The 273,683-nt window shown below is 43.7% G+C and overlaps 1 protein-coding gene and 55 non-coding genes across 58 annotated transcripts; all 56 read right to left on the reverse strand.

The window, feature by feature from the left end:
• Positions 1–57,521: 57,521 nt before the first annotated feature.
• Positions 57,522–57,593, reverse strand: TRNAA-UGC (transfer RNA alanine (anticodon UGC)). The gene has a single exon. It is a non-coding gene; the product is annotated as a tRNA-Ala (tRNA).
• A 666-nt stretch (positions 57,594–58,259) lies between these two features.
• TRNAA-CGC (transfer RNA alanine (anticodon CGC)) lies at positions 58,260–58,331 on the reverse strand. Its single transcript has one exon. It is a non-coding gene; the product is annotated as a tRNA-Ala (tRNA).
• Positions 58,332–59,109: 778 nt separating this feature from the next.
• Positions 59,110–59,181, reverse strand: TRNAA-UGC (transfer RNA alanine (anticodon UGC)). Its single transcript has one exon. It is a non-coding gene; the product is annotated as a tRNA-Ala (tRNA).
• A 674-nt stretch (positions 59,182–59,855) lies between these two features.
• On the reverse strand, positions 59,856–59,927 carry TRNAA-CGC (transfer RNA alanine (anticodon CGC)). The gene has a single exon. It is a non-coding gene; the product is annotated as a tRNA-Ala (tRNA).
• Positions 59,928–60,697: 770 nt separating this feature from the next.
• Positions 60,698–60,769, reverse strand: TRNAA-UGC (transfer RNA alanine (anticodon UGC)). Its single transcript has one exon. It is a non-coding gene; the product is annotated as a tRNA-Ala (tRNA).
• A 1,337-nt stretch (positions 60,770–62,106) lies between these two features.
• On the reverse strand, positions 62,107–62,178 carry TRNAA-UGC (transfer RNA alanine (anticodon UGC)). Its single transcript has one exon. It is a non-coding gene; the product is annotated as a tRNA-Ala (tRNA).
• A 673-nt stretch (positions 62,179–62,851) lies between these two features.
• On the reverse strand, positions 62,852–62,923 carry TRNAA-CGC (transfer RNA alanine (anticodon CGC)). Its single transcript has one exon. It is a non-coding gene; the product is annotated as a tRNA-Ala (tRNA).
• A 770-nt stretch (positions 62,924–63,693) lies between these two features.
• TRNAA-UGC (transfer RNA alanine (anticodon UGC)) lies at positions 63,694–63,765 on the reverse strand. Its single transcript has one exon. It is a non-coding gene; the product is annotated as a tRNA-Ala (tRNA).
• Positions 63,766–65,103: 1,338 nt separating this feature from the next.
• Positions 65,104–65,175, reverse strand: TRNAA-UGC (transfer RNA alanine (anticodon UGC)). Its single transcript has one exon. It is a non-coding gene; the product is annotated as a tRNA-Ala (tRNA).
• A 674-nt stretch (positions 65,176–65,849) lies between these two features.
• Positions 65,850–65,921, reverse strand: TRNAA-CGC (transfer RNA alanine (anticodon CGC)). The gene has a single exon. It is a non-coding gene; the product is annotated as a tRNA-Ala (tRNA).
• A 770-nt stretch (positions 65,922–66,691) lies between these two features.
• TRNAA-UGC (transfer RNA alanine (anticodon UGC)) lies at positions 66,692–66,763 on the reverse strand. Its single transcript has one exon. It is a non-coding gene; the product is annotated as a tRNA-Ala (tRNA).
• Positions 66,764–68,094: 1,331 nt separating this feature from the next.
• On the reverse strand, positions 68,095–68,166 carry TRNAA-UGC (transfer RNA alanine (anticodon UGC)). Its single transcript has one exon. It is a non-coding gene; the product is annotated as a tRNA-Ala (tRNA).
• Positions 68,167–68,839: 673 nt separating this feature from the next.
• TRNAA-UGC (transfer RNA alanine (anticodon UGC)) lies at positions 68,840–68,911 on the reverse strand. Its single transcript has one exon. It is a non-coding gene; the product is annotated as a tRNA-Ala (tRNA).
• Positions 68,912–69,681: 770 nt separating this feature from the next.
• On the reverse strand, positions 69,682–69,753 carry TRNAA-UGC (transfer RNA alanine (anticodon UGC)). Its single transcript has one exon. It is a non-coding gene; the product is annotated as a tRNA-Ala (tRNA).
• A 1,337-nt stretch (positions 69,754–71,090) lies between these two features.
• Positions 71,091–71,162, reverse strand: TRNAA-UGC (transfer RNA alanine (anticodon UGC)). The gene has a single exon. It is a non-coding gene; the product is annotated as a tRNA-Ala (tRNA).
• A 675-nt stretch (positions 71,163–71,837) lies between these two features.
• On the reverse strand, positions 71,838–71,909 carry TRNAA-CGC (transfer RNA alanine (anticodon CGC)). Its single transcript has one exon. It is a non-coding gene; the product is annotated as a tRNA-Ala (tRNA).
• A 770-nt stretch (positions 71,910–72,679) lies between these two features.
• Positions 72,680–72,751, reverse strand: TRNAA-UGC (transfer RNA alanine (anticodon UGC)). Its single transcript has one exon. It is a non-coding gene; the product is annotated as a tRNA-Ala (tRNA).
• A 1,338-nt stretch (positions 72,752–74,089) lies between these two features.
• TRNAA-UGC (transfer RNA alanine (anticodon UGC)) lies at positions 74,090–74,161 on the reverse strand. Its single transcript has one exon. It is a non-coding gene; the product is annotated as a tRNA-Ala (tRNA).
• A 674-nt stretch (positions 74,162–74,835) lies between these two features.
• TRNAA-CGC (transfer RNA alanine (anticodon CGC)) lies at positions 74,836–74,907 on the reverse strand. Its single transcript has one exon. It is a non-coding gene; the product is annotated as a tRNA-Ala (tRNA).
• Positions 74,908–75,677: 770 nt separating this feature from the next.
• On the reverse strand, positions 75,678–75,749 carry TRNAA-UGC (transfer RNA alanine (anticodon UGC)). Its single transcript has one exon. It is a non-coding gene; the product is annotated as a tRNA-Ala (tRNA).
• A 1,336-nt stretch (positions 75,750–77,085) lies between these two features.
• TRNAA-UGC (transfer RNA alanine (anticodon UGC)) lies at positions 77,086–77,157 on the reverse strand. Its single transcript has one exon. It is a non-coding gene; the product is annotated as a tRNA-Ala (tRNA).
• A 674-nt stretch (positions 77,158–77,831) lies between these two features.
• Positions 77,832–77,903, reverse strand: TRNAA-CGC (transfer RNA alanine (anticodon CGC)). Its single transcript has one exon. It is a non-coding gene; the product is annotated as a tRNA-Ala (tRNA).
• Positions 77,904–78,673: 770 nt separating this feature from the next.
• TRNAA-UGC (transfer RNA alanine (anticodon UGC)) lies at positions 78,674–78,745 on the reverse strand. Its single transcript has one exon. It is a non-coding gene; the product is annotated as a tRNA-Ala (tRNA).
• A 1,337-nt stretch (positions 78,746–80,082) lies between these two features.
• Positions 80,083–80,154, reverse strand: TRNAA-UGC (transfer RNA alanine (anticodon UGC)). The gene has a single exon. It is a non-coding gene; the product is annotated as a tRNA-Ala (tRNA).
• Positions 80,155–80,829: 675 nt separating this feature from the next.
• Positions 80,830–80,901, reverse strand: TRNAA-CGC (transfer RNA alanine (anticodon CGC)). Its single transcript has one exon. It is a non-coding gene; the product is annotated as a tRNA-Ala (tRNA).
• A 769-nt stretch (positions 80,902–81,670) lies between these two features.
• On the reverse strand, positions 81,671–81,742 carry TRNAA-UGC (transfer RNA alanine (anticodon UGC)). The gene has a single exon. It is a non-coding gene; the product is annotated as a tRNA-Ala (tRNA).
• A 1,335-nt stretch (positions 81,743–83,077) lies between these two features.
• On the reverse strand, positions 83,078–83,149 carry TRNAA-UGC (transfer RNA alanine (anticodon UGC)). Its single transcript has one exon. It is a non-coding gene; the product is annotated as a tRNA-Ala (tRNA).
• Positions 83,150–83,824: 675 nt separating this feature from the next.
• TRNAA-CGC (transfer RNA alanine (anticodon CGC)) lies at positions 83,825–83,896 on the reverse strand. The gene has a single exon. It is a non-coding gene; the product is annotated as a tRNA-Ala (tRNA).
• A 769-nt stretch (positions 83,897–84,665) lies between these two features.
• TRNAA-UGC (transfer RNA alanine (anticodon UGC)) lies at positions 84,666–84,737 on the reverse strand. Its single transcript has one exon. It is a non-coding gene; the product is annotated as a tRNA-Ala (tRNA).
• A 1,320-nt stretch (positions 84,738–86,057) lies between these two features.
• TRNAA-UGC (transfer RNA alanine (anticodon UGC)) lies at positions 86,058–86,129 on the reverse strand. The gene has a single exon. It is a non-coding gene; the product is annotated as a tRNA-Ala (tRNA).
• A 674-nt stretch (positions 86,130–86,803) lies between these two features.
• On the reverse strand, positions 86,804–86,875 carry TRNAA-UGC (transfer RNA alanine (anticodon UGC)). The gene has a single exon. It is a non-coding gene; the product is annotated as a tRNA-Ala (tRNA).
• Positions 86,876–89,054: 2,179 nt separating this feature from the next.
• On the reverse strand, positions 89,055–89,126 carry TRNAA-UGC (transfer RNA alanine (anticodon UGC)). The gene has a single exon. It is a non-coding gene; the product is annotated as a tRNA-Ala (tRNA).
• Positions 89,127–89,800: 674 nt separating this feature from the next.
• On the reverse strand, positions 89,801–89,872 carry TRNAA-CGC (transfer RNA alanine (anticodon CGC)). The gene has a single exon. It is a non-coding gene; the product is annotated as a tRNA-Ala (tRNA).
• Positions 89,873–90,642: 770 nt separating this feature from the next.
• On the reverse strand, positions 90,643–90,714 carry TRNAA-UGC (transfer RNA alanine (anticodon UGC)). Its single transcript has one exon. It is a non-coding gene; the product is annotated as a tRNA-Ala (tRNA).
• A 1,336-nt stretch (positions 90,715–92,050) lies between these two features.
• TRNAA-UGC (transfer RNA alanine (anticodon UGC)) lies at positions 92,051–92,122 on the reverse strand. The gene has a single exon. It is a non-coding gene; the product is annotated as a tRNA-Ala (tRNA).
• A 675-nt stretch (positions 92,123–92,797) lies between these two features.
• On the reverse strand, positions 92,798–92,869 carry TRNAA-CGC (transfer RNA alanine (anticodon CGC)). Its single transcript has one exon. It is a non-coding gene; the product is annotated as a tRNA-Ala (tRNA).
• Positions 92,870–93,639: 770 nt separating this feature from the next.
• TRNAA-UGC (transfer RNA alanine (anticodon UGC)) lies at positions 93,640–93,711 on the reverse strand. The gene has a single exon. It is a non-coding gene; the product is annotated as a tRNA-Ala (tRNA).
• Positions 93,712–95,049: 1,338 nt separating this feature from the next.
• TRNAA-UGC (transfer RNA alanine (anticodon UGC)) lies at positions 95,050–95,121 on the reverse strand. Its single transcript has one exon. It is a non-coding gene; the product is annotated as a tRNA-Ala (tRNA).
• Positions 95,122–95,795: 674 nt separating this feature from the next.
• Positions 95,796–95,867, reverse strand: TRNAA-CGC (transfer RNA alanine (anticodon CGC)). The gene has a single exon. It is a non-coding gene; the product is annotated as a tRNA-Ala (tRNA).
• A 5,699-nt stretch (positions 95,868–101,566) lies between these two features.
• On the reverse strand, positions 101,567–101,638 carry TRNAA-UGC (transfer RNA alanine (anticodon UGC)). Its single transcript has one exon. It is a non-coding gene; the product is annotated as a tRNA-Ala (tRNA).
• A 1,334-nt stretch (positions 101,639–102,972) lies between these two features.
• TRNAA-UGC (transfer RNA alanine (anticodon UGC)) lies at positions 102,973–103,044 on the reverse strand. Its single transcript has one exon. It is a non-coding gene; the product is annotated as a tRNA-Ala (tRNA).
• Positions 103,045–103,718: 674 nt separating this feature from the next.
• TRNAA-CGC (transfer RNA alanine (anticodon CGC)) lies at positions 103,719–103,790 on the reverse strand. Its single transcript has one exon. It is a non-coding gene; the product is annotated as a tRNA-Ala (tRNA).
• A 674-nt stretch (positions 103,791–104,464) lies between these two features.
• Positions 104,465–104,536, reverse strand: TRNAA-CGC (transfer RNA alanine (anticodon CGC)). The gene has a single exon. It is a non-coding gene; the product is annotated as a tRNA-Ala (tRNA).
• Positions 104,537–105,314: 778 nt separating this feature from the next.
• TRNAA-UGC (transfer RNA alanine (anticodon UGC)) lies at positions 105,315–105,386 on the reverse strand. Its single transcript has one exon. It is a non-coding gene; the product is annotated as a tRNA-Ala (tRNA).
• Positions 105,387–106,722: 1,336 nt separating this feature from the next.
• TRNAA-UGC (transfer RNA alanine (anticodon UGC)) lies at positions 106,723–106,794 on the reverse strand. The gene has a single exon. It is a non-coding gene; the product is annotated as a tRNA-Ala (tRNA).
• Positions 106,795–108,318: 1,524 nt separating this feature from the next.
• TRNAA-UGC (transfer RNA alanine (anticodon UGC)) lies at positions 108,319–108,390 on the reverse strand. The gene has a single exon. It is a non-coding gene; the product is annotated as a tRNA-Ala (tRNA).
• A 1,336-nt stretch (positions 108,391–109,726) lies between these two features.
• Positions 109,727–109,798, reverse strand: TRNAA-UGC (transfer RNA alanine (anticodon UGC)). The gene has a single exon. It is a non-coding gene; the product is annotated as a tRNA-Ala (tRNA).
• A 674-nt stretch (positions 109,799–110,472) lies between these two features.
• On the reverse strand, positions 110,473–110,544 carry TRNAA-UGC (transfer RNA alanine (anticodon UGC)). The gene has a single exon. It is a non-coding gene; the product is annotated as a tRNA-Ala (tRNA).
• A 770-nt stretch (positions 110,545–111,314) lies between these two features.
• On the reverse strand, positions 111,315–111,386 carry TRNAA-UGC (transfer RNA alanine (anticodon UGC)). Its single transcript has one exon. It is a non-coding gene; the product is annotated as a tRNA-Ala (tRNA).
• A 1,336-nt stretch (positions 111,387–112,722) lies between these two features.
• Positions 112,723–112,794, reverse strand: TRNAA-UGC (transfer RNA alanine (anticodon UGC)). Its single transcript has one exon. It is a non-coding gene; the product is annotated as a tRNA-Ala (tRNA).
• A 668-nt stretch (positions 112,795–113,462) lies between these two features.
• Positions 113,463–113,534, reverse strand: TRNAA-CGC (transfer RNA alanine (anticodon CGC)). Its single transcript has one exon. It is a non-coding gene; the product is annotated as a tRNA-Ala (tRNA).
• A 770-nt stretch (positions 113,535–114,304) lies between these two features.
• On the reverse strand, positions 114,305–114,376 carry TRNAA-UGC (transfer RNA alanine (anticodon UGC)). The gene has a single exon. It is a non-coding gene; the product is annotated as a tRNA-Ala (tRNA).
• A 1,336-nt stretch (positions 114,377–115,712) lies between these two features.
• TRNAA-UGC (transfer RNA alanine (anticodon UGC)) lies at positions 115,713–115,784 on the reverse strand. Its single transcript has one exon. It is a non-coding gene; the product is annotated as a tRNA-Ala (tRNA).
• A 675-nt stretch (positions 115,785–116,459) lies between these two features.
• TRNAA-CGC (transfer RNA alanine (anticodon CGC)) lies at positions 116,460–116,531 on the reverse strand. Its single transcript has one exon. It is a non-coding gene; the product is annotated as a tRNA-Ala (tRNA).
• A 770-nt stretch (positions 116,532–117,301) lies between these two features.
• On the reverse strand, positions 117,302–117,373 carry TRNAA-UGC (transfer RNA alanine (anticodon UGC)). The gene has a single exon. It is a non-coding gene; the product is annotated as a tRNA-Ala (tRNA).
• Positions 117,374–119,492: 2,119 nt separating this feature from the next.
• Positions 119,493–179,917, reverse strand: ZBTB41 (zinc finger and BTB domain containing 41). Of its 3 annotated transcripts, XM_089688660.1 has the most exons (12): positions 179,789–179,917; positions 176,371–176,587; positions 175,107–176,254; positions 165,693–165,900; positions 161,106–161,175; positions 156,460–156,607; positions 154,209–154,338; positions 153,862–153,957; positions 149,281–149,387; positions 146,783–146,888; positions 136,319–136,407; positions 119,493–121,405 (listed from the first exon to the last, which is right to left on the reverse strand). In XM_089688660.1, the coding sequence occupies exons 3-12, from the start codon at positions 176,164–176,166 to the stop codon at positions 120,876–120,878; spliced, it is 2,544 nt and encodes an 847-aa protein (XP_089544786.1). In that variant the 5' UTR covers positions 176,167–176,254; positions 176,371–176,587; positions 179,789–179,917; the 3' UTR covers positions 119,493–120,875. The 3 variants fall into 3 exon arrangements, with proteins under 3 accessions (XP_089544786.1, XP_089544787.1, XP_089544788.1); XM_089688661.1 differs by lacking the exon at positions 176,371–176,587 and having other exon boundaries at positions 179,789–179,909; XM_089688662.1 differs by lacking the exon at positions 176,371–176,587 and having other exon boundaries at positions 179,812–179,854.
• Between the last annotated feature and the right edge of the window lie 93,766 nt (positions 179,918–273,683).

Genomic DNA, 273,683 nt, shown 5'->3' on the forward strand with positions numbered 1-273,683 from the left:
GGTCCTGAAGCCTGCACCCTCAGGCCCCGAGAGGGTCCTGAAGCCTGCACCCTCAGGCCCCGAGAGGGTCCTCTGCGATGCCTGCACCCACAGGCCCCGTGCGGGGTCTGTGCGATGCCTGCACCCACAGGCCCCGTGCGGGGTCTGTGCGATGCCTGCACCCACAGGCCCCGTGCGGGGTCTGTGCGATGCCTGCACCCACAGGCCCCGTGCGGGGTCTGTGCGATGCCTGCACCCACAGGCCCCGTGCGGGGTCTGTGCGATGCCTGCACCCACAGGCCCCGGGAAGGGTCCCGCCGATGCCTGCACCCACAGGCCCCGGGAAGGGTCCCGCCGATGCCTGCACCCACAGGCCCCGGGAAGGGTCCCGCCGATGCCTGCACCCACAGGCCCCGGGAAGGGTCCCGCCGATGCCTGCACCCACAGGCCCCGGGAAGGGTCCCGCCGATGCCTGCACCCACAGGCCCCGGGAAGGGTCCCGCCGATGCCTGCACCCACAGGCCCCGGGAAGGGTCCCGCCGATGCCTGCACCCACAGGCCCCGGGAAGGGTCCTGAAGCCTGCACCCTCAGGCCCCGACAGGGTGCTGAAGCCTGCACCCTCAGGCCCCGAGAGGGTCCTGAAGCCTGCACCCTCAGGTCCCGAGAGGGTCCTGAAGCCTGCACCCTCAGGCCCCGAGAGGGTCCTGAAGCCTGCACCCTCAGGCCCCGAGAGGGTCCTGATGCCTGCACCCTCAGGCCCCGAGAGGGTCCTCTGCGATGCCTGCACCCACAGGCCCCGAGAGGGTCCTCTGCGATGCCTGCACCCACAGGCCCCGAGAGGGTCCTCTGCGATGCCTGCACCCACAGGCCCCGAGAGGGTCCTCTGCGATGCCTGCACCCACAGGCCCCGAGAGGGTCCTCTGCGATGCCTGCACCCACAGGCCCCGAGAGGGTCCTCTGCGATGCCTGCACCCACAGGCCCCGAGAGGGTCCTCTGCGATGCCTGCTGCCTTAGAGATCATGTGGGTCCCAATGCCGTTGTAACGGCAAGATGAGTTCCCCCACGAAGATGTGTGTCTCTGATACATCTGCGCATGTCACGGTTTTCGGCAGCAGTAGATGATCGCAGATCACCATCCAATGCACAGAACTGCCACATTTAACCACTTGCCGCCCAGCCACTGTAGATATACGGCGGCACTCGCAGGCAAAACCACGTTTTAAAATGTGTGTTTTGTAAACAAATAGGGGGGGGCGCATGCGAGGCGCACCGCCGCCCTATCTGTCCCGCCGATCACCGCCGCAGATGTGAGTCGCTGGGTCACAGCCGGTCCTTAGCGGCTGTTTCCCGGCGATCGGCGGCAAACAGTGACAGACAGCACAGCTGCAGTAGCTGTGCTGTCTGTCTTTGACCCTGTCAGCTCGAGGATGAGCTGATCGAGAAAGAACAGTTTCTCTTTCCCCATCAGCCTTGTCCAGTCCAGCACACACCCCCGCCCCCTAGTAAAACACTCCCCTCACTCCTATAACCCTTCCCTGCAAAATAAAGTTAACCCCTTCCTCCCCATTGCCATTAGTACAGTGTCAGTGGGGTTTTTTTTGCACTGATCACTGTATTAGTGTTTTTGGGGATGTCAGTGACCTCAAGTCAGTACCCCCCCAATGTCAGAATGTCCGCCGCAGTCCCGCCATAAGTCACTGATCGCCGCCATAAATCGCTGATCGCCGCCATTATTAGTATAAAAAAACCTAAAAATCCCAGTATCTTTCCCGCCATTTGTAAACGCTATAACTTTCACGTAAACCAATTAATTTACAGGTATTGGGGTTTTTTTTTTAGCAAAGACATGTCGCAGAATGCATTTTGGCAGAAATTTATGACTAAATTTGATTTTTGCATTTTTTTTTTACTGGACATGTTTTATAGCAAAAAGTCCAAAATATTGTTTTTTTTTTCTCAAAATTGTCAGCCTTTTTTTTTATAGCGCAAATAAAAACCGCACAGGCGATCAAATACCACCGAAAGAAAGCTCAATTTGTGGGGAAAAAAAAGATGTAAATTTAATTTATGTACCATATTGCATGACCGCGCAATTGTCCGTTAAACTACCGCAGCATAGCAGAAAAATGGCGTAAATTGCAGTATATACCATAGTTTGTAGACGTTATAACTTCCACACAAAGCAATCAATATACACTCATTGGGATTTTTCTTACCAAAAACATGGAGCAGAATACATTTTGGCCTAAATTTATAACGAACTTTGAGTTTACTATATATTTTTTATAGCTGAAAGTAAAAAAATATTGTTTTTCTTCAAAAGTTTTGGTCTTTTTTTGTTTATAGCATGAAAAATAAAAGCGCACAGGTGATCAAATACCACCGAAAGAAAGCTCTATTTGTGTGAAAAAAGGACGTAAATTTCGTTTGGGTGCAGCATTGCATGACCGCGCAATTATCAGTTGAATTAGTGCAGCGCCGAGTAGCAAAAAGAGGCCTGGTCATTAAGGGGGGTAAATCCTCTGGAGCTCAAGTGGTTAAGAAATTATTAGACCCCAGTGGTGGAGGTGGGGCTTAGTGTTGTGGTAGGTGTGGCAAAGCAGCAAGTCAGAATGAAGTCAAAGCCATATGCCCAGCCTGGTGCTGGGATATCTACTACCGATTACATTGTACTAGGCCCCACAGTCGGCTTGTCTATGGACATCGGCGATTTGACAGCTTTGGTCAATAGGTGATTTATTAACCAATCACTGCACTATGGCAGATATATTGCTACAGGGCGGCTGCTCTGCGCAAAATCACATGAATAGACGCAATTTTGCAGTTCTGGGTACAGAACAGCCCCGTCCGAATCGCCAGCTCTCATCTTCTGCAGGGAGAACCATACAGGGCGCTCCCAGTAATTCTACTGTCTTTTCCACCTCCGTTCCGCAATCCGCTCCCATCCACCCAGAGACCAGATCAACCCCGCTCATATGTTCGTGGCTCCTCCTACCTGTGCAGGCTTCGTAGTCCATTGGTCTGTCTGTATGACACTCCACTGCGCCACATACGTGTTGATCCCAGCAGTGTCAGCACTCCACTGAGAGAAAGCGACGCAGAGCGCTGAAAGACACTGATTGGTTGTTAGGGACGCGGCGTCCTTGGCAACCCATGCCACGCCCCTTTCCAAACGTAAAGCCACGCCCCTGCCGAGTGTATTAGGTCACGCCCCTTACCCTTGCTTGCCCGTTTGTGCTGACTATCCGTAAAATCATTGTAATTGTAGATGATCAGTGTGTCACCAATAGTGCCGCTGATCTGAGTAGGAGGGAGGGACTGCTAATGAGTTGTTCCTCCTCCTTTTCAGTCTGCACAGCACTGTAACCCGCCCCTTTCCCAGCCCGCCATATTTGACTCTAAAGACGCTGGCCTCCAAAGTGGGGCTGGAGGGAGAGTAGACAGGAAATGCAGGCCCCCTAGAAGGAGTAAACGAATCACATCACTGTACACAAGGAACTCTGCACAGGCAGCTGACAATCATCATCAACACACTGACATGTTACCTGCAGCATCTTCAAGAAGGCCACTGATCAGTGTGTTCCCCCTTCCAGCCTGCACTGTGCAGCTCAGGTAATGATCACTGATTAGGGAACAACTCCCCTGGCTCTTGTCCCGCTGGGCTCCTTGTTTCTGTGTGTACTCTAGCACTGCACTCCGGAGGGGGACTACCGATCAGGAGACTTGTGGAAGACGCTGCAGCTGGCATTCCATGTGAGGGGGTCACACATCTCTACTGATGACTTTCAGCTGTTTATGTCCTGTGTGAGCCCTCCATGATTTATTTCATGCTTTCCTTTATGTTGCCTTTGCACCATTTAGACTGGTCAGGCTGGCAGCTTCACAGACGTGTTAACCATTTACTGCCCTCCAAAATGTGTTTGAGCAATTGACTGGAAGATAGAAATTTCAACTGCTGCGGATTTCTGCCACTTTCTTATATTTTGTAAAACTCTGTCCACATATGTGCTGACTGGTGCAGTCTGTAGCATGTCCGCGGCCCCTGGCGGTCTCCCGCGCCGTGTCCGCGGCCCCTGGCGGTCTCCCGCGCCGTGTCCGTGGCCCCTGGCGGTCTCCCGCGCCGTGTCCGCGGCATCTGAATGTCTCCCGCACCGTGTCCGCAGCATCTGAATGTCTCCTATACTGTAACATGTCCATAGTCCCTGACCATCTCTTGTACCGTGTCCGCAGCCTCTGAATGTCTCCTATATCACAGTATGTTGCAGTTCTGACCTGTGAAACGCCTAGGTCAGATCGCTAGCGCAGTAGCCAGCTATATACTGTGCAGAAAGTGGCTGTGTAAGGGAATCCAATTTCAGCTATCTGCTTTGTAGGGAGGAGGAGATCTGTTGCATATACTCTGGCTCTGCCCTGTCACCAGTGACCCCTGTTCGCGACTCTGATGAACCCTGTACACTGCTCTTCTGAACACTGTCCTCTGCCCTATGGGCCCCTGTACATTGCCCTACTGATTCCTATACACTCTTCTGCTGACTTTCCATCCTTTGCCCTTCTGCCCCATCCTCTGCCCTGCTGACCCCTGTACAGTAACCTGCAAACTGCTGACCCTATCTTCTGCCCTGCTAACATTTTTTACTGCAACCCCACATCAGACCAGCTACATCCGGCCCTGCTGCAGACTGGAGCTCCACTTCACAGGAAACGTGGCTTCTTGTTTTTTACGTTATTTAAAAAATGTTGGAATGGAGGTCATGTTGAGTGGAGCTCCAGTCTGCAGACCATTGGTTGTTTGTTACATTAAAGTTCTTTAAAAAAAAAAAGTGGACTGGAGGTCACGTGTTTCCTGTTGAAAGTGGAGCGCCAGTCTGCAGTCAGACCCTCTTGGGTGAACGAAAACGTACACTAGTCGCTACACATGTGTGAGCTTCAGGGACACCACTTCCGGGGTAGCTGTGCTTTTCTGGTTTTGACTTGTGCTGTTAACATGGAGACGGAAAGGATGCTGTACAGGGGCTCAGAGAAGAAGAGCCCAACATCCCATATATCCAGTCTAGAATACCATTGCAGACATCTGCCTGAGCCTCTCATTCACGTTAGGATCCATTCACACTTCATCATGTTAATGACTGCAGGTCTCCGGGTTATGATTCTGAGGCATAGAAATAACATTGACTTACTGAGGATGCAGTTGCTTTGTTCCTTCGCTGTCATCCAGTTTAACCACTTGCCTGCCGGGCACTTCTGGGTCAATCAAAGGGTTAACTATGTGCTGTTTTACTATGCGTGCTGTGTGTTTTACTAGGGAAGCATGCTGCTTTGTATTGCTCTGCTATGCAGAGCAATACAAAGCAGCATGTTTGTGCTGACGGGTGAGACCTGTGTTGTTTACATACAGACCTCTCACCTGTCAGTGTTTCTTGGTGATCGCCAGGTGCTGGTGGGGAATCTCCGTCCAGGACCCGTTGATCGACAACTGTAGCTGCCAATGACGGCGCTGGTAGGGTGTGGCGCACGTGCATGCCCCCTACCCGAAAATTCAAAATCACATATATATACGTGATTTTGCGCAGCCCTGCAGCAGCAGTTTTGCTTTAGGGTGGCGGGGAAGCAGTTAACAGACCCTCATCAAATGTATGAGGTTTCTTTTGATATTTCCAATTTAATGAATAGATATGCTCCACTATAACCATCAAAAACCATTCCTTTGGTAAAGCAAAAGGAGAATGATATTTATGAAGCACCCTAAGACAGGTATAAGTATATAGGTTAGGGGTCAATGTAGTAAAATAAAGGTGATGTGTTGTCCCAAGTGAATGGCAGTAGTGTTTTCAAATTTCCATGTGTGTAACTTGAAATTTATCATCCAGAATGTTTCTGTGGCCAACTGATGTTACAATCATTTCTACAGACTGCATTATACTGAACACGTTTATGGTTTTCAATGTCATGGAAGGACAATCCCACAAGGTTTGGAAAAGAGTGTGTGAAGAACATCTCAGGTAAGACTTTAAGAATGAAGACAGGTAAGTATGTAGCCTACGTAAGATCACCGAGCCAATCATTTTTATTTGCAGCAGATTGTGGTAAATGTCATCTCCAGCAATTGCCACCCAGAACAGCATTTTAATCTTCCGTTAACATATACCTCTATGATTCTCCACCAACTCTAAACCACTTTGAGGACCAATACCAAAATGTCAGCAGTTTCCATCAGTCACCAGAAAAAATGTCAGTATCCTTAACATCTGCCAGCAGTCAGCAACAACATTTTAGCATCTTTAACATCTTCCAGCAGTCTCCATCAGTCACCAGCAAAATCTTTGCATCCTTAACATCTTCCAGCAGTGTCCATAAGTTACCAGCAAAATCTCTGCATTGTTAACATCTGCCAGCAGTCTCCAACCATCGCCAGCAAAAATTTTCAGCATCCTTAACATCTTCCAGCAGTCATCAGTCACCAGCAAAATCTCAGTATCCATAACATCTTGGCAACCTCTGGGAACATGCCAGCACCCACAAAAACTCTAAGCAACATCTGAATAGTCCCTAAAAATCCTATGTCAACACAGCACTGCTTCTAGGGACAAGCCAGCAACAATTTTATACATGTTAGTGATTACATCAACAATTTACTGGCTGCCTGGCTGTGTAGAGTAACGTAGTATAGTATAGTATAGTATAGTGTAGCAATGCAATGTAATGTGTAGAACAGAGCATAGTAATGAAACGTAGAGTAGTGTAGTATACTGTAGAGAAGTAGAGTAGTGTGGTACAGTTGTGTAGAGTAGTGTAGAGTATTTGCAGTATAGTGTAGAGTTATATGGAATAGAGAAGTGTAAAGTAGAGTAGTAAAGAGTAGAGCAGAGTATTGTAGTGTAGTGTAGAGTAATGTAAAGTAGTGTAGGACCTGGCCAGAAAGGGATTACTTTGACGCAGTAGGCCAGCTTAAATATGTATTGCAATGCATGCAAACTAAAAATCCCCGTTTGTATTCAGAAGTTACTAGAAAGGGCATATATTGGTGTCTATTGTATGGTGCAGCTCTGTGACCAGATCTGAACCTGTAGCTCTCCTACACTATATCCAGTGAAGTACACTATAACTGTCTTGGAAATTCACTTTAACGAATTTCTCCTTACCGTGAGTACTCGCAGTTGGATGCACAGAAATCCCCCATAAAGCTGTGCGAATCTCGCTTACCACGACTGCAGCTAAACTACACGATTCCTGCCCATCCAACTGGGTTAGCGTCTGTTGAGATGTGGGGAATTGGAGCTCCGTTACCCAAGAATGATCAGGCGACACTCTCAGGATGATGTTTGAATTCACATAGAGGAAGTTTTCATTCTCAGCCTCTGGTTTTTATTACAAACACACACATGCCCCCCACATGAATAAGGTCAATCCCCTCCCACAGAACAATGCAATGGGGAGTGCCTATACACAGGATGTACATTCCGATTGGAGCATAGCCTTTCCTTTTATCTATCACTGGTCCTCCCCCATGAGCCCTCTGAGGTCAGCAGACTTCCTCCCCTTCCACCCATGAGCCCTCTGAGGTCAGCAGACTTCCTTCCCTTCCCCCCATGAGCCCTCTATGGAGAGCATATTTCCTGTCCTAGCTCCTAGCAGTATGTTCATTCTCTGTACAAGCATCCCCCAGGCTAAACACCAGTCTGTACCTGGATGGGTCCGATACGATCTTTATTAAAACACATCCATCCAGATACAGTTTCAGGTCAGTAATGGGTTGTAAGATATGCATAAGCCTACACGCGGAGTTCACACCGCTTGGCGCCTTGCGTTATGAAGTCCATGTGGTACTATGCTGCTGATACGAATGCCGTGGTGGTATACACGCCGGTCTATAAGCGCAGATCTGCCATCTCATCCATTACCGAGCTGAGTACTGTAATACATACATTGTACATGCGCATGGCCCAATTTCAGCCTTCAGAGCTTTAATTAAGCCACACGAGAGACATATGAATAACACTCATATATGACACATTTAAAGTTCAACCAACAATACAAAATTTCCATGACATAAGTAAGTATTTTGAATTGTGCAGAACAGATTAAGGACTGGGCAGAAAGGGATTACTGTGATGCATTTGGTCATCTTAAACATGTTTGGCAATGTATGTGAACTAAAAATCCCTGTTTTTATGCATAGTTTGATAGGGCGTATAGCAGTGTTCAGTGGGTGCTTTAAAAATGTTTAGTGCTAACATGTAGTCACATCCTTTTAGCGTCTGATTTGAGAAAATTTCTATCTTATTTCTATTGTATGGATTTCCTAGGGGGCAGCACACTTAGTTTGTCTGCATGAGGTACCCAAGTAAACTTCATACTGGACTCAAAGCATCCGGTATGGATTTTGGGTGGACTTTTATGCAAATGCTTTATCATGCTTGCCATAGAACATGCTACAGCTAAAGTGACATTTACAAGAAAATAAATGGTACAGTTCAAATTGCTGGCATTTTCCTTTTAAAGAAAATAACACAGCGCACAAACCACTCCAAAGTTCCCCATAATACTTAACAGACCCTAAAGGGTCTATGTACAGTGAAGGAAATAAGTATTTGATCCCCTGTTGATTTTGGATGTTTGCCCACTCACAAAGAAATTATCAGTTTAAAAATCGAATGGTAGGTGTATTGTAACACTGAGAGACAGAATAGCAACAAAAAAATTCAAAAGAAATGCATGTCTAACAAATTATGCACCGATTTGCATGTTCATGAGGGAAAGAAGTATTTGACCCCCTACCATTCAACAGGATTTCTGGCTACCAGGTGTCTTTCATAGAGGTAACAAGCTGAGATTAGAAGCAGTCTCTTAAAAGGAGTGTTGCTAATCTCATTTTGTTGTCTGTATAAAAGACACCTGTCCACAGGAGCAATCAAACAATCAGATTCCAAACTCTCCACCATGGCAAAGACCAAAGAGCTGTCTAAGGATGTCAGGGACAAGATTGTAGACCTACACAAGGCTGGACAGGGCTACCAAATTATCGCCAAGCAGCTTAGTGAGAAGGTGACAACAGTTGGTGCAATCATTCACAAATGGAAGGAACACAAAACAACTGTCAGTCTCCCTAGGTCTGGTGCACCATACAAGATCTCACCTCGTGGAGTGTCAATGATCATGGGAACAGTGAGGAATCATCCCAGAACTGCACGTGAGGATCTTGATCTCCAGGCAGCTGGGACCACAGTCACCAAGAAAACAATTAGTAACACAATACGCCGACAAGGATTGAAATCCTGCAGTGCCCGCAAGGTCCATCTGCTCAAGAAAGCACATGTCCAGGCCCATCTGAAGTTTGCCACTGAACATCTGAATGATGCAGAACAGGACTGGTTGAAAGTGTTGTGGTCAGATGAGACCAAAATCGAGCATCAACTCGACTCGCCGTGTTTGGAGGAGGAGGAATACTGCCTATGACTCCAAGAAAACCATCCCAACTGTCAAACATGGTGGTAGAAACATTCTGCTTTGGAGGTGTTTTTCTGCTAAGAGGACAGGACAACTATACCACATCAAAGGGACAAGGCAATGTACCGTCAAATCTTGGGTGAGAACCTTCTTCCCTCAGCCAGGGCATTGAAAATGGGTCGTGGATGGGTGTTCCAGCATGACAATGACTCAAAACACACATCCAAGGCAACAAAAGAGTGGCTCAAGAAGAACCACATTAAGGTCCTGGAGTGGCCTAGCCAGTCTCCAGCCTTTAATCTGATTGAAAATCTGTGGAGGGAGCTGAAAGTTTGAGTTGCCAAACATCACCCACCAAACCTTAAGGACTTGGAGAGGATCTGCTAAGAGGAGTGGGCCAAAATCCTTCCTGAGATGTGTGCAAACCTGGTGGCCAACTACAGGAAACGTCTGGCCTCTGTGATTGCCAACAAGGGATTTGCCACCAAGTACTAAGTCATGTTTTGTGAAGGGGATCAAATACTTATTTCCCTCATGAACATGCAAATCAGTGCATAATTTGTTAGATATGCATTTCTTTTGAATTTTTTGCTTTTCTGTTACAATACACTTCCCATTCAATTTTTCGATTTTTAGACTGATCATTTCTTTGTGAGTGGGCAAACTTCAAAATCAGCAGGTCATCCAATACTTATTTCCTTCACTGTAGATCAGGGGATTAGACCTACAGATATCAGTTGTTTGTTTACATGCAGGGCTTTTTTTTCTCAGAGAATAGGTGCAGGAATTCCCCACCTTTTGAGTCACCCCTTGTCTCCACTACCAAGCACCGTCCCTTGGTTCCACCTCCTACCCACCTCCCAGTACTGCCCCTTTTAGAGAATACAGAACCAAGTATAATTTTTTTGGTGCTACATAATTTGAATGTAATGTGTCAATGATAACATGAAAAGCCGTAAAATACAGTAGACCCCTTGCAGCCAGCAACAATTAATCCCCCACTCAATAGACCCCCCCCCCGCAACAATGGGCCCCCCACAACAAAATACCACCCCAGTAATTATAGACCCCCCCACAACAACAACAGATCTCCCAGCGGCTAGCAACAATAGACTCCTCCCTCAACAGGAGATTTCACCCAGCAACAACAGACACTTCAGCACACCTCAGCACTCCTTGCCATTACATACATTCAGTGCTGGAACTGTGTTCCCGCTTAAAAAAGCCCTGTTTACCTGTTAAGGCCAGTTGTGGCAGAAGTGTGTGACAATACAAGTCCCAGCTGACACTCATGACTTAGATCAGGGGATTAGACCTCCAGGCGTCAGATGTTTGTTTACATGTTTAGGCAAGTTGTGCCTGAAGAGTGTGGGACTACAAGTCCCAGGCCGTACTCAGTACTCTGATCAGGGGATTACACCTACAAGTAGCAGGTGTTTACATATATAGGCCGCCTGTGGCTGGAGAGTGTGGGACTACAAGTCCCAGCCAGGACTCACTACTTACTGGCCTCCAGGGTGTGCAGCTCCGGTGTCCCAGCAGTGGTGAGATCTTTGGCTCGTAGATTGACCAAACAGATTTTGGCTGGTAAGTTCATCAGGATCACCCAAGTGCTGTGACGTGTGAGGGGTTGGCTGATTGTGTATAACTGATCAGTTATCCAGGTCCTCACTCTGTGTGTTGGTACATTTATCAGACAAATACAAATCTGTATTACCAATTTTAAGATCTGTAACACTTTTTCATCAGCTATTACCAACTTTACATGACAGTTTTTAAAGCCTATTCACAGTAATTTTTTTAGTTTTGGACATAATAGGGAAAGTTAACCCCTTCCCGCCGATGCCTCCCGGCCCTTTAAGAGATTCAGGCGCCGGGAGGCGGGGCGGTTGGGGCGTGGCTTAGGAATCATGTGACCGCCGTGATGACGCGTCACGGCGGTCACATGATCGGGAAAGGTCCCGTTCGAAAGAGCGGACCGGGACCTTTCCGTGAGTACCACACATGTGTGCTGGGAGCGCGCAGGGCGCGCCCTCTCAGCACATATGTATTTAGTTACATGGACGCAAATGTGCGGTCACTCAGCGTCTAGGCCCAGACGCCGGGAGGCCGCACATTTGTGTGCGGCCGGCGCAAAGGGGTTAAAGTGTATCTACTACCAATCTTTATTTTTTCTAGTTGGAATAGAGTGGAGAAGGTTAGATTCCCTGTCAGGTTTTTACTGCTGTCTGGGGCTCCACTAGAGAGATTTCCCTTCACTTCCTGTCCTGGGGACACCTTCTTCCTCTTCTTTTTCCTCTTCCTCTTCTTTTTCCTCTTCCTCTTCTTTTTCCTCTTCCTCTTCTTTTTCCTTTTTTTTTTTTTTTTTTTTTTTTTTTTACTAGACAGGAGGTCAGGGAAAATCTACAACATGGAAACACAGCAATACAAATCTGACAGGGGTTCTAGCATTCTCCTACGTAATGAAAAAAAAAATCATTTTTGCTACTGTCTATTTGGCTAGCTCTCACTTCCTCACACAGTAAACTGTGTCACCTGAATAGTAGGTGAGGGGAAGTCTCTCTAACAGTGGCCCATATAGCAGTAAGTCATCGGTCATACCGTTGCGATTTGTGTGCAATTTCAGCGCCATTTCTGAAGACTTTATTGCTACTTTTGCAACAATTTCTTGCAATTAGCAGTGCAATTTCCATTATATTCTATGTATGTGAAATCTCAACAAAACTGTAGAAAAGTAATGCAAGAACTACTTTAGAAATTGCACTGCAGCAAATCGCAAACATTAAGACACTGACATTCTCTAGATTTCAATTCCCAAATCACACCGGTATGTCTGGGCACTAAGGTGAGCGTGCACACCTGATGGTGAAGGAGCACAGTGGTGTAGTATACTGAAGATATATTGAGAAGTGGGATTATCTTATGCACTTGGATCCAACACATAGGAATGGACTCACTGTCTTTGGACTTTTTTATTATTTATTTCAGGTACTTATATAGCGCCGTCAATTTACGCAGCACTTTACATATATATTGTACATTCACATCAGTCCCTAACCCTCAAGGGGTGTACAATCTAAGGTCCCTAACTTACATTCATACATATACTAGGGCCAATTTAGATAAGAGCCAAGTAACCTACCAGCATGTCTTTGGAGTGTAGGAGGAAACCGGTGTACCCAGAGGAGACCCACGCAAGCACAGGGAGAACATGTAAGCTCCAGGCAGGTGGTGCCGTGGTTGGGATTTGAACCAGCGACCCTAGCACTGCCAGGCAGAAATGCTAACCATTTAGCCACTGTGTTGCCCCTTTTTTTAACTATATGTGCTATATACATTTATTTTCTACTTATTCTAGCACACCTTTTGTTTTTATTTGCATGTGTGTTAGTAGGACAGCACGTGTGTATTTGTGTCTTTGATTTACGTATACACACGTATGCTTTATATAGTAGGGTGGCACTATGTTGATATACATACTTTTGCATAACTGATATTAGTGATTATATTGTGTCACATTGTTATACTGTGCTAGTAGGGCAGCAAGTTGTTTGTGTTTTATTTATGCCTTAGAGATCCTGTTGGTACTGTGTTAATATATTTATTTTGCATAATTTTATATCTTCGATCACATTTTTATTGGGGAATGTATTAGCAGTGCAGCATTGTTTTGATTCATTTTTGCCATTTTTCGATGTGGGAATACATTTGGGTGCGTGCACAGCTTAAATTGGCAATTATTATCATTTAGATATTTTTTGGCATTGGGATTAAATTCTTTTTTTCTTAGGCTCACATCATTGCTTGTCCCAGCTTGATACTCTACACTAGTGTTCTCCAAACTGCAGCCCTTTTCTTGCTTTTATCAGTCCCTTGGGCACTATTCCTCCCACTGATTCCAACAATGGAGCGTTATTCTTCCCACTGACATCAGTGATGGGGCACTATGTCAATGTATGTGAAATCTCAACAAAACTGTAGAAAAAGTAATGCACAAACTACTTTAGATATCACGGTGCAGCAAATTGCAAATGTCTGACATTCACATTCATTAGATGCAATTTCAGGTGCAATTTCAATTCACAAATCGCACCGGTTTGACTGGGCATTAAAACAAGAGTTCTATTTCTTCCCCACTCCATCCAAAGCTAGAAAAAAGGCTATAGATACACTTCACATTTTTATCAGGTCTTTATTTTTGATCGTCATGCCAGTACAAGGAATGGGGTTGTCACCAGAACAGGAAGGCACAAATAGCAATGAAAACATTGTCAGAAGTTCTGTCCCCTTCTCACTTTATAGAAAGTGTCCCTGTTGGAAAAGTTTCCCATCACTTCCTGTCCTGACTAAAAAAAGAGGAAAAAACCCCCAGCAGAGACGCAGGCAGCGGTAAACCATTTCCAGAGGCTGTATCCCTCTCTTGCACTGTGATAAAACTAAAAGGCTTTGTCCTGTAGTTGGGATATGTGATACAGACACATGAGAGCTGCTATTGCTGGCCTCCTCCTAACAGATTAGTTACATGGGTTATAGTGCCGCTGTACTGCAGGAACAAGGTACACTTCATTATAACCTAAAGCTGGCCATACACTATACAATCAGATTGTCAATTTCCTTTAGACTGAACAAAACTGTGTAACATGGGGCAAACCTTAAACAACTCATTGAACTTGTATCAAATCAGGCCGGCTTTTGCACTGCACGGTTGATGGTAGATCTAATAGGTATTATACAATCAGATTGTATTGTGTATGGTCACCGTAACAGTTTTACTACAAAGTCCAGTCTTAGACTTGTCTAGTAGAAGACGCTTCAGTGGGAGGATTGTACATTGTAGTGCAACATGGACCCTTAGCAACATCCTGCATATATGTTTAGTTGCTGCCATGGATCCTAAACCAGAAGAGAAAGATGAAGTCATGGACCATTTTATAGATAAATTCCACAACCACAAATACAAGGGAGCCTTTAATGAAGAACAATGGGAGGAGGTAAGATTCGGGGTTTTGTTTGATAACGAGGAGGTGTACTAAAGGAAAGAAGCCAATGACAAATCTTCTTCCTATGTTCCTGCTGCCCAAGTAATGATGAAATCTGATTGGCTATTATTTGCAGAGAAACTCTTCGTTTGGAGGATTTCTAATAAGTAAGCAGTGTAGAGGCACAAATATGATTTACACCTTGTATGCTGTGTTATAGACAAGTCTGTATGGCATGGCTAAAGCTGAATTTCAGGTATGGCTTATTTTGCATAGTTACATTGGCCCAGCTTGGACCAATGTACGTATGGGTTGTGCCAATACGTAGCTAACCACTGGAGTAGGCACCGCTACCTCAATGATGTTCCACTAGCTTTCAGGTCCCATGCCAAGTGGCTGCCCTGCTGCATTGTGAACATGGGTTGCTAGCTCGGCATCGACCCAGGTTCCACAGGGATTGGCCAGGTATGGCACCTACCTACTTACATTGTTCCTGGCTGGATCAATGTAACTGTGGAAATAATAGCCATACATGGAGCTCAGCTTTAAAGAGGAACTCTCCAAAAAAATAATCCAGATATGAATTCCGTACATAAATCTTAAATGATGCTTTCAAAGGGTAAGTTCACCCTTTTCAGTAAAAATTAAAGGGTGAACGAACACCCCCACACCCTTCAGATCAGAGCAATTCTCTGTGCTGCCGCTGAGCAGTCAGAATCACTCTGATCCATTGCAGAAGCCCTGCAGAGAGAAGGGGAAGAAGAGCAGCTGCATGGGCACTGGCAGCTCATCACCTCTAAAGGGGGAACCCTTTACCAAATGGGTGTCAAAATCACCTGTATGTGTCTTAAGATGGCCATACTCTACAAGAATTTTGTTCATCAACTTGTTTCAGGAACTCTCATTTGATTTTCAAATTCTTAGTGGGTTCAAATTGATTTTCATTTTCAACCCCAGTTGATTTGAAGGAGCAGTGAATGTCATTTTCAATCAGGAAATTGCATTCATTCCAAAATCGAATGTTACAAGCAAAAATGAGAAGTACGTTTGAATGGCATCTGTCAGGTCATTGAATGTACTGATGAGAATTTTTTTGTAAAGTTGTTCATACAAACATTTGTTCGGAAATGTACTGGTGCATGGCCAACTTTGCTATTGTCCTAATTTCTTGGGTAGCAGGACTACTTCTGGGAAGGAAAAAGGCAGCTGTGTCATTCAGTCTGTACATCAGCCTTTCCTAAATGTTTAATATGTGGAGAGATTTAAGCCAGGCATACATGGGTCGAATTCCAAAAGAATTTTCTTTAGAAAGTCATTTCTAAGAATTTTTGTTCGAATATCGCACTATTAGTAGGGCCACAGCAATGGGCGATTTTCAAGTGACCATCGAATTTGAGTGACTGGGTGTGTTGAAAATTTTTTGAAAAACGAACAAATTTCTAATCAATGATGGGAGAATCATGCAAGAAATGTAATTGAAAAAGAAATGAGCGCGAGCTGTGACCTGGATAGAAAAGAAGATTCCCGGCCATGAAAATTCTTATCTGTAGCAACATGAGGTGAAATTAAAGGCTTGGTTGGCTGAATTTCGAAATCAATGGTGGCACCATCCGATTACAAAACGCAAAAATTTCCGATTTTCTAAAGAAAATTCTTTCGGAATTCGACCCATGTATGGCCTGCATTACTGAAACTGGTGCACACAGAATCTGGTGCAGCTGTGCATAGTAACCAATCAGCTGCTAACTTCAGCTTGTTCAATTAAGCTTTGGCAATGAAACCTAGAAGCTGATTGATTACTATGCATAGTTGCACCTCATTCTGTGTGCACTAGTTTTAGTAAATCTCCCCCATGGTGTTTCCAGTGCCAGGGAACCCCTTTTATGGATTACTCTATCTACAACCTGCAGACCGAACAAAAGAAATCTAACCGAATCCTCCATCCCTGCTAAATGACATGGATAGACAAATCCCCTGCTATGGACTATTTTATTCTTACAGCCAGTGTCAGAATACCTAAACAGTGACTGCATCTGATTGGATGCAGCTGCTGTTCATCCACCAATTTTCCACTCTGCTCCTTCAAACAAAAATTGTGGACATTTCAGCAGAAATTGGTGGAGCTGTGTATGGCAGCCAGAGAGGTCATTGAATACATAAATATAAATAAAGTAATAAATATTCTATATAATATAAATCTATTCTATAATGGCATAAAGTGCTTTACTGTGGGATTTATGAGTGGTTTCTGCATTCCTGGAAGGAATTTGATAAGATCCCCATATTCATGAAGAAGGCTCCTGATGAAGTCAATGGAGAGAAAACGCCGGAGCTGGCTTGTCTGCAGTCAGTTTTGACTGACAATCCTGAAGGTAGTATAATAAGTTTAAGAGGCATTTACCTTAACCAATTCAATACCGGGCACTTTTACCCCCTTCCTGCCCAGGCCATTTTTCATGTTTCAGCGCTCACACTTTGAATGACAATTGCGCGGTCATACAACATTGTACCCAAACTAAAATTTTATCATTTTCTTCACACTAGAGCTTTCTTTTGGTGGTATTTAATCACCGCTGGGATTTTAATTTTTTGCTAAATTAACAAAAAGTGACCGAATATTTTTTTTTAAAAAACACGTTTTTCTTTGTTTCTGTTATAAAAGTTTGAAAATAAATAATTGTTCTTCATAAATTTAGACCAAGATGTATTCTGCTACATGTCTTTGGTGAAAATAACCCAAATTAGGATGTATTTTATAGTTTGTAGGAAAATTATAGAGTTCACAAACTATGGGATATATCTGAATATTGATCAATCCTGAAGTACTGACAGCCAATCTAATTTCTTGAGGACCAAGAATGTCAGAACAGTACAGATATCCCCCAAATGACCACTTTTTGCAAAGTAGACAGTCCGACGTACTTCATAAGAGACATGGCAAGTTTTTTGAAGTTGTATTTTTTTGTCATAATTTTTCAGAAAATTACTAAAATTATTTTCACTATTTTTTTTTTTTTACATACTGTCACCAGTGCAGTACAGCGTCATCATATAACTGGCATGGCGGTGATCAGGGACACTGACAGTATGAAAAAAAAATATATAATTTTTTTTTTTTTTTAATTAATTTTAAATTTTTCTTTTTTTTTTTTTTTTAAGATTTTTTTTCATATTTCACTATGTCCAAAGTAGTACAATGTTACCATAGTAATATTGTACTACTTTGGGGAAGTGATTTTTTTTTTTTTTTCGTGCTTAGCTGTGATTTGGCCACAGCTAATCACATGGCATGTGCATGTGATCGCTGTGACCATTCACAGCTAGACACTAGTATACAATGGATGGCATGAATGAAGCCATCCATTGTATATAACTGTCATGTGACCTGCTGTAATTGGTCACAGCAGGTCGCATGGTACCGGCAACGGGGGCCGGTACTCAGATCTGTCATCGGCCGTGTCCGAGGTACACAGCCGGTGACAGATTGCGCGGCTCTGCAAGCGGGAAAACTGCGCATGCCCGGGAGGACGCCATTTGGCATCCACCTCGGAAATCTAGAGCATTTTGACGGCCGCCAAATGGCTATTGGCCGGGCGTCTTTTGGTTAAAGACAGCCTGCCATCAACCCATTAATACATTACAGAAAATTCAAGTATTTTAAATGCTTACTTGCAGCAGTTTCCTTTCCTTAAAGCGGAGCTCCACCCAAAAGGGGAAGTTACACTTTAAGGCTTTGTCTCCCGCTCCCTGTTAAGGATTGGCACTTTTGGGGAGTGAGGGGGGGGAAGAGGGTACCCAAATTTGACAGGTGTTGGCTCCCACTTCCACTGCAATCGCCTAGGCAATCAGAAGTGGAAGTTATCCTCCCCCCTCCCTCCCTGTTATCTTCTGGGACATGTGACAGGTCCCAGAAGATTACTGGACCATTCACAAAGCTCAGCGCTACTCGTGCATATGCAGTGGAAACCAGGTTATGAAGCCGCAACTGCCCACACTGAAGATGCGGGGGATACAGGATAGCTGGTGAACCCGGCCGGTGTGAACACACACACACCGCTGGATTGAAGGATAGGTGAGTGTCTGGTTTTTTTTTTTATTTTGACTGTAGCTCTGCTATAAATTATTTTTTATTAAAGAGGAATTCCAGGTATGGATATTTTATACATAGTTACATTGGTCCAGCTTTGACAAATATACAGTGGATATAAAAAGTCTGCACACCCCTGTTAAAATGTCAGATTTCTGTGATGCAAAAAAATGAGACCAAGATAAATAATTTCAGAACTTTTTCCTGACCTATAAACTGTACAGCTCAATTGAAAAACAAACTGAAATCTTTTGGGGGGGGGAAGCAAACAAAAAAAATAAAATGATGTGGTTGCATAAGTGTGCACACCCTCTTATAACTGGAGATGTAGCTGTGTTCAGAATTAAGCAATCGCATTCAAAATCATGTTAAATAGGAGTCAGTACACATCTGCAATCATTTAAAGTGCCTCTGATTAACCCCAAATAAAGTTCAGCTGTTCTAGTAGGTCTTTCCAGACATTTTGTTAGTCGCATCCTACATCAGAGGGATCTCATTGTTAAAAGGTATCAGTCAGGAGTAGAATTTCCAAGGCATTAGATATACCGTGGAACACAGTGAAGACAGTCCTCATCAAGTGTACAAAATATGGTGCAACAGTGACATTACCAAGAACTGGACGTCCCTCCAAAATTTATGAAAAGACAAGAAGAAAACTGGCCTGGAAGGCTGCCAAGAGACCTACAGCAAAATTTAAGGAGCTGCAGGAATATCTGGCAAGTACTGGCTGTGTGGTACATGTGACAGCAATCTCCCGTATTCTTTATATGCCTGGGCTATGTGGTAGAGTGGCAAGACAGAAGTCTTTTCCTACAAAGAAAAACATTCATTTCTGGCTAAATTTTGCAAAAACACATCTGAAGTCTCCCAAAAGCATGTGAGAAAATGTGTTATGGTCTGATGAAACCAAGGTTTTAACTTTTTGGCCATAATTCCAAAAGATATGTTTGGCGCAAAAACAACACTGCACATCACCAATAGAACACCGTACCCACAGAGAAGCATGGTGGTGGCAGCATCATGCTTTGGGGCTGTTTTTCTTCAGCTGGAATTGGGGCCTTATGCAGGCCATAGATGGGTCGAAAATCGGCCGATTTTTCGGCCGAAAATAAAATCGGCCGATTTTCGGATCGTTAGTGGGCGATTTGGTCGGCCGTTTTTCGGTATTTTGGCCGTTTTTTTTTTTCGGTAAAGTTGGAAAAAAATCGGCCGATTTTGCCGATCGGCCGATTTTCGCGGCAATTAGTGGGCAAATCGGCCGATTTTTTACCGATAAAAAATCTGCGCATGAGCAGTGACCTGCAAGAGGAAGACAAAAAGAAGAGGAAGACGATGAAGAAGAGGATGAGGATGAAGAAGAGGATGAGGATGAAGAAGAAGAGGATGAAGAAGAAGAGGATGAGGATGATGATGAAGAAGAGGATGAGGATGAAGAAGAGGATGAGGATGAAGAAGAGGATGAGGATGATGAAGAAGAAGAGGATGAGGAAGAAGAGGATGAGGATGATGAAGAAGAAGAGGATGAGGATGATGATGAAGAAGATGAGGATGATGAAGAAGAAGAATAGGATGAGGATGCAGAAGAAGAAGAGGACGAGGATGAGGATGAAGAAGAGGATGAGGATGAAGAAGAGGATGAGGATGAAGAAGAGGATGAGGATGAAGAAGAGGATGAGGATGAAGAAGAGGATGAAGAAGAGGATGAGGATGAAGAAGAGGATGAAGAAGAGGATGAGGATGAAGAAGAGGATGAAGAAGAGGATGAGGATGAAGAAGAGGATGAGGATGAAGAAGAAGAAGAGGATGAGGAAGAGGAAGAAGAATTCCAGTCCAGCAAAAAGTGTCTCTGCAGAGAGCTCGCTATTTCTGACAGTTCTCTGACAGTTCCTTGACATTTACAGCGGTTAAAACATTGTATCTATTTGTTTCCGAATAAAAACATCTGTATCCTAAATGGAAACAAATAGATACATTGTTGCAACTTCTATAAATGTCAAGGAACTGTCAGAGAACTGTCAAAGAAATAGCAGAGCTCTCTGTAGGGACACTTTTTGCCAGCTCTAGACGGGTAGAAATCGGCCGATTTTTTTTTTTTTTTTTTTTTTTTTTTTTTTTTTACCATTGATGGTAACGTCGGCCACTTGAACAACCGATTTTTCGTTTTTTAAAAGAAAAATCTGCAGTTTTTCTCCCCATCTATGGCCTGCATTAGTCAAGGTAAAGGGAATTATGAACAGTTTTTTAAATACCAGTCAATATTGACACAAAACCTTCAGGCTTCTGCTAGAAAGGTGAACATGAAGAGGAACTTCATCTTTCAGCATGACAACGACCCAAAGCATACATCCAAATCAAAGGAATGGCTTCACCAGAAGAAGATTAAAGTTTTGGAATGGCCCAGCCAGAGCACAGACCTTAATCCGATCAGAAACCTGTGGGGTCAGGGATGTGCAATTCCTATCGTCTGGCACCCAGGACATGTAGTTCTGGGCGTCAGGCAGGTAGTTTTTTTTTTTTTTGGCCTTTAGCCCTGCTGCAGGCAAGCAGCAGGAGTCACCTGTCAGGTGAAGCAATCGGCGGCAGCACTGCTGCCGATTGCTTTCACACAGTGCCAGCCTCTCCGTGCCCCCGGCGTGAGGTTTCCCGGGCTCCGCTTGCTCATCTGCAAGCCCGGGAAACTTCACGCCGGGGGCACGGAGAGGCTGGCACTGTGTATTGCTTTTTGTGCCCTAAAATTAACTTAAGTGTATTTTTTTACTGAAACCTTTGTGATAATATCGTGACATAAAAAATTGGAACTACCACTATTTTATTCTCTAGGATCTCTGATTTCAGAAAATATATCCTGTTTTGGGGGTTTGTGTAATCTTCAGGCCTAAAATGATTTTTTTAAACGTGTGCAAATAACGCAAAAACAGCTCTGGCAGTGAAATGGATAAAGGATAAGTCGGACACTCCCCTTTTCTGATGAGCAGCCAATCGGTGCTCATTACACTGCAACTTCTCTCCTCTCCCTGCTAGTCCCCGGGGGGCGGGGCTGGAGACAGGCAGGGAGGTGAGGAGGAGATAAACAGCGCAATGTTAAAAATATTAAATGTTTAAGTCCCCATAAAGCCCTTTTTTTGTTTTTAAGAGCCCCAGACATGACTTAAAGCAGATTTAAATACAGTTTTGGTTAAATTTGTGGGTTTTTTTTATCAGGACAAGTAGATTGTCATGAGGGACAAGTAGATTGGGACACCAATTTAGTCCCTGAACAAGTAGTTTTTTCAAAAATTTCCACACCCCTGGGGGTGATCTGACGAGGGCTGTGCACAGGAGATGCCCTCACAATCTGATAGATTTGGAGTGGGCAAATATTGCCAAGTCAAGATGTGCCATGCTGATACTCATACCCAAAAATATTGAGTGCTGTAATAAAATCAAAAGGTGCTTCAACAAAGTTATAGTTTAAGGGTGTGCACACTTATGCAACCATATTATTTTAGTTTTCTATTTTTACTTCCCTCCACCTAAAAGATTTCAGTGTGTTGTTCAACTGAGTTGCACAGTTTATAGATCACATTAAAGGTGGAAAAAGTTCTGAAATGATTTATCTTTGTCTCATTTTTTTCACATCACAGAAACCTGACATTTTAACAGGGGTGTGTAGACTTTTTATATCCATTGTAACTGTGTAAATATCATTATAAGTAGATATCTGTATGACTTGCGAGCCAAGTTGTATCCACCAAATAACAGCCCCCCAAGAACGCCAAAAATGGACACAATATGTCCCAAGTATAATTGGATCGCAAACACTCAACACACAACTACCACTGTGTCCATAAAGTTAATTTTTCATATTGTGTTGCGCTCCTAATAATAGGTATCTCTTCTATATTCCTTAATACACCCAAAAATTGACAATGTGTAATCGAATAATCTGATACACAAAAATATATAAAAATGTAAAAAAACATTAGTATACAGTGATGCAAAAAAACTAAATATAATAAACACTTGTGTAGAGAATACCTAAATGTGAATATGATTCTCCTAAAAAATACATGATATGATGGTTTGTACGTGATAATAAAAATAAATAAACCAATATTGCACCATAATTTGTGAAAAAACAAAAAATGTGAAATATATATAAATAAAATATATACTATATATATATACTGCAAATAAATAAATAAAAAATAAAAAATATATATTAATAATGTCCTTTAAATTCAGTGACTCTGTGCTTGATTTAATCTTGAATTGGTGACTTTTTGTGAATCCGTGACTCTCTGTGAATCCTCTAATTAGTGCAGATGTATGCTCACCTCCTTATCTGCCTGCAATTAAGCTATATGCGCTTGTGGTTCACCTCCTATGGAACCTGCTTGGATGAAATTCCTCCTTAATAGACTGTGAAATATGGATATCCTTTATCATTAATTAGCCCATTCGGGATTGATCACTCCTTACGAAATTCAAATCCCCTTATGATCTCCTCTCCATGCGTTTCTCCATATGTGGGGACAAATTACCAAACATAGTGTTTTATCCTTTTAAAAAATTCCTGCTTTATTACTTCCAGAAGATACACTCACATTTGTTGTACAAAGTATGAGGCAATTTGTATATAACGAGTAGTCCGCCGACCCTTGAGTCATGCACCCGCCGTCTGTCAAAAACTTTTTTGTTTTTGACAGACGGCGGGTGCATGACTCAACGGTCGGCGGACTACTCGTTATATACAAATTGCCTCATACTTTGTACAACAAATGTGAGTGTATCTTCTGGAAGTAATAAAGCAGGAATTTTTTAAAAGGATAAAACACTATGTTTGGTAATTTGTCCCCACATATGGAGAAACGCATGGAGAGGAGATCATAAGGGGATTTGAATTTCGTAAGGAGTGATCAATCCCGAATGGGCTAATTAATGATAAAGGATATCCATATTTCACAGTCTATTAAGGAGGAATTTCATCCAAGCAGGTTCCATAGGAGGTGAACCACAAGCGCATATAGCCTAATTGCAGGCAGATAAGGAGGTGAGCATACATCTGCACTAATTAGAGGATTCACAGAGAGTCACGGATTCACAAAAAGTCACCAATTCAAGATTAAATCAAGCACAGAGTCACTGAATTTAAAGGACATTATTAATATATATTTTTTATTTATTTATTTCCAGTATATATATATATATATATATATATAGTATATATTTTATTTATATATATTTCACATTTTTTGTTTTTTCACAAATTATGGTGCAATATTGGTTTATTTATTTTTATTATCACGTACAAACCATCATATCATGTATTTTTTTAGGAGAATCATATTCACATTTAGGTATTCTCTACACAAGTGTTTATTATATTTAGTTTTTTTGCATCACTGTATACTAATGTTTTTTTACATTTTTATATATTTTTGTGTATCAGATTATTCGATTACACATTGTCAATTTTTGGGTGTATTAAGGAATATAGAAGAGATACCTATTATTAGGAGCGCAACACAATATGAAAAATTGTGTAAATATCATACCTGGCCGAGGCTCCTGTAAACTGGAAATCAGTGAAGTAGACATTGCTACTCCAGTGATCTCCTCTAACTTCTAGGACCTGGGCCGAGCAGCTGGCCTGCTGCGGTCTAAACACAGGAGGTCAAATGCTTGGCACAGTTGATGAATGACACGGCTGCGTGGGTTGAGCCCCCTACAGATTCACGGTTTTTAAATTCTGACAACAGGTGTAGGGAGAAGATTCCCTGCCCACTGTCACAAGGAGGGGGAATCGGGGAGAACGGTGGCAGGAGGTGGAACATGTTATAAGTTCCAAAGGAGAACTTATCCTTTAACCACTTGCCCTCCTGAGGATTTACCCCCCTAATGACCAGGCCTCTTTTTGCTACTCGGCGCTGCACTAATTCAACTGATAATTGCACGGTCATGCAATGCTGCACCCAAACAAAATTTACGTCCTTTTTTTCACACAAATAGAGCTTTCTTTCGGTGGTATTTGATTACCTGTGCGCTTTTTATTTTTCACGCTATAAACAAAAAAAGACCCAAAATTTTGAACGATATTTTTTACTTTCAGCTATAAAAAATATATAGTAAACTCAAAGTTAGTTAAAAATTTAGGCCAAAATGAATTCTGCTCCATGTTTTTGGTAAAAAAAATCCCAATACGTGTATATTGATTGCTTTGTGTGAAAGTTATAGCGTCTACAAACTATGATATAGATACTGCAATTTACGCCATTTTTCCATTTTTTTGCAATACAGCGCTGCGCTAGTTTAACGGACAATTGCGCGGTCATGCAATACGGTACATAAATGAAATTTACATCCTTTTTTTTTCCCCACAAATTGCGCTTTCTTTCGGTGGTATTTGATCGCCTGTGCGGTTTTTTTTATTTTTTGCGCTATAAAAAAAAGCTGACAATTTTGAGGAAAAAAAACAATATTTTGAACTTTTTGCTATAAAACATGTCCAGTAAACAAAATGTAAAAATCAAATTTAGTCATATTTCTGCCAAAATTCATTCTGCGACATGTCTTTGCTAAAAAAAAAAAACCAATACGTGTAAATTAATTTGGTTTATGTGAAAGTTATAGCGTTTACAAATGGCGGGAAAGATACTGGGATTTTTAATTTTTTTTAATACTAATAATGGCGGCGATCAGCGACTTATGGCGGCGTCAGTGACTTATGGCGGCGATCGGCGAGTTATGGCGGGACTGCGGCGGACATTCTGACACTGGGGGGGAACTGACGTGGGGTCACTGACATCCCCAGTGACACCAATACAGTGATCAGTGCAAAAAAAAAACACTGACACTACTAATGGCACTGGGGAGGAAGCGGTTAACTTTATTATTCAGTGAAAGGGTTAACTGTGTGAGGGGAGTGTTTTACTAGGGGGCGGGGGTGTGTACTGCACAGAGACACACTGATCTGGACAGATAAACTCTTCTGTCCCGATCAGCATGTCACGGAACTGACAGAGCAGAGCTACTGCAGCCCTGCTCTCTGTCAGTGATTGCCGCTAATCGCCGGGACACAGCCGGTAACGATCGGCTGTGACACAGCAACTGACATCCACGGCCTTGATCGACGGGAAAGGTAGGGCGGCGGCGCGCCTCGTGCACGCCCCCTACCTGTTTTGAAAACACACGTTTTAAAACGTGGTTTTGCCCAGCCGTGCCGCCCTGCCGCCGTATTTCTACAGTGGCTGGGCGGCATGTGGTTAAGCCTTGTCCCCCTTGCTTCTAACCTATAATAAAGCAATAAATGGTCTTATATACTTTTTCGACCCGCTTGGTTCACTAATATACTGATATAACTGTTTGAATTAGAGGCACAGGCTAGCTGCTTAGGCAAAGAATGCCTGCCACAGTCCCACTATATGTAGCTGATCGCCGCCATTACTAGTATAAAAAAAATAAAGATAAAAATTCCAGTATATATACCGCCATTTGTAGACGCTATAACTTTCATGTAAACAAATTAATTTACACGTATTGGGATTTTATTTTAGCAAAGACATGTAGCAGAATACATTTTGGCCTAAATTCATGAAGAAATTAGATTTTTTTTTTTTTTTTTTTGGGTATGTTTTATAGCAAAAAGTAAAAAGGTATAGGGATTCTTTTTTCAAAATTGTCAGTCTTTTTTTGTCTATAACGCAAAAAATAAAAAATGCAGAGGTGATCAAATACCATAGAAAGAAAGCTCTATTTGTGGGAAAAAAAGGACATACATTTCATTTATGTACAGCATTGCATGACCGCGCAATTGTCAGCTAAAGTAGCTCAGCGCCGTATCACAAAAAATGGCCTGGTCAGCAAAGGGGGGAAACCTTCTGAGGGGCGAAGTGGTTTAATAACGAACTGCTGCAGGACAAAGAGCAGCTTTAATCACCTTCACCCCAGTGATGAGGCATCCCGCAGCTCCCTACCATCCAGTGACCTCTTTGGGCAACCAGCTTCTGGGTATAGATCGCCGGTCGCTTTCATTGGCTGGGCTGAGATGATGACGCTCACGCACATGCACAGGAGTTCAGTCTTCTCGGCACTGCGGAACTTGTACAGCGAGGTCACTGTGCAGGGGCGAACAGGAAGGTAAATAACTTTAACCTCCCTGGCGGTATTCCCGAGTGTAGCTCGGGGTAAAGTTTCCGCACCACAAGCGGTAACCCCGAGCTACACTCGGGAATACCCCGCAGCGCTGCTCCAGGATCTCTTCTTCACTTACCTTGTCCTTCGCTCCAGCGATGTCCCCCCTGCAGTGTCCCTGGCAATGTCCTCCGGCCGATGCCAGCATCTGTCTTCCGGCCGATGCCAGCATCTGTCTTCCGGGTTCCGTTCCCTGCGACGTCAGGACGTACGGGGACGGAACTGGCGGGAAATTTTGAAAAGTGACATTCACTAAATACACTAAAATCACATAGTAAAACATTACTGTATCAAAGCATTTCACCTACATTTTGTCCCGAGTGCTTTGGCCTGTGCCCTGCCTGCATTTTTACTGTTCTTTCTGCCTTGAAACTGAGAAAAGTCCATGGTGTCCAAAAAGCGTCCCTTTTAGGTCAAAAGTGGTTTTAGACCAGCTAGAGAACAGCGAGGGAAATTGTGTGAATTGTTCTTGCCTCCAACACTAACCAATTGATTGATCAAATTTAAAAAGTGCACATGGCAAGCTTGATAGAGTGAGAAATGCATTTCAACTTTTATTTTTCAGCTCACACTCTAGCTTTGGTCACTCTGCTGGCTGCTGACCCCCCTTGGGTTGCTATGGCAACTCACTCCACAGCAAGCTCAGAGGAACTTTTTATAAACAAACTGCTCCAACTTGCTAACTTCACTGGCGTTTGCCATCTTCAAGCGGTTGTAGTTTTTAAAGTATAATTCCTACAGCAAAGAGCTTTATATTGTGAGAATCACAAGACCCAGACCTACATTTTGATGCATAGTATGTCTCTGAAATATTAAAAATGAAGGCACGGTCGCAGTTTAGAAATTGCCCTTCAAATTTCAGGTGGCTGGGAGTGGAGTTTCAATGAAAGTCAATGGGCGGCATGAGTTGCAAACAAAAGGTCATATTGTGAAAACTGTCAGGGTTATGACTTAGCCGTGAACATTTTTAGTGGCAGCAGGGATAGCTGAACGTTTTGATATAAGATTTGTGTAGGTGGGCTTGAAAATGACAGAGTGATGGCAGTTTAGAAATCATGTTCTGATTTTTCATCTCACACTCTAGCTTTTGTCAGCTGCCACTCTAGTTGCGCCATTCATTCCTATGGGATAAATTTCACCACAAAAACGGCGATATTTCTTGAATCATTCGGCGAAACGTTCCACAAAGTAATAGCACACCAATCGGGAACAATCCGCACGTTTTGGTATATTACTGTCTATGTAGTGTAAAAACTGTGGGAGGCGTTAGGGTGGTAAATTTGGCTATAATAAGAATAAGAATATACAATTGCAAGAAAAAGTATGTGAACCCCTTTGGATTACGTGGAGTTTTGCATGAATTGGACATAAAATGTGCTCTGAACGTCATCTAAGTCACAACAATAGAAGAACACAGTCTGCTGAACATAATACTACACAAACATTAGATGTTGCCATGGTTTAATTGCACATAACATGTAAACATTCACAGTGCAGGGAGGAAAAAGTATGTGAGGCCCTAGCTTAATCACTTCTCCCAGAGCTAATTGGAGCCAGGAGTGAGCCAACCTTGACTCCAATCAGTGTGATGATATTGGATGTGTTGCTGACAGCTGTCCTACCCTTAAAAACACACACCTGTTTTGGGTTTACTGGTTTCAAGAAGCACTGTCTGATGTGAACCATGCCTCGCAGAAAAGAGCTCTCAGAAGACCTACGATCAATAATTGTTGACTTGCATGAAGCTGGAAAGGGTTACAAAAGTATCTCCAAAAGCCTTGATGTTCATGTGTCCACGGTAGGACAGACTGTCTACAAATGGAGAAAGTGTAGCACTGTTGCTACTCTCCCTAGGCGTTGTCGTCCTGTAAAAATGACTGCAAGAGCACAGCGCAGAATGCTGCATGAGGTAAAGAAGAATCTCAGAGTGTCCGCTAAAGACCTACAGAAATCTCTGGCACATGCTAACATTTTTGTTGACACATCTACAATAAGGAAAACATTAAACAAGAATGGAGTACATGGGAGGACACCACGGAGGAAGCCATTGCTGTCCAAAAAGAATATTGCAGCACGTTTGAAGTTTGCAAAAGAGCACCTGGATGTTCCACAGCACTACTGGCAAAATATACTGTGGACAGATGAAACCAAGATTGAGTTGTTTGGGAAGAACACACAACAATATGTGTGGAGAAAAAAAGGCACAGCACACCAACATCAAAACCTCATCCCCACTGTAAAACATGGCGGAGGGAGCATCATGGTTTGGGGCTGCTTTGCTGCCTCAGGGCCTGGACGGATTGTTGTCATTGATGGGAAAATGAATTCCAGAGTTTATCAAGACATTTTGCAGGAAAACGTACGACCATCTGTCTGCCAACTGAAGCTCCACAGAGGATGGGTGATGCAACAGGACAATGACCCAAAGCATACAAGTAATTCAACAAAACAATGGCTGCAACAGCACAGAATACGCCTTCTGGAGTGGCCCAGTCAGAGTCCTGACCTCAACCTGATTGAAATGCTGTGGCATGACCTTAAGAGAGCGATTCACACCAGACATCCCAAGAATATTGCTACACTGAAACAGTTTTGTGAAGAGGAGTGGTCCAAAATGACTCCAGATCGTTGTGCAGGTCTGATCTGCAACTACAGGAAACGTTTGGTTGAGGTTATTGCTGCCAAAGGAGAGTCAACCAGTTATTAAGTCCAAAGGTTCACATACTTTTTCCTCCCTGCACTGTGAATGTTTACATGTTATGTGCAATTAAACCATGGCAACATCTAATGTTTGTGTAGTATTATGTTCAGCAGACTGTGTTCTTCTATTGTTGTGACTTAGATGACGTTCAGAGCACATTTTATGCCCAATTCATGCAAAACTCCACGTAATCCCAAGGGGTTCACATACTTTTTCTTGCAACTGTATATGTGAGTTAACAATAAGTGCTCTTGCCATGCAAGATCACTTAATAAGAATATATATGTGAGATAACAATAAGTGTTCTTGCAAGAACACTTAATTAAATGTATTATTATTATATTATTTTTTATGATTATTTATTAAATTAGAATTTATGATTTCATGTTTCAAATTTTAACATACCCGGAATGTTTACTAGACTCTTGTTCGGACAGATTTCAGTGAGTTATTCCTAAAAATTACAGGCCTACAATAAAAACACTACATATTTCAATGCAAAAAAAAATGTACCGCTTTGAGCACAGAAATATGGACATAATCAGACCGCTAGGGAGCCATTAAAAAGTCTGTTCACCCATTTCTATTTTTTAAATGTTTCACTTTAAGACAACATATCTAAGCTTAAGGTTTTCTCTGCCATGTACAGGGGATTAAAAAGCTGGAATGGATATCCCATCTGTACTATAAAATCAAAACAAAATATCAGCAGAAAAACAGAGAATGAATCTGTCTTTGTAGTACTATTTCAATTAGGGGTAATGTGTGTGAAGCTTCACACATTTTTACCCCTTTGAAATAGGCTTTCTTTGCTGCCTGTGGCACTGTGAGAGATTTTCTCTTCACTAACTGTCCCAGTGATATCTATCGTACCCAATAAGGTGCTGGCAACCTATAGATTTGCACATGTAGTCAGATGAAGGAAATGAGCTCAATAGTTCTGGTGAAGCGGCTTCCCTCAGTGGGCACCCAACAATAGCTCAAACAAAACAAATACAGAAAGAACCAGACCAAAACCGGATGAAAGCGTCCAGAATCCGTTTAATTGTTGGAGAAAAAAATAGTCATGATAAATCATTTAACACATTTCAGGGACAATATACTCCCTCTTCCTCAGGGCTCAACACAGGATAAAACTTCGGTGGAGTAACAACAGTTGCTAAGCAGCAATGGAGGCTTTTAAAGTCCACTGTTTTCTCTTAATCCATCCATGTTTTATCCTGTGTTCAGCCCTGAAGAAGAGGGAGTGGTGTTGCGCTCAGAATGCATTGACCGGATTTTATATGACTATCAATAAAATGATCTTGTACTTTTTTCATTAGTTTTGGTCTGGCGCTCCTTTCTGTATTTCTATAGTTTGAGCCAGTGATACATATATCATTCTTGGAAGCTGAACTTCCTGTTTCCATTGTCTGTATTGTATTCTTCATGTTTAGAGATATCCATGCAGGCTCCGCTAGGGATCGGTAAGATTGTCAATAACTTTTGGCTGTGGATTCTGTAGACCAATGTCACACACCCTTGGGTGGTACTTGGCTAGATATATAGGGTCAGCTCCCACCTGAATCTGGTGACACCTCCGATTACACCCAGAACACTTCGACACTCTGAGAATATTTTTTATGGGTTTTATTGAAGACAAACCCTGAAAAAGAACTAGCTGATTTAACACAGGTAATGTACATAAAACACAGATACCACTTTGCATAACACAGTTAGTCAGAAGTCACAATTCACTTGCCAAAGACTCCAAAAACTGACTAGTATCACACTGACTAGGATGACATATGAGAGTGACATTGACACATGAAACAATAACTGTTAATGAGGTTTAGCAGCTTATTGACATTTGCTATAGCAGTACTATCTAGAGCAGAAATGTCCTACCTAACCACTGGCCAGTGGGATGAAACTTAAAGTCTCTCAACGTTGGGGCCCTTTAATCAATGGAAGAGTGCTCACTCTCTGAATGGGAGAGTATTTGTAATCCAGGATAGCACAGTCTCCTTTAAGCAGAATCTTCCAGTGAACATTGCAATAGAAGAAAAACAACACTTCAAAATCTTTACCATACAGGTGAAATCCTAATATACTGACACTTGCTCAGTATATTCAGAGCAGCAAGCTTCTGTGGGGACTTGGAACTAAACACACTCTTCAGCCACAGCACAAGTCTTGAGGAGACAAACCAGTAATATACAGAGACAGAGTTCTCTCATCAATCAGCAGCAGGAATAGCTAATTCTGAGCAGCTTGAGCTTTCCAAGATCTGTGTCACTCTGGGAATTAGAGAGCAGGCTTTCTCATGACCATTCTCCAGAGATGAACAGCAAATGCAGCAATATCAAAATCCCCTTTCATCACAGAGTACTCACTGTTTCTGGATTGTCCTCTAGATAGCATTAGACAGTAGTAGAAATCCTCTCTCTTCCAGCAGCTCCAGACTTTGTTAGACACATGCACTTGAGTGGCTGTAATCCTGAATGTCAGGAAGGACATTCCTTAATTTGCACACTGTCCTCCTGCAACAATTCCTCTGCTACACACTCCCAGCCCAGTTTATGGGTTCCAACAGCACAGAGAGTGAGGCTTTGTGACTTTACACCAGGAGCCCTTGCTCCATGCGGTCCCCTGAAAATGTCTGCCTCCCCACATGTGCTTCTTCTTCCTTTTTCCTCTCTCCTTTCCTCCACAGCCAATCATAAATCCAGCTGCAACAGTGCTGCTATGGGTCGATCCTTCTCAGCTTCTCAGCTCAACAACCAATCAGAGTACAGTCCTGCTTTTCCTGTCTGTCACTCACAATGAGGGGAAAGAAAAAAAATGCTTTGCAACTGCTGTTTAAGATTTAAAGCAACTGGCACATCTCTACACCAATATATGAAGAATGCAGGAAATTCATATTCCAGCAATACCCTGGTGGTCAGGATGTCACAGTCACATGGAAATAGACGACAATAAAAGGTTCACCATTGTAGTGACCATTTTCTCTGCTGTATCTCAGGTGTTTTATGCTACATGGAAATCAAGAATTATTTAGAAGCTTTGAAGTGGTGTGATGTAGGTTTACGGATCAACCCAACTGAGAAAAAGCTGCTGGAAACTAGAACAAAGGCAGATAAAATGCAGGTGAGAGGCGTGTGTAATCTGCAGGCTATAGTACCTCCTCTATGATGAGACAGAGGATATTGGCAGCTTTGAAGCTTTGTATTTTGGTGGCATTGTAAAGAAGACTGTAAGGGCTCTTGTTTATCTAGGTCATGGTCTAGCTAGTAGTAGTTGTTCTGTAATCACTAGCTAGTAGAGTTCTGTAATGTTGAAAATGTTTCACAGCTTATCCAAGCCACTTATTCAGTTTTAATGAGTATCGGAAAGATATCCCAACATTTATGCACACCTAAATCTAATCACAATGGAATGTGTCTTAGGAGATGCTGATTGTCCAGGAATGGGATGGGATGTTTGAAAGTTGTGGAACCACCTGGTTCTATGGCATTATATAAGTAAAACAGGGTGGTTTCCCCAACATTCCATCCTTGGGGCAGCTATCCATTGCAGAAGTCCTCAGCCTGGCTTTTGGAACATACTGCATGCAGACCCTGCTGGACTGGATGGTTTGTGGATAACCTGGTTGTAAGCTTCAGGCAATGGATTCCCGTGGGACACTTTCCAGAACTGCATAGTACTTTCTAGGTCCTATGCTGCAGACATGGCTTCTGCAATTTCTCTACCTCCAAAGATTTATTAAGTGAGTAGGCAGGTGGGCCCATTATTCCTCATTTGCTGTAAGCTTTGCTGTGGAAGGTGTTAATGCTGTGGTACTGTACAGTACACTGATGTGTGCTGGGCTGAGTGATGCGCACGCTCGCTCTGTGCTTTCTTTCCCACCATGCAACAATGAGAAGATATCTCCTTGCTGCTGCTCTTGCTCCTGCTTGCAAGCAACCAGTTGGAAATTCAGCCTTCAATCCTTTTCTGCTGCTCACCTACATTGACTTTGCCACTTCCAGCCATCCAACACACTGGTCGCTGATTCTTGTCTGTAACCAGCAGTCCAGATTTCATGAATACTTGAGGCCTTGCCTCTTACACTGAGCCTATATGTTGCCTATTCATGCTCTGGCCTCAGCATGTCTAGTTCTAGACATAGGAAAAATGGTCCAACTCTACCAGGTGCCCCAAATTTACTTTCTACTAATGGGTCAGGGGATGCTTGCAGCATGCTTATTACTCTGCAGCTATCTGATATCTCCCATCTTCAAGTCCTCTTGAGTTCTGTGGGGCATGGCTGAGTCCTCTGCCCTTTTGGCTGATGTTTTTCTACCACATTCATGCATGTTTTATGATTCAGATTACTGATTTGTTTGCTAATTCTGATCGCAGAGGCCAAAAACACACTACTCTGTCTGATTTACTGGCAGCTTTATCAGCTTCTGAGACATCGGCTGCAGGGAATCTGATTCTGAGTTGCTCAGATCCTTGACTGATGAGCTTACCCCTGTGGAGTTGCAGTCTGCTGCTATTACATTCAAATAAGAAGAGTCTGTTTTAGACGCACTTTCCTGAAACTAGAGGGGCAGACTGCTGCTTCTACTAGTGCTTTTTCAAGTCTTGTGTCCTTTAAGATCCCTTTGACTGCCAAGGCTTGCCCTTTGAACTTGCTTTATAAACTCTTTATCTGTTGAGATTAGAAGCACCCTGCTAAGTAGTTTGATTCCCACTGACTGCTTATTGCCTTTGTTTCCGTTTTATGGGTATTTTGTTCAGAAATAGTCTGTTCTCAGAATGGATCCAGCCATGTTTTACCTTTTCAAGGGGACTACCATACAGGTGGAGGATGCACCAGCCTTCAAGGATCTAGCCAGTGTAAGCTGTTGAAAGCCCTTTCCAGAGCTTTGTCTCACTGGCAGCTCCTGCTTTGCACCTGATTCTGACTGTGACTTTACTTTGTCATATCATGTCTGACTGGTCGAAGGATGCTAGCCTGTTGAGCACCCTGTCAGTAGAAGGAATCTCATCTCCCGATAAACTTCCTGGAGCTTTAGCTGATTTGGCTGTCCCTTTGAATTCATGTGGACAACGTCATGACGGTGGCATACATCAGCCATCAGGGAGGAACCAGAAGTTTTTCTGTGGCAAGAAAGGTAGAGCAGATTCTGTCCTTGGCAGATCTTCACATTTCAGTCTTTTCAGCCATGTAGAATCAAGGTATAGACAATTGGCAGGCAGATCCCCTCAGCTGGCAGTGAGCACCTGGACCCAGGAGAGTGGTACCCACACCCAGAAGTGGTCCTGGAGTCACAGGTGCTGGATGTGGACCTACTGGCTTCTAGGTACAATAGCTGGACAGGTTTGTATCCAGGTGCAGGGATCCCCTGGCAGAAGCAGTGGATGCTTTGATGACTCTTTGGGATCAGTACAGCCTAATCTATGCATTTGCCTGAAACTTCCTTGTCTGCTCAGTTGGATCGAGATGGAGAACATTCTGGTGATCCTCCTTGCTCCAGACTGGCCTAAGTGGATGTGGTATGCTGACCTGGTATGTTTTCTGGCAGATACATCATGGATCATGCCAGACCGTCCAGATCTGATGTCCCAAGGGCAAACTTGCCATCTTTCTTCATGGTCTTCGGCTTAAACGGCATGGCCGTTGAAGCCCAGATTGTAAGGGACAGGGGCTTTTCTGAGTTTGTGAGTCCCACTATGCTGAAGACTAAGAAGTCTACTTCCCACAAGGTTTGTCATCATACATTGAAGGTTTATTTTACTTGGGATTCCGTGGGATTCTATAGGCTTTCACCCCAGAAACTTCTCCTTGGGACAAAACCTCTCCTTCCTGGGTCTGGAGCAGTACATGGCATTTGGCACTATCAAGAGTCTTCCATTCTCTTTTAGTGTTCATTGGTGTCACTCTTTAAATAAGACCTTTGTACAGGGGTTCTGCCATGTGACTCTCCCTGATCATTGCCCATAGCTTTGTTGGATCTGAATCTGGTTTTCTCTGTACTTCAAAAACTACTGTTTTGAACCATTAGAGACAGCTTTCTCTACTCTCACCCACAGGGTGGTGTTTCTTTTAGCCACCTCTGAAAGGTAAGTGCTGTCATGGAAATTTTGTATTGTTGGTCGAACTTTAAATGTGTCATATATGAGTGTTATTCATATGTCTCTCGTGTGGCTTAATTAAAGCTCTGAAGGCTGCAATTGGGCCATGCGCATGTACAATGTATGTATTACAGTACTCAGCTTGGTAATGGATGAGATGGCAGATCTGCGCTTATAGACCGGCGTGTATACCACCACGGCATTCGATGCGAATGTCGCTGGCAGTAGACCGTGGGCCTGTATCCACATATCAGCAGCATAGTACCACATGGGCTTCATAACGCAAGGCGCCAAGCGGTGTGAACTCCACGTGTAGGCTTATGCATATCTTACAACCCATTACCAACTTGAAACTGTATCTTGGATGGATGTGTTTTAATAAAGATCGTATCGGGCCCATCCAGGTACAGACTGGTGTTTAGCTTAGGGAATACTTGTACAAAGGATTTGCATGCCAATGGGAGCTAGTAGGACAGGAAATATGACCTCAGATGGCTCATGGGGGGGAAGGGGAGGAAGTCTGCTGACCTCAGAAGGCTCATGGGGGAGGACCAGTGATAGATAATAGGAAAGGCTATGCTCCAATCGGAATGTACATCCTGTGTATAGGCACTCCCCATTACATTGTTCGGTGGGAGGGGATTGACTTTATTCATGTGGGGGGCATGTGTGTATTTTTAATAAAACCAGGGGCTGAGTCTGAAACCAGCCCTTATGTGAATTCAACCATCATCCTGAGAGTGTCGTTTGATCATTCTAGGGTAACGGAGCTCCATCATCCCCACATTTCAACAGAAGCTAAAAGTAGTTGGATGGGCAGGAATCGTGTAGTTTAGCTACAGTCGTGGTAAGCGAGATTCACACAGCTTTATGGGGGATTTCTGCGCATCCAACTGCGAGTACTCACGGTAAGGAGAAATTCGTTAAAGCGAATTTCCAAGACAGTGCCTGAACTGGTGACCTTATCCTGCAAAGAAACCCATTTTAGTCTTGCTTGGAGACAAAGTGGTATTCAGGCCAAGTACTTCCTTTCTGCCTTTCACTTCAACCACGACATTGCTCATCCATTATCCTGTCCAGCTCAGGTTCATCAAAAATAAATTTACCTCCAATGTCTGCATGTGGTTTGACTTTGCTAGTCTATCTCTTATCCACTGCTCCTATCAGAAAGACTGATTCACTTTTTGTCATTTCATATGGACTCCAGAAGGACATCCCTGCTTCTCACTTGACCATTTCCTGGTGGCTCAGAGAGGCCATTATGGGCTTTTTGGTGTTTCCCAGATTTATAAGGCTGCCAACTAGTCTTCTGTTTCCTTATTCTCTAAGTTCTACCTGGTGAACATTTCAGCCTTATCTGATGCTACCTTTTGTGCGTAAGGTCTTTCAGGCAGCTCTTCGGGGCAGTTCCCAGTTTTTATTTTGTTTGTTTTCCTTGGGCTTGTTAACGTTTTGTTTACTGTGTTGCATACCTGCCATTTGGACTGCTATCGGACATCCTGAAGGTTTATAATTTCCTGTATCCCAGTGAGGGACATTGGTCTCACCCCCTCTGTGTTTATGATCATGCTCTCAGTGCTGTTTTGCTATAAAAATGAGGCATACTGGTAGTATACGCGTTATGCCATAGGTCACGTGGCTTTATCAGGGGGTTGTGATAGCCACATGACCTATGGCATAACGCGTAGGGGTGGGGCTACGACGTCACTCGGAAGGAGAGAGAGCAAAACGGCAGACGGCAAGTACATGCCTCGGCGGCTGGCACAGGCTTTCGTGATATTGAGCGCTTTTTATACATTTTAAATGTGAGTGTGATTTACCTGGATTGAGGGAATAAAATATATGTTTTAAGGATAAAGCACTATGTCTCCACTTTCTTTTTGTATGCTGAGGAACGAATAAAGAGGAGTAGCAGGTGATGTATAACAGCTGAAGGAGGGATCAATCCCTGCAGGGATAAGCATCTTACACAGGATAACTGCATTAATCCATAAGGAAGGACCTTACAACTATTCTATATAGAAATAATTTTGCAGGTTCCAAGGATGGTGAACCACAAGTGTGTATAGCCTAACTGTAGGCATTAAAGGAGGTGAGCATACATCTTTATCAGTTGGAGGATTCACGGAAAGTCACAAATTGATGATTAATGATCACCTTATCACTAATATTAGACTATATTGATTGATGGGACTATTATTTAAAATTTGAAATTGTTTTGTGTCACAATATTTTGATTATGTAACACTGTCACTTGTTATAATTGATTTTTTTAGTTTAAATTTATGGTGTGTTATATCACAGAAGGGATATATTAATTTGTTATTGTGGTAATAAGGAGCGCTACATTTATAGGTATATCATTTAATTTGCACAGTTGAAGTTATGTGTTTAATGTTGGCGATCCATTGAAGGTTTGGCTCGCAAGTCACACATATATAATTTTTTCACAGGTATGTCATATTTACTATCTAGACGTTCAGCAGGTGCTTCTGCATATTAATCCACTAGTGGCTAGGCTGGGAATTTTGTTCTAGCTTGGGTCTCTGCCTGCAACACCCTCCCCAAGTGAGGCGATTGGTTCAGGGAGACACCCTGCTGAGTTCCTAGAAAAGCTTTTATGCTTTAAGCAGAGGGCTAAGTTGAGTAGGTCATGTTGAAGTTGAAGAATCTTCCCTTTTAACATCGGAACTAACTTTGGGGGATAAGGGACCCTTTTGCTCTGAAACTTGAAAGCTGCTTAACCCAGGACTTTTGGCAACTACTCTATCTCTCTAAATTTCTTTCTGTTATCTCTTTGCTGTGTTATTGCTCTCTGTATATTTATATATTGGCTACATCTTTTTCTGTAAATATTGTTATTGCAACCTTTTGACCTTTTTTAGTAATTAATCCTATTATTTGAAAAGTGTTGAACTGTTTCTAAAGCTCTTTAATGCAAACTAAGAACCCCTGTCTCTGAAGAGCGCTACTGTGTGTTTTAAACGTCTGCATGCATTTGTCTGCGGTGACATTGTGTATACAAACGATTATTCAAACATTATAGTGTTATTGCTAATATTGCCGAGTTTCCTCTTTCTCTGTACAAAAAGGAGGTGGTGGCAGTGTGAAGGGTTAATTGCGTAATTAACCTGACCCTGTAACAATCGCACCCAGGCCGCAGATACACAGATTGCGGTCCATTAGCTGGAAAATCTTTGTGCAGAGTGCAGCTGGATGTGGCATTGTTACGCACGTGACAGCGCGGTTTTAGATTGGCTAGTCCTTTGGTCACGAGTTTGGTGAGAAGGGCTGGGGTCTGACGCCGTGATTGTCACAAACCCCTGTTGGGTTTTTAATGCTAACTGGGTCTCTGTTAGGCTTACCATACACATTACAATCAAGTCAAAAATATTGTTTTGATTTTTTTCAAAATTGTCCGTCTTTTTTTTTTTTTTTTTTATTATGGCACACACAAAAAAAATGCAAAAGTGATCAAATACCACTGAAAGAAAGCTCTATTTGTGGGGGGAAAAAGTGACATAAATTAATTTATGTACAGCACTGCATGACCGCACAATTGTCAGTTAAATTAATGCAGCACCTTATCACAAAAAATAGCCTTGTCAGGAAGGGGGGTAAATCCTCTGGAGGACAAGTAGTAATGCAAATACTGTATATACAGTAACCCAACAGTCTAACAGGAAAAAAACAGTGGTAATTGCTCAGTAAATATGTAAAACAATAGAAAGTACGATATACGATTGGAGGCAAGTGGGACAGAGCGTAGTTCTTAAACCTTATGCTAGGGGTAATCCTGCCTAAAGGGAGTAGTGCCAAAATAGTAGTTCAGCACTTTATATTAAACCCCTTTCCCCACTGGCCAACACGTTGGGACACAAATCTAACGTTGGAGCACTCACAATAAAGTTTCTCCAATACAGTGCTGTTCCTTTTACCAGGGTATTGTCAGGGAGTGAGGAGCCAGACACACGAGGAGGTGCAATTAAAGGTAGGTTTATTATACAAAACAAGACAGAGTCTATGCAAGTCCAACAGCAACAGCAGATGACTTGGTAGAACAGTAGCCAGGAAGGAGGGTCCCAGAGCCGGGGTCAGAAGCCAGGAAGGATGATCGCCAGAGCTGGGGTCAGAAGCCAGGAAGGATGGTCGCCAGAGCCAGGGTCAGAAGCCAGGAAGATGGTCGCCAGAGCCGGGGTCAGAAGCCAAGAAGGATGGTCGCCAGAGCCGGGGTAAGAAGCCAGGAAGGATGGTCGCCAGAGCCGGGGTCAGAAGCCAGGAAGGATGATCGCCAGAGCCGGGGTCAGAAGCCAGGAAGGATGGTCGCCAGAGCCGGGGTCAGAAGCCAGGAAGATGGTCGCCAGAGCCGGGGTCAGAAGCCAGGAAGGATGGTCGCCAGAGCCGGGGTCAGAAGCCAGGAAGGATGGTCGCCAGAGCCGGGGTAAGAAGCCAGGAAGGATGGTTGCCAGAGCTGGGGTCAGAAGCCAGGAAGGAGCCTTGCCAAAGCCGAGTCGGTATCCAGGAGAGCAATGAGAAACTAAACAGGAGCTTGCTGCTGTGCAACAGACAGGACACGAATGCAATGGACAGCTACAAACAGCAGACTTGTATGTGATAAGCCGCCACCTCCTGGGGGAGGAGCTGCAGGGGGCTGAAAGCATAAAGGATCCCACAATGCTTTGCAGACACCTAAGATGGATGCCAGCACATGGAGCAGCACAAGCCCTGAGGAAAGATAGGACCTTGACAGGTATTAACAACAGGGACCAACAACTAGTCAGCGACCCAGTCAGTGTTACTGATGATCCCAGGTACCAGGGAGTGTTCTCTGTGATGAATCTGTCCATCTCAGGTGTAGTGGTATCTCACCTGCAACCAGTTGCACACTTTGAAATGATAAAACGTACTGAGCATTCCAAACGGGTGACCATGTTTTTCAGAGGTCCTAGACAGCCATGACAGTCTGTAACAGCAAGGAGACATAATAACAGCATTGATTCCCTGTACATCCTCCGAGGAAGACATTTGATACACGCCGATAACTTTAGGCTGCATACCAGAATATTATCATTCCTTGAGAGGACACATGCAGACCCTCTCGCCTATTATCAGAATCCACACTTCAGTCGAAGTGTCCTAGCAAAACTGTTAAACTTGCAAGCTTGAGCAATCAGGAAAGCAAACATATCCTGCCAGATCACTCCCTCTATCATAAATACTTCAGCTGGAGTCTTTAGCAATACACATTACCCTCTTCCCTGGTATAATCAATAAGTCCAGTGTAGTTCATATTTTCTGATATAACAGATATAACAACAGTACAGTAAAGGATAAGGACATATTTACCTCCATTAGGTAATTGGTAATGTTTTCAACCCAAACACCGCTATCCTAGAAGTACTGGGAGCAGAACCAGCCCCATTCTTCTCCTAGGTAAACTGGGCATCCGAAACCTGTCATATTGATATCCATTCAAACGGTGGGTGCATGCTGGACAATAATAAGCTAGTTAGCAGACTGTAACGTGTAGGTATTCAAATATATTGATAACAATAGAAAACTCGAGCTGTGGTATGATCGTAAACAGTGATATCCCATGGCCACTCCACGGTTAGATCATTTCTGTCATCACCCTCCTCACAGACATGAAAAATGGGGCTGCCCTGCAGTTGACAGCTCTCCTGTGCCATCAAAAGAAGGAAGATCTGTAAAGTTTGAGGAGAGCCTCTGTACCATCTTGCCTGTTGACTGGACTCTGCAAACCAGGGTTTGATAAGTACTTTCATGTTTCAACCCTTTTGTTTTACTGTTGCACTGTTTTCTCTTTGTTACCTTTTTGTAATATCTTTTTTTCTGTAAATATTTTATTTGCATCATTTTTTACCTTTTCATTATTACACCATATTTTGAAAAGTATTAAAATTGTCTCTAATGCAAAACTTAAAGAATCCCTGTCTCTTGAAGTGTACAGCTACATGGTAAATCTCTGGACATACTTGTCTGTGGTGAGTGTGTGTACAGATGTTTATTTAAGCACCTGCTGACCGCGCTATAGCTGAAAGACGGCTTCAGCAGTTGTCCAGTTCAGGGAGAGCGTCATATGACGTCTTCCTAGAACCTATGCCTTCTGCAGCACAAACATGGCGTTCACTGTGATTGCTGTGTCCTGATTATGATGTGAACACACTTGCCGGTTATTGGCAGTGCTTTTCTCATGCTGTCACAGTGTGAGGAAAGTAGTGCTGATAACCGACAAGTGTGAAAGGAGAAATCTGCATTGATAATCAGGGCACCGATTTCAGTGCCCTGATTATCAGTGCAGCCCAAATAGTGTCCATCAGTGCTGCCTATCATTGCCAATCAGTGCTCAGCAGTGCTGCCAGTCTGTGCCCTGCAATGCTGCCTATTATAGGAAACGTGTTCCATGCGCATTTTCTGCACCTCATTCAAAATGCACTATAGTGGGCATCAATGTTAATGACACCCCAAATACAGGTTGCAAACGCAAAGCATTTTCCTGCACCAGATCCCAAGATACAGTGCAATCTGAATGCAGTGCATTTTTTAAACCCTTCCTGCTGCTGCCTCCCAGCCCTTTAACTGGATCAAAATTCTGGGAGGTAGAAGCAAGCATTCCAGTCATGTGATTAATGTAATTAATGGCATTTAGGGTGCCATTGTCTAGCCTGTAGAGGTCTGTGCATCCCTCCATGGATATGCCTCCCCAGACCATCACTGACCCACCAGCAAAATGGTCATGCTGAACGATGTTACAGGCAGTATAACATTCCCCACAGCTTCTCCACCCACTTTCACATCTGTCACATGTGCTCAGGGTGAACCTGCTCTCATCTATGAAAAGTCCAGGGCGCCAGTGGCGGACCTGCCAATTCTGGTGTTCAATGGCAAATGCCAATCGAGCTGTATGGTGCCTGGCAGTGAGCACAGGGCCCAATAGAGGATGTCGGGCCCTCTGGTCACCCTCATGAAGTCTGTTTCTGATAGTCTAGTCAGAGACATTTACACCAGTAGCCTGCTGGGGGTCATTTTGTAGGGCTCTGGCAGTGCTCACCCTGTTCAACCTTGCACAAAGGAGCAGATACTGGTCCTGCTGATGGGCTAAGAACCTTCTACAGCCCTGTCCATCTCTCCTAGAGTAATTGCCGGTCTCCTGGAATCTCCTCTGTGCTCTTGAGACTGTGCTGAGAGACACAGCAAACCTTCTGGTAATGGCACGTATTGATGTGCAATCCTGGAGGAGTTGGACTGCCTGTGCAACCTCTGTGGGGTCCAGGTATGGCCTCATGCTACCAGCAGTGATACTGACTTTAGTCAAATGCAAAACTAGTGAAAAACAGAAAAGATGAGTATGGAAAACCGTTTTTGACAAGTCCTTAAAGAAAAAAAAGATGGCTCCATCGATGTAATCCATTGTCAATCATGGCGTCCAGCGGTGTCACAATGATGCCAACTTGTCGAAATTAAAAAAAAAAAAAAGACACCCACCGAGCACTCGCCGCAATCTGGGGACCCCACACTTTGTTTTTTTTTTGGTTTTTTTAATGTTTTTTTTTTGTTTTTTTTTAATGTTTTTTTTTTTTCAGGGAGAGTATTCTCCCCTCTGTCTTCCGCAGTATAAGCAGCCTTATATAGTGTGGGTGTGGACTTGATTGGCCAAAGTCACCGTGACAATCATGGCTCTCACAGTGCATTGTGCTATGATTGGCCAAAGTGGTGGTCAGGTGCATTGCTTTGGCCAATCATGGTTAGCATAGTGCACTGTGAGAGCACAGTGCATTGTGGGGCGCTAGGCAGGCGCCAAATGCCCTTACCATTCGTGTCTTCGGCGAAGTTACATTTGACTCGAACGTCCAGCCCAACACTCTGGAAGTAGGTCAGAGTCCAGGATTACACCTAGCACCCTGGCATAAGGACATTGACTGACAGTTGTGCTATTGATCTTGATAGAAAAACTGGAGAAGGGGGCATGGAGGGAATATAATGTCTTTGGACCACCTGCAGGAAGTCGCTCCACCCGAGCTTAGATAATTATTTACTACACCTCAGTCCTTAGAAGAAACAAAAAGCCAATCACTGTTAAACGTTTAGCTTTATTGAAGCAAATCAATGCACAGACAAGTTCACCAAGTGCAACCAACCATAGCCCAGTTCACTCCTAACTGAAGCTTAACCGCTTCCCAACCACCCTATAGCAGTAGTACTATAGTAGTAGTATAGCAGATATACTGCTGCAGGGCAACAGGGGTGTGTGTATATATATAGTGTGTGTGTGTGTGTGTGTGTGTGTGATTTTTGGGCAGTGTCATGGAAATTTTGTATTGTTGGTTGAACTTTAAATGTGTCATATATGAGTGTTATTTATATGTCTCTCGTGTGGCTTAATTAAAGCTCTGAAGGCTGCAATTGGGCCATGCGCATGTACAATGTATGTATTACAGTACTCAGCTCGGTAATGGATGAGATGGCAGATCTGCGCTTATAGACCGGTGTGTATACCACCACGGCATTCGATGCGAATGCCGCCGGCGGTAGGCCGCGGGCCTGTATCCACATATCAGCAGCATAGTACCACATGGACTTCATAACGCAAGGCGCCAAGCGGTGTGAACTCCGCGTGTAGGCTTATGCATATCATACAAGCCATTACCGACCTGAAACTGTATCTGGATGGATGTGTTTTAATAAAGATCGTATCGGGCCCATCCAGGTACAGACTGGTGTTTAGCCTGGGGGATGCTTGTACAGAGAATGAACATACTGCTAGGAGCTAGGACAGGAAATATGCTCTCCATAGAGGGCTCATGGGGGGAAGGGGAGGAAGTCTGCTGACCTCAGAGGGCTCATGGGTGGAAGGGGAGGAAGTCTGCTGACCTCAGAGGGCTCATGGGGGAGGACCAGTGGTAGATAATAGGAAAGGCTATGCTCCAATCGGAATGTACATCCTGTGTATAGGCACTCCCCGTGCATTGTTCTGTGGGAGGGGATTGACCTTATTCATGTGGGGGGCGTGTGTGTATTTGTAATAAAACCAGAGGGTGAGAATGAAAACGCTCTCTATGTGGATTCCAACAGCAACCTGAGAGTGTCGTGTGATCATTCTGGGGTATAGGGAGCTCCATTCCCCACATCTCAACATAAGGTAAAGCAGTTGGAGGGGCAGGAATTGTGTAGTTTAGCTGCAGTCGTGGTAAGTGAGATTCGCACAGCTTTATGGGGGATTTCTGCGCATCCAACTGCGAGTACTCACGGTAAGGAGAAATTCGTTAAAGCGAATTTCCAAGACAGTTTGGCGAGCCAGTGCATACTAACGCGAATTATGGGATAGCTAACCGAGTACAAGGGGGGAATGAGCCATCATGAACTAGCAAAAAGTATGCCGGCACATTTCAGGTCTCTCTGCCATTAAGAGGATCGCTTTTTGCATGTTCGTGTGGCTGATTTCGCTCTCTGTTAGCTAACGTGATTTCCGCTTAGCAAGGATCTTTATCCTAAAATCTTGATTTGTGGGTGAAAGACGAGGGTTTTTCTCTGCTGAGAGCAGCAGAGGGGTGGGTTTGGTTGGCTGGATTTGGTCAAGTTTAAAAATCTTCCAACCAAAAATTAAACGGGTATATGTTTTAGTGGGTAAAAGTTGTTGCATAGTGTTAGGTAAGTATTTGCGGCTTGTAGGTACTGTGGTAATTGCTTTACCTCCCTCCACATGAGGTAATTATTACAGTGCTGAAAGGTTTAGGTTAATTTTTAACTGTTGTAAGATCTTTGTGTGTATGTAGTCTGTGCAGTGTTTTGTCTGTATTACTGCTCCCAGCAAGCATGCAGCAGGGGGTCCTTTCTATTACATGTGCATGTTAGTGTGATATGTTGGTGTTTTATGTCTGTTCTGTGACTGTGCCCAAATTGTGTTGTATGTGTACTGCATATTGTTGTGTAATTGTCCAGTGTATGTTCTGTCCAAAAGTCTGTTTTATGTAAGAGGTTAGAGGCAATTTATGAGGCTAGTGTTGCCATGTGCTTCCCTGTGGGGGGGCCACTTTAGTTTCTGCCATGTGCTTCCCTGTGGGGGGGCCACTTTAGTTTCTGCCATGTGCTTCCCTGTGGGGGGGCCACTTTAGTTTCTGCCATGTGCTTCTCTGTGGGGGGCCATTTTCTTGACTAACCACATGTGCTGCTTTGTTTGACAACCAGTTGTGACTGCCATGTGGCTTCTCCACCATTCCTTTTTCCAAGTTTCACTTTGAGTTTCAATGATCTCGATGCAATGTGTATGCAGCTTTCTATATGCATTTGACCCAAATTGTGTTTTTAATCCAAATTTTTTACAGTTTAATTTGTTTGCTTTTAGCTTTGAATTTGCGTATTGCCAGCCAATTTAAAGTGTGTTAAGCGAGTTTTTCCCTCACGTGTTCCACATTTAGTGAGCGTGGTGAAGTTTGGGTTTTTGCACATAGATTTCTTGTATAGTGATTATGTTTTTCTTGTTAAAAGTAGTTCCTTATTGTAAAGCGGGTTTGTTTTAAAGCTGCTGCGTTGCGTGTTTCGCGTCCAGCAGACTTTTTGTGTAAACAGTTTTAGGTGGTTGCAGCAAAGATCGCGTGTGTAGCGCAGATCGTTTAGCGGCGCTGATAGGAGTGATTCTCGCGTCTGCAACAGGGTTATTCTTGGAGCAGTTTTTCGGTTTACCTCTGTGTAATTGTTTTACTGCGAAACGTCCCGTGTTTTCCATAAGGTTCCACTTTTGTCCTTTTTTTAACGTTTTTTCTAGTTGAAAAGGGTTTTTTTCTGTGTGTATTAGAGAAGTTTTTTCTTTACACGATCTTTCCTAAAGGTCAGTTAGCAGGTTTCCGGCCAACCAGTGACCCCTAAGTAACATCCAAGAACCCCTCTTTTTGTTTTGACTTGTGTTAGCTACTGTGTGCAGGGAGAGAAAAGCCACTTTCATCATTGTGCGGTGTGGCCTGCCAAACACACTGGGTGATGAGAACCACATAAATTACGCTGTGCGAGTGGGCGGTCCAGGGAAGTGTAACGCTTAGCTTGGTTACCACAAACACTTTGGGTGGTCAGGATCACATAAATTGCGCTGTGGGAGTGGGAGGTGTGCTCTCAGTCTGACCGCCACTTGATGCGCTTCGGGTGATCGATAAGAATCACATAAATTACGCTGTGCTGGGAAAGTGGTGGAATCAGGCCTCTCGGTAGGATCCCACCGAGTGCTCCAGGGGGTAAACAGGTACCCGGACGCGGGATATATACCAGTGACTAGTCACGATGGGCAGTAGTCAGTCCATGAAGAGAGAGGGGGAACCAGCCCTCTTCAGGGTAAGGACAGCTGCACAACTGATGAAGGTGAGTTTGGGGGGGAAGTCTACAGAACCCCTCAAAAGGTGGAATAAATGGTCGAAGGGTACCAGATGGGAAATTCCCCGGGAAGGTACATTTGACGCATGGAGGTGGGAAAAATTCATCTCTGAATTTGGACCACGGATGCAGGCGTCAGAACTAGAGATCGCACAGCTATGGCTTCACAGGTCAATCCGATTAGGGAAGCAGGGCATTCATAAACTGGTGTCTGTCCGGAAGAACCAGTTGATGTATACCTGGCCTCCAGAGGGAATAAAATGGGAGGATCCGGTGTCAGAGGTGAAGGAAGCTCTTTCAGGGCTGACTCTACTAAGGCAGGCAGGGTCAGGGTCTGCTGGGGTTCCCGAACAACCAACAGTGGCTGAGATAAGTATAACTGCACCTGTCTCTTCTGTTAGTGATGTCACTCTTGACGTACCTTCCGTGTCTTCTATATCTATGCCTCAGCCTCTCCCTTCTCCTTGCTTCACCCCAGCTCCTTCTGTTTCCAACAATTTGAAGATCCTCCCAATGCACAGGGGGAACGGACTTTAGGGGAACGGGTAGTTTGGCATGTCCCCTTCACCCCGGCATAGATCTGCACTCTTCTGGCTGAGCTCCCGGACTATCGACTCAATCCGAGAGGATTTGCTCGAATGTTTGGACAAAACCAGTTCAGCTATGGTATGAGCGGGTCAGATTGTGCGCAGATCCTGCGGGCGAAGGTGGGCATGGAAGTGGCCAGTACAGTGATTGCAGGGTGCTCTATAACCACTCATGAGGAGATGACTTCAGGGGGCAAAGAGTTTTGTGTACAGCTAAAGGCAAAGCTTCCAGAAATGTATGGTGCTACCTCTACTACGGACATGATGAAGCTCACCCAGGGTCCTAATGAGGAAAGCGCTTGCTTCTGGCGCCGTCTCAAGCAGACGGCACTGGATGCGGATCTGGAAGTTGGACCTGATGCTCCAACTGAAGGGGTAAAGGTGACCGCGACGCACATTCTGTTGCGGGCCAAATTTTTGGAAGGCATCGATACTAAAATTCGGGAAAGGCTGGTTCTGGCCCGACCCGAATATAATAAGATGTCTATCCCTGCTATCCTTTCCACTCTTGCGGCAATAGAGAGGGAAATGGATAGAAGAAAACAGGACAAGGCCAAAGTTCTTATGTCCCAGACCCCACACGAAAAACCAAGGGATCTGGGTCACAGGAAGGATAGGCCCCCTCCCAGGTGCTTCCAGTGCCACCAAACGGGACCCATGAGGAGGAGCTGTCCCCAATTACCTAAAGGTCGGTGGCAGTTCATTCCTGATGAGTCCTCCGCCCCTGTCACCACAATGGTAAGTAACTCCTATGAATCCTCATAGGAAGTTGACAAATCGGTGTCGGCCCAGGTCCATCTTTTTCTAGAGGAATTAAAATATCCCCTCCCTTGCCTTACCGACACCAGTGCAGCAAGAACGGTCTTGCGAAAACAGGACATCCAAGGCAAGGTACCCCTCTCAGGGGAAAGCCCTCCTAACCCCTACTAACCTCACTATCAAACGATGCACTATTCTTAACCCAGCTTCTCTTCTTTCTGTGTTGGAAGATGAGAAGGGGGGGGGGACAGCAACGACAGTGCTGAATTTTGCAACACGACTAACAATACTAACACCTCTTCTGCTAACATGTCTTCTTTGTCCACTACTAACCTCTCTTCCAAAGGACACGACTGCATTTCTTTGGTGGAACTGGAGTCAGCGGCGACACACCCCGTATCACCCCGAGAGTAGCGGTAAGGTTGAACGTCTTAACGGAATCCTTAAAAACAGGATCTCCAACATCGTGGCCGATATCCAAAAACCTTGGCCTGAGTGTCTCCCCATTGCCCCCTATTCCATCCGGAATGCCCCTCGGCAACCACATGGGCTGTCACCCTACGAGGTGTTGTTTGGGGGACCTCCCAAAACAGGGTTGTACTTTCCTCAACAGTTGTCGTCTTTGCATTCACAGCTTACAGGTTATGTGCAATCTCTGCAACGGGAGCTGCAGAAGATATACCATCGGGTTCGCGAATCGCTCCCCGATCCAAATGCAATAACAGGTGTTCTTTCTATTGAGCCAGGTGATTGGGTCGTCCTATAGAAACATCAAAGAACCGGACTCGAGCCACGGTTCACCGGACCATACCAAGTCCAGCTGACGACACCTACCTCACTCAAGCTCGAGGGACGAGACAACTGGGTGCACGCAAGCCACTGCAAGAAGCTTTTCAGCTACACCAGAGAATGAGGGGTGTCATTTTCCTTTTTCTTTTTGTTTGTATGTCTTACATGTGTGTGAACGGAGGAAAAGACGGCAGATACCCTAACCTTTTATTTAAAATGCATCTGCGTTTAGCCAGAACCACCAACAAAACCAACTGTTGGGTATGCTCTAAGCCCCCACCCAGTCATCACATATCCGCAATGGCCGCTGTTCATGCCCTATATGACATCCGCGTCGGCATGAAAAAGCAAGGGACCCCTGGTCAGCCCCCACGTAGACATTTGTCTGTAGAACTTAATGACACATTTTGAGCAGGTAACATCAGTTTTAGCACCATTAATAGCTCTAGCTCCTGTAGGGCCCTCGTCAGTCCATTATGGGTAACTGGACAGCTAGGCAGCCCTCAGGTGTGCTTTAACATCAGCTTTGGCACAGGTAACAAGTTTGTTGGGACTACCACCTGTGAGGGAGGTATAACTGTCAATCTGACTAACCAGACTTCCCTTCTGAGTAACCACACTGACCGACCAGACCATGTTTGTTGGAAGGACGGATGTGATGTGCAGACTGAGGGAGCAATCCCCCAGTCTGTGCAACTGTTGCTCAGTGCCAGAGGCCGAACGAGGAACTCCTCCTGCTCTGCTCTGACAGGTCCATACTATTTTCTGTGTGGTTCGACATTTCCCCAGAACGCGAAAGGTTCGTGTGCCCTCATAAAGCTAGTCCCCGCATCCTATGTAGTGATGGATCATGAAGAGTTGATGGTCCACAAGAAGGTAAGGATGGCAGGGAGAGTTCGCAGGGAGCTGTTCTCTGAGGGCGACCAAGCATGGGCTTGGTTCCCCTCATGGACAGGTTCGGGAATAGAACTTATGAAGCGCCTGAACAATTTTTCTGTCATCGTGGATAGTATGTTTAACGAGACCGTAGAGGCTGTCAGAGAAATTGCCCAAGAACAACGGCAGATGGGAATTTTAGTGCTTCAGGAGAAGATGGCCCTTGATTATCTTTTAGCTGCCAAAGGGGGGTTCTGTGAGTTCATCGGAGAGGATTGTTGTACTTGGATAGAAGACACCGATGACAAGGTCCAGGCCCATATGGACAAAGTTAGTGAACTACAGGGAAAAGCTAGAGCTATAGCTAGTGAGGGTTGGAATCCGTTCAAGGGTTTGGGAGGATTGGGAGATTTCCTGTTCTCCATCGGATCTTGGTTGAAGGAAGTGGGATTGTATATCCTGATGCTTCTCTTTTTCCTCTGCCTCTTATATGCCGCGGTGAGATGTTCCTGTTGCCTCATCGACCTTGTAAGCCAAGCTCGGGCAGACGACCACATCTCCATGCCCGCTCCTGGGATCCCACTCCAACCACTGATCAGAGGAAGACCTCACCAACCAACCACCTTCTCTACAGATTACGTCCTGGCTTCCCTCTAATTTATCTCCCTGAAGACCACATTCTCCAAGACCTCCAAGCAAGCTTCAAGCCTCATCATGGTTTGTGTCTGCGATTTGGAAAACTGGGTCGAGACCAGCCTTGTGTGGCCCCGTCTGCAGGGGCAATTTGAGAATCTGCTGCTGGATCTCCCCAGACCACCGTGGGATTACAAGCTTTATTCATACCACAAGTCTGTTTGTGGTTTTTGCAAGAGCCTTCCTGTAGTGAAGGTTCCAACGCTCTTGAGGATCATTGCTTCAATCAAGCCTGTTTGCGTCGAGTCTTGTTGTTTCAGGTACCCCGTAGAGCTTTATTCTCAGGGACAACTACAGGAACTCTGGTCTAAGACCAACTCTTTGAGGTTTTGAGACTACACCCATCAAGCTGAAGAAGATCAAGAAGGGACACGAGGAGAATATGATAAAACAGGAGGGAATGTCATGGAAATTTTGTATTTTTGGTTGAACTTTAAATGTGTCATATATGAGTGTTATTCATATGTCTCTTGTGTGGCTTAATTAAAGCTCTGAAGGCTGCAATTGGGCCATGCGCATGTACAATGTATGTATTACAGTACTCGGCTCGGTAATGGATGAGATGGCAGATCTGCGCTTATAGACCGGTGTGTATGCCACCACAGCATTCGATGCGAATGCCGCTGGCGGTAGGCCGCGGGCCTGTATCCACATATCAGCAGCATAGTACCACATGGACTTCATAACGCAAGGCGCCAAGCGGTGTGAACTCCGCGTGTAGGCTTATGCATATCATACAAGCCATTACCGACCTGAAACTGTATCTGGATGGATGTGTTTTAATAAAGATCGTATCGGGCCCATCCAGGTACAGAGTGGTGTTTAGCCTGGGGGATGCTTGTACAGAGAATGAACATACTGCTAGGAGCTAGGACAGGAAATATGCTCTCCATAGAGGGCTCATTGGGGGGAAGGGGAGAAAGTCTTCTGACCTCAGAGGGCTCATGGGTGGAAGGGAAGGAAGGCTGCTGACCTCAGAGGGCTCATGGGGGAGGACCAGTGTTGGATAATAGGAAAGGCTATGCTCCAATCGGAATGTACATCCTGTGTATAGGCACTCCCCATGCATTGTTCTGTGGGAGGGGATTGACCTTATTCATGTGGGGGGGGCGTGTGTGTATTTGTAATAAAACCAGAGGGTGAGAATGAAAACGCTCTCTATGTGGATTTCAACAGCAACCTGAGAGTGTCGTGTGATTATTCTGGGGTATAGGGAGCTCCATTCCCCACATCTCAACAGAAGCTAAAGCATTTGGAGGGGCAGGAATCGTGTAGTTTAGCTGCAGTCGTGGTAAGCGAGATTCGCAAAGCTTTATGGGGGATTTCTGCGCATCCAACTGCGAGTACTCACGGTAAGGAGAAAGTCGTTAAAGCGAATTTCTAAGACAGTAGGGAGCATGCACACCCACCCTACCCGCACGGCCATTTGTGTCTGTCAATCACCATGTCCTGGGCTGTGATTACCGAGCATCTCCAACAGGGAGGAGAACTGGCTTTGACAGCAGCGGACGCCAGTGGCACCCAATGCCCCAGCAAAGCCAGTGAACCCGGAACTGAGGGGAGAGAAGAGCTGTAGATGTGCACATCGCTTGATCGGGTAAGTAAAAGGGGTGCGGTGGGTTTATGATACCTAAACATTTTTTTACCTTTAGTGTTACTAAACCCACAACAGTCAAATCGCCTATCAAAAGGGGGCGGAGCCTGGCTATGGCGGCGTGGATGAGCACGGAGTGAGTGCTCCCTGATGCCTCTGCCTTACCTCGGATGCCTGTAGGGATGGGGACACTGAGCCAGGGATTTGTCCACTGGTGACCGGGTCGGCGATTGGCGATCCTGGCTGCGCCGGAGAGAGAGAGTGCTGAGACGAGGAAGCTGGAGGAAGTGAGACCCAAGGAGGGGGGCTGCTGGGAGGACGAGGAGACGGGGCGGTATCATACGATCAGCCGCAGAGGAGCTCTGGGAAAGGGAGAAAGCCGGCCGGCGTCCGAGGAAGGAGAGAGACGATGATGCTTCTCCCCCCAGTATTGTGACATAAACAGCCAGTGAGCCCCTAGCGCCCCTGGGTGAAGAGATATTAAATCAAAGAGAACTGGGAAGTGAACTACAGGAGGAGAAGCCCAAAGGAATCCCCCTGAAGAAAAAGAGGATTAAAGCTCTTTGTCGGAGGCCCAAACTGTCTCAAATAAATCCACTGGAGAGAATCACAAGGAGAGGGTGAGTGTGGACAGTCTGGGATGGTAAAAATTGCATAAAAGTATACTGTTACTGGAAAGATAAAGAGGACACGTAAAAGGGGGGGATGCAAGTGATCTAAATGTGATAACAAAAGATATAGAAAAGAAATAGCTTGGAAAAGTGGACAAAATAATAAATAGGATTGAAATTTGAGCACCAGGCCTAAGGTGTCTAGATCTTAGTGTGGTTCCAGCCTTTTTAGGCGTGCGTAAGGAGAAAAGGAGGAAAAGTCGAGCCTAGAAGATGAAAAACAAAAGCGTGAAAAGTAGTGGGACAAAGGGGTCTCAGACATGTACAATAAAAAAAATATACGTCTCAAGGTAATATTACCCCAGAAAGGTCTCAAGTGATTGGGGAAAAAAGTGAACTGGAAATAAGCCTGGAAGGTAGCCCTAAACCCTCGGTGGGAATACAATATAGCAACCAACAAACAAAAGAAAATTTGGAGATAAGAGAACTAGAAAAGGAGCTACAAGTACCAAACAAGAAGGAGATGGCTGATATGTTTAAAAATTTAGAAAGAACGATAAAGCAAGAACTGGTAAATATTCGGAGTGATCTGGGGCAGATATTATTGAGGGTAGAGAAGACAGAGGAAAGAGTTAAAAACCACACCCAAGATATATCTGAACTGGAAAAGAGAACAATTTGATATCAGGAAAGAACAAAAGAAACTACTCTATAAGATGGAGGTACAAGAAAATAGAGATAGGAGAAACAATCTCAGAGTAAGAGGAGTACCAGAGTTCATAAAGGGAGAAGAGATACGTAGCATAATATGTAAAATTGTAAACTTTATATTGGATAAACCAGAAACAGAAGCGGTGAATCTTGAAAGTGCATATAGAGTAGGAAGAATGCAACAAAGAGGTGGAATAGAGAAACCAAGAGATATAATTGTCCAATTCCAGATAAGAGGAGATAAAGAAGAGATTTGGAAAAAGACAAAAGGAAAAGCAAATATCAAATATAAAGATATGGATATACAGATTTATGCGGACTTGACACCAGAGACAATATGGAGAAGGAGAACGTTGAAACCCCTGTTAGAGCAGATGAGAAACCAGAATGTGCACTATAGATGGGGTATACCAGAATGCTTAATCGGGTGGAAGAAAGGAGTAACAGCCCATTTGAGATTCCCTGAAGACTTGAGAGACTTTTTTAAGAGACTTGATTTACAAATAGTGGAGATCCCAGGGAAGGAGGAGGAAAAAGGGGATTGTGAAGCTAGAGAAAAAGAAGATTGGAAATTAGTTAGAAGAAGGATTTAATAGGGGAGATTTGTGGGGGTTTTTTTGTGTTTTTTTCTTCTTCTTCTCCCCTCTCTCTCTCTCTTTATTAATATAGAAGGGTTTTTTTATAATATTCTTCTGAGACTTTAGAACTTTGCTGGAACCTAACGAAATCTTAAAAGATAGACCAAGGGTATCCGGGGGGGGGTAGAGGGCGCCGTGTATGGGTGGAGCTCAACCCCAACGTATACATCTATGGAGGGGTGGATCCCTCAAAAGATGAATAGGCAAATGGAAAGCCTAAATAAGGGAGGGGTGGGAGAGGGAGGGAGGGAGGGGAGGTGGAGCGAGGGAGGAGGGGTGGATGGGAGGGAGAGAACTGGGGAGGGAGCAGGGAGAGGGGGTTTTAAAACTGACATCTTGTATGAGAGAAGAGGTATAAGGAAGGGGAAGAAGAAAGGAAATGGTAAAATAGGAAGAAGACAAATAAAATATGGAGGAAATACGGTTTGTAACCCATAATGTAAATGGGTTAAATTGCCCAGGTAAAAGATTTAGACTATATAGAGAGGCCTCAGTTGTATTTTTGCAGGAAACACACCTAGAGTTAAAAAAAAATATTAAGCTGAACTCTAGGCATCACCCGACATGGTATTATGCAGATTCCCCAGTTAAGAGAGCGAAGGGTGTGGTTATAGGAATTGCAAAAAACATTAGGTTTGAACTGGAGGATAGAAAGACGGACCCGGAGGGGAGGTTTTTGTTCTTGAAAGGTAAATTGCAGGACACTGAGTGTACGCTCGCAAACATATATTGCCCTAATAGGAGCCTATCGTGGAGGCTGAATGAGGCACTCCTCATGGACCAAGATACCGACCGGAAGATCAGAGAAGAGATAGAGAGGTTCTTTTGAAGAAAATGAAAAGGGAGATGTATCACTAGCTACAGTGTGGGAGGCGCATAAAGCATATATAAGAGGAATCCTTATTGCGATCGGGGCAAAGAAAAAAAGGGAAAGGCGAGAGAAGATTAGTGGGCTTTTGAAGGAAATAGCTGAGATGGAACTCCTACATAAAAACAACATAAGGAAAGAGAGCAAAAAGTGATAAAAAATAGGGAAGAAGTAGAGAAAGTAATGGAGGAAGAAAAAATGAGAACTTTTAATAAGAATACTGGGGAAAGATATAGATGGGGAGATAGATCGGGAAAGTATCTGATGAGAGCCTTGAGGAGAAAGAAGAATAGGAACTACATAGATAAAATAAAAAACTCCAAGGGAGAGTTAGTCCATTCAACCAAAGACATTGCAAAGGTATTTAAGGAGTACTACAGTAAATTATATAATATTGCCCCCAAGGATGCTATAAATAAAGATAAAATGGTAAACATTGAAAAAAGAAGGGACTATTTAAGAAATGCAGGACTACCAAAATTAAGTGAAGAACTATTAAACTCCTTAGAATCTGAAATTACACAGGAAGAACTAAAAATAGCATTAAAAAGCTTTATGAAGGGAAAAAGCCCTGGTCCAGACGGGTATACCGTGAGCTTTTATAAAAAATACAGTGACTTACTGCTACCTAAGTTAAAGTTATATATGGACGCGCTGGGGGGAGAGATGGAGATAAGACAGGAATCCCTACTGGCACAGGTGGTTCTAATACATAAGGAAGGTAAAGACATCACCCAGTGCTCAAGTTATAGACCGATATCGCTACTGAACATAGATACGAAGTTGTATGCAAAGGTGTTGGCGAATAGGCTAAAAGATCTGATGCCAGATTGGATACATGGAGATCAGGTGGGCTTTGTTAGAGGAAGAGGGGGTCGAGATAATGGGTTGAGATCCCTGTTGCTTATGCATAAAAGTAAAATGGAAAAAAATCCAGTAGTGCTGCTCTCGATAGATGCGGAGAAGGCGTTCGATAGGGTTAACTGGAGCTTTATGATGGATACACTAGAGGTCCTGGGATTGGGTATTAGGATGAGAAAGTGGATTGGAAGATTGTATGAAGGACCGTCCGCGATGGTAATGGTAAATGGAGAAAGATCAGAGACTTTTTCAATGTCAAATGGAACCAGACAGGGCTGTTCACTTTCCCCTCTGTTGTTGACTGGAAAATGAAGTATGGAACCCGGGGCCTCACACATGCAAAGCGTGCGCTCTACCACTGAGCTACATCCCCCTCTTGTGTAGAGGGTTCTGTGCCTTTATTTTTTCCACAAAACTCTACCCGATGTTGCAACCTTTAACTTTGCAGCAGTCCCTCACATCTGTGTTCCACTAGCAGTTCTCAGGGCCTCCATCACTTCCCAAAACCAAACAGAGCTTCCTTTTTTTTTCCAGGAAGGACTATCGGCCTTCAAGAGCCAAAAGAAACCCAGTTTCTTCTGATTTGTGTTTCCCGGCTGCACGAGTGAGTTCTTTCTGTACCTGTGTCACATCTAATTACTGTGTGGCTCTCACCTGCATGAGCACTAGTCTGAGAGAGCCAGAGATTATGTGAAATGTGGTTTCTTCACAGGAAGTGTCAGTTTCCACACTACAGAGAGGGGTCATGCATTAACCCGTGCAAAGCCATGTCGAATGCCTCATGTTTCAGCACAAACAGAATCTGCTGAAACAGGAATGTGAAGATTTACTCTACTATAGACTGTGCGTACAGTTCAACAAATGACACTATCAAACTACATGATCAGTGCATCATTTTTGCAGGGAGGAAGGTTTACCGTGCCTTTAAAAGAATAACTCCTCTTTTGTTGAGAAAAAAACAATTCCCTTGGGCGATCAGTGTACATTGCAAGGATTTGAAACAAATTTTGTTGCAGAGTCCTACCTGTTTCTGCTCTGAAGAAATTGCTCTTTGTTAGATCATGTCTTGTGCAGGACTGATTCCTGAACGGGAGTGATTTTTTTATTTTTTTTTCTTCAGATCAGATGAAGCACTTGCGGGGCTATAATGGGGAGAGTGTCATGGCCTGCGTTCCCTTAGATGTGATTAACCCTTGAGGAGAATCTCAGGTGAGCTGACATTTTTGTTGCAGAGGATGACTAGAATCTGACTTGTATCTTAGTGCAGACATCTGGGAAAATCAGTGAGCCAATCACACAAGCAGTAAATGACATCTCTGAGGGCGTTCCCTATACCAACTTTGTACGCAACTCCTTCAGGTTGCCTTATTGCATTGAATTGTACAGAAAATGACAGTGCTGCAGTTTGAAATGGAAAGGTCCCTTTTTAATACGGCGTGTGTTGCAATTGTATATGCTATATTTTCTTATTTGCTTCCCATGAAAGTGGAGTCATCCTATAAGCTTCACATGTACAGTAGACAGCCAATGTCAACCGCAGGTCGAAATATGTGGTTAGTATGCTTCCAAGAAAAATCTTGATTGCTGCCACTAATTTTGCCCCATCCAGAGAAGCACTCAGCAGGGTTTTGCACCTGGTCACAACCATCTCACCATGTGCCGACAAGGCCGGTTTAAAGCAAAGGCTGGAGATACCGGGGATTGAACCTGGGGCCTCACACATGCAAAGCGTGCGCTCTACCACTGAGCTACATCCCCCTTGCTAACCTAGACTGTGTGCCTTTTTTTCCTCACAAAACAGTACATAGTGCGGCACCCTTGATCTCGGCACCAGGCCCTCCCACTAGCATTCCAAAGCAGTAGTTTGGGTTCCTTCACTTCCCAATTCCAACCACAGCTTGTTTTTTTTTTTCTTTTCAGGAGGAACTTGGACTTTGGAGAGACAGAAGAAACCCGGCTTATTCCTATTTGTGTTTGTCAGCTGGCTACAAGAAACTCATGGAAACAATGAAGACTGGCTGTTTTTGCAAAAGGAAAAAGAGAAACACAAATTCCCTTTCCAACAGACCATAAAGAGACGCAGACACAATGGAGATTCAGATGGTTAAAATGTCGATTTTTGCATTTGACAGTGCAGGGAGAAGTTTTGTTGCCCATTTCCACTGTGAGGTAGCTGTTGGACAAATAGCTACAAAACACATGGTTTGCATGCACTTTTCATGGGAACAGCAAGGTGCCAACGTTAACAACATAGAGCGGTCAGAATGCTTTCTAGGGAATTCTTCCTTGCGGCTTGTTTCCTATTAATGCCACCATTTTTTACCAATCCAGACAAGTTCTCATCAGGGTCAAAGTCCATTGCGCTGATCATTAGGCAAAGCAGCATGTGCTGGAGGGTGACTTAACTCTGTTTGAGATAAAGAGTGGAGATGCCGGGGGTTGAACTCAGGACCTCACACATGCGAAGCGTGCGCTCTACCACTGAGCTACATCCCCCATGCTCTGTAGTGGCTCTATGCTTCGTGTGATGCAAAAGTGCAAAATGAGACAAAGGTCAAAGTTAACAACCCCAGTCTGTCTTCTCCACTCCTACATGCTAATGGCTTAGGAGGGTGAGCCCACAAATGTGTATGTAAGGGTTGTTGTGGCAAAATGTTTTTTAGTCATGTACCTGTGTAGCAGCATCTGAGTTGCGGCTGCTTCCCTTGGAGTATCATAAGTGCCACCCAGATATTTATACGAGCTTGGCCAAGGGATGCTTGTCCTTCCATAATAGTCAGTTTACACAGTCTACGGGGGAATTTATCATAGTAGTAGTACATGTACAAAAGCAGCCAATATGTGGAAGTGCAGACTGCTATGGCATTGATTTCAGTATGTCATGAGTCATGACGATCAGGGAGTGACTGGAAAATGAAGTATGGAATCGACCAATTACTGCTTAGATTACTGAGTTTCAAGAGAGTGCTATTTTGAGGGCTCCTTCAGACACCTTTCACCGTCCTCTGAAAAATTAGCTGTGGAGCACCTGTAACCTTTGGGAGACAGAAGTAAGCCTGTTTATCATGATTTGTGTGTGTCGGTTAAGAGGCTCCCAGAGTCTCCAGATTGAAAAATGTTCCTCCATTGGGCTTTGCATATTTACTGTATAAAAGGGAAACGGCCTTCCAGTCTTGCGTTTACCATTAAGTCTGTATTGCTCAAAGAGCTCATTTGGGGAACCGGGTGGGGGCTTCACCCAGGGGACCATTCTGCCTCATTGTGAAGGATTGGTTGGAGATGCCGGGGATTGAACCCGGGGCCTCACACATGCAAAGCGTGCGCTCTACCACTGAGCTACATCCCCCTTGCTAACCTAGGCTGTGTGCCTTTTTTTCCTCACAAAACAGTACATAGTGCGGCACCCTTGATCTCGGCACCAGGCCCTCCCACTAGCATTCCAAAGCAGTAGTTTGGGTTCTTTCACTTCCCAATTCCAACCACAGCTTGGTTTTTCTTTTCTTTTCAGGAGGAACTTGGACTTTGGAGAGACAGAAGAAACCCGGCTTATTCCTATTTGTGTTTGTCAGCTGGCTACCAGAAACTCATGGAAACAATGAAGACTGGCTGTTTTTGCAAAAGGAAAAAGAGAAACACAAATTCCCTTTCCAACAGACCATAAAGACACGCAGACACAATGGAGATTCAGATGGTTAAAATGTAGATTTTTGCATTTGACAGTGCAGGGAGAAGTTTTGTTGCCCATTTCCACTGTGAGGTAGCTGTTGGACAAATAGCTACAAAACACATGGTTTGCATGCACTTTTCATGGGAACAGCAAGGCGCCAACGTTAACAACAAGTCGAAATAGAGCGGTCAGAATGCTTCCTAGGGATTTCTTCCTTGCGGCTTGTTTCCTATTAATGCCACCATTTTTTACCAATCCAGACAAGTTCTCATCAGGGTCAAAGTCCATTGCGCTGATCATTAGGCAAAGCAGCATGTGCTGGAGGGTGACTTAACTCTGTTTGAGATAAAGAGTGGAGATGCCGGGGGTTGAGCCCGGGACCTCACACATGCGAAGCGTGCGCTCTACCACTGAGCTACATCCCCCATGCTCTGTAGTGGTGCTATGCTTGGTGTGATGCAAAAGTGCAAAATGAGACAAAGGTCAAAGTTAACAACCCCAGTCTGTCTTCTCCACTCCTACATGCTAATGGCTTAGGAGGGTGAGCCCAGAAATGTGTATGTAAGGGTTGTTGTGGCAAAATGTTTTTTAGTCATGTACCTGTGTAGCAGAATCTGAGTTGCGGCTGCTTCCCTTGGAGTATCATAAGTGCCACCCGGATATTTATACGAGCTTGGCCAAGGGATGCTTGTCCTTCCGCAATAGTCAGTTTACACAGTCTACGGGGGAATTTATCATAGTAGTAGTACATGTACAAAAGCAGCCAATATGTGGAAGTGCAGACTGCTATGGCATTGATTTCAGTATGTCATGAGTCATGACAATCAGGGAGTGACTGGAAAATGAAGTATGGAATCGACCAATTACTGCTTAGATTACTGAGTTTCAAGAGAGTGCTATTTTGAGGGCTCCTTCACACACCTTTCACCGTCCTCTGAAAAATTAGCTGTGGAGCACCTGTAACCTTTGGGAGACAGAAGTAAGCCTGTTTATCATGATTTGTGTGTGTCGGTTAAGAGGCTCCCAGAGTCTCCAGATTGAAAAATGTTCCTCCATTGGGCTTTGCATATTTACTGTATAAAAGGGAAACGGCCTTCCATTTACCATTAAGTCTGTATTGCGCAAAGGGCTCATTTGGGGAGCCGGGTGGGGGCTTCGCCCAGGGGACCATTCTGCCTCATCGTGAAGGATTGGTTAGAGATGCCGGGGATTGAACCCGGGGCCTCACACATGCAAAGCGTGCGCTCTACCACTGAGCTACATCCCCCTCGTGTGTAGAGGGTTCTGTGCCTTTATTTTTTCCACAAAACTCTACCCGATGTTGCAACCTTTAACTTTGCAGCAGTCCCTCACATCTGTGTTCCACTAGCAGTTCTCAGGGCCTCCATCACTTCCCAAAACCAAACAGAGCTTCCTTTTTTTTCCAGGAAGGACTATCGGCCTTCAAGAGCCGAAAGAAACCCAGTTTCTTCTGATTTGTGTTTGTCAGTTAGCTGACGACACATCGTCTCCCGCCTGCACGAGTGAGTTCTCCCTGTACCTGTGTCACATCTAATTACTGTGTGGCTCTCACCTGCATGAGCACTAGTCTGAGAGAGCCAGAGATTACGTGAAATGTGGTTTCTTCACAGGAAGTGTCAGTTTCCACACTACAGAGAGGGGTCATGCATTAACCCGTGCAAAGCCATGCCGAATGCCTAATGATTCAGCACAAACAGAATCTGCTGAAACAGGAATGTGAAGATTTACTCTACTATAGACTGTGCGTACAGTTCAACAAATGACACTATCAAACTACATGATCAGTGCATCATTTTTGCAGGGAGGAAGGTTTACCGTGCCTTTAAAAGAATAACTCCTCTTTTGTTGAGAAAAAAACAATTCCCTTTGGCGATCAGTGTACATTGCAAGGATTTGAACAAACTTTGTTGCAGAGTCCTACCTGTTTCTGCTCTGAAGAAATTGCTCTTTGTTAGATCATGTCTTGTGCAGGACTGATTCCTGAACGGGAGTGATTTTTTTTTTTTTTTTTCTTCAGATCAGATGAAGCACTTGCGGGGCTATAATGGGGAGAGTCTCATGGCCTGCGTTCCCTTAGATGTGATTAACCCTTGAGGAGAATCTCAGGTGAGCTGACATTTTTGTTGCAGAGGATGACTAGAATCTGACTTGTATCTTAGTGCAGACATCTGGGAAAATCAGTGAGCCAATCACACAAGCAGTAAATGACATCTCTGAAGGCGTTCCCTATACCAACTTTGTACGCAACTCCTTTAGGTTGCCTTATTGCATTGAATTGTACAGAAAATGACAGTGCTGCAGTTTGAAATGGAAAGGTCCCTTTTTAATACGGCGTGAGTTGCAATTGTATATGCTATATTTTCTTATTTGCTTCCCATGAAAGTGGAGTCATCCTATAAGCTTCACATGTACAGTAGACAGCCAATGTCAACCGCAAGTCGAAATATGTGGTTAGTATGCTTCCAAGAAAAGTCTTGATTGCTGCCACTAATTTTGCCCCGTCCAGAGAAGCACTCAGCAGGGTTTTGCACCTGGTCACAACCATCTCACCATGTGCTGACAAGGCCGGTTTAAAGCAAAGGCTGGAGATGCTGGGGATTGAACCCGGGGCCTCACACATGCAAAGCGTGCGCTCTACCACTGAGCTACATCCCCCTTGCTAACCTAGACTGTGTGCCTTTTTTTCCTCACAAAACCGTACATAGTGCGGCACCCTTGATCTCGGCACCAGGCCCTCCCACTAGCATTCCAAAGCAGTAGTTTGGGTTCCTTCACTTCCCAATTCCAACCACAGCTTGGTTTTTTTTTCTTTTCAGGAGGAACTTGGACTTTGGAGAGACAGAAGAATCCCGGCTTATTCCTATTTGTGTTTGTCAGCTGGCTACCAGAAACTCATGGAAACAATGAAGACTGGCTGTTTTTGCAAAAGGAAAAAGAGAAACACAAATTCCCTTTCCAACAGACCATAAAGAGACGCAGACACAATGGAGATTCAGATGGTTAAAATGTAGATTTTTGCATTTGACAGTGCAGGGAGAAGTTTTGTTGCCCATTTCCACTGTGAGGTATCTGTTGGACAAATAGCTACAAAACACATGGTTTGCATGCACTTTTCATGGGAACAGCAAGGCGCCAACGTTAACAGCAAGTCGAAATAGAGCGGTCAGAATGCTTTCTAGGGAATTCTTCCTTGCGGCTTGTTTCCTATTAATGCCACCATTTTTTACCAATCCAGACAAGTTCTCATCAGGGTCAAAGTCCATTGCGCTGATCATTAGGCAAAGCAGCATGTGCTGGAGGGTGACTTAACTCTGTTTGAGATAAAGAGTGGAGATGCCGGGGGTTGAGCCCGGGACCTCACACATGCGAAGCGTGCGCTCTACCACTGAGCTACATCCCCCATGCTCTGTAGTGGTGCTATGCTTGGTGTGATGCAAAAGTGCAAAATGAGACAAAGGTCAAAGTTAACAACCCCAGTCTGTCTTCTCCACTCCTACATGTTAATGGCTTAGGAGGGTGAGCCCAGAAATGTGTATGTAAGGGTTGTTGTGGCAAAATGTTTTTTAGTCATGTACCTGTGTAGCAGCATCTGAGTTGCGGCTGCTTCCCTTGGAGTATCATAAGTGCCACCCGGATATTTATACGAGCTTGGCCAAGGGATGCTTGTCCTTCCGCAATAGTCAGTTTACACAGTCTACGGGGGAATTTATCATAGTAGTAGTACATGTACAAAAGCAGCCAATATGTGGAAGTGCAGACTGCTATGGCATTGATTTCAGTATGTCATGAGTCATGACGATCAGGGAGTGACTGGAAAATGAAGTATGGAATCGACCAATTACTGCTTAGATTACTGAGTTTCAAGAAAGTGCTATTTTGAGGGCTCCTTCACACACCTTTCACCGTCCTCTGAAAAATTAGCTGTGGAGCACCTGTAACCTTTGGGAGACAGAAGTAAGCCTGTTTATCATGATTTGTGTGTGTCGGTTAAGAGGCTCCCAGAGTCTCCAGATTGAAAAATGTTCCTCCATTGGGCTTTGCATATTTACTGTATAAAAGGGAAACGGCCTTCCATTTACCATTAAGTCTGTATTGCGCAAAGAGCTCATTTGGGGAGCCGGGTGGGGGCTTCGCCCAGGGGACCATTCTGCCTCATCGTGAGGGATTGGTTGGAGATGCCGGGGATTGAACCCGGGGCCTCACACATGCAAAGCGTGCGCTCTACCACTGAGCTACATCCCCCTCTTGTGTAGAGGGTTCTGTGCCTTTATTTTTTCCACAAAACTCTACCCGATGTTGCAACCTTTAACTTTGCAGCAGTCCCTCACATCTGTGTTCCACTAGCAGTTCTCAGGGCCTCCATCACTTCCCAAAACCAAACAGAGCTTCCTTTTTTTTTCCAGGAAGGACTATCGGCCTTCAAGAGCCAAAAGAAACCCAGTTTCTTCTGATTTGTGTTTGTCAGTTAGCTGACGACACATCGTCTCCCGCCTGCACGAGTGAGTTCTCCCTGTACCTGTGTCACATCTAATTACTGTGTGGCTCTCACCTGCATGAGCACTAGTCTGAGAGAGCCAGAGATTATGTGAAATGTGGTTTCTTCACAGGAAGTGTCAGTTTCCACACTACAGAGAGGGGTCATGCATTAACCCGTGCAAAGCCATGCCGAATGCCTAATGATTCAGCACAAACAGAATCTGCTGAAACAGGAATGTGAAGATTTACTCTACTATAGACTGTGCGTACAGTTCAACAAATGACACTATCAAACTACATGATCAGTGCATCATTTTTGCAGGGAGGAAGGTTTATCGTGCCTTTAAAAGAATAACTCCTCTTTTGTTGAGAAAAAAACAATTCCCTTTGGCGATCAGTGTACATTGCAAGGATTTGAACAAACTTTGTTGCAGAGTCCTACCTGTTTCTGCTCTGAAGAAATTGCTCTTTGTTAGATCATGTCTTGTGCAGGACTGATTCCTGAACGGGAGTGATTTTTTTATTTTATTTTCTTCAGATCAGATGAAGCACTTGCGGGGCTATAATGGGGAGAGTGTCATGGCCTGCGTTCCCTTAGATGTGATTAACCCTTGAGGAGAATCTCAGGTGAGCTGACATTTTTGTTGCAGAGGATGACTAGAATCTGACTTGTATCTTAGTGCAGACATCTGGGAAAATCAGTGAGCCAATCACACAAGCAGTAAATGACATCTCTGAAGGCGTTCCCTATACCAACTTTGTACGCAACTCCTTTAGGTTGCCTTATTGCATTGAATTGTACAGAAAATGACAGTGCTGCAGTTTGAAATGGAAAGGTCCCTTTTTAATACGGCGTGTGTTGCAATTGTATATGCTATATTTTCTTATTTGCTTCCCATGAAAGTGGAGTCATCCTATAAGCTTCACATGTACAGTAGACAGCCAATGTCAACCGCAAGTCGAAATATGTGGTTAGTATGCTTCCAAGAAAAATCTTGATTGCTGCCACTAATTTTGCCCCGTCCAGAGAAGCACTCAGCAGGGTTTTGCACCTGGTCACAACCATCTCACCATGTGCCGACAAGGCCGGTTTAAAGCAAAGGCTGGAGATGCCGGGGATTGAACCCGGGGCCTCACATATGCAAAGCGTGCGCTCTACCACTGAGCTACATCCCCCTTGCTAACCTAGACTGTGTGCCTTTTTTTCCTCACAAAACAGTACATAGTGCGGCACCCTTGATCTCGGCACCAGGCCCTCCTACTAGCATTCCAAAGCAGTAGTTTGGGTTCCTTCACTTCCCAATTCCAACCACAGCTTGGTTTTTCTTTTCTTTTCAGGAGGAACTTGGACTTTGGAGAGACAGAAGAAACCCGGCTTATTCCTATTTGTGTTTGTCAGCTGGCTACCAGAAACTCATGGAAACAATGAAGACTGGCTGTTTTTGCAAAAGGAAAAAGAGAAACACAAATTCCCTTTCCAACAGACCATAAAGAGACGCAGACACAATGGAGATTCAGATGGTTAAAATGTAGATTTTTGCATTTGACAGTGCAGGGAGAAGTTTTGTTGCCCATTTCCACTGTGAGGTAGCTGTTGGACAAATAGCTACAAAACACATGGTTTGCATGCACTTTTCATGGGAACAGCAAGGCGCCAACGTTAACAACAAGTCGAAATAGAGCGGTCAGAATGCTTTCTAGGGAATTCTTCCTTGCGGCTTGTTTCCTATTAATGCCACCATTTTTTACCAATCCAGACAAGTTCTCATCAGGGTCAAAATCCATTGCGCTGATCATTAGGCAAAGCAGCATGTGCTGGAGGGTGACTTAACTCTGTTTGAGATAAAGAGTGGAGATGCCAGGGGTTGAACCCGGGACCTCACACATGCGAAGCGTGCGCTCTACCACTGAGCTACATCCCCCATGCTCTGTAGCGGCGCTATGCTTCGTGTGATGCAAAAGTGCAAACTGAGACAAAGGTCAAAGTTAACAACCCCAGTCTGTCTTCTCCACTCCTACATGCTAATGGCTTAGGAGGGTGAGCCCAGAAATGTGTATGTAAGGGTTGTTGTGGCAAAATGTTTTTTAGTCATGTACCTGTGTAGCAGCATCTGAGTTGCGGCTGCTTCCCTTGGAGTATCATAAGTGCCACCCGGATATTTATACGAGCTTGGCCAAGGGATGCTTGTCCTTCCGCAATAGTCAGTTTACACAGTCTACGGGGGAATTTATCATAGTAGTAGTACATGTACAAAAGCAGCCAATATGTGGAAGTGCAGACTGCTATGGCATTGATTTCAGTATGTCATGAGTCATGACGATCAGGGAGTGACTGGAAAATGAAGTATGGAATCGACCAATTACTGCTTAGATTACTGAGTTTCAAGAGAGTGCTATTTTGAGGGCTCCTTCACACACCTTTCACCGTCCTCTGAAAAATTAGCTGTGGAGCACCTGTAACCTTTGGGAGACAGAAGTAAGCCTGTTTATCATGATTTGTGTGTGTCGGTTAAGAGGCTCCCAGAGTCTCCAGATTGAAAAATGTTCCTCCATTGGGCTTTGCATATTTACTGTATAAAAGGGAAACGGCCTTCCATTTACCATTAAGTCTGTATTGCGCAAAGAGCTCATTTGGGGAGCCGGGTGGGGGCTTCGCCCAGGGGACCATTCTGCCTCATCGTGAAGGATTGGTTGGAGATGCCGGGGATTGAACCCGGGGCCTCACACATGCAAAGCGTGCGCTCTACCACTGAGCTACATCCCCCTCTTGTGTAGAGGGTTCTGTGCCTTTATTTTTTCCACAAAACTCTACCCGATGTTGCAACCTTTAACTTTGCAGCAGTCCCTCACATCTGTGTTCCACTAGCAGTTCTCAGGGCCTCCATCACTTCCCAAAACCAAACAGAGCTTCCTTTTTTTTTCCAGGAAGGACTATCGGCCTTCAAGAGCCAAAAGAAACCCAGTTTCTTCTGATTTGTGTTTGTCAGTTAGCTGACGACACATCGTCTCCCGGCTGCACGAGTGAGTTCTCCCTGTACCTGTGTCACATCTAATTACTGTGTGGCTCTCACCTGCATGAGCACTAGTCTGAGAGAGCCAGAGATTATGCGAAATGTGGTTTCTTCACAGGAAGTGTCAGTTTCCACACTACAGAGAGGGGTCATGCATTAACCCGTGCAAAGCCATGCCAAATGCCAAATGATTCAGCACAAACAGAATCTGCTGAAACAGGAATGTGAAGATTTACTCTACTATAGACTGTGCGTACAGTTCAACAAATGACACTATCAAACTACATGATCAGTGCATCATTTTTGCAGGGAGGAAGGTTTACCGTGCCTTTAAAAGAATAACTCCTCTTTTGTTGAGAAAAAAACAATTCCCTTTGGTGATCAGTGTACATTGCAAGGATTTGAACAAACTTTGTTGCAGAGTCCTACCTGTTTCTGCTCTGAAGAAATTGCTCTTTGTTAGATCATGTCTTGTGCAGGACTGATTCCTGAACGGGAGTGATTTTTTTTTTTCTTCAGATCAGATGAAGCACTTGCGGGGCTATAATGGGGAGAGTGTCATGGCCTGCGTTCCCTTAGATGTGATTAACCCTTGAGGAGAATCTCAGGTGAGCTGACATTTTTGTTGCAGAGGATGACTAGAATCTGACTTGTATCTTAGTGCAGACATCTGGGAAAATCAGTGAGCCAATCACACAAGCAGTAAATGACATCTCTGAGGGCGTTCCCTATACCAACTTTGTACGCAACTCCTTCAGGTTGCCTTATTGCATTGAATTGTACAGAAAATGACAGTGCTGCAGTTTGAAATGGAAAGGTCCCTTTTTAATACGGCGTGTGTTGCAATTGTATATGCTATATTTTCTTATTTGCTTCCCATGAAAGTGGAGTCATCCTATAAGCTTCACATGTACAGTAGACAGCCAATGTCAACCGCAAGTCGAAATATGTGGTTAGTATGCTTCCAAGAAAAATCTTGATTGCTGCCACTAATTTTGCCCCGTCCAGAGAAGCACTCACCAGGGTTTTGCACCTGGTCACAACCATCTCACCATGTGCCGACAAGGCCGTTTAAAGCAAAGATTGGAGATGCCGGGGTTTGAACCCGGGGCCTCACACATGCAAGGCGTGCGCTCTACCACTGAGCTACATCCCCCTTGCTAACCTAGACTGTGTGCCTTTTTTTCCTCACAAAACAGTACATAGTGCGGCACCCTTGATCTCGCACCAGGCCCTCCCACTAGCATTCCAAAGCAGTAGTTTGGGTTCCTTCACTTCCCAATTCCAACCACAGCTTGGTTTTTTTTTTCTTTTCAGGAGGAACTTGGACTTTGGAGATACAGAAGAAACCCGGCTTATTCCTATTTGTGTTTGTCAGCTGGCTACCAGAAACTCATGGAAACAATGAAGACTGGCTGTTTTTGCAAAAGGAAAAAGAGAAACACAAAATCCCTTTCCAACAGACCATAAAGAGATGCAGACACAATGGAGATTCAGATGGTTAAAATGTAGATTTTTGCATTTGACAGTGCAGGGAGAAGTTTTGTTGCCCATTTCCCCTGTGAGGTAGCTGTTGGACAAATAGCTACAAAACACATGGTTTGCATGCACTTTTCATGGGAACAGCAAGGCGCCAACGTTAACAACAAGTCGAAATAGAGCGGTCAGAATGCTTTCTAGGGAATTCTTCCTTGCGGCTTGTTTCCTATTAATGCCACCATTTTTTACCAATCCAGACAAGTTCTCATCAGGGTCAAAGTCCATTGCGCTGATCATTAGGCAAAGCAGCATGTGCTGGAGGGTGACTTAACTCTGTTTGAGATAAAGGGTGGAGATGCCAGGGGTTGAACCCGGGACCTTACACATGCAAAGTGTGCGCTCTACCACTGAGCTACATCCCCCATGCTCTATAGTGGCGCTATGCTTGGTGTGATGCAAAAGTGCAAAATGAGACAAAGGTCAAAGTTAACAACCCCAGTCTGTCTTCTCCACTCCTATATGTTAATGGCTTAGGAGGGTGAGCCCAGAAATGTGTATGTAAGGGTTGTTGTGGCAAAATGTTTTTTAGTCATGTACCTGTGTAGCAGCATCTGAGTTGCGGCTGCTTCCCTTGGAGTATCATAAGTGCCACCCGGATATTTATACGAGCTTGGCCAAGGGATGCTTGTCCTTTCGCAATAGTCAGTTTACACAGTCTACGGGGGAATTTATCATAGTAGTAGTACATGTACAAAAACAGCCAATATGTGGAAGTGCAGACTGCTATGGCATTGATTTCAGTATGTCATGAGTCATGACGATCAGGGAGTGACTGGAAAATGAAGTATGGAATCGACCAATTACTGCTTAGATTACTGAGTTTCAAGAGAGTGCTATTTTGAGGGCTCCTTCACACACCTTTCACCGTCCTCTGAAAAATTAGCTGTGGAGCACCTGTAACCTTTGGGAGACAGAAGTAAGCCTGTTTATCATGATTTGTGTGTGTCGGTTAAGAGGCTCCCAGAGTCTCCAGATTGAAAAATGTTCCTCCATTGGGCTTTGCATATTTACTGTATAAAAGGGAAACGGCCTTCCATTTACCATTAAGTCTGTATTGCGCAAAGAGCTCATTTGGGGAGCCGGGTGGGGGCTTCGCCCAGGGGACCATTCTGCCTCATCGTGAAGGATTGGTTGGAGATGCCGGGGACTGAACCCGGGGCCTCACACATGCAAAGCGTGCGCTCTACCACTGAGCTACATCCCCCTCTTGTGTAGAGGGTTCTGTGCCTTTATTTTTTCCACAAAACTCTACCCGATGTTGCAACCTTTAACTTTGCAGCAGTCCCTCACATCTGTGTTCCACTAGCAGTTCTCAGGGCCTCCATCACTTCCCAAAACCAAACAGAGCTTCCTTTTTTTTTCCAGGAAGGACTATCGGCCTTCAAGAGCCAAAAGAAACCCAGTTTCTTCTGATTTGTGTTTGTCAGTTAGCTGACGACACATCGTCTCCCGGCTGCACGAGTGAGTTCTCCCTGTACCTGTGTCACATCTAATTACTGTGTGGCTCTCACCTGCATGAGCACTAGTCTGAGAGAGCCAGAGATTATGCGAAATGTGGTTTCTTCACAGGAAGTGTCAGTTTCCACACTACAGAGAGGGGTCATGCATTAACCCGTGCAAAGCCATGCCAAATGCCAAATGATTCAGCACAAACAGAATCTGCTGAAACAGGAATGTGAAGATTTACTCTACTATAGACTGTGCGTACAGTTCAACAAATGACACTATCAAACTACATGATCAGTGCATCATTTTTGCAGGGAGGAAGGTTTACCGTGCCTTTAAAAGAATAACTCCTCTTTTGTTGAGAAAAAAACAATTCCCTTTGGTGATCAGTGTACATTGCAAGGATTTGAACAAACTTTGTTGCAGAGTCCTACCTGTTTCTGCTCTGAAGAAATTGCTCTTTGTTAGATCATGTCTTGTGCAGGACTGATTCCTGAACGGGAGTGATTTTTTTATTTTTTTTTCTTCAGATCAGATGAAGCACTTGCGGGGCTATAATGGGGAGAGTGTCATGGCCTGCGTTCCCTTAGATGTGATTAACCCTTGAGGAGAATCTCAGGTGAGCTGACATTTTTGTTGCAGAGGATGACTAGAATCTGACTTGTATCTTAGTGCAGACATCTGGGAAAATCAGTGAGCCAATCACACAAGCAGTAAATGACATCTCTGAGGGCGTTCCCTATACCAACTTTGTACGCAACTCCTTTAGGTTGCCTTATTGCATTGAATTGTACAGAAAATGACAGTGCTGCAGTTTGAAATGGAAAGGTCCCTTTTTAATACGGCGTGTGTTGCAATTGTATATGCTATATTTTCTTATTTGCTTCCCATGAAAGTGGAGTCATCCTATAAGCTTCACATGTACAGTAGACAGCCAATGTCAACCGCAAGTCGAAATATGTGGTTAGTATGCTTCCAAGAAAAGTCTTGATTGCTGCCACTAATTTTGCCCCGTCCAGAGAAGCACTCAGCAGGGTTTTGCACCTGGTGACAACCATCTCACCATGTGCCGACAAGGCCGTTTAAAGCAAGGGCTGGAGATGCCGGGGATTGAACCCGGGGCCTCACACATGCAAAGCGTGCGCTCTACCACTGAGCTACATCCCCTTTGCTAACCTAGACTGTGTGCCTTTTTTTCCTCACAAAACAGTACATAGTGCGGCACCCTTGATCTCGGCACCAGGCCCTCCCACTAGCATTCCAAAGCAGTAGTTTGGGTTCCTTCACTTCCCAATTCCAACCACAGCTTGGTTTTTTCTTTTCTTTTCAGGAGGAACTTGGACTTTGGAGAGACAGAAGAAACCCGGCTTATTCCTATTTGTGTTTGTCAGCTGGCTACCAGAAACTCATGGAAACAATGAAGACTGGCTGTTTTTGCAAAAGGAAAAAGAGAAACACAAATTCCCTTTCCAACAGACCATAAAGAGACGCAGACACAATGGAGATTCAGATGGTTAAAATGTAGATTTTTGCATTTGACAGTGCATGGAGAAGTTTTGTTGCCCATTTCCACTGTGAGGTAGCTGTTGGACAAATAGCTACAAAACACATGGTTTGCATGCACTTTTCATGGGAACAGCAAGGCGCCAACGTTAACAACAAGTCGAAACAGAGCGGTCAGAATGCTTTCTAGGGAATTCTTCCTTGCGGCTTGTTTCCTATTAATTCCACCATTTTTTACCAATCCAGACAAGTTCTCATCAGGGTCAAAGTCCATTGCGATGATCATTAGGCAAAGCAGCATGTGCTGGAGGGTGACTTAACTCTGTTTGAGATAAAGAGTGGAGATGCCGGGGGTTGAGCCCGGGACCTCACACATGCGAAGCGTGCGCTCTACCACTGAGCTACATCCCCCATGCTCCGTAGTGGCGCTATGCTTGGTGTGATGCAAAAGTGCAAAATGAGACAAAGGTCAAAGTTAACAACCCCAGTCTGTCTTCTCCACTCCTATATGTTAATGGCTTAGGAGGGTGAGCCCAGAAATGTGTATGTAAGGGTTGTTGTGGCAAAATGTTTTTTAGTCATGTACCTGTGTAGCAGCATCTGAGTTGCGGCTGCTTCCCTTGGAGTATCATAAGTGCCACCCGGATATTTATACGAGCTTGGCCAAGGGATGCTTGTCCTTTCGCAATAGTCAGTTTACACAGTCTACGGGGGAATTTATCATAGTAGTAGTACATGTACAAAAGCAGCCAATATGTGGAAGTGCAGACTGCTATGGCATTGATTTCAGTATGTCATGAGTCATGACGATCAGGGAGTGACTGGAAAATGAAGTATGGAATCGACCAATTACTGCTTAGATTACTGAGTTTCAAGAGAGTGCTATTTTGAGGGCTCCTTCACACACCTTTCACCGTCCTCTGAAAAATTAGCTGTGGAGCACCTGTAACCTTTGGGAGACAGAAGTAAGCCTGTTTATCATGATTTGTGTGTGTCGGTTAAGAGGCTCCCAGAGTCTCCAGATTGAAAAATGTTCCTCCATTGGGCTTTGCATATTTACTGTATAAAAGGGAAACGGCCTTCCATTTACCATTAAGTCTGTATTGCGCAAAGAGCTCATTTGGGGAGCCGGGTGGGGGCTTCGCCCAGGGGACCATTCTGCCTCATCGTGAAGGATTGGTTGGAGATGCCGGGGATTGAACCCGGGGCCTCACACATGCAAAGCGTGCGCTCTACCACTGAGCTACATCCCCCTCTTGTGTAGAGGGTTCTGTGCCTTTATTATTTCCACAAAACTCTACCCGATGTTGCAACCTTTAACTTTGCAGCAGTCCCTCACATCTGTGTTCCACTAGCAGTTCTCAGGGCCTCCATCACCTCCCAAAACCAAACAGAGCTTCCTTTTTTTTTCCAGGAAGGACTATCGGCCTTCAAGAGCCAAAAGAAACCCAGTTTCTTCTGATTTGTGTTTGTCAGTTAGCTGACGACACATCGTCTCCCGGCTGCACGAGTGAGTTCTCTCTGTACCTGTGTCACATCTAATTACTGTGTGGCTCTCACCTGCATGAGCACTAGTCTGAGAGAGCCAGAGATTATGCAAAATGTGGTTTCTTCACAGGAAGTGTCAGTTTCCACACTACAGAGAGGGGTCATGCTTTAACCCGTGCAAAGCCATGCCGAATGCCTCATGTTTCAGCACAAACAGAATCTGCTGAAACAGGAATGTGAAGATTTACTCTACTATAGACTGTGCGTACAGTTCAACAAATGACACTATCAAACTACATGATCAGTGCATCATTTTTGCAGGGAGGAAGGTTTACCGTGCCTTTAAAAGAATAACTCCTCTTTTGTTGAGAAAAAAACAATTCCCTTTGGCGATCAGTGTACATTGCAAGGATTTGAACAAACTTTGTTGCAGAGTCCTACCTGTTTCTGCTCTGAAGAAATTGCTCTTTGTTAGATCATGTCTTGTGCAGGACTGATTCCTGAACGGGAGTGATTTTTTTATTTTTTTTTCTTCAGATCAGATGAAGCACTTGCGGGGCTATAATGGGGAGAGTGTCATGGCCTGCGTTCCCTTAGATGTGATTAACCCTTGAGGAGAATCTCAGGTGAGCTGACATTTTTGTTGCAGAGGATGACTAGAATCTGACTTGTATCTTAGTGCAGACATCTGGGAAAATCAGTGAGCCAATCACACAAGCAGTAAATGACATCTCTGAAGGCGTTCCCTATACCAACTTTGTACGCAACTCCTTTAGGTTGCCTTATTGCATTGAATTGTACAGAAAATGACAGTGCTGCAGTTTGAAATGGAAAGGTCCCTTTTTAATACGGCGTGTGTTGCAATTGTATATGCTATATTTTCTTATTTGCTTCCCATGAAAGTGGAGTCATCCTATAAGCTTCACATGTACAGTAGACAGCCAATGTCAACCGCAAGTCGAAATATGTGGTTAGTATGCTTCCAAGAAAAATCTTGATTGCTGCCACTAATTTTGCCCCGTCCAGAGAAGCACTCAGCAGGGTTTTGCACCTGGTCACAACCATCTCACCATGTGCCGACAAGGCCGGTTTAAATCAAAGGCTGGAGATGCCGGGGATTGAACCCGGGGCCTCACACATGCAAAGCGTGCGCTCTACCACTGAGCTACATCCCCCTTGCTAACCTAGACTGTGTGCCTTTTTTTCCTCACAAAACAGTACATAGTGCGGCACCCTTGATCTCGGCACCAGGCCCTCCCACTAGCATTCCAAAGCAGTAGTTTGGGTTCTTTCACTTCCCAATTCCAACCACAGCTTGGTTTTTCTTTTCTTTTCAGGAGGAACTTGGACTTTGGAGAGACAGAAGAAACCCGGCTTATTCCTATTTGTGTTTGTCAGCTGGCTACCAGAAACTCATGGAAACAATGAAGACTGGCTGTTTTTGCAAAAGGAAAAAGAGAAACACAAATTCCCTTTCCAACAGACCATAAAGACACGCAGACACAATGGAGATTCAGATGGTTAAAATGTAGATTTTTGCATTTGACAGTGCAGGGAGAAGTTTTGTTGCCCATTTCCACTGTGAGGTAGCTGTTGGACAAATAGCTACAAAACACATGGTTTGCATGCACTTTTCATGGGAACAGCAAGGCGCCAACGTTAACAACAAGTCGAAATAGAGCGGTCAGAATGCTTCCTAGGGATTTCTTCCTTGCGGCTTGTTTCCTATTAATGCCACCATTTTTTACCAATCCAGACAAGTTCTCATCAGGGTCAAAGTCCATTGCGCTGATCATTAGGCAAAGCAGCATGTGCTGGAGGGTGACTTAACTCTGTTTGAGATAAAGAGTGGAGATGCCGGGGGTTGAGCCCGGGACCTCACACATGCGAAGCGTGCGCTCTACCACTGAGCTACATCCCCCATGCTCTGTAGTGGTGCTATGCTTGGTGTGATGCAAAAGTGCAAAATGAGACAAAGGTCAAAGTTAACAACCCCAGTCTGTCTTCTCCACTCCTACATGCTAATGGCTTAGGAGGGTGAGCCCAGAAATGTGTATGTAAGGGTTGTTGTGGCAAAATGTTTTTTAGTCATGTACCTGTGTAGCAGAATCTGAGTTGCGGCTGCTTCCCTTGGAGTATCATAAGTGCCACCCGGATATTTATACGAGCTTGGCCAAGGGATGCTTGTCCTTCCGCAATAGTCAGTTTACACAGTCTACGGGGGAATTTATCATAGTAGTAGTACATGTACAAAAGCAGCCAATATGTGGAAGTGCAGACTGCTATGGCATTGATTTCAGTATGTCATGAGTCATGACGATCAGGGAGTGACTGGAAAATGAAGTATGGAATCGACCAATTACTGCTTAGATTACTGAGTTTCAAGAGAGTGCTATTTTGAGGGCTCCTTCACACACCTTTCACCGTCCTCTGAAAAATTAGCTGTGGAGCACCTGTAACCTTTGGGAGACAGAAGTAAGCCTGTTTATCATGATTTGTGTGTGTCGGTTAAGAGGCTCCCAGAGTCTCCAGATTGAAAAATGTTCCTCCATTGGGCTTTGCATATTTACTGTATAAAAGGGAAACGGCCTTCCATTTACCATTAAGTCTGTATTGCGCAAAGAGCTCATTTGGGGAGCCGGGTGGGGGCTTCGCCCAGGGGACCATTCTGCCTCATCGTGAAGGATTGGTTGGAGATGCCGGGGATTGAACCCGGGGCCTCACACATGCAAAGCGTGCGCTCTACCACTGAGCTACATCCCCCTCTTGTGTAGAGGGTTCTGTGCCTTTATTTTTTCCACAAAACTCTACCCGATGTTGCAACCTTTAACTTTGCAGCAGTCCCTCATATCTGTGTTCCACTAGCAGTTCTCAGGGCCTCCATCACTTCCCAAAACCAAACAGAGCTTCCTTTTTTTTCCAGGAAGGACTATCGGCCTTCAAGAGCCAAAAGAAACCCAGTTTCTTCTGATTTGTGTTTGTCAGTTAGCTGACGACACATCGTCTCCCGGCTGCACGAGTGAGTTCTCCCTGTACCTGTGTCACATCTAATTACTGTGTGGCTCTCACCTGCATGAGCACTAGTCTGAGAGAGCCAGAGATTATGCGAAATGTGGTTTCTTCACAGGAAGTGTCAGTTTCCACACTACAGAGAGGGGTCATGCATTAACCCGTGCAAAGCCATGCCGAATGCCTAATGATTCAGCACAAACAGAATCTGCTGAAACAGGAATGTGAAGATTTACTCTACTATAGACTGTGCGTACAGTTCAACAAATGACACTATCAAACTACATGATCAGTGCATCATTTTTGCAGGGAGGAAGGTTTACCGTGCCTTTAAAAGAATAACTCCTCTTTTGTTGAGAAAAAAACAATTCCCTTTGGCGATCAGTGTACATTGCAAGGATTTGAACAAACTTTGTTGCAGAGTCCTACCTGTTTCTGCTCTGAAGAAATTGCTCTTTGTTAGATCATGTCTTGTGCTGGACTGATTCCTGAACGGGAGTGATTTTTTTTTTTTTTTTCTTCAGATCAGATGAAGCACTTGCGGGGCTATAATGGGGAGAGTGTCATGGCCTGCGTTCCCTTAGATGTGATTAACCCTTGAGGAGAATCTCAGGTGAGCTGACATTTTTGTTGCAGAGGATGACTAGAATCTGACTTGTATCTTAGTGCAGACATCTGGGAAAATCAGTGAGCCAATCACACAAGCAGTAAATGACATCTCTGAGGGCGTTCCCTATACCAACTTTGTACGCAACTCCTTCAGGTTGCCTTATTGCATTGAATTGTACAGAAAATGACAGTGCTGCAGTTTGAAATGGAAAGGTCCCTTTTTAATACGGCGTGTGTTGCAATTGTATATGCTATATTTTCTTATTTGCTTCCCATGAAAGTGGAGTCATCCTATAAGCTTCACATGTACAGTAGACAGCCAATGTCAACCGCAAGTCGAAATATGTGGTTAGTATGCTTCCAAGAAAAATCTTGATTGCTGCCACTAATTTTGCCCCGTCCAGAGAAGCACTCAGCAGGGTTTTGCACCTGGTCACAACCATCTCACCATGTGCCGACAAGGCCGGTTTGAAGCAAAGGCTGGAGATGCCGGGGATTGAACCCGGGGCCTCACATATGCAAAGCGTGGGCTCTACCACTGAGCTACATCCCCCTTGCTAACCTAGACTGTGTGCCTTTTTTTCCTCACAAAACAGTACATAGTGCGGCACCCTTGATCTCGGCACCAGGCCCTCCTACTAGCATTCCAAAGCAGTAGTTTGGGTTCCTTCACTTCCCAATTCCAACCACAGCTTGGTTTTTCTTTTCTTTTCAGGAGGAACTTGGACTTTGGAGAGACAGAAGAAACCCGGCTTATTCCTATTTGTGTTTGTCAGCTGGCTACCAGAAACTCATGGAAACAATGAAGACTGGCTGTTTTTGCAAAAGGAAAAAGAGAAACACAAATTCCCTTTCCAACAGACCATAAAGAGACGCAGACACAATGGAGATTCAGATGGTTAAAATGTAGATTTTTGCATTTGACAGTGCAGGGAGAAGTTTTGTTGCCCATTTCCACTGTGAGGTAGCTGTTGGACAAATAGCTACAAAACACATGGTTTGCATGCACTTTTCATGGGAACAGCAAGGCGCCAACGTTAACAACAAGTCGAAATAGAGCGGTCAGAATGCTTTCTAGGGAATTCTTCCTTGCGGCTTGTTTCCTATTAATGCCACCATTTTTTACCAATCCAGACAAGTTCTCATCAGGGTCAAAATCCATTGCGCTGATCATTAGGCAAAGCAGCATGTGCTGGAGGGTGACTTAACTCTGTTTGAGATAAAGAGTGGAGATGCCGGGGGTTGAACCCGGGACCTCACACATGCGAAGCGTGCGCTCTACCACTGAGCTACATCCCCCATGCTCTGTAGTGGCGCTATGCTTGGTTTGATGCAAAAGTGCAAACTGAGACAAAGGTCAAAGTTAACAACCCCAGTCTGTCTTCTCCACTCCTACATGCTAATGGCTTAGGAGGGTGAGCCCAGAAATGTGTATGTAAGGGTTGTTGTGGCAAAATGTTTTTTAGTCATGTACCTGTGTAGCAGCATCTGAGTTGCGGCTGCTTCCCTTGGAGTATCATAAGTGCCACCCGGATATTTATACGAGCTTGGCCAAGGGATGCTTGTCCTTCCGCAATAGTCAGTTTACACAGTCTACGGGGGAATTTATCATAGTAGTAGTACATGTACAAAAGCAGCCAATATGTGGAAGTGCAGACTGCTATGGCATTGATTTCAGTATGTCATGAGTCATGACGATCAGGGAGTGACTGGAAAATGAAGTATGGAATCGACCAATTACTGCTTAGATTACTGAGTTTCAAGAGAGTGCTATTTTGAGGGCTCCTTCACACACCTTTCACCGTCCTCTGAAAAATTAGCTGTGGAGCACCTGTAACCTTTGGGAGACAGAAGTAAGCCTGTTTATCATGATTTGTGTGTGTCGGTTAAGAGGCTCCCAGAGTCTCCAGATTGAAAAATGTTCCTCCATTGGGCTTTGCATATTTACTGTATAAAAGGGAAACGGCCTTCCATTTACCATTAAGTCTGTATTGCGCAAAGAGCTCATTTGGGGAGCCGGGTGGGGGCTTCGCCCAGGGGACCATTCTGCCTCATCGTGAAGGATTGGTTGGAGATGCCGGGGATTGAACCCGGGGCCTCACACATGCAAAGCGTGCGCTCTACCACTGAGCTACATCCCCCTCTTGTGTAGAGGGTTCTGTGCCTTTATTTTTTCCACAAAACTCTACCCGATGTTGCAACCTTTAACTTTGCAGCAGTCCCTCACATCTGTGTTCCACTAGCAGTTCTCAGGGCCTCCATCACTTCCCAAAACCAAACAGAGCTTCCTTTTTTTTCCAGGAAGGACTATCGGCCTTCAAGAGCCAAAAGAAACCCAGTTTCTTCTGATTTGTGTTTGTCAGTTAGCTGACGACACATCGTCTCCCGGCTGCACGAGTGAGTTCTCCCTGTACCTGTGTCACATCTAATTACTGTGTGGCTCTCACCTGCATGAGCACTAGTCTGAGAGAGCCAGAGATTATGCGAAATGTGGTTTCTTCACAGGAAGTGTCAGTTTCCACACTACAGAGAGGGGTCATGCATTAACCCGTGCAAAGCCATGCCAAATGCCAAATGATTCAGCACAAACAGAATCTGCTGAAACAGGAATGTGAAGATTTACTCTACTATAGACTGTGCGTACAGTTCAACAAATGACACTATCAAACTACATGATCAGTGCATCATTTTTGCAGGGAGGAAGGTTTACCGTGCCTTTAAAAGAATAACTCCTCTTTTGTTGAGAAAAAAACAATTCCCTTTGGTGATCAGTGTACATTGCAAGGATTTGAACAAACTTTGTTGCAGAGTCCTACCTGTTTCTGCTCTGAAGAAATTGCTCTTTGTTAGATCATGTCTTGTGCAGGACTGATTCCTGAACGGGAGTGATTTTTCTTTTTTTTTTTTCTTCAGATCAGATGAAGCACTTGCGGGGCTATAATGGGGAGAGTGTCATGGCCTGCGTTCCCTTAGATGTGATTAACCCTTGAGGAGAATCTCAGGTGAGCTGACATTTTTGTTGCAGAGGATGACTAGAATCTGACTTGTATCTTAGTGCAGACATCTGGGAAAATCAGTGAGCCAATCACACAAGCAGTAAATGACATCTCTGAAGGCGTTCCCTATACCAACTTTGTACGCAACTCCTTTAGGTTGCCTTATTGCATTGAATTGTACAGAAAATGACAGTGCTGCAGTTTGAAATGGAAAGGTCCCTTTTTAATACGGCGTGTGTTGCAATTGTATATGCTATATTTTCTTATTTGCTTCCCATGAAAGTGGAGTCATCCTATAAGCTTCACATGTACAGTAGACAGCCAATGTCAACCGCAAGTCGAAATATGTGGTTAGTATGCTTCCAAGAAAAGTCTTGATTGCTGCCACTAATTTTGCCCCGTCCAGAGAAGCACTCAGCAGGGTTTTGCACCTGGTCACAACCATCTCACCATGTGCCGACAAGGCCGTTTAAAGCAAAGGCTGGAGATGCCGGGGATTGAACCCGGGGCCTCACACATGCAAAGCGTGCGCTCTACCACTGAGCTACATCCCCCTTGCTAACCTAGACTGTGTGCCTTTTTTTCCTCACAAAACAGTACATAGTGCGGCACCCTTGATCTCGGCACCAGGCCCTCCCACTAGCATTCCAAAGCAGTAGTTTGGGTTCCTTCACTTCCCAATTCCAACCACAGCTTGGTTTTTTCTTTTCTTTTCAGGAGGAACTTGGACTTTGGAGAGACAGAAGAAACCCGGCTTATTCCTATTTGTGTTTGTCAGCTGGCTACCAGAAACTCATGGAAACAATGAAAACTGGCTGTTTTTGCAAAAGGATAAAGAGAAACACAAATTCCCTTTCCAACAGACCATAAAGAGACGCAGACACAATGGAGATTCAGATGGTTAAAATGTAGATTTTTGCATTTGACAGTGCAGGGAGAAGTTTTGTTGCCCATTTCCACTGTGAGGTAGCTGTTGGACAAATAGCTACAAAACACATGGTTTGCATGCACTTTTCATGGGAACAGCAAGGCGCCAACGTTAACAACAAGTCGAAATAGAGCGGTCAGAATGCTTCCTAGGGATTTCTTCCTTGCGGCTTGTTTCCTATTAATGCCACCATTTTTTACCAATCCAGACAAGTTCTCATCAGGGTCAAAGTCCATTGCGCTGATCATTAGGCAAAGCAGCATGTGCTGGAGGGTGACTTAACTCTGTTTGAGATAAAGAGTGGAGATGCCGGGGGTTGAGCCCGGGACCTCACACATGCGAAGCGTGCGCTCTACCACTGAGCTACATCCCCCATGCTCTGTAGTGGTGCTATGCTTGGTGTGATGCAAAAGTGCAAAATGAGACAAAGGTCAAAGTTAACAACCCCAGTCTGTCTTCTCCACTCCTACATGCTAATGGCTTAGGAGGGTGAGCCCAGAAATGTGTATGTAAGGGTTGTTGTGGCAAAATGTTTTTTAGTCATGTACCTGTGTAGCAGAATCTGAGTTGCGGCTGCTTCCCTTGGAGTATCATAAGTGCCACCCGGATATTTATACGAGCTTGGCCAAGGGATGCTTGTCCTTCCGCAATAGTCAGTTTACACAGTCTACGGGGGAATTTATCATAGTAGTAGTACATGTACAAAAGCAGCCAATATGTGGAAGTGCAGACTGCTATGGCATTGATTTCAGTATGTCATGAGTCATGACGATCAGGGAGTGACTGGAAAATGAAGTATGGAATCGACCAATTACTGCTTAGATTACTGAGTTTCAAGAGAGTGCTATTTTGAGGGCTCCTTCACACACCTTTCACCGTCCTCTGAAAAATTAGCTGTGGAGCACCTGTAACCTTTGGGAGACAGAAGTAAGCCTGTTTATCATGATTTGTGTTGTCGGTTAAGAGGCTCCCAGAGTCTCCAGATTGAAAAATGTTCCTCCATTGGGCTTTGCATATTTACTGTATAAAAGGGAAACGGCCTTCCATTTACCATTAAGTCTGTATTGCGCAAAGAGCTCATTTGGGGAGCCGGGTGGGGGCTTCGCCCAGGGGACCATTCTGCCTCATCGTGAAGGATTGGTTGGAGATGCCGGGGATTGAACCCGGGGCCTCGCACATGCAAAGCGTGCGCTCTACCACTGAGCTACATCCCCCTCTTGTGTAGAGGGTTCTGTGCCTTTATTTTTTCCACAAAACTCTACCCGATGTTGCAACCTTTAACTTTGCAGCAGTCCCTCATATCTGTGTTCCACTAGCAGTTCTCAGGGCCTCCATCACTTCCCAAAACCAAACAGAGCTTCCTTTTTTTCCAGGAAGGACTATCGGCCTTCAAGAGCCAAAAGAAACCCAGTTTCTTCTGATTTGTGTTTGTCAGTTAGCTGACGACACATCGTCTCCCGGCTGCACGAGTGAGTTCTCCCTGTACCTGTGTCACATCTAATTACTGTGTGGCTCTCACCTGCATGAGCACTAGTCTGAGAGAGCCAGAGATTATGCGAAATGTGGTTTCTTCACAGGAAGTGTCAGTTTCCACACTACAGAGAGGGGTCATGCATTAACCCGTGCAAAGCCATGCCGAATGCCTAATGATTCAGCACAAACAGAATCTGCTGAAACAGGAATGTGAAGATTTACTCTACTATAGACTGTGCGTACAGTTCAACAAATGACACTATCAAACTACATGATCAGTGCATCATTTTTGCAGGGAGGAAGGTTTACCGTGCCTTTAAAAGAATAACTCCTCTTTTGTTGAGAAAAAAACAATTCCCTTTGGCGATCAGTGTACATTGCAAGGATTTGAACAAACTTTGTTGCAGAGTCCTACCTGTTTCTGCTCTGAAGAAATTGCTCTTTGTTAGATCATGTCTTGTGCAGGACTGATTCCTGAACGGGAGTGATTTTTTTATTTTTTTTTCTTCAGATCAGATGAAGCACTTGCGGGGCTATAATGGGGAGAGTGTCATGGCCTGCGTTCCCTTAGATGTGATTAACTCTTGAGGAGAATCTCAGGTGAGCTGACATTTTTGTTTCAGAGGATGACTAGAATCTGACTTGTATCTTAGTGCAGACATCTGGGAAAATCAGTGAGCCAATCACACAAGCAGTAAATGACATCTCTGAAGGCGTTCCCTATACCAACTTTGTACGCAACTCCTTTAGGTTGCCTTATTGCATTGAATTGTACAGAAAATGACAGTGCTGCAGTTTGAAATGGAAAGGTCCCTTTTTAATACGGCGTGTGTTGCAATTGTATATGCTATATTTTCTTATTTGCTTCCCATGAAAGTGGAGTCATCCTATAAGCTTCACATTTACAGTAGACAGCCAATGTCAACCGCAAGTCGAAATATGTGGTTAGTATGCTTCCAAGAAAAGTCTTGATTGCTGCCACTAATTTTGCCCCATCCAGAGAAGCACTCAGCAGGGTTTTGCACCTGGTCACAACCATCTCACCATGTGCCGACAAGGCCGTTTAAAGCAAAGGCTGGAGATGCCGGGGATTGAACCCGGGGCCTCACACATGCAAAGCGTGCGCTCTACCACTGAGCTACATCCCCCTTGCTAACCTAGACTGTGTGCCTTTTTTTCCTCACAAAACAGTACATAGTGCGGCACCCTTGATCTCGGCACCAGGCCCTCCCACTAGCATTCCAAAGCAGTAGTTTGGGTTCCTTCACTTCCCAATTCCAACCACAGCTTGGTTTTTTCTTTTCTTTTCAGGAGGAACTTGGACTTTGGAGAGACAGAAGAAACCCGGCTTATTCCTATTTGTGTTTGTCAGCTGGCTACCAGAAACTCATGGAAACAATGAAGACTGGCTGTTTTTGCAAAAGGAAAAAGAGAAACACAAATTCCCTTTCCAACAGACCATAAAGAGACGCAGACACAATGGAGATTCAGATGGTTAAAATGTAGATTTTTGCATTTGACAGTGCAGGGAGAAGTTTTGTTGCCCATTTCCACTGTGAGGTAGCTGTTGGACAAATAGCTACAAAACACATGGTTTGCATGCACTTTTCATGGGAACAGCAAGGCGCCAACGTTAACAACAAGTGGAAACAGAGCGGTCAGAATGCTTTCTAGGGAATTCTTCCTTGTGGCTTGTTTCCTATTAATTCCACCATTTTTTACCAATCCAGACAAGTTCTCATCAGGGTCAAAGTCCATTGCGCTGATCATTAGGCAAAGCAGCATGTGCTGGAGGGTGACTTAACTCTGTTTGAGATAAAGAGTGGAGATGCCGGGGGTTGAGCCCGGGACCTCACACATGCGAAGCGTGCGCTCTACCACTGAGCTACATCCCCCATGCTCTGTAGTGGTGCTATGCTTGGTGTGATGCAAAAGTGCAAAATGAGACAAAGGTCAAAGTTAACAACCCCAGTCTGTCTTCTCCACTCCTACATGCTAATGGCTTAGGAGGGTGAGCCCAGAAATGTGTATGTAAGGGTTGTTGTGGCAAAATGTTTTTTAGTCATGTACCTGTGTAGCAGCATCTGAGTTGCGGCTGCTTCCCTTGGAGTATCATAAGTGCCACCCGGATATTTATACGAGCTTGGCCAAGGGATGCTTGTCCTTCCGCAATAGTCAGTTTACACAGTCTACGGGGGAATTTATCATAGTAGTAGTACATGTACAAAAGCAGCCAATATGTGGAAGTGCAGACTGCTATGGCATTGATTTCAGTATGTCATGAGTCATGACGATCAGGGAGTGACTGAAAAATGAAGTATGGAATCGACCAATTACTGCTTAGATTACTGAGTTTCAAGAGAGTGCTATTTTGAGGGCTCCTTCACACACCTTTCACCGTCCTCTGAAAAATTAGCTGTGGAGCACCTGTAACCTTTGGGAGACAGAAGTAAGCCTGTTTATCATGATTTGTGTGTGTCGGTTAAGAGGCTCCCAGAGTCTCCAGATTGAAAAATGTTCCTCCATTGGGCTTTGCATATTTACTGTATAAAAGGGAAACGGCCTTCCATTTACCAATAAGTCTGTATTGCGAAAGAGCTCATTTGGGGAGCCGGGTGGGGCCTTCGCCCAGGGGACCATTCTGCCTCATCGTGAAGGATTGGTTGGAGATGCCGGGGATTGAACCCGGGGCCTCACACATGCAAAGCGTGCGCTCTACCACTGAGCTACATCCCCCTCTTGTGTAGAGGGTTCTGTGCCTTTATTTTTTCCACAAAACTCTACCCGATGTTGCAACCTTTAACTTTGCAGCAGTCCCTCACATCTGTGTTCCACTAGCAGTTCTCAGGGCCTCCATCACTTCCCAAAACCAAACAGAGCTTCCTTTTTTTTTCCAGGAAGGACTATCGGCCTTCAAGAGCCAAAAGAAACCCAGTTTCTTCTGATTTGTGTTTGTCAGTTAGCTGGCGACACATCGTCTCCCGGCTGCACGAGTGAGTTCTCTCTGTACCTGTGTCACATCTAATTACTGTGTGGCTCTCACCTGCATGAGCACTAGTCTGAGAGAGCCAGAGATTATGCGAAATGTGGTTTCTTCACAGGAAGTGTCAGTTTCCACACTACAGAGAGGGGTCATGCATTAACCCGTGCAAAGCCATGCCGAATGCCTCATGTTTCAGCACAAACAGAATCTGCTGAAACAGGAATGTGAAGATTTACTCTACTATAGACTGTGCGTACAGTTCAACAAATGACACTATCAAACTACATGATCAGTGCATCATTTTTGCAGGGAGGAAGGTTTACCGTGTTTACCGAATAACACCTCTTTTGTTGAGAAAAAAACAATTCCCTTTGGCGATCAGTGTACATTGCAAGGATTTGAACAAACTTTGTTGCAGAGTCCTACCTGTTTCTGCTCTGAAGAAATTGCTCTTTGTTAGATCATGTCTTGTGCAGGACTGATTCCTGAACGGGAGTGATTTTTTTATTTTTTTTTCTTCAGATCAGATGAAGCACTTGCGGGGCTATAATGGGGAGAGTGTCATGGCCTGCGTTCCCTTAGATGTGATTAACCCTTGAGGAGAATCTCAGGTGAGCTGACATTTTTGTTGCAGAGGATGACTAGAATCTGACTTGTATCTTAGTGCAGACATCTGGGAAAATCAGTGAGCCAATCACACAAGCAGTAAATGACATCTCTGAGGGCGTTCCCTATACCAACTTTGTACGCAACTCCTTCAGGTTGCCTTATTGCATTGAATTGTACAGAAAATGACAGTGCTGCAGTTTGAAATGGAAAGGTCCCTTTTTAATACGGCGTGTGTTGCAATTGTATATGCTATATTTTCTTATTTGCTTCCCATGAAAGTGGAGTCATCCTATAGGCTTCACATGTACAGTAGACAGCCAATGTCAACCGCAAGTCGAAATATGAAAGAAAAATCTTGATTGCTGCCACTAATTTTGCCCCGTCCAGAGAAGCACTCAGGAGGGTTTTGCACCTGGTCACAACCATCTCACCATGTGCCGACAAGGCCGGTTTAAATCAAAGGCTGGAGATGCCGGGGATTGAACCCGGGGCCTCACACATGCAAAGCGTGCGCTCTACCACTGAGCTACATCCCCCTTGCTAACCTAGCCTGTCTGCCTTTTTTTCCTCACAAAACAGTACATAGTGCGGCACCCTTGATCTCGGCACCAGGCCCTCCCACTAGCATTCCAAAGCAGTAGTTTGGGTTCTTTCACTTCCCAATTCCAACCACAGCTTGGTTTTTCTTTTCTTTTCAGGAGGAACTTGGACTTTGGAGAGACAGAAGAAACCCGGCTTATTCCTATTTGTGTTTGTCAGCTGGCTACCAGAAACTCATGGAAACAATGAAGACTGGCTATTTTTGCAAAAGGAAAAAGAGAAACACAAATTCCCTTTCCAACAGACCATAAAGAGACGCAGACACAATGGAGATTCAGATGGTTAAAATGTAGATTTTTGCATTTGACAGTGCAGGGAGAAGTTTTGTTGCCCATTTCCACTGTGAGGTAGCTGTTGGACAAATAGCTACAAAACACATGGTTTGCATGCACTTTTCATGGGAACAGCAAGGCGCCAACGTTAACAACAAGTCGAAATAGAGCGGTCAGAATGCTTCCTAGGGATTTCTTCCTTGCGGCTTGTTTCCTATTAATGCCACCATTTTTTACCAATCCAGACAAGTTCTCATCAGGGTCAAAGTCCATTGCGCTGATCATTAGGCAAAGCAGCATGTGCTGGAGGGTGACTTAACTCTGTTTGTGATAAAGAGTGGAGATGCCGGGGGTTGAGCCCGGGACCTCACACATGCAAAGCGTGCGCTCTACCACTGAGCTACATCCCCCATGCTCTGTAGTGGTGCTATGCTTGGTGTGATGCAAAAGTGCAAAATGAGACAAAGGTCAAAGTTAACAACCCCAGTCTGTCTTCTCCACTCCTACATGCTAATGGCTTAGGAGGGTGAGCCCAGAAATGTGTATGTAAGGGTTGTTGTGGCAAAATGTTTTTTAGTCATGTACCTGTGTAGCAGCATCTGAGTTGCGGCTGCTTCCCTTGGAGTATCATAAGTGCCACCCGGATATTTATACGAGCTTGGCCAAGGGATGCTTGTCCTTCCGCAATAGTCAGTTTACACAGTCTACGGGGGAATTTATCATAGTAGTAGTACATGTACAAAAGCAGCCAATATGTGGAAGTGCAGACTGCTATGGCATTGATTTCAGTATGTCATGAGTCATGACGATAAGGGAGTGACTGGAAAATGAAGTATGGAATCGACCAATTACTGCTTAGATTACTGAGTTTCAAGAAAGTGCTATTTTGAGGGCTCCTTCACACACCTTTCACCGTCCTCTGAAAAATTAGCTGTGGAGCACCTGTAACCTTTGGGAGACAGAAGTAAGCCTGTTTATCATGATTTGTGTGTGTCGGTTAAGAGGCTCCCAGAGTCTCCAGATTGAAAAATGTTCCTCCATTGGGCTTTGCATATTTACTGTATAAAAGGGAAACGGCCTTCCATTTACCATTAAGTCTGTATTGTGCAAAGAGCTCATTTGGGGAGCCGGGTGGGGGCTTCGCCCAGGGGACCATTCTGCCTCATTGTGAAGGATTGGTTGGGGATGTCGGGGATTGAACCCGGGGCCTCACACATGCAAAGCATGCGTTCTACCAATGAGCTACATCCCCCTCTTGTGTAGAGGGTTCTGTGCCTTTATTTTTTCAACAAAACTCTACCCGATGTTGCAACCTTTAACTTTGCAGCAGTCCCTCATATCTGTGTTCCACTAGCAGTTCTCAGGGCCTCCATCACTTCCCAAAACCAAACAGAGCTTCCTTTTTTTTCCAGGAAGGACTATCGGCCTTCAAGAGCCAAAAGAAACCCAGTTTCTTCTGATTTGTGTTTGTCAGTTAGCTGACGACACATCGTCTCCCGGCTGCACGAGTGAGTTCTCCCTGTACCTGTGTCACATCTAATTACTGTGTGGCTCTCACCTGCATGAGCACTAGTCTGAGAGAGCCAGAGATTATGTGAAATGTGGTTTCTTCACAGGAAGTGTCAGTTTCCACACTACAGAGAGGGGTCATGCATTAACCCGTGCAAAGCCATGCCGAATGCCTAATGATTCAGCACAAACAGAATCTGCTGAAACAGGAATGTGAAGATTTACTCTACTATAGACTGTGCGTACAGTTCAACAAATGACACTATCAAACTACATGATCAGTGCATCATTTTTGCAGGGAGGAAGGTTTACCGTGCCTTTAAAAGAATAACTCCTCTTTTGTTGAGAAAAAAACAATTCCCTTTGGCGATCAGTGTACATTGCAAGGATTTGAACAAACTTTGTTGCAGAGTCCTACCTGTTTCTGCTCTGAAGAAATTGCTCTTTGTTAGATCATGTCTTGTGCAGGACTGATTCCTGAACGGGAGTGATTTTTTTATTATTTTTTCTTCAGATCAGATGAAGCACTTGCGGGGCTATAATGGGGAGAGTGTCATGGCCTGCGTTCCCTTAGATGTGATTAACCCTTGAGGAGAATCTCAGGTGAGCTGACATTTTTGTTGCAGAGGATGACTAGAATCTGACTTGTATCTTAGTGGAGACATCTGGGAAAATCAGTGAGCCAATCACACAAGCAGTAAATGACATCTCTGAGGGCGTTCCCTATACCAACTTTGTACGCAACTCCTTCAGGTTGCCTTATTGCATTGAATTGTACAGAAAATGACAGTGCTGCAGTTTGAAATGGAAAGGTCCCTTTTTAATATGGCGTGTGTTGCAATTGTATATGCTATATTTTCTTATTTGCTTCCCATGAAAGTGGAGTCATCCTATAAGCTTCACATGTACAGTAGACAGCCAATGTCAACCGCAAGTCGAAATATGTGGTTAGTATGCTTCCAAGAAAAATCTTGATTGCTGCCACTTATTTTGCCCCGTCCAGAGAAGCACTCAGGAGGGTTTTGCACCTGGTCACAACCATCTCACCATGTGCCGACAAGGCCGGTTTAAATCAAAGGCTGGAGATGCCGGGGATTGAACCCGGGGCCTCACACATGCAAAGCGTGTGCTCTACCACTGAGCTACATCCCCCTTGCTAACCTAGCCTGTGTGCCTTTTTTTCCTCACAAAACAGTACATAGTGCGGCACCCTTGATCTCGGCACCAGGCCCTCCCACTAGCATTCCAAAGCAGTAGTTTGGGTTCTTTCACTTCCCAATTCCAACCACAGCTTGGTTTTTCTTTTCTTTTCAGGAGGAACTTGGACTTTGGAGAGACAGAAGAAACCCGGCTTATTCCTATTTGTGTTTGTCAGCTGGCTACCAGAAACTCATGGAAACAATGAAGACTGGCTGTTTTTGCAAAAGGAAAAAGAGAAACACAAATTCCCTTTCCAACAGACCATAAAGAGACGCAGACACAATGGAGATTCAGATGGTTAAAATGTAGATTTTTGCATTTGACAGTGCAGGGAGAAGTTTTGTTGCCCATTTCCACTGTGAGGTAGCTGTTGGACAAATAGCTACAAAACACATGGTTTGCATGCACTTTTCATGGGAACAGCAAGGTGCCAACGTTAACAACAAGTCGAAATAGAGCGGTCAGAATGCTTCCTAGGGAATTCTTCCTTGCGGCTTGTTTCCTATTAATGCCACCATTTTTTACCAATCCAGACAAGTTCTCATCAGGGTCAAAGTCCATTGCGCTGATCATTAGGCAAAGCAGCATGTGCTGGAGGGTGACTTAACTCTGTTTGAGATAAAGAGTGGAGATGCTGGGGGTTGAGCCCGGGACCTCACACATGCGAAGCGTGCGCTCTACCACTGAGCTACATCCCCCATGCTCTGTAGTGGTGCTATGCTTGGTGTGATGCAAAAGTGCAAAATGAGACAAAGGTCAAAGTTAACAACCCCAGTCTGTCTTCTCCACTCCTACATGCTAATGGCTTAGGAGGGTGAGCCCAGAAATGTGTATGTAAGGGTTGTTGTGGCAAAATGTTTTTTAGTCATGTACCTGTGTAGCAGAATCTGAGTTGCGGCTGCTTCCCTTGGAGTATCGTAAGTGCCACCCGGATATTTATACGAGCTTGGCCAAGGGATGCTTGTCCTTCCGCAATAGTCAGTTTACACAGTCTACGGGTGAATTTATCATAGTAGTAGTACATGTACAAAAGCAGCCAATATGTGGAAGTGCAGACTGCTATGGCATTGATTTCAGTATGTCATGAGTCATGACGATCAGGGAGTGACTGGAAAATGAAGTATGGAATCGACCAATTACTGCTTAGATTACTGAGTTTCAAGAGAGTGCTATTTTGAGGGCTCCTTCACACACCTTTCACCGTCCTCTGAAAAATTAGCTGTGGAGCACCTGTAACCTTTGGGAGACAGAAGTAAGCCTGTTTATCATGATTTGTGTGTGTCGGTTAAGAGGCTCCCAGAGTCTCCAGATTGAAAAATGTTCCTCCATTGGGCTTTGCATATTTACTGTATAAAAGGGAAACGGCCTTCCATTTACCATTAAGTCTGTATTGTGCAAAGAGCTCATTTGGGGAGCCGGGTGGGGGCTTCGCCCAGGGGACCATTCTGCCTCATCGTGAAGGATTGGTTGGAGATGCCGGGGATTAAACCCGGGGCCTCACACATGCAAAGCGTGCGCTCTACCACTGAGCTACATCCCCCTCTTGTGTAGAGGGTTCTGTGCCTTTATTTTTTCCACAAAACTCTACCCGATGTTGCAACCTTTAACTTTGCAGCAGTCCCTCACATCTGTGTTCCACTAGCAGTTCTCAGGGCCTCCATCACTTCCCAAAACCAAACAGAGCTTCCTTTTTTTTCCAGGAAGGACTATCGGCCTTCAAGAGCCAAAAGAAACCCAGTTTCTTCTGATTTGTGTTTGTCAGTTAGCTGACGACACATCGTCTCCCGGCTGCACGAGTGAGTTCTCCCTGTACCTGTGTCACATCTAATTACTGTGTGGCTCTCACCTGCATGAGCACTAGTCTGAGAGAGCCAGAGATTATGCGAAATGTGGTTTCTTCACAGGAAGTGTCAGTTTCCACACTACAGAGAGGGGTCATGCATTAACCCGTGCAAAGCCATGCCGAATGCCTAATGATTCAGCACAAACAGAATCTGCTGAAACAGGAATGTGAAGATTTACTCTACTATAGACTGTGCGTACAGTTCAACAAATGACACTATCAAACTACATGATCAGTGCATCATTTTTGCAGGGAGGAAGGTTTACCGTGCCTTTAAAAGAATAACTCCTCTTTTGTTGAGAAAAAAACAATTCCCTTTGGCGATCAGTGTACATTGCAAGGATTTGAACAAACTTTGTTGCAGAGTCCTACCTGTTTCTGCTCTGAAGAAATTGCTCTTTGTTAGATCATGTCTTGTGCAGGACTGATTCCTGAACGGGAGTGATTTTTTTTTTTTTTTTTCTTCAGATCAGATGAAGCACTTGCGGAGCTATAATGGGGAGAGTGTCATGGCCTGCGTTCCCTTAGATGTGATTAACCCTTGAGGAGAATCTCAGGTGAGCTGACATTTTTGTTGCAGAGGATGACTAGAATCTGACTTGTATCTTAGTGCAGACATCTGGGAAAATCAGTGAGCCAATCACACAAGCAGTAAATGACATCTCTGAAGGCGTTCCCTATACCAACTTTGTACGCAACTCCTTTAGGTTGCCTTATTGCATTGAATTGTACAGAAAATGACAGTGCTGCAGTTTGAAATGGAAAGGTCCCTTTTTAATACGGCGTGTGTTGCAATTGTATATGCTATATTTTCTTATTTGCTTCCCATGAAAGTGGAGTCATCCTATAAGCTTCACATGTACAGTAGACAGCCAATGTCAACCGCAAGTCGAAATATGTGGTTAGTATGCTTCCAAGAAAAGTCTTGATTGCTGCCACTAATTTTGCCCCGTCCAGAGAAGCACTCAGCAGGGTTTTGCACCTGGTCACAACCATCTCACCATGTGCCGACAAGGCCGTTTAAAGCAAAGGCTGGAGATGCCGGGGATTGAACCCGGGGCCTCACACATGCAAAGCGTGTGCTCTACCACTGAGCTACATCCCCCTTGCTAACCTAGACTGTGTGCCTTTTTTTCCTCACAAAACAGTACATAGTGCGGCACCCTTGATCTCGGCACCAGGCCCTCCCACTAGCATTCCAAAGCAGTAGTTTGGGTTCCTTCACTTCCCAATTCCAACCACAGCTTGGTTTTTTCTTTTCTTTTCAGGAGGCACTTGGACTTTGGAGAGACAGAAGAAACCCGGCTTATTCCTATTTGTGTTTGTCAGCTGGCTACCAGAAACTCATGGAAACAATGAAGACTGGCTGTTTTTGCAAAAGGAAAAAGAGAAACACAAATTCCCTTTCCAACAGACCATAAAGAGACGCAGACACAATGGAGATTCAGATGGTTAAAATGTAGATTTTTGCATTTGACAGTGCATGGAGAAGTTTTGTTGCCCATTTCCACTGTGAGGTAGCTGTTGGACAAATAGCTACAAAACACATGGTTTGCATGCACTTTTCATGGGAACAGCAAGGCGCCAACGTTAACAACAAGTGGAAACAGAGCGGTCAGAATGCTTTCTAGGGAATTCTTCCTTGCGGCTTGTTTCCTATTAATTCCACCATTTTTTACCAATCCAGACAAGTTCTCATCAGGGTCAAAGTCCATTGCGCTGATCATTAGGCAAAGCAGCATGTGCTGGAGGGTGACTTAACTCTGTTTGAGATAAAGAGTGGAGATGCCGGGGGTTGAGCCCGGGACCTCACACATGCGAAGCGTGCGCTCTACCACTGAGCTACATCCCCCATGCTCTGTAGTGGTGCTATGCTTGGTGTGATGCAAAAGTGCAAAATGAGACAAAGGTCAAAGTTAACAACCCCAGTCTGTCTTCTCCACTCCTACATGCTAATGGCTTAGGAGGGTGAGCCCAGAAATGTGTATGTAAGGGTTGTTGTGGCAAAATGTTTTTTAGTCATGTACCTGTGTAGCAGCATCTGAGTTGCGGCTGCTTCCCTTGGAGTATCATAAGTGCCACCCGGATATTTATACGAGCTTGGCCAAGGGATGCTTGTCCTTCCGCAATAGTCAGTTTACACAGTCTACGGGGGAATTTATCATAGTAGTAGTACATGTACAAAAGCAGCCAATATGTGGAAGTGCAGACTGCTATGGCATTGATTTCAGTATGTCATGAGTCATGACGATCAGGGAGTGACTGGAAAATGAAGTATGGAATCGACCAATTACTGCTTAGATTACTGAGTTTCAAGAAAGTGCTATTTTGAGGGCTCCTTCACACACCTTTCACCGTCCTCTGAAAAATTAGCTGTGGAGCACCTGTAACCTTTGGGAGACAGAAGTAAGCCTGTTTATCATGATTTGTGTGTATCGGTTAAGAGGCTCCCAGAGTCTCCAGATTGAAAAATGTTCCTCCATTGGGCTTTGCATATTTACTGTATAAAAGGGAAACGGCCTTCCATTTACCATTAAGTCTGTATTGCGCAAAGAGCTCATTTGGGGAGCCGGGTGGGGGCTTCGTCCAGGGGACCATTCTGCCTCATCGTGAAGGATTGGTTGGAGATGCCGGGGATTGAACCCGGGGCCTCACACATGCAAAGCATGCTCTCTACCACTGAGCTACATCCCCCTCTTGTGTAGAGGGTTCTGTGCCTTTATTTTTTCCACAAAACTCTACCCGATGTTGCAACCTTTAACTTTGCAGCAGTCCCTCACATCTGTGTTCCACTAGCAGTTCTCAGGGCCTCCATCACTTCCCAAAACCAAACAGAGATTCCTTTTTTTTTCCAGGAAGGACTATCGGCCTTCAAGAGCCAAAAGAAACCCAGTTTCTTCTGATTTGTGTTTGTCAGTTAGCTGACGACACATCGTCTCCCGCCTGCACGAGTGTGTTCTCCCTGTACCTGTGTCACATCTAATTACTGTGTGGCTCTCACCTGCATGAGCACTAGTCTGAGAGAGCCAGAGATTATGTGAAATGTGGTTTCTTCACAGGAAGTGTCAGTTTCCACACTACAGAGAGGGGTCATGCATTAACCCGTGCAAAGCCATGCCGAATGCCTAATGATTCAGCACAAACAGAATCTGCTGAAACAGGAATGTGAAGATTTACTCTACTATAGACTGTGCGTACAGTTCAACAAATGACACTATCAAACTACATGATCAGTGCATCATTTTTGCAGGGAGGAAGGTTTACCGTGCCTTTAAAAGAATAACTCCTCTTTTGTTGAGAAAAAAACAATTCCCTTTGGCGATCAGTGTACATTGCAAGGATTTGAACAAACTTTGTTGCAGAGTCCTACCTGTTTCTGCTCTGAAGAAATTGCTCTTTGTTAGATCATGTCTTGTGCAGGACTGATTCCTGAACGGGAGTGATTTTTTTATTATTTTTTCTTCAAATCAGATGAAGCACTTGCGGGGCTATAATGGGGAGAGTGTCATGGCCTGCGTTCCCTTAGATGTGATTAACCCTTGAGGAGAATCTCAGGTGAGCTGACATTTTTGTTGCAGAGGATGACTAGAATCTGACTTGTATCTTAGTGGAGACATCTGGGAAAATCAGTGAGCCAATCACACAAGCAGTAAATGACATCTCTGAGGGCGTTCCCGATACCAACTTTGTACGCAACTCCTTCAGGTTGCCTTATTGCATTGAATTGTACAGAAAATGACAGTGCTGCAGTTTGAAATGGAAAGGTCCCTTTTTAATACGGCGTGTGTTGCAATTGTATATGCTATATTTTCTTATTTGCTTCCCATGAAAGTGGAGTCATCCTATAAGCTTCACATGTACAGTAGACAGCCAATGTCAACCGCAAGTCGAAATATGTGGTTAGTATGCTATCAAGAAAAATCTTGATTGCTGCCACTTATTTTGCCCCATCCAGAGAAGCACTCAGGAGGGTTTTGCACCTGGTCACAACCATCTCACCATGTGCCGACAAGGCCGGTTTAAATCAAAGGCTGGAGATGCCGGGGATTGAACCCGGGGCCTCACACATGCAAAGCGTGTGCTCTACCACTGAGCTACATCCCCCTTGCTAACCTAGCCTGTGTGCCTTTTTTTCCTCACAAAACAGTACATAGTGCGGCACCCTTGATCTCGGCACCAGGCCCTCCCACTAGCATTCCAAAGCAGTAGTTTGGGTTCTTTCACTTCCCAATTCCAACCACAGCTTGGTTTTTCTTTTCTTTTCAGGAGGAACTTGGACTTTGGAGAGACAGAAGAAACCCGGCTTATTCCTATTTGTGTTTGTCAGCTGGCTACCAGAAACTCATGGAAACAATGAAGACTGGCTGTTTTTGCAAAAGGAAAAAGAGAAACACAAATTCCCTTTCCAACAGACCATAAAGAGACGCAGACACAATGGAGATTCAGATGGTTAAAATGTAGATTTTTGCATTTGACAGTGCAGGGAGAAGTTTTGTTGCCCATTTCCACTGTGAGGTAGCTGTTGGACAAATAGCTACAAAACACATGGTTTGCATGCACTTTTCATGGGAACAGCAAGGTGCCAACGTTAACAACAAGTCGAAATAGAGCGGTCAGAATGCTTCCTAGGGAATTCTTCCTTGCGGCTTGTTTCCTATTAATGCCACCATTTTTTACCAATCCAGACAAGTTCTCATCAGGGTCAAAGTCCATTGCGCTGATCATTAGGCAAAGCAGCATGTGCTGGAGGGTGACTTAACTCTGTTTGAGATAAAGAGTGGAGATGCCGGGGGTTGAGCCCGGGACCTCACACATGCGAAGCGTGCGCTCTACCACTGAGCTACATCCCCCATGCTCTGTAGTGGCGCTATGCTTGGTGTGATGCAAAAGTGCAAAATGAGACAAAGGTCAAAGTTAACAACCCCAGTCTGTCTTCTCCACTCCTACATGCTAATGGCTTAGGAGGGTGAGCCCAGAAATGTGTATGTAAGGGTTGTTGTGGCAAAATGTTTTTTAGTCATGTACCTGTGTAGCAGCATCTGAGTTGCGGCTGCTTCCCTTGGAGTATCATAAGTGCCACCCGGATATTTATACGAGCTTGGCCAAGGGATGCTTGTCCTTCCGCAATAGTCAGTTTACACAGTCTACGGGGGAATTTATCATAGTAGTAGTACATGTACAAAAGCAGCCAATATGTGGAAGTGCAGACTGCTATGGCATTGATTTCAGTATGTCATGAGTCATGACGATCAGGGAGTGACTGGAAAATGAAGTATGGAATCGACCAATTACTGCTTAGATTACTGATAGAGATGAGCGAATTTCTCAAAAATTCGATTCGGCTGATTCGGCGAATTCCAGTGTGAAATTCGATTCGATGCGAATTTCTTCGCTACGAAGATGACTTATAAAAAGGGTTTCTAGGCTTCAGAGAGACTTTAAATTAGTGCAGAACACTGTACCTTTAATTTAAATGCCCTTGGAGATGAGGAAAGAGAAGGAGAAGGAGAAGGATGAGAAGAAGGAGAAGGATGAGAAGAAGGAGAAGGAGAAGGATGAGAAGAAGGAGAAGGAGAAGGATGAGAAGAAGGAGAAGGAGAAGGATGAGAAGAAGGAGAAGGAGAAGGATGAGGAGAAGGAGAAGGATGAGAAGAAGGAGAAGGATGAGAAGAAGGAGAAGGATGAGAATAAGGAGAAGGATGAGAAGAAGGAGAAGGAGAAGGATGAGAAGATGGAGAAGGAGAAGGATGAGAAGAAGGAGAAGGATGAGAAGAAGGAGAAGGAGAAGGATGAGAAGAAGGAGAAGGATGAGGAGAAGGAGAAGGATGAGGAGAAGGAGAAGGATGAGAAGAAGGAGAAGGATGAGAAGAAGGAGAAGGATGAGAAGAAGGAGAAGGAGAAGGATGAGAAGAAGGAGAAGGATGAGAAGAAGGAGAAGGAGAAGCAGAAGGAGAAGGATGAGAAGAAGGAAAAGGAGAAGGATGAGAAGATGGAGAAGGAGAAGGATGAGAAGAAGGAGAAGGAGAAGGATGAGAAGAAGGAGAAGGATGAGAAGATGGAGAAGGAGAAGGATGAAAAGAAGGAGAAGGAGAAGGATGAGAAGAAGGAGAAGGAGAAGGATGAGAAGAAGGAGAAGGAGAAGGATGAGAAGAAGGAGAAGGAGAAGAATGAGAAGAAGGAGAAGGATGAGAAGAAGGAGAAGGATGAGAAGAAGGATGAGAAGAAGGATGAGAAGAAGGAGAAGGATGAGAAGAAGGACAGTTCTGTGACAGTTTCTGTCTATTTCTGACAGTTCTGGGACATTCACTCCATACAGCTGTTTCAACCGCTGTATGGAGGGAATGTCATGGAACTGTCAGAAATAGACTATTAATGACAGTTCTGGGACTGTCCTTCCATGCAGCGGTTGAAACATTGTATGTATTTGTTTCCATAAATGGATCCATTTATGGAAACAAATAGATACAATGTTTCAACCGCTGTATGGAAGGACAGTCCCAGAACTGTCATTAATAGTCTATTTCTGACAGTTCTATGACATTCCCTCCATACAGCGGTTGAAACAGCTGTATGGAGTGAATGTCCCAGAACTGTCAGAAATAGACTATTTATGACAGTTCTGGGACTGTCCTTCCATACAGCGGTTGAAACATTGTATCTATTTTTTTCCATAAATGACATTCTGCAAATACACTTAGAGGAGCGCTGCAGATACACTTTTTGCCGGCTTGGAATTAATCTTATTTTCATCCTACTTCTTCTTCTTCATCCTCATCCTCATAAGAAGAAAAAGAAGAAGTAGGATGAAAATAAGAATAATTCCAAGCCGGCAAAAAGTGTATCTGCAGCGCTCCTCTAAGTGTATCTGCAGAATGTCATTTATGGAAAAAAATAGATACAATGTTTCAACCGCTGTATGGAGTGAATGTCCCAGAACTGTCATAAATAGTCTATTTCTGACAGTTCTGGGACATTCACTCCATACAGCTGTTTCAACCGCTGTATGGAGGGAATGTCATAGAACTGTCAGAAATAGACTATTAATGACAGTTCTGGGACTGTCCTTCCATACAGCGGTTGAAACATTGTATCTATTTGTTTCCATAAATGGATCCATTTATGGAAACAAATAGATACAATGTTTCAACCGCTCTATGGAAGGACAGTCCCAGAACTGTCATTAATAGTCTATTTCTGACAGTTCTATGACATTCCCTCCATACAGCGGTTGAAACAGCTGTATGGAGTGAATGTCCCAGAACTGTCAGAAATAGACTATTTCTGACAGTTCTGGGACTGTCCTTCCATACAGCGGTTGAAACATTGTATGTATTTGTTTCCATAAATGGATCCATTTATGGAAACAAATGCATACAATGTTTCAACCGCTGTATGGAAGGACAGTCCCAGAACTGTCATTAATAGTCTATTTCTGACAGTTCCATGACATTCCCTCCATACAGCGGTTGAAACAGCTGTATGGAGTGATTGTCCCAGAACTGTCATAAATAGTCTATTTCTGACAGTTCTGGGACATTCACTCCATACAGCTGTTTCAACCGCTGTCTGGAGGGAATGTCATGGAACTGTCAGAAATAGACTATTAATGACAGTTCTGGGACTGTCCTTCCATACAGCGGTTGAAACATTGTATGTATTTGTTTCCATAAATGGATCCATTTATGGAAACAAATACATACAATGTTTCAACCGCTGTATGGAAGGACAGTCCCAGAACTGTCATTAATAGTCTATTTCTGACAGTTCCATGACATTCCCTCCATACAGCGGTTGAAACAGCTGTATGGAGTGAATGTCCCAGAACTGTCAGAAATAGACTATTTATGACAGTTCTGGGACTGTCCTTCCATAGAGCGGTTGAAACATTGTATCTATTTTTTTCCATAAATGACATTCTGCAAATACACTTAGAGGAGCGCTGCAGATACACTTTTTGCCGGCTTGGAATTAATCTTATTTTCATCCTACTTCTTCTTCTTCATCCTCATCCTCATAAGAAGAAAAAGAAGAAGTAGGATGAAAATAAGAATAATTCCAAGCCGGCAAAAAGTGTATCTGCAGCGCTCCTCTAAGTGTATCTGCAGAATGTCATTTATGGAAAAAAATAGATACAATGTTTCAACCGCTGTATGGAGTGAATGTCCCAGAACTGTCATAAATAGTCTATTTCTGACAGTTCTGGGACATTCACTCCATACAGCTGTTTCAACCGCTGTATGGAGGGAATGTCATAGAACTGTCAGAAATAGACTATTTATGACAGTTCTGGGACTGTCCTTCCATACAGCGGTTGAAACATTGTATGTATTTGTTTCCATAAATGGATCCATTTATGGAAACAAATACATACAATGTTTCAACCGCTGTATGGAAGGACAGTCCCAGAACTGTCATTAATAGTCTATTTCTGACAGTTCCATGACATTCCCTCCATACAGCGGTTGAAACAGCTGTATGGAGTGATTGTCCCAGAACTGTCAGAAATAGTCTATTTCTGACAGTTCTGGGACATTCACTCCATACAGCTGTTTCAACCGCTGTATGGAGGGAATGTCATGGAACTGTCAGAAATAGACTATTAATGACAGTTCTGGGACTGTCCTTCCATACAGCGGTTGAAACATTGTATGTATTTGTTTCCATAAATGGATCCATTTATGGAAACAAATACATACAATGTTTCAACCGCTGTATGGAAGGACAGTCCCAGAACTGTCATTAATAGTCTATTTCTGACAGTTCTATGACATTCCCTCCATACAGCGGTTGAAACAGCTGTATGGAGGTAATGTCCCAGAACTGTCAGAAATAGACTATTTCTGACAGTTCTGGGACATTCCCTCCATACAGCGGTTTCCGGCAAAAAGTGTATGTGCAGAGTTCCTCTATTCTGCAGATACACTTAGAGGAGCTCTGCAGATACACTTAGAGGAGCTCTGCACATACACTTTTTGCCGGCTTGGAATTATTCTTATTTTCATCCTACTTCTTCTTCTTCTTCTTCTTCATCCTCATCCTCATCCTCTTCTTCTTCTTCTGAGGATGAGGATGAGGATGAAGAAGAAGAAGAAGAAGAAGAAGTAGGATGAAAATAAGATTAATTCCAAGCCGGCAAAAAGTGTATGTGCAGAGCTCCTCTAAGTGTATCTGCAGAATAGAGGAACTCTGCACATACACTTTTTGCCGGCTTGCAATTATTCTTATTTTCATCCTACTTCTTCTTCTTCTTCTTCTTCTTCTTCATCCTCTTCTTCTTCTTCTGAGGATGAGGATAAAGAAGAAGAAGAAGAAGAAGAAGTAGGATGAAAATAAGATTAATTCCAAACAGGCAAAAAGTGTATGTGCAGAGCTCCTCTAAGTGTATCTGCAGAATAGAGGAACTCTGCACATACACTTTTTGCCGGCTTGGAATTATTCTTATTTTCATCCTACTGCTTCTTCTTCTTCTTCATCCTCATCCTCATCCTCAGAAGATGAGGATGAGGATGAAGAAGAAGAAGAAGAAGAAGTAGGATGAAAAGAAGAATAATTCCAAGCCGGCAAAAAGTGTATGTGCAGAGTTCCTCTATTTCTGACAGTTCTCTCACAGCTTCTTCACATGTACAGCGGTTGAAACATCTGTATCCTAAATGGAAACTAATAGATACAAATTGTATCTATTAGTTTCCATTTAGGATACAGATGTTTCAACCGCTGTACATGTGAAGAAGCTGTGAGAGAACTGTCAGAAATAGAGGAACTCTGCACATACACTTTTTGCCGGCTTGGAATTATTCTTCTTTTCATCCTACTTCTTCTTCTTCTTCTTCATCCTCATCCTCATCCTCTTCTTCTGAGGATGAAGATGAAGAAGAAGAAGAAGTAGGATGAAAAGAAGAATAATTCCAAGCCGGCAAAAAGTGTATGTGCAGAGTTCCTCTATTTCTGACAGTTCTCTCACAGCTTCTTCACATGAACAGTGGTTGAAACATCTGTATCCTAAATGTAAACTAATAGATACAATGTTTCAACCGCTAAACATGTGTTCCTTCTGTCAGAGAACTGTCAGAAATAGCGGAGCTCACTGCAGGGACACTTTTGCCGGCTGATCGGGAAATGTTCGATTCGCGCACCCGAAGTAGGCAAAATTTCGGTTTCGCCGCGAATCGAATATTTCCTGAAATTCGACTCGAATTCCGGTTCGCCTGGTTCGATTCGCTCATCTCTAATTACTGAGTTTCAAGAGAGTGCTATTTTGAGGGCTCCTTCACACACCTTTCACCGTCCTCTGAAAAATTAGCTGTGGAGCACCTGTAACCTTTGGGAGACAGAAGTAAGCCTGTTTATCATGATTTGTGTGTGTCGGTTAAGAGGCTCCCAGAGTCTCCAGATTGAAAAATGTTCCTCCATTGGGCTTTGCATATTTACTGTATAAAAGGGAAATGGCCTTCCATTTACCATTAAGTCTGTATTGTGCAAAGAGCTCATTTGGGGAGCCGGGTGGGGGATTCGCCCAGGGGACCATTCTGCCTCATCGTGAAGGATTGGTTGGAGATGCCGGGGATTGAACCCGGGGCCTCACACATGCAAAGCGTGCGTTCTACCACTGAGCTACATCCCCCTCTTGTGTAGAGGGTTCTGTGCCTTTATTTTTTCCACAAAACTCTACCCGATGTTGCAACCTTTAACTTTGCAGCAGTCCCTCACATCTGTGTTCCACTAGCAGTTCACAGGGCCTCCATCACCTCCCAAAACCAAACAGAGCTTCCTTTTTTTTCCAGGAAGGACTATCGGCCTTCAAGAGCCAAAAGAAACCCAGTTTCTTCTGATTTGTGTTTGTCAGTTAGCTGACGACACATCGTCTCCCGGCTGCACGAGTGAGTTCTCTCTGTACCTGTGTCACATCTAATTACTGTGTGGCTCTCACCTGCATGAGCACTAGTCTGAGAGAGCCAGAGATTATGCGAAATGTGGTTTCTTCACAGGAAGTGTCAGTTTCCACACTACAGAGAGGGGTCATGCATTAACCCGTGCAAAGCCATGCCGAATACATCATGTTTCAGCACAAACAGAATCTGCTGAAACAGGAATGTGAAGATTTACTCTACTATAGACTGTGCGTTAGTTCAACAAATGACACTATCAAACTACATGATCAGTGCATCATTTTTGCAGGGAGGAAGGTTTACCGTGCCTTTAAAAGAATAACTCCTCGTTTGTTGAGAAAAAAACAATTCCTTTTGGCGATCAGTGTACATTGCAAGGATTTGAAAAAACTTTGTTGCAGAGTCCTACCTGTTTCTGCTCTGAAGAAATTGCTCTTTGTTAGATCATGTCTTGTGCAGGACTGATTCCTGAACGGGAGTGATTTTTTTTTTTTTTTTCTTCAGATCAGATGAAGCACTTGCGGGGCTATAATGGGGAGAGTGTCATGGCCTGCGTTCCCTTAGATGTGATTAACCCTTGAGGAGAATCTCAGGTGAGCTGACATTTTTGTTGCAGAGGATGACTAGAATCTGACTTGTATCTTAGTGCAGACATCTGGGAAAATCAGTGAGCCAATCACACAAGCAGTAAATGACATCTCTGAGGGCGTTCCCTATACCAACTTTGTACGCAACTCCTTCAGGTTGCCTTATTGCATTGAATTGTACAGAAAATGACAGTGCTGCAGTTTGAAATGGAAAGGTCCCTTTTTAATACGGCGTGTGTTGCAATTGTATATGCTATATTTTCTTATTTGCTTCCCATGAAAGTGGAGTCATCCTATAAGCTTCACATGTACAGTAGACAGCCAATGTCAACCGCAAGTCGAAATATGTGGTTAGTATGCTTCCAAGAAAAATCTTGATTGCTGCCACTAATTTTGCCCTGTCTAGAGAAGCACTCAGCAGGGTTTTGCACCTGGTCACAACCATCTCACCATGTGCCGACAAGGCCGTTTAAAGCAAAGACTGGAGATGCCGGGGATTGAACCCGGGGCCTCACACATGCAAAGCGTGCGCTCTACCACTGAGCTACATTCCCCTTGCTAACCTAGACTGTGTGCCTTTTTTTCCTCACAAAACAGTACATAGTGCGGCACCCTTGATCTTGGCACCAGGCCCTCCCACTAGCATTCCAAAGCAGTAGTTTGGGTTCCTTCACTTCCCAATTCCAACCACAGCTTGGTTTTTTTTTTCTTTTCAGGAGGAACTTGGACTTTGGAGAGACAGAAGAAACCCGGCTTATTCCTATTTGTGTTTGTCAGCTGGCTACCAGAAACTCATGGAAACAATGAAGACTGGCTGTTTTTGCAAAATGAAAAAGAGAAACACAAATTCCCTTTCCAACAGACCATAAAGAGACGCAGACACAATGGAGATTCAGATGGTTAAAATGTAGATTTTTGCATTTGACAGTGCAGGGAGTAGTTTGGTTGCCCATTTCCACTGTGAGGTAGCTGTTGGACAAATAGCTACAAAACACATGGTTTGCATGCACTTTTCATGGGAACAGCAAGGCGCCAACGTTAACAACAAGTCGAAATAGAGCGGTCAGAATGCTTTCTAGGGAATTCTTCCTTGCGGCTTGTTTCCTATTAATGCCACCATTTTTTACCAATCCAGACAAGTTCTCATCAGGGTCAAAGTCCATTGCGCTGATCATTAGGCAAAGCAGCATGTGCTGGAGGGTGACTTAACTCTGTTTGAGATAAAGAGTGGAGATGCCGGGGGTTGAACCCGGGACCTCACACATGCGAAGAGTGCGCTCTACCACTGAGCTACATCCCCCTTGCTAACCTAGACTGTGTGCCTTTTTTTCCTCACAAAACAGTACATAGTGCGGCACCCTTGATCTTGGCACCAGGCCCTCCCACTAGCATTCCAAAGCAGTAGTTTGGGTTCCTTCACTTCCCAATTCCAACCACAGCTTGGTTTTTTTTTTCTTTTCAGGAGGAACTTGGACTTTGGAGAGACAGAAGAAACCTGGCTTATTCCTATTTGTGTTTGTCAGCTGGCTACCAGAAACTCATGGAAACAATGAAGACTGGCTGTTTTTGCAAAAGGAAAAAGAGAAACACAAATTCCCTTTCCAACAGACCATAAAGAGACGCAGACACAATGGAGATTCAGATGGTTAAAATGTAGATTTTTGCATTTGACAGTGCAGGGAGTAGTTTGGTTGCCCATTTCCACTGTGAGGTAGCTGTTGGACAAATAGCTACAAAACACATGGTTTGCATGCACTTTTCATGGGAACAGCAAGGCGCCAACGTTAACAACAAGTCGAAATAGAGCGGTCAGAATGCTTTCTAGGGAATTCTTCCTTGCGGCTTGTTTCCTATTAATGCCACCATTTTTTACCAATCCAGACAAGTTCTCATCAGGGTCAAAGTCCATTGCGCTGATCATTAGGCAAAGCAGCATGTGCTGGAGGGTGACTTAACTCTGTTTGAGATAAAGAGTGGAGATGCCGGGGGTTGAACCCGGGACCTCACACATGCGAAGCGTGCGCTCTACCACTGAGCTACATCCCCCATGCTCTGTAGTGGCGCTATGCTTGGTGTGATGCAAAAGTGCAAAATGAGACAAAGGTCAAAGTTAACAACCCCAGTCTGTCTTCTCCACTCCTACATGCTAATGGCTTAGGAGGGTGAGCCCAGAAATGTGTATGTAAGGGTTGTTGTGGCAAAATGTTTTTTAGTCATGTACCTGTGTAGCAGCATCTGAGTTGCGGCTGCTTCCCTTGGAGTATCATAAGTGCCACCCGGATATTTATACGAGCTTGGCCAAGGGATGCTTGTCCTTCCACAATAGTCAGTTTACACAGTCTACGGGGGAATTTATCATAGTAGTAGTACATGTACAAAAGCAGCCAATATGTGGAAGTGCAGACTGCTATGGCATTGATTTCAGTATGTCATGAGTCATGACGATCAGGGAGTGACTGGAAAATGAAGTATGGAATCGACCAATTACTGCTTAGATTACTGAGTTTCAAGAGAGTGCTATTTTGAGGGCTCCTTCACACACCTTTCACCGTCCTCTGAAAAATTAGCTGTGGAGCACCTGTAACCTTTGGGAGACAGAAGTAAGCCTGTTTATCATGATTTGTGTGTGTCGGTTAAGAGGCTCCCAGAGTCTCCAGATTGAAAAATGTTCCTCCATTGGGCTTTGCATATTTACTGTATAAAAGGGAAACGGCCTTCCAGTCTTGTGTTTACCATTAAGTCTGTATTGCGCAAAGAGCTCATTTGGGGAGCCGGGTGGGGGCTTCGCCCAGGGGACCATTCTGCCTCATCGTGAAGGATTGGTTGGAGATGCCGGGGATTGAACCCGGGGCCTCACACATGCAAAGCGTGCGCTCTACCACTGAGCTACATCCCCCTCTTGTGTAGAGGGTTCTGTGCCTTTATTTTTTCCACAAAACTCTACCCGATGTTGCAACCTTTAACTTTGCAGCAGTCCCTCACATCTGTGTTCCACTAGCAGTTCTCAGGGCCTCCATCACCTCCCAAAACCAAACAGAGCTTCCTTTTTTTTTCCAGGAAGGACTATCGGCCTTCAAGAGCCAAAAGAAACCCAGTTTCTTCTGATTTGTGTTTGTCAGTTAGCTGACGACACATCGTCTCCCGGCTGCACGAGTGAGTTCTCTCTGTACCTGTGTCACATCTAATTACTGTGTGGCTCTCACCTGCATGAGCACTAGTCTGAGAGAGCCAGAGATTATGCGAAATGTGGTTTCTTCACAGGAAGTGTCAGTTTCCACACTACAGAGAGGGGTCATGCATTAACCCGTGCAAAGCCATGCCGAATGCCTCATGTTTCAGCACAAACAGAATCTGCTGAAACAGGAATGTGAAGATTTACTCTACTATAGACTGTGCGTACAGTTCAACAAATGACACTATCAAACTACATGATCAGTGCATCATTTTTGCAGGAAGGAAGGTTTACCGTGCCTTTAAAAGAATAACTCCTCTTTTGTTGAGAAAAAACAATTCCCTTTGGCGATCAGTGTACATTGCAAGGATTTGAACAAACTTTGTTGCAGAGTCCTACCTGTTTCTGCTCTGAAGAAATTGCTCTTTGTTAGATCATGTCTTGTGCAGGACTGATTCCTGAACGGGAGTGATTTTTTTTTTTTTTTTTCTTCAGATCAGATGAAGCACTTGCGGGGCTATAATGGGGAGAGTGTCATGGCCTGCGTTCCCTTAGATGTGATTAACCCTTGAGGAGAATCTCAGGTGAGCTGACATTTTTGTTGCAGAGGATGACTAGAATCTGACTTGTATCTTAGTGCAGACATCTGGGAAAATCAGTGAGCCAATCACACAAGCAGTAAATGACATCTCTGAGGGCGTTCCCTATACCAACTTTGTACGCAACTCCTTCAGGTTGCCTTATTGCATTGAATTGTACAGAAAATGACAGTGCTGCAGTTTGAAATGGAAAGGTCCCTTTTTAATACGGCGTGTGTTGCAATTGTATATGCTATATTTTCTTATTTGCTTCCCATGAAAGTGGAGTCATCCTATAAGCTTCACATGTACAGTAGACAGCCAATGTCAACCGCAAGTCGAAATATGTGGTTAGTATGCTTCCAAGAAAAATCTTGATTGCTGCCACTAATTTTGCCCCGTCCAGAGAAGCACTCAGCAGGGTTTTGCACCTGGTCACAACCATCTCACCATGTGCCGACAAGGCCGTTTAAAGCAAAGGCTGGAGATGCCGGGGATTGAACCCGGGGCCTCACACATGCAAAGCGTGCGCTCTACCACTGAGCTACATCCCCCTTGCTAACCTAGACTGTGTGCCTTTTTTTCCTCACAAAACAGTACATAGTGCGGCACCCTTGATCTCGGCACCAGGCCCTCCCACTAGCATTCCAAAGCAGTTGTTTGGGTTCCTTCACTTCCCAATTCCAACCACAGCTTGGTTTTTTTTTTCTTTTCAGGAGGAACTTGGACTTTGGAGAGACAGAAGAAACCTGGCTTATTCCTATTTGTGTTTGTCAGCTGGCTACCAGAAACTCATGGAAACAATGAAGACTGGCTGTTTTTGCAAAAGGAAAAAGAGAAACACAAATTCCCTTTCCAACAGACCATAAAGAGACGCAGACACAATGGAGATTCAGATGGTTAAAATGTAGATTTTTGCATTTGACAGTGCAGGGAGAAGTTTTGTTGCCCATTTCCACTGTGAGGTAGCTGTTGGACAAATAGCTACAAAACACATGGTTTGCATGCACTTTTCATGGGAACAGCAAGGCGCCAACGTTAACAACAAGTCAAAATAGAGTGGTCAGAATGCTTTCTATTGAATTCTTCCTTGCGGCTTGTTTCCTATTAATGCCACCATTTTTTACCAATCCAGACAAGTTCTCTTCAGGGTCAAAGTCCATTGCGCTGATCATTAGGCAAAGCAGCATGTGCTGGAGGGTGACTTAGCTCTGTTTGAGATAAAGAGTGGAGATGCCGGGGGGTGAACCTGGGACATCAAACATGCGAAGCGTGTGCTCTACCACTGAGCTACATCCCCCATGCTCTGTAGTGGCGCTATGCTTGGTGTGATGCAAAAGTGCAAAATGAGACAAAGGTCAAAGTTAACAACCCCAGTCTGTCTTCTCCACTCCTACATGCTAATGGCTTAGGAGGGTTAGCCCAGAAATGTGTATGTAAGGGTTGTTGTGGCAAAATGTTTTTTAGTCATGTACCTGTGTAGCAGCATCTGATTTGCGGCTGCTTCCCTTGGAGTATCATAAGTGCCACCCGGATATTTATACGAGCTTGGCCAAGGGATGCTTGTCCTTCCGCAATAGTCAGTTTACACAGTCTACGGGGGAATTTATCATAGTAGTAGTACATGTACAAAAGCAGCCAATATGTGGAAGTGCAGACTGCTATGGCATTGATTTCAGTATGTCATGAGTCATGACGATCAGGGAGTGACTGGAAAATGAAGTATGGAATCGACCAATTACTGCTTAGATTACTGAGATTCAAGAGAGTGCTATTTTGAGGGCTCCTTCACACACCTTTCACCGTCCTCTGAAAAATTAGCTGTGGAGCACCTGTAACCTTTGGGAGACAGAAGTAAGCCTGTTTATCATGATTTGTGTGTGTCGGTTAAGAGGCTCCCAGAGTCTCCAGATTGAAAAATGTTCCTCCATTGGGCTTTGCATATTTACTGTATAAAAGGGAAACGGCCTTCCAGTCTTGTGTTTACCATTAAGTCTGTATTGCACAAAGAGCTCATTTGGGGAGCCGGGTGGGGGCTTCGCCCAGGGGACCATTCTGCCTCATCGTGAAGGATTGGTTGGAGATGCCGGGGATTGAACCCGGGGCCTCACACATGCAAAGTGCGCGCTCTACCACTGAGCTACATCCCCCTCTTGTGTAGAGGGTTCTGTGCCTTTATTTTTTCCACAAAACTCTACCCGATGTTGCAACCTTTAACTTTGCAGCAGTCCCTCACATCTGTGTTCCACTAGCAGTTCTCAGGGCCTCCATCACTTCCCAAAACCAAACAGAGCTTCCTTTTTTTTTCCAGGAAGGACTATCGGCCTTCAAGAGCCAAAAGAAACCCAGTTTCTTCTGATTTGTGTTTGTCAGTTAGCTGACGACACATCGTCTCCCGGCTGCACGAGTGAGTTCTCTCTGTACCTGTGTCACATCTAATTACTGTGTGGCTCTCACCTGCATGAGCACTAGTCTGAGAGAGCCAGAGATTATGCGAAATGTGGTTTCTTCACAGGAAGTGTCAGTTTCCACACTACAGAGAGGGGTCATGCATTAACCCGTGCAAAGCCATGCCGAATGCCTCATGTTTCAGCACAAACAGAATCTGCTGAAACAGGAATGTGAAGATTTACTCTACTATTGACTGTGCGTACAGTTCAACAAATGACACTATCAAACTACATGATCAGTGCATCATTTTTGCAGGGAGGAAGGTTTACCGTGCCTTTAAAAGAATAACTCCTCTTTTGTTGAGAAAAAAACAATTCCCTTTGGCGATCAGTGTACATTGCAAGGATTTGAACAAACTTTGTTGCAGAGTCCTACCTGTTTCTGCTCTGAAGAAATTGCTCTTTGTTAGATCATGTCTTGTGCAGGACTGATTCCTGAACGGTAGTGATTTTTTTTTTTTTTTTCTTCAGATCAGATGAAGCACTTGCGGGGCTATAATGGGGAGAGTGTCATGGCCTGCGTTCCCTTAGATGTGATTAACCCTTGAGGAGAATCTCAGGTGAGCTGACATTTTTGTTGCAGAGGATGACTAGAATCTGACTTGTATCTTAGTGCAGACATCTGGGAAAATCAGTGAGCCAATCACACAAGCAGTAAATGACATCTCTGAGGGCGTTCCCTATACCAACTTTGTACGCAACTCCTTCAGGTTGCCTTATTGCATTGAATTGTACAGAAAATGACAGTGCTGCAGTTTGAAATGGAAAGGTCCCTTTTTAATACGGCGTGTGTTGCAATTGTATATGCTATATTTTCTTATTTGCTTCCCATGAAAGTGGAGTCATCCTATAAGCTTCACATGTACAGTAGACAGCCAATGTCAACCGCAAGTCGAAATATGTGGTTAGTATGCTTCCAAGAAAAATCTTGATTGCTGCCACTAATTTTGCCCCGTCCAGAGAAGCACTCAGCAGGGTTTTGCACCTGGTCACAACCATCTCACCATGTGCCGACAAGGCCGTTTAAAGCAAGGACTGGAGATGCCGGGGATTGAACCCGGGGCCTCACACATGCAAAGCGTGCGCTCTACCACTGAGCTACATCCCCCTTGCTAACCTAGACTGTGTGCCTTTTTTTCCTCACAAAACAGTACATAGTGCGGCACCCTTGATCTCGGCACCAAGCCCTCCCACTAGCATTCCAAAGCAGTAGTTTGGGTTCCTTCACTTCCCAATTCCAACCACAGCTTGGTTTTTTTTTTCTTTTCAGGAGGAACTTGGACTTTGGAGAGACAGAAGAAACCCGGCTTATTCCTATTTGTGTTTGTCAGCTGGCTACCAGAAACTCATGGAAACAATGAAGACTGGCTGTTTTTGCAAAAGGAAAAAGAGAAACACAAATTCCCTTTCCAACAGACCATAAAGAGATGCAGACACAATGGAGATTCAGATGGTTAAAATGTAGATTTTTGCATTTGACAGTGCAGGGAGAAGTTTTGTTGCCCATTTCCCCTGTGAGGTAGCTGTTGGACAAATAGCTACAAAACACATGGTTTGCATGCACTTTTCATGGGAACAGCAAGGCGCCAACGTTAACAACAAGTCGAAATAGAGCGGTCAGAATGCTTTCTAGGGAATTCTTCCTTGCGGCTTGTTTCCTATTAATGCCACCATTTTTTACCAATCCAGACAAGTTCTCATCAGGGTCAAAGTCCATTGCGCTGATCATTAGGCAAAGCAGCATGTGCTGGAGGGTGACTTAGCTCTGTTTGAGATAAAGAGTGGAGATGCCGGGGGTTGAACCCGGGACCTCACACATGCAAAGCGTGCGCTCTACCACTGAGCTACATCCCCCATGCTCTGTAGCGGCGCTATGCTTGGTGTGATGCAAAAGTGCAAAATGAGACAAAGGTCAAAGTTAACAACCCCAGTCTGTCTTCTCCACTCCTACATGCTAATGGCTTAGGAGGGTGAGCCCAGAAATGTGTATGTAAGGGTTGTTGTGGCAAAATGTTTTTTAGTCATGTACCTGTGTAGCAGCATCTGAGTTGCGGCTGCTTCCCTTGGAGTATCATAAGTGCCACCCGGATATTTATACGAGCTTGGCCAAGGGATGCTTGTCCTTCCGCAATAGTCAGTTTACACAGTCTACGGGGGAATTTATCATAGTAGTAGTACATGTACAAAAGCAGCCAATATGTGGAAGTGCAGACTGCTATGGCATTGATTTCAGTATGTCATGAGTCATGACGATCAGGGAGTGACTGGAAAATGAAGTATGGAATCGACCAATTACTGCTTAGATTACTGAGTTTCAAGAGAGTGCTATTTTGAGGGCTCCTTCACACACCTTTCACCGTCCTCTGAAAAATTAGCTGTGGAGCACCTGTAACCTTTGGGAGACAGAAGTAAGCCTGTTTATCATGATTTGTGTGTGTCGGTTAAGAGGCTCCCAGAGTCTCCAGATTGAAAAATGTTCCTCCATTGGGCTTTGCATATTTACTGTATAAAAGGGAAACGGCCTTCCATTTACCATTAAGTCTGTATTGTGCAAGGAGCTCATTTGGGGAGCCGGGTGGGGGCTTCGCCCAGGAGACCATTCTGCCTCATCGTGAAGGATTGGTTGGAGATGCCGGGGATTGAACCCGGGGCCTCACACATGCAAAGCGTGCGCTCTACCTCTGAGCTACATCCCCCTCTTGTGTAGAGGGTTCTGTGCCTTTATTTTTTCCACAAAACTCTACCCGATGTTGCAACCTTTAACTTTGCAGCAGTCCCTCACATCTGTGTTCCACTAGCAGTTCTCAGGGCCTCCATCACCTCCCAAAACCAAACAGAGCTTCCTTTTTTTTTCCAGGAAGGACTATCGGCCTTCAAGAGCCAAAAGAAACCCAGTTTCTTTTGATTTGTGTTTGTCAGTTAGCTGACGACACATCGTCTCCCGGCTGCACGAGTGAGTTCTCTCTGTACCTGTGTCACATCTAATTACTGTGTGGCTCTCACCTGCATGAGCACTAGTCTGAGAGAGCCAGAGATTATGCGAAATGTGGTTTCTTCACAGGAAGTGTCAGTTTCCACACTACAGAGAGGGGTCATGCATTAACCCGTGCAAAGCCATGCCGAATACATCATGTTTCAGCACAAACAGAATCTGCTGAAACAGGAATGTGAAGATTTACTCTACTATAGACTGTGCGTTAGTTCAACAAATGACACTATCAAACTACATGATCAGTGCATCATTTTTGCAGGGAGGAAGGTTTACCGTGCCTTTAAAAGAATAACTCCTCTTTTGTTGAGAAAAAAACAATTCCTTTTGGCGATCAGTGTACATTGCAAGGATTTGAACAAACTTTGTTGCAGAGTCCTACCTGTTTCTGCTCTGAAGAAATTGCTCTTTGTTAGATCATGTCTTGTGCAGGACTGATTCCTGAACGGGAGTGATTTTTTTTTTTTTTTTTCTTCAGATCAGATGAAGCACTTGCGGGGCTATAATGGGGAGAGTGTCATGGCCTGCGTTCCCTTAGATGTGATTAACCCTTGAGGAGAATCTCAGGTGAGCTGACATTTTTGTTGCAGAGGATGACTAGAATCTGACTTGTATCTTAGTGCAGACATCTGGGAAAATCAGTGAGCCAATCACACAAGCAGTAAATGACATCTCTGAGGGCGTTCCCTATACCAACTTTGTACGCAACTCCTTCAGGTTGCCTTATTGCATTGAATTGTACAGAAAATGACAGTGCTGCAGTTTGAAATGGAAAGGTCCCTTTTTAATACGGCGTGTGTTGCAATTGTATATGCTATATTTTCTTATTTGCTTCCCATGAAAGTGGAGTCATCCTATAAGCTTCACATGTACAGTAGACAGCCAATGTCAACCGCAAGTCGAAATATGTGGTTAGTATGCTTCCAAGAAAAATCTTGATTGCTGCCACTAATTTTGCCCCGTCCAGAGAAGCACTCAGCAGGGTTTTGCACCTGGTCACAACCATCTCACCATGTGCCGACAAGGCCGTTTAAAGCAAAGACTGGAGATGCCGGGGATTGAACCCGGGGCCTCACACATGCAAAGCGTGCGCTCTACCACTGAGCTACATCCCCCTTGCTAACCTAGACTGTGTGCCTTTTTTTCCTCACAAAACAGTACATAGTGCGGCACCCTTGATCTTGGCACCAGGCCCTCCCACTAGCATTCCAAAGCAGTAGTTTGGGTTCCTTCACTTCCCAATTCCAACCACAGCTTGGTTTTTTTTTTCTTTTCAGGAGGAACTTGGACTTTGGAGAGACAGAAGAAACCCGGCTTATTCCTATTTGTGTTTGTCAGCTGGCTACCAGAAACTCATGGAAACAATGAAGACTGGCTGTTTTTGCAAAAGGAAAAAGAGAAACACAAATTCCCTTTCCAACAGACCATAAAGAGACGCAGACACAATGGAGATTCAGATGGTTAAAATGTAGATTTTTGCATTTGACAGTGCAGGGAGAAGTTTGGTTGCCCATTTCCACTGTGAGGTAGCTGTTGGACAAATAGCTACAAAACACATGGTTTGCATGCACTTTTCATGGGAACAGCAAGGCGCCAACGTTAACAACAAGTCGAAATAGAGCGGTCAGAATGCTTTCTAGGGAATTCTTCCTTGCGGCTTGTTTCCTATTAATGCCACCATTTTTTACCAATCCAGACAAGTTCTCATCAGGGTCAAAGTCCATTGCGCTGATCATTAGGCAAAGCAGCATGTGCTGGAGGGTGACTTAACTCTGTTTGAGATAAAGAGTGCCGGGGGTTGAACCCGGGACCTCACACATGCGAAGCGTGCGCTCTACCACTGAGCTACATCCCCCATGCTCTGTAGTGGCGCTATGCTTGGTGTGATGCAAAAGTGCAAAATGAGACAAAGGTCAAAGTTAACAACCCCAGTCTGTCTTCTCCACTCCTACATGCTAATGGCTTAGGAGGGTGAGCCCAGAAATGTGTATGTAAGGGTTGTTGTGGCAAAATGTTTTTTAGTCATGTACCTGTGTAGCAGCATCTGAGTTGCGGCTGCTTCCCTTGGAGTATCATAAGTGCCACCCGGATATTTATACGAGCTTGGCCAAGGGATGCTTGTCCTTCCGCAATAGTCAGTTTACACAGTCTACGGGGGAATTTATCATAGTAGTAGTACATGTACAAAAGCAGCCAATATGTGGAAGTGCAGACTGCTATGGCATTGATTTCAGTATGTCATGAGTCATGACGATCAGGGAGTGACTGGAAAATGAAGTATGGAATCGACCAATTACTGCTTAGATTACTGAGTTTCAAGAGAGTGCTATTTTGAGGGCTCCTTCACACACCTTTCACCGTCCTCTGAAAAATTAGCTGTGGAGCACCTGTAACCTTTGGGAGACAGAAGTAAGCCTGTTTATCATGATTTGTGTGTGTCGGTTAAGAGGCTCCCAGAGTCTCCAGATTGAAAAATGTTCCTCCATTGGGCTTTGCATATTTACTGTATAAAAGGGAAACGGCCTTCCATTTACCATTAAGTCTGTATTGCGCAAAGAGCTCATTTGGGGAGCCGGGTGGGGGCTTCGCCCAGGGGACCATTCTGCCTCATCGTGAAGGATTGGTTGGAGATGCCGGGGATTGAACCCGGGGCCTCACACATGCAAAGCGTGCGCTCTACCACTGAGCTACATCCCCCTCTTGTGTAGAGTATTCTGTGCCTTTATTTTTTCCACAAAACTCTACCCGATGTTGCAACCTTTAACTTTGCAGCAGTCCCTCACATCTGTGTTCCACTAGCAGTTCTCAGGGCCTCCATCACTTCCCAAAACCAAACAGAGCTTCCTTTTTTTTCCAGGAAGGACTATCGGCCTTCAAGAGCCAAAAGAAACCCAGTTTCTTCTGATTTGTGTTTGTCAGTTAGCTGACGACACATCGTCTCCCGGCTGCACGAGTGAGTTCTCCCTGTACCTGTGTCACATCTAATTACTGTGTGGCTCTCACCTGCATGAGCACTAGTCTGAGAGAGCCAGAGATTATGCGAAATGTGGTTTCTTCACAGGAAGTGTCAGTTTCCACACTACAGAGAGGGGTCATGCATTAACCTGTGCAAAGCCATGCCGAATGCCTAATGATTCAGCACAAACAGAATCTGCTGAAACAGGAATGTGAAGATTTACTCTACTATAGACTGTGCGTACAGTTCAACAAATGACACTATCAAACTACATGATCAGTGCATCATTTTTGCAGGGAGGAAGGTTTACCGTGCCTTTAAAAGAATAACTCCTCTTTTGTTGAGAAAAAAACAATTCCCTTTGGCGATCAGTGTACATTGCAAGGATTTGAACAAACTTTGTTGCAGAGTCCTACCTGTTTCTGCTCTGAAGAAATTGCTCTTTGTTAGATCATGTCTTGTGCAGGACTGATTCCTGAACGGGAGTGATTTTTTTTTTTTTTTTTCTTCAGATCAGATGAAGCACTTGCGGGGCTATAATGGGGAGAGTGTCATGGCCTGCGTTCCCTTAGATGTGATTAACCCTTGAGGAGAATCTCAGGTGAGCTGACATTTTTGTTGCAGAGGATGACTAGAATCTGACTTGTATCTTAGTGCAGACATCTGGGAAAATCAGTGAGCCAATCACACAAGCAGTAAATGACATCTCTGAGGGCGTTCCCTATACCAACTTTGTACGCAACTCCTTTAGGTTGCCTTATTGCATTGAATTGTACAGAAAATGACAGTGCTGCAGTTTGAAATGGAAAGGTCCCTTTTTAATACGGCGTGTGTTGCAATTGTATATGCTATATTTTCTTATTTGCTTCCCATGAAAGTGGAGTCATCCTATAAGCTTCACATGTACAGTAGACAGCCAATGTCAACCGCAAGTCGAAATATGTGGTTAGTATGCTTCCGAGAAAAGTCTTGATTGCTGCCACTAATTTTGCCCCGTCCAGAGAAGCACTCAGGAGGGTTTTGCACCTGGTCACAACCATCTCACCATGTGCCGACAAGGCCGTTTAAAGCAAAGGCTGGAGAAGCCGGGGATTGAACCCGGGGCCTCACACATGCAAAGCGTGCGCTCTACCACTGAGCTACATCCCCCTTGCTAACCTAGACTGTGTGCCTTTTTTTCCTCACAAAACAGTACATAGTGCGGCACCCTTGATCTCGGCACCAGGCCCTCCCACTAGCATTCCAAAGCAGTAGTTTGGGTTCCTTCACTTCCCAATTCCAACCACAGCTTGGTTTTTTCTTTTCTTTTCAGGAGGAACTTGGACTTTGGAGAGACAGAAGAAACCCGGCTTATTCCTATTTGTGTTTGTCAGCTGGCTACCAGAAACTCATGGAAACAATGAAGACTGGCTGTTTTTGCAAAAGGAAAAAGAGAAACACAAATTCCCTTTCCAACAGACCATAAAGAGACGCAGACACAATGGAGATTCAGATGGTTAAAATGTAGATTTTTGCATTTGACAGTGCATGGAGAAGTTTTGTTGCCCATTTCCACTGTGAGGTAGCTGTTGGACAAATAGCTACAAAACACATGGTTTGCATGCACTTTTCATGGGAACAGCAAGGCGCCAACGTTAACAACAAGTCGAAACAGAGCGGTCAGAATGCTTTCTAGGGAATTCTTCCTTGCGGCTTGTTTCCTATTAATTCCACCATTTTTTACCAATCCAGACAAGTTCTCATCAGGGTCAAAGTCCATTGCGCTGATCATTAGGCAAAGCAGCATGTGCTGGAGGGTGACTTAACTCTGTTTGAGATAAAGAGTGGAGATGCCGGGGGTTGAACCCGGGACCTCACACATGCGAAGCGTGCGCTCTACCACTGAGCTACATCCCCCATGCTCTGTAGTGGCGTTATGCTTGGTGTGATGCAAAAGTGCAAAATGAGACAAAGGTCAAAGTTAACAACCCCAGTCTGTCTTCTCCACTCCTACATGCTAATGGCTTAGGAGGGTGAGCCCAGAAATGTGTATGTAAGGGTTGTTGTGGCAAAATGTTTTTTAGTCATGTACCTGTGTAGCAGCATCTGAGTTGCGGCTGCTTCCCTTGGAGTATCATAAGTGCCACCCGGATATTTATACGAGCTTGGCCAAGGGATGCTTGTCCTTCCGCAATAGTCAGTTTACACAGTCTACGGGGGAATTTATCATAGTAGTAGTACATGTACAAAAGCAGCCAATATGTGGAAGTGCAGACTGCTATGGCATTGATTTCAGTATGTCATGAGTCATGACGATCAGGGAGTGACTGGAAAATGAAGTATGGAATCGACCAATTACTGCTTAGATTACTGAGTTTCAAGAGAGTGCTATTTTGAGGGCTCCTTCACACACCTTTCACCGTCCTCTGAAAAATTAGCTGTGGAGCACCTGTAACCTTTGGGAGACAGAAGTAAGCCTGTTTATCATGATTTGTGTGTGTCGGTTAAGAGGCTCCCAGAGTCTCCAGATTGAAAAATGTTCCTCCATTGGGCTTTGCATATTTACTGTATAAAAGGGAAACGGCCTTCCATTTACCATTAAGTCTGTATTGCGCAAAGAGCTCATTTGGGGAGCCGGGTGGGGGCTTCGCCCAGGGGACCATTCTGCCTCATCGTGAAGGATTGGTTGGAGATGCCGGGGATTGAACCCGGGGCCTCACACATGCAAAGCGTGCGCTCTACCACTGAGCTACATCCCCCTCTTGTGTAGAGGGTTCTGTGCCTTTTTTTCCACAAAACTCTACCCGATGTTGCAGCCTTTAACTTAAAATAAGTAACTTCCGTGGACGGGTTAGGCTTCTCTGTGAGATGGTTGCAGTTCCAGCTTTGTTAAATTTTTGTATCACTTTTGCTACAGTATTCTGACTGATAAGGAGAGCTTTGCTGATCTTCTTGTAGCCTTCACCTTTCTTGTGTAAAGAAATTATTTTCTTTCTCAGACCTTGTGGCATTTCTCTTCCATGTGGTGCCATTGCTGACAGCATGAAATGGGAACGGGTTTTCTTTGTTAAGTAATGTATTCAGCCCCAGAGTAAAGGGGGCTGAATACAAATACAAGCCACACTTTTCAGATATTTATTTGTAAAAAATTTTGAAAACCATTTATCATCTTCCATCCACTTCACAATTATGTGCCACTTCTGGGTTGCAACATAACAAAATGTGGAAAATATCAAGGGATATATATTATTTAAGTGTACTGTATCAAATTTCTTTTTTGTTGGTGTTTTGGATAGAGTACAAGAGGGTTAACCCCTTTATCAGATTATTTAACAGAACGTTAAAAGAAAGGTCACTTAAGGAGGGCAATTTCCATCTTAGACAGTTACAGGAACATTAATTCCAGTCGGAAGATCAGACTTCAGCTTTTTCTCTGATGACAACTCTGAAATTCTACATTTCTCTTTATTTTTAGTCTAATCTGCAAAGGAACAAGTACCAATATAGGTGGAGGCCCTGCTTAAGGAGGAGCATAACCTCCATGGACTGTATTGTTCTCAGAACGCCACCAAATTGGAAGGATGGGCTCAAGCAGGAAAGGGAGATCCGGCTCCAAAAGGCATAATTCCCTTAAAATAAAGAGGGGCAAACAAACAACCATGCAGCAGTGTGGAAATGGAGGTAGGAGGCCCCAGTGGGTGGGGCAAAACACATCAGTGGTCTTTTGGTGGAGACGTAGGCTGAAGCCATTCCTCACATACAGTAAAAAAAAATAAAAATAATATATATATATGTGTGTCTGTGTGTCGTGCTCCACAGTGAATTTGTGATTCTATGTAAAATTAATTCATATAGTGATACAGTAAGTAAATAAATAAAAATCATTAATTCCAAAAGCTGTAAAAGATAAAAAGATCAATGTTATATATTAAAAAAAATAGCCACACTAATATCAATAGTGCAAAAAGGTGCTTTAAATAGTGCTAAAAATGTGCAGAAATTAATATAAATTGAATCAATTAAATTAATTATATGAGATAACAAAAAAGTCCACTCTGTGCTTCCAATCTTGCTGTGCCAATAATTGTGTCGTAAAACACTTGCTGTGCTGAGAAATAAAGTATGCGCTCACCTCACATATAGCCAAACTGTTAGGTAAGGCTAATAATGCTTTTTGTCCTAATAGGATTAGATGGTATTTGCCATGTAAACAGTTATCTCCAGGATTTGGTGGATGTACTGTACTGCCACCTTTCTCCCACTGGGGGTCTCCCACACTCCTTTCTGGCCACACTGTGCCTCAGTGGGTGGATTGGGTAAACCTCTCCTCGTCCTGCAGGGGTCTGTGTACTGCCTCCACCTCTCCGTGTATTAAGATGTCATGCAAAACAATGTGTATACATAGTGCCTTATCTTTTTACTATAAAGTGCTTTTATTATTCAAAAAGCGCACTAACACATTAAAATTGACAAAAACGCTATAGTGTATGCCAAAAGCCCTCTGTCTGTACTCGCCGTTAATCCGCAGTGGCGTCGATACATCAGAGCCCCTCCTCTACGCGTTACGCCACAGGGTCACGTGGCTTCATCAGGTTAAATCGATTCATTCCTCATATACAGGTTATGGTGGCTGGCTGGGGCAGCAGCATTTTCTCAATTTACAGCACACATCACTCTGGATGGGCATATTGCCAGCATGCATTCCTTCATCTGTGGATCATGGGAATGGAATTCCTGGCTTTGAATGGTGTTCCAAGTCCACTCTAAGGTCGTATTCAGTAATGGTTTGCTTATGCATTTGAGACTAGTTTTTACAAGATTATGCCTGTGGGAACCAGGCCCTAGAGCAGGATAAACAACGAGAAGGACATAACTAAGTAAAGAATAAACATGAGTTCTTTATTTGGAGCTAGGATCATTGATTAGCACAATATCCCAATGGACATTAATCCCTGTACTACTCATCTCAAAGTATGTGAAAAAAAAGGCAATTTAGTGCACAGGATTTTGCCAAATTCATTTATAATCTTTTTATAGGTTTAGACACAAACAAAGGTCTGATTTCACGGAATTGATCATGCAAGTAATTCAAACAATATATATTTGAATATTTTGCTTACATGATTTTACTGTTTAATGAAGTAATTACGTTTTTGTTTAAAACCTGGACACCTTAAAAAACCTCAAAAATGAGTAGACATAATCATCAAACTCTTTCTATGGGTATGTTCTTTGGATTCAAGTTTTAGTTTGCTTAAAATGTATCCTTTTTTTGTACAACAAAAAAATCTATAATAAAACAAGGTTTAATTTAAAATCTTTAAAGCAAGAAAGGCATTCTCTTTAATTAACACTTACCTAATTATTGCTGTACATTCAAGGATACCCAGAAATGCTTTTAAGGTTATTTGTCAAGATGAAATACAGGGGTCTTCATGGCAAAATGTGTTATTGTGACAAACGCACCGGCTGACATTTTAGCCTTCTTTCACGATCTAGTGAGTTCCTGTCTTGGAACAATCATGCAGCTAATGAAGCATTGGCACATGATATGCACACTCGGGTTGATATACTAAAGGTATAGAAACTGTTAATTTAACTCAGTGAACCATACATTTTGCTAAATACAAAGATTGAAGCGGAGTTCTCTTCAATCAACCACACATTTGCCAGCAAAAATCAATTTTTTTCTTTCATTTCCATCGCACGTGTTTGGGTATTCAAAGTGACTACTGGTTCACTATGTTCACTTACATTCACTTTGCTAAAGGAACAGCCTCTGTTTCTTTAGTAAACCAACTCCACTGGATCAGCAACTGAGCTAGAAATTATGGTAGTAAACAGAATACAGCCCAGCATCTTGCACCTTATAAAACAAATCCACAGTGGCAACTCTTACATGTATACCATGGAAGGTTCATTTAACAATCACTCAAAAGAAGAAAAATCACCATTTAAAAACACTACAGGCAGATTTATACACAAGAGGAAGGTGTTTTTCTATACAGATCATACAGTAGACAAATGACAGAGCCTTACTGACTGCCCCTACTAACACAATTTTAATTTCTTCCACTTTTTTGCACTTATTATATCATTAATTAGGTAGATCTAATGTAACACAGCACATTGAGTTATGTGGGTGGTGGGGAATGGAGAAAGTAGTCTACAGAAACAGTCAAATGAATGCTAAGGGTGGTGCCTGCCCATAACCCTTCCAAGCAGCAACCTCCACAGATTAAAGTCTGCAAAGTGTCATTTTCACTGGTGGTCACTGCTGGAAACAGCCTGCACAGAAGGCTGTGACTCCAGGCCAAGCAGTGTCCCCAAGTAGGAGTGTTCTCGAGTCTCGATTATCTGCTCAGGTCTGACTGGATGTAAAAGGGTTGCTGGCTGTGGTGTAAGAGTGTACTTTTCTAGGAAAGTTAAGTCAGAAGGACGCTGGTATTGTGCATCCTGTGGTAATACAGAAGAGCCAGTATGGGTCTCTAATTCACCTTCACTTTCTGCAATCTCCACAGGTACCAGGGTAAGAGGCACACAGACATCAGTCTCTGAGCTCTGTGAAGCAGCTGGGTAGAACTTGCTTTCTTCATTTGTACCATCTTCCTCGGTCTTTAAACTATGAACATGGTCTATGTGGTACTTGAGCTTGTCCTTGCGTTTAAAAGTTGCACTGCAAAACTGGCAGTTGAATGGACGGGCATCTGAATGTATGACCATGTGTTTTGTTAGCGTCTTTTTAATACGAAAAGCTTGATTGCAGACCTGACATTTATATGGTTTTTCTCCTGTTGAAGACAGAATAAGTAGCTTATAGTGCAGTTCACACCTTTGGTACAAATACATTGCCTGTATGTATACAGTTTAAAAGAAATATGGGACATTCCAGAAGATCAAATTCTGAAACCAAAAATATATTCAAACCCCCCCCCCCAATTAATTCCCACAATAAAATACCCAGGTCATTCTTCTTGCTATCCTATCTAAGAGCATATTTTTTGCTGTTTCCCTGTAGCCGCTGCAGTTTCACACTTGGCTGCACTCTGGTTGCGGGTGCAGGAATTGCAGCTGTTCCCACACCCGCAATCACCCACAGCAAAACTGCACTGCTCTAACGAGACACACATGGCTGCCATTCATTCTGAATGGCACCCCCACGCATCTGAGCCCGCAGCAAATTTGCAGGTGCAGGAACCGCAGCAAAACCACACTCTGCAGCTCCGTTTTTAAAAAGGTGCAAGCACCATTTTTTATGAATGGGCTGCCATGCCCGAGCAAACATGAGCCACACGGTCTGCAGTAGTGTGAACCTACGGTAATGGCTAAAGCGCACAGAGTACCGCACCCACATAGATGTGAACCCAGCCTTAACAACTACTAAGAATACTTACATTAGACCGGTGGTCTCCAAACTGAGGCCCTTTGCTTGCCTTTATCCGGCCCTTGAGGCATTATTCCTGCCATTGACACCAAGAATAGGGAACTGTTCCTTCCACTGACACCAACGTTGGGGAATAATTCCTTCCACTGACAACAAAAATGGGGCACTATTCTTTTCACTGACACTGATGATGGGGCAGAATTCCATCCACTCACAACAACTATTTCTCCCTCTAATATTGACAATTGGGCATTGTTTATTACCACTGGGCACAATTTGGCCCCTCTAAAATTTCTTTAAAAAGTTTAAAAACCCCAGCATTAGACCAAATCTATTTCACATGTACAGTTGTGTTCAAAATAATAGCAGTGTGTTGAAAAAAGTGAATAAAGCTCAAAATCCTTCTAATAGCTTTTATTTCCATACACACAAATGCATTGGGAACACTACACATTCTATTCCAAATCAAAACATGAAGAAAAATATATCAAAATTTGTGTTGTTCCTCTAAAAAAATTGAAGAAAAGTGAATATTAGACTGTTCAAAAAAATAGCAGTGTTTGTATTCTTCTTTACAAACTCAAACATTCACTATATAAACTGAAAAATGTTTGAAGATTTTGCTTTCCTTTGAATCATTAATTAATATTTAGTTGTATAAGCACTGTTTCTGAGAACTGCTGTACATCTGTGTTGCATGGAGTCAACCAACTTCTGGCACCTGTGAACAGGTATTCCAGCCCAGGATGATTGGACTACATTCCATAGTTCTTCTCTATTTCTTGGTTTTGCCTCAGAAACTGCATTTTTGATGTCACCCCACAAGTTTTCTATTGGATTAAGATCCGGGGATTGGGCTGGCCACTCCATAACGTCAATCTTGTTGGTCTGGAAGGAACCTACAGTCAGGACCATAAATATTGGGACATCGACACAATTCTAAAATTTTTGGCTCTATACACCACCACAATGGATTTGAAATGAAACGAACAAGATGTGCTTTAACTGCAGACTGTCAGCTTTAATTTGAGGGTATTTACATCCAAATCAGGTGAACGGTGTAGGAATTACAACAGTTTGCATATGTGCCTCCCACTTGTTAAGGGACCAAAAGTATTGGAACAGAATAATAATCATAAATCAAACTTTCACTTTTTAATACTTGGTTGCAAATCCTTTGCAGTCAATTACAGCCTGAAGTCTGGAACGCATAGACATCACCAGACGCTGGGTTTCATCCCTGGTGATGCTCTGCCAGGCCTCTACTGCAACTGTTTTCAGTTCCTGCTTGTTCTTGGGGCATTTTCCCTTCAGTTTTGTCTTCAGCAAGTGAAATGCATGCTCAATCGGATGATTGACTTGGCCATTGCATAACATTCCACTTCTTTCCCTTAAAAAACTCTTTGGTTGCTTTTGCAGTATGCTTTGGGTCATTGTCCATCTGCACTGTGAAGCGGCGTCCAATGAGTTCTGAAGCATTTGGCTGAATATGAGCAGATAATATTGCCAGAAACACTTCAGAATTTATCCTGCTGCTTTTGTCAGCAGTCACATCATCAATAAATAAGAGAGAACCAGTTCCATTGGCAGCCATACATACCCACGTCATGACACTACCACCACCATGCTTCACTGATGAGGTGGTATGCTTAGGATCATGAGCAATTCCTTTCCTTCTCCATACTCTTCTCTTCCCATCACTCTGGTACAACTTGATCTTGGTCTCATCTATCCATAGGATGTTGTTCCAGAACTGTGAAGGTTTTTTTAGATGTCGTTTGGCAAACTCTAATCTGGCCTTCCTGTTTTTGAGGCTCACCAATGGTTTACATCTTGTGGTGAACCCTCTGTATTCACTCTGGTGAAGTCTTCTCTTGATTGTTGACTTTGACACACATACACCTACCTCCCTGGAGAGTGTTCTTGATCTGGCCAACTGTTGTGAAAGGTGTTTTCTTCACCAGAGAAAGAATTCTTTGGTCATTCACCACAGTTGTTTTCCATGGCCTTCTGGGTCTTTTGGTGTTGCTGAGCTCACCGGTGCGTTCCTTCTTTTTAAGAATGTTCCAAACAGTTGTTTTGACCACACCTAATGTTTTTGCTATCTCTCTGATGGGTTTGTTTTGTTTTTTTTAGCCTAATGATGGCTTGCTTCACTGATAGTGACAGCTCTTTGGATCTCATCTTGAGAGTTGACAGCAAAAGATTCCAAATGCAAATAGAACACTTGAAATGAACTCTGGACCTTTTATCTGCTCATTGTAATTGGGATAATGAGGGAATAACACACACCTGGCCATGGAACAGCTGAGAAGCCAATTGTCCCATTACTTTTGGTCCCTTAACAAGTGGGAGGCACATATGCAAACTGTTGTAATTCCTACACCGTTCACCTGATTTGGATGTAAATACCCTCAAATTAAAGCTGATAGTCTGCAGTTAAAGCACATCTTGTTCGTTTCATTTCAAATCCATTGTGGTGGTGTATAGAGCCAAAAATGTTAGAATTGTGTCGATGTCCCAATATTTATGGACCTGACTGTAGATGTTGCACGTTTACTGGTGTGTTTGGGTTCATTGTCTTGTTGGAACACCCATTTCAAGGGCATTTCCTCTTCAGCATAAGGCAGCATGGCCTCTTCAAGTATTCTGATGTATTCAAACTGATCCATGATCCCTGGTATGCGATAAATAGGCCCAACACCGTAGTATGAGAAACATCCCCATATCATGATGCTTGCGCAACCATGCTTCACTGTCTTCACAGTGTACTGTGGCTTGAATTCAGTGTTTGGGGGTCGTCTGACAAACTGTCTCCGGCCACTAGACCCAAAAAAAACAATCTTACTTTCATCAGTCCACAAAATGTTGCACCATTTCTCTTTAGGCCAGTCAATGTGCTCTTTGGCAAATTGTAATCTCTTCAGCACATGTCTTTTTTTCAACAGTGGGACTTTGCGGGGGCTTCTTGCAGATAGCTTGGCTTCACATAGGCGTCTTCTAATTGTAACAGTACTCACAGGTAACTTTAGACCTTCTTTGATTGTTGGCTGAGTCCTTGCCATTTTGGCTATTCTTCTATCCATTCGAATGGTAGTTTTTCGCTTTCTTCCACATCTTTCAGGTTTTGGTTGCCATTTTAAAGCATTTGTGATCATTTTAGCTGAGCAGCCTATCATTTTCTGCACTTCTTTATATGTTTTCCCCTCTCCAATCAACTTTTTAATCAAGGTACGCTGTTCTTCTGAACAATGTCTTGAATGACCCATTTTCCTCAGAATTTCAGAGAGAAATGCACTGTAACCAGCATGTACAACATTTGCTGCCTTCCTTCCTTAAATAAGGGCAATAATTGCCACCTGTTTTACAAAGAATGAATGACCTCACTAATAGAACTCCACACTGCTATTATTTTGAACATGCCCCTTTAAATTAGTGATTCAATTACACAGAATCAGCAGCATGCATGTCATGACTGTTGGGTCTGTTGGATTTCTATTACTCTACTACACCTGCTAGTAAATTATTTGCCATGTAGAAATATCATTTCTACCAAAAACAGTGATTGATCAGGTTAGTGATGTCTGACTGCTATTATTTTGAACACAACTGTATATGTGCAAACAATTAAAAAGACAATAGTTCCTGTTTAATGAGTTTGGCATTAAAGCAATTATTTTAATGAATAGAGTAAGCACACCACGTAGCCAAACTGCTTTAGCAATAAGTTTGTATTAGGCATATTCAATACATACAATCACCTAGCAGGTATAGAAAACCAAGTATGTCATCTACCCTCAACAAACAAAGATGTACACTTCATTGTTAAATAACAGCAAAGAACATGAATGCATGTAGCATAAGATGGAAAGATGCTACAAAAAACACCTGTTGGATTGTGCAGAGATTGGACAGTCGGATTGTATGGTATATAGCCAGCTATAGAGAAGGGTTTTCTCTCTGCCGTATATAACGTATTTTTCGCTCCATATGACACTTTTCTCCTTCCAAAAAAGGGGGGAAAATGTTAGTGCGTCTTATGGAGCGAATATGGAGCGGCCGGTCGGTAGTTCCGCAGCCGCCACCGTGTCAGAATACCGAGCCGGCCGCTCAGCTCTTCTCTACAGCAGGACCTTACCTGTTCCTCGGTCCAGCACTGTGCAGTCTTCCTGCGTCGTCGGCATCTTTAGTGTGGGCACCCGGCTGTCCCAGGCGGGTGCCCATACTAAAGGGAGGACAACTCCGCGGAAGTGGGAGCGGGTACCTGTCAAATTCAGGTGCCCGCTTCCCTTCCCTCCCAAAGGTCCGCAGTCCCTTGGTCATCCCCTGTACCGTCTGCAGTCTCTGGTCATCTCCTATACCATCTGCAGTCTCTGGTCATCTCCGGTACGGTGTCTGCAGTCTCTGGTCATCCCATGTACCGTCTGCAGCCTCTTGGTCATCCCCTGTACCGTCTGCAGTCTCAGGTCATCTCCTGTACTGTGTCTGCAGTCTCAGGTCATCCCCTGTACTGTGTCTGCAGTCTCAGGTCATCTCCTGTACTGTGTCCGCAGTCTCAGGTCATCTCCTGTACTGTGTCCGCAGTCTCAGGTCATCTCCTGTACTGTGTCCGCAGTCTCAGGTCATCTCCTGTACTGTGTCCGCAGTCTCAGGTCATCTCCTGTACTGTGTCCGCAGTCTCAGGTCATCTCCTGTACTGTGTCCGCAGTCTCAGGTCATCTCCTGTACTGTGTCCGCAGTCTCAGGTCATCTCCTGTACTGTGTCCGCAGTCTCAGGTCATCTCCTGTACTGTGTCCGCAGTCTCAGGTCATCTCCTGTACTGTGTCCGCAGTCTCAGGTCATCTCCTGTACTGTGTCCGCAGTCTCAGGTCATCTCCTGTACTGTGTCCGCAGTCTCTGGTCATCTCCTGTACTGTGTCCGCAGTCTCAGGTCATCTCCTGTACTGTGTCCGCAGTCTCAGGTCATCTCCTGTACTGTGTCCGCAGTCTCAGGTCATCTCCTGTACTGTGTCCGCAGTCTCAGGTCATCTCCTGTACTGTGTCCGCAGTCTCAGGTCATCTCCTGTACTGTGTCCGCAGTCTCAGGTCATCTCCTGTACTGTGTCCGCAGTCTCAGGTCATCTCCTGTACTGTGTCCGCAGTCTCAGGTCATCTCTTGTACTGTGTCCGCAGTCTCAGGTCATCTCCTGTACTGTGTCCGCAGTCTCAGGTCATCTCCTGTACTGTGTCCGCAGTCTCAGGTCATCTCCTGTACTGTGTCTGCAGTCTTTGGTCATCTCCTGTACTGTGTCTGCAGTCTCTGGTCATCTCCTGTACTGTATCCGCAGTCTCTGGTCATCTCCTGTACTGTGTCCGCAGTCACTGGTCATCTCCTTTACTGTGTCTGCAGTCTCAGGTCATCCCCTGTACCGTCTGCAGTCTCTGGTCATCCCATGTACCGTCTGCAGTCTCTGGTCATCCCATGTACCGTCTGTAGCCTCTTGGTCATCCCCTGTACCGTCTGTAGCCTCTTGGTCATCCCCTGTACCGTCTGCAGTCTCTTGGTCATCCCCTGTACCGTCTGCAGTCTCTTGGTCATCCCCTGTACCGTCTGCAGTCTCTTGGTCATCCCCTGTACCGTGTCCGCAGTCTCTGGTCATCTCCTGTACCGTGTCCGCAGTCTCTTGGTCATCTCCTGTACTGTGTCCGCAGTCTCTTGGTCATCCCCTGTACCGTCTGCAGTCTCTTGGTCATCTCCTGTACCGTGTCCGCAGTCTCTGGTCATCTCCTGTACCGTGTCCACAGTCTCTGGTCATCCCCTGTACCGTCTGCAGTCTCTGGTCATCTCCTGTACTATGTCCGCAGTCTCTGGTCATCTGTACTGTGTCCGCAGTCTCTGGTCATCTCCTGTACTGTGTCCGCAGTCTCTGGTCATCTCCTGTACTGTGTCTGCAGTCCATTAGTTCAGAATATTTTTTTTCTTGTTTTTCTCCTCCTTATGGTCAGGTGCGTCTTATGGAGCGAAAAATACGGTATGTATTATTTACTGTTTTTTCTTTATATATATATTTTAGATGAAATATCTGTAGTCTTTTAAAGTGGGTGCACACTGCTTTCTTTTTGAACATTTTTACCTGCTGTACACATGTTCCTTTCTTAACCACTTGAAGTCTGAACACTTTCACCCCCTTCCTGTCCAGGCCAATTTTCAGCTTTCAGTGCTATCACACTTTGAATGACAATTGCATGGTAATGCAACACTATACCCATATGAATTTTTTAGCATTTTTTAGATGGATAAAACTTTATTTTGGTTGTATTTATTTGCCATTTTTTTTGTTATATAAATGAAAAAGTCCAAACATTTTGAAAAAAAGTGTTTTTCTTAAAACATTTAGCAAATAAATAATTGTTCTTCATAAATGTTGGCCAAAATGTATTCACCTACCTTTTTAGTAAAAAAAATAAAATAACCCAAATTAGTTTATAACCAAAAATTATAATTTCTCAAAAAATTTGAGTTTTATTTTATTTTTTTTATATTATTTGCTTTTTTTTTTAAGATACGGTCACCCTATCAGTACAGTGTCACCATAGTGACACTATGCTTCTTGTGGGGGGTGATGAAGATTTTTTTTTTTTTTCTTTTACACTGATTGCTTTTACACCCATAAAGGCTGTAAAAGCAATCATTTCTCCTTCTCTCTGGCTGCATTCTTGCAGCCATTGAGAAATACTGTGTGAGCTGTGATTAGTCACAGTTGTCACATGGTACAAGGCTGTTGTGACTAGCCCTGTACCATGTGACCTCTGTGATCATTCACAGATTTCACACGTAGTAAACAATGATGTCAGAAGTGACATCTTTCTTACTACTATTCATGTGATCACTGATTGGCCAATCCGTGATCACATGATCAGGACCTCACACAGAGGTCCCGTACAGCGAGAACACGCACAGGCAGGGAAGCGGGGAGGAAATTTATAAACGGCCACCCGCCCCTGCACTGCTCCCATCCGGCCGTTTATATACATGGGCTGGACTGGAAGTAGTTAATCATTGGTTATTCTGTTTGTAATTTTTGTGAATCTTCAACAAGCCATCTTTTGGAAGCTGCTCCCTGAAACTTTGCCCTCAGTTTTTGCTAAGAATTATCTGTACCACATTATATGCATCTTTATGTTTTATTTCTGTTGTGCTTAGACAAACTAGGTTTCACCCTGCTCCCGTGCAGTCTTGCCTTATCAGAATATCAGAAGTTGGTTGGCATATGGTTCAGCCATGCTATGGTTGGCAAGTCTTGGGAGCAGGGAAGAACCAGAAGTGATGTCACTCTCAGAAACAGGATCCAGAAGTGATGTGAAATACAGCCGGCTAGGGGAAGAAGCTGGCAATGGCTACCAATGTATGTAAGAGATGTGCTCCAGTGGGATATTAGGTAAGAGGTTCTCCCCAAAATGTTGTTTTTTTCCCACTTCCTCTCTCTTTTCACCAGGGTCTGGCTCAGCTTTCCTTTTTTTACTCTATGCTGGGTATTGCATTCCTGTATGTATTCCTGAACAGCAACACTTATACATTTTAAGTGTAGCTCATTGCACCTATATGCATGCATGTTCTTTGCTGTTATTCAAAAATGAAGTGTACATCTTTGTTGTATTATGCTTGAGGGTAGATGACATACTTGGTTTTCTATACCTGCTAGGTGATTGTATGTATTGAATATGCCTAATACATACTTATAGCTAAAGCAGTTTGGCTACGTGGTGTGCTTACTCTATACATTAAAAACTATTGTACTAACAGATTCATACATTGTTGAGAAGCTTGAGCGCCCTAAATAATAATATATGATTGGTTCTTGTTTAGGTAATAGTGGTGTGCAGACCTTTATTGCTAATTACATTAGAGCTATTTTTTTTCAGTGTTTGCAGACATCTTCATTTTTGCCCATAAAATCACTTAAACGTCCAGAACATTATATATTTTCTGAAAGCAAAGACCCTGTAGAATAAAAAGATGATAGTTGGAATTTTTTTTTGTCATACAATATTTGTGCAGCTGTTTATCAAAGACAAATTTTCAGGAAAAAAAAATGGCATTCATTTTAGTGCAAGTACACACAATATATTTCCCAATTTTTTGGTAAAATATACATGATGAAGTTGTGCCGAACAAATAGATACCAAACAGGTCAAGTCACCCATGATCGTGCAAAAAACTACAGTACCTAAAAATCTTCATAGGTGATGCTGTAACCCTTTCGCTGCTAGTGCCATTTTTTGCACACGTTTAACCACTTGACAACCAGGCTATAGCTGAATGACAGCTACAGCACAGTTGTCCAGTTATGGAAGGGCGTCACACGATGTCCTCCCAAAATGTGCCGCCAGCGGCACGCACCCTACACTGTCTGTGATCGCTGTGTCCTACGGACACAGCTGATCACATGACAAGGTAAAAGGCCAATTACAGCGGCCTTTTACCACGTGATCAGCTGTGTCCAATGACACAGCTGATCACAAAGTAAATACAGTTGTCGTTTATCGGCTGCACTTTCCTCATACTGACACAGCGTGAGGAAAGTACTGCCGATAATCTGCAAGTATCACAGAGGACATCTGCACCGATTATCAGTGCTCTGATTATCAGTGGAGCCCCAAGAGTGCCCAGCAGTGATACCCATCAGTGCCCAGAAGGCCGCCCAGCAGTGCAACCCATCAGTGCCCATCAGTGCAGCATCATCAGTACCTCCTCATCAATTCCCACCAGTGCTGCCTCTTCAGTGCAGCCTATCAGTGCCCATAAGTGCTGCCTATCAATGCCGTCTCATTGGTGCCCATCAGTGCTGCCCATCAGTGTAGCCTCATCAACACACATCAGCGAAGGAGAAAATTTACCTGTTTGCAAACTTTTCTAATAGAAACAAAGAAAAACAATAAAAGTTAAATAAAAATCAATACATTTTTAAAACAAATCATAATAAAATGTGTTAAAACAAAAATAGAACGTATTAACAAAAAAAATTAACTGTACACCCACAAATGCAAACGCGCACATAGCGTGGTCACATGTAAGTAAACCGCACTACACACGCGGGGCATCGCCAGGAATGTTAGAATGAGATAATTATAGTACCATAGTTTATAGTTAATGTCAGGGCTCCCAGGTATGACCAGAGGTGTGTGACTGATGCAGGGAAACGCAGACTTCAGATATGTGATTAACAATGTAATTTATTAACACTAACAATACAAACATAAACGCAGTGCAATACTAAAACATAACACAGTGCAAACAAACCAAACCAACCACCCACAGATAACAGTATATACAAGCAAGCATCGTCAGGCAGGCCGGGTCAATATCAATTGGGTAGGTAGGTACAGGGGGAGCAAGCAGAGAATGGTCGGGGTCACAGGCCAGGTTCAGCAGGTAGCAAGCAGCGTAGTACAGAGGGTCAAGCAGAGGGATGGTCAGGGTCACAAGCCAGGGATCAGGACAGGTAGCAGAGAATCAGACAGGAACAGAGAGCAGGAACAGGATACAGGGCCCAAGAGAAACACAACACCAAGGCAGAGTCTGTGGGTCTGGCCATCCCTTAAATACCCCAGCATCATCAGTTCCAGGTGTTAGCTGGCTGAAAGGTTGAGTCTCTGATTGCTGGGAGCACCCGCTGGCCAGCCCTGGTACTGCAGATCAAAAGGCAGGTGAGTCCCACCATTGCTGGCCAGTCCATTCCTAACAGTACCCCCCCCCCAAGGAGCGGCCTCAGGACGCTCCAAACAGTCCTAGCTGGGCAAAATGTTCCACCGCCCGGGTCTGGTAACTGGCGGGATATCAAAGACTGGCACACCGGGCAGGACTCCGGGCAGCGGCACACCGGGCTGGACTCCGGGCAGAGGCACACCGGGCTGGACTCCGGGCAGAGGCACATCGAGCAGAGGCACACCGGGCAGAGGCACATCGGGCAGAGGCACATCGGGCAGAGGCACATCGGGCAGAGGCACATCGGGCAGAGGCACATCGGGCAGGACTCCGGGCAGAGGCACATCGAGCAGAGGCACACCGGGCAGAGGCACATCAGGCAGAGGCACACCAGGCAGAGGCACATCAGGCAGAGGCACATCAGGCAGAGGCACATCAGGCAGAGGCACATCAGGCAGGACTCCGGGCAGAGGCACATCGGGCAGGACTCCGGGCAGAGGCACATCGGGCAGCACTCCGGGCAGAGGCACATCGGACAGGACTCCGGGCAGAGGCACATCGGTTTACCAGGCGAAGCAGCAGGCAGCGGGCCACCAGGCGGAGCAGCAGGCACCGGGCCCCCGGGCGGGGCGACATGCATCGGGCCCCTGGGCGGAGCAGCAGGCACCGGGCCCCCGGGCGGAGCAGCAGGCACCGGGCCCCCGGGCGGAGCAGCAGGCACCGGGCCCCCGGGCGGAGCAGCAGGCACCGGGCCCCCGGGCGGAGCGACAGGCACCGGGCCCCCAGGCGGGGCGACAGGCACCGGGCCCCCAGGCGGGGCGACAGGCATCGGGCCCCCAGGCGGGGCGACAGGCATCGGGGCGACAGGCATCGTGCCCCCAGGCGGGGCGACAGGCATCGTGCCCCCAGGCGGGGCGACAGGCATCGTGCCCCCAGGCGGGGCGACGGGCATCGTGCCCCCAGGCGGGGCGGCGGGCGCCGGACCCCCAGGCGGAGCGACAGGTCTCGGGCCCTCAGGCGGAGCGGCGGGCGCCGGACCCCCAGATGGAGCGACAGGTCTCGGGCCCTCAGGCGGAGCGGCGGGCGCCAGACCCCCAGGAGGAGCGACAGGTCTCGGGCCCTCAGGCGGAGCGGCGGGCGCCGGACCCCCAGATGGAGCGACAGGTCTCGGGCCCTCAGGCGGAGCGGCGGGCGCCGGACCCCCAGGTGGAGCGACAGGTCTCGGGCCCTCAGGCGGAGCGGCGGGCGCCGGACCCCCAGGCGGAGCGACAGGTCTCGGGCCCTCAGGCGGAGCGGCGGGCGCCGGACCCCCAGGAGGAGCGACAGGTCTCGGGCCCTCAAGCGGAGCGGCGGGCGCCGGACCCCCAGGCGGAGCGACAGGTCTCGGACCCTCAGGCGGAGCGGCGGGCGCCGGACCCCCAGATGGAGCGACAGGTCTCGGGCCCTCAGGCGGAGCGGCGGGCGCCGGACCCCCAGGCGGAGCGACAGGTCTCGGGCCCTCAGGCGGAGCGGCGGGCGCCGGACCCCCAGGAGGAGCGACAGGTCTCGGGCCCTCAAGCGGAGCGGCGGGCGCCGGACCCCCAGGCGGAGCGACAGGTCTCGGACCCTCAGGCGGAGTGGCGGGTGCCGGACCCCCAGGCGGAACGACAGGTCTCAGGCCCCCAGGCGGGGCGGCGGGCACCGAGTCACCAGGCACAACCGTGGGCTCCGAGTCAACTGGGATGACCGCTGGCACTGGGTCAGACATTGGATCGTCTGGCTGGACAGCGGGCATCGGGTCACCAGGCATCAGGTCATTTGGCTCGACAGCGGGCACCGCGTCATCTGGCAAGGCAGTGGGCTCCGAGTCAACTGGTATGACCGCGGGCACTGGGTCAGACATTGGATCGTCTGGCTGGACAGCGGGCACTGGGTCACCAGGCATCAGGTCATTTGGCTTGACAGCGGGCACCGCGTCATCTGGCAAGGCAGTGGGCTCCGAGTCAACAGGCACGACAGTGAGCACCGGGTCATCAGGTACCGGATTGTCTGGCTCGACAGCGGGCACCGCGTCATCTGGCAAGGCAGTGGGCTCCGAGTCAACTGGTATGACCGCGGGCACTGGGTCAGACATTGGATCGTCTGGCTGGACAGCGGGCACTGGGTCACCAGGCATCAGGTCATTTGGCTTGACAGCGGGCACCGCGTCATCTGGCAAGGCAGTGGGCTCCGAGTCAACAGGCACGACAGTGAGCACCGGGTCATCAGGTACCGGATTGTCTGGCTCGACAGCGGGCATCGGGTCACCAGGTATGACAGCGGGCACTGGGTCACCAGGCATCAGGTCATTTGGCTCGACAGCGGGCACCGGATCAGGTACCGGATCATCTGGATCAACAGCGGGCATCGAGTCAACTGGCCTAATAGGATCGTCAGGCTGGATCAGTTCATCATGCTGGGTAGAGGCATCAGGCCAAGTAGAGGCTTCAGGCCGAGTAGAGGCTTCAGGCCGAGTAGAGGCTTCAGGCCGAGTAGAGGCATCAGGCCGAGTAGAGGCATCAGGCCGAGTAGAGGCATCAGGCCGAGTAGAGGCATCAGGCCGAGTAGAGGCATCAGGCCGAGTAGAGGCTTCAGGCCGAGTAGAGGCATCAGGCCGAGTAGAGGCATCAGGCCGAGTAGAGGCTTCAGGCCGAGTAGAGGCATCAGGCTGAAGAGAGGCATCAGGCTGCGTACAGGCATCAGGCTGAAGAGAGGCATCAGGCTGCGTACCGGCATCAGGCTGAAGAGAGGCTTCAGGCTGAACCACGGAAGGCAGGCTCACCGGTTTGGATACTGGCAGGATGGTATTGGTTGGAAAGAATTTTCGCTTTTTTCTGGTTTTAACTACTGGAGCACTGCAAGTAAACGCAGGTCTGCAAACGAATGGAGCAGCTGGAGACAGAGAAGAACTGGAGGATGGAACAGGAGAGGGAGCGGTTGCTACAGAGGGCTCTTTTACAGGGTTAAAGGCAGGATAGGTGCAGCGAGTGGGAACAGGGGACTGACATGCGGTAGATAGCAGGGCAGGAGGAGCTGTTGGGAATGCAGGAATAGAGTTTTGAGGAAATAGATTAGAAGCAGGACTGGGTCTTTGTAAGCTGACTGAGGCTGGGTGCAACAAATCTGTCCATGTCTGCAGTATGGGTTGAACAAAGCTGAGCTTACACAAAGCCTGTCTGGTCAATGACTGTACTGCGTTTATACAATCTCTTAGTGTCTGTGGTGAACATGTGGAATAACGCTCCAGAAAGTAACCCACATCATCCTCTAATAACCACACCAGGGACTCTACCTGGTCTGCACTAAATGGTGGCAAAAATTCATCCCTGCATTCGGGGGAACCAGATGAAACCAACTCAGCACAAACTTCAATCAAAGGCTGCACCTCAGAGAACTCTGTGCCCTGATCTACTAGAACATGAGCGAGCCGTATACATTCTAGCAGTTCATCCCGGGTATACTCCTTCAGAGTCTGATAAGCATACTCCCTGTCATCAAACACTAGCAGATATAAATATTCAACCTCATCCAGATCCATCCTTCCCATCAACAAGCCAAGATGGCTTCCCTGTGCAGCCACTTCTGGTCAGGATTGGCCTTGGTGTAATGTCAGGGCTCCCAGGTATGACCAGAGGTGTGTGACTGATGCAGGGAAATGCAGACTTCAGATATGTGATTAACAATGTAATTTATTAACACTAACAATACAAACATAAACGCAGTGCAATACTAAAACATAACACAGTGCAAACAAACCAAACCAACCACCCACAGATAACAGTATATACAAGCAAGCGTCGTCAGGCAGGCCGGGTCAATATCAATTGGGTAGGTAGGTACAGGGGGAGCAAGCACAGAATGGTCGGGGTCACAGGCCAGGTTCAGCAGGTAGCAAGCAGCGTAGTACAGAGGGTCAAGCAGAGGGATGGTCAGGGTCACAAGCCAGGGATCAGGACAGGTAGCAGAGAATCAGACAGGAACAGAGAGCAGGAACAGGATACAGGGCCCAAGAGAAACACAACACCAAGGCAGAGTCTGTGGGTCTGGCCATCCCTTAAATACCCCAGCATCATCAGTTCCAGGTGTTAGCTGGCTGAAAGGTTGAGTCTCTGATTGCTGGGAGCACCCGCTGGCCAGCCCTGGTACTGCAGATCAAAAGGCAGGTGAGTCCCACCATTGCTGGCCAGTCCATTCCTAACAGTTAATTCTAAACTGATGTACAGTAAAGACTATTACAGTGTCACCTATGGAGATTTTTAGGTATCATAGTATTTTTTTCAATATAACACAGGTACTCACAATTTTAAGACTTGACACGTTTGGTATCTATTTACTCGACGCAATCCCATCTTTTATATTTTACAAAAAACTTGGGTATTATATTGTGTTTGTGCACACTAAAATTCATTTTATTATATTTTTACTGAAAATATGTGTTAGATAAACAGCTGTACAAACACCATACAACATAAATGCTCTGGGTGTTTTAATAAATTTTATGGCCAAGAATGCAAATTTTTACATGTGTGCAAAAAAATTTCAAATTGCTTGAGGTGAAGTGGCTAAATAGCATAGAGATAATCTTGATAATACTTTACAATATAAATAAATATTACCAGAATGTGTTCTGAAGTGCATTTCAAGGCTTGATTTCCCCTTAAAGACTTTTTTGCATACTTCACACTGATGAATGGTTGCTTTGTATCTACAACATATAAAAGAAGATTCATCATCGTTTTTTGTTTTGGAAATGCATAGACAGGAATACACAACACACAAGTCTATTAGGGTCAATTAAAAAGGTAAAATCCTAATTTGATTAGTCAGTTTCAGTGTGATGGAGCTTCCACAGGTTTGCTTGAAGTCAGCAAACACACCTCTCTACCCAACAATATTATGAAACTGCCACCAAACAAAACCTATGATTATCCTCATCTTTTTGTGAAGCTGTGGTGTCATATGTACTACCCACCCCTGCAGGATTGAAATCCATCTAGTGCTTAATATCAAGCTATCTGTATCCCAATCTGTTAAAATTAGATACACTAGTTGCAAAAACAAAAGCATATTTACATATTCATATACAGTTAGGTCCATATATATTTGGACACAGGCACAATTTTCATACTTTTGGCTCTGTATGCCACCAGCATGAATTAAAACGAAACAATCCAAATAAATTTGAAGTGCAGACTTTCAGCTTTAATTCAAGGGGTTGAACATAAATATCAAGTACAAATTTTAGGAACTGCAACCATTTTTATACACAGTCCCTCAATTTTCAGGGGCTCAAATGTAATTGGACAAATGAATATAATCATAAATAAAATGTTCATTTTTAATATTTAGTTGAGAATCCTTTACTGGCAATGACTGCCTGAAGTCTGGAACCCATGGACATTACCAAAGACTGGGTTTCCTCCTTTCTGATGCGTTGCCAGGCTCTAACTGCCACTGTCTTCAGTTGTTCTTTGTTTGTGGGTCTTTCTACCTTTATTTCTGCCTTCAGCAAGTGAAATGCGTGCTCAGTTGGGTTGAGATCAGGTGATTGACTCGGCCATTGCAGAATATTCCACTTCCTTTACTTCAAAAGCTCCTGGGTTGCTTATGCAGTGTGTTTTGGATCATTGCCCATCTGTACTGTGAAGCACCATCCAATCAACTTTGCTGCATTTGGCTGAATCTGGGCTGACAGTATATCTCTAAACACTGCAGAATTCAAACGGCTGCTTGTGTCTTTTGTCACATCATCAATAAACACCAATGACCCAGTGCCACTGGAAGCCATGCATGCCCATGCCATCACACTGCCTCCATCATCTTTTACAGATATGTGCTTTGGATCATGAGCTGTTCCAAGCCTTCCTCACACTTTTTTTCTTCCTGTCATTCTGGTACAGAATAATCTTAGTTTCATCCGTCCAAAGAATGCTTTTCCAGAACTGGTCTGGCCTTTTTAGATGTTTTTTGACAAAGTCTAATCTGGCTTTTCTATTCTTCAGGCTTATGAATGGTTTGCACTTTGTGGTAAACCCTCTTTATTTGCTCTCGTGAAGTCTTCTCTTGCTTGTAGACTTTGACAATATACATCCACCTCCTGGAGAGTATCCTTCTCTGGATGTTGTGAATGGGTTTTTCTTTACCATAGAGAGGATCCTGCGACCTCATCCACCACTGTTGTCTTCTCTGGACGTCCATGCCTTATGTTTCTGAGCTCACCAGTGCGTTCTTTCCTCAGAATGTACCATACTGTTGATTTGGCCCCTCCTAATGTTGCTGATATCTCTTTGATGGATTTGTTTAATTTTTTAAGCCTTACAGTGGCCGTTTCACTTGCATGGACAGCTCCTTTGAACGCATGATGTAGGTTCACAGCAATAGATTCTAAATGCAAATACCGCACTTAGAATCAACTCCAGACCTTTTACCTGCTTAATTGATGAAGAAATAACAAAGGAGTAGCCCACACCTGGCCATGAAACAGCTTTTGATTCAATTATGCAATTACTTTTGGTCCCTTGAAAAAGGGGGGATGGATAATCTTAAGAGCTGTTATTCCTAAACGCTTCCTCCAATGTGGATGTACATACCCTCAAATTAAACCTGAGAGTGTGCACTTTCAGCCCATATTCATTATATAACTATAGCTTGAATATGTTTTGGTAAATACCTGAAAAAAAACTAAAATTGTGTCTGTGTCCAAACATATATGGACCTAACTGGATTAGAAAATCCTACCAATCACTATTGCAATCTGGCAACTGGGATTTTCAAAGTGACTGGGACAGCCTGCTCATAAAAGTCCAAATCACAACACAATAAGCAACTGAGGAAGTGGGCATCAATATCTTCTGTTCTCTAACATGACAGGGCTTAGAGAACCAGAACTTGCTGCGATAGTGCAAAAACCTTTAGCCACGAGATGCTTTTCTTCCTTTGCCACCCATGGTGTTTTTTTTTTCTCATTATAACCTTTTGCAGTCTACCCAAACAAATTATACATAGTTTTTTATACAAAGAGGGCCACAATTTAATAGCAAGTTTAGATACATATTTTTACGTTTTAGGTTCTTATCAGGAATAAATAGGAGAATATTAGAAAAAAAAAAGCATTGTCCTGTCATTTTGCACAAGGCAACTTTTACACAATTCGCAGAGCACCATATTTTTACCCCAATCAGCAAAGGTCTGTAAATAACAGGTTTTCATATAGTGCAATTTTAATGTAACAGTGGAATAGTAAGCTCACAACAGATGTTTGCTGTTACATTTAAGAAAACGTATTCCCCTTTTGACATTACATTGCAAAACACACAGAAAAATAATGGATTTTTGACTTGCCAGTAAAATCTGTTTCACTGAGTACAGCACAGGACACAAGTTTCTTCCCTCTGTTCTTATCTCTTGATTTGATTTCTACAAAACTGTGGATAGCTCAGAGTGGTCAACTGAAGGTACAGTAGCTGCATGTAACCCAGTTGTAAAAATTCAAGAACCTGTGTCCTGTATAGTACTCCAGGAAATGTATTTTATTTTTTAAAAAATCCTATTTTCCTAGTCATACACGTCACAGACTCTTCATTATGACTGGCATGCTGCAGCAGGCAGTGGCTGAGAAGTAAACGGTGCGTACCACATCCAGGCAGTGAGGAGAAATTTCCTTTGGATGTTTCAGAGCAGGAAAAAAAGAGTGAATCCTGGTTAAGATGGAAAGCAGACACCACCTTCAGGAGGAAAGAGGTATTAGGCCTTAGAGCAACTTTGTCCTTGTTCAACACGAAGGAAGGTTCTTTACAGGAAAATGCCACTAACTCACAGACTCTCTGCGCAGGAGAGATAACAAGACAAGTCATTTTAGGAGTAAGGTCAGACATCAGAATATCCTTTATAGAATCAAGGGAGATCTCTGAAAAGATGAAAGAAATGGACCAAGACACTGAGGTCCAGAAGGAAAACAGTGGAGGAAAAAACATGAGCCAAGCTCTGTACAAAGGCTAGAGAGTGAGAGGTCAAAGGTCTCTGAAACAGAACAGTCAAGACCAAGATTTGTCCTTTGATGGTATTCAAAGCCAGATGCTGACTCATACTAGACTGAAGAAAAGACAGAATACATCCCACTGAGTTCTCTCAAGGATGAACATTCCTTGATTTACACTAAGCAAAATAAGCGAACATGCAACAGTAGACTTTGCAAGAAGTTGATTTCCTAGTCCTGAAGAAGCTAGGGATGACGGAATCCAAAAGGCTCCTGTTCCTCAGGACTATGGTTTTAATAGCTATGCCAATAAAGCCAACAAGTGAGAAGCAAGATGGAACACTGGCCCTTGGGTCAGAAAGTGTGGTAAATCAAGAAGGGCCCACAGAGCATCTTCCAGGTGCTTAAATATGCCTGACTACCATGAATAATAATAATAATAATAATGTGTTATCCCGTGCTACCACAAGGCCACTTTCAATTGGACGAAAAAGATTAAAAAAAAAAAGGCTGCAAAACTTCCTTAAATGGGTAGCTGCAACCAAAGGACAGTGCTCCCTAGGCTCACAATCAAAATAAATAAATAAAAAAATTGGTTGTGCCTAAGTGATATGTGCACCAAAAAACATGTGACTATATATAGTTATAAGTAATCATCAATATCAAATAACAATATTGCAAACTCAAGCTGCCAAGTGATACTCAGTCCTGATTAATAATGTGCAAACATCTGTATAAATAGTCCCATATATGTAAATAACAGTGATTTTCAAACACTATTTCATTGTGACATCTTCCACTATCCGTGTTCATAGATGAAGTGACTCCCACCACCGTTCAAAATTGCAGGTCAAAGTTAACGGTGAGCGCAATCAGCTAGCTCAGATGCGCTTTCCCCAGCCTAGGGTAGGTCTCAGATTTCGATCCTCCAATGCAGGTACTCTCCCAAACATCTACAAGGACACCACACTTCCTGGGTGTTTGGCCCTTTAAGACCACGATGTCCGTTCTGCAACCAAGCTCAGCAAGAGAAGGGGTACCCTCATAGTGTAGTAGTTTCTTAACACAAGTTTTATTAAAAGTATTGCACTTACACTATATTGCCAAAAGTATTGGGACACCTGACTTTACACGCACATGAACTTTAATGACTTCCCATTCTTAGTCCGTAGGGTCCAATATTGAGTTGGCCCGCCCTTTGCAGCTATAACAGCTTCAACTCTTCTGGGAAGGTTGTTCACAAGGTTTAGGAGTGTCTATTCCTCCACCCCAAACTCGCTTATCCATGTCTTTATGGACCTTGCTTTGTGAACTGGTGCGCAGTCATGTTGGAACAGGAAGGGGCCATCCCCAAACTGTTCCCGCAGCGGGAGCATGAAATTGTCCAAAATGTCTTGGTATGCTGACGCCTTAAGAGTTCCCTCCACTGGAACTAAGGGGCCAAGCCCAACCTCTGAAAAACAACCCCACACCATAATCCCCCTCCACCAAACTTTACACTTGGTACAATGTAGTCAGGCAAGTACCGTTCTCCTGGCAACTGCCAAACCCACACATGTCCATCGGTTTGCCAGCCAGAGAAGCGTGATTCATCACTACAGAGAACACGTCTCCATTGCTCTAGAGTCCAGTGGTGGCGTGCTTTACAGCACTGCATCTGACGCTTTGCATTGCACTTGGTGATGTAAGGCTTGTATGCAGCTGCTCGGCCATGGAAACCCATTCCATAAAGCTCTCTACACACTGCTGTTGTGCTAATCTGAAGGCCACAGGAAGTTTGGAGGTCTTTAGCTATTGACTCTGCGGACAGTTGGTGACTTTTGTGTGCTTCAGAAGGCAATGACCCCGCCATGTCATTTTACATGGGCTAACACTTCGTGAATTAGGTGCTGTTGTTCCCAGTTGCTTCCACTTTGTTATAATACCACTAACAGTTGACTGTGGAACATTTAGCAGCAAGGAAATTTCACGGATGGACTTATTGCACAGGTGGCAACCTACCATGCTTGAATTCACTGAGCTCCTGAGAGCGACCCATTCTTTTACAAAAGTTTGTAGAAGCAGTCTGTATGCCTAGGTGCTTGATTTTATACATCTGGGGCCATGGAGGTAATTGGAACACCCGACTCCAATGATTTGGAGGGGTGTCCCAATACTTTTGGCAATAAAGTGTACATAGAAAATAAATTAACAGGCATCAATCAGTAATATATAAATTAACAGGCATCAATCAGTAATATATAGACAGCGGGGCCGCGGTTCCTGCGCCATTTCTGGTATTGGCACCCGACTCTGCCCAATATGTGTCGTCACGGTCAGGTGACTTCTTCAGGGGTACAGGCCTGGTGCCATTCTCCTCCCTAAATACTGATTCTGGCCGCTATGTTCTTGAAGACCAAAGGTCTTAAGCATGCATACTAAACATGCCACCATATTCTTGAAGACTAAAGTAAAAATCAATATACTAAAACACATATATACATATTGCACAAAGTATTAATAAATTGACAGACCCTTAATTTGCAAGCAGAGTAAAAATAAAAATATTAGGCAGCATCACCTGCCTAGATTTTGCATGTTCTCCCTGTGCCCATGTAGGGTTCCGCTGGGTACTCCGGTTTCCTCCCACACTCCAAAGACATGCTGTAGGTTAATTGGCTCCTGTCCAAATTGGCACTAGTATGTGTAAGTATGAATGTAAGTTAGGGACTTTATATTGTATGCTCCTTAAGGGTTAGGGACTAATGTGAATGTACAATATATATGTAAAGCGCTGCGTAAATTGATGGCGCTATATAAGTACCTGCAATAAATAAAATAAATAAAAGGCCCAACATTAGAACCTTCCTAAACAACTCTTTGGGCACATTTCCACAGACTATAGCTAAAACTATAAGTGCTCCATCTTGTGGGCAAAAAACATATTGACTTGTCTTGAATCAAACTACCTTACCGGTCCATTTCTCCCACCGTTTGTATCTGTTCCTAGATATATTCATTCTTATAGCCTTTTTTAATACATTTCGGTTTCATGTTTTGGAAAGAGTTTGATTCAAGACAAAAACAGACAAGATGAGATAGAGATGGGGACTGCCCTGATATTAATTTACAATGTACAACAAAGAAATTTGAGATTATCAAGAAGCATTGGTCTATTTTGAAAGTGGACAGGATCTTAGGGAAAGCACTACCAGAGAAACCAAAGTTTGTGTATAGAAAAGCCCCAAACTTACGAAATAGGTTAATAAAGAATATTCCGGATCCACCAAAGAAGGTAAAAAATTCTCCTTTGCAGAAATACTAGGGTTCTATAAATGTGGAAGTTGCTATGCATGCAAGAATACTAAAGCTAATCCAAGGAGGAGGACTGACTTTGAGTCAACAAAAAGTATATCAATGAGATGATTACATTTAACATTGGAGGGGTGGTATATGCCTTACAATGCGAATGTAGTTATCAGTACGTAGGAGGGATAAAGAGGTTACTATCAAAGAGGATACATGATCATATCCATAACATATGAACAGGTTTTAAGAACCATAGTGTATCCAAGCATTTTTGGGTCTACCACAATCAGTACCCCTCTAAATTACAATTTTGGGGAATAGAAAAATATAACACACACTGGCGAGGTAACAATAAGGTGAGAGTTTTAAGTCAACTGGAATCTAAGTGGACATATGAACTCTAGACTAACCCAAGGGGTTAAACACTGAATTTGATTTTAATTGTTTTATCAGCAACTTTTGAGGAAATACAGTAGAACCCCACTTTTTCTCACTTCAGTTCATAGCTCTCTCTGAAATTTTAATGATTTTAATACTAAAGTTTTTTTATTCATATATTTTATAATGTTATGTATAAGGAGTCCTTCCTCCTTAAATTCCTAGTCTTAGCTATTTAATGAATTACACCCTGGACGTATCTATATATATATATATATATATATATATATCTATCTATATATCTATCTATCTATATATATCTATCTCCATGTGCAATATTTTTTTGCCCACAAGATGGGTCAATTATAGGTTTTAGCTATAGCCCATGGAAAGGTGCCCAAAAGAGTTGTTCAGGAAGGTTCTAATGTTGGGTCTTTTTATTTTTTCTGTGCTTGAAGATCAGGGGTCTGTCAATTTATTAATGTTTTGTGCAATATGTGTTTAAGTATATCGCTTTTTACTTTGGTCTCCAAGAATATGGTGGCATGTTTAGTATGCATGCTTAAGATCTTTGGTCTCCAAGAACATGGCGGCCAGGATCAGTATTTAGGGAGGAGACGTGCTCCTGGCCGCCTACTGTCTATATATTACTGGTTGATGGCTGTATTCTCTATGCAAGTGCAATACTTTTAATAAAATTTGTTTTAAGAAATTACTATACCACGAGGGTATCCTTTCTCTTGCTGAGCTTGGTTGCAGAATGGACATCGCAATCTTTAAAGTGTTACTAAATCCAAGACCCTGCATGCAGTATATCTGGTCTCTCACAGTACACAGAACATGGAAATGCAATTATTTTAGTAAATATAAATTGCTAAATACCTTTTCTCATCAGCAGTTAAAGCAGTCTTGTGACTTCAGCAGAGCACTGGTTAAAGCTTGTAGGAGGAGTTTTCTTTCTGCTCTAGGAGGGTGTGAAACCCCCTGACCCTGTGTCTGGACAGTGCTGATTGGCCCTGTGCTGATTACATGCACTCCCCAAAGAAGAAAAAAAACTCTCTAGCAAAACACACCAAACTGAGCACATGTATGAGACTATGGATTCAGTCTGTATCAGGTGGTTATTTCAACAAGAGGAGGGGCAGAGAAGAAAGGATCAAACAGCCTTTTCACACAATGCAGAGTATTAACCCCTTAGATTCCACAGTAAGTATAACAAGCATGCTTTACTGCAAATATGCAGACTGATTTTACTGTTGTGGTTTTAGTAACACTTTAATGGCCATACACCCGGGAAGTGTGGTGTCAATGTAGATGATTGGGGGAGTACCTGCATTAGAGGAACGAGATTTGAGACCTACCCCTGGGAAAGCACATTTGACCTAGCTGATTGCGGGTCAAAGTTAACGGTGAGCACAATTTTGAATGGTGGTGGAAGTCACTTCATGTATGAACACGGATAGTGGAAGATGTCACAATGAAATAGTGTTTGAAAATCACTGTTATTTACATATATGGGACTATTTTTACAGATGTTTGCATATTATTAATCAGGACTGAGTAACACTTGGCGGCTTGAGTTTGCAATATTATTATTTGATATTGATGATTAAATAAACTGAGCAAATACCCCACCCTAATTGTATACAAAGCAGTAAACACACCAAGAGGATATCCCCTCTAAATCACAAATCAAATAAACTCGTGTTGCGCTAAGTAAAATATAAATATCTCAAGAAAATGTATAAATGATATACAAATAATGTATGTCCAATAAAGGATAAACAAGAAAGTGCTCAAGAGTGAATCATTGCCACAAAAAAAATAAATAAACATACATAAAACAGTCCTTATAAAGTGTATAGAAAATTCCCCTTTTTCTGTGATGAATGATGAAAAATCTTCATTCCAATATAACCACCAACGTGAATTTGCACCACCGTGATATGAAACTGCAGGCTGGTTATGATGAAACGCGTCGAGCAGAGCCTCCCTACTGACGTCATTGTGTAAGGATCGCCATTTTAGCATGTTTTTGATGATTGATGCTCTTAAGCTATTATGCTTGTAAGTGCATTTTCGTTCATTTAATAAATTAGCCTTAACTTACTGCACTAGGAAAGGCACCTCTAATTTTATATGAGTATATGTTGACCCCATAACATTGGGACGGCCTGAGGAGCCTCGGGTGGTGCACGTGTTTCGATCTGAGACACATGAGCCTGAATAGGATTATATATATTGGGAGTGTATTGACCCCCTATAATTAAGAGGTGAAAGGATCTGATAAGCCTCCAATTTGATATCACAGTGGTGCAGATTCACGCTGGTGGTTAGATTGGAATGAAGATTTTTCATCATTCATCACAGAAAAGGGGGACTGTTCTATACACTTTACAAGGACTGTTTGATTTATGTTTATTTCATTTATTTATTTTGTGGCAATGGTTCACTCTTGAGCACTTTCTTGTTTATCCTTTATTGGATGTACATTATTAGTATATAATTTATGAATTTTCTTGAGGTATTTAAATTTCACTTAGCGTAACACAAGTTTTATTTGATATTATTAATCAGGACTGAGGAACATTTGGTGGCTTGAGTTTGCAATATTGTTATTTGATATTGATGATTACTTATGACATTATATATAGTCACATGTTTATTGATGCACATATCTCTTATCTAGGGAAGGCGCAACCAATTATTTTATATAGTTATTAAGTCTATCATGTTTTCCTGGGCCAATTCAGTGCAATACGACTCAATGGAATACCCTCCATCTTGATCTTGTGAAGCAGGTGAGGGAAAAATCTGGAGACTCAGAAAGGCATAGATTAGGCTGAACTGATCTCATGGTATCACTGGAGCATCCATTGTGAAGGCTCAAGGATCTCTGGACCTAGCAACAAACCTGTCCAGTGTGTTGTAAATAGTAAAGCTGCTGCTCAAGGGGAGCTTGCCATGAACAATCCTCCACACCACTCACTAGGAACAGGTGCTAACCCGGATTGGTGAGCTGTGCAAGTAGATAAACGTAGGAAACATGAACGGCTGCAGTCTGAAAAAATCCGCTTTACTGTTGTAACAACATCTTCATTAGTAAAAGCAAGACACTGTGTGGGCTGAAGGAAAAGTCTATGCATTTCACGCCATCTCAGTGCTTATTCATGAGTCATTACCCCATATAAATGCACCTTTTACAGAAACAAAGTCATATCTACACATTTTTAAATGCATATATATATATATATATATATATATATATATATATATATATATATATATATATATATATATTTTTTTTTTTTTAAATGGGACCAAATGTGAGATTTTTCTACCTATTGAAAATCAATCTATTTTGAACTGATATGTTGCATACCATGCATACCTGACGTGTTGCATACCTGGCCTGACTCTTAAAAATTAAATCACTTACTTCTGCCAAATCTTCTCCCCTAAATGAACGCTCTTGTAATGCACAGTCAGATGGTCACGGCGGCCAAAACATTTCCCACATTCTTCACACTGATGGGCCTTCTCACCTTGAAATACATGTTTAATAATTTAACCTCTGTAATCTGGTATTAAATGTTTAGTTTGTGCAAAATGTAGTTAATGTAAAAAAAACAGCACAAATGTCTACTACTGTAAAAGGCAATCATGAATTTAATATCAGAAGAAAAATTCAAGTTCTTGATTTAGAGACACCATTACCTTGCCCATTTATTTAGGTCAAGGAAATAGCATCACTTTAAAGCCCCCCTTTACACCCACTTATATACTTACCTTCAGCACAATCCCCTGCCACTCCATCTACAACAGCAAAATGCCCCATTTCTGGGTATGGAAGAGCATGTTGCCTCCTTCCATAATGCAAAACTCAGGCATAGTGGGCAATGGTTTGGTCTGAAAACAAGAAAAACGGGCGTGACCCTACTGCTCCCTGTAAACTCATACACAGTATTTTGTAGAAGGTACACTGAAGGAAAGAGCAGCCGGGGAAAGCTATGAAGGTGGGTATAACGGGGTCAGAAGCATAGATCGGCTTTTATGAGATCAGTCATTTGTCCTGAATGAGAAGGGTCACATAGACTCTTTAATATTATTATTACTCTAAATAAGCATTTAATTAACCCGTTTTTGACCATTAATATTTCATACTTCCAGCTGCTGTGTGCAAGGCTTTTTTTAAGCGGGAAGGCGGGGAAACGCAGTTCCGACACCTCTGGAACTGAATGTATGTAGTGGCAAGGGGTGCTGGGGTGTACTGGTGGATCTATTGTAGCTGGCTGCTTGGGAATCTATTGTTACTGAAGGGGATCTATTTTTGTGTAGCGGTCTATTGTTGCTGGTGAGGGATCTATTGTTGATGGGGGCCAATTGTTGCTGGAATGGATCTACTGTTAAGGGAGGGGTTTTTTGTAATGCCTATTGTTGCTGGTGAGTCTATTGACGCTGCATGCATGGAGATCTGTTGTAACTGCTGGGGGTCTATTGTTGCTGGGGTGGTATTTTGTTTTGGGGGTCCATTGTTGCTGAAAGAATCTATTGTTGCTGGGGAAGGGGTGGGTTTATCGCTGCTTGCTGCAGGGGGTTCTATTTTTAGGCTTTTCTTGTTATCATTAACAAATTCCTTACAAATTATTTAGCACCACAAAGTGTTAGTTGGCTCTGTATTCTCTAAAAGGAGAGGTACTGGGAGATGAGTAGGGGATGGAACCAAGTGACGGTGCTCGAAGGTGGGTGGGGGGCGGAAAATAGAAGTGACTCACAATGGGGGAGTTCCTGCACCTATTTTTTGAGAAAAAAAAGCCCTGACTGTGTGTAGTTTCACCTACTAATTTGTTTTTATCTAATGTGTGCATTAAGACAAGTATGCTGTTTTTCTGGGGCTAGATCTTTCTTTTGTAGCATACCCAGTATGGCTATGTCTACTATGCAAGGTGGGGAGAAAAATTTAATTTGTATACAATTCCCTTCCACAAATTTGTGCAAACAGTTATTTTTGCTGCCCAGATGCAACTCTACATATACAGTTTGTGCTGATTACAGGGCTAAAGTATATTAAAAAAATATATAAGTCTTAGTGCAACTAGTTTACAAAATGTGAATATAATTTTCAATCCCTTGATTGAAAAGCCAGGTTCCATGTTACATTTACAAGAGAACACACCAAAATATATTAGGCTATGGTTTCAGCATGGTTTTGAATTATTTTGTCTTTAACGTGTCATTGTATACACAGTATGCATTAAAAGAAAATTACATTTGTTAATAACTTTTGTCTTTTGAGTAATGTTCATGCTCTTTAAAGTTAATTGTACAAAAGGCACCTGTGTTAAATAACCTTGCGTGTGCACGTTTCATTGCCATTACATTTGATAAGGCCCAAAAATGATGGCATGCATTTCAAATTAAATGGGCCAGTATTTTCCATAAATGCCATTCCAGATATATACCAAAAGGGAATAGAATGCAATTAAGTAATAAACAAAAAAAAAAAAGATACAATTAAAAAACCTAATGCTACACTAACCTAAACCTATCTTTACCTCAGAGGAGCAAAGCAACTGCTGATAGATAATTATGCAGGAGAGTGAAGAAACCTTTGGTATCTTGATCCAGCAGAGCTATAGAGAGATGTCCTACCTTCTAAGGACATCAAGCTACACTGGGCTTACTCAGTATGTGATTGGGGTATAGCCACTAGAAGGAGCTGTGCTTTTTGATTTTCCTAGTGTCCTACCTCCTAGAGGCAGAGCATATATTCAGAGGTCTGCTGTGTCCCTTAATGAATGCTAAGGGAAATTGGAATACTAATCAGGCAGTGAAAAGGTTAAATAAAAAGGTACTAGGTGCCTCTTTTCAGTAGTAACAAAATATAACTTGAAACTGTATTTAACTGGTGATGGATACAAACGAAACCTAATTTACCAGAATGTATCTTCTTGTGTTTAGTCAAATGATCATGTCGTATAAAGGTCTTCCCACAGTCTTCACACTCATAACGCTTGTCATCATGATGAACACGAATATGTAATCTAAGATACAAGGGTAAGTTTTTTCCTTTTAGTACATACAGTAAGTGCAAAATCGAATAATTTACTGTGCCATTTTCCTATAAAGTGAAATACAAAGTATATTTATTCCAAACATTCCTTTTCGTTTTCAGATATTGTAGGGGATGTGTTGTATTGTTCTACTGGGAAGTTTTCTCTTCGCTTCCAGACCCAAAGACAAAACAAAAAGAGGAAATAATCTTTTAGAAAGTGGCATGATCAGGTTCCCCTAGCAGAAAAGTTTCCCCTACCTTCTGTTCTGGTGGTAACCAACAAATTAATTCTGTTCAAATACAAGTGGTCAACAGGACAGAGAAAGAAATAACCCCCCCCCCCCAAAAAAAAAAAACTCTTCCTCATGCTATCCAAACAAAAAAAAGGAGTTTGTTTATAGATATAATTTAAAAAGAAGTTCTAAAAATCAGTATCGAAAATTTAAAATAAAAAAGCAGCTCCAGTTAGAACACTCACCCTTTCAGGCCGTCCCCTGCAGTTAATCCTCTCTGCCATTAGATACTGTAGTTTTCTCATACTGAATGATTTCAAGCATCATTCATGACAATTACTGTGAGCCCAGGGCATCAAGGACCTTGGGTAGTGCATTAACAGGCTGCCTTGGACTCAAAAGGAACATGCACCAGAGAGCAGCACCACATCATCATATGACACCACTCTCATATGACAACATTCAAGATGCACCCACTGCAGGGAACAGCTGAGGAGGAAACTGAACCATAACATATTTGAACTAGGCCAAAGACTAGAAAAAGTAGAAAAGTATTTATACACCTTTTTTAAATGGAGGTGCTGGGACTTTGAGTTTGACTTTAAAAACACACATAACATACTAATGCTGAAAAATACAACCTTTTTTATAAAAGAAACTTTCTTGGTGTAACCATTTCTCACATGGTGCAGAGATTTAAATTTAGTTCATGTGTGTGGCCACTCCTCCTTCACAACATGAGAAAAAAAGTGATACTAAAGCTTCATTTTTTAAAATGAAGTAACAAGCATGTCATACTTACCTATTCTGTGCAGAAGTTTTACACACAGCTGCCCCGATCCTCTTCTTTTCAGGTTCACCACCGGCGCTCTGGTTTTTCACCTTCATGCATAGACTGATCCTTTACAACCACTTTAACTCACCACAAAAATATTCATTCACCAGGAACTGTATGTGATCAGTTAACAAGATGCAGTGAAGAAGATTGGCATAGACACAGACACATGAAGGTTATTTACTAAAATTGGAGAGTGCAAAATCTGGTGCAACTGTGCATGAAAACCAATCGGCTTTCAGGATTTATTACCAAAAGCTTAACCGCTTCCCGACTGCCCTGTAGCAGAAATACTGCTACAGGGCAGCACAGGTGCACACAATCACACATATATACAGTGGGGATCGAACGTTTGGGCACCCCAGCTAAAAATTTGTATTAATGTGCATAAAGAAGCCAAGGAAAGATGAAAAAATCTCCAAAAGGCATCCAATTACAGATTAGACATTCTTATAATATGTCAACAAAAGTTAGAGTTTATTTCCATCATTTACACTTTCAAAATAACAGAAAACAAAAAAATGGCGTCTGCAAAAGTTTGGGCACCCTGCAAAGTTAATATCTTGTACTGCCCCCTTTGGCAAGTATCACAGCTTTTAAACGCTTTTTGTAGCCAGCCAAGAGTCTTTCAATTCTTGTTTGAGGTAACTTTGCCCATTTTTCCTTACAAAAGTCTTCCAGTTCTTTGAGATTTCTGGGCTGTCTGTCACGCACTGCTCTTTTAAGGTCTATCCATAGATTTTCAATTATGTTGAGGTCAGGAGATTGTGAAGGCCATGGCAAAACCTTCAGTTTACGCCTGTAATCCCCCGTGGATTTCGAGGTGTGTTTAGGATCATTATCCATTTGTAGAAGCCATCCTCTCTTTAACTTCAGCTTTTTCACAGATGGCATCAAGTTACCATCCAAAATTTGCTGAAATTTTATTGAATCCATTTTTCCTTCTACTCGTGAGATGTTCCCTGTGCCACTGGCTGCAACACAACCCCAAAGCATGATTGATCCAACCCCATGCTTAACAGTTGGACAGAGGTTCTTTTCATTAAATTCTGTGCCTCTTCTTCTCCAAACGTACCTTTGCTCATTCTGGCCAAAAAGTTCAATTTTAACCTCATCGGTCCACAGAACTTGTTTCCAAAATGCATCAGGCTTGTCTATATGTTCATTTGCAAAGTTCAAACGATGATTTTTGTGGTGAGGACGTAGAAGAGGTTTTCTTCTGATGACTCTTCCATGAAGACCATATTTGTACAAGTATCTCTTTATAGTAGAAAAGTGTACCACAACTCCAGTGTCTGCTAGATCTTTCTGGAGGGATCGTGCAGTCAAACGTGGGTTTTGAATTGTTTTTCTCACAATCCTGCGAGCTGTTCTGTCTGATATTTTTCTTGGTCTTCCAGATCTTGCTTTAACTTCCACTGTTCCTGATGACTGCCATTTCTTAATTACATTCCGAACAGAGGATATTGACATCTGAAAACGCTATCTTCTTATAGCCTTCTCCAGCTTTGTGAGCGTCAACTATTTTCAGTTTTCTAGACAACTGCTTAGAAGAACCCATGGTGCTGATTGTTGGGGCAAGGTCAGATCAGTCTGGGCATTTAAAACCTTTGAGATTGACATCACCTGGTCTTCCCAGACGATGATTGAGAACAATCCATGACACTGGCAGGTCTCAGCTTTGCAAAGGGGGCAGTGCATGCTATAAATTCTGCAGGGTGCCCAAACTTATTGTTATTTTGAAAGTGTAAATGATGGAAATAAAATCTAACTTTTGTTGACATAATATAAGAATGTCTAATCTGTAATTTGATGCCTTTTGGAGATTTTTCCATCTTTCCTTGGCTTCTTTATGCACATTAATACAAATTTTTAGCTGGGGTGCCCAAACTTTTGATCCCTACTGTATATATGTACACAAAACAGTTCTCCTCCCTGTCAACTCATGCACACAGCTTTGCATAACTGTGCACCGCACAGTCATACAAAGCAGTGTGCTTACAGTGAAGCACAAACACACGGCCCCACAGTAAAACACACCCAGCACACAGTTACCCCTTTGATCGCCCCTCATGTTAACCCCTTCCTCCCCAGTGCCATTAGTACAGTGTCAGTGGGTTTTTTTTAGCACTGATCACTGTATTGGTGTCACTGGGGATGTCAGTGACACCAAGTCAGCTACCCCTAGTGTCAGAATGCCTGCCACAGTCCCGCTATAAGTCGCTGCTCGCGGCCATTACTGGAAAGGAAAAAAAAATGGCAGTATATATACCGCCATTTGTAAATGCTATAACTTTCACGTAAACCAATTAATTTACACGTATTGGAATTTTTTTTAGCAAAGACATGTAGCAGAATAAATTTTGACCTAAATTTATGATGAAATTAGATTTTTAACATTTTTTTACTGGACATGTTTAATAGCAAAAAGTCAAAAATACAGTTTTTTTTCCTCAAAAATGTCGGTCTTTTTTTCTTTGTAGCGCAAAAAATTAAAAACGCACAGGCAATCAAATACCACCGAATGAAAGCTCTATTTGTGGGAAAAAAAGGACATACATTTCATTTGGGTGCAGCGTTGCATGAGCATTGCAGTGTTGCATTGTCAGTTAAAATAATGCAGCGCCGCATAGCGGAATATGGACTGGTCAGGAAGGGGGGTAAATCCTCTTGAGGGCAAGTGTTTAAAATATTAATAACAACAACAACATGTTATACTTACCGGCTCTGTGTAATGGTTTTGCACAGAGTAGTCCCAAACCTCTTTTTTTTAGATCTCCTGTTGGCAGTCCTGGCTCCTCCCCCCCCTGGCTGAGTGTCCCCAATAGCAAGCCTCTTGCTATGTTGGCATTCGAGCAGACTCGCTCCCGAGCCTCGCTTCTGTGAATGGACAATGTCTGGCTGCGATTGACAGAAGCAGGAGCCAATGGCTCCAGATGCTGTTTGAACCAATGAGTAGAGCGAGACCTGGGAGAGCCATGGCTCTCATGCACAGTGCTGGAGCAAGATGGGGCTCAAGTAAGTATGGGGGGGTTGCTGACAGGGGAGCTGCACCCAGATGGTTTTTTACTTTAATGAATAGAATGCATTAAGGTAAAGAAACCTTCTGCCTTTTGAACGACTTTAACTGAACAAGCTGAAGTTAGAAGCTGATTGACTGCCATGCACAGCTGCACCATATTCTGAGTGCACCAGTTTTAGTAAATCTTCCCCCAAGATTTGAAGGTGTTTGGTGCACAGTTTGCACAATAACTGCTCCCCCCCTGCAAGATAGCAGGTAAAAGCATCTATTTATTTTATTTTGGGATTTCTTTTTACCTTTTTATTTTAAAAATGTTTAGTCATGTCTGATTTTCTATGTAATAATCTATTATCATTATGTGTTGTTTACTTACCTGTATGAGCTACCATGGCGAAAATTCTGCCCGCAAATACTGCAGAGGTGTGGCTTTTCCCCACTGTGAATCCTAAGATGTTCTTTTAATGTGGTCCTTAAAACAAACACACAAATGCATAAGAAGCTCAAATGCATTACATATATTTAATTACACAACTGTTACAGTGATGGCAGGCAGTTTATACTTCTCACTGGGAAATAAAATGAATTATATCAGGAACATTGCTTTACCTGCCAGCTTAGTGATAAATGGATTACTTGCTAAGAGACTTGTAGTCTATTAAACCTGGCTGAACTACTGGAAGAAAGCTTTCCTCCAACTTACTCCTAACTGAACCAACTTACCTTTCTCTTACTGATTTCCCACAGATAAAGCAGCTATACTTCCTTTTCCCACAATGTGTATATTCAATATGGCGTCTCAGGTTTCCAGAGTCATTGAACTGACGTCCACAAATGTCACAAGGAAAGGGACCTGGAAGAAAAAAAAAAGAACTCTGCATCTACTACATGTTCAACTGACTCATCCCATATCTTCTGAAAGCGTATGTTCACCTTTTCACAAAAAATGTAAAGGTCAACTAACACACTAAATACAAAACAAAAACTCATGAGTGAATATCATAATCAAATAAATTAACAGGTAACAATAAACAAAAATGTGAGCGACACAAAATAAAAAATCCATAAGTGAAATCATAGAGCTCCGATTTCCGGGGCGATGTGCCAAAATACAGTCCACTCAAAGCACCAGCTTTAGTGTATAACACCAAATGAAGTGCCGAAACGTCTTTCTAGAATCTAGATCAGTATGATCTCTAAATTAGAAGAGATCTGCAGCACATGAAAAATATCAGTTCCACACCAGCAGTCAGCAACATTCCAGTGCATTAGGAGTGAACAGAAAGGCTCACAACACACATGGAAGAAAACATAAGGACAAGCCACATTGTGTGACATTGCTTCAACCGATTATATGTATTCAAGAGTAAAACTCACAATATACACAGCTCAAAGAAATTAAAGGAACACTTTTTAATTAGAGTATAGCATTAATTCAAACTCCTGGGATATTGACCTGGTCAGTTGAGTAGCAGAGGGGGTTGTTAATCAGTTTCAGCTACTTTGGTGTTAATGAAATTAACAACAGGTGCACTAGATGGGCAACAATGAGACGACCCCCAAAACAGGAATGGTTTTACAGGTGGAGGTCATTGACATTTTTTTCCCTAGTCATCTTTTCTGACTATTTTTCACTAGTTTTAGCTAGGGTCAGTGTCACTACCAGACCCTACAGAGGTTGCACAGGCAGTCCAACTCCTCCAGGATGGCACATTAATACGTGCCATTGCCAGAAGGCTTGCTGTGTCTCCCAGCATAGTCTCAAGAGCATGGAGGAGATTCCAGGAGACAGGCAGTTACTCTAGGAGAGCTGAACAGGGCCACAGAAGGTCCTTAACACATCAGCAGGACCGGTATTTTCAAAGTGTTACAGTCATGTAAGCACTGCAGTGATCTGACTGGTGGGAGTGAGGACTTCACAGGCCAGATCTCACCCAATACATTACACAGAGGCCATCGTCAGGGGAAGAGAGCTAGCTAGCAACGTCTGAAAGTGCATATTGAATATTACTCAGGAACAGCATGGTTCTGTGCTCCTCCCTCATTTGGGCAAACAGTGTATAATAATGAACTAACCCAAAAAGTCCCAAAATGTATTGTTTTTTTATTTAACACTATAATATACTGCGATTCCTTTTTTTTTTATATACAGATCCAACAGTCTGTTTTCACACATTTTGCTGAAAAGCAGAAAACCCCTTTTACCAGCTTTTGCTGCTCTAATATTAAAAATGTTTATTTATTACAAGTATTTATATAACTCTGTCAATTTACACAGCACTTGACTTATATTGTACATTCATATCAGTCCCTAACCCTCAAGGAGCTTACAATCTAAGGTCCCTTAGGAAAGCAAAGTATCCGGAGGAAACACAAGCACAGGGAGAACATGCAAACTCCAGGCAGGTAGTTGTGATCCAAACTGATGACCCTAGTGCTGTTAGGAGGAAGTGCTAACCATTTAGCCACTGTGCTGCTAGGACTTAAAAGGAATATAAAGCACGTGGAAGAACTCATGCCATCTATCCACTCAACTGATTTGACCAAATGGAACGTCTGGTCTAGTAGCTGGCTGAGTAAACTCTACCAAGTAAAGACATTTGACTCCTTTGTCTGGCTCCCAACCCCTACCTTGCCTACTATGCTCTCTTTTACCCCCTCCTGTTTTAATTGCCGTCCATGGACTTCTCTTTATCTTTTGTCTTTGTACCTGTCTACATATCTCGTAAACACACTGAGTTACCTAACGACACCCTCCAGTCGTGCCCCCCCCCCCATGTGACTGCTATTAATTACAGACTGGGTAACCCTATTCAATAACTGTTCAACTGTATGCTTAATGTGTATGCTGAATGAGTTCCTGACTTTTCCCACTCCTGCTCTATGTTCTGTATCACAAAAAAATTAAATAAAATACATACTGTTTAAAAAAAAAAAAAAAAAAAAACTTCAAAAGAGAACAAAATGAGCATACCCAAATGATATTTTTCCTGATGCCTCAATCTTTTGAAGCGCGATTTGAAGTGTTCATCACAATAGGTGCACTTAAATGGCTTGTCCTGTGAATGAAGGATCATGTGTTCCTCTAAATGAGGCCGTCGTGTGAAAGATTTATTACAGATCTAAGAAATGAAATACATACACATACTGATTATGCAAAAAAAGTACATTCTTTATTTGTCCTGTTTACCACTATCATTGAAAGTGAAAGTAAAGAAAATCCCAAATTTTGGGTTGACCCCAAAAAATGTAACAGATGGGAAATCTTCCAACGAGGACTCTATTTCTGGTGACCTGGGCACTCTTAATTTGCAGAGATTTCCTCTCACTGTTTGGCTAGGGAACAGGACATGAAGTAAAATCTCCAAAATGGGACACAGATGGTGAAAAAAGATCTGACAAGGGTTATAATCCTCCCTCATTTTTATCCAAAATGAAAAAAGTTTTTCCTATAGTTCTACTTCAAGCTCCATATATAGACAAATTATATCTAAACCCAAGAAAAAATGCAATACACTTCACCTTACATCCTTACCTTAAGTCCTTTGATGTTGCTACTGCATTAGTTTTCTTTTTGTAAAGTTAAAGTGGAGCTCCACCCAAAAGGGGAAGTTCCGCTTTAAGGACTGCTCCCCCGTTCCCCATTAAGGATTGGCACCTTTGGGGAATGGGTACCCGAATTTGACAGGTACCCGCTCCCACTTCTGGTCCGATCGCCGCAGCGATCGGAAACGGAAGGTGTCCTTCCTCCCTCCCTGTAGTCTTTTGGGACACGTAACAGGTCCCAGAAGACTACAGGACCATTCATGAATTGCAGCGCTACTCGCGCATGCGCAGTGGGTGCAAGCTATCGCAGCCGGGTGCTCACACTGAAGATGCCAGCCTCCTGGAATCCAGGACGGCCGGTGAAATGAGCTGCAGGGGACACACCACAGGACCGAGGGACAGGTAAGTGGCTGTTTTTTAAAAGTCAGCAGCTACAGTTTATGTAGCTGCTGACTTTTTTTTTTTTACAGGTCGAGTGGCTTTAAAGTACATTTTATGCAAGTACAGAAAAATATGTTTATCCTATCAAAAATCCAGAGTGCTTTTAACTACCTATGGACCGATCTGAACTCTCAAACAAATGTCATCGGCCTTCCCAACCATCTTCTGTGAACTAAAGAACACACCCCTCCCTTTTATGTAGTGGAGATGAGGATAGGGGAGGTGTTTGTAGTCCAAATCAGGAAAGCAACCTAGGATAACAATGCTTCATAAATACAGTGCAGTGAGCGTTGTCACCAAAGTACATTTCATGTACTTGGTGGCATGATTACTATTTAAGAATAACAGAAGAAGCCTGAAAAATAAAAACTAATCCAGTTATCACAGCTAAGGACTGGCAAGCTGAAACACATCGCATTTATGTTCTTCAGCTTAGATACGATATAAAACAAATCAGCATAAATCACAGGCCTTTAATGATTTGTTACAGAAGCTTATACAGAAATTGTACTTGCTTCCAATAGGTAGAATGGCTTCTCTGACATACAGGGGTTGGACCAAATATGGTGTTGGACAGCCTCTGGCATCAAGGACGACCTGAATTGACAAATATAAGTTTTGGATAGTGAATAATGGAACCATTTACCACTCTTCATGCAAAAATCAGTACTCGCAGACATACCAGAGGCAGAAAATGAGCCTGAACCTTGTTCTCCAAAATTGACCATAGTGGCTCTATGATATTGAGAACCAGGAACTGAGGTACCCAGGGAAGGTGCTAGCCAATCCATTATTTGACAACACCAGCTGTGTGAATCAGAGCATTATCATTGTGGTAAATGGCGCTGTCTTCGGGAAACGTCTGCAACAGTGGGTGCACATGGTCGGCCAAAATTTGTACATAGTCGCTGGAAGTGGCTCTACCTTTCAAGGCGATCATGGAGCAGGGTGGATAAAAATCGATGAGTTAAATAAATAAATAAATAATATCTGATTTTTTTTATTTGTATCAAATTTATTTTAATAAAATGCTTTTGGAGTAAAAATCTAATCTAAAGATAGTTTTCTATTTAAGATACATTATTAATTTAGTTTATTCAGCATGAAATAGAGCTTAGTAATGTAGCATGGGGCTGTATATTCTGCAATATTTACATTTTTGGTAAACTCACTCAGTGAATCCAAGCTCTGCAAACTGAGGTAACATGCACTACATTGATGATTAACCTAAAATCGGTTCTGATATCGCTGTTTTACTAACCTGACAGCTTATTATTCTAAAAAGAAACCTTCATTTGGTTTGCAAATATTAAAGATTCTAACTACCAGCAAGAATGAGTCAGATGCCTTACATTTAAAGAGCACCTGTCATTTTAGATCCATCATGGCAGCGCCTGTTACTGGGCATCCACTCACCTGCTGCCGCCACGTCCTTCACTGCCTCATCAACAGTCGTCCCATTAAAGTGAATGGGACTGTCGGTGAGTCAACAGCGGGACAAAAGGAGGAGCCGCTACAGGACACAGATGACAGTTGCTCTTTAAAAATTATGATTTATACTGACAAATACAGTTGACAGATGTCTCATTCAACCTATCTCATCACTAACGTATCTCATGTACTTGCAATCTACTTTTTTTCTGTTTCTTCTCTTTCTTACTACAATAGACTTTTCTGAATTGTACTTTTCATAAGTGCCTTGTTTTTTCTATCCATATAATCTGAAAATGTGTTGTTGTTTTATTGTCTACATTTTTTCAATAAAATTGTTTGTAAACAAAAAAAATTATGATTTAATCTACTTTCACACTGAGCCGCCGCAAAAACGAATAGGCTTTTTTACAAAACGTTATTTTAAAGGACACGTGACTTAAAACTGCACCAAAAACGCTTCTCAGAGGCATTTTTCAGGCGATTTCCATTGATTTCAATGGGAAGAGGCATTTTTGGGCCGTTTTTTTTTTTTACTCCCCAAACATTCCCCAAAGATGCAAGCAGGAGTTTTTACACCACACCACAAGCACAATGCCTCAGTGTGAAAACATACATAGATATACATTCACAAACACAGGAAAGCATTTTTCTTGAGCTTTTCAGGCTTTTTTTAAGTGCAAAAACGCTTGAAAAACTCCTTAAAAAAGTAGCCTTAAATCGAGCCTTTTCACTAGTGATTTAAATCAACTTGATTTAAATCAAATCTATCCTGTGATGGAGCCTGCAGAATACCTAGATATGGCTGCCCAAACCATGATTGTGCCATGCTTTATTGTCAGCACAAGACAGTCCTGGTCCTAAGCTTGGAACGGTGTTTGCCACATGTAAACATATCCAGTGCTTGGGAACAGTGTGAAGCTCGATTCACTAGACCATATTACAGTCTTGTGTTAATCAATAGTCCACAATTTTTGTGTGTTGCACCACTCTCTCATCTTCTGAGCATTAATATCGGTCAGTAGTGGTTTGGCAATTGCAGCTCACCCGTAAATGTTCTGCTTACGGAGTTCCCTCTGCATAGTTTTTGTGGACACGGGCTTTGGAAGACTGAGCTCTGCAGTCACTTTTGCAGCAGTTGTTTTCTTATTCCGAGTCACAATCCTGAAAATGTCCTATCTCTTTCGGTCAGTTGACCATGTCGACCGCTCTTTTGCTTATCAAATGATTTTTTCCCAGAAATTGTATACGTCGTCAAAACCTTTGATACTGTACTGCATGACACGGCAAATAAATTGGCAACTTCCGTCACAGAGGCACCAGCTAAGCAGGCACCAACAATTTGCCCTCTTTGAAGCTCAGTAAGCTCTGACACGACTCTGTATCAGCAGCAGCTCACTCAGTGAATGACAAAAGTGAGGCTTCCCACCTGTTGGCTAGGTGTCTCGTCACACAGCAGAAGTAAAAGAATGTTACATCACTTCCGCTTTCAACACAAAACATATCACTTGCACACCTGCAAATCATGTAGTGTTTTCATATTTTTGTCCATTTATATATTTATTCACTATCCCAATTAAACACAAACATATACAGGCAGATCTTCTTTATAATGTTTATATATTTAGTCCTCCTTCAGCTAGAAACTAGAATTTTAGAAGTAGTTGCTGTTAGTACTTAGAATAAGCCAGATGTACACAGAAACATATTGGCCAAGTCCTGCTGAATCGGCTGAAATTCAAGCCGTGGATGGCCCTGCAGGCAACACCCAGCTTGACAAAAGTCAAATTTTTCAATCAAATTTGTTGAGGGAGCCAGGTGGAAAATTTTCTACCAATCAGCAGCCACATCCAATCAGATGCAGTCATTGTTCAGGATTCCGAGAGCTGCTGACTTTTTCATTCTGAACAGCTGTCAGAATGTAAAGGTTAGCAGGGGAGATTCATTCATCCAAACTGTTTAGCAAAGATAATCTATTAGAAATCTACATGTGTATGGTTAGTCATAGTCTTTAACCCTGTCTTGGTTTTTAAATATTATTATTGTGATACATGATGTGTATGGCGAAAACAGTTTGCACAGTGTTTTACATAATAATGGCAGAGAGTACGGCTGCAAAAAAATTAAATACAAGAGCAATCAAAGAGCCCTGATTTTACTTCCTCAAACATATGACAACATGAATTCAACAAAACGACTTACATCGCACTTCCAGCCTTCACTCTTTAATCTCTTGATTGCAATAAACTCTTGTGCATTTTCTGCATGGAACCTGGAAAAGAATAGCAAGAAATATTCATCTCTGCTATTCATTAATACTGCATGTACACTCATTATGTCTCAAAATGTTCACACCATTTTTAAATAAACCAACAAGTAACATCTACAAAATGTACTATAATATGAGGACTGATTGCTCTAGTAGTCATTGTTGCAGAATTGCTGTTTTGTTGAAGCAATTTTTTATATATACAGTGGGGATCGAAAGTTTGGGCACCCCAGCTAAAAATTTGTATTAATGTGCATAAAGAAGCCAAGGAAAGATGGAAAAATCTCCAAAAGGCATCAAATTACAGATTAGACATTCTTATAATATGTCAACAAAAGTTAGATTTTATTTCCATCATTTACACTTTCAAAATAACAGAAAACAAAAAAATGGCGTCTGCAAAAGTTTGGGCACCCTGCAGAGTTAATATCTTGTACTGCCCCCTTTGGCAAGTATCACAGCTTGTAAACGCTTTTTGTAGCCAGCCAAGAGTCTTTCAATTCTTGTTTGAGGTATCTTTGCCCATTCTTCCTTACAAAAGTCTTCCAGTTCTTTGAGATTTCTGGGCTGTCTGTCACGCACTGCTCTTTTAAGGTCTATCCATAGATTTTCAATTATGTTGAGGTCAGGAGATTGTGAAGGCCATGGCAAAACCTTCAGTTTACGCCTCTTGATGTAATCCCCTGTGGATTTCGAGGTGTGTTTAGGATCATTATCCATTTGTAGAAGCCATCCTCTCTTTAACTTCAGCTTTTTCACAGATGGCATCAAGTTACCATCCAAAATTTGCTGAAATTTTATTGAATCCATTTTTCCTTCTACTCGTGAGATGTTCCCTGTGCCACTGACTGCAACACAACCCCAAAGCATGATTGATCCAACCCCATGCTTAACAGTTGGACAGAGGTTCTTTTCATTAAATTCTGTGCCCCTTCTTCTCCAAACGTACCTTTGCTCATTCCGGCCAAAAAGTTAAATTTTAACCTCATCGGTCCACAGAACTTGTTTCCAAAATGCATCAGGCTTGTCTATATGTTCATTTGCAAAGTTCAAATGATGATTTTTGTGGTGAGGACGTAGAACAGGTTTTCTTCAGATGACTCTTCCATGAAGACCATATTTGTACAAGTATCTCTTTATAGTGGAATAGTGTACCACAACTCCAGTGTCTGCCAGATCTTTCTGGAGGGATCATGCAGTCAAACGTGGGTTTTGAACGGTTTTTCTCACAATCCTGCGAGCTGTTCTGTCTGATATTTTTCTTGGTCTTCCAGATTTTGCTTTAACTTCCACTGTTCCTGATGACTGCCATTTCTTAATTACATTCCGAACAGAGGATATTGACATCTGAAAACGCGTTGCTATCTTCTTATAGCCTTCTCCAGCTTTGTGAGCGTAAACTATTTTCAGTTTCAGTTTTCTAGACAACTGCTTAGAAGAACCCATGGTGCTGATTGTTGGGGCAAGGTCAGATGAGTCTGGGCATTTAAAATCTTTGAGATTGACATCACCTGGTCTTCCCAGACGATGATTGAGAACAATCCATGACACTGGCAGGTCTCAGCTTGGCAAAGAGGGCAGTGCATGCTATAAATTCTGCAGGGTGCCCAAACTTTTGCAGATGCCATTTTTTTGTTTTCTGTTATTTTGAAAGTGTAAATGATGGAAATAAAATCTAACTTTTGTTGACATATTAAAAGAATGTCTAATCTGTAATTTGATGCCTTTTGGAGATTTTTCCATCTTTCCTTGGCTTCTTTATGCACATTAATACAAATTTTTAGCTGGGGTGCCCAAACTTTCGATCCCCACTGTATATATGTGTATATATATATATAAATATAAATATATATATATATATATATATATAAAATCTGCTGCTCAACATACAGGGCCCACTTTTTCCAAATGTCAGCACATTATTTTATTAACCGGTTTAACTCCACCCTATAGCAGGAATAATGCTACAGGGCGGACTCTCTGCACAATATTATGTATATATGTATAAAATGTATTGAGCTCCCGCCATGAGCGGGGGCCAGGGCACGCGCGCCTGCCGACTTATCGGTGCCATGATTCGGTACCCGTCCGATCAATCAGCAGATTCAGGCTGTTCAGCCTGCTGATTTATCCCTGGCCTATCACAATTGCATGATGAATCTCACATGCAGCAGTGCCAGTACTAGTGCTGCTCAACCTTTTGGTGAACTGGCGAGCACCAGCAGCCTAGTACATCCTAGTCTTATACATACCAGCACTGCAGTATCACTTGACAACGTGGCGAGTCCCATAAGTGCAGTACAAGCTGGTGCGGTGGCTAGCACAAGTAGTGTCCTGCAGCCACCAAGAATTTGCACACAGGCCCGTACAGCCCATAGTGTCCTTCCGGATGTGCTTGATCTGATTGTCAGTCCACAGATTCTGCAGCCTCCGGTTTCCTCCCACACTCCAAAGACATGCTGGTAGGTTAATTGGCTCCTGTCTAAATTGGCCCTAGTATGTGTATGTATGGATGTGAGTTAGGGACTTTAGACTGTATGCCCCTCGAGAGTTAGGGACTGATGTGAATGCACAATATATATGTAAAGCGCTGCGTAAATTGACAGCATTATAGAAGTACCTGTAATGAATAAATATGCACAACAGTTTGTCGCTGCCAACCCAAATTCAAACATTGCTAGATCATTTGCATGGAAACCTATTATGGCTTGTGAATTGAAAGTTTTTTTGAGCCTAACCCTCAACATGGGCATTACTGAAAAAAAATTATTTGCGGCTGTATTGGTCCACAGACCCAATTCATAATATGCCCATGTTCTCTGCTGCCATGGCCAGGCATAGATATGAGAATATAATGCGATTTATGCATTTCAACGACAATGCACTCTGTCGTCCTCAGGGTGACCATGAATTTGACCGGCTACACAAAATTCAGCCCCTCGTAAATCAGCTAACCCAAAAATTTGCAGATGTCTATACTCCCCAGCAAAACATCTGCGTTGATGAGTCCCTCATTAGTTTTCCTGGCCAGCTTGCATTCAAACAATTTCTACTGAGCAAGCGTGCCAAATATGGGGTCAAGATGTATAAGACCTGTGAGTGGGCAACAGGCTATACATGTAAGTTTCAGATTTACGAGGGAAAAGATAGTCACGTGGAGCCCCCCAGATGCCCAGACTACATGGGGCGCAGTGGCAAGATAGTTGGTACCCCAACCCAAAGGACACCCACACATGGAATTAGGCATGACACCCGCTTTTTTTTGTCCCTCCTGTCCTGGCCAACCTGGTCTCTGCCTCAAGAACTGCTTCCGTCGCTACCATACACTAGTGGACTATTAGTACAGGGTCCAGCACGGCAAAGTTCAGGGCACATATTTGCACAGGGTCTCGAAAGATGTTACGTAGTCAGGAAACTGGCTATCACATTTTGAGAGACCCAACAATCTGGTTTAAAGTTAAAAAAAAGTTTTAAAAAAAACTCTTCCCAGTGTAGAATGGCCACAGAGGTGGCAAAAAGGGCTCAATATGAAGCCAGACACCCGCTATGCACCACTTAAGCTGGCCATAGATGGATCGAATCCTAGGCAAATCAGCAGAGACGATAAACTTGGGTACAACCACCCTTTCAGATTTTTACATGCGACTACTGCTGGCGGGTATAACCGCTAGCAGTAATAATTGTGTTCTGCCAGCCTGGAAGGCTCTTTTCTGGCAGAACACAATAGCGCTGTGGGATGTATTCTCCCATCAACACTGACTGTGTTGATGTGGGAATCAAGCAATTTTCTTTCCTTCCACCTGGTGGAAGGAATGAATATTGCATAATCTATGGCCTGCTTTAGAATGTCAGTCCAGTACCATCAGTTTCTGGGCTGGAGGAAGTAGCAATGGACTTATGCTACATTGAGAACTACCAGTCCCTGTGTCATAACAGACTGTTTACCCAGCTTAAACAGTACCCTTCATGAAAAAGGAGCACCAAGCTTAAAAGGAAGGCAGTGATGAAGCACAGTAACATCACCAGCACCTCCAGAAAGTGGAAAGACCGTAGCCTAAGCTGACGCAAGTGTTTTATTTATTATTATTTCAGTCTTTTTCAAGCTATTTGTATTGGGTTGGGGGGAGGGATTAGTTAAATAGACTTTCCATTTTGCAATTTTAGGTTACCAGCCATTTTCCCTGCTATCTCCTTGGATGAGGTCTTCCATTTTATGGCTACCATGACATGCTAGGCTTGTAGTTTCAGGATAGAAGGATAATTACCAGTTGCTATCAGTGCTGTCTGGCAGTTAGCCAAAGCAACTTTACAGTAAGTGGGGCAAGTATCCCTTGCAGAGAGACTACAGTAGTTGTAAATACTTATTGTGTTACTGTGGGAAGGATCACCATCCTATTACTATAGGAAAGGGGTCCTGAGAAAAGAGGAGATTGACATTCTTCCAGCTCTTTATTGAACAAACCTTGCCCATTTCATAAACAGCACACACAAGCAGTAAATATGAAGTTCACATGATTTACCTCCTGACATGTTTCACAAGGGTCTTCCTGCTGGCATGGAGCTTGCTGCAGAATGGACACTTGTGATCCTTTCTGGGAATTTCTGTTTCATTGTTGTGCCTCTTTCGGTGAACTGTTAAGTTGGATTTGGTAGAGTACCTCAAATTGCAGATGTCACATTGAAAAGGCTTTTCTCCTGTGTGCACTCGTGTATGGCTCTCATATTTACCTGGAAATAAATGTCAGCTCTAATAAAAAGGTAGGCATTTTCAGTTATAAGTCAAGTGCAGACATACACAACATAGCTTTCACAAGTATAGAGCTGTTCTCATTAAATAGGACCTGCCAGTAGGTGGCATTTGTAGAAATCAGAACCTCAACTCTCTTGCATTGTAATAATAGTGCAGACTTACCATCCACAGATAGTTCTCTCCTGTTATTCTATTATATTTACTCTTTACTCTTCTGTGGTTGTTTATAAGGCTCCCACAGAGGCTGTCCCATCTCCTGCCCCAGATCAGGGCTCTAAAGGTGTGCTCACACCATATGCGTTGCGGCTACGCTGGCCACTATATCTAGTGCAGTGCCAATACATAAACAAGGCAAAATACCTTGTTTCCAATGGTGAACATTCATACCACAGCGTTGCTGTGGGGATACGGAAAGAAAGATCTGTTTTTCAGTGTAGTGGGTTGTGACATGAACCATGGTATGCTGCTGCAGTGAACAAAACTGTACTAAAATGTCACTTCTGACATTTCAATGAAGTTCTGCAAAAAAGTTAATAATGATCCGAACACATTGGCACTATGTCTCACAGTGCACAACAGTGGCCGTGCATTCAGAGTGGCTCAATGGTTTGAATGAGCCCTAAAAAGAGATACCCTTTCTGGGTTGAAAAGGAAGGTAAAACTCATCCTTACAACACCTTAGTTACTTGTCTCATCCTTACAACACCTTAGTTAGTTAATCTGCACTGAGCCTAAGCAGGAGATACACTCTACAGTCTGACACTTATGCTCTGTGAATGAGAGAAAGAGAACAAACCGTTATCTGCAAGAAGTCAGGCTGCACTGCTATAAAAATTCAAGAATGAAAAATCATATTAAAAATGCCCATTTCTGACTGGTTCTCTAAAGCAGCACTATCAGTCACCTAAAAAAATCTTCTCAGTACCATGTTACAGAACCGCTAATTAAACTCATCTCTTTGGTGGCCCATATCTTCTACCTTTATTCCATTCAAGCTCAGCAGCCTTCCTCAGACTCTTGCATTCACACTTCTGACAGCATCAGATGCCCATGTCTTCTGTTAGGTATAGGGGGATCAGAGAATGGAACCACAGTGCATAACAAGGGTCGCAGGCATCCAACCAATTTTAGAACCTGCCGGAAGATGCAGCACTTGAACGAAGCAAAGGTAGGACACACAAGCCACCCAGGCGAGTAAAACAGCTAGGGAACTGCCTTTAAAGATATGTTCACCTTACATAACCTGTTACACCTTTATTCAGGATGTAACAGGTTACGAAATGATCGGCACCAACTCCCCCCAAATCCCCCGTTGTGTCAGCCCGCCTGGCCCTGTTACTCATGCACAGTATTCTGTGAATGGGAAAACAACAAATTCCAACAGCCTTGGCGCTGTCGCCTTGTAGTTCTCAATGAACTACAATGGCGCTGTTGAGCGATGCGGTAGTTCATTTATTCTTCCTGTCAGAGTGTATCTGCTTGCCCACATGAGGTACAAGCACACAGATACCATGACAGATCTGCAGAAGTCCTGCATGGCATCTGTGATCTGCTGATTACTGGTGCAATGCTTTCCAGGCTCCCAAAACAAAAAATAGTAAATGCACATTTTTTTACTTGCAAAACAAATGTGCATTAAATATTTGTTTACCTTATCCTTTAAGATTTTATTTGGGTGACTCACAGTGTCACATTAAAGCATATGTAAAACCGACCACTTATTTTCCATGAGTTTTATCATTTTAATGTGATTTCAAAAGTCATGTTAATTATTTTAAATATACAGCTTTCATTAAAATAATACCCCGTGATTCTGCCATTAAGGTCCTCAGTCAAGTAGTTCCTGTTAGGGTGACAAGATTGTTCTTCCTTCCAATTGTGCGTCTGCATTGTCACCCTTTCATACCATCTTCCCATTGACAATATAAGTGGCTGTTTTAATACACCTTTCACAGGCATGGTTGATTGTTGTCACTCTCAGGAAGCCCATCCTGAAAAATGCCATGCAACCATAACTGGATCCAGGGGAGGACTGAAAACTTTTACCCTGGGGGGAAATACCATCATCCGGCCCTTTCGTTAAAGCTCTTCTTACAGCAAATCATACACAACAGGACAGTGAGGAAAATGGAATGTACAGTGCAGTGTACAGAATGAGGGAAAGTGGAAAAGGAAATGTACACTACAGTGTAGAGTGTGACACAAATGGGAAATTTGAAAACAGGTGATGCATAGCACAGGGTCCAGAATAGAATGGTGTTAATTAACCCCTTCACGCCTAAGGGTAAAACAAATCCTAAAGCCTAAGCACAATTTTGCAACGTTGACGTTTGTTAGTAAAAAGTACATATCACCACAACTACTTTGTACATCCAGGTGAATTATACCGCGTTTTTTTCAGGACAAACTTGGGTTTCATTTGGTGGTAAATGGTAATGGATACCTCCTGATTTTGTTTTTTTATAATCAAAGGAAAACTGGCCCAAAATAGTAAAAAAAATATTTTGACCCAAACACTTACATTGGCACTGAACTAGATCAAACCTTGATCTAGGTATTTTTTCTTATATTTTTTTTGCAAACATTTTCTTTTTCCTCTATACAATGTATCTCTCTCCTCCATTCATAGAGAGAGAGAGAGAGAGAGAAAAAAAAAAAAAAAAAAAAAAAAAAGGGGTCCGGGCTGTACAGTGACTGATCAGAGGCTATCACAGCGATCATTTGACCTGGAATCGGGAGTCCTGGGTCCTGATCATTAGAATTGGTTCCGGGGCTCTCAGTGACACCCCAGCCTTTGTGCTGGGAGAGTGCTCCCAGCAGAAAGACAGGTACGCAAATATGCGGCCCCACGGAAAAAAGCCCAGTTCTGTGAGGCCACATATTTGTGTCGGCATCAAGGGGTTAAAGAACATACAGAGCAGAGGACAAATTGAGGCAATTTGGATTAGGCAGTATTAAACATCCTACAGAACAGGATGGTGTAGAGCAGTGGTTCTTAACCTGGGTTCGATCGAACCCCAGGGGTTCGGTGAGTCAGTCTCGCGGGTTCGGCGGAGGTGAAGACCCACACCCGACTCATATGATTCGTGCAGTAAATATTCATTATTATGTTTTTGTTTCTGTGTGAAAATCATGTTTTAATGGTTTTGTTCTTTGTTCTTAACGGTTTTGTTTATTTTGTGCACCTATGTATAAATATATACCTAAATATATACCTATGTTTTGAATTTTAAAAATCTTATTTTATTTTTCCAATTAAGAAGGGTTCGGTGAATGCGCATATGAAACTGGTGGGGTTCAGTACCTCCAACAAGGTTAAGAACCACTGGTGTAGAGGGAGGAGTGTACAGTATAGGGTACAGAATGAGGCAGTACGGATTAGGAAATGTACAGCACAGTGTACAGAATGAGTTGGTGTGGAATACAAATGTGCAGGACAACGTACAGAATCAGGCAGTGTGGGATACGGAAGGTACAGCACAGCATACAGATTGAGGTATGGAATAGCAAATGTGCAGCAAAGTCAAGCAGTCAGAGGTAGGAAACATACAGTACAGTCTACAGAATGAATTGGTCAAAAGTATGTAATGTACAATACAGTGAAGTGGTCAGGAATATGTAATGTACGGTACAGAGCACAGACTGATCCATTCCGTACGTTCTAATGTATGTTACAAACTCCTAAATGATTCACTCTGTATGCTGCAGTGTATTTTTATTACTGCTGACTGTTCCACTATGCACAATACTGTATGTACTCCGTTTTGTATACTGTGGTTTGCATTCGTTACATACTCCCCTCCCACAAGTAGCAGATTTCCCATCATAAGTGAGGGAGAAGAGGGCCCTCCATTATTACTTTGCAAAACTGTTTTCTCCTTATCTGCCGAGTTGCTCACCTTTCCTTCAGCTGTTCTACCAGCAAGCCCAGACTGTAGCTGTTTCAGCCCCTCTAGAAGTTCACAGTAAGGCTGTCTTCAGACACTGAAGCTGCAACTCACAGCTAGTCACAGTCCCATTGCTCTTTGCTGTGATTAGTGCAATAGGACCCTGCCTCTGCCTACACAGTGTAGAAAATGGAGTTGGGAGACACAGTTCTCCTGCAACAATTACAATGGGTGACAGGACTCTTAACTACCTGGGATAACTTCTCATTTATAATATATTTTACAAATAAGTTTTATTCAGTTTTCTAACCCCTTAAAATGAATTTGTATGTTCCCAGGGATGAGCTCAGGCATGTCCAAAGCTGCTTGAGCTATCCTACCAGGAAGCTGTCACTGTGGACAGCCAATTGTAAGTGGCAGAGGCATCCCCCGCCCCACAGGCGCACATATCCAAGGTGTGTGTATACATGCAGCTGTGCGGAAGGGATTGTCTCTGCCACTTATGATTGGCTGTCCTCAGTGACATTTTCCTGGCGGGATAGTTCATGTGGGTTTGGACTTGTGTCCACACGTGCCTGAACAAACCTCGACTTGTAACCTTCTCTCCTTCATGATACAGTGCTTGGTATCTGAGTCACTTGTTGCCAGGAAAAAAGAAAATGAGTAAGGATGAGCTTGTGATGTCATTTTCCTAATTTGGCCATATTACGTCAATGATGTTACAAGCATCCCCGTACCTTTATGTACATGCATTCGCAGGGCTGGGAATGTTCCGTCTGCAGTTGTGTGGGTGGCAGTGGACAGGAGTAACAACCTTCTTCCAGGTTTGGTCCGAACCCAAGTTCAAACCAACCCTGAGCTCATTAGTCATTAGCACTAATACAGCCTGGTACAAAGCCTATATAGGATTCCAGGCACAAAATATTATCAAAACCTAAAGAAATAAAAAATCATACCATAAAAGCAAGCGGAGGTATTTGCAAAGAAGTAATATCACCAGGGATGTTCAATTTATGTTGCCCAACGCCCGGGACGTGTAGTTCCGGATGCTGGGCAGGTAGTTTTCTTTTAACTTTTAGACCTGCTGCAGGCAAGCAGTAGGACTCACCTGTCAGGTGGAAGCATTCGGGGCAGCTGATTGCTTCCACACAGCCCACTACAGTGCTAGCCTCCACCCCCATGCCCGCTATGTCTCCCGGGCTCCGCTTGCCCATCTGCAGGCCGGGACTGGTTCAGCGGGTGCTAGCGGGTATAGGGAAGGAAGGAGAGCAGACAGGTTCACTCCCTTCTTCTTCTTCTGACCCGGAAGTGACATTGTGAAGTCACTTCTGGTCCCCGTTGAAAGATTTCCTGGCCATCAAGACTGGGAAAGAATGTAATGCAGTGTGATGTGAAATGCATTACATCCAGTGGAGCACAGGGGGAGACCTCCAGGGTCATTTAGACCCTGGATGTCTCAATAAAGAGAACCTGTCACCAAAAATCATCACATAGGGGACTTTTTGTCCCCTATGTGATGAAAAAAAAAAAATAGTAAAAATAAAATTCTCGTACGAGAGTGGATTCTTAGGATCCAGAGGATTGCTGAAATGGAGGAACTGATCTCAGTGGCAAAAGATCACCCCGAGCGATTCAGGAAGACTTGGGCTTGTTGGACCCATTTCCAATCTACTGATACTTACCTTGGCTTGCTGAAGGATTGAACGAGAAAGACTTGGAGACACAGAAGGCCTCTAGAACTTTCACCTCGGCAATAACTCCATTAACGGTCATTCACTGAATTATATCGCTAATTAAAAAGATGGACTTAGATACAGCCAGGCTGTTACTAATAGATGTAACTGGTTTGGTTATGCTTCTTTAAATATGAACCTCATCATCCAACCACTTCCCCCCCCCCCCCTTTTTTTTTTTTTTTTTTTTCTCTCTCCCTCTCTCTCTCCCCATTCCCCCCTTCTATTTGTCATGTGCGTCTCCTCCCACCTCATTTTGATATCTCATCTCATATTCTTCCTCCATCCCCACGCTCCTCTCTTTCTTTTCTTTTCTTTCTCTCATTTACACCCTCTTTTCTCATAGTCTAATTAGCTATTATTCTCATTCGGTACGGAACGCTCATAGCTATACAGATGTAACAATATTCTACAACAGTAGCCCACATTTTTTAGAGATGGAAATATATGTCATAGATGCCTTGAGAGGATACTTTTGTCGACCACTTCAGAATCCGCTTATGTGTACTCTCCTTACATAGAGCCTAGTGTATACCATAATTATCTAAAGTACATGCTACTGTCAGTATTGCTATGGTTACGTCTATCACTTTTGCCTTACTGTGGAACTCCGTCCTCTGATGTTCTACAAATTAATATATTGTCTTGATCCCGTCTGCGTTACGGGAGAACGTACAAGAAATTTTGCACGGACTGCGATCCGTATCTGTCTATCATTTGTTTACCTTTCATACTTCAATAAAACGTTTTTTGGAAAAAAAAAAAAAATTCTTACACTGAAGCACATGCCCCCCCCCCCCCCCAAAAAAAAACCCATTGAGGCCACCCACGTATGCGCACATACAAACGTAAAAGCACACACTGGGGAGCCTACGCATGAAAATGTTGATTGAGATACACGTTACCTATCGCAATAATTTTAGCACCAGACCTCCTCTGTAACGCTAAACTGATGACCTATAAAGGGCTTTAAAAGTGTCGCCTATAGAAAATATAGGGTACTACATTTTGTTGCCATTTGACATGTCAGATATCAATTTACTAGGTACAACCTCAACTTTTATATTTTATCAAAAAATTGGGTAATTTATTGTTTTGTGCCCAAAAGTAACTTAAGTGTATTTTTTACTGAAATTTTGCGTTGCCTAGATCTTTTGTGGAAATTGGAACTACCAATATTTTATTCTCTAGGGTCTCTGCTTTCAGATAATATATATATATATTTGTGGGGTTTTGTAATCTTCAAACCTAAAATGATTTTTTAAGCGTGTGCAAAAAACACAAAAACAGCTCTGGCAGTGAAAGAGATAAAGGATAAGCCCGACACTCCCCTTTCCTGAGGAGCACCCAATCGGGCAAGGTTTCTCTCTTCCCTGCTAGTCCCCGGGTTCAGTTCTGGAGACAAGCAGGGAGGTGAGGAAGAGATAAACAGTGCAGTGTTAAATATGACTGATCAATAACACAGCACAAAAAAAACTAATTAAAAAACGTGACAAAATCCAAAGTCCCAAACAAACAGTGTTTGAGTGCTCCAATCAAAAAAATGTTATGAATAAAAGTGCAGCGCTAATTAATAAATCTAAAATTGTCCACTGTAAGTCCAGTTCATATAAATGTGCCAGATGAAAATCCACAATGGTGATCCGTGAGGAAGTAGCAGAAATGCGCACTCACCAGAAGGCGGATATATATAAGCAGTATATATCAAAAGCTCATGGATCCTCGGTCAAGAAGAGATAGATCTGGTCACTGTGGGTTGGCCTTTCCTTTCTTCAAGGGTGCAGAGCAAAATTCTTCCTCCTCTCAGGTGGGTGCTTGAATTCCCAATAAGGACTCTGCAAAGAGGTACTCCACATAGAGAGTGTATGTCCTCTGAGTGCTTCTCCCGCCTTCCCTCTCCGGTTCTCTTTCTCTCCTTGTTCTCTGCTTAAAGGTACCTTTAGTAGAGAACAAGGAGAGAAAGAGAACCGCAGAGGGAAGGCGGGAGAAGCACTCAGAGGACATACACTCTCTATGTGTAGTACCTCTTTGCAGAGTCCTTATTGGGAATTCAAGCACCCACCTGAGAGGAGGAAGAATTTTGCTCTGCACCCTTGAAGAAAGGAAAGGCCAACCCACAGTGACCAGATCTATCTCTTCTTGACCGAGGATCCATGAGCTTTTGATATATACTGCTTATATATATCCGCCTTCTGGTGAGTGCGCATTTCTGCTACTTCCTCACGGATCACCATTGTGGATTTTCATCTTTCACCTGGCACATTTATATGAACTGGACTTACAGTGGACAATTTTAGATTTATTAATTAGCGCTGCACTTTTATTCATATTATTCTGTATAAGTATTTATTGGTTACTTAGAGTGCTTAGCTGCTTTTTAGAATCAAGCGCTCACTTTTTTCATTTTCTAATCAAAAAAATGTGTCCAAACGAAATGTGTTCAATACGTCGTAAAACCCCAGTGCTCCACGATCACCTTCCAATACACTCCACACTCACCAGATATGATGGACTCCTAGCTTTTATGACCTAAGAGTCAAAAACACTTAAACTGGTGAGGTGTGTTCTCGGGCATAGTCAGGACCCAGACAGGCGGAACCAGGATTCAATATACTTCCTCAATACTTGATCCTCATGCAGGCAGGAAAAATATATGAAACAAGGTATTTGAGAAGGCCCTGGAGGAGGGGCGAAATGCGATGACGTAATTTCCGGTCCCTGTCCGACCTTTGTGATGTCACGTCCAGTGAGTGGAGCGCACGCTGTGAGCAGCGCTCCCGAGCCATTTTTGCCCATAGAGAGTGTATGGATGTGGGGATCACGGAACATTGCTTAATCTGAAAGCTTTTAACTTTGTGTTACATGTGAGTGCAATATGTATCTGAAGATTGTTTAACCCCTTCACACCAGCGCCTCCTGGCCCTTTAAGAGTTTCAGAAGCTGGGAGGCGGGGTTTAGGGTCATGTGACCGCCGTAACGCGGCATCATGTCGGTCACATGATCGGGAAAGGTCCCGATCGAAAGAGGAGATCGGGACCTTTCCATGTGTGCTGGGAGCACGCAGGGCGCGTGCTCTCGGCACATATGTCCTTTTTTAATAGAATGCAAATGTGCAGCCGCTCGGTGTCTAGGTCCAGACGCCGGGAGGCCGCACATTTGCGTTTGGCTGGCGTGAAGACGTTAACAAAGGGATGTTACGGAGTTACACTATGTGTGTCCCCCTTGTTTCTTATATTTTTCCTGAAATTTTTTTTGTGCTGTGTTATTGATCATTATTTAAGGTGTTTTTTCATTTTAGGAACAGCAGCATTACAGTATATATCCTTTTTACTGAATATATGATTTTTCACGATTTTGCAGTGTTAAATATAATAAACATTTTAAAGCCCTTTTTTGTTTTTAAAACCCCAGACATTCGTAAAAGCACCTCAGGTTTCAATACTTTTTTTTTTTGTTTATCTGGACAAGTAGATTGTCATGAAGGGACAAGTAGATTGAAACAACCATTTAGTCCCTGGACAAGTAGTTTTTTCAAACATTTCCACACACCTGATAGGTACTCACCAAATCGATCAAAGACCTTATCACACTTTGGGCATTTCAAAGTTCTCTTGTTGTTAATCTGTAACACAATCGGTGCAAGACCTTCTGGAAATTTTCCAAAACTAACAGAATTTTCATTCTTTTGTTCACATTCTTCTCGTTCCCCAATGTTTTGTCCCTCATCACCTCCAGATACCTCCCCCCCATACTCTTCTTCCACAGACTGGTCATTGTCCTCCACTGCATGGCTTTCCTCCTGCATCTCACTGTCAGAATCTTCTGGGTCTGTGCTCTCCTGACTACTTTTGCCCAAATCACTACTTGACTCTCCACTGTCACTCTCTAAGTCTTCTCCATCATCATATTTTTGGGGACTTTTTCTTTTACGTGTTGACTTCCTAGGAGAGGAATCAGAATCCTTGGAAACATCTGTTGTATCCAACTTGTGGGCTTTGTCCATGTGATTCTCCAGTGTTTTTTTGTAGCAAAAGTTCCGTTCACAGAAGGGACATTTGTGACTGTTGTTGAGTTTATGAGCAGCTTCATCTGTTACATTCGGAACCAGCTGATTGTCAATCGGAGGTAAAATGTCACTTTCAGCTGCTAGCAATTTAACGGCATCAATTATATCCAAAAACTTTGCAGCCTCCAAGACCAGACTTATTTCAGTCTCCAGCACCAGGAACTCAGATGTGTACAGAAAATTCAACAAGTGTTGAAATATTGAGCTATTTACATGTTCTAACGTCACTACGTCCATGTTTGGGTTCTTCGTCAGACAAGCGTGGAAGTAACTGCTGCCCACGGCCACCACCACTTTGTGCACTTGGAACTCCTTCCCTTCCACCACAATGACCAGATCACAGAAAGATGCCTGACGCTGGCGATCATCGTTCAAATATTTCAACAGGTTTTTGTTATAGTTCAGTGAACTAAGGACTTTCCGCTGATCGGAAGCTCCCACTACAGGAGATGGACCAGGGTCACACTGCACAGATGGAATGTCTGGGACAGCCGATTTCTCCTTCCCATCAGAGGAGCTGATGTGCATTTTTGTCATAATCTTCCTTCTTTTCTTCATGTTAAAAATACAGCAGTGACATAGAATGGATAAAACGTTATCATTAAAAGCCACGTAACCTCATTGTATGGGAGGATGATCACATTTCCTGTAAAACAACATAAATAAGAGGTGTGATCATCTTTACAGAGGAACTGCACTGTATTTGTGCACCACAATCCAAAAATGCTATTTAATTTATATTTAAATTCAAAGCAAACTTACCCATCCATCCAACTCTCCATGCTTTATTTTGCCAAGAAATCACTTTGAAAAACATCTCCTAGCATTTCTGGCTGTGGCCATCTTGAGTAAGGGAAAATGATTCATGTAGCATTTACTTCATAGAATCCATCTACCCTTAGCTCGGGCATTCAAGCAGGAGGGTGTGTTTACCTATCCTCCCCTCCTAAAGACTCCTGGGATGTGTGATATTGTTTTCCTAGGCATGGAAAGCAGAAAATAACTGAAGAAATGTGAAAAAAAGATTTAAAACATGCAAATGTAATACACTTTGCTATCTATTTACTAATGCTAGCAACATAAGGATTCACAATAGTCCATGTTGACAGAGAGGGTGAAGTTCTGCTTTAACTGCTTGCCCACCGCCCTATAGTAGAGCTACTGTTATGGTGTTGCAGGGCTGCGCAAAATCACATATATATACACGTGATTTGCATTTCTGGATAGGGGGCGCGCACTGCTATTGGCGGCTAGGGATGCCAATCACTGGGTCCCGGCCAGAGATTCCCCACAGGCACCTGGTGATCACCGAGTAAAGCTGACAGGGGAGAGACCTGTGTGTAAACAACACAGGTCTCTCTCCTGCCAGCAAGGATGTGCTGCTCGCATTTCTCTGCACAGCAGAGCAATACACAGTAGCATGTTTACATAGTAAAATACACATAGCACATACAGTAAAAGGCACACAACAAACCATTAACCCTTTGATCGCCCAAAAGTTAACCCCTTGTCATTAATACAGTGTCAGTGCTTTTTATTAGCACTGATCATTGTATTAGTGTCACTGAGGATGTCAGTGGCAGTTAGTCAGTTCCCCCCCAGTGTTAGAATGCCCGCCACAGTCTCACTCCAAGTCGCTGATTACCGCCATTACTAGTATAAAAAAATAAAAAATAAAAATTCCAGTATATATATACCGCCATTTGTAGTTGCTGTAACTTTCATATAAACCAATTAATTTACATGTATTGGGATTGTTTTTTAGCAAGACATGTAGCAGAATACATTTTGGCCTAAATTTATGATTGAATTCGTGTACATTTTTTTATTGGATATGTTTTATAGCACACAGTCAAAAATATTGTTTTTTTCAAAATTGTCAGACTTTTTTTGTTTATACGAAATACAAAACGCAAAGGTGATTAAATACCACCGAAAGAAAGCTCTATTTGTGGGGAAAAAAAGGACATAAATTTCACTTATGCACAACGTTGCATGACCGTGCAATTGTCAGTTAAAGTAATGCAGCGCCGTATCGCAAAAAATGGCCTGGTCAAAAAGGGGGGGGGGGTAAATCCTCTGGAGGGCAAGTGGTTAATATCAGCACTTCATTGAGGAAGAAACTTCACAATTGCAGACATCAGCTGCTCCTAAGCTGGGTACATATTGACTTAAAATTGGCTGGTTCAGCAGGAGGAGGGGAGAGGCTTCCCGCTGTCAGAATTCAATAGCACAGCAGGGGGGATCGCTGCACCAACATTACTTGTGTTGGTATGGCAGCTGCTTTTTTTTGTTTGTTCAACACCTTGGGTTGAATGAGAAAAAAAAAAAAGCCATCAGTGTGTACCCAGCTTTAAAGTGATTGTAAAGTCTTATTTTTTTAACCAACATGTTATACTTACCTGCTCTGTGCAAGAGGCCCCAAACCTCCTCTTTTCCGGTGTCCCCACCCCCCGGCGCTTCTGGCTCCTCCTTCCTTCTGAGTGCCCCCATAGCGCCTGCTTGCTATGGGAGCACTCGCGCATGAACTGCCTGTGTCCATAGACACACACAGTGCAGCATGGCCACTCCCTCTTCACTGGATTTGACTGAGATTAGCAGGGACCAATGGCCGTGAGAGAGGCTACAGACGGCACAGTGCTGGATGGAGTGAGGACTCAGGTAAGTAGAAGAGGTGTGAAGGGGCATACTGTCTACCTAAACATTTTTACCATAATAAAAGGAATGTATTAACCACTTGCCCTCCAAAGGATTTACCCCCATTCCTGACCAGGCCATTTTTTGTGATATGGCGCTGCATTACTATAACTGACAATTGCGCTGCACCCAAATGAAATTTATGTCCTTTTTTGCCCACAAATGGAGCTTTCTTTTGGTGGTATTTGACCACCTGTGCGGTTTTATTTTTTTTGCGCTATAAACAAAAAAAAGACAGACAATTTTGAAATAAAAATTGTTTTTTGACTTTTGCTATAAAACAGTTTCGTCATAAATTTAGGCCATAATGTATTCTGCTATGTCTTTGCTAAAAAAAAAAAAAAAAAAAATCCCAAATCGTGTAAATAATTGGTTTACGTGAAAGTTATAGCGTTTACGACTGGTGGTATATATACTGGGATTTTTTCTTTTTATACACTAGTAATGGCGGTGACTTATTGCGGGACTGCGGAGGGCACTCTGACACTGGGGAACTAACTGTAACTGACATCCCCAATGACACCTAATACAATGATCAGTGCTAATAGAAAGCACTGACACTGTACTAATGACACTGGGCAGGAAGGGGTTAACATCTTGGGCGATCAAAAGGTTAACTGTGTGCTGTGTGTTTGTTTTACTAGGGATGCATACTGTTTTGTATCTCTTCCCTATACAGAGCCATACAAAGCAGTGTGCAGGAGCTGACAGGGGAGAGATCTGTATTGTTTACACACAGATCTCTCCCCCCTCAGTGATACTTGGCGATTGACAGGTGCCGGTGGGGAATCTCCAGCAGGGACCCGGTGACTGACAGCTGTAGCATCCAATGGCAGCACTGGTAGGGTGTACACGTGCCCCCTACCCAGAAAAACAAAATCACATATATATATGTGATTTTGCACAGCCCTGCCACCCTGTTGCAGTATTTGTGCTATAGGGCGGTGAGGAAGCGGTTAAAGTGGAAGTAGTCTATTGTTATATTTTACCTACAGGAAAGCCGTTTAGGACATATTCACTTTTGTAGCGCCGGTGATGTCATCAGTGCATGTGCCCTGGGCTCTCATTGGACAAAGTGCCATCCATTGAGAGAGCCGTGTTGCAGCTGCGACTCCAGCGCGTATATGCAGGAGTGACATCATCACGGCGCAGCCCTTCAAGCAGTCGTAGCCCCCAAACCCGGAAGGAAGACTGGGTGAAGATAGAAGCTTCGAGGAGCCGTGACAGCGCTCTGCTCGATGGCTTAGTTTTCAAGTAAGTCCTTCATAATGTTCTTGTATGAGATGAATACTAGCACATTATGCACTTAACTGCCAGGGAGAAGATTGTTTTTACATTTCTTTTTTGTGGGTTACTACTACTGCTTTAAGGAGAAACCACGTCAAAATAGTCCCCAGCCTCCATCAGTCCACCTCACACTACAATGTCAGTCAAGTGTGGGCACTGAGATAACCCAACCACAGGAGAGCAGTCCTTCCAGTACCTCATCTAGGGGGTTTATATCACCTCTAGTCCACCTCTTCCACCTTTCTGTTCTTCCTCCGTATTCTACCTCTTCTTCCTTATTCTTGCTATGGTCGAGTTCCAAGCCTCGCTCCCAAATCAGCATTCTGCGTTCCAAGACTCACTCTCTGATCTGTATCCTGCGTTCCAAATATCGCTTCCGCGTCAGCACCGAGTCCCAAACTCCACTCCCGGATCACTATCCTACATTCCAAGCTTCATTTCTGTACCCAGCAATCCAAGCCTTACTTCAACATTCGATTTTGTGTTCTAAACCTCATTTCCGTATCAATGTCCTGCGTTCCAAGCCTCACTTTTACATTGGTATCTTTGGTTTCAAGCCTCATTTTCACAGACGTGCCGTGGGATCCAAGCCTCATTCTCAAAGCTGTGTCCTGCGTTTCAAGCCTCACTTTCAGATTAGTGACCTGTGTTTCAAACCTCTTTTTCAGATTAGTGACCTGTGTTCCAAGCCTCATTTTCAGATTAGTGCTTTGTGTTCCAAGCTTCACTTTCAGATTAGTGACTTGTGTTCCAAGCCTCACTTTCAGATTAGTGACTTGTGTTTCAAGCCTCACTTTCAGATTAGTGACCTGAGTTCCAAGCCTCACTTTCAGATTAGTGACCTGTGTTCCAAGTCTTGATGTCTAGTCTTATGATGCCCCTTCGTACTGTGGCATGAACAAACTATTGCATGAGGGAGAATACATTTATTGGCGTTTAATTAAAGAATCCACATTAAATACAATAATCAGCGCACTTAGCTATATGTTTTACCAGCCTTTTGCAGGTAATTGGCTGACACTTCTTTTTTCAAATGCATTTAGGCGCATTTAGGGTAGGGTTGTCACCTCATCCCCTTTAAAACCAAACACATATTAATTACCCAGGTTCTGAGGCCAATTTAACCACTTGAGCTCCTGAGGATTTACCCCCCTTAATGACCAGGCCTTTTTTTGCTGTTTGGCGCTGCACTAATTCAAATGATAATTGCGCGGTCATGCAATGCTGTACCCAAACAAAATTTACGTCCTTTTTTTCACACAAATAGAGCTTTCTTTTGGTGGTATTTTGTCACCTGTGCGCTTTTTATTTTTTGCGCTATAAACAAAAAAAACAAATTTTGAAAAAAAACAATATTTTCTACTTTCAGCTATAAAAAATATATCGTAAACTCAAAGTTAATCATACATTTAAGCCAAAATGTATTCTGCTACATGTTTTTGGTAAAAAAAATCCCGTGCATTAGCGGGCAAACTGGCGCTATATGGGAGGGGCGCTAACACTATCTGAAGTCACCAGTGACACTAATACAGTGATCAGTAAAAATCTGTTCACTGTAATCAATGACACTGGTGACAGGGCAGTGATGAGGTTAACTGGGGGGGTGGGGGGCGATCAAGGGGTTAAATGGGATTACTGGTGTACTGGTGGGCAAACTGGCGCTATCTTGGAGGGGCGCTAACACTATTGGAAGTCGTCAGCGACACTGATACAGTGATCAGTAAAAATCTGTTCACTGATCAATGACACTGGTGACAGGGCAGTGAAAGGGTTAACTGGGGGGGGGGCGATCAAGGGGTTAGACAGGATTACTGGTGTATTAGTTGGAAATCTGGCGCTATCTGGGAGGGGCGCTAACACTATCGGAAGTCGCCAGCGACACTGATACAGTGATCAGTAAAAATTGGTTCACTGATCAGTGACACTGGTGACAGGGCAGTGAAGGGGTTAACTGGGGGGGGAGAGAGATTAAGGGGTTAAATGGGATTACTGGTGTATTAGCGGGCAAACTGGCGCTATCTGGGAGGGGCGCTAACACTATTGGAAGTCGCCAGTGACACTGATACAGTGATCAGTAAAAATCGGTTCACTGATCAGTGACACTGGTGACAGGGCAGTGAAGGGGTTAACTGGGGGGGGCGATCAAGGGGTTAAACGGGATTACTGGTGTACTGGCGGGCAATCTGGCGCTATCTGGGAGGGGCGCTAACGCTATCGGAAGTCGCCAGCGACACTGATACAGTGATCAGTAAAAATCGATTCACTGATCAGTGACACTGGTGACAGGGCAGTGAAGGGGTTAACTGGGGGGGGGGGGCGATCAAGGGGTTAAACGGGATTACTGGTGTACTGGCGGGCAATCTGGCGCTATCTGGGAGGGGCGCTAACACTATCAGAAGTCGCCAGCGACACTGATACAATGATCAGTAAAAATCGATTCACTGATCAGTGACACTGGTGACAGGGCAGTGAAGGGGTTAACTGGGGGGGGGATTAAGGGGTTAAACGGGATTACTGGTGTACTGGCGGGCAAACTGGCGCTATCTGGGAGGGGCGCTAACACTATCGGAAGTCGCCAGCGACACTGATACAGTGATCAGTAAAAATCGATTCACTGATCAGTGACACTGGTGAGAGGGCAGTGAAGGGGTTAACTGGGGGGGGGGCGATCAAGGGGTTAAATGTGTCCTAGAGTGTTCTAACTGTTAGTGTAGTGCTTTGTACTCACTTTTTGTATGTCTTCTTATCTGTCTGGAACGGAATGTGTCCAGGCAGAGAAGAATGACATCATATCCTGTCCTGTGTAAATGTCAACACAGGACAGGATAGGGACCGATCATCTGATTTCAGCCAGACATCACTAGCTGAAATCTAATGATTGATCCCTCCGGGATCGAATGGTGTCACCCGCGGGTCGGCAGGAGCGCGCGCCCCCTGCTGGCGAAAACGTCGGGAGCGCGGAACCCGTTTTAAAATGTGGTTTTGCGCCCCAGTGCCGCCCTGCACACGTATATATAGAGTGGCAGGGTGGCAAGTGGTTAATGCAGATAAGGCAGTAGGCAACGTTCACACCTATGCAGGTTGCATTTGAGGTGTTTCTGCATTGCATTTTGCACATGCGTTTCTGCCACATTTTTCATGCTTTTTGCAGGGGGTTATCTTTTTCATTTTTTTTGTTGCTAAGCAGATTTTAAACACAAGACACATCAAAAACACATCAAAATAGCAATACATCCTTTTCTGCAGTGTTCCCATTGAAGTCTATAGAACCAAAAACGCAACATTTTGCGTTAAAAGAAGTCCCTGACCCTTTCCAAAAAAACCTGGTGAAAATGCGGAGATGTGAACCTGTCCCATAGGAAATCGTGTTAAATGGACTCCCTATATATACCCTAGATATACTGCTACAGGGGTGCGCAAAATCACATATATATAAATGTGATTTAGCATTTCCAGGTAGGAGGCCAGCACTATTCGTGGCCCTAGCTGTCAATCACCGGGTCCTGGCCGGTGATTACTCGTTGGCACCCGGTGATCGCCAAGCATCTCCGACGGGGGAAGAGAACTGTATGTAAACATTACAGTTCTCTCTCCTGTCAGCAAATGCACACTACTTTGTATGGCACTGCATAGTGGAGCCATACAAAGCAGTGTGCTTACAGTTGAAAGCGCAGACACAGCTTACAGTGAAACAGCACACAGTTAACCCTTTGATCGCCCTCATGTCAACCCCTTCCTGTCCAGTGCCATTAGTACAGTGTCAGTGCTTTTTATGAGCACTGATCATTGCGCATGCCCGTGCAATGGCAACAAAATACATACATTTTTATTATCGATAGGCGACGCTTTAAAAGCCTTTACAAGTCACCAATTTATATTTACACAGGAGGTCTAGTGCTAGAATTACTGCCCTCATTCTGACGTTTGCAGTGATACCTCACATGCATTGTGCAACCACTGTTTAGATACCAGCACGGGGTCAACGCATGCGCACGCAGCTGCACGGGTGCAGGGAGGTAAGGGTCCTTTTTTATTTTTGTTATTTTGATTTTTTTAATTATTTTTACATTGTCCCTTTCATATTTTTTTTATCACTTTTAATGCTATCACAGGGAATGCAAATATCCCCTATAACTTCAATGGGCATTGTCATATATTCTTTTATGAGAAATCTGGGTTCTATCAGACTCTAGATATCTCCTCTGCCCTTACATTCTCACCAAGATCGGTGTGATCAGATGCTTTCCCAATTTACAAATGGCGCTGTTTATATCCTGCGAAACTGAAGTGTTGAAATGCTTGTAGCTTCCGGTCTCTTAGACTATAGAGATGATTGGAGCCATTCTGGTCTCTGATCAGCTCTATGGTCAGCCGGCTGCAGGAGAGTCCAAGAAAACTGTGGAAGGCAGCATGGGGGGGGGGGATGTCCCTTCCCATTGCTTGTAAAAACAATTCAGCAGCTAATTAGCCACTAGAAGTGCTTTTACATGAAAGCCGACTACCAGCTGAAAAAAACGGTACCAGAATGATGCCTGTAGCTGCAGGCATCATCCCGGTATAACCACTCAAAGTGGTTAAATTATTTACTTTGCTTCTTTTTATTTTTACACTGTCCCTTTCATTTTTTTAGCACTTTTATTGTTATCACAGGGAATGTAAATATCCCATGTGATAGCAATACACAGTGACAGGTACTCTTTTCTGAGAAATCTGGGGTCTATTAGACTACAGATCTTTCCTCTGCCCTTAAAGCATCTGATCACACCAAGATCGTAGTGATCAGAGGCTTTCCCAATTTTAAAATGGCAGGGAATAGTTAAAACTGCTGTCAGATTTTTCCTTTGTGTTGTGTGTCCAAGAGACACATTAGCGGTTTCAAAGCGAGATTATAAAAGAAAAAAAAAATAGCTTTGGATACACTTTAATAATAAGACCCTATATTCTTAGTATGAAACACAGGTAAATCTTCATGTGATGCCAGGTAATGATTTAGGCCTGATCTACAAATAAACCTTCTATTCCTTGGCAAGTGTTTTTTCAGACTACATCTTCTATATTCTGCTGTGCTTTGGTAGCCAGGCAAGACTGAAGTCCTGTTAGTACTTTGCAGAATGTATGGAGGGTGACATCCCAAATGGTGGCAGTGCATACTATGTATTAGTATAGGTCCACCCATAACTGATTCTATTTTTGGGTAGAAGCAGGCAGGTCCTCTGCTTTTTTATCATTCTGTGATGAGATCTACAAACCTATGTTCATTCGTCAGGGCAAGATTCACACTAATAATCTTGTTGCTGGAGGCAAAATGCTAGTAACAAGATCACTAAAGAGAACAATCACCAGCTGCTATGGTGAGTGCGCAGCAACAGAAAGACACCATGCTGGTTCAACCAGTGAGGGAGCAACTGCAGAAGAAAGGAAGTGTTCTCTCTAATCTCTTAGGGACTCCTTGAGTCCCCGCCAGCCACAGAATCATTAGCATTACATGTTCCTTAATGAGGTGTCTCCATATTATCATTGGATTTTCCACTTATGGCCCATTTAGACCTGTGGTTTTCAAAAGCAAAATTGGCAGATACATACACTCACCAGCCACTTTATTAGGTACACCTGTTCAATTGCTTGGTAACGCAAATTGCTAATCAGCCAATATTATGGCAGCAGCTCAATGCATTTAGGCATCTAGCTGTGGTGGAGACAAATTGCTGAAGTTCAAACTGAGAATCAGAATGGAGAAGAGAGGGGATTTAAGTCACTTTGAAGGTGGCATGGATGTTGGTGCCAGACAGGCAGGTCCGAGTATTTCAAAAACTGCTGATCTACTGGGATTTTCACACACAACCTGCAGTCACACATGAAAGTCGTAAATCAGGTCCTACTCAAAGTGTCCCAGGAGCCATACATTACTCAGCTTCCACTGGAAGATCCTCAATGAAAGAGATAAAAGTTCCTTCTCCAGGCCAGGACTTCTGACAGTGCCTCCAGCACTAATCCTTTACCAGTCTTCTCCATCTGGCCCAGACTGTAGTCTGTAGTAAAAATCCTCTTCTGCAGTCTTTTCCAGGCCTTTAGCCTAATTCCTGCTAAGGACCAACTACGATCCTTGACTTAATAAAGCTGCCTGCGGGACCCCTCCTTAAGAGGAAATCATACAACCAATGTATTTGTCCTGGGACTGTAAATGAGGCACAACACGCACGACCAACAAGTAACTAGTTTCCAACATTAATTTTTAATAAACGAGTGAACTTCTCATTGCTTACAAAAAGAGAATAAAAGGATAACAAGCTTAGAAAAACATAGCAACACTAGTCAGTACCAGTGTGCAAAAGTGTATTTGCTTTGGAGGAAAAAGGAACATGGGTGTCCTACATGTGCGGAAGTTGCTGTGTTATGTAAAACTATTAGTTTAGTTTTTATATACTTTAACCGCTTACCGCCCGCCCACAGTACTTTTATATATGTGATTTTGCATTTCCGGGTAGGGGGCGCGCGACCTCCCTATCCGCGCTGCCGATCATGGCCGCGGGGGTCAATCACCGGGTCCCGGTCAGTGATTACCCACCAGCGCCCGGTGATTACTGGCAAACAACAACAGGAAGGAGGGCTGTATTGTTTTCAATGCAGCTCTTCTCCCTGTCAGTTTGGGCACACTGATCAGGATGGCTGAGCACAGCCATCCCTGTCAGTATGCTTACAGTGAAGCACACACCCCCCGCCCCCTAATATAACACATTAAACACTCCCATCACACAGTTAACCCTTTGATTGCCTCCAAATGTTAACCCCTTCCTCCTCAGTGCCATTAGTACAGTGTCAGTGCTTTTTTTTGCACTGATCACTGTATTGGGGTCACTGGGGATGTCAGTGACCCCAAGTCAGCTCCCCCCCCCCAGTGTCAGAATATCTGCTGCAGTCCCGCTATAAGTCGCTGATCGCCGCCATAAGTCCTTGATCGCCACCATTATTAGTATAAAAAAAAATCCAGTATCTATACCGCCATTTGTAAACGCTATCACTTTCATGTAAACCAATTAATTTACACATATTGGGTTTTTTTTTAGCAGAGACATGTCGCAGAATACATTTTGGCCTAAATTTATGACGAAATTTGATTTTTAAATTTTTTTACTAGACATGTTTTATAGCAAAATGCCCCAAATATTGTTTTTTTTTCTCAAAATTGTCTGTCTCTTTTTTATAGCGCAAAAAATAAAAACCGCACAGGTGATCAAATACCACTGAAAGAAAGCTCAATTCATGGGAAAAGAAGAATGTACATTTCATTTGGGTGCAGCATTGCATGACCGCGCAGTTTTCAGTTAAAGTAACGCAGCGTCTTAACACATTAACACAAACTGCTTCTGTAACCACTTCCTGACCTCCCTATAGCAGAAATACTGCTACAGAGCGGCATGGGTGAGCAAAATCACGTGTATATATAGGTGATTCATGCTCCTGTGGTTTTCATTCTCCTCCCAGATAGCATCAGATTGCCCGTCAGTACACCAGTAATCACATTTAACCCCTTAATTGCCAGGAACACGCTCATACACAATAAACCTCTATTGCTGGTATAGTGTCGGAATGGATCAATATCTTTGATCAGATCAGTACTATACCAGCGTACACATTAGTATAGTGTCCCCAAAAATGCAGCGTTAGCGGGATCAGCCCCAGGACCTGTCAACACCTGCGTTTAGCCCCTACTAGCCCCTACGCTTACCCCCCTCCCCCTCCCCCAGCAAGTGCAGTGTCAGTAGGTCATGGTCAATTGATAATTTGCATGCAAAACCGCAGTGTTCATAGAATCAGCTCCTGCACTTTCCCCATTCACTGCCCAACCCGGAATTCAGATGGAAACAGCAAATTTAACTACTCCCCTTGATTTTTTGGAGCTGTTTTTCACGGAAGATTTGTATGCATTGATTGTGGATCAAGGCAATTTATATGCACAACAATTTATCGCCTCCAACCCAAATTCAAACCTTTCCAGACCATTCGCATGGAAACCCATTACGGTTTCCAAATTAAAATTTTTTTGGGGCCTAACCCTCAACATGGGCATTACTAAAAAAAATGAATTGCGGTTGTATTTTTCCTCAGACCCAATTCATCATATTCCCGTGTTCTCTGCTGCCATGGCCAGGCATAGATATGAGAATATAATATGTTTTATGCATTTCAACGACAACACACTCTGAATTGGCTCCACAAAATTTGTCCCCTTGTAAATCAACTTAACCAAAAATTTACAGATGTCTATACTTCCCAGCAAAAAATCTGTGTTGATGAGTCCCTCATTAATTTTTATGGACGCCTTGCATTCAAACAATTTCTCCCCAGCAAACGTGCCAATATGGGGTCAAGATGTAATGACCTTTGACAGGGCAACAGGCTATACTTATAAGTTTTGAATTTACGAGGGACTACATGCCCAGACTACATGGGGAGCAGTGGAAAGATAGTTTGGAACTTGGTGTCATCCTTTTTCCATATGGGGTACCACTTATACATGGACAATTTTTATTCAAGCGTGCCACTAGTTAGACATTTGTACAATCTTGGAATTGGCGCATGTGGCACTGTGCGACCTAATGTGTGCCCACCATTAGAAGTGGGTGGATGCAGGGCGGTATATTCTAATCATGGGCAAACCACACACTTTTTCTGGCAGAGATTTCTTCTCTTTTTTTCATTCAGCCCACAGGCTGCATAAAAAAAAAAAAAAGAACATAGCATATACACCCAACAAGGGCCAGCAACTTTGAATGGTTATACCAGAAAGATGCCTACAGCTACAGGCATCATCCTGGTATCATTTTTTTCAGCCAGCGATTGGCTTTCATGGAAAAGCAATCCTAGTGGCTAATTAGCTGCAGGATTGCTTTTAGAAGCAGCGGGAGACAATGCCCCCGCTTCCTTCCACGGCCTTCTCGAGCAGTCCCATGCCATCGGGGGAACCTCAGAATGCAGCCGGTGTTTCTGCCAGATTACCATAGAGCTGAATGGAGACTGGAATGGTGTCAATCATCTCTATAGTCTAAGAAATCGGAACCTATGAGAGTTTCATCACTTTAGTTTTGCATGATATAAACAGTGCCATTTGTAAATTGTGAAAGCATTTGATCACACCGATCTTGGTGAGATTAGATAATGTAAAGGCAGAGGAGATATCAAGAGTCTGATAGACCCCAGATTTCTAAAAAAAAAAATATATGACAATGCCCTTTGAAGTTACAGGGGATATTTGCATTCCCTGTGATAGCATTGAAAGTGATAAAAAACATGAAAGGGACAGTGTAAAAATAATTAAACAAATCAAAAATACTCACCATGCCTCTTTTTAAATTCCTTTGGGTGTTTACTTTCCAAAAAGGGGCCATTTTTTTTTTTGGGGGGGGGGTTGGTGCTATCCTGGCATTTCAGGGCCTCTGAAACTGTGATAGTTAGTGAGGAAGTGAAATGAGGAAGTTACGCACCGTTAGGCTTTCAAAGTGGTCATTAGATTTCAGACTCCTGTATGTGGCTAGGCTCCCAAAAAGTCTCACACATGTGGTATCCCCATACTTGGTAGAAGTAGCAGAATGTATTTTGGGGTTTAATTCCACATATACCCATGGCTTGTGTGAGAACTATAAAATTTTAATGACAACTTTGTGTAAAAAAAAAAAAAATGTTTTTGTCATTTTCCAAAAACTTGTGGAAAAAAAAGTAAATATTCCATGGACTCAATATGCCTCTCAGCAGATAGCTTAGGGTGTCTACTTTCCGAAAAGGGGTCATTTGGGGGTGTTTGTATTGTGATGTGATGGTTAGTCAGAGTGTAAATTCCATTATCTATACCATAGTTTGTAGACGCTATAACTTTCACACAAAGCAGTCAATATACACTTATTGGGATTTTTTTTTACCAAAAACATGTATAGAATACATTTTGGCCTACATTTAGACAAAATTTTAGTTTTTTTGGATATTTGTTATGACAGAAATGAGAAAATATCATTTTTTTTCCAAAAAAATGTTTTCTTCAAAATGTTTTTGTTTATAGCGCCAAAAATAAAAAGAGCACAGGTGATCAAATACCACCGAAAGAAAGCTCTATTTGTGTTAAAAAAGGATGTAAATTTCATTGCAGTGCACTGGCTCCTCCTCGTACTGACGTCACGCCACCGCGTCCTCAAGAAGGTCCGGCGGCCAGCTTTGTAAGTGGATTTCATATGCTGTTTTACTCCACGTGGATGCTTTTACTATTTCTCGTTTTGTGAGCTGTTCCCTTCAAGGTGGGGCTTTTTTGTTGTTGATGGTAGAATGGTCTGTTGGAGGTATCTCCTAACTCTGGTACATGCCAGCTGTGCTTTCCCATATTCTGTGTATGACAGTGGATGAGGCTGACCTGTGGAGGAGCTAGTGACCACTGATTTTAATAAGCATTTAATATGCGCTTCTGGTGAGTACATTAAAAAGAAGAATATATCACGGATTCACCCATCACTTGATATCACGAAAATCTTTTTGGACTTTTTTTGGAATATTTGATTGATTATTTGCTCTTATTCATTATATGTGCTGATTTTTTCACTACTGTCACGATACAGTTTGCTTGTCAACATTGCGCTGCCGTTCAGCGTGGCACTGCATTCACTTATATTATATTTATTTGTTCACTACAGCGCTGCCTCAGAGCGCTTCACCCGTATCATAATTTTTTCTTATTGGAAAATATGTAATCATATGTTTTTTCATGTTTTTTCATTATTTAAAGTAGTACTAACACCCGGTCACACTGATCTGACTTTGAAATCGTATGACTTCCAGTGAAGTCACACGATTTCAATGTCAGATGATAGACACAGATGTCTATGCAAATCGCGCTTAAAGTAGTGCATGCACTACTTTAGAAGTCGGTGTGACTCCGACCAAGTTGGAATCGCACCGATATGACCTCTGTAATTGCGGACAATAGGGTGCGACTTGCCATGCGATTTGCAAGTCGCATAGCAAATTGCATGCCAAGTTGTACCCGGTTTGACTGGTGTCTTAAAGTGTCATTAAACTCACAACAGTAAAATCAGTCTGTATATGCAGTAAAGCATGCTTGCTATACTCACTGTGGAACCTAAGGGGTTAATCCTCAGCATTGTGTAAAAAGGTTGTTTGTTCAAATGTTCACCTGATAAGACTGAACCCGTAGTCACATGCACATTTTAGTGTGTATTGCAAGAGAGGTTTTTTTTTTCTTGGGAGAGTATATGTGATCAGCACAGGGCCAATCAGCACTGTCCAGACAGAGGTCAGGGGTTTTGCATCCTCCTAGAGCAGATAGAAAACTCTTCCTACAAGCTTTAACTAGTGCTCTGCTGAAGTCACAAGACTGCTCTAATTGCTGATGGTAAAAGGTATTTAGAAGTTTATATTTATTAAAATAATTTCACTTCCATGTTTTGTGTAGTGTGGGAGACCAGATATACAGTCAGGTCCATAAATATTGGGACATCTACACAATTCTAACATTTGTGGCTCTATACACCACCACAATGGATTTGAAATGAAACAAACAAGATGTGCTTTAACTACAGACTGCCAGCTTTAATTTGAGGGTATTTACATCCAAATCAGGTGAACGGTGTAGGAATTACAACAGTTTGCATATGTGCCTCCCACTTGTTAAGGGACCAAAAGTAATGGGACAATTGGCTTCTCAGCTGTTCCATGGCCAGGTGTGTGTTATTCCCTCATTATCCCAATTACAATGAGCAGATAAAAGGTCCAGAGTTCATTTCAAGTGTGCTATTTGCATTTGGAATCTGTTGCTGTCAACTCTCAAGATGAAATCCAAAGAGCTGTCACTATCAGTGAAGCAAGCCATCATTAGGCTGAAAAAACAAAGAAACCCATCAGAGAGATAGCAAAAACATTAGGCGTGGCCAAAACAACTGTTTGGAACATTCTTAAAAAGAAGGAACGCACCGGTGAGCTCAGCAACACCAAAAGACCCGGAAGACCACGGAAAACAACTGTGGTGGATGACCGAAGAATTCTTTCCCTGGTGAAGAAAACACCCTTCACAACAGTTGGCCAGATCAAGAACACTCTCCAGGAGGTAGGTGTATGTGTGTCAAAGTCAACAATCAAGAGAAGACTTCACCAGAGTGAATACAGAGGGTTCACCACAAGATGGAAACCATTGGTGAGCCTCAAAAACAGGAAGGCCAGATTAGAGTTTGCCAAACGACATCTAAAAAAGCCTTCACAGTTCTGGAACAACATCCTATGGACAGATGAGACCAAGATCAACTTGTACCAGAGTGATGGGAAGAGAAGAGAATGGAGAAGGAAAGGAACTGCTCATGATCCTAAGCATACCACCTCATCAGTGAAGCATGGTGGTGGTAGTGTCATGGCGTGGGCATGTATGGCTGCCAATGGAACTGGTTCTCTTGCATTTATTGATGATGTGACTGCTGACAAAAGCAGCAGGATGAATTCTGAAGTGTTTTGGGCAATATTATCTGCTCATATTCAGCCAAATGCTTCAGAACTCATTGGACGCTGCTTCACAGTGCAGATGGACAATGACCCAAAGCATACTGCAAAAGCAAACAAAGAGTTTTTTAAGGGAAAGAAGTGGAATGTTATGCAATGGCCAAGTCAATCACCTGACCTGAATCCGATTGAGCATGCATTTCACTTGCTGAAGACAATACTGAAGGGAAAATGCCCCAAGAATAAGCAGGAACTGAAGACAGTTGCAGTAGAGGCCTGGCAGAGCATCACCAGGGATGAAACCCAGCGTCTGGTGATGTCTATGCGTTCCAGACTTCAGGCTGTAATTGACTGAATGGATTTGCAACTAAGTATTAAAAAGTGAAAGTTTGATTTATGATTATAATTCTGTCCCATTACTTTTGGTTCCTTAACAAGTGGGATGCACATACGCAAACTGTTGTAATTCCTACACCGTTCACCTGATTTGGATGTAAATACCCTCAAATTAAAGCTGACAGTCTGCAGTTAAAGCACATCATTTCATTTCAAATCCATTGTGGTGGTGTATAGAGCCAAAAATGTTAGAATTGTGTCGATGTCCCAATATTTATGGACCTGACTGTAGTGAATGGAGGGTCCTGGGTTTAGTAACACTTTAAGCTTCACATTGTTTTTTAATTAGATTAATATATAAATGATGAACAACGGACAAAACATATTTTAAGCATTAATAATGCAGAAACACTTAGCAATTATTTGTATTATAAACACAGCCTCTGGGACACTCTGCACCATTTCCCTCAATTTCAAGTCAGGAGCATGCAATTGTAACTCCATAGAGTGCCCACTGATTCCCCCTCCTGATTTAAAGCACCACCATACATGCACTCCCCTGAGTACTCCTGTCTAGCTGCCTCCACCAGGAGAGGGCACACAAGGGTGCCTCCATAAGACCCCGCAAGAGAAGGGCACCACCTGAGCAGAAGAAACCTGGGGCAGCAATAGTCAAACATGCTGAGTTAAGAAAAATGGAAAGCTTTTAAGATGACAAACCAGACAGCAATATGTGTCCAGGGCTGTTGCTAGAATTGATCAGAAAATATTAAAGTTTAATAACACTTTAATTTCAGCAGCTGCTTCTACATTGGTATAACAGCCATCTCTGAGCTCCATGCACAGTTATATTTTTTTGTCATATTGAAGACCAGCATCAGTGACAACCGTGGCTGCCTCCATAGATGTAGAGGAGTAGGTGAGTGTTGTCACCCTAGGGCAGGATGTATATCACTGGTAGGATCATTAGGTGACAATAAAGGAAATAAAGCTCCAAAAAAGAAAAGCAATGCACTGACATCATCTAAGGATTGGAAAAAGTTGCAAAAACATTTTTATTTTATTTAATTTTTGTTTGTTTTTGATACATACGCTTTAAATAAAAGTTGTCCTTTAAGGTAAACTACAATAGTTAAAAATGTGTGCCCACTGAACTATTGTTTCTCAATAAAAAAAAAAAAAACGAAGAATCAGATCTGGGAGGTACAATCTCATCCTATATACATAAACCTTTGAAAATACAAAGCACCACAGTCATTCATTGTCATATCCATATTAAATGGCTGGAGTTATTTCCTCAAGGCTTTTTTGGTTAACAGTAGTCATGCGTCTATCCAAGAACATGTGATATGTCATATTGATTTTTACACTGAACACAGCATGCTGTTATTAAGAGTACTCATGCTGATATCTTATTATATGCTGAAATAACAACGTAATGCTGCAGAGCCTGACAGTCTGACACAGCATGAGTTTTATAAGACCATACTTTAAAGTTAACCATTTTTTGCTTCAACTAATGACATCGATACAAGAATAACATATTTAATGTGAATTTAATGTGAAATGTCCAGATACTGACTTAGCAGGATGGAGCATTTACCAGCTTCATCTGTCTCTAATAGACTATGGAGGCAGGATTTCTATATTTGATTTCCTTGTCTGCATACTACCAGGTCCAATATAATGAATAGCGAGAAGAGCTGAGGAAGGGCATAGGGAGAGATTTAAAGTATACCTATGGTAAGAATTTAAAACTATATATTCATTTCCATAGTGAATTTTAGTTACTTCTAGCCTATTAAAGAACTCAGTGAAAAGCATTTTTTCTCCCTTCTTTAATCTCTTTAAAAACACTGAAGGTATCCACAACTCTGCCCCCAGCTACATCACCAACCTGGTCTCAAAATATCAACCAAACCGCTCTCTTCGATCCTCCCAAGACCTTCTGCTCTCTAGTTCCCGTGTTACCTCCTCCCATGCTCGCCTCCAAGACTTCTCCCGAGCTTCTCCCATCCTATGGAACTCCCTACCCCAATATGTTTGGCTGTCTTCTAATCTATCCACCTTTAGACTATCCTTGAAAACCTCTCTCTTTAAAGAAGCCTATCCTGCTGCTACCTAGTAAACCGCCATTATTTCCTCCAACAGCTCATCCCCCCTCAGCTATTATCACTCAACCCATCCTCCTAGATTGTAAGCTCTAATGAGCAGGGTCTCTGTTTCCTCTTGTACCAAATTGTATTGTAACTGTAATGTCTACCTTCATTTTGTAAAGCGCTGCGCAAACTGTTGGTGCTATATAAATCCTGTATAATAAAAATAAATACTTGCTAGAAATGCATTGAGTTGCTAACTTCCTCTGTGCTTTCTGCAGAGTGAAATACCAAACAGTGTGTTATCAATAGGGTTGGGCTTTATGTTCGAATTGAACATGTTTAACTCGAACATGGGCCATTCGTGTGAACACACGAACAGTAAGGGCGTTCGGCAGGCAGGCTGTTCGTCCACCTCGCCCCACAATGCACTGTGCCCTGACATGGCACTGTGATTGGCCAAAGCAATGCACCTGGCCACAGGTCAGGTGCAATGCTTTGGCCAATCACAGCGCAAGATGAAATCACAAGGGAGCGGGGTGACACCCCCCTGCCACTTTTCTCTCCTCTCTCGGGATCTTCCATCCCACCGGGAGAAGTGAGTGGCCAGCCGGCACATCCGCTGTCTGAATGGACAGCCGAACAAAGCCAAGAACAGCTTTGATCAGCTCTCCCTTATAGTAAACCAGAAGCGATGACCTGACATCACTTTCAGATTACTCTGAACTAAACTGTGACATTTAAAAAAAACTGAAACTGAAACGTGGTGTCTTTTAATACTTTAATACTTTTAAGTGCAGAGGAGGGATTTGGGGTCTTATAGACCCCAGATCCCTCCATAAAGAGTACATCTCACGTGTCTATTGCTGTCACAAGGGATGTTTACATTATTTGTGATAGCAACAAAAGTGATTAAAAAAAATTAAGGTAACAGTGCAAAAAAAAAAAAAATTAAAAAATTTAAGTACCCCCCCTGTGCTCATGCGCAAAAACTAACACACATATCAGTCCTGCATGCACGCAAACAGCGATTGTTCCACATGAGGTATGACCTCGTAGAACTCCTCTGTAAATCTAAAGTTGCAACCTGTAAAGGCTTTTAAAGTGTCACCTGTGAATTGTAAAATTTATGTAGTTTGTTGCCGTTGCATGGGTGTGCACAATGTTAAAGCGTGACATGTTTGCTATGTTTCCTCAGCGTAACATCATCTTTTATAATTTAGAACAAAAAATATGTTTTGTGTTTTTTTGCAGTACAATTTAAAAAAAGTGTAGTTTTCCCAAAAAAATGCATTTGAAAAACCGCTGCACAAATACCATGTGACATAAAAAAAATGCAAAACCCACCAATTTATTCTCTAGGGCAGCGGTTCTCAACCTGGGGGTCGCGACCCCTTTGGGGGTCGAACGACCATTTCCCAGGGGTCGCCTAAGACCATCGGAAAACACATATTTCCGATGGTCTTAGGAACCGAGACACCGCTGCAGTCTCCGGCGATGTGTGGGCGGGATGATACGCTGCTGTCACCTGGCCACACCTCCGGGATCGCTCAGCAGCTCCGCCTCCTCGCCGCTGATTGGCCACCGAAACTGTAGCTCAGGAGAGGCACACAGGCGGCCAATCACCGGCGAGGAGGTGGAGCTTGGAGAGGAGGAGCCGAGCGGCAGCGCGCGTACATCAAAGAAGACCGAGGGAGCTGCCGTAGCAAGTGAAGAGGAGAGAGGCCAGAGAAGGAAGACAGCTGACAGGTAAGTGAGAGAGCGAGCCCAGGCTGGAGCAGGGGTCAGCAAAGTAAGTATCATTGGTGTCAGTGGGAGGAATAGTGCCCCATCATTTGTGTCACTAATACCAACGATGGGGCACTATTCCTCCCCCCACTGACACCAACGATGGGGCACTATTCCTCCCCCCACTGACACCAACGATGGGGCACTATTCCTCCCCCCACTGACACCAACGATGGGGCACTATTCCTCCCCCCACTGACACCAACGATGGAGCACTATTCCTCCCCCAACTGACACCAACGATGGGGCACTATTCCTCCCCCCACTGACACCAACGATGTGGCACTATTCCTCCCCCCACTGACACCAACGATGTGGCACTATTCCTCCCCCCACTGACACCAACGATGGGGCACTATTCCTCCCCCCACTGACACCAACGATGGGGCACTATTCCTCCCCCCACTGACACCAACGATGGGCCAGTATTCCTCCCCCCACTGACACCAACGATGGGGCAGTATTCCTCCCCCCACTGACACCAACGATGGGGCAGTATTCCTCCCCCCACTGACACCAACGATGGGGCAGTATTCCTCCCCCCACTGACACCAACGATGGGGCACTATTCCTCCCCCCACTGACACCAACGATGGGGCAGTATTCCTCCCCCCACTGACACCAACGATGGGGCAGTATTCCTCCCCCCACTGACACCAACGATGGGGCAGTATTCCTCCCCCCACTGACACCAACGATGGGGCAGTATTCCTCCCCCCACTGACACCAACGATGGGGCAGTATTCCTCCCCCCACTGACACCAACGATGGGGCAGTATTCCTCCCCCCACTGACACCAACGATGGGGCAGTATTCCTCCCCCCACTGACACCAACGATGGGGCAGTATTCCTCCCCCCACTGACACCAACGATGGGGCAGTATTCCTCTCCCCACTGACACCAACGATGGGGCACTATTTCCCCCCCCCCTGACCCCAATGATGGGGCACTATTCTCCCCTCCACCACACTGACATCAATGATGGGGCACTATTCCTCCCACTGACACCAATGATGGGGCACTATTCCTCCCCCCACTGACACCAACGATGGGACACTATTTCCCCCCCCCCCTGACCCCAATGATGGGGCACTATTCTCCCCTCCACCACACTGACATCAATGATGGGGCACTATTCCTCCCACTGACACCAATGATGGGGCACTATTCCTCCCACTGACACCAGTGATGGGGCACTACTCCCCCCACTGACACCAGTGATGGGGCACTACTCCCCCCACTGACACCAGTGATGGGGCACTACTCCTCCCACTGACACCAGTGATGGGGCACTACTCCTCCCACTGACACCAATGATGGGGCACTACTCCCCCCACTGACACCAATGATGGGGCACTACTCCCCCCACTGACACCAATGATGGGGCACTATTCCTCCCACTGACACCAATGATGGAGCACTACTCCTCCCACTGACACCAGTGATGGGGCACTACTCCCCCCACTGACACCAGTGATGGAGCACTACTCCCCCCACTGACACCAATGATGGGGCACTACTCCCCCCACTGACACCATTGATGGAGCACTACTCCCCCCACTGACACCAATGATGGGGCACTACTCCCCCCACTGACACCAATGATGGGGCACTACTCCTCCCACTGACACCAACGATGGGACACTATTCCTCCCACTGACACCAACGATGGGGCACTATTCCTCCCACTGACACCAACGATGGGGCACTATTCCTCCCACTGACACCAATGATGGGGCACTATTCCTCCCACTGACACCAACGATGGGGCACTATTCCTCCCACTGACACCAACGATGGGGCACTATTCCTCCCACTGACACCAACGATGGGGCACTATTCCTCCCACTGACACCAACGATGGGGCACTATTCCTCCCACTGACACCAACGATGGGGCACTATTCCTCCCACTGACACCAACGATGGGGCACTATTCCTCCCACTGACACCAACGATGGGGCACTATTCCTCCCACTGACACCAACGATGGGGCACTATTCCTCCCACTGACACCAACGATGCGGCACTACTCCTCCCACTGACACCAACGATGGGGCACTATTCCTCCCACTGACACCAACGATGGGGCACTATTCCTCCCACTGACACCAGTGATGGGGCACTATTCCTCCCACTGACACCAGTGATGGGGCACTATTCATCCCACTGACATCAGTGATGGGGCACTATTCCTCCCACTGATACCAACGATGGGGCACTATTCCTCCCACTGATACCAATGATGGGGCACTATTCATCCCACTGACATCAGTGATGGGGCACTATTCCTCCCACTGACACCAACGATGGGGCACTATTCCTCCCACTGATACCAACGATGGGGCACTATTCCCCCCACTGACACCAATGATGGGGCACTATTCATCCCACTGATACCAATGATGGGGCACTATTCATCCCACTGACATCAGTGATGGGGCACTATTCCTCCCACTGACACCAATGATAGGGCACTATTCCTCCCACTGATACCAACAATGGGGCACTATTCATCCCACTGACATCAGTGATGGGGCACTACTCCTTCCACTGACACCAATGACATGGCACTACTCCTCTCTCTGCAAAATTACAGTTATGAAGTAGCAACGAAAATAATTTTATGGTTGGGGGTCACCACAACATGAGTAACTGTATTAAGGGGTTGCGGCATTAGAAAGGTTGAGAACCACTGCTCTAGGGCCTCTACTTTAAAAATATATAATGTTTTGGGGTTCTGAGACACTTTCTACCCAGAAATACTGATTTTAACATGGAAAATAAAAGTGCCAAAAATGGCCTGGAGCTGAAGTGTAGATGTAATGATAAGTATTTTTATGAATACAGGCTAGGATACACATAAATTGAAGTTACATGTCCATTAATGTAAATGAGATGTAGGTGTAAACATTAGCAATTCCATGGTTCTGTTCTTTTTAACAGAAATAAAAACCTGACAGGGGTTCAAGCCTTGCACCACTCTACCAAAGAGAAGCATTTTTATTTCTGCCTGCTATAGGAGAGAACCCTTCACTTCCTCTCTGGTAAAATGTTTTTAGCAGTACAGAAAGTAATGGCAAGCCTCTCTAACAGAGCCCCAGATAGCAGTGCATACCTAGCCTACCAACACTCTAATCCTTCCCCATGCTAATCAAAGCTAAGAAAGGAAATTTGACAAGATGTGCACTTGAAATATATATTTTTGGTGCGCATGCGCGGGGCCACCGGAACGGACACCGCTCCCGGCCCACCCCAGTCCCGCAACTCCTCCGGTTGCTGTGGCAACACCCCCCCCGGCACCTGTCACAATGGTCCGGGAGAAGCTAAGCAACAACCCCAGCCGCCTAGAAAGCCGATCAAGGAGGTCTTGGCACGAGCCTCCTCCAAGATGGTGGCCGTCCCTGCTTCTCATACACAGGCACAGCCCTATGCTGCATTGCAAATCCAACACAACAAACACTTTTCTCCTGCGCTAGGAAAAGACTCAGTAGACCCAATAGGAATGTTCTGAAATTTTCTGGAATATGCACTGCTTGCTGCCCTCAACAGACCAGGGTGGTCCAAATACACTGGATGCAAATGGAGAAACAGAAAAAGGGTGCACCGACCTAGTGCATTATCGTTTAAAGATTTATTGAACAAAGTAAGTATCATACTCACAATAGTCATAAAAACACAGGCATGTCAAACTGAACAAGATGTAGGATCCAAACAACATCTGAGTCCATACGATGAAACCCTGGATGACCAACTGGCTAACGCATTTCGAGGACACGATCTCTTCCTCAGAGCCAGTTGTCTATTGTGAGTATGATACTTACTTTGTTTCTTCAATAAATCTTTAAACGATAATGCACTAGGTCGGTGCGCCCTTTCACCACTTTCACCACTTTCTCACCCCTCTTGTTCTCTCGTGTGTCTTCCCTGACCCCGCTTTATTTTTCCTTCTCTCGGCGCCTGTCTGTGTACGCTCAAACAAGGACTCACCACTTTCTAGCAAACTATACTTTCCCCCCATGGGTCTCCTGAACGTCCTTACCCTGAATGTACAGGGCCATAATGTCCCGCAGAATCGGAACAAAGCCTTTCGATCGCTTGCATTGCAAAAGGCACATGTCTGCCTACAGGAGATGCACTTCTCTTCCACACCCACCCCCAAATTTTTTGGCCCCACTATCCTCAAGTTTTCACTACTTCCACTAAATCCAAATGTAGATATGTCCTCATAGCCTTCCATCGCACAACCCCTTTACACTTCATTCCGAGATCGAAGACCCTGAAGGTCACTATCTCCTCTTGTCGGGGTTGGTCCTCGACCCAGAAATTGCCATCGTAAGTTATTATGCCCCCAATCAGGACTCACTGCCATTCCTCTCCCACCTACTGACCATCACAGATTGCCATAAACATGGCACTCTTATTGTTTGCGGAGACTCTAAGTGCACTCTATATCCCTTTCTAGACAAATCACCTCAACCACCCCTCCCGCTGGCCCCTAAAATCTCCTTTCAACACTTCCTACATCGTCACACTTTAGTCGATATGTGGAGAGAACTCAACCCGGTGAAACGTCGATATACCTTCTACTCTCATCCCCACGAAACTTTTTCACACATCGATCATATTTTCATGACTGTCGGTTCCTCTTCTCGGCTTCTCGCTTCTGATATCCTCCCATACTTTGGTCTGACCATAGTGCTGTCCTCACATCTATCGCATCCTTGGCACCCTCGACAACTGATTCCTCTTCGGTTATCAACGATAATCTACTGTCCCATCCATCCCACAGTTTAGACATAGAGATTGCTCTTAAAGAGTACCTGTCGCTCAATTCTACTCCAGACATTTCTCCCCTCCTTCGATGGGAGGCGCACAAACCTGTTCTTTAGGGGTTCTGCATCAGAAAAGTATCTTTCCTGAAAAAAAAGAGAAGCGTAAGCTATGCTCCTGTCTTGAAATGAATTACAACCAGTCCCATCAGGCTTTCCAGACCACTCCAACACCCAGCACCCGAAAAGCTTTGGAGCAATCTCGTTTAGAACTGGATCTCTTTCTTACGGATCAGGCGGAACATTCTCTCTGTAGGTCTCTGCATAAATACTATACCAAAGCGAATAAGCCAGACACATTTCTAGCCCTTTCACTTTGCAGACTAGATCAAACTACTAAACCAATCCGATTGCACATATCCCAAGGCAATTACACTAGCAACCCAGTACGTATCTTACAAGTATTCAGTAAACACCTGTCACAACTGTAGTCCCCAATGGATTCCTTTGATCGGTCCTGTGCTGAAGCTCTCTTAGCCCACCTTACTTTCCCGAAAATTGTCAGATCACTAACTGGAAGTTTTCGAACAACCAACCAGCTCAACTGAAACCCTGAATGCTATCAAGGCCTTGAAGCTTCGTAAACGTCTTGGTCCTGATGGCTTCTCCACCGCTTACTACAAAAAATTTGCTCACCTTCTCTCCCCAGTTTTAACAAATGCCTTCAATGCTATCTTAACCGGTCAGTCTTAACTCAAACACAGTGGCCGCTAATATTTCCATGATCCCGAAACCTAACTCAGACAATTCTGTCTGGTCCAACTATAGACCAAATTCCCTCCTTAATATAGATATTAAACTCCTTGCGAAAATCCTCTCCACTCGCCTTAACCCGTTTATAGGCTCTCTCATCCACAATCACCAAGTAGGCTTTATACCCACCCATCAAGCTGGCCATAATGTTCAACACGCGGTCCTCCTCTCTTATTTAGCCTGTTCTCACAACATCCTTACTTGCTTCTTGTCCTTAGACATTAGGAAGGCTTTCCATACGGTCTCGTGGTCCTATCTTGATTATATTCTACGTCGTTGGGGCTCTGGATCTCATTTTTTGTCATGTATCTCCTCTTTATACTGTGCACCAGTCAGATACTTGGGGCACAAGTCGGCATCATTTCCAATCCTGCGTGGCACCCGCCAAGTTTGCCCGCTTTCTCCCTTGCTCTTTGCCCTAGCCATAGAGCCTTTGGCCCTCCCAGTAAGAGCCAGTCTGGATATACGAGGACTTGAGATAGGAGGTTCCCACCACAAGCTTTGCCTCTTTGCGGATGACGTGCTCCTTTTTCTCACCTCTCCATTGACCTCCACTTCAATTCTTCTTTAGCTCCTTGAGGATTTCGGCTTTATTTCTGGCCTTCAGGTCAACCCCCAGAAATCAATAGCCCATCTTCAACAGGTTTGATCTTTTTCTTGGTCTCAGCTCTCTATTCTCTTTTTAGGCATTAAACTAACTTCTAACTTATCAGACCTTTATACAGCCAACTACTTACCTATGTTGACCCACCTTACTAATCTCATGACCATATGGTTGTCATGGTCTGGGTCAGGTTCAGAGACCAGTTGCTATAGCAGTGTTAAGGCTTACCTGAAACCAGCAAGATAGGTACACAGGCAGGTCACCCTGGGATATGACGCAGGCTCACCTGAGGTGCGGGGTCTAAGCACTAACTGGTTTTCACCAGAGCTCCTAATGGTGGAGATGGATTTGGCTGCATGTTAGTACCAGGTCGCAGATCTCAGGATCACCCCACCAGGGAATGAGCAAACCGGAAACCAGTAGCAGATCGAAGAAGTAAAGGATCAAGTAGAAGCGGAGTCAGTCAACAAGCCAAGGGTCGGTCACAAATGGTAGTAGATGAGGATGGGGCAAAATGGTAGTCCAGGAACAAGCCAAAGGTCGGTAATGAAGGTATAGACGGCAGCAGGAGATACAAGCGGGATATTGGGTGCTGAAGGCACAATAATCTGGCAAAGAGGAAATGCAGAGGCATGGCTTTTATCAGGAAGTTCATGGGAGGAACAAGGGGTTCAAGGTTCAAGACAAACAGGGCCAAGGCAGGATCATCCGAAGAATTGTCAAGGGAGCTGTCCAGCATTCCAGGTGGCCCAGCAAGAAGAAACATTGCCTCTCACCGCAGAAGGCCCTGCCACTGGCCTGAATGGGCAGGATCGCTGTTGTGAAAATTTCATTCTCCCTAAAATATTGTATCTGTTTAGAGTCTTACCAGTACCTGTACATTTTCTCCATATTCTGCAACGACGTGTGCACATACAGTTGTGTCCAAAATTATTCAACCCCCACTGAAATTGAGTGTTTTGGCCAGTTTGACATTGCTTTTGATCATTCAGTCATCTTGCTTACATTTACATTAAAGAGGCACTTGTAGGTCAGACAAATATAACATAACAGTTATAATGAAATAACCACAAATGTCTTTTCTGTGCTCACAGCATTATCAGTTTTATTCAACCCCCAAGTGACATTCAATCTTAGTACTTAGTACAGCATCCTTTTACAGTTATAACAGCTTTTAAACGTGAAGCATAGCTTGACACAAGTGTCTTGCAGCGATCTACGGGTATCTTCGCCCATTCTTCATGGGCAAAGGCCTCCAGTTCAGTCACATTCTTAGGCTTGCGCACTGCAACTGCTTTCTTTAAGTCCCACCAGAGGTTCTCAATCGGATTTAAGTCTGGTGACTGCGATGGCCACTCCAAAATGTTCCAGCCTTTCCTCTGCAACCATGCTCTAGTGGACTTGGAGGTATGCTTGGGATCATTGTCCTGTTGAAAGGTCCAACGTCTCCCAAGCCTCAGGTGTGTGACGGACTGCATCACGTTTCCATCCAATATCTCCTGGTACTGAAGAGAATTCATGGTACCTTGCACACGCTGAAGCTTCCCTGTACCTGCAGAAGCAAAACAGCCCCAAAGCATGATTGACCCTCCACCATGCTTCACAGTAGGCAAGGTGTTCTTTTCATCATAGGCCTTGTTCTTCCTCCTCCAAACATAGCGTTGATCCATGGGCCCAAACAGTTCTAATTTTGTTTCATCAGTCCACAGAACACTATCCCACAACTTTTGTGGTTTGTCCACATGGCTTTTGGCATACTGCAGTCGACTCTTCTTATTCTTTGGAGACAGCAAGGGGGTACGCCTGGGAGTTCTGGCACGGAGGCCTTCATTACGCAGTGTGCGTCTTATTGTCTGGGCTGAAACTTCTGTACCCACATCTGACAAATCTTTTCTCAGTTCCTCAGCAGTCACACGGGGACTTCTCTCCACTCTACGCTTCAGGTAGCGCACAGCAGTCGAAGTCAGCATCTTCTTTCTGCCACGACCAGGTAGCGTTTCAACAGTGCCCTTTGCCTTGAATTTGCGAATGATGCTTCCTAAGGTGTCTCTTGGTATGTTTAACATCTTTGCAATCTTCTTATAGCCATTGCCCTTCCTGTGAAGAGAAATCACCTCTTCTCTTGTCTTCCTGGACCATTCTCTTGCCTTCACTATGTTTGTAACCACACCAGTAAATGTCTAGAAGGAGCTGAGTATCACAGTCATTTTAAAGCTGCCTAATTGGTGCTTATTATGCTTGATTGCTGCTCGGTGACATCCACAGGTGTTTTCAATACCTGATGGAAAGCACCTGTATGAACCTCTGTTCTTCAGAGTGGTAGTCTTTAAGGGGTTGAATAATTGTGGCAATGAAGAAACCACATAAGAACCATTTACTACTGTATTACATAAACAATTGATGTCATTTTAGTTGCATTTGGGTAGTTACAACGTCCTTGTAGGATTTGATTCTGAATACAATTCCAAATGTACACTATAGTCCCTAAACCCCTTTACAGCATTGGGGGTTGAATAATTTTGGACACAACTGTATATGTCTGGGGCTCCATTCATCCTTGTATACCTCATTCCACCATACACAAATCTAAGCTCATGGGTGGCCTAGGCCTCCCTGATTTTACCAAGTATTACCGAGCAGCGCATCTTGCACAATTGTCTAAGTACCATGCGACCCATGACATTCCTCAAAGTTGTTATTCTTGAATGGATCCGTTGCGACCCCCTCTCAGTTGCTAATCTTCCATGACTGCTGCCACCAGATCGCCGACCGCTTCGTAACCCTATAATGTCTCAATATATTTCTCTCTGGGACAGGCTAAAATCCCACTACTCTCTTCAGTCGCTGCATAATCCCCAACTTTCCCATCTTCAAAACCTGGCCTTCCCCCCGGCCTGGTCCTCCCCGCGATCCTTTAAACACTGGTCCTCGACTAACCTACTCCGTACCCACCATTTTTTGACCAATAGAGGCTTCAAATCCTTCCCTTCCCTCCACGAGTCGCACTATTTATCGGTGTCAGAAATCTTTAGATACCTTTAGTTACAGCATTTTTATGCTCTGCATACCGTCCCATCCCGCTTAGCTCGCAAGATGTCTTTCTTTGATCAATCTTGTGATAGAGACGCCCATAGACGGGGCCTTATCTGTGATATTTATGCCCTCCTCTCTACTCCTGAGTTCTCATCAAGCCCTTCTTATGTCAGTAGGTGGGAGACAGATCTGGGTCACCAGTTGGACCCCGCAGATTGGGAATGCATCTGGTCTGTTACCAAGTCCTCTTCACAGAATGTCGTAGCTCTAGAGATTATCTATAAAGTTTTGACTCTATGGTATTTGGTCCCGGCGAGGATTGCTAAATATACCCCCAACTATTCTTCTGAATGTTTTTTTGGTTGTGCGATGGTAGGAACTTACTTTTATGTTTGGTGGACTTGCCTGGTAGGCCAAGCCTTTTGGGCCGAAGTTTTTCATGTTATCCCTACTCTTTGCAAAATCAATACCACCAGACTCAACTGTAGCCCTCCTAAACCTGCACCCTCGCACCATCTCCAAATCCCAATTTAAACTCCTCTTGCAAGTCACCACTGCATCTAAACAGATTATGGCCAAATCGTGGAAGTCTCTGTCTCTGTGTATCCTAGCAGTTAGGAACAAGGTTACACAAGCTATGATTCCCACCAAAGTGGAAGCCACCATCCTAGAATCTGTTCCTAAGTTTCTGTTCATCTGGACCCCATAGGTGGAATGTTTCCTCCCACCGAACTTTGATGATTCATTGCTCTTTCCTTGACATTTCCTAATCTCATACTGTGTCAATCCTATATGCCGAACTATGCATTGATATGGTCCCGAGATTTTCTATTCTCTTCTGAAAGTCACATGTCCTTTCTTTCCCTCCTCTATTCCTTCTTCAGTCTATTCTAACTTCCCCCCGTTTTCTACTCACTTCTGTCTCTCTCTCTTTGCCTCGCAAGGAACCTTCATATGGTTTCTGGGAGCAGTGATCCCTGTCTGATGCATACCCAGATCCTACCTTCCCTTATACCATTGTATCCCTTCATGTTTTTCCATGGTTCCTTATAATGTGTTTTTATATGATAATCCCCCTTTTCTGTAGGACATTTTTACCTGTCCTCATTTATACCTGTATATGCACATGGATTGTCCTAAACTGTTTTTTTTGTCTCTGAAAATCAATAAAATGTTTGAACAAGGAAATATATATTTTCATTTAAATATTGTCTGCATTTTATTTTTTTTATTGAAGGCCACTGTAAAAGGCAGGTTTTAAAACATCTCTCTTTTCTTCATCACACATGATACTCACGGTGCTTTAATTACTAATCTACGAGGCTGGTAAATTATATCATAAATATCTACCTTTTCTACAATTCTGGCAATTCTGGCAAAAAATCTCTAAATTGTTTTTAATTAAAACAAAAAATGGAGACCATGCTAATACACAGTGTATATTCGGATTCTACAAATCAGTGAGGCCATATTCACTTCTGTCTTTTCCAGGTATGGCAAATCAGATGTCCATTACACATCCATTTACCTTGAAGAGTCCCGGATTTCTCACATGGTTATTACACCTATTACTGAAAGAACAAAGAATTCCGAAAACATCACAGAGAAAGACCTTGAGATAATTCAGAATTCAAGTGGCATAATCGCTGTGACATAAAGAGAGACATCTCTATGGTTACACGGTGGAGCAATATTTTAATCCATTCATTGCCAGACAAATCAAGAAGATATTATACAGGGTATTAATATGTTAATCTGGTGTTTTGCATTTTTCTTCGACTGCATCTGCTTAACCATAGACAAAAAAATGTTAATTATTACTGCTATAAAATGTATTATTGATACTAATTAAAGAAGTTAAAGATGATTTGTTGCAGCACAAGGTGACTCTCTCTCTCTCCATATATACACACTATATTGCCAAAAGTATTGGGACACCCCTCCAAACTGGATTCAGGTTTTCCAGTCATCTTCATGGCCACAGATGTATAAAATCAAGCACCTAGGCATGCAAACTGCTTCTACAAACATTTGTGAAAAAACAGGTCCCTCTCAGGAGCTCATTGAATTCAAGCGTGGTACTGAGATAGGTTGCCACCTGTGCAATAAGTTCATCCATGAAATGTCCTTGCTACTAAATATTCCACTGTCACCTGTTAGTGATATTATAATAAAGTGGAAGCAACTGGGAACAACAGCAACTCAGCCATGAAGTGATAGGCCACGTAAAATGACGGAGTGGGGTCAGTGCATGCTGAAGCACACAGTGCGCAGAAGTCACCAACTATCTGCAGACTCAATAGCTAAAGACCTCCAAACTTCCTGTGGCCTTCAGATTAACACAACAGTGCGTAGAATGCTTCATGGAATGGATTTCCATGGCCGAGCAGCTGCATCCAAGCTTTAGATCACCAAGTGCAATTCAAAGCATCAGATGCAGTGGTGTAAAGCACACTGCCACTGGACTCTAGAGCAGGGGAGACGTGTTCTCTGGGGTGACAAATCATGCTTCTCTGTCTGGCAATCTGATGAACGTGTCTGAGTTTGGCGCTTGCCAGGAGAACAGTACTTGCCTGACTGCATTGTTCCAAGCGTGAAGTTTGGTGGAGGGGGAATTATGGTGTGGGGTTGCTTTTCAAAAGTTGAGCTTGGCCCCTTAGTTCCAGTGAAGGAAATTCTTAAGGCATCAGCATACCAAGACATTTTGGACAATTTCATGCTCCAAACTTTGTGGAAAGAGTTTGGGGATGACCCCTTCCTATTCCAACATGACTGCGCACCAGTGCACAAAGCAAGGTTCATAAAGACATGGATGTGCAAGTTTGGGGTGGAGGAACTTGACTGGCCTGCACAGAGTCCTGACATCAACCCAATAGAACACCTTTGGGATGAATTAGAGCGGAGACTGCAAGCCAGACCTTCTCGTCCGACATCAGTGCCTGACCTCACAAATGCGCTTTTTAGAAAGGTCAAACATTCCCATAGACACACTCCTAAACCTTGTGGATAGATTTACCAGAAGAGTTGAAGCTGTTATAGCTGCAAAGGGTGGGCCAACTCAATATTGAAGCCTACGGACTAAGACTGGGATGCCATTAAAGTTAATGTGCGTGTAAAGGCAGGCGTCCCAATACATTTGGCAATATAGATTTCATCATCAAACAGTTTCAGGAAACCTCACACTATGCTTCTTCAGGTCAGCAAAGTAAAGCAATCTATTCATGAGAACAAGTCCCAGATCTATATATACACTTAACCACCTCCCATCCGGCTGTTGTATATAAACGGCGGGACGGTGGCAGTGCAGGGGCGGGTGGCCGTTTATAAACAGCCTCCCCGCACCCTGCTTGTGCGTACTCCCTGGGAGCGTTCAACACCACGATTCGGTGCCCGCTGTGTCCTCCGGACACAGTGGAACACCGATCGTCGGACGGGACCTCTGTGCGAGGTCCCGATCATGTGATCGCTGATTGGCCAATCAGTAATCACATGCAGAGTAGTAAGCAAGATGTCACTTCTGACATCATTGCTTACTACGTCTGAAATCTGTGAATGATCACAGAGGTCACATGATACAAGGCTATTCACAACAGCCTTGTACCATGTGACAAGCTGTGACCAATCACAGCTCACACAGTAGTTCTCAATGGCTGCAAGAATGCAGCTAGAGAGAAGGAGAAATGATTGCTTTTACAGGCTTTATGGGTGTAAAAGCAATCAGTGTAAAAAAAAAAAAAATCTTAATAACCATGGTGACACTGTACTGCTAGGGTGACAGTACGTAAAAAAAAAAACATAAATAATAATATAAAAAATAAAAAAAAATGTAAAAAAATGATAATTTTGGTTATAAACTAATTTGTTTTTTTTTTACTAAAAAGATAACGGAATACATTTTTGCCAAGATTTATGATGAAATAAAATTTTTTAAGAAAAACACTTTTTTTCAAAATTTTTGGACTTTTTCATTTACATAGCAAAGTGGTGAATAAATACCACCAAAATAAAGCTTTATTTGTCTAAAAAAAAATGCTAAAAAATAATTAGGGTACAGTTTTGCATGACCGCGCAATTGTCATTCAAAGTGTGATAGCACTGAAAGCTGAAAATTGGCCTGGACATGAACGGGGTAAAAGTGTCCGGACTGGAAGTGGTTAAAGTGGTTATAAAGGCTGAAGGTTTGCATAGAATGCATGAAGGTAAAAAACCTTCTGTGTAGCAGTGCCACCAGCCCCCTCAATACTTACCTGAGCCTCATTGCGATCCAGCGATGTGAACGACAGCTTCGGCTGTCCTGGGTTTCTGCCTCCTCATTGGCTGAGACAGCAAGCGGGACCCAATGGCTCCCACTGCTGTCAATCACAGCCAGCCAGTTAATGAGGAAAGAGGGGGGCAGGGCTAAGCCGTGGCTCAATGTGTGAATGGACACATGGAGCAGCAGGTGCCCCATAGCAAGCTGCTTGCTGTGGGGGCACCCGACAGACAGGAGGAGCCAGGAGAGCCTGCAGGCGACCCGAGAAGAGGAGGATCCAGGCTGCTCTGTGCAAAGCCACTGCACACAGTAGGTAAGTATAGCATGTTTGTTATTTTCCCCAAAAATTTTTAAAAATCAACCTTAAGAATCGCTTTAACATCAGAAATGACACAGAAACTATTTAATCGTTAATTTTTCATGTTCATTACACACTTAACATATTATCCTAATAATCTGTTCTAATTAATTATCCAATGATGCGGTAGCAGTATGTTATATCACAAATCCTTGGAGACTTCAGTGTTTATTTGCCAAACATAAAAACAAATGACAACAGAAAATAAATCCCTCACAAATAAATTACAATAAAGATAATAAAATTAGAATAATACTATTACATCAATAATTCTAAATAAATCAATGAAATTACTTCTAAGAACAAATGGAGCTTAAAATTTACATTGAGCTCCATTGGATGAACAGCTTTTTAATCATAATAGAACAACAGTGTTTCGCTAGCCCTTTAAATGTGCAGTCCCAAAATATACTGTAAATCACAGAGTGCATTACCACAAAATAAATTTAAATTGTGCAAAAAACAGTGCAAAAAGTGACACATGCAAACATAAAAACTTTAAAAAATTGCATCTTCTTAAGGATAAAAGTTCATGTGAAGTGTTAAATATATAATCAGCTGATATAGTATGTGATGCTGTATCAAAAAATATTGTAAACAGTGCAGCCAGTGACACTCTCCTCCACTAACATGAACCACAGGCTTCTTACCAGATGACAAGACCCCTAAGGTATAGGAGGTCAAATGTGCTTCCTCAGCTCAGTTAGACAATTAACATGGTAACAAGCCCCTCCAGCCACACTCCTCCAATTCTTAGATGAAGTCCGCATAGTCATCATATTATGGCCATATTAAAAGAAAAGGCTCCACAGAGTGTAAAACAGTAAAAGAATTCCACCATTTTATTTATTTGACATGATTTGACAAAGGGCCACGCCCGAAATGCGTAATCATAATGATAAACCAAGCCTCAGTTCCAGCCTCTGCTTAGCTTGCGGTCCATCACATCTACTTACGGTCAGCAGCATCTGCCCGGGTTGTTGATGTCACTTTCGGTACGACGGCCTTGAGGATCGGCCATACACCAGTAGTATGTCTGCACTGGTATCCACATTTACATCCAACTATGCAGCTAACTATCCGGCCATCCATCCCCACAATTTCGCAGATTATATCAGTCCACTTATATCAGTCCAGCATCCAGTTTCTGCCACTCTAATCTGACGGAAAAAACAAACAAACCCATCTAGCGACCTTGAGGTCCCAGCTTTCAAGTTCCAATGTCCAATTGACTGCGGGGATGGGGGGAGTGAATCTCAGAGGAAAAATGCCAATGGATCGTTCAGCTACCAATAGATCCAAGAACTCTGCCTGGAACTCTGGGTCTGCCTCCTGAAACATGTGAGACAAATTTCACAGGATGCATCTGGGAGGCCCTGGTTATTTCACCACTGGCTGACTCAACCAGAAGGTGGAAAAATCAATAGATGTATTGCTGACAGAGATCCCGCGATGCTGTTCCTTTGTTTCTTCAAGCTAATCTGATAGAGGTAATCTATTTCTGAGACCCGCAACCACATGTCACCACTGGCTTGTCCCTATCTACTATTAGTGGCATCTTGGGTTCTATGTGCATGGAAAAATCACTATAATAACAGCTTGCAGCAGAGACCTCATGCCTTTTGATGCCCGGGTACGAGCTTTCTATACATTTGTTTTATTATGAGCTCCTATTATCAATTGTCTCTTTAAAGACTGAACTTACAGCATGTCAATAAATGTTTTTTATGATTTGTACTTGGTGTGCTGTGGTATTACATGGTCAACAGCTTTCCTAAGCGCTTACTGTGGGCTTACTGTTAGATCACCATTTTATATATAAAATTATACAAATCTAGAGATACACTAGCATAAACCATAGGAAGCACATCTGCGCCATGCAGTGTGCATGCATCGTGGCATTAGATTACTTGCTTTTACCAACGCGTTTCATCACAATTGACATTATTTGGGGACATTACCACACAATCCAGCAACACCAAAGCCAGTTACATACATCCAGACAAGGCAAGTTAGGAAGCAAGCCACTCCCCTAGCTAGCTCAACAAAAATAAACTTGCCCTTCTTAATTGTGAACAAAAGCACTTGGTGAAGCAAATGATCTGACATCACAATGCACACATGCTGGAGTTCTGCTTTAACATGGAGCATCTGTAACCCTTACCTTCTCTCCATGATGTGGTGAGTAATAAACTGCCTTTTTGTTTCACTTAAAAGAGAAGTATGTTTTTTTTTCTTGTTTTTTTTTAAAAGGAGTAACTCTCAATTTGCTACCTCCTACTTGGGATAGGAATGAAAGGATAAGTTCACCTTTTTGACAAAAATAATAAATGCATATTTTTTTGCAGGTAATAAAAATGTGCATTTATTATTTTTGTCTGCAGAAGCCAGAAAAGCATTGCACCAGCGATCAGTAGATTGCTGATGCCATGCAGGTCTCCTGCAGACCTATCAGAATATCTGCTTGCCATATGGGATGTACAAGCAAGCAGATATTCTGACAGGAATCTGATTCAATAAACTACCACGGTGCTCCACAGCGCCATGGTAATTCATTGAAAACTACAAGCCCACAGCCGCTAAGGCTGCCGGGACTTGTAGGCACTCATTCACAGAACTCTGTGAATGAGTGAACGTGGCAAAATGGGCGGAGCCTCGCAGGGCCGCGTTATTTTCAAATCTGACAGACAGTACGGGGATACGTTTCCCCATACTATCTGTCAGAGGGAGGAGTGAGGCGGAGTGCTGCGGCTGTGGCTATGGGAACACGATACATGTTCCACCCTAGAAACAGTTCAAACATGTACATGTTTCAAAGGTGAACTTATCCTTTAAATCAATGGCTACACATTTTAATTGCGCAATAGTGAGGCCACATTCCACAAAGTGTCTACCCAAAAGCAGTTCTATTTTTTGGTCTCCCTACAATTAGTAAGTAACTCCTGATTTGACGCCCCCCCACCACCACCTTTTTGGGTCAGGGATGGAATACATAGCCGTACATATTGATTGAGCAATTCAATAATAGTGTGGCCACATCTTACACTGTGTCTACCCAATGGCAGTTCAATCTATCGTCTCTGATCAACTCTTTTTGTTTTTTTCTCCTTTTAACTGATGCATCAGAGCCCATAAGGGTAATTGATAATATACACAATGCATGAACTCTGGCATGAAAGGCGATGCTCATTATGTATAGGATATCTCATTATTAGATATCTGTTTTTCACAAAGGACTGGGTTTTGTCCCAAACAGAGATTGGATCCTTTTGTTGTTAATCAGGACTTATGCCCCGTACACACTATAAGAAAATCGGACGAACGTATTAGTTCGACAAGCAATCGTGCAATTTTCTGACGGTGTGTACATCATTTTCGACAGCCGATTCCGATTTTACGAACGAAAATAACGATAGTGCAAACATCAAAATTTTTGTTGTTTGGGAACAAAACGGATGATTTTCATTTAATGTGTACAGTTTTCGTACGAGAAGAATTGGATAAGAAAGACCACGCATAATCGGAAGCTGCTTATGACCCGGAAGAACCTGAAGAAAATAAACACCATGGAATATTCGTAGCATTACAGTCATTAATGTCATTAAGCTGTTTTCTTCACCCAACCCCCAAAAAACAAACATTACATATGTCACTGTATCACAATAAATGTGTGTGTTTGCATGTTGTTGTAAAAACAAAACCACAAAGAAAAATTATTTAATTTTCAACAATAACTTTATTATTCACTATATACCATGTTACAAAAATAGCCATAACCATGACCATCTAGTTAGATGAACAAAGTCCACATCATAGTGCTTCATTGGTATCCATAACTATTTCGAAAATTCGTCACAAAAGATCCGTCGCTGAGGGAAATCAAATATGGCACCGAAAGGCGTGGCTACAGGGTCACACGCAGGGGCGGACTGACCATTTGGAAACTCGGGCACTGCCCAAGGGCTCAGGGTCAGTAGGGGGCCCCATGAGATGCCCCTGGTACCTTTTTCATAGGCTTTTTTGAGTTTGGGCAAGGACACAGGGGCCCCATGATCCCCTATTGCCCGAGGGCCCCATGATTTGTCAGTCCACCCCTGGTCACACGTAGATCGCTACGCTGCGACGTTCGTACGCAATGCCTTTATATCGTACAATATTCTCATGCATAGAAGCACATCGTTTTTGACCAGCAGCGTACAATCGATGATAACCGGATGATCATTCGTCCGATTTTCTTATAGTGTGTACCGGGCATTAGAGTATATTGATTTTATAGATAGTAAAGTTATAGACTCTCTATGACACTTATCATGGCTGGACCTAGAGGGGGGCTGGGGTGGGCTGTGCCCCCCCCCCAAATTTCAGTTGAGCCCCCAGGCAGGGTGCCCCTCCTCCCCTGTACATTGTGCTGTGCCAGCTCCCCCCCCACACTTATGGCCAGCTGAAGTTGTGTAAAGTAATCAGTCCAGACAGGAGCAGCAGAGAGGAGAGAGCTGGGAGGAGATGCGGAATCTTCCCCTCCTGTCAAAACAGAGATTCTCCATACAGCAGGTTATACAGGATTGTTATTACATCCGATGATACACGGCTTCATTCCCCACCCCATCCACATTTCCAAGAGTTGAGCAGTCATTGGAGGAGATGGGAGCAGGGAATGAAGCTGTGTAGCGTCAGATGTAATAGCGATGCTGTGTAACCTGCTGTATGGAGGATCGTTGTTATGATAAGAGGGGGAGATAGCAGAGAGCCCGCATCTCCTCACTACTCATGTTGTTCCCGCATGTATGATTGGGGGAGGGGGAGCTTGTGGAGGAGGGGTAGGGGGGGCTATTTGTGCTGGGAAGGGTAATGGGGGGATGTGCTAGGAGGGGCATTGGTGAAGGGTGGATTAGTGTTAGGTGGAGGGAATTAGGGGCGATATGTGCTACTAGGGTGATTTGGGTATGCAGATATTTGTGCTGAGAAGGGTAATTTGTAGGTAGTTGTGCTAGGAGGAGGAGTATTGGGGGAGGGGGGATTTGTACTAGAAAGGGGAATGGGGGGGAAGGGTTTGTACTAAGACGGGAGATTTGAGGAGAGGATTTATGCTAGAAGGGGGAAATTGGTAAAGGATTTATGCTAGGAGTGGGGATTTGTACTGGGGGGGAGAGGGTTTGTACTAGGAGGGGGGTTTTTGGGGAGAGGGTTTGTAGTAGGAGGGGGGATTTGGGGGAGAGAGGATGTGTGCTAGGAGGGGTAATTTTTGGGGCATGGAAGATTTGTTAAGGATTGAGGGAATTTGAGCTGAAAGGTGGGATGGGGGGGCAAAGATATGTGCTGGAATGGGGGTTTGGACTGTGAGGATGGGGAATTTTTGCATTTTTGTTTGGGTAGAATTTGGGCTTGCAGAAGGGATTTATGCTTAGGGGGTGAGTATGTTGATTGGGGTTGGGTTTTTTTTTTTGGGGGGGGGCAGTTTGTCATCTTCTCCTTGAGTGCTTGATTACTTTGTCCTGGCACTGCCCGCACTGCACACAAGACACTCAACAGATGATCCTTTCTTCCCCACAACACATAGCTGAGATCAGATTCCTCACAGCATTGATCTGCACAATGTTTAGCTGGCTGCAGTTGCAGTTCTGACCTGTGAAACTCCCTGATTGGATTGGCAGCTGCAGTAGCCAGCTACACACTGTATGGAGGGATACTGATCTCAGCTATGTGCTGTGTGGGGAGGAGGAGACCTCTAAGGTGCCCTGCCAGCAGTGACCCTGTCCTCAACTCTGCTGACCACTGTCTTCCACCATGCTCACCCCTGTACCCTGCCCTGCTAACCCCTGTCCTCTGCTGACCTCTATCTTCTGTCCTGTTTACCCATGTCCTCTGCCATGCTAACCCCTGTACACTGCCCTACAAACTGCTGACCCCTGTACACTGCTCTACTGACTCTTATACAATGCCCTGCCGACCTTGCATCCTCTGCCCCCTGACATTTTTACTGCACCCTCAAATCAGACAGGCTAGATCCAGCCCTGACACTTATCCCTTTGGATAAGTCATGCCTCAACAGTTGGTTGTTCTTGTGAGGCATTTAATTTTTTAATTATTTGTTTGATTTGCAGAAAAAAACGTAGGTCTTTTTGAATGTGATGTATCACGGACTTCTACTGCACCATTGGTTAATTGTAATAAAAAATTAGGATAATATGTAAAGTGTGTAATAGATATAGAAGGGAAAATTAATAAATATGTTTGTATATCATTTTCAGTTTTAAGTAATAAGTTCACTTTTGCAAGAAAAAAAAATAAATGCGCAATAATGTGTATTTATTTTTTTCTTAGTAGTCTGCAGAGCATTGCACCCACAATCAGCAGATTGTGGGAACAATGTCAGGTTCCTCCCATACGGGAAGTATGGACAAACAGTTACTGAAGAGCAGTAAGAATCAATGAGCTACGAGGGTGCTTACCAGCCCAGTTCATTGAGAAATACAAGCCACCTACTACAGTGGCTGAAGGGACTTGTAGCTGATTCATTCACAGAATGAAGTGAATGGATGATGAATGAATGCTGTTTTATATTGTGACAGCGAGTGTCACAATGGGGGATCAGGAAAGGGGGAGGGGGCTGCTGCTTTAGTAACATATTACATGTTACACCCTGAACATGTGTATAACATGTAACATGTTACTAAAGGTAAACTTAGCCTTTAGGTGTATTTAGATCTAGGACTTCCCATGAATAGATTACTTTTTTGTTGACCTGATGAAGGGTGGTGTGTCACCGCCTGAAACTTGCCAATTGTAACTTGTTATTGAAATAAGTTATTAGTTATTAAAGTAGAACTATACGCAAAACTTTTCTTTATTTTAGAGTAAAGGAGGGTTATAATCCCTGTCAGTTTTTTGGGGGGTTTTGCCATTTGTGTCCCGTTGGAGAGATTTACCTTCACTTCTTGTCCTATAGCCAAAACAGGAATTTGAGAGAAAATCTCTGCAATTTAAGGGAATTCCTTGGGGGCCCCCAGATCACCAGAACAAGTGAAAAGAAAAAACTTCCCCTCTATTACTTTTCTGGGGACAACCCAAAATTTATTTGGGGTTTCTTTGACTTTTACTTTCGATGGCAATGGTAAACAAGTCAATTATAGAGGGTTAATCTCCCTAATGGGGGCACAGACAGTAATAAAAACTGACAGGTGTTCTAATCTGTCCAAAAGAGGGGCGGACTGACCATTTGGAAACTCAGGCACTGCCTGAGGGCCTGGAGTCAGTAGGGGGCCCCATGAGATGCCCCTGGTACCTTTTTCTTAGGCTTTTTGAGTTTGGGCAAGGACACAGGGGCCCCATGATCCCCTATTGCCCGGGGCCCCATGAGTTGTCAGTCCGCCCCTGGTCCAAAACTAAAAAAAAGGTTTGCCCTTAGTTATATTTTAAAGAATAAACTGAGTGCTAAAATCTTTGTTTATTATTGTATTGATATTTGGGATTATTGATGGATCCCCATTGAAGGCATCAAAACCATTATTGTATTTTTTACACTGCAGTTTTCTTGAAAATATTTTCTAAACACCTTTTGGTGGGTTGGATCAACTGATATATTTGCTCTATGAGAAAGAGGAGTAAAACAAAATCATTGGGGTTCATTTACTAAAGGAATAGATCACCTTCACTTTGAAAGGTGAATTTTCACTTACCTTAGTAAATGAGATGAAACAAAGTGAAAAGTCCCTTTGGAAAGTATACCCAATCATGCATAGTTAAATACAGGGTTCGTGCTTGCACATAATTGGATGAGTGAGGTCACCACAACCTCCCCTCATTTACTAAACTAAGTGAATTTTCTTTTGTAAGTGAATTTTCATTTAGCTTATTAAATATGACGAAGTTGTGTTGTCTTCAATCATCCAATTATTTACAAACAAAAATAATCTTTTCAAAATGTTCCTTGAACATGACTGGGTATCCTTTGTAAAGTGAATTATTAATTTGTTTAACCTCATTTGCTAAGATAAGTGAAATGTCACTTTGAAAGTGAAATTGCTGTGCTTCTTTAGCAAATCAGGGCCATTATGTTGCACTGTACAGCATGAATAAGGGAGTATATGCAATGAACAAACATAATTACAAACAGCACACAGAAATAAGGTTTTACAAGATGTTGACACAAATTGATAAGTTTATTTACATCATGATGATCTCTTTTACATAGTTATCTAAAAAAAAAGGAAAAAATAATATATTGGGTCGATTTATTAATGTTTTACTAAAGGTTCACTTAACTTTCACCCTTGGTTCACTCATTTTAGAATGTTATGTGAAAATGGGTGAATCTGGGGTGAGATTGCTGTAAATATATGGTGAAAACATTGATCAATAGGCATTCTATATGAAACAAAACAAACATGCAGATCTGGGCCTCCTCACATCCTCCACCCCTCTTCCGGAAGGTTTTCAAAGTTTCTGGAAGGGTGCGAGGGCTTCAGAATCCCTGACTTGTTAGAGCCTCCCAGCCTGCCATGAGGTTAATTCCTGCCTCACTCACCGGATGACTCATCCCAGGCTGCTACTCAGCCTCTGCCTAAAAAAAAAAAGAAAAACAAACAACTATCTAGCTAACCTGGAGGGCATTGCATAAATAGGAAAGGAAAGTACTTTACCAGCATGCTTTCCATGATGCTAATACTAAGTTTATACATAGTTTCAGCACTAGGAGAGTTAAAAGCTCAGTTCATCTTTTGAAAAAAAAATTATGAATACATTTAATATTTTTTTCTAAGCAGCCTGCAGAGCAATGTACCTGTGAACAGCAGATCATGGGTGCAATGTCAGGCTCCTACAGACTCTCAGGATGGCTGAGAGAATAGAAGGTGCGCTTAGGCAGTTACTTGAGAGGAGCAAAATCAATGAACTACAAGAGCACTCACCAGAGCACTCATAGTTCATTAAGAACTACAAGCCATCAGCACAATGACTGATGGTACTTATAGTTTATTCATTCACAGGAAGCTGTTAATGAATGACGTAGCCACGTGCGCGGAGCCCCACACAACCACACAGCTTTCAAATTGTGACAGTGGGTGTGGGGAGATAATCCCCCACCTGCTGTCACAGGGAGAGGGGGATTGGGGGAAGAGGGGGTGCATGCTGAACATGTTACATGATACACCCTAAATAAGAGTGTAACATGTAACGTGTTCAGAATGGGGAACTTAGACTTTAAATGTCATTTCTATAAATGAACAATATTAAAAATCAAAGCAGCTTGCCTCCTCCTTGTCAGAACGAAACAAACTGCCATGCCAGGAGTGCAGGCTTGTAGGCAGGTTAGGGTTGAGCACTATGTGGCCTACTTAAGAGTGTGTCCCTTTTAAATCCTTCCAGGAAGAAGAGTAAGTTGCTGGCTATGGAAAAGAGAGTCATGAAGGGAAACAACATCTAGGAGCTGAGACTTAACCCTTGACTTTCCCCCCGAGGGATTCCCCTGGTGATGGACACAAGGGAATCCTCACCAACCCTATGGAACTAAAGACTGTGTTGTTTGGAGGAAATCTTTTCTATTGAACTGTGTTGGGCCCAAGCCCTGAGTGACTGTTGTTGTACTGCAAATTTCCAGTAAAAAAGAAGTTTAACTGCATGAGGCCTCTGTGTGAAGTTATTCAGGTATCGCAGTGAATGTGGTGAAAGCGATTATGAACTATCAGTGATTTCACCTGGCTGTTGAGCTCTGGGAGAAGTTGGACCAGTGCCTGGTTACCCTTGAGAGTGAGGAGGCACAGCTGCACAATCAGGAGGGTGGGTAGAAGATCTGGTCACTGGCCCCATCTGCACATTGAGAGGAAGAGAGTGGGAACTACAGAGCAGGTCAGGCAACTACAGGGTTTATATGCCTGAGACAGTTAATCTTTTATGTTAGTGGTGTTCCGGCTGCCACTGTAATCACAAATAGGGAGGCTGTCACCAGCTAACAGACTGGTGTCTATATAGCAAGGAAACTGCAAAAATGCATCTTCCCTGTGATGTTAATGCAAAGCCAGGGGTTCCCTTCCAATTGTCCAGGGGATCAAGGAGATATTTATTTTCCCCCTGTTGCAGCAAATTGGACCATGCTTTGTAGTGTTTTTTTGCCTTCCTCTATATCAACTGTAGGTATAGGTTTCAGTATATGGAGGTTTTCTGTTTAGTTACACAATTTATTTACCAAGTTGGTTGAACTAGATGGACTTTTTCCAACTTGACAACTATGCAACTATGTTTCAAAAAATATATTGAAACCTTGACATTTGCTCAGCTATTGCTGAAAAATACATCAACCTGTAGCACCACCCCCTCAGGGTTTGCTGATTAATTTGGGTCCCCCTATAGCTCTGCACAGCCAGTCAGATAGCATTTTCTGTTTCAATATTTTTATTAAGAAAGTTTTGTTTTAAGAATACAACAAGCTCAAGATACTCCCACACAGGGGCAGAGCAGAACAATAACACATAATTAGATACATCATGCAGACTTGTATTAGCCAAATAACGGAATGTTCTATGACATCAAAGAGGGACGACAAAAAGCAGAACCAAATAATAGCAGCAGCAATCCATCATATTACCAGAAAAAGAAGAGGAAAGAAGAAGAGAAAAAAAAGAATCAGAAAGAAAACATGGAGGAAAGGAAAACTAGAAGAATCACGGATCCAGGGCTAGCACAGGCAGCGACTATAAGAAGCCATAACTGGTAGGAGGCAGGGATGGCAAGGAATAACGTATCCAAGGTTTCCAAACTTTAAGGAATCTCAGATGAGAATCATGAAGAACGCTAGACATCTGTTGATTGATCAACATAGCATTTATCTGGGTCTTCGCCTCCTGAAAAACAACCGAAGGGGTTCTCCAAGCTTGAGCTATAGCACGTTTGGCCAAAATAAATAGGATGCCAATTTCTGCTGAGACCTAGACAGACCCAAAATTGGTCAGTGCAGGAGGGCCACCCTTGCATCCCTATGGACCGTAACATGAAATAGCGTTTGTAGCAAACCAAAAACCCTAGACCAGAAGCCTATCAATCGCGGGCACGACCACCAAATGTGCAATACGTCCCCACGTAGACCACAGTTCCGGAAACACCTATCTCTGCCAGTTGGATTAAAGTGAGCAGTCTGAGCCAGGACCCAGTACCACCGCAGGAGAACTTTGCAGGCTGCCTCAAGAGTGACTGTATTGAATGAACATTTCGCCACCATCCCCCAGGCCCTACACTAGTCAGATAGCATTTTCAACAAGCTTTCATCCATAGACAGAAATCAGGTCTTCAGCGTTGGTTTTGTTATTTTATTGGGGGGATTAAACTTGGATGGGGTAAGGGGTATATAGGATGCCCAAGGGAACCAAAATCTGAGGACAACTTCCTGAACTGTTCACAGCTTTCTTTCTCTGACACAGTCTCTGTTGGAGTGCTAGCCAGCACTCCTCTTCATCCAGCAATCTGGAGACATTCTTCCTGAAAGGGGATCTGGCTCCTGTTCCTTTAAATGTGTAACAGTTACTAGTAGGGGGCTAATCTGGTTTCCCACCAGAATGCTCCTTCCCCTATCCACCCAGGGGGTGCAGGTGCCAGCAAGAGGAAAGGGCTCATGTTCCACCTACCTACCCTTCTATGGAGGTAAAGTAGGTGGTTGTCCACGCTCTAGTTCATCAGTGCATGCATGTAAGCATAAATCAGAAAAAAATCATACCCACACTAAAAGCATAATTAATATATTTTTTACTTATATTTACCTTCCAGGGTTCAGAAATGTTGGAAGGTGTCCGCTCTTTCGAGAAAGGTGATGGCAGGCCAGAGTTAAGGGGGAGCATGGGTCTCCCCTTCTTCATTACTCAGACACTGTTTGAGCAATGAAGAAATTCCTGTCACTGGCACAATTCCAAGTGCCCAGGAAACTCTGGGAATGGAATAGGCACATAATTTTAAAATTTTCTGCAGTATATGCCAAAGTACACAGAACCCATTCATGGGACTCGCTGGGTAAACGCTGATTGGCAGTGAGAGAGATTCTTATGGGGAATACCCGGATCAAGCTCATGCAATACAAAATAACAAGGTTAACGTGGTTCCAAAAGCAAACTGTTTCTTACCTCAATGCATTCTCTGCATTAAGGTAATAAAACCTTTCAATGTCAGCTCTCCCCCCCTTTAAATACTTACTCGAGCCTGATTTCGATCCAGCAGCAGCACTGTTCTCTCTCTCAGCAGGCACTGGCTGAAATTCAACCCATGTACAGGCAAGGAGATTGTACACATGTCAATCTACCGATCGACTTCTGTACAGCCACCCTGTCGTATTTTCCCTGTTTGATCAGTACCGCCCAGGGGGCGGACTGACAACTCATGGGGCCCCTGGGCAATAGGGGATCATGGGGCCCCTGTGTCCTTGCCCAAACTCAAAAAAGCCTAAGAAAAAGGTACCAGGGGCATCTCATGGGGCCCCCTACTGACCCCGGGCCCTCGGGCAGTGCCCGAGTTTCCAAATGGTCAGTCCGCCCCTGGTACTGCCGCATATAGCCAGCAGCGCTGATCTGTGTATTATGACAGCTGGGAAGTCTCCCCTCTGTCAGAATACAATAGCTCTGCAGGGAGGATTCCCCCATCAATTTTGAATGTGTGGATGGGGAATATAGTCAGTTTTTTTTTTTCATCCATCCCACTGGCTGAACAAAAAAAATGGCTCAGCTATGGACTGTCTAACAGAGTGACAGTTTCAGGTGTCCCCACCATTCTTCAAGCAACACTTGTATCTTATACTTTACTAAAGAAATAAACATAATCATCCAAAGTCATTGGGTAAATAATACTGCTATATTACACATAGGCTACCTATGAAAGAAATCCTACCAAACTTTAGCAGGACAGATAATCAGTTACAAAGTTGAATTTTTTATAGTCAATCTCCTTTATTTGAAAAAGGACAAAACATGTGGGATACACAAGTTAAGCACTTGGCTATACCTTTCCTGAAACATTCTGCACTAATATGAATCCATATTTGCATAGAAAATAGGATAATGCATACAACTGTAGCACTACCCCCTTAGGTGTTACAAAAGATTTTGGGTCCCCCTTATAGCCCTGAGCAACCAGGCAACACACATTTTCAAGCAGACTTGCATCGAAAAGGCAGATATCAGTCCTTGACCTTTGTTTTTGTGATTTTATTAGGGGGATTTGAACTGGGATGAGGGTTAGGGGTGAAGAGGATTCCCAATGAAACTAATGAACTGAGGACAACTTCTTGGTACTATTTACAAGCCTCCACTGCTAATCAGTCTATGTTGGAAAGCTAGCGAGCATCTCCTAGTGTACCACCTCAGACCCCAGATAGACTCCTCTTCCTCTACCTCTACCTAGCTGTCTGGAGGTATCCCTGAGCAGGGGATCCAGTGCCTGTGCCTTTAAAGGATTAAACAGTCCAGTAAGTGGCAAATCTGGTTTCCTGCCAGAGTGCTCCTTCCCCTATCTGGTGCAGGGGGTGCAGGTCTACTCACTCAGTCCTTCTTCCATGTGGCTGGTGGGTTGGTGGTTGCTACCAGGCCTTCTAGCTGGGCCACTCCTTCTCTGCCACACAGGTGGTCCTCTCTCAGGGGGTCATTGAAGTCCCAAGTTTTTCACCTTCCCAGCCCCACTGCCTGTAGGTGAGCCCCTCTAACAATCTGAGCCCCTCCCAGGCTCCTGCCTTCAGCCTCACATCTTCTCTCTGTCTTCCACCCAAACCTTCCTGCTGCTGAGCAGGCTCACTTACTTTTAAGGGTTGCACTGGCCCCTTACCAAGCCTCCTGTTGGGGATTGGCCAGGATCCCTCAAGAGTACAAGCCAGCCACTCCTCAGATCCACCCACTGCTTCCAGACCTTTCTCCAAAGGTCCAGAGCAGGGGGAAATTCCAGAGGACTGGTCTCCAGAGCCTCTCAGCTCCTGACCCAAATTTGACCTTCTGACTATTGCACCTGGGCTGCTACTCAGCCTTCCTAGCTAATAATCAGGCTCTTAGATACCCCTAGTTGGCTAGGAGGGTGCTACACAACAAAGGAACCATTAACCACAATTTACAAACACCTTTTGTTGTGAAGAATGGGTTGTAGTCTAATGATTATGATGTGGTGGTGGTGATGGGGGGGTTACACAACTGCTACTTACACTATTTACCTTTAGGCAACATTAAATAGCATGTTGGAACAATGTTTGCAACGTGAAATACACTTACAAGTGCATCATATTGAGTCACAGGTTTATCAAGCAGAAAATATTCATCCATTGTGAAGATAGTGAAAACATAATGAGGCATTTTACAAGAGCACTGTTATCACCTCAAAGGAACTTCTATCTGAAGAGAAAATAGAATGTATTACAATGACTCTTTGAGAAAAGTACATACTGTAAGGTAGGCCTTACATGATGCGATGTTCTTTCCTGCAACCACAGGTTGCAGAAAAGAAAATCACTCTATTCTCCCATCAACACAGCCAGTGTTAATGGGGGAAGACCTCTCGCAGCGCTATTGTGTTCTCCTGATGGGGGTAACTGTCCTATAATAGCCGCTAGCAATAAGCGCATGTAAAATCTAACATGCTGGTTGTACCCAAATTGTACAATTTACTTGAGTATAATCAGCCTGCCCATAGATGGTTTGAATCTTGGCTGGTTCAGCAGGGATTCAAACTAACTATGGTCAACTTTAATCTCTTGAGAAAGCAGGTTCTTAGTGAATGCTTGTAGGATTTATTGAACATGGGTGCCAGTAGTAAGAGTATAGGTAGTGCAGACACTTGGTAATGGGCTGCACAGTGGCTAAATGGTTAGCACTTCCACCTGGTAGCACTCTGGTCATTGGTTCAAATCCCAACCATGGCACCACCTGCCTGGAGTTTGAATGTGCTTGCATGGGTTTCCTCCCACACTCCAAACACATGCTGGTCTTTTAATTGGCCCTAGTATGTGTATGTATGAATGTGAGTTAGGGACCTTTAGATTGTATGCTCCCTGAGGGTTAGGGACTGATGTGAATTGTACAATATATATATGTAAAGCACTGCCTAAATTGATGGTGCTATATAAGTACCTGTAATAAATAAATCTTTAACCACCTCCCGCTCGCCATATAGTCCAATGACGGGCGCAAGGTGGTTCTTTTATTCTGGGAGGACATCATATGACGTCCTCCCATTCTCACCGTGCATGCGCGACTCAGGGAGCACGCAGCATGGCGATCGGCGGTGCGCTGTGTCCCTCGGACACAGCGGATCACCGATCACGGAAAGAGCCGAAGATGTCGGCTCGGTCATGTGATCAGCTGTGTCCAATCACAGCTGATCACATGTTAACAGGGAAATGCCGGTTATCGGCATTTCTCTCCTCTCGAGCTGTCACGCTGACAGCTCGAGAGGAGAGGAGAGCCGGTAATCAGCTTTCCACAGAGGGGACATGTACACTGATCATCAGGGCACTGATGATCAGTGTGCCCTGATGATCAGTGTAGCCCCAGCAGTGCCACCTGTGAGTGTCCATCAGTGCCTTGTGTCAGTGCTCATCAGTGCCTCGTGCCAGTGCCCATCAGTGCCACATCAATGCCACATATCAGTGCCTATCAGTGCACATCAATGCCACATATCAGTGCCCATCTGAGCTGCCTTTCAGTGTCAGCCATCAGTGCCACCTATCAATGCCAATCAGTGCAACCTATCAGTGCTGCCAATCAGTGCCACCTATCAGTGCCAGTCAGTGCTGCCAATCAGTGCGCATCAGTGCCGCCTATCAGTGCCGTGTCAGTGCCGCCTATCAGTGCCAGTCAGTGCCACCTATCAGTGCCAGTCAGTGCCGCCTATCAGTGCTGCCTATCAGTGCCATATATCAGTGCCATGTATCAGTGCTGCCTTTCAGTGCCCATCAGTGATGCCTGTCAATGCCCATCAGTGCCACCTACCAGTGCCCATTAGAGCCACCTATTAGTGTCCATCAGTGCAGCCTATCAGTGCCCACCACTGCAGCCTCATTAGAGTATATCAGTGAAGGAGAAAAATCACTTATTTACAAAATTTTATAACAAAAACTAAGAAAAAACTTTTTTTTTTCCAAAATTTGCAGTGGTTTTTGGTTTGGTTAAGAAAAAATAAAAAACCCAGAGGTGATTAAATACCACCAAAAGAAAGCTCTATCTGTCACAAAAAAATGATAAAAATTTCATATGGGTACAGAGTTGCATGACTGAGCAATTGTCATTCAAAGTGCAACAGCGCTGAAAGCTGGAAATTGGCCTGGGCAGGAAGGGGGTATAAGTGCCCTGTAGGCTAGCGGTTAAAATAGAGTCAAACAGTGAACCATGCAGCATGAGCCATATCATCTCTACTCTGTAGCAAAAGGAGAAAATTAGTGGGAAATAGCAGTGCTCATTGAGTAATGACACTTTCAAGAGCGTATGGGTCTATGACTTGCTGGGACTTACTTATGGACATACCAAAATCATGCTTGATTGTAGTAGGTTATTGTACTCGAGACTAATTGTGCATACTGGAGGTTAATATACAGATGGAGCAGGTTTTATGCATTCTATTTAGGGATGAAGGTTGGATTTTCCAAAACCTTGGTTTAATAGTAAATCCTGTTGTTTAGAAATTTGTGGTCCTGGTGAGGTTTTGTCTGAAATGACTGGAACAATTTTTTTTTTAACCAGAATGCTTTGCATGACCTTTAAATCATGGCTAGCAGTCTAAAAAGGGGGTGTTCTGAGCACCCATACTGTCAGTGTATTGGAAGCTGCAGTAGGAAGAAGAAAGAGAGCTGACAAACAGCACATAGGGAGATTATGGTTTGTTAAAACTGTGCTTTAATTTTGTGAATTGCAGTGGTGGGGTCTCATATGCCCATCTCTTGCCTGTTTTCACAGTTCTTCATTCAACACAGAGGGTTATTAGAGCTACTACCTTTGTTTGAAACAGGTTTGATTGCTAGCTCTTTGGGAAATCACACCATTTGCTGACCTTTTTTTGTTTCTATTATTGGCAGCTTTCCGTCTTTAATTTTAGTTTGATGTTGATTTGAAGGGCTCAAAGCACGCAATTCACTTGTTGCTGACTCTCTGTTCTTGATTTTATCTTTTGTTCATAGCATGTTGCTGCATCCTCTGAAAAAAAAACCTAAGTGCAGAAACAGTGTGCACCTAAGCTATCTCACATCTGTTGCACTCTCCTCATAGTAAAAATAAAAGTTAGGCATACATCAGTTTTGCCTGTTCTTCCTGATTAAAACTGACCTTCCACTGGCCAGTTGTATACAGCTCTAACATCCTCAAGTTGATACTATTAATTCTTGTATTAAAACAACTGCTGTACTTTGTGTATGTGGTACATTACAGCCTAATCATTCTCTTTAAAACTGCCTTACTGGACAGTTTTTACACTGCTTTATTATCTGGGGCCTCTTAAATCTTGAATTAAAGCATTTGCTTGTCCTCTTTGTCTCTAGTACATTGTGTCCTAGTCTTGCTCAGTTAAACTGCCCTGCCACTGGCCAATATCCTTTTTGGTTTGATGTTCTTAATTTTTGAAGGACACACCTTTCTGTGCCTTTTCCTAGCCAACTGCTTTATCATCTGCCCTGTCCATATATTTTTAATGAGACGTTGATAGAAATTGGCCAATGGAAAGTCAGTTTTGCATCAGTGAACAAAGTCACAGCCCCAGAAAATCAGCCAACTTCTATTCACCATTCAATACAATTCTTTTATATTTCAATGGTTTTTATTAAATTTTTTAAACAGTATAAACAGAGGCAATAAAACACGCCCACGTAGGGGCTATCAATTGAATACAATTTTTTTAAAGCACAATGAAAAAGCAGGTGTTGCTGTTAAAACCACCTGAAAAAAAGTTTTTTTTTGTGACTGAAATGAGCCAGAGTGGGGGCTTTGGCTGTAAGTTAGCCAAACTAATTGTAAAAAACAAAAATCTATCCCAAAGACCAACTTACATTGCCAGAGTGTGCTGTCACTGAAATTGTCCATAAACATTGCACTGTTCTGTAACACCATATTTAAGGTAGCTTTTAAAGATTTGTAATTTTTCCATGTCGCCCTCACAGCCAAATAGAAAAAGATCTTCTCCCAAGTGCATTTTTTTTATATTTTTTTAAATTGCCATTGGTATATGTCCCTAGTGGCTTGCCTGTTAGCCCTAAAACTAGAACTGTCTTTGGGCAGCCAATACTGTCATGGAAATTTTGTATTGTTGGTCGAACTTTAAATGTGTCATGTATTCGTGTTATTCATATGTCTCTCGTGTGGCTTAATTAAAGCTCTGAAGGCTGCAATTGGGCCATGCGCATGTACAATGTATGTATTACAGTACTCAGCTTGGTAATGGATGAGATGGCAGATCTGCGCTTATAGACCGGCGTGTATACCACCACGGCATTCCATGCGAATGCTGCTGTCAGTAGACCGTGGGCCTGTATCCACATATCAGCAGCATGGTACCACGTGGGCTTCATAACGCAATGCGCAAGCGGTGTGAACTCCACGTGTAGGCTTATGCATATCTTACAACCCATTACCAACTTGAAACTGTATCTTGGATGGATGTGTTTTAATAAAGATCGTATCGGGCCCATCCAGGTACAGACTGATATTTTTAGGGAGTGCTTGTGCAGAGAATTTTACATACCAATAGAAGCTAGTAGGACAGGAAATATGACCTCAGATGGCTCATAGGGGGGAAGGGGAGGAAGTCTGCTGACCTCAGAAGGTTCATGGGGGAGGACCAGTGATAGATAATAGCAAAGGCTATGCTCCAATTGGAATGTATATCCTCTGTATAGGCAATCCCCATTGTATTGTTCGGTGGGAGGGATTGACTTTATTCATGTGGGGGGCATGTGTGTATTCTTAATAAAAACAGAGAGCTGAGCCTAAAGCCGCCCTTATGTGGATTGCAACCAGCCTTAGAGTGTCGTGTGATCATTCTAGGGTAACGGAGCTCCATCACCCACAAATTCAACAGAACCAAAGTATTTGGATGGGCAGGAATCGTGTAGTTTGGCTGCAGTCGTGGTAAGCGAGATTCGCACAGCTTTATGGGGGATTTCTGCGCATCCAACTGCGAGTACTCACGGTAAGGAGAAATTCGTTAAAGCGAATTTCCAAGACAGTTTGGCGAGCCTGGTGGATACTAACGCGTATTCTTGCGTAGCTAACCTAGAACGAGGGGGGAATGGCCATCATGAACTAGCAAAAAGTATGCCGGCACATTTCAGGTCTCTCTGCCATTAAGAGGATCGCTTTTTGCGTGTTCGTGTGGCTGATTTCGCTCTCTGTTAGCTAACAAGAAATACCGCTTAACAAGGACCTCGTTTTTTGTCCTAAACTCTTGATTTGTGGGTGAAAAGACGAGGGTTTGTCTCTGCTGAGAGCAGCAGGGGGGGTGGGTTTGGTTGGCTGGATTTGGTCAAGTTTAAAAATCTTCCAACCAAAAATTAAACGGGTATATGTTTTAGTGGGTAAAAGTTGTTGCATAGTGTTAGGTAAGTATTTGTGGGCTGTAGGTACTGTGGTGATTGCTTTACCCCCCTCCACGTGAGGTAATTATTACAGTGCTGAAAGGCTTAGGTTAATTGTTAACTGTTGTAAGATCTCTGTGTGTATGTGATCTGTACAAAGTTTTGTGGTACTACTGCTCCCAGCAAGCATGCAGCAGGGGGTCCTTTCTGTTACATGTGCATGTTAGTGTGATATGTTGGTGTTTTACGTCCGTTCTGTGATTGTGCCCAAATTGTGTTGTATGTGTGCTTCATATTGTTGTGTAATTGTCCAGTGTATGTTCTGTCTAAAAGTCTGTTTTATGTAAGAGGCAATTTTGAGGCTAGAGTCTGCCGTGTGCTCCTCTGTGGGGGGTCATTCTAGTATCTGCCATGTGCTCCTCTGTGGGGGGTCATTCTAGTATCTGCCATGTGCTCCTCTGTGGGGGGTCATTTTCTTGACTAAACCACATGGACTCCTTTTGTTTGGTGGCCATTTTGTTGGCTACCAAATGTGCAGTAATCTCTATGCAATGTGCATGAAGTTTCCTATATGCATTTGACCCATATTGTGTTTTTAATCCAAATTTTTTACAGTTTAAGTTGTTTGCTTTTAGCTTTAAATTTGCGTATTGCCAGCCAATTTAAAGTGTATTAAGCGAGTTTTCCCTTCACGTGTTCCACATTTAGTGAGCGCGGTGAAGTCTGGGTTTTTGCACATAGATTTCTTGTATAGTGATTATGTTTTTCTTGTGTTTTTCCTGTTAAAAGTAGTTCCTTATTGTAAAGCGGGTTTGTTTTAAGCTGCTGTGTCGCGTGTTTCACGTCCAGCAGACTTTTTGTGTAAACGGTTCTAGGTGGTTGCAGTAAAGATTGCGTGTATAATGTGGATCGTTTAGCGGTGCTGATAGGAGTGATTTTTGCGTCAGCAACAAGGTTACTTTTGGCGCAGTTTTTCGGTTTACCTCGGTGTAATTGTTTTACTGTGAAACGTCCCGTGTTTTTCATAAGGATCCACTTTGTCCTTTTTAACAGTTTTTCAGGTTGAAAAAGGGTTTTTCTGTGTGTATTAGGAAAGTTTTTTTTTCTTTACACAAATTTCCTAAAGGTCAGTTAGCAGGTTTCTGCCCAACCAGTGACCCCTAAGTAACATCCAAGAACCCCTCTTTTTGTTTTGACTTGTGTTAGCTACTGTGTGCAGGGAGAGAAAAGCCACTTTCATCATTGTGCGGTGTGGCCTGCCAAACACAGTGGGTGATGAGAACCACATAAATTACGCTGTGTGAGTGGGCGGTCCAGGGAAATCCTGGTTACCACAAACACTTCGGGTGGTCAGGATCACACAAATTGCGCTGTGGGAGTGGGAGGTGTGCTCTCAGTCTGACCGCCACTTGATGCGCTTCGGGTGATCGATAAGTATCACATAAATTACGCTGTGCTGGGAAAGTGGTGGAATCAGGCCTCTCGGTAGGATCCCACCGAGTGCTCCAGGGGGTAAACAGGTACCCGGACGCGGGATATATACCAGTGACTAGTCACGATGGGCAGTAGTCAGTCCATGAAGAGAGAGGGGGAACCAGCCCTCTTCAGGGTAAGGACAGCTGCACAACTGATGAAGGTGAGTTTGGGGGGGAAGTCTACAGAACCCCTCAAAAGGTGGAATAAATGGTCGAAGGGTACCAGATGGGAAATTCCCCGGGAAGGTACATTTGACGCATGGAGGTGGGAAAAATTCATCTCTGAATTTGAACCACGGATGCAGGCGTCAGAACTAGAGATCGCACAGCTATGGCTTCACAGGTCAATCCGATTAGGGAAGCAGGGCATACATAAACTGGTGTCTGTCCGGAAGAACCAGGTGATGTATACCTGGCCTCCAGAGGGAATAAAACAGGAGGATCCAGTGTCAGAGGTGGAAGAAGCTCTTTCAGGGCTGACTCTACTAAGGCAGGCAGGATCAGGGTCTGCTGGGGTTCCCCAACAACCAACAGTGGCTGAGATAAGTATAACTGCACCTGTCTCTTCTGTTAGTGACGTCACTCTTGACATACCTTCTGTGTCTTCTGTCTCTATGCCTCAGCCTCTGCCTCTACCTCTCCCTTCTCCCTGCTTCACCCCAGCTCCTTCTGTTTCCAACTATGAAGCCTTCTCAACAACCGATTTGCAGACTATCTGTGAATCAAGGGGAATAGACACCCGGTTAAAAAACAGGGCGGATTGCATCAAAGCGCTACGAACCACTGATCAGACCCCTGCCCCCCAGCTATACCCTGATCTGAGGGACCTCAAACCTGAAGGTGCAGTAAGCGAGGTGGTTAATCTAAGCCCACCGATGATGCTGGGTCAGCCCTTGCACTCTTCCCGGACCGAGGCCTATCCAGTCAGGGTGCAGCAATTTGAAGGTCCTCCCAATGCACGGGGGGAACGGACTTTAGGGGAACGGGTAGTTTGGCATGTCCCCTTCACCCCGGCAGAGATCCGCACTATTCTGGCTGAGCTCCCGGACTATCGAGTCAATCCGAGAGGATTTGCTCGAATGTTTGGACAAAACCAGTTCAGCTATGGTATGAGCGGGTCAGATTGTGCACAGATCCTACGGGCAAAGGTGGGCATGGAAGTGGCCAGTACAGTGATTGCAGGGTGCTCTATAACCACGCATGAGGAGATGACTTCAGGGGGCAAAGAGTTCTGTACACAGCTAAAGGCAAAGCTTCCAGAAATGTATGGTGCTACCTCTACTACGGACATGATGAAGCTCACCCAGGGTCCTAATGAGGAAAGCGCCTGCTTCTGGCGCCGTCTCAAGCAAACGGCACTGGATGCAGATCTGGAAGTTGGACCTGATGCTCCAACTGAAGGGGTAAAGGTGACCGCGACGCACATTCTGTTGCGGGCCAAATTTTTGGAAGGCATCAATATTAAAATTCGGGAAAGGCTGGTTCTGGCCCGACCCGAATATAATGAGATGTCTATCCCTGCTATCCTTTCCACTCTTGCGGCAATAGAGAGGGAAATGGATAGAAGAAAACAAGACAAGGCCAAAGTTCTTATGTCCCAGACCCCACACGAAAAACCAAGGGATCTGGGTCACAGGAAGGATAGGCCCCCACCCAGGTGCTTCCAGTGCCACCAAACGGGGCACATGAGGAGGAGCTGTCCCCAATTACCTAAAGGTCGGTGGCAGTTCATTCCTGATGAGTCCTCCGCCCCTATGACCACCATGGTAAGTAACTCCTATGAATTCTCATAGGAAGTTGACAAATCGGTGTCGGCCCAGATCCATCTTTTTCTAGAGGAATTAAAATATCCCCTCCCTTGCCTCACTGACACCGGTGCAGCAAGAACGGTCCTGTGAAAACAGGACATCCAAGGCAAGGTACCCCTCTCAGGGGAAAACCCTCCTAACCCCTACTAACCTCACTATCAAACGATGCACTATTCTTAACCCAGCTTCTCTTCTTCCTGTGTCGGAAGATGAGAAGGGGGGGGAGGACAGCAATGACAGTGCTGAATTTTGCAACACGACTAACAATACTAACACCTCTTCTGCTAACATGTCTTCTTTGTCCACTACTAATCTCTCTTCCAAAGGACACGACTGCATTTCTTTGGTGGAACTGGAGTCAGCGGCGACACACCCCATATCACCCCGAGAGTAGCGGTAAGGTTGAACGTCTTCCGATACCCAAAAACCTTGGCCTGAGTGTCTCCCCATTGCCCTCTATTCCATCCGGAATGCCCCTCGGCAACCACATGGGCTGTCACCCTACGAGGTGTTGTTTGGGGGACCTCCCAAAACAGGGTTGTACTTTCCTCAACAGTTGTTGTCTTTGCATTCACAGCTTACAGGTTATGTGCAATCTCTGCAACGGGAGCTGCAGAAGATACACCATCGGGTTCGCGAATCGCTCCCCGATCCAAATACAATAACAGGTGTTCTTTCTATTGAGCCAGGTGATTGGGTCGTCCTAAAGAAACATCAAAGAACCGGACTCGAGCCACGGTTCACCGGACCATACCAAGTCCAGCTGACGACACCTACCTCACTCAAGCTCGAGGGACGAGACAACTGGGTGCACGCAAGCCACTGCAAGAAGCTTCTCAGCTACACCAGAGAATGAGGGGTGTCATTTTCCTTTTTCTTTTTGTTTGTATGTCTTACATGTGTGTGAACGGAGGAAAAGATGGCAGATACCCCAACCTTTTATTTAAAATGCACCTGCGTTTAGCCAGAACCGCCAACAAAACCAACTGTTGGGTATGCTCTAAGCCCCCACCCAGTCATCACATGTCCGCAATGGCCGCTGTTCATGCCCTATATGACATCCGCGTCGGCATGAAAAAGCAAGGGACCCCTGGTCAGCCCCCACGTAGACATTTATCGGTAGAACTTAATGACACATTTTTAGCAGGTAACATCAGTTTCAGCACCAATATTAGCTCTAGCTCCTGTAGGGCCCTCACCAGTCCATTATGGGTAACTGGACAGCTAGGCAGCCCTCAGGTGTGCTTTAACATCAGCTTTGGCACAGGTAACAAGTTTGTTGGGACTACCACCTGCGAGGGAGGTATAACTGTCAATCTGACTAACCAGACTTCCTTTCTGAGTAACCACACTGACCGACCAGACCACGTGTGTTGGAAGGACGGATGTGATGTGCAGACTGAGGGAGCAATCCCCCAGTCTGTGCAACTGTTGCTCAGTACCAGAGGCCGAACGAGGAACTCCTCCTGTTCTGCTCTGACAGGTCCATACTATTTTCTGTGTGGTTCGGCAGCCTATAGAACATTTCCCCAGAACGCGAAAGGTTCGTGTGCCCTCATAAAGCTAGTCCCCGCATCCTATGTAGTGATGGACCATGAAGAGTTGATGGTCCACAAGAAGGTAAGGATGGCAGGGAGAGTTCGCAGGGAACTGTTCTCTGAGGGCGACCAGGCATGGGCTTGGTTCCCCTCATTAACAGGATGGGGAATAGAACTTATGAAGCGCCTGAACAATTTTTCTGTCATCGTGGATAGTATGTTTAACGAGACCGTAGAGGCTGTCAGAGAAATTGCCCAAGAACAACGGCAGATGGGAATTTTAGTGCTTCAGGAGAAGATGGCCCTTGATTATCTTTTAGCCGCCAAAGGGGGGTTCTGTGAGTTCATCGGAGAGGATTGTTGTACTTGGATAGAAGACACCGATGACAAGGTCCAGGCCCATATGGACAAAGTTAGTGAACTACAGGGAAAAGCTAGAGCTATAGCTAGTGAGGGTTGGAATCCGTTCAAGGGTTTGGGAGGATTGGGAGATTTCCTGTTCTCCATCGGATCTTGGTTGAAGGAAGTGGGAGTGTATATCCTGATGCTTCTCTTTTTCATCTGCCTTTTATATGCCGCGGTGAGATGTTCCTGTTGCCTCATCGACCGTGTAAACCAAGCTCGGGCAGACGACCACATCTCCATGCCCGCTCCTGGGATCCCACTCCAACCACTGATCGGAGGAAGACCTCACCAACCATCCACCTTCTCTACAGATTACGTCCTGGCTTCCCTCTAATTTATCTCTCTGAAGACCACATTCTCCAAGACCTTCAAGCAAGCTTCAAGCCTCATCATGGTTTGTGTCTGCGATTTGGAAAACTGTCTGGGTCGAGACCAGCCTTGTGTGGCCCCGTCTGCAGGGGCAATTTGAGAATCTGTTGCTGGATCTCCCCAGACCACCGTGGGATCACAAGCTTTATTCATACCACAAGTCTGTTTGTGGTTTTTGCAAGAGCCTTCCTGTAGTGAAGGTTCCAACGCTCTTGAGGATCATCGCTTCAATCAAGCCTGTTTGCGTCGAGTCTGCGTCGGGTCTTGTTGTTTCAGGTACCCCATGGAGCTTTATTCTCAGGGACAACTACAGGAACTCTTTGAAGTTTGAGACTACACCCATCAAGCTGAAGAAGATCAAGAAGGGACACGAGGAGAATATGATAAAACAGGAGGGAATGTCATGGAAATTTTGTATTGTTGGTCGAACTTTAAATGTGTCATGTATTCGTGTTATTCATATGTCTCTCGTGTGGCTTAATTAAAGCTCTGAAGGCTGCAATTGGGCCATGCGCATGTACAATGTATGTATTACAGTACTCAGCTTGGTAATGGATGAGATGGCAGATCTGCGCTTATAGACCGGCGTGTATACCACCACGGCATTCCATGCGAATGCTGCTGTCAGTAGACCGTGGGCCTGTATCCACATATCAGCAGCATGGTACCACGTGGGCTTCATAACGCAATGCGCAAGCGGTGTGAACTCCACGTGTAGGCTTATGCATATCTTACAACCCATTACCAACTTGAAACTGTATCTTGGATGGATGTGTTTTAATAAAGATCGTATCGGGCCCATCCAGGTACAGACTGATATTTTTAGGGAGTGCTTGTGCAGAGAATTTTACATACCAATAGAAGCTAGTAGGACAGGAAATATGACCTCAGATGGCTCATAGGGGGGAAGGGGAGGAAGTCTGCTGACCTCAGAAAGTTCATGGGGGAGGACCAGTGATAGATAATAGCAAAGGCTATGCTCCAATTGGAATGTATATCCTCTGTATAGGCAATCCCCATTGTATTGTTCGGTGGGAGGGATTGACTTTATTCATGTGGGGGGCATGTGTGTATTCTTAATAAAAACAGAGAGCTGAGCCTAAAGCCGCCCTTATGTGGATTGCAACCAGCCTTAGAGTGTCGTGTGATCATTCTAGGGTAACGGAGCTCCATCACCCACAAATTCAACAGAACCAAAGTATTTGGATGGGCAGGAATCGTGTAGTTTGGCTGCAGTCGTGGTAAGCGAGATTCGCACAGCTTTATGGGGGATTTCTGCGCATCCAACTGCGAGTACTCACGGTAAGGAGAAATTCGTTAAAGCGAATTTCCAAGACAATACTCTTCTCTGCTTTCAAAGGTCCCAGGATGTGGGCAGCCCTTAGTGTCCTCACATACGATGTAGGAATATGGGTTCTGCACTGTACATGATGGCATTGGAGACCCTGCTGCACATGGGGCAGTGAAATAAGAAGAAGCTTTGAGGAATCCGTTACAAAGGGCAAAGGAAGCCTGTGGGATAAGGGAATAAAGTAACTAAGCTTATAACCTTATTCATCATCCCCAGACAAAATGAGCATTTAACCCACGCAGTTTGTGGGGGCCCCATTGCATTGGTAACTTTTACAGTAACCCAGAATTATACTTTACACTACTTTCCCAGGTCTCTGCATTAATTTTATCAGTATATAAGGGAGAGATATGTAAGGTGGAAAAGCTTTTGGTCTATTAAAGTATAAGGGAGTGATATCAAAAGTGCTAAAACATCTATTAAGTGGTATGAATTGAAGATGGTTTAGGGAAGTGGAGACTGATGATGCTCCCTGATAGGGCCCTATTTAATAGAAACCTGGGCTACAATGCTCTGAAACATATATGTTGCTGTCTGCAGAATATATTATAATGTTGGCTTATATCTATTTAACATACAGTTACTTGCTTTTCAGATAGTAGAAACACCCCTGCTGAAATGCACAGAAATGAATGGAGAGAGCAAACTCTTCCTAAGCACTTGTCTCTTCCAAAGGGGGAAGTGAGGGGTATCGGAGGCAGGGGCCAGTCTTTTCGGAACATGTTACATGTTACACCCTGAATATGTGCGTAACATGTTACAAAAGGTGAACTTTTCACTTAACTCCAGCCACTTTATTAGGTACACCTTGCTAGTACTGGATTGAACTGCTTCTGCCTTCAGAACTGTTTTAATTCTTCCTGGCATAGATTCAACAAGTGTTGGAAACATTCCTCAGAGATTTTGGTCCATATTGATATGAGTTAGTTTCCTTTCTATCATCTCAAACTAGTCTGCCCATTCTCCTCTGACCCCTGACATCAACAAGGTATTTTTGTCCACACAACTGCTACTCACTGTATATTTTCTCTTTTTCGGGCCATTCTCTGTAAACCCTAGAGATAGTTGTATGTGAAAATCACAGTAGATCAGCAGTTTTTGAAATACTCAAACCAGCCAGTCTGGCACCAACAACCATGCCACATTCAAACTTACTTAAATTCCCCTTCTTCCCTATTCTGATGCTCGGTTTGAACTTCAACAAATCGTCTTCACCACATCTAGATGTCTAAATGCATCGAGTTACTGCCATATGATTGGCTGATTAGCAATTTGTGTTCAATCAATTGAACAGGTGTACGTAACCACTTCCTGCCCGGCCTATAGTAAAATGATGGCCGGGCGAGCCTCTTGTACCTCCGATAGGGCGTCATATGACATCCTTCCCGGATAGCACTTTGCGCATGCCTGCAGGGCCACGCTGTGGCAAGATCTGTCACTGTTGCTGTGTACCTCGGACATGGCCGATGACAGATCTGTGTACTGGCCCCATTGCCAGTACCATGTGACCTGCTGTGACCAATCACAGCAGGTCACATGACAGTTGTATACAATGGATGCCTTCCTTTTATGCCATCCATTGTATACAAGTGTGTCTAGCTGTGAATGGTCACAGTAATCTCATGCACAGGCTGGGCCAATCACAGCCCATCTGTGTCATGTGATTAGCCATGGCCAATCACAGCTAATCACAAAAAAAACCTGAATGAATCGATTTCATTCAGTTAAATGCTTGCTTATAGAAAAGAAATGATTTGCTACAATCAATCAAATTGTGTAAAAAAAAAATACTGATCACTTCACCAAAGTAGTACAATGTTACTATGGTAACATTATACTACTTTGGTCATAGTGTAATATGAAAAAAAATCTTAAAAAAAGAGAAAAAAATGTAATAAAAATTAAAAAAATAAAAACAAATTGAAAAAGAATAAACTAAATTTTTTTTTTGTACTATCACCAGTCAGTGTCCATGATCACCGCCACACCAGTTATATGTGATGCTGTACTGCACTGGTGACAGTATGTAAAAAACAAATTGTGAAAATAATTTTTTTCATTTCTTCATTTTCCGAAAAATTATGACAAAAAAATTACAACTTCAAAAAACTCGCCATGCTTTTTATGAAATACGTCGGACTGTCTACTTTGCAAAAAGGGGTCATTTGGGGGATATCTGTACTGTTCTGACATATTGGGGCCTCAAGAAATTAGATTGGCTGTCAGTACTTCAGGAATGATCAATTTTCATATATATCCCATAGTTTGTGAACTCTATAACTTTCCTACAGACTAAAAAATAAATACTGATTTGGGTATTTTCACCAAAAAATTTAGCAGAATACATATTGGCCTAAATTTATGAAGAAAAATTATTTATTTGCAAACTTTTATAACACAAACAAACACTTGTTTTTTTTCAAACATTTTGGTCTTTTTGTGTTAATTTAACAAAAAATAAAACCCCAGTGGTGATTAAATGCAACCAAAAGAAAGCTCTAGTTGTGTGAACAAAATGACAACATTTTAGTTTGGGTACAGTGTTGTATGACTGCGCAATTGTCATTCAAAGTGTGAGAGCGCTGAGACCTGAAAATTGGCCTGCGCAGAAAAGGGGTAAAAGTGCCTGGTATTGAAGTGGTTAATAATAAAATGGCCAGTGAGTGTAAACTTATTAAAAAAATACCATTGCTGTGAATCTTCCTAAAATGCTAGCTGACTGATTCAATGATCTCAAATAGAGATGAGTGAATCGAACATGACGAAGTGGAATTCATTTTGAAGATTAGGAAATATTTGATTCGCGCCGAATCCGAAAATTAGCAAACTTCGGATGCACGAATCGAATTTTCCCAAAAATGGCGGCGACATGTGTGGCGACGGAGCGGGGATCTCTGGGAAGGCGCGCAGACAAGGCGCGCTGACCCATAATGCATTCATTCATGACATGTGATCGCATTAGCCAATCAGCAGCCAGCCAGCCAGCACTGTGTAATGGTGGAGCTATAAATCGCGGCCATCTTAGAATTCTCCATTAGCCTCCGGTCATTCAAGAGAGACAGACCTCTGTGTATTAGGGACAGAGTTAGGGCCACAGAGACTTTAGGGCCACAGAATCGTTACTTAGGGACACAGAATCGTTACTCAGGGACACAGAATTGTTACTCAGGGACACAGAATTGTTACTCAGGGACACAGAATCGTTACTCAGGGACAGACACAGAATTGTTACTCAGGGACACAGAATTGTTACTGAGGGACACAGAATCGTTACTCAGGGACACAGAATTGTTACTCAGGGACACAGAATTGTTACTCAGGGACACAGAATTGTTACTCAGGGACAGACACAGAATTGTTACTCAGGGACACAGAATTGTTACTCAGGGACACAGAATTGTTACTGAGGGACACAGAATCGTTACTCAGGGACACAGAATTGTTACTCAGGGACACAGAATTGTTACTCAGGGACACAGAATTGTTACTCAGGGACAGACACAGAATTGTTACTCAGGGACACAGAATTGTTACTCAGGGACACAGAATTGTTACTGAGGGACACAGAATCGTTACCCAGGGACACAGAATCGTTACTCAGGGACACAGAATTGTTACTCAGGGACACAGAATTGTTACTCAGGGACACAGAATTGTTACTGAGGGACACAGAATCGTTACTGAGGGACACAGAATCGTTACTCAGGGACACAGAATCGTTACTCAGGGACACAGAATCGTTACTCAGGGACACAGAATCGTTACTGAGGGACACAGAATCATTACTCAGGGACACAGAATTGTTACTCAGGGACACAGAATTGTTACTCAGGGACAGACACAGAATTGTTACTCAGGGACACAGAATTGTTACTCAGGGACACAGAATTGTTACTGAGGGACACAGAATCGTTACTGAGGGACACAGAATTGTTACTCAGGGACACAGAATTGTTACTCAGGGACAGACACAGAATTATTACTCAGGGACACAGAATTGTTACTCAGGGACACAGAATTGTTACTGAGGGACACAGAATCATTACTCAGGGACACAGAATTGTTACTCAGGGACACAGAATTGTTACTCAGGGACAGACACAGAATTGTTACTCAGGGACACAGAATTGTTACTCAGGGACACAGAATCGTTACTCAGGGACACAGAATTGTTACTCAGGGACACAGAATCGTTACTGAGGGACACAGAATCGTTACTCAGGGACACAGAATCGTTACTCAGGGACACAGAATTGTTACTCAGGGACACAGAATCGTTACTCAGGGACACAGAATCGTTACTGAGGGACACAGAATCGTTACTGAGGGACACAGAATCATTACCCAGGGACACAGAATTGTTACTCAGGGACACAGAATTGTTACTCAGGGACAGACACAGAATTGTTACTCAGGGACACAGAATTGTTACTCAGGGACACAGAATCGTTACTGAGGTACACAGAATCGTTACTGAGGGACACAGAATTGTTACTCAGGGACACAGAATCGTTACTCAGGGACACAGAATCGTTACTGAGGGACACAGAATCGTTACTCAGTGACACAGAATTGTTACTCAGGGACAGACACAGAATTGTTACTCAGGGGCACAGAATTGTTACTCAGGGACACAGAATTGTTACTGAGGGACACAGAATCGTTACTGAGGGACACAGAATTGTTACTCAGGGACACAGAATTGTTACTCAGGGACACAGAATTGATACTCAGGGACAGACACAGAATTGTTACTCAGGGACACAGAATTGTTACTCAGGGACACAGAATTGTTACTGAGGGACACAGAATTGTTACTCAGGGACACAGAATCGTTACTCAGGGACACAGAATCGTTACTGAGGGACACAGAATCGTTACTCAGGGACACAGAATCGTTACTCAGGGACACAGAATCGTTACTGAGGGACACAGAATCGTTACTCAGGGACACAGAATCGTTACTCAGGGACAGAGAATCGTTACTGAGGGACACAGAATCGTTACTGAGGGACACAGAATCGTTATTCAGGGACACAGAATTGTTACTCAGGGACACAGAATTGTTACTCAGGGACACAGAATTGTTACTCAGGGACAGACACAGAATCGTTACTCAGGGACACAGAATCGTTACTCAGGGACACAGAATCGTTACTGAGGGACACAGAATTGTTACTCAGGGACACAGAATCGTTACTCAGGGACACAGAATCGTTACTGAGGGACACAGAATTGTTACTCAGGGACACAGAATTGTTACTGAGGGACACAGAATTGTTACTCAGGGACACAGAATCGTTACTCAGGGACAGACACAGAATCGTTACTCAGGGACACAGAATCGTTACTCAGGGACACAGAATCGTTACTGAGGGACACAGAATCGTTACTCAGGGACACAGAATCGTTACTCAGGGACACAGAATCGTTGCTGAGGGACACAGAATCGTTACTCAGGGACACAGAATCGTTACTCAGGGACACAGAATCGTTACTCAGGGACACAGAATTGTTACTCAGGGACAGACACAGAATTGTTACTCAGGGACACAGAATCGTTACTCAGGGACACAGAATCGTTACTGAGGGACACAGAATCGTTACTGAGGGACACAGAATTGTTACTCAGGGACACAGAATCGTTACTCAGGGACACAGAATCGTTACTGAGGGACACAGAATCGTTACTCAGGGACACAGAATTGTTACTCAGGGACACAGAATTGTTACTCAGGGACACAGAATCGTTGCTGAGGGACACAGAATCGTTACTCAGGGACACAGAATCGTTACTCAGGGACACAGAATTGTTACTCAGGGACACAGAATCGTTACTGAGGGACACAGAATCGTTACTGAGGGACACAGAATCGTTACTCAGGGACACAGAATCGTTACTCAGGGACACAGAATTGTTACTGAGGGACACAGAATCGTTACTGAGGGACACAGAATCGTTACTGAGGGACACAGAATCGTTACTCAGGGACACAGAATCGTTACTGAGGGACACAGAATCGTTACTCAGGGACACAGAATCGTTACTCAGGGACACAGAATCGTTACTCAGGGACACAGAATCGTTACTGAGGGACACAGAATCGTTGAATTAAAGAGTATGTCAGACAACACGCAGAGGAGTGGCAGAGGAGGCAATGTTTCAGGAGCGAGCAGACGTGGCAGCAGAGGAAGGGGTCGAGGCAGCACTAGTCGCAGCCAGAGGCCAGTGCTCCCGGTGTCATCCAGCAGTCGTGTCTCCACCGACAACCCTGCCGTCATCGATTGGTTGGCTCGTTCGTCTTCCTCTTCCCAGGTCACCTCTGACACCTACAGCCAACGGTCGGTGGGTACGTCAGACACAACCGTTAGTTGGCATGGCCCGGGAGCAAGCCCACTGAAATCACGTGTCCTCGACCTGCCCCTGTCCTTTGCTGTTCCCTCACCAAGCGAAGTATCGCATGCTGTGGGCTCAGCCCCACTGTACAGTGAGGAAGAGCTAACAGAGGGCGGTCAGGAACGGGGGGAGACATCCGCCTCTTCAGCAGCCAGGCGAAGAAGTACTGGCGAGGAGAGTGGCTCGGTAGCCGGTCTAGAGACAGGTCTGTCTCCTGACCCACACGCAGCCGAGGGGGCTAGTAGTGACGCGGAGACCCTAATTGATGATGATGAGGCTGATCGCACTTGGCAGCCTCGTCGTCATCAGGCTATTGCTTCTGCATCATCAGGAGAAGAGGGTGCCAGCTTGGCAGCGAGCAAAACAGTCGGTGGGTTGCCCAGGAGGCAGCAGGGTCGCAGCAGTGTCAGTGGAGGCAAACGGCCACGGAGTAGAGCACCAGCTCCACTGCAGCCTACCACCACGGCCAGTAGTGGTGCCGGTGTGCACGGAGGAAGTAGCAGTCAGCCAGTGAGGAGTAGCGGGGGCAAAGTTTCCTACTCGGCGGTGTGGCAATTTTTCGTCAAGCTGCCCGAGGAAGTAAACGTAGCCGTATGTCGACTATGTGGCCAGAAAGTCAAGCGTGGCCAGGAGGCCCATGTTGGGACTACAGTGTTGTGTCAGCATATGCAGCGTCGCCATTCGGTGGCCTGGGAAAACCGTGATAAAGATACGGCGGTTCTGCCTGCCCCAGCCCCTGCTCCATCACCCGCTCCGTTACTTGCTCCGTCACCCGACGTCAATCGCCCTCTATCAGCCAGTCAAGGCTCCAACACTTCTGCTGAGGGGAGTTGTCGCTCGTTGGCATCTTCCGCTCGTTCAGATGCTCCTTCTCCTGCTACTCCTCTTCACGGATTCCGTCAGCAGTCTTTCTTGGAATCCGTTTCCAAGAGACAACAGTTTGCGAGCACGCACCCGACGGTGCAGAAGCTGAACGTCCTCCTGTCCAAGTTGCTGGTGCTGCAGTCCCTCCCTTTCCAAGTGGTGGACTCAGCACCTTTCCGAGAAATGATGGCTTGTGCCGAGCCGCGGTGGAGAGTGCCAAGCCGGCATTTCTTCGCCAAAATGGCAGTGCCAGCCCTGCATTCACATGTAGAAGAGATGGTGGGCCAGTCTTTGAGCATGTCGGTCTCTGCCAAAGTGCACAGCAGCGCCGACGTGTGGAGCTGTAACTGCGGTCAGGGACAGTACATGTCATTTACGGCCCACTGGGTGAACGTGGTGCCGGCACAGCCGCACCAGCAACTTGGACAGGTCACGCCGCTTTTGCCTCCACGTTTGCACGTCCTTGGTCCAGCAAAGATGTCCGCCTCTACCACCTCTTCTTCCGCCGTGTCCTCAGCCGCCACCCCCGTGCCAAGTCCCATTACCCGACCGGCATATCACATGTGCAGGGCGCAACGGTGTCACGCTGTGCTGCACCTGGTATGCCTTGGCGAACGTAGTCACACAGGGGAGGAACTTCTGAGTGTAATGAACAGAGAAATCGACAGATGGCTGTCTCCGCGCAAACTGAAAATCGGAACCATGTTGACCGACAACGGAAAGAACATGGTGTCTGCTCTGCGTCAAGGAAGGTTGTGCCATGCGCCATGCATGGCTCACGTGTTCAATCTGGTTGTCAAGCGGTTCCTAAAATCCACCATCCCACTGCAAGACATCCTTAAAATGTCACGTAAACTTTGCATGCATTTCAGCCATTCCTACACCGCAAAGCACACCCTCCTTGAGCTGCAGCGGCAGAACGGAATTCCACAGCATCGCCTGATCTGCGACGTTGCAACAATGTGGAATTCAACCCTACACATGTTAGACCGCCTTTACGAACAGCGAAAGGCCATCACCGATTTCCTGATGTTACAAGCGGATAAAGGTACTCCCCTGTGTAACTTAGATGTCAGCCATTGGCAGCTCATGCGTGACACCTGCCGCTTGCTCAGGCCCTTTGAGGAGGCCACGCTATTCGTGAGTCGGCAGGACTATGGGATGAACGACGTCATTCCTCTGTTGCACGTCCTGGAACAAATGCTGTTAACAATGGCTGGTCAGGGTGCGGTAGACGTGGCGCACAGATCTCAATGCCACATGACCCCTGTGGGGGCAGGACAGGAAGAAGAGGAGGAGGTAGAGGAGGACATTGGTGCTCAGGAATTATTGAGTGAAATGGGTGGTTTTTCCACTCAGCGGACAGGAGTGGAGGAGCAGGAGCATCTGGTAGAGGAGGAGGAGGAGACAGAGGACCCAGACGCACCATGGCAGTATGCTGTGGAGATGGAGGCAGGGAGTCCCTCGCATTCCTTGGCACAAATGGCCCATAGCATGCTCGGTTGCTTGCGTAGCGACAGCCGAATAATAACCATCAGACAGAGGGATGACTTTTGGCTGTCCACCTTGTTGGACCCTCGCTACCGTTCAAAAATGGTGGCCTTTTTCACACCTGCTGAGAGGGAGGCCAAAATAACGTACTATAAAAACCACCTATGTAGTCAGTTGGTCTCTGCCTTTCTGCGCCAACGTCCATCCTCAGACACTGTGGGCCCTGTGCGCTCGCGTTCCGCTGCCATGGCAGCAGGGGAGGGGTGGGGTGGTAGGAGCAGTGGCAGCTCCACCAGCAGCGGCTGCCTCAGTCTGCAGTCGATGATGAGTAGCTTTCTTCACCAGCGCAGTGAGGAAACTACTAACCAGCCGCAGCAGCAGCAGCAGCAGCAGCAGCATCAGGTGGACCTGGAGCAGGACCTCAAACAACAGGCTTGGGCCTACTTGGACAGCACCCTGCCAACCGAGGTAGACAATCCCCTTGACTACTGGGCAACGAAACTTGACCTTTGGCCCCAACTAGCTGAATTTGCCCTTGAAAGGCTGTCATGCCCGGCCAGTAGCATGGCATCGGAGCACGTGTTTAGTGCGGCAGGAGGTATTGTAACTTCGCGGAGGACACGACTGTCCACCCAAAGTGTGGAGAGACTCACGTTTGTGAAAATGAATCAGGCGTGGATTAGTCTGGATTTCAAACCACCAGTTCCTGACACAACTGACTAAATCCGCCATGAATCATGCCCCAAACATGTTATTATTTTTAACATAGGCCTCTGTATGGCCTTCAATTTAAGCTGCTTACGCTTCGCCACTCTGCCATGGGCCCCTGTACCGCCTCCTCTTGCTGCTGCCAGGTCCAGAGTGTGTCATGGGTCCCTGTACGGCCTCCCATTGCTGCTGTCTCCATCGCCACACTCTGCCATGTGCCACTTTCAGGTCTCCTCACACTGCTGGTGGGTTCCATTTTGTCATAGGGTGCTGGCAGATTACGGGCCTCCCATTGCTGCTGCCAGGCCCGTAATCTGCCATGGGCCCCCGTACCGACTCCTCATGCTGCTGCCAGGCCCGTAATCTGTCATGGGCCCCTGTACCACCTCCTCATGCTGCTGCCAGGTCCAGAGTGTGTCATGGGTCCCTGTACGGCCTCCCATTGCTGCTGTCTCCATCGCCACACTCTGCCATGTGCCACTTTCAGGTCTCCTCACACTGCTGGTGGGTTCCATTTTGTCATAGGGTGCTGGCAGATTACAGGCCTCCCATTGCTGCTGCCAGGCCCGTAATCTGCCATGGGCCTCCGTACCGACTCCTCATGCTGCTGCCAGGCCCGTAATCTGTCATGGGCCCCTATACCGCCTCCTCATGCTGCTGCCAGGTCCAGAGTGTGTCATGGGTCCCTGTACGGCCTCCCATTGCTGCTGTCTCCATCGCCACACTCTGCCATGTGCCACTTTCAGGTCTCCTCACACTGCTGGTGGGTTCCATTTTGTCATAGGGTGCTGGCAGATTACGGGCCTCCCATTGCTGCTGCCAGGCCCGTAATCTGCCATGGGCCCCCGTACCGACTCCTCATGCTGCTGCCAGGCCCGTAATCTGTCATGGGCCCCTGTACCGCCTCCTCATGCTGCTGCCAGGTCCAGAGTGTGTCATGGGTCCCTGTACGGCCTCCCATTGCTGCTGTCTCCATCGCCACACTCTGCCATGTGCCACTTTCAGGTCTCCTCACACTGCTGGTGGGTTCCATTTTGTCATAGGGTGCTGGCAGATTACGGGCCTCCCATTGCTGCTGCCAGGCCCGTAATCTGCCATGGGCCTCCGTACCGACTCCTCATGCTGCTGCCAGGCCCGTAATCTGTCATGGGCCCCTGTACCGCCTCCTCATGCTGCTGCCAGGTCCAGAGTGTGTCATGGGTCCCTGTACGGCCTCCCATTGCTGCTGCCTGGCCGGTAATCTGCCATGGGCCCCCGTACCGACTCCTCATGCTGCTGCCAGGCCCGTAATCTGTCATGGGCCCCTGTACCGCCTCCTCATGCTGCTGGCAGGTCCAGAGTGTGTCATGGGTCCCTGTACGGCCTCCCATTGCTGCTGTCTCCATCGCCACACTCTGCCATGTGCCACTTTCAGGTCTCCTCACACTGCTGGTGGGTTCCATTTTGTCATAGGGTGCTGTATAACCTCCCATTGCTGCTGCCAGGCCCGTAATCTGCCATGGGCCCCCGTACCGACTCCTCATGCTGCTGCCAGGCCCGTAATCTGTCATGGGCCCCTGTACCACCTCCTCATGCTGCTGGCAGGTCCAGAGTGTGTCATGGGTCCCTGTACGGCCTCCCATTGCTGCTGTCTCCATCGCCACACTCTGCCATGTGCCACTTTCAGGTCTCCTCACACTGCTGGTGGGTTCCATTTTTTCATAGGGTGCTGTATGGCCTCCCATTGCTGCTGCCTCCACCGCCACACTGTGGCTCCACACTCTGGTTTTGGCCCCGTGACTGCCCAAATGAGTGAAGTGTGCGGTGATTCTAAGATCGACGGCACTCATCTGCATGTCATACTGACTGACAGTATTATTTCTCTTCCCCAGCAGACTCCAAGGGCATTTAAATTAAAGGTACAGTGTTCTGCACTAATATAAAGGCTCTCTGAAGCCTAGAAACACCCTTTTTATAAGTTAAATTCGCAGCGAATATATTCGACTCGAATCGAATTTATTCCGCGAATTCGCCGAATCAGCCGAAACGAATTTTTGAATAATTCGCTCATCTCTAATCTCAAATGCAAATTAAGAAGTCAGATAAGCATTTTATTGTTAAAAACCAAGATTAAAAACACTTGCATAAGGAAAATGTTCAGCACATATAATGACTGCCCCAATACATCCACATATGTAAGAATGACCAACTGGCCGCTCACTGGGCTCGATCTAATGACTGACTGTTTCTGATATAAAGGTGGAGTTTCATCACTTGTAGTGTGAGCTGGCTGCCATTCTTTTAATATTTAAGTTTAGGTATAGCTCTTAGGGGAAGTTGAATTTATGTTATTTAGTATTAGAAAATCTATATTAAATGGGGCCTCTTTAAATCTGTAATACATTTTGAAAGCATGTTTTGTTGTTTTTATTACAAAAAAAAAGTGACTAGGCAGATAGAGATTTTATATTTCATTAGCATTTTTGTCTTCTTTCTTTATCCTCTACTCCTCAATACACCTATGTACCAACCTTTGGATCCTATCCAGCTTATTTTGGCACGCTATATACCCTATTTCCACATCATTCTAGCAAAAATATACAATGAATCACTTCAAGATCAGCATACATAGTTGACATTCTCTGAATCAGGAGAAGTGGAAGGATGTGTTGAATTCTCCACAATTTGTGTCCCTGCACCTACCAATCAGCTTATGGAGCTTTATAACCATACCTTAGATCTGATTAAATTGTTCATAACAGACCAGGTGTCCTAAATGTATAACCCCTAATAGACTCTTTTAGCAAATGACATGATAATGCTTCCTTATACATAATTTATGACAAATGACAGTATTATTAATCTTAAATGTATTGCCAGCTCCAGTACCATCTAACATAGAAGTAGCTCATCAGGATTTCTTGATAAAGAGCTCTGGGATTGCAAAGGCTCTCTTCATAAGGGAATAACTTGCCTGTTAAGGAAAAGCTATTATCCTACTAAATACAGCCTTTCGGAAATTCTTTTAAAAAATATATATTTAATCAGCACATTCTTAACAAACACATAAGAAAGCTTGATAATCTCTTTAATAATTTTCACATGTATACAAAACAACCAATGAGAGATAATTACCAGTGAACTGCTTGGTACATATTGTAATTCCAATTGGTTGCATTCTAATTATTACACGTAATAGGAGCACATTCATCCTAAACCTTTTTTTCTGAAATGTAAAGACTATGCTGTACTTTATCATGTTATATTACCTGTTTGTTTTATTTGCCGGGAATGATTTATGAAATGTATGTTTTGCTAAGGCATATTTATCATATCATTGCAACTGACATCTTAGACTAAGCAGAGAGACAAATGTTGAAAGTTTTAGAAAAAACACAAAAAGAGCGATCAGAAAAAGCATTATAAACGTCCAGTTGTTTCGAGTCCAAAAATGAAAAAGAGCATTTAATTATTTATTTATTTTTTACTGCATTTGGTAGTCACTAATCAAAGCTCCAAGGTCTTTCATGCATCCGCAGAGCACAATCTTAGGACTCTTTCCCTGTACCTTCTCCATCCCAACCCACACCTACTCCTTAATTCCCTCTTCTCCCCAATATGTTATTCTTTTTTTAATCTTGTTTCTCTTTTTTCTATAGACTCCTTCTCCTTAACCTTTCCCCTCGATTTTACCATCTCTATACCAATAAATCCATTATTTAATACCCGTGGTGTCGCGCTCCACTTATAGTACATTTAAATGGACATATAAATATATATACTGTAATTATATTAAATGAATTAATTAAATAAAGTTTGAAAGGAGTCAAGAGACCCCCTAGTGGGAAGAGGGATAACTCCATTCAACCATCCCCCTCCAGGAAAAAGGTCCCTAGGAAACGGCGACACTCCCTGCTGGGAAAAAGGAAAAACTCCATTCATCCATCCATCTGGGATACAGGGATTTATCCATTTGTTCACCTCTGAGCCTAAATTTAAGGGACATGAGCTTGTATGACCTCACTTAATGGTTTGGTCATATACGTCAGATGAGAGCACAACTGGTGAAGAACTGGTATATGAACTGGTGGACTATATTTGTTTTGTAATACACCATTAGAAGACATCATAGGATCATATAGCAAGCACTAGCGTGATTGCTATATCAAGCCGTGGAAATATATCAGGACTCAGTCACTTGATATAAATTGTTGAAATTTCTTTCATTAATTCAATTAATATAATTATATATTTATATGTCCATTTAAATGTACTGATAGTGGAGTGCGACACCACGGGCTTTGATTTGTTTAGACACACTGGTATGAGCATGTGTATAGTGTAGGTGACCCACTCATTTATTTATTTATTTACCTAATCATTTGTATATTAGTTTCATTGATATCATTTACTGCACATATATCAAACACATGGTGATATAAATAACCTGTTGGATTTTTCATACATACATTCACCTAAAGTATACACCATAGTAGCTCACAAGAATCACATTTATTACCATTATTTAATACTGTACATATTACAATGTCTTGTAGCACTGCACCATTTTCCATTTACCAAGCAACAAACAAATGAGTACATGCATCTTAGTTACTATAAAAATATTATTTTGGAAGTATTGTCTTCACACTTTAATGTAAAGTCCATTGCAGATACTGTAGATTTGGTTTACATTCACTACTGTATTAATAACACAGATATAACGCCCTCTAGGTGAGCTAAATATGTTTTTTGTTAGTTAGAGGCTGGGTAGCAGCCAGGGATGAGTCATCCTGAGTGTAAGGCAGGAGTTCACCTCAGGACAGGCTGGGAGGCTGTACAGGTCAGGGCTTCCGGATCCCTCACACCCTTTCAGAAACTGAGAGAACTTTCTGGAAGAGGGATGGAGGAAGGGAGGAGGCTCAGATCTGCATGCTTTAGGGACCTTGGCCAATCCTGAGGCAGGAGGCCGGGCATGATAACCAAGGACAACCCTCAATTGTGGGAGAGCCTGGGGAGCAGGTGTGCAGAGTTAGGTGGAAGATGGACTGAGATGGACTGCCCAAAGTCTCCTATGGAGGACATCCTGAGCAGCAGGGAAGGAGCCATCCCAGCGACAGGCCTGAAAGCAGCTACTGACCCACCACACTGACAGGACAGGACAGTGTGAGTACTCCTAACCTCCTGGGCCAGATAAAGTGAAAGGGTGGTCAGGTGCAAGACCCAACTAATTCTGATCAGGGACTACTTAATTGGCAGATCTTGGAATCCCTTGCCCAGGAACACCCTCAGGACAGTCGGGTGACGAGGAAGGATTCATCTGGGGTCTGAGGAGGTATACCAAGGGGACTTCAGTGCTCCCTAACAGAGACAATTGCTATTTTAATCCACATTTTTGTACGGTATTGTTGCTAAGACGTTTGTCCTCAAGTTTTTAGTTGCTTTGGCATCCCATACACCCCTAGAACCCATCCAAGTTGTTAACCCCTTATTAAAAACAACTAAAAACCAGCTCAAGAACTGTTCACTTACTCTTCATATGCAAGCGTGGCGAATGTGTGTTACCTGACCATGCAGAGCTTAGTGGGGACCCAAAACAAATCCAGTGGCCCTCAAGAGGGTAGTGCTACACATACCAACAATTATCTAGTAAACAGATGCCACTTTAAAATACCTTAAAAATTCCAGCATATATAGTCAACACTGTCAATTATTTCAAGGGATAGTCCATCTTTTCAAACTAAATACCTCTGTCTAACTTTCCTCCTTAGTTTTCCCTCTTTCTGGTCCAGAGGTATAGAAATCGTTAAACAAGGTATTATTTAACTGCCAAAACAACTATACTATAGCAAGCCTTTCACTAATGCTTCAAATTCTTGCTGTTGTTGTTTTGAACAACCAATATGAAAGAGAATGAGTGGTGAAAAAAAGTCTTTTGGGTTTACCCAGTCATTTTTTGTGTATTTATTCCTGACGGTCTGAGTAACTGGGAGCATGGAGGGGGGATTACTTTGCCTACATACCATGTGTTAGAAGTTATCCCTCCTTCCCGTCTCAAAAAGTTGGGGTGGCATGCCTAAAGAGTATATCCTGCTAAAATGTTTTCTTAGTTTTGAATATGATGTTAACCACTCTCAGGTTTTTACTGATATTCAGGATTCAGGAATCTATTATATTTTTAATTTCCTTTACATCCTGTCCTGTTTTGCAAGACAGAAAGTGAGTGAATTTCTCCAATACCAACAGAGGCACAAATAAAAATGCTGTTTTTTATTAGACTAGGGAAAAGCTAAGACAGCAAGAGTAAATATCTGTAGCACAGCTCTGGATAAGAGAAGAAAAACAACAAGAGTTCTGATTCTTCCCCACTGTACCCTAATGTAGGCTCCTGTACACACTGACTTGCTGCTGAATTGGCCAACATTCTGTCTGTGTGCACAGCATAATATTACCGAGAAATACCAAGAGCTAAGTCGCATATAGTATATATGGCTATAAAAAATTTGCAGTTTGTCCCCAGCAGCTGTATGAGACATGGAATGGTGACAACATGTGATATCAAGGAAACACAGCGCTCAGGAACATTGGGGAAAATAATATCCCAGTAGAAATACTTTTAAAACACTATGGTGAAGTTACACACTCATATGCCCATAGGTTTCAATGTAGTTTATTCCGAAGATATATAAAAGCAGATAAAAGCAGAGAATATGTAATGTAAGTGGCTCCAATTTCCGGACCCTTGTGGCTGGAGGTGGAAGATCTGCCATGCCGATTCAGGAAATTTCCATACCAGTGGGAACGTTCATCTCTCTACGGAATTATTGAGACACCTTATCCCAATGGTCCAGCAAGGCCTTGCAGATCTTCCATTCAGTTTGAATGTCTTTCAAATTTTGTCCAAATTTCGTTTCATTATTTTGGATTTGTTACAATTGAAATTTGTAAATTTGGATACATCTAAATGTCTAAATAACGAAAAAATTCATCCAAAGTTCGATTCAGAACAAAATGAACTGCAAATGTCTACTCTGTTGCAGAGTCTGCTTTAAAGATAAAAAATGGAATTAAAACTAAGAACATGCAACAAGAAACATGTGAATGCTTTGTGTGAAAGAAACAAGGCCATTTAAAAGCAGACTGAAGAATATGTAAAGCTAGAATGAAAAAAAAATTAGAAAAGGCCAAAGAAGGAATACGAGACAGTTTTCTTTACTGTCCTATTTCCTAGAGTGTCACTAGAAAGATACCTGTGAAAAAGGTCCTGTATGTTCCTGCTCTTGAAACTAATCTTTTGTCAGTGAAGAAGCTCACAAAACAAGGCAATGTAGTGACCTTCCAAGGTAACAGTTTTGCCATCACAAAAGAGTATATCTTAACTTGCAAAGGGTAAAATTACAGATGAACTATAACAGCTGAACTACAATGAGGTGGTTAATACTGCCAAGGAGGAAAAATATTCAAACTGCATTCACACATGACACAGGCGATTTGCGCACAGAAGTCCTGACATAATAAAGAAATTAACTGAGAATGACTATGCAAGTGGAATAAAAATTAGTCCATGTGATCAAACAATGCATGTGATTGGGTATTCTTTGCAAAGTGAAGCTTTACCTCATTTACTAAGCTCTAGAGCAACTGCACTTATTTACTTCATGTACTTATATAGTGCTGTCAATTTACATATATATTGTACATTCACATCAGTCCCTAACCCTCAAGGGGTGTACAATCTAAGGTCCCTAACTCACATTCATACATACTAGGGCCAATTTAGACAAGAGCCAATTAACCTACCAGCATGTCTTTGGGAGGAAACCAGAGTACCCAGAGGAAACCCACACAGGGACAAAGAGAACATGCAAACTCCAGGCAGGTGGTGCTGTGGTTGGGATTTGAACCAACGACCCTAATCCTTCCAGGCGGAAGTGCTAACGATTTAGCCACTGTGCTGCCCAACTTGCAGAGAGCAACTGCACTTTGCAAAGTGCACAATTGATTTGCCGTTAGTAAATCAACCCATATATTTGCTACACAACAAAAATGTAGTACCAGAGAAACTTGAACAGCATTTGGCTCATGTAAGCAACAAATCTGGGGAAATGCAGAGTGTATTGCGCACAGACAATGGAACTGAATATACAGGTGATAACAAACAGGTGATTTTTTAGCAAATATGCCATAATATTTCAAACTACTGTACCATACAACCCAGAACAAAACAGGGTTTCAGAAAGAATGAACTGTACTCTATGTGAGAGTGGAAGAACCAAGCTGTTTGATGCAGATATACCAACCACATAGTGGGGGGAGGTAATTATGATCGCATACTAGCTCCAAAATCGACAACCAAGAAAATAAACTGGGAAAACTCCATATGAGCTGTGGAGACCTTGAATTTGAGTCATCTAAAGATTTTTGGAAGCAAAGCCTATGTGCACATCCAAAAAGAAAACCGTATATAATGGGATGCTTATGCAAAGGAAGGTGTATCTGTGGGTTACAATGAATCTCAAACATAGAATGCATGAAGGTAAAAAAAACCTTGAGCCTTTAGAGCCACTTTAATCAAGCACAATTTGTGCTTGATTGGCTGCAGTGGAGGGTAGGGGAAACATTAGGGGTCTAATAGATATCTCCATAAAGAGAATCTGTCACCTGCCCAATACTTTCACATATGGGGCTTGTTACCCCATCTTTAATTATTTTGTTTAAAAAATTGGTATTTTATTGTTTTTTTGTGCATTAAAAGTCATTTTAGGATATTTTTTCCTGAAAATATGCGTTTGAAAAAAAACAGCTGAGCAAGTATCACGCAACAATCAAAATTGAAACTGGCACCATTTTATTTATTTAATTAATATTTTATTTATTTTCCATGACCTCTGCTTTCAGAAAATATTTACTTGTTGGGGGTTAAAGTAATTTTCTACCACAAAATGCAAATTTAAAATGTGTCCAAAAAAATAAAATTAAAACTCGCCCCAGTAGACAAGTGGTTAAAGCTGATCTTTCTGCAGATAAGAAAAAGAAGATAAGAAGGCCTTTATTGTCATTGTAAAATAAACTTTCAATGATATTGCAATGCCACTTTTCGCATTAAAATAATAATGCTTACACACAACTCCTTAAAGCGCATAAAAATAGAATTAAAAAAAAAACATTCCCTGCAAGGCATTGGCATAATGTGCTAGTATCCATCGCATACTAGCACATTATGTAAAACTTACCTTAAAACTAAGCCTGTCACCGCTGTAAAGGCTTCCACCTTTCTCTTGTCTTCCTTCTGGGTTCGCAAGCTCCGGCCATCTGACTAGCTGAACCGCAATGACGTGACTCTCGAGCATGCACCCGGGAGTCACGGGCCATGGCACAGTGCTCTAAAGGAACAGCACGGGTATGCCGTTCCTTCAGAGCGCATGCGCCAATAAAATCCCAGAATATCCCCTAAATGGTGCATGTTTAGCAGATATTACTTTTACCTACAGGTAAGCTTTATTATAAGCTTACCTGTAGGAACAAAATTACAAGGTGGGTTTACTACCACTTTAAGATCTGCTTTACATTAGTTTGATTTAAGATGTGAATTGCACAGAATTGTATGAAAATGGAAATCAATTGTGCCAGTTCACATTAATGCAGCATAGCATTCTGCAGTTTTGGAAAAGGGTCCTGTCTCAGTTACAAAATGCACCAAAAAGTCAGCTACATGACATTTAACGTAATTTATGCATTTTTTATACAATTTCTAAAACTACTTCTCCTCCTAGGCACATCCCTCCTCCAACAAATCTAAGGAGAATAAGCATATGTACTCACCTTTTTTGACATGCTTGTATAATTGAAGAACTTTTCCTCAAGTGCACCAGAACTGGCCTTTCTCTTCCCTATTTGCAATGACTTATGGATTCAGTATCTACACTTCCTTTTCCTCTGCTCTTCCTCTTCTTCAATCAGCACTGCATCAGTAGCTGTAATGACTGCTGCCTTGGCCAAAAACAGAGAGGACATGACTACTTAACCACCACACAAGACCGACGAACAAGGAAGTAAAAAGAAATAGGACACCTTAAATTTATGTCACAGCAGATATGCTTATCATTGGCCAAAACTAAAAACGCAGAGGCATAAAAATCGCATCAAAAATTCTTTAAAATTGCATCAAAATACTACCAAGTTGCACTACATTATTGCAATGAAAATCAGATCAAGTTGCAGCCACAGTAGTATGACCCTAGTCTAGAAAAACAAATCAGACATTATTTATAAACATGTAAAAAAATAGCAATCATAATTTTATAAAAAGGTTATGCCATACCCTATCTCTTTGAACAAAACATGTTACCACTGGCTAACTAACTTCAATTATCCAATCACGCTAAAAGTGAAATCCTGATTATTTATTCATTTAACCTGCACATGACTGAATTTTCAAAATGAACACAACTTTAATTTGTTGAACAAAGTTTCTCAACTTCTTTAGTTAATAAATTTTTTTGGCATAAAAGATGATTGCCTACATGCTCCTCATGGGTCAGCTTTGCCATTTCCTTTTAGGAGCTTCCTCTCAATGAGAAGATTCCAAAATAATACCTGGTCTCTCACTGGCTTTATTCCGGCACATGGCTGGTGATGATCAAACTCCAAAAATACACTATCAAAATTCTTATTTATTTACACAAACAAAATGCTGCATTCATCTCCTTCATCCCTGTAAAAGTAAATGTAGCACCCTCCTAGATAGGTTCTAAGCAGTGTTGCCACCCCCCCCCCCCCCCTAAGTAGAAATTACTGACGGAAGACTCAAAATTTACAAACAGCTAACAAAAATTCATGAATTTTACTAACAGAGCCACATTTTGTACTGACACTTCAAAAAAGTACCTAAAATGGCCATTTTAAGTACAAAACAGTGCAATTAATATATAAGCCATACAAATTCAGCTAGTGTGATTAGCAATATTTTTGAATTATAAGAAAAGTCAAAAAACATATTTCTCCATTTCTATGAAGGACAGGTTAATATAACCCAGCAGTTTGGTCACTTGAGTCCAGCTGGAGAGATTTCCCTTCAAGTTCAGTCCCATAGACAATTAGCCACCACTACAGAAATTGAGGTGAAATCCCAGGATCAGTAGAATAGAGGTTCCCTCAATTTCTGTTCTGAATTTAGTAGAATGGCAAACAGGGCAAGTGAATGGTGAATCTCCCCAACTGGAGCACAGAGACATGATGAAAAACTGACATAGCAGTTAATAAGGAGACAGTAATGCCATTGCATTGTTCAAATCACAATTTTTCAAAGAAGCTTGCAGCAGATTTCAGTTGAATAAGTGTCCCTGTTTGAGGGTTTCCCCTCACCACGTGTTCCAGTGAAATACATAGAAAACCATTTAGGCCTGGAGTGGCCATAACTGTAACCAACATTTTCAGAAGTCAACCTGTAATGTTATGCGTTTACAAGTATTTCTAATGCTATTACAGTACAAACATACCATTCCTGTTGTAAAAATCATATGAAGAACCTCATGTTGGGAAGTTGTGACTGTCTGTAATAGCCCTACACCAACACCACCACCACCACCACCACCACATTGTTATTGTTCTCCTTAGACATGTTAATACCAGCAGGAGCAGAAAAAACACCCACTAGTTTAGGTCTAGCCATCAATGCATTTTCAGACCTGTGGTTATACATTGTGCAATCAACATGTTTAAGCATTTCCTGAGTAATTCTCCCTGGACCACTCTTTGCTGACAGCAGTCCTTCCAACATGGAAGTTGAAAATTTGATCTAAAGATCAGTTTTTATTAAACACACTTTCTACCTCAGCAGTCCCATGGGGAAGGGATAGCATAGTTTTTTCAAAATTAACCTGAAGTGGGAATCTAGGTACTTTCAGATTGTCTTGAAGGATACAGCTTTTTCCTACCATGTGCCAATAAGAATCAGCTGTGAGAGACACTGTCTGACTCTGTCTCAAACCATGCAGAGCTTATTACTAATGCCCATATAAAAGAACACCTGGGTAGCAGTGACCATAACATGATTTCATTTATTGTTAGCTGTAAACAACAAGCGTACAGGAAAAATAAAAACACTCAACTTTAAGAGAGCTAATTTTCCAAGGCGGAGAGCTGCTCTCCAAATATATTCCCATGGGCAACAAGTTCAAAAGGCTAAAAATGAAACCTATGTGGTTTACAGCCAGTTAGTTGAAAAATATATAAATAATAAGAAAAGAGCCTTTATAAAATATAAAAATGAAGGAACGCTATCATCATTTAAACATTACAAAGAATATAACAGAATATGTAAAAAGGAAATAAAGGACGCAAGCATTGAAAACGAACAACAGATTCCAAAAGATAGCAGGACAAACCCCCCAAAAATTCTTTAAATCCTTCAAATAATCTGCCTCAACAAATCCTGAAATGTGTGATAAAATTGTATGTATTTGCAGCTATGTTCAAAGTGGTTATGTATGTCTCTGCAAAGTTGCTCAACAGTTTTAGGTATGGCTTTACAGACATCTGCAGCTATATGACAGATACAATAAATGTGAAAGATAAAAGGCTGCTCTATTTTGAAGTGGGGTAGTACAGAGTTTCTTGGACCAATCATCACACTTGCACCATCTGTGCCAAGTGCCATATCATTTTTCACAGGAATACCATCTTCCACAAAATAGTATTTAATCTGCTCAAAAATTGCAATAACTTTAGTCAGATCAACGCAGTAGAAAAGGTATTGTGTTTTACCAGCATCTTCATCAAAATAAATAACCCCTATGGCTAATTTTTTGGTTGTCGAGATGTCTGTAATTTCATCAATCAGTAATGAAACGTGACAATAGGAAAGTTTGTGACACAAAAGCTGTTTATTGTACTTGCCAATGATGTTTTTAACTAGCATGGGACCTTTGGTACGCTTACAAGAAAGAGAAATTACAATTTTGGAGTCTGGAAGCCAGTCAGCCATGCTATTAGTAAGGTCATCTAGCAACCATAGTGGCAAATTGTGTTTGGCAATAAATGAGCTGTTTTCAACTCGGTTAAATACGTTTTTCTTTTATGAGCCAACACTTGAGTCTGTGCTTTGTTTTGCAAATGTAACAATTCCAGAGTTGGCTTGCCTGGCTGCAGCAATAGTTTTGTGTTTTGAACTTGTGGCATGACTACGAACATCACAAACACCGCCAAGTGCTACGCTAAACACTTTTTTGCACCACAGACACATAGCATTTTGTTTGGACTCATCATCAGCTGAAACCAATATTTGAACTGCAGCTGTTTTAGCCATCAGCCTGAAAAGGAGCAATGCCTCAATTTCTTCTGTTTTTTCACAGGTGGCTCAGGCATTGCCCCTTCCATTCATAAAGTGCAAATTCACAGACTGTCACCTCAAAGAAAAAATAATTTTACTCTTCTGTTACCAACAGCACTGAACTCAAACCAGCCCAGAATGAGCCCTCTTACATTTCAGTAACTGACGCTGACTGTGTAACCTGTGCTAGTAATGCTGCCTTGTGTGCTGCAGATGCCTGTATGTGTACACAAAAGTCAGGAAAGCTATAGTTAATGAAAACTGATCTTTAGGAATTTTCTGAAGAATTTTACTAATAAAACATGCTAGTTGAAATTAAACAGAGATGTATCATGTGTGAAGATTGTTGAGGATGTGAAGTCTTGGAAGGTGTCTAAGAAAGGGGGTATCCCAGTCTGAGCTTTCAGAAGTAAGCTGTCTCAGTAGTATCTTACCCTGAAAGGTGAGAGGTGTAATGAAACCTAAGGGATCATAAATGCTGTTCACTGTAGACAATACTCCTCGCTTTGTGAAGAGCTTGTCACAGACTGATGCTTGAAATGTGAATGCGTCTTGTTTAACATCCAATGCAATCCAAGACTGCGTTGTGTAACAGAAAGGTCCGATCCTAGTTGAAATTTCTTCACATTGACAGCATGGTCATCAGAAGGAAAGGCTATCATGAACTTGTCGCTGTTAGAGATGATTTTGTGACGTCTGAGGTTCGCAGTGGCAAGCATGTTCTGGGTTCTAGTAAGAAGGTCAATAGCTTCTTCTTCATCAGGCAGAGATTTGAGTCCATCACCTACATAGAAATTCCTTTTGACAAACTGTCTTGCATCAGATCCAAATTCTTTCTCACCCTCTTGAGCTGTTTTACTCAGTCCACAAATTACTACTGCAGGAGAAGGACTGTTACCGAAAACATGTAACTTCATCATTGTCATCATTATTGCAGTACCATCGGAACCTGAGGACGTCTCTTTAGTCTTCACAGACGATGAAACAGTGAAACATCTGCTGAATGTCAGCCATAACATCAATTGGCTCTGGTCTGAAGCGAAGTAAAACTCCTATGAAATTGTTGTTCAGATTAGGCCTAGTGCGAAGATTGTCATTGAGGGAGACACTTTCATGACGAGCACTTGAGTCAAAGACCACCCTAATCTGATCAGGCTTGCGAGTATAGTAGGCACCAAAGCAGGGTAGGTACCAACATTCTTCTCCTTCCGTAAGAGGAGGTGCAGGCTCAGCATGATCTCTCTCAAACACCTTCTGCATAAAGTCCACAAAGTGCTTTTTCATCTCAGGCTTCTGGTTCAAACTGCGATTTAAAGAAAAAAAAGTGATTCTGCATGTACCCTGTTGTTTGGTAGTCTCTTTCTTGGGGTACGAAATGGTAAAGGTGCTACCCAACTGTTGGAATAATCTTGGTAGAACTCTTTACTCAAGGTTTTCAAGAATTCTTTGTCTTCTATGGTAGCTGCCAACTCATTGTCTTTAGTGATTACCTCGAACACTGTGTTGCCAATGTTGTCATCCCAGAGATTAAGAGCTTTCTATTATTTTGTATGATGTGCCGTTGTGCACCTTTTTCACAATATATTTATGTGGTCGTTATGCAGAACATGTTGTTTTCCCATTTGACAGGACATGTGTTTTAAAGGAAGAGACTGAGTAGGACATCCTGTCCTTGTCTAGGCAGCCATTGCCTATAATGACCCATCCTAGATCCAGACGCAGAGCATATGGTGCATTGTGTGGACCATTGACTGATGACGAACTTTGTGCACCCTTAGGATGTCTCGACCCAGTAACAGCAGGATATCGGCACTTTCATCGAGGGCTGGTATTCGGTTGGCTATGTGCTTTAAGTGAGAATGGTGAAAAGCAGCTTCAGGAGTAGGGATCTCCTCTTTGGTGTTTGGAATCTGGTTGCACTCAGTGATAGTGGGCAAAGATATTTCCACATTGTCATTCAGAGAAGTAACAAGACCACTGACTCTCCTACCTAAGAATCCTGTAGTGCCGGAACAAGTGCTTAGAGTATAAGGGAGAGCATCTCCAGTTATGTTCAACAGTTCAAAAAACTGTGTTCTTGCACGAGATCTGTTATTCTGATCATCCAGAATAGTATACAGTCTTATTGCCTTTTCAGGTTGACCTTTGGGATATACACGTACCAAGCATATCTTTGGACAAGATTTGTTGCATAATCCTTCTCCACAGACCTCTGTACATGTAGAGAACACTGGGGCAGTAGGTGCTACTTGATCTGGGTGCTCCCTGCCTTGCTTTGCCTCAGGAAGATTGTTTGTAAGCGTAGTAGAGTTGTGCAAATATTGATGAAGAGCTTGCACATGGTCATCACTGTCACACATTTGATGATCGCTTTACAGTCCTTTGAAAAGTGTTCTGTGGAGGCACAGCATTTGTAGCAAACCCCAAATTTCTTCAAAAGTTCCTTACGTTCTTGGAGGGTTTTCTTTCTGAAGCCGATACATTTAAGTGGATGTGTTTTTTATGTATTGGACATTGGCGATTTGGGTCCTCAATTTTCTTGTTTTGATCAGTCTTTTCAAGAACTGTAGCAGGTGCAGGTAGAACATTGGTCCTTTTCACTAACGCTGGACCTCTATGGTCTCTGTGCCACATACGTGTGTTTGTAGGTCTTGGAGAGAGTGCACTGAGAAGGTTACAGTCCCCATATGAGAAACTTGGGTCATTCTTAGTGTCTGCAATTCTTTTGATGAACTCACAGTAGGAAAAAGGAGGAAAGGAAACTCTATGTTCTTCCTTATACTTTGATCCAAGCGCTGCCTATGTTTCTTGAATTCCATATGGTAGCTTGAGAACAATAGATTTGATACCAAGAGTGTCAAAGTAACTGAGACCAGGTAAGTTGATGTCAGCCTTAGCAAGATGAAGCTCTAATAGAACATTGCTGAGTTCTTGAAACGTTAGATTGTCGTTAGCAGAAATCCTTGGGAAGCTTTGTAACCTTTTGAATAAAGCTTCTTCAATGGCCTCTTGTATGTTCAAGTCTGCCCCAAGCAGCATTAAGGCCTGCAGCAGGGTTGTCAATATGAACTGCTTTGAGCCTCTTGATGCGTTCAGTAAACTTGGGACCTAGCCATCTGATGAGTATATCTAATTCCTCTGTGACATTGATGTCTAGGTCACTCATTGTGTCCTTAAAAGTAGATTTCCATTCTCTGTAATTTTCAGGCTTGTCATCAAACTTGGTGAGGCCTGTCTTAACAAGCTCTCTGCGGAGCATGTATTTAGCAAACTGTGACATGATCGTGTTTTCAGATTTTGGGTGCATGACTGCAGGTGAAACAGAGTTGGTTGTGACAGTTGGTGGGCTTACGTGGAGTGACTTGGGAACATATGTTGCTGCTAAGGCATTCAATGCCGGAGCTGGCTTATAGTGCATTGGCATGTTGGTTTGTAGAGTAGTGTGTTTGCTAGGAGGTACTCTGTTGGTGCCAAAGTAAGGTGGACTATTAAATACATACCAGTGTCTGTGGCTAACTGACATGCTGCAATCTGATGTATTGGAGGATATAAGGGCAAATCGTCTTGAGGTACAGTAGGTGCAGAGAAGAGATTTTGATTGAGTACTTTGGCTGCTGTGACAGGGAGTTGATGTTCTGGAGAGGTGTGTGAAGAATCTGAGACATAAGATACAACTGAGTGTCTGGAACTGTTGTCTCTTTCGTTTTCACTAGCGGCTTGTTCTAAGACCCTTAACCTTGCTCGCATTGTTTTTCCAAAATTTTGATTTCTGCCTTTTGGCGTGTGGCTTCAGCTTCTTTCTCTGCTTTCTGATGTGCGGCCTGAGCCTCCATTTCTGCTTTCTTACATGCGGCCTGAGCCTCCATTTCTGTGGCTTGAGCCTCCATTTCTGCTTTCTTATATGCGGCCTGAGCCTCCATTTCTGCTTTCTTTTGGGCGAAAGCTGCCTGAATTTTAGAAGCTTCAGCATCAGCAAGGGCCTTTATTTTATTAGTTGTTGACTGAGTGTAGAAGACCTTGATTGTAGGGATTTGGAAGATCTTGAGGAGCGTCTAGTAGACACAGAGCGATAAGATCTGGATTCATGGAGCTGTGTTATTCTCACTTCTGCCTTTGTCTTTGTTCGCACCACTAAATTGTCTCTTTCAAGATTGAGCTCCTCAAAACTGATTAATTCTTCCAATGACCCTTGAGTGTTGTACCGCTTTAAGAGAGCAATATATTTAACACACAGTCTTTGATAATTCTCATAAGCAACATTCAATTGCTGGATAGCACCCTCTAGTTGTATTGGCTCATGAGATTGTTGGGAGAGAGCAGACATGCATTTAACAGTATTAGACCTTAAGTCATTAATATTAAACAGCAGTTCTTCCTTGTCAGCATTAAGATTCTCTTGCACCTTCCAGGTTGGTTTTGTTAAGCATTTTTCTCTTTTATCTAATCCAGGGTTCAAGTCCTGCTCTGGATGAAGCTCTGATTGTGGTTGTGTATTCGTTTCCCCAGACTGTATATTACCTTCCTGAAACATCATGTTAGCAAGGAGAGGAGTTGATAGAAAGTTTACAGAGAAATGTATCAATTTTTCTGTGGGTGAGCTCAGGTTTCCCAGGCAATGGTTGCAGAAACATTTTCTTTCACTTTCTATAAGATTTCACAGACAAGCCATGTGCTAATGCATACAGATGCAGTGTATAAATTTGCAGTTGTAAGACATTCACATCAATAATTTGTCCTGACACTAATGAGTGTTATGCTGAGATATACTTGCAGACATGTACAGGCTTGTGTAGAGATGGCTGCACTATCTGTAGCTGTTATATCCAGTGTCCATATAACATCTCACTGTGTATCCAAAGCTAGCAAGGATCCTATAAAGACATTTCACTGATCTTTTGACTGTTCTTTCTCTCCAATTGAGCATTGAAAGTGTGATCTCTGTAACTTACAGTTGTGATGAGATAGCGATAACTCCAATCTTAAATGAATAACACAAGCAGTGACTCAATCAAATGACACCTTGTAGATCTTGTGAAGTCTATTCCATAAACTGAGAGAATCTTACAACAATGAACATCAGATAGGTCAATTGATCATAATGTGATCTGCTTCATGACATGAGGCTTGAAGCTGAAATGCATTTCTGGGAAAAGGGGTGGGCTATCTATACAGCAAGAACTAAACCAGAGGAAAGAGAGGAGCAGAGACAAAATACAAAGAACACTGAAAGGCATATGACAGTCATGTGAAACATGACAGTAAGCTCCAAAGACAAAGTGAGTGTGAGTAGTGCATTGTTAAGAAGGTTAAGTACTGAGCTGGTTGTCTAATCTTGTGGTGGTGGTAGTGGTTTCTGTAGAGCCATAAAGCTGCTTTCTCAATCCTGTAGAGTTTGCTTGGGAAGAAGAAACATAAATATTAGCTTGATATGACCTCAGTTCATCCACAAAGGGAGTGTTTCAGGAGTTGCAGCAGGCAGGCAGTAATTCTTGATGGTAGCAGCAGCAGTGCCACTGTTGTACGGAAGCTGATGTGATTGGGAGTCCACAGTCCAGGGAAATCCAACCTAACAGCACAAAGAAAAAAGATGGAGGGTTAAGGACAAAAGCAAACATGACAGCGGCCACTAAGTTTGCTTCTGTCCTTTACCCTCCTGACCAAGCAAACAGAACTTAATGAACACAAAATGCCCCAGATCATCTCAGTGCTGCCAGTAGTAGTAGTAGTAGTAGTAGTACACATTCATAATTACATATATGTGGCCTCTGCCAGCAGACGTAGGCTTATGCTGGCAAGCGGCATGATCTTTATGCACTCTCAAACTGAATTTAGAGCACAAAATGCCCAAAATAATCTTAGTGGTGGTAGTAGTGTAGTAGCAATACACATTCACATACATGTGGCCTGTGCCAGCAGACAAGTTAGGCTTAGGCAGGCAAGTGGTGTGGCTTTTTTTTGCACTCTCAAACTGAATTTAGAGCACACAAAATGCCCCAAATAATCTCAGTGTCAGAGTATTACTAGCATACATACCAAGTCTGTGGTTTGTGCTAGCAGAATTACACAGGTAAGTGTACTGAGCAGGTGGAACTGGAGCAGACAGGGTAGCCCTAAAGCACAAAGAGGGAGAGAACATCATGAGACTCACTAGAGCAGATCATTTGTTGACACACTACAGAAAATTGTGTATTTGCTTACCATGATGAAGCCAATGGAATGCTTCTCAGGAGTTGCAACTGGCAGGTAGGCAGGCAGTAGTGGCACTGTGGTATAAGAGTTGATGTGATTGGAAGTTCCCAGACCAGACAGGGCAAGGAAATCCAACCTCTCAGCACAAAAACAAAAAGGGAAGGTGAAGGAGAAAAGCAAACATGATAGTGGCCAGCGGGCCAGGCCCAGTATCCACCTTTATATTTGCTTTTCTCCTTCACCCTCCTCCTGGCTGGCCAAGTAAACTGAACTTAGTGCACACACAATGGCCAAAATAATCTCAGTGGTGCCAGAAGTTTAATAGTACACATTCACAATCACGTACCTGTGACCTCGCCCGTGTCAGCAGTGTTAGAGAGACAAGTGGTATGCCCTTTGGCATTCTCAGACTGAATTTATGCACACTCAAAATGCCCAGCATAATCTTAGTGGATGAGTATTACTAGCATACTTACCAAGTCTGTGGCTTGTGCAAGCAGAGTTACGCAGGGAAGCATGCTGAGCAAGCAGAGCTGACGCAGACAGGATAGTACTAAAGCACAAAAAGGGAGAGAAGAACAGCATGACACTAACTAGAGCAGATCATTTGTTGACACCCTACAGCAAATTGTGTATTTGCTTACTGTGATGAAACGAAGGGAAAGGTGGGCCTCAACCCGTTCACCAATCCTGGAGACATACAGGCTCTCAGAGAAAGTGTGTCCAAGAACAGCCTCTTGAAGGTCTGCAGCCAGATGAAAGATGCCTGACTGGCAACCTAATGACCCAAGCCCTCAGTGATGTCTGTGTGGGTGTATCTGGAGGTATCCCAAGTAGCAGCACTGCTGATGAGGTGCCTGTGACTGTAGATTTGCACCCACTGATGGAAGTTTGCTGGCAGAAAGGGTCTATGCTCTGTCCAAGTAGTGATGCTCACACACCAACAGACAAGAGGGGAGATAGCTTCCTGCTCCTGCTGCTGTGGTTTCCACATCCCCTCCACATAGTCCTCTCTCCTTAGAGTCCTCTGTCTCAGATGCTGAGACATGCGGCATGTTTATTTCTCCCCTGTCTTGAATAACTCTCCTGGCTCAGTCTCCCTCTCTCTCTACAGCTTACACACCTTCCCCCTTCTTCCCAGGCTCCTAGTTCTCTGCTCCCTTGATCCAGTGGGGCATGGAGGATCCTGTAGTTTTCCCCATCTCAATTCCAGTGGGGGGGGTCTGTATTCCAAGACTACAGTACGTGTCCCATGGTCCACTGGTCCTGGCTGCTCATTGTTCCCCCACTTGCAGCCAGTGGGGAGGCAAGAGGAGGAGCAGGGTGCTGAGCAGTGGGCCACAGAAGACACAAAGCCAGCAGTTGCGCTTCTCCCTGTTTCAGCAGTGCCAGTCTGTGATAGCCAGTTGAGAGGGGAGAAAGAAAGCAGGAGGTCCACAATTTGCTCCTTCAGGCGCTCTATAGCGGCTGAAGGAGCAGCATGAGAAAGAGGGAGGGAAGGAGCCCGCAGCCGTGCTCTGTCTCCCTATCGGTCCAGTCCCCTGCTGTTTGACAAGAGGAGAAAAAGGGGGCCGGCAGGGGAAAATGGGAGACAGCGCTGACAGACCCTCTACACACTCCCCCCACCAAAAGAATGTTTGGTCCCCAAAGGAGAGAAAGATTCCATATGCATATAATGACCAGAGCCTGGTACAAGCTTTCAAAATACCTTGGGAAGCAAAGCAAGTTAGTATATATAAGAAAACAAGCAATTGGCATGTCCATATGAATCAGGCAGGGGAACCTCCCACCATTTGTCACAAGAGGGAAGGTTGTCTTGCCCACAAGCCACCGATATTTCGGTGGCCCACCTAGATGTGCCAAAGGGTACGTTGGAGTCGCCTTCCACTAAATCTTCAGTGGGAAGGGTGGGGGTGTTGTGAGCTTTTTGAGAGGTGAATATGCTTCCTCAGAACTTTCACCTAAAGTATCATAAGTCAGTCACTTGGGGAGGAACTGTCTGCTTTTCTCTTTGCTTTTTAAGCTCAGGTGTTTGTTATATAACTTACTCATCTTTTTTGGGCAACTGACTCTTCTTCCACTATAGCAGGTTGAAGAGCTTTTGTGTCCTCTGCAGTCAGAGGGTTTTGAGGGTCCTATTGACCTGGCATAGCTTGGCTTTGGTGTATGAAATTTGGAGCCTGAGGGTCCCAGTATCTGTCTCTCCAGAAGGAGCAGGGGTGGCAGTCTCTGATATTGTAGAATGTCACAGCCAATCCATGCCAATTTCTTCTGCCTCACTGTCCTCTTCATCTGTACTTGGTGGCAAGGATTGAGACCTAGTAACTGATCTCTGAGAGGTGGTTTGAGCAGGCTGTGGATCTGGTTCTTGTGGTACACAAACTGCTTCTGATAGCAGCAGTAGGTGATTTCGGTGCCAGGTCTTTAATGACTCTGTGCTTCCTTTTGGGCAGATCTGTTATACTGGCTGTTCTGACAGCTGCTTGAAGATGATATAGGGCTGTCACTTCCAGCGATCAGCCAGCTTGTGTTTTTTACAGGACACCCAAGTTCCTCAGCAACACTGTCACCAGGCTGAAAATTGTGTACTCTCACCTTCAGGTCAAAGTTTTGTTGTTCTGCTGCCCCCGAGTTTATGAGGCAACCCAGACCTTCGCATATTCTGTTTTCAGACTTTTCCTCAGGTGGCCCACATATTCTTTGTGTGACACCATCGAGGTATGGTCTAAAGAGGTGCTGAATGCTAAGTCAACTGGTAGTCAAGCTTCCCTCCCAAATATCAGCCTATAAAGTAAATAGCCTGTGGCATCATTTTCAGTGCTATTGTAGGCTTGTAAGATGGCTGCAATGTGCCTACTTCAATGTTCCTCCTTTCTGAGGTAAGGGTCCCCAGCATATCTAGAAGGATGCGATTAATTTAGTGACATATCCTACAGGCTGAATCTTTTGAGTAAAGGAGTCCTCAGTCTTCAGCTAGCTATGAAGGGGCCCAGAGGTATTACTGCAATGGCAACCATCAAAGTGAATAGAATAAAAAAGGTATTTCCCGTAAAGACCCTTTAAGAGGATATTGGTGTCTACATGCAGTGTCTGTGAGTGGAATATTAAAGAGTAAGGTGGGCCTCAAAACGCTCACCAATCCTGGAGATATACAGGCTCTTGGAGGAAGTGTGTCCCAGAACAGGCTTTTGAAGGTCTGCAGCCAGATGAAAGATGCCCGATTGGCAACCTGTTGACCCAGGGACTCAGTGATCTCTGCGTAGGTGTATCTGGAGGTATCCCAAGTAGCCACAATGCTGATGAGTTGCCTTTGTCTGTAGCTCTGCACCCAGTGATGTTTGCTGGCAGAAAGGGTCTCTGCTCTGTCCAGGCAGCAATGCCCGCACACCAACAGGCAAGGGGGGATAGCTTCCTGCCCCTGCAGCTGTGGTTTCCACATCCCCTGCACACAGACTTCTCTCCTTGGAGTTCCCTGCCTCAGGTGCTGGCTACATGGTTCTCTCTGCCCTGTCTTGGGTAACTCTCCTGGCTCAGTCCCTCTCTCTCTCACTCTCTGCAGCTTACAGACCTTCCCCCTTCTTCTTTCTGGGCTGCTGGTTCTCTCCTCCCTTGATTAAGAAGGGAATGGTGGACCCTGTAATTTGCACAATCTTAGCGGGGTGGTTGATATTCCGGCACTAAATGGTTAGCCCTTCCACCTGGCAGTGGCTCGGATCATTTGGTTCAAATCCCAGCCACTGCACCACCTGCCTGGAGTTTGCATGTTTGCCCTGTGCCTGCGTGGGTTTCCTCTGGGTACTCCAGTTTCCTCCCACACTCCAAAGACATGCTCGTAGGTTAATTGGAGCCTGTCTAAATTGGCCATTGCATGTGTATGTATGAATGTGAGTTAGGAACCTTAGATTGTACACCCCTTGAGGGTTAGGGACTAATGTAAATGTACAATATATATGTAAAGCAATGCACAAATTGACAGCACTATATAAGTACCTGCAATAAATAATAGTAGTCCTAGCAAACATAGCAATTCTGTGGTCTGTGTGAGCAGAGTTAGGCGCTGTCAAGCAGTGCAGCCTTTTTGCATTCTGAAACTGAACTTTCACACAAAAATGCCCAAAATGGCTGTGACAGAGTAGTACTAGCAAACACACCAATTCTTTTTGTGGCCTGTGCGAGCAGAGTTCTGAAGGCAAACGTGCTGGAGAGGAGCAGCAGGGGGATCTTCCTTCATCAAAGTCCAGCTGGCAATGGCGGTGGGCACACAGTTTTATGGATCCTGAACGGCATGCGTGATGTCACAAAAATGGCCAGTGCACATGCATAGACCTGTCTGGAAGATTTTGGAAGGAGGCTACTAGTCATCTGAGGACATTAGTGAGTACAGACTGGTGTGAGAGATCCTAGAGACTGTGTGCTGTTGCCACCCCTCTGGTGCCATGGAGTCAGCTGTGTTCAGAGGGGACATTGTGTCTGGTGTCCTGAAGAGCTTAGTCTATTTAAATACTAGTAAAAGGCATCTGCTCAAATTTCTCAAGTTGCTACTACAAAGCTCAGCCCACCACTTATTTGCAAAAGGACTTGGTTCATAGTTCTACAGAAGAAAGAGTGTCCTCCTGTTTGTACATAGTTTTGGAGTATCCAAAACAGTTCCTTATCCCTATCCAAGTGACCCAAAAATAAAATCTCCAAAAAGAGAATACTCCTGGACTGTTCACTGAGCCAAAGGAGTAACTGTGACTGTGTGCCTGACTGCTAACAGCCGTTAGCAATAATCGCATGTAAAATCCAGCAGGCTGGTTGTACCCAAGCTGATCAATCTATCAACTTGAGTACATTCAGCCTGCCTATACATGGTTCCAATCTCAGCCAGTTCCTGCATCTATGGCCGGCTTTAGTCAGGCTGCAGAGCGGACCGGATGGAGTGGAGATAGTAGATCCAAGGGGAGGAACATGATAACCCTCTCATGCTAGAAGATGCCTGGTGGAAATATCATGTACTTTCACTAGGGTTCTGCTAGCAAAAAAATTGTTAATCATACACTTCCAACACAGATCTGAGAGGGTTAATCATGCACTTCCTGCTGGGATCTAATCTGCTAGTAATAAAAGGGTAATCATGTCCAGTCACCTCTTGCCTCCCCAGTCCATGGTGTGCAGGCAGTGAGGAGATTATGTGCTGTATGTGCTTCAACAACCAATCAGTGAGCCACAATGATGTTCTGTAACATCTAGCAACTAATCAGTTAGCAGTAATGATGTGTAGTAACCTCTAGCAACCATTTAGTTAGCAGTAATGATGTACAGTAACCTCTAGCAACAAATCAGTGAGTGGCAATGATGTGCAGTAACCTTTTGCAACCAGTGACCAGTCGTGATCTGCTATAATCTCTAGCGACCAATACGTTAGCAGTAATGATGTTCAGTAACCTCTACCAACCAATCAGTGAGCGGTAAGGATGTGCAGTAAACTCTAGCAAGCAATGGGTGAGTGGTAATGATGTGTAGTAACCTCTAGCAACCAGTCAGCCAGCAGAAATGAAGTGCTGTAACCTCTAGCAACTAATCAGTAAGCTATAATGTGTGCTGTAACCTCTAGCAACCAGCCAGTGACTTATAATAAAATGCTGTAACCTCTGGCAACCAATCGCTGCCTGATCTGCCACAGTAAACTGATTTTAAGTCTAGCTGTTATTTATTGTATGTCTCGGAGCAGGTGGAGAGCAAAATTGCATGGGGGGTCCAAGAAAACGTTTACCCAGGATCCAATCAATATTAAAGACGGCCCTGAATAATGTGCACTGCTGATTGCAAACAAACGAAAGCGAGGGGGAAAAAAAGGTTCAGAAGCTCACAGAGGATGTTACAAGAAGGCAGAAAGAAAAGTAAAAAATTACTACATGAAAAATAGATTACATGTCCATTAAATAGTGAATGTGTATGGCTTATATTTGGAGAATAAGGATATCATTTAGTGCCAATTTAAAAATATAAATATGATCAGCAGTGCAAAGATGATCCAGCTGCTTTCTTTTACCTTGGCCAGCAGACACTACTGCAAATATAAATGTTCAGCTTGACTAAGTGTTTGTGCCAACTCAGTGCAGAGATGTTGGGGAAGCAAGAACATACTGCTGGCACCATATATCTTGGGGGGAGTTGGGGGGGGGGGTTAGCAATCATAATGATTCATTTTTTATTCTATATAGTATAGGTTCTTCTGCAAGAGCAGTTGAAAGGTGAGCATCTGCCTGCATCTATGGTTAGCATTTGCCTGCACCTATGGCCATATTTGTTAGCTGAGCTAGCTGGGGCAATTGACCTGCCATGTATATGGCATGCTTAAAAAGCACTGATTAAAACATATGCAAAAGAATACATTATGTGATCTTTTGTCAGGAATACTGGCATAAACACCTGCTATAAATAACAAAAAGAAGAGAACCCATATGGAAGAAAAATACATTGGAAATATATTTTAAAAATATTCCTCCCAAATATATTGCCATATATTTGAAATGCTACTATTTTGGCCATATTCAATATATTTCAATAAATAAATATATATATATACGGTGGGGATCGAAAGTTTGGGCACCCCAGCTAAAAAATTGTATTAATGTGCATAAAGAAGCCAAGGAAAGATGGAAAAATCTCCAAAAGGCATCAAATTACAGATTAGACATTCTTATAATATGTCAACAAAAGTTAGATTTTATTTCCATCATTTACACTTTCAAAATAACAGAAAACAAAAAAATGCATCTGCAAAAGTTTGGGCACCCTGCAGAATTTATAGCATGCACTGCCCCCTTTGCCAAGCTGAGACCTGCCAGTGTCATAGATTGTTCTCAATCATCGTCTGCTCTTTTAAGGTCTATCCATAGATTTTCAATTATGTTGAGGTGAGGAGATTGTGAAGGCCATGGCAAAACCTTCAGTTTACGCCTCTTGATGTAATCCCCCGTGGATTTCGAGGTGTGTTTAGGATCATTATCCATTTGTAGAAGCCATCCTCTCTTCAGCTTCAGCTTTTTCACAGATGGCATCAAGTTACCATCCACAATTTGCTGAAATTTTATTGAATCCATTTTTCCTTCTACTTGTGAGATGTTCCCTGTGCCACTGGCTGCAACACAACCCCAAAGCATGATTGATCCAACCCCATGCTTAACAGTTGGACAGAGGTTCTTTTCATTAAATTCTGTGCCCCTTCTTCTCCAAACGTACCTTTGCTCATTCTGGCCAAAAAGTTCAATTTTAACCTCATCGGTCCACAGAACTTGTTTCCAAAATGCATCAGGCTTGTCTATATGTTCATTTGCAAAGTTCAAACGATGATTTTTGTGGTGAGGACGTAGAAGAGGTTTTCTTCTGATGACTCTTCCATGAAGACCATATTTGTACAAGTATCTCTTTATTGTGGAATAGTGTACCACAACTCCAGTGTCTGCCAGATCTTCCTGGAGGGATCGTGCAGTCAAACGTGGGTTTTGAATTGTTTTTCTCACAATCCTGTGAGCTGTTCTGTCTGATATTTTTCTTAGTCTTCCAGATGTTGCTTTAACTTCCACTGTTCCTGATGACTGCCATTTCTTAATTACATTCCGAACAGAGGATATTGACATCTGAAAACGCTTTGCTATCTTCTTATAGCCTTCTCCAGCTTTGTGAGCGTAAACTATTTTCAGTTTCAGTTTTCTAGACAACTGCTTAGAAGAACCCATGGTGCTGATTGTTGGGGCAAGGTCAGATGAGTCTGGGCATTTAAAACCTTTGAGATTGACATCACCTGGTCTTCCCAGACGATGATTGAGAACAATTCATGACACTGGCAGGTCTCAGCTTGGCAAAGGGGGCAGTGCATGCTATAAATTCTGCAGGGTGCCCAAACTTTTGCAGACGCATTTTTTTGTTTTCTGTTATTTTGAAAGTGTAAATGATGGAAATAAAATCTAACTTTTGTTGACATATTATAAGAATGTCTAATCTGTAATTTGGAGATGCCTTTTGGAGATTTTTCCATCTTTCCTTGGCTTCTTTATGCACATTAATACAAATTTTTAGCTGGGGTGCCCAAACTTTCGATCCCCACTGTATATATATATATATATATATATATATACTGCATGTTGAAATGAGTTTTTA

Source organism: Staurois parvus, unplaced genomic scaffold (genome assembly GCF_062004578.1).
Source record: "Staurois parvus isolate SC_StPar_1 unplaced genomic scaffold, SC_StPar_1.0 ptg000450l, whole genome shotgun sequence".
NCBI classification, from domain to species: domain Eukaryota; kingdom Metazoa; phylum Chordata; class Amphibia; order Anura; family Ranidae; genus Staurois; species Staurois parvus.

Excerpts from the sequence above, each read along its gene's own strand:
- ZBTB41 (XM_089688660.1), bottom strand. The coding sequence starts at position 176,166 with ATGAAGAAAAGAAGGAAGATTATGACAAAAATGCACATCAGCTCCTCT. Across the intron at positions 161,176-165,692 it reads CTTGTGAAACATGTCAGGAG|GTTCCATGCAGAAAATGCAC; the intron begins GTAAATCATGTG and ends ATTCTTTTCCAG. Across the intron at positions 121,406-136,318 it reads GCACTTCAGAACACATTCTG|GAGAAAAACCATATAAATGT; the intron begins GTAATATTTATT and ends TGTCTTCAACAG.